Source organism: Mytilus galloprovincialis, chromosome 7 (assembly GCF_965363235.1).
Source record: "Mytilus galloprovincialis chromosome 7, xbMytGall1.hap1.1, whole genome shotgun sequence".
Classification (NCBI taxonomy): Eukaryota; Metazoa; Mollusca; class Bivalvia; order Mytilida; family Mytilidae; genus Mytilus; species Mytilus galloprovincialis.
Genome location: NC_134844.1, coordinates 53,852,872 through 54,141,229, shown reverse-complemented (window position 1 = coordinate 54,141,229; position 288,358 = coordinate 53,852,872). Strand labels below are relative to the sequence as shown.

Genomic DNA, 288,358 nt, shown 5'->3' with positions numbered 1-288,358 from the left:
AATGGCCTTTTTCCTGACTTGGTACAGGGTATTTTTAGAAAAAAAAGGGTGGGATGAATCTGGTTTTATGGCATGCCAAACCTCCCGCTTTAATGGCAATGTTAAATATAACATTAAAATGAGAACATAACATGACAGGACTACAATACAAATAAATAGAAGAACATTTAGGACAGAGAAACACACGAATATTAGCTAACAAAAGGCACCAGCTTTTAAAATTTAATACGCCAGACGTGCTTTCGTCCACACAAGACTAACCAGTGACGCTCAGATGAAAAAAGTTCGAAAGCCAAAACACGTACAAAGTTGAACAGCACTGAGAACCAAAAGTTCAAAACGAAATAAAGTATAAAAAAAAGTTTCAAAACAGTTCAAAGTATAGTTGGTTAAAAAAAATACAGTTAGTGAAGACAAGAAATCAACTTAGTAGGTTCATAATAGTGTGTTGACTAGAAGAAAGTTGTTTCTTCAGGTCATCGAATATTTAATGTGTACTAATATTTCCTTAGCAACGACTAAATACTTCAATACATGTTGTTGGTTTTGCAGCGAGCGTGAGAGACTGCGACCACGTGAATATTTATTTTATTGTTAACAAGTCATTTTATGAATTAAAAAGGAGATAAACATGATAAATGTATTCTTACCGTCGTAGTTCAACCCAAATTACAAAATGGCGGACAAGGAAGTTATTTCTAACTTACCGAATCGATCGTGTTCTTTAAATAGCGGCGTGGGTATACAATTGACATGGGTAGTTTAACACGAATGTTTCAGAAAACCGATATTAAATCATTTGACCTACTTTATATTCTAAATCAGATTACTATCTTCTCCCTCGTTTAACTCCTCCGAAAATAAAAAGATTCCTTATTCAAATTTCGGAGAAACAACCAAAACAATTTAGTGTTGTGCGATCGTTATAAAATCGCTTTTAATTATAAAAACTTAATAAATATATATAATCATACAAACATAAATGCATCAAATTTTCCCATGCATAAGTTGATACTAAACGGAAAAGTTACATAAATGACAGTTATATGGGATATAGCATACAAACAAGACTTTGTCCTTACAATCTTGTAACGAACGTCACATCGGTCAAACGTACCTTAAAATTTCCTTATATATTAACCACCGAAATCGTCCATGCAGAAAGGAATTCAATGGATATTACCCTATCAAATATTGAAAAACATAATGTAAAATCTGTTTTTGAGCGTTCCTGAAGTAGATAAATAAAAAAGTGCTTCAGATGCATACAACTTATCAAGTGTTAATTTTTATTTTCAAAGCCTTCTTCTCTAATAAGCTTAGACAGGTTTATTTGATATTTACTTACTGGAGTTGTGACGCCACGATTGAAGCTGTTAATGTTCTCCTTAATAACATGTATATACGTTTTGGAAATAACAACATACTCTATGTATTACTGGTGAAGTATACCTTCAGAGATTTCGTTTACCCTAATAACTTGAAATCTTTACTTAATTCTTCATAGATACCAAGATTTGGTTTGGAAGTTTGGCTGTACCTGTTAAACTTATTTAAAACAGAATGTTTCATTTGATGCCCGGAAATTTAGATACGATCTGGATAAACTTTTATGATTCTAAAAGCTTATCAACACTGGAATTAGATCTTTGAATGTGGATTTATAGGTATAACTATTGTCTTTGAGATTAGCGAATTAATATAAAATTAAATATTATTGTATACGAATAAGCACATTCAAAGCTGTACAATATATCGATACCTGTATCTTGGTATTACACAAACTCTTGTTTTTCTCGAACTGTAAATGCCGTCTGTGTGCTAAATCTATCGAAAGTTGGATTTGAACAGGTTGTACTGATTGATATTTTACTCAGATGCATGATGTACTAAGTGTCTTTTTTGTTTGAATGTATAGATACCCGTGTACGTCTGGTATGTCTTTTGTCATAGTTTTGGTCTGACGAGTTATGCGTATTTTAACTGATTAAATACTGTGTTATTATGTTGTATTCTAATGGAATTTGGATGTAACAATTTTTTTCATTGGCTAAAAGTTGCCGTCAAATCCACAGTTGACCAGGCGTAACTAAGGAGGAACCCACCATTTTGAATTGAATAAATCAACAAATGTTCGATTACTACTATATATTCGAAAATAAAACAGCACCTACCTCGAATTCGCCGTTTTAATGTAATTTTATCCAAATTTGAAGCGTACAAGTAACGTAATAACCTCCAGTTTGTAAGTTTTCATTTGTATGACGTCACGTTTAGCCATGACGTCTTTATGCCAAAATCATTCATAAAGTTTAGCGGATTTTTTTCTATTTATCAAATGTAAATATTTTTTCAAGTTTTATCGTATTTTTTCTTTTTGTAATGCATTAGAATCGGAAAAACAGTACTGTAGTTGAAGAGTTGCCACCGTCAATTTTGATTTGACGGTCGCAAATCTCCGTTTTACTGTCTCCGCTACGCGTCGCCAGTAAAACTGCATTTGCGACCGTCAAATCTACAATTGACGGTGGCAACTCTTCAATTACAGTACTGTTATTCCTTAATTCTTAAACCACTATCCCAGGGAAGGGGAAGAGTTTTGGCGCCAACAAACTTGTTTAATCCTTCCACATTCTTTACGTGCATGTCCCAAGTCATAAGCCTGTAATTCAATTGCCGTTTATTGCTGTATATTATAAAAAAAAATTCTTTCATTGTTTTGTTTATAGATCAGATATAGGAAGATGTGGTGTAGGCCATCCAAATAACTGGCTTATTTTCCACGTTTAAAATGGTTTACATTTGTAATTTTTTTGGGCCTTTCTAGCTGCTTAAGATGTATGAGTTTTAGCTCATTGCTTATGGCCATACGGTAATCTTTAGTTGTTAATTTCTACGTCATATGATTTCTGGAGGATTTTTTTCTCATTGGCAATCATACCATTTCTTATTTTCTTATGGAAAACAATGATGTGAACAACAACACATTTATTTAAAATAATCTTCAGGTACAAATTGTACGTTAGATAAGAAACAATTTGAAAAACGAAATGCATTGGAGTATCAATAATCCGATCATTGATATCAGTCTTCAAAGGTTTAAAATTACACAAATTGAAGTGATGAAAGTGACTATGCTTCACCCGAGTAGGTTAAATCTATAAAGTACGACAGGTATACATTCAATGGTTTATAATAAACATTGGTGTCTACGTGTATATGTGGCAGAAGAATTATATGATCATATCCTTAAAATGCTCAATTTGTCCTATTTGTAGATAAATAGGGTCCAATTGTTTGCCATACTAGTGTTTTTTTATTCTCCAAATTAATGAAAGAAAAATAATAAACGTCTCCCTTTTAAATCTGAAATAGATCAACAAATGTATAATGTGATCAGGAACACAACCGACAATTAACTTAGATTCATCGTTCTCAAGACTGAGCAAATTAAAAAGTGCACATAATAGAAGTGAAAATTTTCAATATTAATAAACATATTCTTATAAACTTTGACACCTCTGAGATTTGAAATTGCGAATGAACAGATTACAAAGATACATTATCAACTGTGCCTAAATTTTAAGCAAGATATTCTTCATGCTATTAACCTATATACCAGTAGTTAAATTTTTTTAACTTATATTTTCAAGAAAAAAACTACAAGATTAAACAATGTATGTCGTAACTACAATCCCTTTCCCTATTCACGAATGTGACATACCGCCTTGTCAAACGTTATAAATTAAAGAAACACGGTGTTAACCTCTGGTATAACCTCACTTGGTATCAGCCGCCTGTTACATTAAAACTGGAGGGAAAACATGTACATGGAAACCTTAATGGCAAAAAAATATATTCACTAACAGCATCAAAGAACCGAGTGGTGCACTTACTTAATATTTCTAAAGGGAATAGCTCATTAAAAAAAGTCAATCGTCCACCATTATAGAACCTGTCCGAGACATTAATGATAGTAACTTAAAGTATAAGTCTTATAAAAATCTTGAATAAATTGTATCTGTGAGAGCGCCAATGAGGCAATTTTCCATAAATTTGATATTTCAAAAGACATTGCTCTTTTGAGGTCGATCGTTCCCCTTTTTAGAACTTGTCCGGGATATTGCTGATATTAACCTATAGTATAAGTTACATAAGAATTTGGCAAGAATTGTATGCATGAAAACGCTAACGAGGACATTTTCTATAAATTCATTATTTATAAGGGGCATAACTGTTTTTTATAAAATGTCGATCGTCCACCATTTAAAGCGAGGGACAAGAAAACATTTTTTTGTTTTGTATTTAAGGGAATCTTTAATGAAAAGATGGGGAACTTTTTAACATTGCCATTAAGCACGAGGTTTGGTTAGCCACAAAACCAGGATCAACTCCAATTTCTTTTCTTAAATGTTCTATTCCATGTGGGGAAATTGGAAGTTCGTTTCTATGTATGATACATTCACGTTTGTTTTTGTTGCAGTTCAGTGTTTCTGTTGTTTTGTTCGTTTCCTCTTATACTTGATGTGTTTCCATCAGTTGAAGTTTGTAACCCAGATTTGTTTTCTCTCAATCAAATTATGACTTTTTAACAGCGGCATACTATTATTTCCTTTATTTTGAACTGTAAGGTATTGGTAAACACTGGAATTATAATTTATATATATATGCACATTCATAGCTCTACAATATGTCGATACCTGTATCTTGGTATTACTCAAAAGCTCATGTTATTATCGAACTGTTAATGACGGTTTGAGCTAAATCAAATAGAAAGTTGGATTTGTTCATGTTGTTCTGATTGATATTTTACTCTTAGATGCGTATTTTTTTATTTGTTGTCATTTGCTTTAAGCTGGCTGTCAGCACTGACTCTGAGTACTTTCAAGTCTGTCCTTAATGTCTTTTTTGTTGGGACGTATAGATACCCTGCCACGTCCGGTATTTTTTTCATCATAGTTTTGATCAGTTTTTTAACTGATTTTCATAGTTTGTTCTTATGTTGTACTGTTACACCTCTATCCCAGGGTAAGGGAAGAGTTCGTTCGTAAAAAATACCATATACTTTAGATTTTATGATACTGGAGCTATGGCCCGCCCAATCAATAAAAATACTGGACTATTCGGAGTCATTTTTATCAGATGAAAAATAAATAAATAGATGTAATAGATTTTATTTAAACCAATAACAAACGATAACATGTCTAACCAACCGTTTTCGAAGAAATCGCACATCAAACTAAAGTGTGACCAACATAGGACATTATTAAAACAAATATAGTGTGTAATGAGATCGACGTTGTAGAGATAAGGAGGGAGATGGTGACTTTTCAACCTTTACAATAAGAACGAGGTTGGGCTAGACACAAACCCAGGTTCAACCTACTTTTTTTCGTGTAACAAGGCAGGAAAATTGCAGTTGTTATTTAATAATTCGTTTCTATGTATGTTGCATTGGCGTTTGTTTTTGTTGCAGTTCAGTGTTTCTGTTGGTTCTTTTTTTTCTTATGGTTGATGTGTTTCCTTCGGTTTTAGTTTGTAATCCAGAGTTGTTTTCTCTCAATCAATTTATGACTTTTTCACAGCTGCATTCTACTGCCTTTATTTTGGACTATAAGGTATTGATAAACAATGGAATTATAATTCATAATAATAGTAAAGGATTTTAAGCGTAAAGATATACTTAGATATATCAAAAGGATGTAAAAACAAGTAACATAGTTTATTGAGTTACACTAAACGAGAATAATATGGAGTAATAGTTTTCCTCATGACTGGTGCAAAGCAGTGGGGACTTTTACATCACAACAATGCAGATATCAGCAAATGGACATTCATGCAGTAATACACATTCCACCACTCTAACTCGTGTATTACGATATTTCTCCACTCGAGAGAGTTATATTTTAATATTTAAAGCGCGAGCCTTGTCGAGCTTTTTAAATAATTAAAATTTAACTGTTGAGAGTGGTGGAATCTGTTTCTCTTATGATAACTTGTTATAACTATAATTTAAATATCACCAATAGTAAGTATTCTCGTGGGTAATGTATATCAGCAATTGTCTGAGGCATTGGGACTCTACAAGCTTTACCAGGGCACTCCACATTACAAATCATTTATTTTTTTCAGTTTCTGGTTGTGTTTTGTTGCTCAGTTTTTGTGTTTTTGTCGTTTATCTTCTATTATCTTCTTTCAGGTGATAGAAAAGGGGTGGATAATAATCATCTGCTGAGATCTAGTCGAAAGGAGGATTTGGAAAATTTATTGTTGGTATCAATTATTTTAATATGTACAGTTCTGATTTCTACTCTTCATTATTTATTAACCATATTTTAGAACATACTCAACCAGACCTTAGGCTTTAAATCTTCATAAAATATATTCAAGTATTATCTAGACTATAATTATAGATTATCGTTGATCATCTCAACGAGATTGATTTTCTCGCTTGAGCTGGTACAGCGAAAGTGAGAAAAGCAATCGAGTTGAGATGACCAATGATAATCTGTTTATCGCTATTTTACCTATGACAACGTTGTCAATTTCATGTCAATTTTGTTAGCAACGCCACGTGGTCTCCTTAGTTTCTAGCGATATTTTTTCCATCTCAAGCGAGAAGCATGATATGAGAATTATCACAAAAAAAGATCAAAAGAAAAATGCACAAAATAGCGATAAAACTTTTTATTGTTGGGATGTGTTTTCATTCTTACTTCTTTCTATGAGTAAATGGTGAGCAGATATGCAAAATAATGTAAAACTTATTTACACAATTCTCTCATCAAAATATTTATAAATACTAATATATTTCCGCAAACAAAACAGGAATTAAAAGGACCATATGAGCACAGTTTTTTTTATCTGAATGATGATTTAAATATATCTGCCAATTATTAACGAAAAATCAGTTACAGTTCTACATGTATATGTTGTTTACCATTCAGAGAAAAATACACACTAGTCTATGTCATAGTGAGTGAAATAAGTTCTTAAGACGACATGTACCAGAACGGTTTATTTGCTTACTTTGATTCTAAAAATCCCAGTCCGATTTCATCTTATCTGTTATGATATTTTAATCAAACCAATCATGTTAATACGCGTATATATGTTAGATTCAGATCGACGTCCGGCCTCTAATCGACGTTCGTTCCTCGAAACGACGTCCAAATCTGACGTCACATTCCCAAATCGACGTCCAATATTTTAATACTTTAATCGACCAAAGGCCAAAGGGACAACCCCCCTACAGTCTAATATACAAATCCTGATGACGGGTTTTTTTTGTTACCTTTTGAATAGCAGTATTTTCCTTTTTTCTGTTGACAAGGAGACATGTAAAGATATGAACAAAATTATATCCGAATCTATTTTTGTATAACTGCAATCGTTTTTCAAATAAAATATGTTTCAACTAAAATCTATCATGTCTATTACGGTATCACAAAAATAAGGAGATTAAAAATAATAGTAATATTTTTTTGTGTCGTGAAACTTAACACGTTATTGAAAATATCAGTGATCAGCCATTTTTTATTTAGATAATTTGTAATCATTGAATTTAGAGTCAAACAAATCAAGCCAACTTAGATAGTTTCTATATGCTCTTTCAGTTTGTGCTTACAAAAAGTTTTGAAGTTGTCAACGCGATTGTTCGGAACAGACCCAAGTGATTGTTCAATAAACTAGCAAGCGCTTGTACAATCAATAATATATTGGACATACATTTAGATAAGCTAGTGTGTTTGAATTTTTATAAGGATACTGGCTTCATAACTGTCTGAGAGGTAATAATGTATATCAAAAAAGTACACGTAAAATTTTTGGTAGCAAGGATTGGGTTTTCAATGATTTTTTTTACATTTTTTATCGCTGTTGTGTTTGACAGTTTTGATCGATTTACTCGGAACTCTACCATTCTAAGGTAAGCGTTTGGATGCATGTATCGTTTTTTTATTATCTTATTGGTTCATATTTACATATGGAATGTTAAGATACCTAAGATATGAGTGGAAACGTTATATAGTATCATTGGAGTTCATCAATCTTCTATTTAGCAACTTGTTTATTTTTCGAATGTCGGAGACCCACTTGATAGTCTTCCGAATGATCTGAGACTACTATAACACATTATAGTAGTCTCAGGAATGATCAAACAATACAAAAAACATCACAGTTCCGTTCAAACACTATATTTTTAGATGATTTTATTTGTCACACATTTGAAGATCGCAAGGTTTCAGCTGATATCAGTTTCAGTCCTATTGTGTGTCCAAAAATGACGACGATTCACGGGGGGGGGGGGGTAACTTCGATATTTTCTTGGTAGGGGTGTGCCATTTTTGCCTCAAAAAACGTACCCATTTTAATATAACATTCACTGAAATTCAATACCTATAGTTATATAAATATTTAAGAAAGAATGACCTATACTTATATACAATATTTAAAATATGAGCCATGCTTATATAAGCACTAACTCACCGGGGTTCATTTGGGAACTTATTTGAAAGCACTTTGTTTGAAAGGTGAACTTTCAAATGAATTGATTTTATTTAATATAATAATTGACCATTACTGAATAATGTATGATTCTCAATAGCATATTTATATATATGTAGATCATACCCCGAATCAATATATAGTAATCAAACGTAAATGCATTTTAATATAGGATGTCATTAAAAAGGAGGGTCATTTTTATATAAAATCTCGCAAAATTATGACCCATATTTTTGGCACATCCCCGTATACCCAATAATAGGAAGTTGACCCCCCGTGCGACGATTAGAGAAGCTAAAAATTGGACGTCGATAAAAGGAGCCAAAAATTTGACGTCGATTACATAGGCATGAAAATAGGCGTCGATTTGATGATATTGGCTTTTATTAATACAGTTGTTGCTTTCCATAACATCTTTCTTGCTTTTAAAACGTCATTGCCATACATGTATAACTGAATATAAATAATCTAATATCAATATCATGCACTTTTCAACTATAAAACTTCTGTTAACACAGAACCTACCCCACTCGATGTAGCTAATTTTCGGTTACCCAATGCCAGAAATATTTGCCACTGACAGTCAGCTATTGATTATTGGACAGAACTCTACTATAAATATTTATATTTATTTATTTACTATCTTAATTTAATGTATGAATTAGAATGATGTGTACATATGTACCACTCTTGATAAACTCATTCGTCAAGATAAAACTTCAAAAAAAAGGAGACTTTAGAAAACATAAAGATCAGCAACGTGACATTACTAAACGTTAAATAAGGTTTTGTTGGTGGCTGTGCTTTGTTCTTAAATGGCCACGGAATCCAGATACTGAAGAATAGGTTTTGTCACAATCTGAGCACTGGTATAAAGCTTGACGTTCAGAGTTATTTGCGGTAGTGGCTTCTTTTTGTTTTTTTTGCAGTTTTTGCAGCCGTCCTTCAGATTCAATATCTGATGCAGTAAAATCACCAAGTAAAAGATCAAGATTGAGATCACTGTCATACCAAGATAAGAAGTCACTTTTAGTCCCTTTTAGAGGACATTGCGAAGTGAAATTTGCGACGATGTTTTGGGAACATATATTTATAATTTGTAGGTCTTTTGTTTGTTTAATGCACCCATTGAAGTTATAACCCCTTTTGCCGTTCTGTACTCAACTACTTTAAACGATATTTTCTCTCTTATATGATTGCCGCTAATTACGTTGTTTGTAAAAACCTGATCAAAATTGATTGAAATGATTGACCCTTTTAATTAAGGAAAGACATCCTCATTATTTTTGTATTTGGAAAAGAATTTGATTAGGATAAAAACCCAAGTTCATTACAAAGCATACTAGACTGATTCAAACGGCAAAACAGAATTGCTTACAAAAAAAACCCGATTATTTGGTATAATATATCTTTTTTGGGGCATATTTTTTTTTCGGTTCTAAATTTCCAATCGATTATTCTTCAATTATTCCTATTCTATAATCTTGATTTTTTTTCATCTATTCAATGAATAACCGTCGAAACCCATCCATACCTTCCTTTATACTTTTTGCCGCCGGGGCCGTAATTAACCTTCATTTGAAGAAAAAAACGGTTAAAACTTTTTTTTTTATTTTTAAAATAAAGTATATGAATCAGTCATGTGAGTGTTGAATGATGCCATTAAATAGTTTTGTTTTAAAAAAAAACCATCACAAACTACTGACTTAAACATGTTAAACATGTTAAAAAGTCACTTTAGCATGTTTAATGACGGTTCATTATTATGGATACAGAGAGGAAATAACGGCGCGCTAAATTCTTAGATATGGTATAAATACACCTTGTCGCAATTTGTCTGCCATTACTGGATATCACACAGGTTCCCGTAAAATTTTGACGTCATAAAGCAAAATATCTGACGCCACAATAGAAAAGTCGTGTTGTATGCTTCAAAAGTTCAAGAGGCCGGGTCAGCCAGGATTAGCGATAAGGTGTATTGTGTTTCAAAGTTCGTGTCATTTTTATCATACGATCCGTCCTCACATAGAAAAAACATTGGTTTACCATGTTTACAATGAGGCCATATACATGTATATTTACATGATAAAGTGTAAATATTAAAGTTCAGTTTTGGTTGATGCGGTCAAATAATTTTGTTAAAACAACTCTCACTCAGTCTGATATATCGAAACCACTGAAATTTGTTTACAATTCAATATTTTGAATAAAAAGAGGACTTGCTGATATTCTAAATTGATGTGGAAATTTTTTTGTAGCCAATGTGTTCCAATATTCATTGATATTGCTGTTATTTGAATTATACAATCCATCGTTACCAGTATATGTATTACTATAAGTGATTTAGTATGCGGCTATATATATATTAAGATTTTCATAACAAAATGTAATTATGGTCAGTTTTGGTTGATGCTGTCACATATGGTCAGTTATGGTTGATGCTGTCAAATATGGTCAGTTTTGGTTGATGCGACAAATAATTGTGTTATATTCATGAGTCAGTCTGAGATATTAAAACTACTGAAATTAGTTTACGATTCAAAATTTTGATGAAAAAGAGGACATGCATGACATGCTGGCACTATAAACTGATGTGAGCATAATTTTATTTTCCCAATATTGCTTTCATTTTTATTAAACAATCCATCCTGATATAATAATATACATGATTTACTTTGCGGCTATTAAGATTCACATCATGTTCATAATAAAGTGCAAATATGGTCAGTTTTGGTTGATGCGGACAAATTATTTTGTTATACCAGTCAGTCTGAGGTATGAAAACTACTGATATTTGTTTATGATGCAATATTTTGAATAAAAAGAGGACATGCTGGCATTCTAAATTGATGCAAATGAAATTAGGTAGCATTGTGTTCCCATATTTCTATCATTTGTATTTTCATGATTTTACAATCCATCCTTACATAAAAATATTACAGATTTACTATGCGACTATAAGAGTTACATAAAAAAGAGCAAATATGGTCAGTTTTGGTTGATGCGGTCAAATATGGTCAGTTTTGGTTGATGCTGTCAAATATGGTCAGTTTTGATTGCTGCAGACAAATAATTTTGTTACATGATTACATGTTACTGTCAGTCTGAGGTATGAAAACTACTGACATGACTGATATTTGTTTCTGGTGCGATATTTTGAATAAAAATAGGAAATGCTGGCACTCTCAATTCCAATATTGTAGTTATTTATATACTACAGTCCCTCTTGACCTAAAATTATAACTGAATTACTGTGCAGCTATTTAGATTTACATAAAAAAAAGCAAATATGGTAAGATTCGGTTGATGCGGTCAAAAGATTTTATTATACGACTCAGTCTGAAGTATGAAAACTACTGATATTTGTTTATCATTCAATATTTTGAATAAAAAGAGGACATGCTCATTGGCTGATCAAGGTGGGGGGGGGGGGGGTTCAGGAGTTGGAACCCCCTTTTTTTGACGATCAATGCTTTTGAATTTGAGCATATAGTTGGAGCCCCCCCCCCTTTTTTAAATGGCTGGATCTGCCCCTGCATGCTGGCACTATAAATTGATGCGAACAAAATTGTTTTCCAATATTGCTGTAACTTGTATAGTACAGTCCCTCTTGACCTAAAATTAAAACTGAAGTACTGTGCAGCTATATAGATTTGCAGAAAGACTGAAGAGCAAATAATTTCAGTTTAGATTGATGTGGTCAAAAGATTTTTGTTAAATAGGTCCGTCCGAGGTATGAAAACTACTCGTAAACAGATATTACATTTGGTTAATGAGGATAATTTTGTTATGTGATAACGAGCCATCCTGACTCCCAGAATAAAAAATGTAAAACAATTCAAATAATAACCCTCCCCCCCCCCCCATAATACTAATTAACGGCCTAATTTATGTACAAAAAATGAAAGAAAAACAAATATTTTATACTACACATCAACAAAAGAAAATCACTGAATTACGGGCTCCTGACTTGGAACAGGCACTGACATACATGCAGAATATGGCGGGGTTAAACATGTTCTCTTGCCGATTATAAATCTGAAATAAAACCGGCAAAATAGCAAAACTCTATATAAAATTAATCGCTATTTTGCCGAAGCCTTTATATTAAGACAAATATTTCTTAAAACTTATCAATCAATTCTAGCCGTAGAATTCATAAATCAATTTTAGCCGTAGAATTTATAAATTAATTCTGGCTGTAGAATTTATCAATCAATTCTAGCCGTAGAATTTGAAATCAATTCTAACCGTAGAACTGTTCTAGAAGTAGAACTGACCAAATATTTGGTCAGTTCTAGCTAGAACTGTCTAAAACTGTTCTAGGGTAGAACTGTCAGGATCAGTTCTAGCTAGAACTGTCCAAATCAGTTCTAGGTAGAACTGACCAAATCAGTTCTAGCTAGAACAGTTCTAACCTAGAACTGACTAAAAGGTGTCAGGCTGACAGTTCTACATACTGTTCTAGAACAGTTCTCCTGACAGATTCTGACAGAATTTATGAGAGGTTAGAACTGATCTCCACTGTATAACTGAATATAAATAATCTAATATCAATTAATTAAATATGTATCATACATCTCACAAAAAAGTTTTAAATTTTTGGAATACTAAGGCTTTTCTACCTCAGGAATAGATTACCTTAGCTGTATTTTACAAAACTTTTAGGAAATTTTGGTATTCAATGCTTTTCAAATTCGTAATTTATTTGGCCTTTTTAACACTGTATGATTAGTCTTATGTAGACAAAACGCGCGTCTGGCTATAAAATTTAAATCCTGGTATCTATGAAGAGTGAATATATATATATATATATATAAAACGTCTGAATATTAGTCAACGATTTTCCCCACGAGGGCGCTGGATCGTTACGAGTAACGATACATGTACACAATAAATAAATTATATAAACGCCTAAAAAAGTGTACACAACAACTCCAAATACAAAAAAGGTAACTTTAAATGTAATTATTTATAAATATTTCGGATAACAGATATCCTTCCTCAGTCAGATTCTGATGTTAAATGAATCATCTTTAAGTCTTCTTAGATTAAACTATCACAATCTTGAAATTTATACAATAAAAAGTCAAACCGAACATCAATTAAGACGCTTGCACCATTCTAAAAATTTGTTAAACATGACATAGGTTATATGGCTTTATTACAACAGAGAGTTCAAATAAACTCATCATAGATAGCAGGACTAAATTTTTTGCTGGTGAGAGCTGATTTATACCCCGTTCACACTATGCATTTTTAAACCGGGTTCGACCCGAATTAATTAATCCGGATTAAATTCCAATAGTGTGAACACGTTAAACTGGGGCGAACCCGGGTTAAAATTACCCCTCATCTGAGGTGGAGTTAATGTGGGGCGAACCCGGATTAGTTACCCCACATTCTAGTGTGAACGCAAAGTGGAGTTAATGTGGGGTTGTTGCCATAGCGTTACGTGACGTTTTCTGCCGTCTGTCATTGCCAATACAGAGTATAGACATGGATGCCGAACAAAATTCTTCAAAAAAGAGAGGTCTAACCTGGAGTGACCAGGAGACGAAGGCTTTACTTTCAACGTGGGGAGAAGGGAAAATTCAATCAGAATTGGACAATTCAACAAGAAACACCCATGTATTTTCTTCAATTATAAGAACAATGGGTGGCTTGGGGTATCTTCGTACGGCACCGGAATGTAGACAGAGAATTAAAACTCTTAAAAGAAATTACTTTAATGCAAAGAACAGCAACAAATTGAGTGGAAATGGCAGAACAACTTGTAGATATTATGACGAACTTGAGGACATTTTAGGAGGGCGCCCGGCAGTAACCCCAACGAAAGTTAAGGACTCTTCGGAAAACCACAGCTCTAGAAAAAACTCTTCTGTTGAATGCAGTGAGCCAGAAGATGAAGATGGAGATATGGACATTTTTCAACAGCCATCCACTAGCAGTTCTATTTTTTCGCTTTAAATTTGTAATCTTCCGCCGATTTTTCCGTATCAGTGACAAAAGAAAGAAGAACAGTACCGTGGCGGTTTCCATTTCGTTTGTTGTCACAGACGCTGTTTACAAGATGTTGCGCATGCGTGTCTATTTTTGTTGAAGGGAAAAACCCAAAGTGGGGTAATTCTTTTTCAAGTGTGAACCGGTGTAATTAATTCGGATTAACTAACCTGGGTTCGACCCGGTTTAGATTTCATAGTGTGAACACGGTATTATTCTCTCGAGCAGGCTCTTCATCTGTGGGCTCTTGCAAGGGTTGCGGAAACAAATGATGTCTGACTTGCAAACAAATACTGCATGGATACCCAGACTTTTAACAGTCACTCCACTGGTACAGAATTCACCATATTTTGCAATGTTAATTGCAAGACTTCAAATGTTGTGTATCTCTTACAGTGTAAATGTGATAAACAGTATGTTGGTGAGTCAGAACAGCCGTTTCACAAACGAATGAACGGCCATCGTAGCGACTACCAATGCAAGCCAGACCTCCCTCTCAGTCGACATTTGAGATCCCCTGGCCACACTAAGGCATATCTCAATCGACTGACCATTAAAATCATTGACCACAACTCTGCTTGGTCTAAGGAAGATAGACTCGCTCGGGAAAGATTTTGGATAAGAGAATTAACAACTTTTGCAGATACCAATTTAAATTGCTTAATTTTTTTAGGAATATATAAGTACCAAGCCCCGTTCTTCTAGTTATACTTAGTCAAAACTTATTATTACATTTTAACGGATGTTTGTTCGTGATGTTTAAATACTCAGACTCTGTTGTAGCTACTTTACTCTGTCAATTTGAAATATTTATAAACTTAGATCGTTCAGTACTGTCTATTTGGTAATTTTACTGACGTAATCGATGTCGAAACGAATCGTATTTTGTTTTGCCTTTTCCATCTTTTGTTTGGTACTGTTTATTCAATTCGTCTTTGATTTCATCAAGATCATTGTTGTCCTGCTGTTTACCGGTGTAAATCTTTTCCAGGATATCATCTCTTTGTTTGTCAAAGATTACTGCATTATTTGTTTGACATTTCATCAGTTCGTTGAACATTTTTCTCAAATACTCCATTCTACTCTTTAGATCACCTTGGTGGTGTGATTTGTATATGCGACTTTTTGTATTTCTTTGGTTCTTATATAACGTGACTCTGTACTTTAAAAGATCCCGTCAGTATGATATTGTTCTATTTTATGTCATTATGATATATTTCTATTATGAATTACAATATACGTTGAACCACAAACGTCAAAATCATTCAATCGCGTAGTGGAATTAACTATTTGTGGATTCTTATAAATTCTATATATAGCGTTTGGACTAGTTTAAATCTCGGTCTATTTCTGAAATTTATTCTTACATACTTTTGATTTTTTAACCCTGTATGCTAACATTGCCTAGGTAAATTTTAAAATTGTTTGTATGCACATTGAACGACAAATCTATGTGACGTATACAATTTTCTGACGACAGACACACAAATCAATGAATGTGTTTGTAGATAGATGTTTTTGTGTTCTGTTAAATTGTTCCTTTTAAAATTGTTATACGATGATGACTGATGTACCCATATTCTGACTATTTTATTTATTGTGTCTGTTTAGTTAACGCATCAATGTAAATATAACGGAAATTGATGAGACTGTCATTAAAGTGAGAGGGTTAGCGCTACAAAACCAGGTTTAATCCACCATTTTCTACATTTGAAAATGCCTGTACCAAGTCAGGAATATGACAGTTCTTGTCCATTCGTTTTTTATGTGTTTTGTTATTCGATTTTGCCATGTGATTATGGACATTCCGAATTGATTTTCCTCTAAGTTCAGTATTTTTGTGATTTTACTTTTTACAATTATAAAAGTTTTATTATAAATTAGAGAGGCGAAAAAGATTAACATGTATTACTGTAAATTCAGAGATTATTGCGTGTATTTTTGCATATTTGTCATTTTGGATTCGAATGCAATTTAAATTTTTGCGATATTGAGACAAATCCTGCTTAATTCAAAAATCAAAAATTTCAAACATGCGAGTTTAATTTATTGCGATTAAAACCCTGTCGCATTTTTAGCAACAATAAAAACATCGCAATAATTTCTGAATTTACAGTACATGCAAAGTAAAGCTTCAATAAAGACTGAAACCCGCATCCTAAAATTATATCCAATAAAAGAAAAACAAAACTAACGATTGACTCAATACAGGATTTGGCAATGTTGTCATGTTTCGTTTAGATACATTTTCTTAAATACATAATTGACGCCCGTCAAGCAAAAACAACCCTTATCGCATTTGACGTCGTAATCGGTAGTCAACGCTAGATTATAATGCAATTTGTATGTAACAATTTTTTTCATTGGCTAAAAGTTGCCGTCAAATCCACAGTTGACCAGGCTTAACTAAGGATGGACCCGCCATTTTGAATTGTTGAATCAACAAATGTTCGATTACTACTATATAATCGAAAATAAAGCAACACCTACCTCGAATTCGCCGTTTTAAGGTAATTTTATCCGAATTTGAATCGTACAGGTAACGTAATAATCTCCAGTTTGTAAGTTTTCATTTGTATGACGTCACGTTTAGCCATAGACGTCTTTGCGCCAAAATCATTCATGAAGTTTCGCGGACTTTTTTTATTTGTCAAATTTAGACCTTTTTTTCAAGTTTTATCGTATTATTTCTTTTCGTAATGCATTAGAATCGGAATAACAGTACTGTAGTTGAAGAGTTGCCACCGTCAATTTTGATTTGACGGTCGCAAATCTCCGTTTTACTGTCTCCGCTACGCGTCGCCAGTAAAACTGCATTTGCGACCGTCAAATCTACAATTGACGGTGGCAACTCTTCAACTACAGTACCGTTATTCCTTAAATGTAACGTACAACAAACCTATAAATTGCACGTTGAAATTGAGATAAAAAAAAAATTCTAAACGTTACCCATGCGAATTGAATAGTATATTCTTATAGTACATTACTTCTGTAAAATAATGCCGTATTTATGATTCAAATTTTAAACGTAGCACAGTTTTAATTCTGTGATAAAATTCGGTTAAAACTTTTCAAATGCTTGTTTTGACATATATACACTGTATATGCTTATTGTCTTTAGAGAAATAATTTATAAATAATATAAAAAAAAATTCCCACACATCTCTAAGTCTTATTATGACATACTAGTACCACGATATGTGATGATGCAATACTATACGCGTATTAACCCTCTTCACTATATATAAAAATATCAATGTTGTATAAAAAAAAATCTTAAATATTTTCTAGAAATCGCAAAAAAGTTATTTTCCGTAGCTAGATTTCTTTTATACTTCTGGTACGGCAAGTTATTGTATGAAGAACCCAAGAAAATAATTTGATATTTGGAGCACTATATTGCTTACCAAATGCGGAAAATTATACATGGTTCATCACACGAGAGCATTTGCTTAAAAGAAATCAAGTACGACAGAGAAGAAAGTCTGTCTGAAAGTTTTTGTCTTTTATTTTGCTACGCTTTAATCCGCAATATATACACCTGTACTTCAAACAATAAGTCCATTTGTTCAAATGAAAACATTCGAGTATGTTATCAGAAATAATATCAAAAAGTTTGCAATGCGTTCAAAACTGTAAGTATGAAACAAGTATCACTTCAAAACTATAGTAACTCAATTTAAAAAAGTGGGGGTATACGGTGTTGCCTTTATTTACCTCTGTCTGGTCATCAGTCAATTCATCCGTCAGTCCATCCGTTCGTCGAATATTACTCAGGAACTAAATTACAAGGATTTCTGAAATTTTGTTTCATGGTTTATATAAGCCAGTTATACCGTGGGATTCGTTTTCAGATTTATCACTCAACAACTTCATGTTAATGAAAATTTTAAACGGGGGTATCATCAGTAAGCAGTAGCTCTTGTTTTACACGCTTTTGAAGTTTACTGAAATCTCCTACTTTAATCACCTATAGAGGTCACTCATCTTTTAAGTGGAAAGAGGTTGGAATTAACTCGGCAAATATGACACAAAAAATATAATAAACCTACAATTCGGTTATTTGGCCAGGTTGTTGTCTTTTTGACAGATTCCGCATTTCCTTTCTCAACTTTATTAAGGACAAGTTTTATTTCAATTTTTGTTTTACATTTTCTAAAAGTAAACAAAATATAGTTTTCTGCTTCCTTTCGAAAACAAATTCCTTTATTCTTAAATGGTCTGTGTGGTAGGCCCTGAAGAATCAAACAAGCAAAGAAAGGAAGAAAACTCATCAGTAATTATTAGAAAATAAAAGATGCTTGACTGGCTTTAGCCAATTCGAAAAATGGTTAACAATTTTGGATGGCCGTATACACAGATTGTTTAAGCTGGTTAATCACTGTTACAATGTTGTCAAATATATGTATACTATTTAGTGGTCACATTTCAATTTCATATTGTATTCATTTTCAATGAGATGCGGCCGGATATTGTTTGACTTAAATAGAGTTGTTAACTTTGTTGAAATAGATATGCAACTCAAGTACGAAAGGTTATACAACGACGAAAAGACAATTTTTAAATTGATGTTTGTGATTTAATGATCAACTGTATCACTCATCATGTAAATCTCTAAAATCACGGATATATCACATGTATCAGGTTAACAATCCGATTAAACACTTTCAATAGTATTTTTTAAAGCCATGTAAAATCAGAAACAGAAACAAAGGCAATTTTGCAATGTTTCATTAATTTTCAAGAAAGATGATGATGGATATAATACAATGATCTTTAAATATGTAACAAGGACTAATTGAGAAAAAAATACAATTAAATCACATTAAATAATTTTGTTGTTCTTTATATTTTTTTAAATCTTGAAATGCCATACTTTACATTGACAATACGTGTATAAATAGCTTTAACGTTTGGATGTGGCCAAAATAACTAGAGATTGTCGTTTTTTTATGTATCAACCAATTTGAACAGGTTGAAATAATAAGGCACATCCTCTCTCTCTATCCAAAGAAGGCAAAGATATGTATTTATTGGGTAAATAAGATTAAAAAGGCGTAGATAAATCCCGTTCTAGATACGGAGAGCGAAAGCGAACACAATTTTACATAATACATGACGACAGATAAGTTTGTCGAGATGTATTTCTGTTACCTATAGTATTGAAGAGTCCTGTTTAAAACATTTGATTAAACACATCAACAGTAATAAAAATACCAAGAAAATATAAAAAATTTAATTTTTATTTTCATTTTTATTTGAGGGAGTTTCAAATATGGCACAGTATTTAAAAAAAAATATACTAGTCTACATGCTTTACCACAAAAAGTCCCTCCTAACAGACATGACTCTGGACCTCAGATTGTGTTATCTTCTTGTTAATTAAAACAGTCTGGTTTGGACACATATGTATCAGCATTTCAGACAAATAGAACTGGATATAGATATAAGAAGGTGTGGAATGAGTGCCAATGAAACAACTCTCCATCCAAGTCACAATTTAAAAAAGAAAACCCGTATAGGTCAAAGTGCGGTCTTCAACACGGAGCCTTTATAAACTATATGTGTCCACTTAACAGAATGGACAAATGTCTGGTCGGCTTGATGTCCGTACATAATATTTGCATCTATACATTATGATGTGTGTCGTAGCTGGTACTCTTATACTACATGTAGTATAATAGTCCCAGGTCGTAGTTATAACAAAAAATTACGAGAATTCATTACAATAAGCTCAAACAGAAGAGAGAAAAAAAATTAAATTCCCCAAATTACATACCACATATTGAAGCTGCCAGGAGAGAACCAGAGATTTACAATAAATGAATTTCAAAATCGCCCGAAAAAAAATAGATATTATAATCATGCAATATAGATTTTTTTTAAATGTTCGCTTAAATAAAAACACTTGAATTTGATTGATATTATAAGTTTGCAGCATCATACCGATCAAGTTTCACAATTGTATTATTTATCGGGTAGAAAGGTTAAAGTTCTTTGTGTATGTATGGAAGTAAAACGGAAATAATAAAAATATTTGGTTGATGAAAATTAATGAATTATTTAAAAGATTGTGCCGATACAAAGGGTCCAAACGCAATCATTTCTATGTTTGGTCATACTATTGAGTGCTTTAGACTGAATTAGGCTGAATGCATTTTGATAATGATCTTGGTACGCTATTTTCACTTTTATTTCTGTTAATTGGTGGCTTTTATTAATAAATTCTTACCAATTTGAAAATAAGAAGATAATTGCCAGTGAGATAACATTCACCAAAGTTGAAATGAAGTCGACGAAGTAAAGCATGGATAAGCCTTCAACAATGAGACAAAACATACCGTATCGTCAGCTATAAAAGACCCCAATATGAAAAATATGAAACAATTAAATTAATTACAGCCGATTCCATTGAGTGTGTAGGCAAAGGTAATATTTTTGGTTAGTAAGGTATACTACCCTCCTTTCGAAGTAGCCTAGTCTTACAGACAGATATATTTGTTATCTGTCACATGAGTCTACTTTTAAAGGAGGGTAGTTTACCTGACCTCATAATGAGTTCATGGTTCAGCTAGCAACCAAGCTAACCAAAGATATTACCTTTGCCTTCACACTCAATGAAATCGGCTGTAAATTAATACCAGTATTAAACACCCTATTGACAAAATATATTCCACTCCTTTAGATAAAATGTTCAAAACACTGACCTCCTTTAATCTATATTTCATCTCGAATTTTATAGTGAATTTGATTTTAATGGCCAAACTGCCTAACTGGCAAAATGAATTAATTCAATCAAAACCCGAGTAAAAATAAGACTTAGTTGATCCTTAATATCATATAAGTACAAACAGACACCACGCGTGAAATCATAAATCATAAACAGAAAAACACAGATGATCATGTCTTAAAAACCAACAAGTAAAATAAAAAGTAACACGGAAATTTGAAAACTGTGCAACACCAACCCAATGAAAAACATATGGTGCCCTGGAAGAATCAGGTGCTTACACTTCAGTGCTTTTTTTAATTATATTTAAGATAACACCGAAAAATAAATGAAATCGATACCAAAATAAAATAGATATTCTTATATTTGAAATCCAACAATTAAAAGCGTTTATTGTTCTGTTATTGTAGGAGAAAATAAATCGATATATGACTGAGTATCTTGATTTGTGTGTGTTAACTGGACGATATTAGGAAAATAAGCCTAGTTCTTTGGTCACACTAAACATGCTAAACGTTTGGTAGATTTTGTCAAGCTAAAAAAAATACTGACGATCAAACTGTGATACTTTATCTCATGTAGCAGAATTCTTTCGAAACTCATCATCAATAAGATAAGTCGTTTAACATTGTAAGCAAGAGAACGATGAAACTTCTTAGCAATGGAGAGATTAGAAACTAATTTTATGTTTTGTTTAAACCTATTCTATGGTATCAGAAAGTACCATTATTTCATCATTCATCATGATAAATCAGGAATTAATTATGCCCCCAAAAAAATTCAAGTTTAAACAGAAATAAATACTCTTCATCAGTGAAGTTTCTCTATAATAGTTTGATCTGTTTGCTTGTCCTGTAGTTATTCCTGCAGCCGGACTTGCGAGTGTTAGCACGGTAGGAACATCTCTTTTAAAAAAATCGGCACTAGAAAGGAATATCAGGCTCCATTTTGTCAAGCACCAGGAGAAGAGTAAACTAGTAAATTCCAGCAAACTTAAATCGACGTCAAAGTGTATGATTCCAACGTTATGTTGAATTTTACGTTAGAACACATTTTCATGTGTAACCAAAATTGAAATTTCCCAACTAGTTTTTCACCGGTTTTCAAATTTTTTACATTGAGTTGGCATTAGTATTTTCTGTTAAATTAATAAAAAATCTGACAATTCATAATTTTTGACATAAGGGTCGTTTTTGCTTGTCGGGCGTCAATTATGTATTACCGTATATTCTTAGAATTATGTACTATATTCCAACCCGCGAAGACCAATTCATTCGATGAATTTTGAAACACTTTTCAGTAGAATCGCATATAGATGGTCTCTCTTCAATATGAATAGGGATGTTTCTCGCCCAAACAAAACTTTGCTTACGACGCATATAAAACTCACATTGCAACGTTGCGTTATTCACAATACAATGTGTTTTCGTTGACAACGATTAAAAGAATAGACTACATCTATCCAATGTGTGTTTGCACTGTCAATCACCACTACCCCAACATTATTTACATTCAAAGTAAAGCTTCAAGGACGACTGAAAACCTCATCCTCAAATTAAATCCTATAGCAAAGAAACAAAAAACTAACGACTTCACTTTTCGAACTTCATAAATCTGCTCAGGATTTGGCTATGTTCGTCATGTTCCTTTGAGGTATATTTTCTTAAATACATATGTTTCACCCAACGATCCTAGAAATATGTATTACAACCCGTGTATACCAATTCATCCAAAAAAAAATTTCCAGTAGAATCGCATATAAATATTAGTATCTCTTTAGTATAAATAGGGGTTGTCTCTAGTCCAAACAAAACATTTTTTACTACACATACAAAAAACTCCATGTAGCAACATTACATTATACACAATACAATGTGTTTTCGTTGACAGCGATAACATGGATTAATTGAAAAGAGTAAATGTATCAGATTTGTTTTGCTGTTCAAATATTTGTTAACATTTTAGGTGAAAAGAAATTGCGATAGCATGACAAGATTGCACTGTCAACCACCACTACCCAACCCGAAATGCGAAGGCCGAATTCGTCAACGTTATTTGACTGCTACTGGAGTGAGATGAGACTGAAGTTATTGTTTTCAAACACCCTTTTATATGTTTCAAAGGTTTAACTAGCTTTAAAACCAGGTAAAATCCACCATTTTCTTCCAAAGAAAATGTCTGTACAAAGTTAGAAATATGACAGTTGTTATCCATAAGTTTGTTTTTAGCTTTTGATTTTGCCACATGATTATGGACTTTCCATACTATATTTTCACAGGAACAATATTAAGGTATATAGGAATTTTTTTTCTTAGACAAGTACCTGTGTATATTTTCCTCACAGTTCGGTACTTTTGTAATTTTACTTTTAAAGACGATCGCGACCTGACCTAGCTAAAATTAAAGCACTCTATGAACGTTTCTAAAATTCAACTTGTAATATAGATCCCTTCGCTTTAATGTAGCCCTGAAAGTTAAACGCCTCCAATCCAAAGTCGTATCTTATCAAACATAATCTTTGTAATCAAGAAAGAACTCTTTTGAAAAATTTAAGAAATTGTAGATACTTTTGGTTTCAAGATATTTTGGTCGGTTTTTTTTCCTAATAGGTGATTAAATTTTGCGATATCAATCTTGACTGTTTTGGTTGAATACGAAGTTCATTCTTCAATTAGTTTGATTCAGTATATGATCGTTATAAAAACGAGACGTACATGTATATGTTTAAAGGCATATATCAGCTGTCAATTTAAACTAAAATAAAATTATAACTTGAAAAAATTATGGTACAGGATAGTCGATCAGAGGTGTGAGACTTGGGTGTGGGAAGTGGAAGAGAGAAACCCCTGTCCAGCTCCTCATAGCGTCAGCAATACCTTAAATGCAAAATTGACAACAGAAAAGATCATTGCAAATAAAAATATGGGACCTATAGCTAGCTATATATAGGCTTCTATTATCCAATAACAGACCCATTTAGGGTCGCCTTGTACCAGGTTAAAAAAAACTCTCGACTATTAAGGACGTCTTTACACTGAATTCATTAAATGTTGGATGTGTATTGAAAAGTAAGATAACAAAAATAACGAACTCCAACAAATTTCAAATCAGAGTTCTTTATCGAATGGCATAATCAAAAGCTCAAACACACCAAACGAATTAAATGAAAATAGAAAATGTTGGATTAAACATAACCTAACTCGCCAAGGAATTTGTTTTTGTCCCGGCTGATAAGACTGCTAATATTATTGTTTGACGTAAATTTTACATTGAGGTTCTGCAAAAGGAAATCAAAAATTCACCAACATTCGAACCAACTCCATTTTCGGAAAATGACATCTGTAACAAACAGACTTTTAGCTACTTCCTTACAAGCAGAACCAAATACATTCAAAATTCAAACTATGTGCTGGCTTCTGAAGCAGATCAAAGCACCTTATAAATATATAGATATATTCTGTCTTCAAGCTGTTCTTCCACTACTAAACTGTCTATTCTACTTACTAGTACACTTGGTACAATCAAAACCTGATAATAAATTATTCAAATAAGGTCTTTGTACTTTATATATACCACTTTCCTCTTATTCTTATTGAGAAAAATTCACAATCAGAATGCGAAAATATATGTTCAAAACAGACAGACGGACAGATGCGTCAAAAACATTATACCCTCCATAACTTTGTTGCGTGGGACGAAATTCTGTTGAGTGGTTTCAGAGGAGTTGCAATGCCAAGCTGTTGCAGTAGTATATTTTGGCCAAAATTCTAAGTTAAAGGTGCTCCTGGAAAACAAGAGTACACACGCTGAAATGTCTCGCCTTCTTTAATAATCATTGATATTATGTTGTAATATAAAGCTTTATTACAACTGTCACATAAACTTCACATTAACCAAGAAAACTAAACATTGACCAATGAACCATGAAAATGAGGTCAAGGTCAGATGAACCACGCTAGGCAGGCATGTACAGCTAACAATTCTCCCATACAACAAATATAGTTGATATATTGCTTATAGTTAAAAAAAAACAAAAAAAACAACACAAAAACTTAACACTGTACAATGAACCGTGAAAATGAGGTCAAGGTCAAATGACACCTGCCAGCTAGACATGTACACCTTACAATCATGCCATACACCAAATATAGTTTACATATTGCATACAGTATAAGAACAAGAGTGCACACGCTGAAATGTCTCGCCTTCTATACTAATCATTGATATTATGTTGATAGTCCTAAGTATAAAGCTAAGCTTTATTACAACTGTCACATAAATTTAACATTAACCAAGATAACTAAACAAAGACCAATGAACCTTGAAAAAGAGGTCCAGGTCAGATGAACCATGCCAGGCAGACAGGTACAGCTAACAATGCTTCTATACAACATATATAGTTGACACATTACTTATAGTTTAAGAAAAATAGACCAAAACACAAAAAACTTAACACTGTGCAATGAACCGTGAAAATGAGGTCACTGTTAAATAAAACCTGCTCGACTGACATAAAGATCATAAAATATTTCCATACACCAAATATAGTTGACCTATGGCATATAGCATTAGATAAAAAGACCAAAACTCAAAAACTTAACTTCGACCACTGAACCATGAAAATGAGGTCAGGGTCACATGACATCTGCCCGCTAGAAAGGTACACTTAACAATCATTCCATACAACAAATATAGTAGACCTATTGCATATGGTATGAGAAAAACAGACCAAAACACAAAAATTTAACTATAACCACTGAACCATGAAAATGAGGTCAAGGTCAGATGACACCTGCCAGTTGGACATGTACACCTTACTGTCCTTCCATACACCGAATATACTAGCCCTATTGCTTATAGTATCTGAGATACGGACTTGACCACCAAAACTTAACCTTGTTCACTGATCCATGAAATGAGGTCGAGGTCAAGTGAAAACTGTCTGACAGACACGAGGACCTTGCAAGGTACGCACATATCAAATATAGTTATCCTATTACTTATAATAAGAGAGAATTCAACATTACAAAAAATTTGAACTTTTTTTTCAAGTGGTCACTGAACCATGAAAATGAGGTCAAGGACATTGGACATGTGACTGACGGAAACTTCGTAACATGAAGCATTTATATACAAAGTATGAAGCATCCAGGTCTTCCACCTTCTAAAATATAAAGCTTTTAAGAAGTAGCCCCCGCCGCCGCCGGATCACTATCCCTATGTCGAGCTTTCTGCAACAAAAGTTGCAGGCTCGACAAAAACAGAACAAACACAAAAACTTAACTTTGACCACTGAACCATGAAAATGAGGTCAAGGTCAAGTGACAATCTGCCAACTAGACACGTTCACGTTACAATCATTCCATACACCAAATATAGTTGACCTATTGCATACAGTATAAGAAAAACAGACCAAAACACAAATACTTAACTATAACCACTGAACCATGAAAATGAGGTCAAGGTCAGATGACACCTGCCAGTTGGACATGTACACCTTACTGTCCTTCCATACACCGAATATACTAGCCCTATTGCTTATAGTATCTGAGATACGGACTTGACCACCAAAACTTAACCTTGTTCACTGATCCATGAAATGAGGTCGAGGTCAAGTGAAAACTGTCTGACAGACACGAGGACCTTGCAAGGTACGCACATATCAAATATATTTATCCTATTACTTATAATAAGAGAGAATTCAACATTACAAAAAATTTGAACTTTTTTTTCAAGTGGTCACTGAACCATGAAAATGAGGTCAAGGACATTGGACATGTGACTGACGGAAACTTCGTAACATGAAGCATTTATATACAAAGTATGAAGCATCCAGGTCTTCCACCTTCTAAAATATAAAGCTTTTAAGAAGTAGCCCCCGCCGCCGCCGGATCACTATCCCTATGTCGAGCTTTCTGCAACAAAAGTTGCAGGCTCGACAAAAACAGAACAAACACAAAAACTTAACTTTGACCACTGAACCATGAAAATGAGGTCAAGGTCAAGTGACAATCTGCCAACTAGACACGTTCACGTTACAATCATTCCATACACCAAATATAGTTGACCTATTGCATACAGTATAAGAAAAACAGACCAAAACACAAATACTTAACTATAACCACTGAACCATGAAAATGAGGTCAAGGTCAGATGACACCAGCCAGTTGGACATGTACACCTTACAGTCCTTCCATACACCAAATATACTAGACCTATTGCTTATAGTATCTGAGTTTGGACTTGACCACCACAACTTAACCTTGTTCACTGGTCCATGAAAAGAGGTCGAGGTCAAGTGAAAACTGTATGATGGGCATGAGGACCTTGCAAGGTACCTACAAACCAAATATAGTTATCCTATTACTTATAATAAGAGAGAATTTAACATTACAAAAAACTTTTTTTTTCAAGTAGTCCCTGAAGCATGAAATGAAGTCAAGGACATTGGACATGTGACTGACGGAAACTTCTTAACATGAGGCATCCATATACAAAGAATGAAGCATCCAGATCTTCCACCTTCTAAAATATAAAGCTTTTAAGAAGTTAAAACGCCACCGCCGCCCGATCACTTTCTCTATGTCTAGCTTTCTGCTACAAAAGTCGCAGGCTCAACAAAAATTGAATCATAATTTTCTGCCAATATGCACATCTACATCTTATGTCACTACAAAGTTTCATGAAATTATGTTATGTGGCTTTAGAGGATTTGCGATAACAAACTGTTGCAGTAGTATATTTAGGCAAAAAGTTTAAGTTCAAATGGCATAACTCCTAGAAAAAAAAATCTAGTCATTTCCTGTCAATATGCACATCTACATAGTATCTCCTTATCATCTACAAAGTTTCATGAAATTGTGTTGTGTGGTTTCAGAGAGTGATGGCAAACTATTACAGTAGTATATTTTGGCCAAAATTCTAAGTTAAAGATGCAAAACTCCTAGAAAAAAATGAATCATTATTTCCTGTTGATATGCACATCTGCACAGTATGTCATAATTTCCTGTTGATATACACATCTTCATAGTATGTCATTATCTACAAAGTTTCATGTAATTCTGTTGTGCCAATTCAGGAGTTGGAATGTTAAGAACAGGACTGACTGCCGGGGCAAAAACATTATACCTCCCATAACTTTGCTGTGTGACCTCAAATACTGTTGTGTGGTTTCAGAGAATTTGTGATGCCAAACTATTACAGCAGTATATTTTGGCCAAAACTTCAACTTAAAAGGGCATTACTCCTAGAAAAAAATTGAATCATTATTTCCTGTCGATATGCACATCTGCATAGTATGTCCTTATTATCAACAAAGTTTCATGAAATTCTTTAGTGCTGTTTCATAGGAGTTGCATGGGCAAGAACAGGACTGACAGACTGATCGAGGGACAGACAGACAGGTCAAAAACATTATACCCTCTTCAACTGTGTTGTGTGGGGTATAATTACCCTTTATTGATTACCATTTAATGGACTGTCACTGTGGTCTTTTAAGTAAAGATTTTTTATCACTGAGATCAGCATCTTATCTTTTAATAATCACTTTGGGTAGAGTGGGGTGCTCATTTTCGCCGGGGACACAATTTCGCCGTTTAAGGATTTTGAGGTGTAAAAACTTCAAAGGATGGCTGAAATGGAAGAAATGTACCCGTAAATTATATTTTTGTAACAAATATAATATTTTTTTAAACTGAGACAAAATTGCGGCTCCTACCGAAAATGACCGAAAAACGGACAACGATTTTCGGACAATTTCCTGAATAAAAAACACGATTTCAAAGAAGTATTTCTAAGTAAATGTTTGACTGAATGCCCTAATTTTGAATTCTTTATACCTTTGAAATGTCTGCTATTCATCTATAATGCAATTGATTTGATAAAAATTGTTAAAAGCTGCAGTTATTTGGTTTTAAATAGATGTGTAAAAACGGCGAATATGTGTCCCCCATTGACAAAACATCCGGAAATTTCAAACACCCTTTAATCTAACTTTTCAGATGATTTTCTTAAAACAAACCGGTTTTCAAGCTTAAGTATATTTTGCATTTGAAGTTATCTTCATATAGAAATATCAGTATACTTTAAAAACATTTAGACCTGAACATAAACTGTAGAAAACATGGAAAGAAGTGGCGAAAATGAGCACCCCACTCTAACATATTTCAGCTAAATAATAGCCTTTTTTTTATGTAAATGCAAGTTTGTTTTTTTTTCATTTTGAATATTAATCAAAAATGAAAAAGGAATCATACAAAATAATACATGTACATGCAACTGTAAATTTTTTATTTCAACTTTCAACACTCAGTCAGTGAATCAACAAGATAATATAATCATCATTTAAATCTAAGAAAATCAAATTAGTAACATTATTAATAAATATAAATTAACAGCACTTGTATAAATTCCCGATACAAGATGATAACTAGTAAATAATAAATTCCCGATACAAGATGATAACTAGTAAATAATGAATCACAGATATCACAGTAAATAACACATGACCTAAATGACCTAAATGACACTGAACTTCATTACGGAATAGATAATCCCATTTGTTTGGTTACTTTTTCTCAAGCACTCAAAGATATTTTAAAAAGATGAGGCACTGGTAACAGAAACATAAGATTCTTCTGATTGTATAGAATAAGATGATGACAATGAAACTCTACAGATATTTAACTGAAATTATAACGTTTGTGTGGTTTTTTTATGGGAGATTTTTAAACCTTAGCAATAATGTTTGATGCAGCTATAAACAAGCATGGCTAAGTCTCCCCTCCATAACAAAAATCTACACAGTTTTGATATCCATTGTAAGACCACAGTTTCAGTTACAAAATATTTCACTTTTATAACAATGTAAATTAAACATAATTAACATATTTAAGTTCATATAATGTCATTAGTCAACAATATTAAACCATGATTGCTTTGGACACAATGCTAGCTTTCTTCTTTTTTGAACTGTTTTTGTCCTCCATGAAATCTTGACTATCCATCTGGCTATCAGCTAAATCAAACTCAGTCTGAAAAGAAGTAAATTTTTCAATTAAATATATCATATCTAAATAAATGGGGAATTTGTCCATGGGACGCAGATAGTGATGCCCCTTCTTGCATATCATAAAATGTTAGAAAGGGACAACATAACTGAAGAACATGAGAAACTACCCAAATCTGTACTTTATCTGAGTTTTGTGGTAATAAGAATTGTGTAATTTTCATAACTTTTGGTTGAGGCACATTTAAGTTAGAGAATGGAAACAAAAAATTCAACAATTTTTCCATTTTTAAAGGGTATAACTCCAGAACAGTAAAGGTAAAACCACCAAAATTCAAATTTCATCTGTTTTATGGTATTAAGTATTGTGTTTCATAACATTTGGTTGAGGCTTACTTAAGGGCATATAAGATACGGTTTTCATTCTATATTGAAATTTGGCTGACAATTTGCATATAGGCTATGTTTTGCCTGATTAAATCAAATATGTAATAAAAATTATACCTTCTGACATGTGCTTCTTTTTGAGTAAAATGAGGTCGCATTTTTCCTTTCGACAGAAAAAAAAAAAGTATTTGTATAAATTCTGTTTTATATAAATGTCCTTTAAATTTGTTTTTTCAAATAACTCATATTTATCAAATGTTCATGAATGTAGAAAAAAAAATAATTGTTTGCTGTATATTTATCAAATTAAAAAAAATACAATTTAGAGGGCAAATTTTAAAGAAAAGTGAAGCAACTGCCCACAAACTTTTATTTCAATTACTTATTTTCAACTGAACAATAAAGAAAATGACAACAAATGGAAGAAAATGGTCATAAAAAGTCCCTTTAAATAATAAAAATAAGAAGCCTTTAATGTGTGCTCTTCAGGGCTAATCCATTCAAATGTATGTGGGAGGGTAGGAAGGGAAATTTAGTTATTGAATGTGGGGCGTTGGTCTTTTTTCAGTATGTGTCTTTTACCATTATGCAAAATTGTCTAAAAAATGGTTCTTGGTTGTAAGGATATTCTAAAATTCCCTTCCTACCCTCCTATGTACATTTTAATGAAATAGCTCTCACCAGAGGTCGGTCATTTAAAGACGTATCAACCGTATCATATACGTTGACGTATCCGCATCTGCAGATATACAAAAAACAGTATATGATCCCGAGCATTAATTTTATGTACTTTAAATAATGCAAATGGGCGACTGATTAATTTCTAATGCAGAAATTTATAAAACAGTAAGGAAATATCGAATTTTTATGGAATATGTAACCCTACTTTTAAAGATATTCCGGATAGTTGGAACAGTTTACAGGCATGCTAAGAGTGAATACGGTAAAATCGCTTATTTGTGTATGAACTTGTGCTCACGTAGAACCAAATTGTTCATTGACAATAGAGTGATACTCAGTACTTTCTATTACCTTTTATGATAAAATATCAAATGAACAATAATTAAAGTTCCTTTACATGTATCTAAGTAGTACATTTTTTTTTTGTGTTTATTCATATTAGATCTTGAAATATTTTTTTAACTAGATTATTAAAGGATTGTGTACGATATTCGTGTACCTGCCCTACATTAACTCCTTTTTAAGGCCATGTTAAAGTAGTTGATAGAACCCCTTATTTTTGTTTTAAAAAACACCACCATCACAAATATTGAAAGTGTATGTTTGATTGTTTCGAAAAGATTCCAATTAGGTTTTTTAAATGAAGTATGATCTAATTAATAAGCTCGGGATCACATAATATTTTTTGATATATCTGCAGATGCGGATACGTCAACGTATACGATACGGCCGATACGTTTGTAAATGACCGACCTCTACCGAGAATAACTTGTATGTTCACATGTACCTGACAAATTATTAGGTATCTGATAAACAGATCACAAATTGTATTCACTAGTGAACACAAATCTAGATTAGTTGCAAAACCTATAAAATAAACTAAAATTTGTTCAGTAAAAATTGTTCACTCATGATTGAATGATTATAATTACTACAAGTCTGTTCATATCACTGACAAATATCTGATAAACAGATGATAAACTGTACACACTAGTGAACACAAGTCTACATTATGGGCACATCATGAAAATGAACAGAAATTTGTTCAATAAAAATTGTTCACATATGATTGTATGATTAAAGGATCAAATAGATATCTTAACTTTTACTCATTATCTTGTTACAACATTTTAAAAGGGGTGTCAGTAACAGTACTCATTTATATTTAATGAACTGGACTGCTATTTAGGGACATACCATTCTCATTTGGATATACCTATATTCAAAATGGACTTAACTTTGTGGGACAGTCCATTTTACAGTTGAATGTCCCTAAAAAAATACTTTTCTTTAATGGAATATTCCATCCCCAAAACAATTTTAGGTTTTCTAAAAGGTGGACTGCCTACTGTGAGGGTTGTTCCAGAAAATACTATGTCCCATCCAGGGAAAGCATTTTTTTTCTTTATTTTTAATTTTTTGTGGATGGTTATATTTGAAATACCAAAATGCAAAGGGAGTGTTGTTTTAATTAATTTTATTTCTACCGGTGGTGGGGTTTAAATAAGTGGCATCCCTAGGGGGACATTTTATTTTCTTGAACAGCCCTTATTAGGAAATGTAACTAGAGGCTCTCAAGAGCCTGTGTCACTCACCTTGGGTCTATGTACATATCAAACAATGAACACAGATAAATTCATACAAAATTGTGTTTTGGTGATGGTGATGTGTTTGTAGATCTTACTTTATTGAACATTCTTGTTGCTATAATTATCTCTATCTATTACAAGAATTTATGAAAATTGTAAAAAATTGACTATAAGGCCAACTAAAATTAATTAGTAGATTTTCATCCAAATTTTTGAACAAAATGGGGCGGGTTGGAGGATTTTATTTTTTAAATTTTATTTCATATGAAATCTTCTTGTCACGTGTTATTCGATCATATATGCAAGTGTAATAATAAGCTTATATCATGTAAATACATCCATTAGGTATCATGTATAAGACAATAACAATCAAAACCAAGGAGTAACCAAAGACTCATAAAACCAAAAGACATTTGCACCAACAGTTACAAATAATAAGTAGGAAACAACACAAACTCCACTAAAAACCAGGAATGAAATCAGGTGCTCCAGAAAGGTAAGCATTTCCTGTACCGTATACAGCACCCGTCATGTTATTTATTTGTTCAGTTCGGTATTCCAAGGATGGAAGTTTGTTATGACTGAGGAAGAATATCACTGAGATATGATTTCTGACACACTTTTGTCATAATGGCCAATCAGCTCATGATGACAACCATACAATTGAGTGATGACCTTAATTTGATGATTCATAGCCCTGTCTTAGCAACTTTTGAGAAAGCAGTATTCCTCGTTCAACAAAATCAGCGTACATGTACTTTTAGCTAGCTCTATAGATAGTAACGTATCAATATTGAGACACATTTACTCCATATGCTGGTGCCGCTTTTTCAAATTCGTATTCAAGTATATATCTCTGAATGGCCACCACTGTTCTACATGTAATTGCCGCTTTAGAAACCTATTTTATAGTAAACAGCAGAAATGTGAGGAAATGCTCTATTCAGTTGGACTACCTACATCAAATGTATTTTGCTTTCTAAGCTATGTTTTGTTGTCCGAATAAAATGAAGCAAATCCATTGGTATGCAACACGAGTACGATAAGTACAGAATAAAATGAAAACACAAACAGTGTTGAAATAATAGTATTGGTCCTTAATATGCAAGATGCAAATACAATGTATAATTACAATGTAGAACAGAGTTGTTTAAATAATGACTCTATCGTGGGTATTGTGACAGAGGATGTTTGCTGGTTTTTTTTTTTTACAAAAAAAATAATACGAAAGGCATGGATAAATTTATTTCTAAGAGCTTGCTGTAAATTAATAAATTAAAAATGCGTCTGTTTGTCGATTTTCTGAACTCAATATATACGGGTTCCATATATACGGTCATCAATCTAAAAAGTTCATGCTTGTGTCAATTTCTTTATTCCAGTCAAATGTGTTCCACGATTCTGACGCTTTTGGGTTTCCTTCACAGTCCAAATTTCTTGAAAGTCATTGTATAAATAAAATAAATCCAAGGTGTTTTACTCGCAAACATTTGTCATTTGTGACATCATGAGTGTACGGCGATTTGCGTTCTTGGACACAGCGAATATTTCACGCCCTTCTCATAATCAATCTTTTAATGTATTCTCGGTAAATGATGTTGTGATCATAGATCAGCAGAATATATCGACTTAATCATCCAGTTAGAATACTCTAAGTAAATACGAAAACCGAAATTTAAAACAGGAAGTTTTACACGAAACGAAATATCGCCGGTTACCGGTAACGGAAATGAACAAAATCCGGAATTCGTAATTTTTTCAAAAATAAAAAAAATCGGGGCGGGCGGGGATGAAAATCTATCAATTAATTTTAATTGGCCTAAAGGGCAATAACTCCAAGGCGTCAATTGACAATTTTGGTCATGTTTGTAGATCTTATTTTGCTGAACGTTATTGCTGTTTACAGTTTATCTCTATCTATAATAATATTTAAGAAAATCTGCAAAGTTTCCTTAAAATTACTAATTTGGGGGCAGCAACCCAACAACAGGTTGTCTGATTTGTCTAAAAATTTCAGGGCAGATAGATCTTGACCTGATAATCAATTTTACCTCACGTCAGATTGCTCTAAATTCTTTGGTTTCAAAGATATAAGCCAAAATCCACATTATACCCCTATGTTCTATTATTAGCCATGGCAGCCATTAGTTGGTTGGCAGGGTCACACCACTTTTTAAACTAGATACCCCAATGATGATTGTGGCCAGGTTTGGTTAAATTTGGCCAAGTAGTTTCAGAGGAGAAGATTTTTTTAAAAGACAACTGAAATTTTAGAAAAATGGTTAAAAATCGACTATAAAGGACAATAACTCCTTAAGGGGTCAACTGACAATTTTGGTCATGTCGACTTATTTGTAGATCTTACTTTGCTGAACATTATTGCTGTTTACAGTTTATCTCTATCTATAATAATATTCATGATAATAACCAAAAACTGTAAAATTTCCTTAAAATTACTAATTTTGGGGCAGTAACTCAACAACGGGTTTTCTGATTTGTCTGAAAATTTCAGGGCAGATAGATCTTGACCTAATAGACAATTTTACCCTCATGTCAAAATTTGCTCTAAATGCTTTGGTTTCAGAGTTATAAGTCAAAATCTACATTTTATCCCCATGTTCTATTTTTAGCCATTGGGACCATCTTGGTTGGTTGGCAGGGTCACGCCACATATTTTTAAAACTAGATACCCCGATAATGATTGTGGCCAAGTTTGGTTAAATTTGGCCAAGTAGTTTCAGAGGAGAAGATTTTTTAAAGTTTATGGACGACGGACGCTGGATGAAGGACGCCAAGTGAAAAGCCATAATTTGCACTTTCAGAAAAAAGCACATAGCCCTATCTTTATATTTCTTAATTGTATGTAAAAATCTTCATACACCAAGTGAAAAGCCATAATTTGCACTTCCAGAAAAAAGCACATAGCCCTATCTTTATATTTCTTAATTGTATGTATAAATCTACATTTAAGGATTTACACATCTGAGGAGCAAAACATTTCTAGAATTCAACTTTTTTTTCTAAATGTGATTTTTTGGTTTAAGTAACTGAAAAAAAATATTCGATGAAGAAAATATGGGATGTACATGTATTCCATTAAATGTATGTGGGCTGATAGGAAGTGAAGTGTAATTATTGATTATTGGTAATGCCAATGGGTCTTTTTTTCAGTATACGACTATTACCATTATGCAAAATTTTCTAAATAATTGTTCTTGGTAGTAGGTATATTTTGAAAGTCAATTCTTCCCTCCCATTTTTTAATGGAATAGCCCTTATTATTTTCTCCCTCTTTTTCTCATTAAAACAATAATCCTACTATGACATATACATTTACAAATATCCTTATCCTTTTTAGTTCAAATTACCTCATCAACTTTTGATATAGCCCTTTTTCTGCTTTTCTTAGTGTCATTTTCCTGGCAGGGATGAACAACAGCTGATTCAACCTGAAGACAAATTAAAATAATTGAGTAAATTTGCCAAGAAAAAAGTCCATAGCAATTAAACATCCAGAAATGATTAGAGTTTGTAAGTTTAACATGAAGGCTGTTCCAATAAAAACATACATGGGACCTAGGGGAGGCAATTTGAAATATCATCTGTAGATAGGTAAGGCCAAATAAAAAATATATGTGTGGTTCCAGTAACCCTCACGTCCCTACTTTTTCGTCTTGAAATTAGCCTACCCTAAAGATTTTATTGTCATTTTTCATTAAGCACTGTTAAAGTCAGAATGTTGCTTCCATAGACTCAATGTAAAAAAAAAAACCATAAAATAAAAAAAAAATCCCTACCTACCTACCCTAACTTTTTTCCAGATGTAACTGGAACCACACATTTTATTTGGCCTAACAAGTATCTGCTCTTTGGTTCGGTTGTTGTCTCTTTTACTAAAATCATTCCTTCGTTCTTAAAGACAATTCCCTGTTACCATGTATATTTAAATGGAACACTACTATGTACATAATTTTTAATTAAATGCATAGCCTTAATCCCTTATTTTAGCACAAGTAAAACTGTTCAATAAATAAATGAGTGATATATTTATATAATGTTTATAAGCTGCTGACAGTGTTAGAGGTTTGGGTTTGCCTTAACTATGGAAATTTGTGACCATAAATTTTAAACTTGACCAACAAAAGACTTGTAAAAATTGGTATTTGCTGCTTCTTGGCAAAACATGTATAGTTAAAAGCTGGAACAATGACCTTTTGAATCAACAGTTTGAATAATTTGTTTCAGTGGACCTACTAAATTGATAAAGATTTGCCATATATAAAACAATGCAAACTTTTGAAAATCCTCATGGGGTTTTAGTGCATGACAAAACCTTTCAGGGTTACAATTTTTCGCATTTTTTTTTTCTGTGTATACTGTTTCTTGCTCTAGAATCTCTTTTTATTATTGGTATACTGATGATAAGCTAATACGCCTTGTTTTCTTTTCTTTTTTATTGGCAAAATAACTCAAGAATGGAGAAAAACGGTCTAAAAAATAAAGAATACAAAATGAAGATATCCTCCCACACCCTTTTCCAAAGACCTTATCTTTGGACCATGACTCAAAAGACCTTAACATAAATGTTCTAAAGTTAAAAGGATGATGACAGTTCTCAAATTAATTTATCAGTAATAAGTAAATGGATAAAATTTGAGTTATCTTTCTTGGTATTCAAAGGTGCTCCTACCAGCAGAGACTTTTTATACACCATAGATTGAATATGAATAAAATCCCTCAACTTGGAAACATAAAATCTAAAACTTACAAAATCGAAACAGAGCTTATGTCAATATATAAACAATTCACCAAAGTTTCATGCAAACTGGTTCAAGTATTTTTTAGTTATTATCCGACATATTGACAGGTCCATAGATAGCTAGACATAAGGAACTAATTCTACCATAATATGTCCCATAGTTTGTTTATAATCCAGGAAAGATTATGAATCTAATAAATGTTTTAAGAACTTTAACTGCAGACTGTATGTAATGTTAACTGGAAAAAAAACTTAGTCCTTTAATAAGTAAAATACGGATAAACAAGTTCTAAATTTTAATAAAATTTCCTTCTAGATACTAGCTTTTGATCATAAACAAGCTTCTTTCCAAGTTTGTTACAAATCAAAAAAAGTATAAGAAAGTTATTAAAATTCTAAAAACTTTAACCACAGAGTGAATGTGTTGTTTCCTGGCAGAAAATCTAAGTCCATTTATAAGTAAAATAAAAAAAGACCAAACAAAACTCTAAACATAACGCAGTACCTTTACATTCTCCTTGTTTTCCTTTTGTTTTTTACCCCTTCTTCCTTTTTTCTTAGGTCTAGATAATTCAATATCTTCTGTCATGGCAGAAAGCTGTTCTATCTGAAAGTTAAAAAAAAAACTTTTTTCAATTCAACATTGAATATCTTATTTTATCATCATATAAAAAAGAAGATGTGGTATGATATGTGCTATGATAAACTAGAAGTACCTATTAAAGACAACAATCAAAGTGTGGCTGGATTAAAAAGATCTTTTTACATTTGAAAATTTATATAATACCCTCAGTGATTATCTTCCTACTTAAATTCAACCATAACTGTGACAGATATTTTAAAATCAAATACCAGTACTATGGATATGTTTTTACAACATATTAAATTTATAATATAGTAATTAACTTTAAATATTTGTTACTTCTTGCTTTCAATATCTCAAAGTAGTTTTGGTTATCCAACACTTGTTTCTTAAGTTTATTATCGTGAAATTACTAATTTTAAAAATAAATAACCCCAAAATCTATATCCATTATTCTATCAACAACGCTCAGTAATTTTTTAAAAGAAAATTACAAATGAAGAAACAAAATATTTTATATTGCATAATGAAAAGCATACTAAATTAACAAGGAAAATGTCTTGAGTATGATTTTCTATTTTGTGGGAGACGCTCAAACTAGTTTAATATGTGTGTTTGTATTTTGTAAGAATCATAAATAAAATGAAAAAATCTGTATTATAGCTTTGGGTCTAAAAAAAATCCTCCCATGCATTTAATTCTGGAACTGGCCTGAGTATATTCACACAATTACACCTCCCTTATGAACATACAGCATAACAAGACTATAAGGGCATAATTCCAAAAAGGATCATTAATAGCTGGGTTTTTACTTAAAAGGATGCATAAGCCAAGAACACGATACCACCTTACAAATATCTCATTTTTCAGATTGATATTCCAAATATTAATTGCAAGGACATTGTGAGAGGACATACTTTGTAATTATACAAAAAAATGTTACTGTTATTTGTAAATTTTGCTGAAAATAACTACATTCCAATACCTGGATAAATGGGGATAGCTGAAAATATTTGTGAATATTGAAACACTCTTTGAAGTTTCTGACAGGGTTAATATAGTTTGTGAGAGTTGAATAAAATGTCTAAAAACATTGGTAACTTTTCAGCTATTTCATCATAGCAAATGAACAACTTTTATTCACTAAGGTGTATCCTCTCTGTAAAGTTTCAAGAGTGTGATTTGAAAACTTTTGGGAGTTGATTAAGATATGTGCCTGCTTTATCCAGCAAAAAGTCATCCCTATACTATTAACAAGTCTTCTGCACACGACTAAATGAAACATTTTATTACAACTAAAAAGATACTGCAACCAGACAAAATGTCTTCAGATTGGAACATTTTCTTATAAACTACCCTTCAAACCACACTCAAGTGCCAGTTTGCCTATATCAAGCTGTGATGAAAACATGACTAACAAAAACATACTCCAGTTATAAACATTAATTTCAGTTCCCAACATGTAGTAATGCTTGAAAATAAGTCTCATTTCCTTTTCCTATTCTGCTTAAAGAAGATATAAGTTTGTTCAAATGCACTGGAAATTAACATTTTAGGAGAGACAAATGTCCTTTTAACCAACATTTATCTTACTGTAAACCAATTTTTTATCGCGGATACTTTATTTCGCGTTTAGCCCTTTCTATGAAAAAGAAGGTGTGGTATAATTGCCAATGAAACAACTCTCAACAAGATACCAAAATGACACAGAAATTATTAACTATAGGTCACTAGCCTATTTTGTGGTGATTCAATTTTGCGATTCTCAAATTAACTTGATGCAGTTGAGTAAGGAAAAATTCAAATTTTACATAATCGTGCCTATTCATATTTGCCATATTTTTCTACTTGCAAAAATCGCAAAATAATTCACTCACAAATTTTATTTGGTTTACAGTATTTAGAAATACCACACATACAGAAAAGAAAAACACCATTATTAACTCATGATAACGGAAACTAGAAAAACATGATTTAATAGGTCATCATTTTTTTTTCCCGATCACATTTTGATTTTTATTCAAATTGGCTGATTCTTACAAAGAGCAGCATTTAATAACTAAACAAACAATAATTGCAGCATTTAATAACTAAACAAAACATACAGATTTGTTTATGTCTTTCTTCTGCAGAGGCTTTTTAAATTCTCTATCTTCTTCAGTCTGAAAATATGAATTATTCATTAATAATCAAAAGCATTAATTTAATTTTAATAAAGTATAAAGTCTGTTCATAGTGATATTTTAACTGGTTATATTTGAATTTTCTGTAAAATATATGGAATTTTCAATGAAGAAATTCATTTCATAGAACTTGAATTGAGAAGTCATAAAAAAAATCTATTTAATATAAATACATCTCAAAACAAGAATTTGATTTGTAGGTTTTTAGGGAGAAACTAAAACAGTAAAAATATTTTCAAATATATTTCCTAGATAATGCATGGTTTGTATTTCCAATATTTTGTTTTGAACACTCAAAGATTTCAAATTATGCATCTAGTACATTTTGTACTTTAATTCAGATTTTGTATCATATAATTTCTTATTATGTCATTTAATCTAACACCTGTCTATAAAAGGCACTGTTGTGCCTTCTCTGTAGCACTTGTTATAGACAGGTTCAATTGTACACACTTACCTCTTCATTCATAGATGTGTCAACTGTGGGTTTCTCTGTTGGTTTTTTTGTGAGATATTTCTTGAAACCATCTATTTTTACTTTCTCCTTGTCTACAGTTTTTCCAAGCCTAAAAGTTTAAAATTTATTAGAAAGTATTGAGAACACTTTTTCCCATTGAATCTTAATAACATGAAAATGGATAATATCCTGACAAAAATACATAAGCAATACAAATTAATGATTGTATTCATTTCTAAACAGACATATTTTCTAGAAACCAAAAATTAATTATGTTAGGCAAAATTGCATAACAATGATAATAACTCTTATTAAAATAAACAGCTCAAGTATAGAGGAACATCTGACAATTTCAACTATTTTGACTTTATATTTGTAAATCCCATCTTGCTGATCCCTTTTGCTAGAGCTTATACAGTTGTTCAGATATTAAGTAAAAAGTGCAAAAATTAGTACATTAAAAGGCAATAACTCCAAGCGGGTCATCACACAATTTCAACTATGTTAACTTGTTTGAAGAGCTTGTCATCTTGCTGATCATGTTTGCTTTTGAAAGTTTGTATCTAGTTTTCAAGATAATAGACAAAACATGGTAAAAAAATTGTCAAATTTAAGAGATAACTGTATTGTATTTTAAGCTCCGACGGCATCAATTGGGGATTTGATGGTCGCAAATTAAGTTTACTGGCGACGCGTTAGCAGAGACAGTAAACGGGTATTTGCGACATTCAAATCCCCAATTGATGCCGTCGGAGCTTAAAATACAATATTGTTATCTCCATTCTAATGAAACTGACAGAAAACAACATTAAAACATGTATTTAAAATCTGTCATATGCCGTCTGCACTTGCGCGTACGTCCCATAGCATCAATTGTCAATTGATGCCAGTGTAAATAAGTGACGTTATCCAATCAAAATGAACGTTACACACGTTGTTGCATTAGAATTGTCTTTATACAGCATTTGACAAATATGTCAACATTCATACCATGTTTTTCTACCTTCATATTTTTTCTATTTATAAGTTTTTAAAATAATTGACATGTCATACATCTTGGTTGGCCATCAGACACATTTTTTTAAACTAGATACCCCAATGGAGATTGTGGCCCAGTTTGGTTAAAATTGGTCCAGTAATTTCAGAGGAGAAGACGTTTGTTAAATTTAACCACAACAGAGGACTACTGAGGCAGACCCTAGTGAGCCTAAAATGTGTAATAACCTATCCCAAAAGAAAAATAATCAGTGTCTTAGAGTTGAATGTTTTGTTTGAAAAATGTTTTTAACAAAGATATTTGATACATCATCTTGCTTCAGATTTATTTTGCCATGTGATTTTTTTTCCTTGTTTTTCAAGCAATCGATAAATCAAAAGTGGGTCTTCTTTTAATGGCTTCCATTCCAATAGGATGTATCATCTTGGGGAGTAAAATTCTGTCTTTCCATGTACCATACATATATCTAATGACCCTCCCACTTCTATTTTACACTTTAATATATTCTAAAATCTTCTTCACTGTGTAGAATAGTACTACAAGGTACCATTAATTATAAATAAACAAATAAAAGTCACAAGATATAACATACTTCTTATTTTTGCCACTGCTCTTTAAGAAACCTTCTTTTTCAAGTCTATTCATTAGACCTTGAGCTACACTGACTTCTACACCAAGTCTTTTGGCCAAGTTTGGTGCTAAAACTCTGCTTAGTTCTGGTACAGCCGTTAAAGTTCTTCTCCATAAGCATGTGGCCTATAAATAATTAAAGGAAGATAATTATCTCAGAAATAACTGAAATAGGTCCAATTTAATTTCTAAATATCAACAGCCAATCATACATATAGCTGAGACTGAGCAACAAATTCAAAACCTATGACATCAGTTTTGAACTGTCTAAATATTTCATGTATAATGGCAACTTTCTATTTGGAATCTTATTCTAAAGTAAAGCCAAATAATGAAAGGCAGTATTTTTTTACATCACCAGGTTAAGTAATTGTGAGCTTGCTTTTACTTAAATAATGTGCGCTCTAAGAACCTATGTATTTGTTGTTAATTCTAGCTGCATTAGAGATATAATTGACAACAAATTTTGATTCTGGTACTGAACTTAATGGTACATTCTCTCTGCACCTTGTGTTACTCATGGATCAAGTTTTAAAAAAAAACAGAAGGTCCAGAATTCAAAAATTTATCCTTAACAAATGTTTGTCTGATTGCATAGACAAAGTAAACAACAGTATGAAAGATCAACACAAAGTCGTGAATCTGTGTCATAGCACCTCCTAAATAACATGTGTTATACATGAAATCATATTATTCTTAAGGGGGATGATTTTTTTTTCATTAAATTATTGCTTTGCTAGCAAATTTAATCTTTTTATTCTAAAGACAATTCAGTACATGTTTTAATATATTTCTATGAAACTTCATGTTTCGCCATTGTTGTGTCAGAGGATGACTTTGTTACTATTGTTTTCTGTATACCATGTTTTCACAAATGTTATCAGAATAAACTTAAAACAAACATATTTATGATTGTACAAAGTCAGGAATCTTATGACTGGTTGTCCTCAGCAATTCTTAATGAGATTTGTCCTTTGGTAATTTTGCATAGATAGCAACTAGGAACCTTCTTTAATCCTACAGTTTTATGGAGATTTGGCATCTTGGCAGATCTTTAATATGGCCAATGGGGTCTTTACTCAGTAATATTTTTTTTAGACTAACAATTGATATTTTTGAAGACAGTATATTGAAATCTCCAACGTCTTGATTTTTTGTGTTGATTGGCACTTTTTAGTGTGAGACTATTCTACATGCATGTCAAACATATGTATTTTGGTATCCTACATTTAGATTTCTCGAGTATCAAACCTGAACAGCTATAGATGATAAACCACACAAATAAGGATCAGTTGGCTGTTTGTCTGGACTGTCAATCTAAATAATAAAAAAGGCAAATAATCAAAATTAAATATACATATGTGTCTTTAATTTATATCATGCATGTATAATACATAAAATTTAATCAACAATTCACTTAGTATTATACAAGTTTGTACATTTTGTTCTTAAACTCTATAATTCATTTTGTTTTTGGTTTCAATCACTGTTTTCGTCAGAATTTGCAGTGTTTTATTTTCTCCAACATGCAGCATCTAATTTCTTATGAGGATTATTACTATTATCCTAAAATAGTAGTTTTCTTAATTATACAAACTTCTTGTGTTTTTTGAAACATTATTGTCAATCTTTCGAAATAAATCAAAAGGATGCTGGCTGTGGCTAGAAAGTATGCAATAAGTTGAAAACAATTACGTTTCATGTATTTGGATAGTGGATGTAACTGCCCTTTTTATTTTTAAATCTTTGTTTCTAAGTGAAATTAAGAAAACAAAAATGCTACAAACCTCAGAACACACATCACAGAAATGAGCTTGAGGTGCCTCATCTTCATCTTTGATCAAGAAACAGATACCATGCTGCCAATATTTACACACAGCACATAGAATCATCAATCCATCATCCTATTCAAAGAAAGGTATATGTTATTAGCTTATTTCATAATAAATTGTCAATGCCCAGCAGCTAGTACCAATTAACTTGGCATTTAATTCTTATACCTAATTTAGCCCCTAACAGCTTCCTTGTAATTAAGATATATATTGTTGCTTTGTTGTTTCATAGCTAAATTCACACTAAATTAAATGCCCAGCAGTCCAAGTTGAAACCTAGTTGATTCTAGGGCCTTTTATAGCTGACTATGAAGTATGAGTCTTGCTCATTGTTGAAGGTCGTACAGTGACCTAAAGTTGTTAATTTCTGTGTCATTTGGTCACTTGTGGTGAGTTATCTCATTGGCAATCATAATTTTTCTTCTTATTTAAATTAGAAAAATCATATCATAGGGAACATGTGTACTAAGTTTCAAGTTGATTGGACTTCAACTTCATCAAAAACTATCTCGACAAAAATCTTTAACCTGAAACGGGACAGACACACGGACGAACGAACATACAGATGAACGAACGAACGGACAGACGCACAAACCAGAAAACATAATGCCCATAAATGGGGAATAAAAATTCACATTTTTTTTTTTAAACAAGGAATATATATATGTTTTGCATCTTCTATATAATCAATACATTTTCTGCATATTTATCACTGTCATTTTGGGCAAGTCTTTATAAATGTGCCAATTCACCATTTAGACAACTACTTTGCTAATGTACTATTAAATAATAAGAAAATTCAGAAATACTCAAATATAATAAGCTTATATTAATTAAAAACTTTTACTGATAGTATCAAAGCTTTTTTCAAATAAAGAAAACCTGGGTTTTTTTTTGGCTGTGAATGTGGAGACTCCTAGAGAGTTTAATAACAAAGAATCAGAATGTGGTCAACAATAATATCAATTTCCTTCTTTCCAGTGCAATCATAACATTCATATTTCACTTTATTTTGTGTTATTTCTTTTTGCACAAATTGTGATATTTGACTATATTTTTTTTTTAAGATGACAATTACTTATTTCATCATTGCAAACAAATATCTCAAGACAATATAATCAGAGATATAATAGTTGCCAAATAATTTACCTCATTCACACCACAGGGACATCTGACCCCTAAATCAGGAATTTCTGATTCTTGACTTCTCTGAGATCCAGTGGTATCAACAGCCATTTCATCTGACCCTAAAAAGGAACAAAATTTGTTGTGAAGTTAGACATTTCTACAATTGCCTTAATCAATTGGACTTTTTTTTTATCAGTCAATATTTGAATATTATAAATATGGATGAATCATGAATCACAATCAGATCCATTTCGAAATGAAGAACAATTATGATGAGAACATATATTAAATTAACCCATTCACGGCGTATGATGCCTTAAGGCATCACCTGGGTACCGCCGTATGATGCCTGAATGCATCACCTTGATACGGCCGCTTGATGCCTGAATGCATCATGGACAACGAAAAATACTCTGACCTACTTTCAGTTTTAATATCAGATCAATTACGTAAAGCTGTAAAGCGTACTTTACCACAATGTGTTAACAGGTTTCAATTTTTAATATTATGTATAAATATGGACAATAAAAGTCATTGTTATGTCATTTCTTCGTACTTTCGATTTGCGTTCATGATAAAATAATATGCCGCCATTTTTTCAATTTTGTTGACATGTGTAGTCAACGTGATCGCTTTAAAAAATGAAAGTTCATTACCTTACACACAAAATATTTAAACCATTTATGTATCGCTGTTTTAAAAATTAATAATATTTACTTAGGACTGTTTAATAAAAAAGATAAGCCGGTAATGGCTGTCTCTTTATGTATCATCTTTGCATGTTGTTGATTTACGCTCTGTTGACGATCGGAAGTTTACGGTTTTTGCCGACAAATAAATTTCACACGATGTGCAGGTGTTCTCCCAAATAAGGAAATCCATATTTTTGTGCAGCCAATCAAATTTTTCTAGGCTAAAAGGCGGTTCCATAGTAAAATAGTTGTGAAAAACGTAGTATTGTCGTCTGGGTGAAAATAAAAAAAAATGTCTGAATCTTCGGATGAAGAGTTTGACGGATTTTCGCAAAATGAAGTTGATGCAGCTGCACAGCGGTACAATGATAGGCTTGCACAAATAGGGATAGGTGAATTAGATGTTGTTGATGGTGAAAATGAAAGTGAAAATGATTTTTCTGATGAAAATGAACCCCTTGTTGATAAAGCTGGTGACTGTCCTGCTGAAGCTGATGGGTGGCATGAAAATTTTAATTATTATGAGAGGGGATTACCACACATATTTTTACCACGTGGAAATACTGGTCCTATCACAGTTTTAGATCCAGATAAAGAGCCCGTTGATTTTTTCTCATTGTTGTTTACCAATGCCATTTTGCAGTACATCATACAGGAGACAGACAGGTATGCCAATAAACAAATTTGTGATCATCCTGATGAAAATAAATCCCCATGGGTTACACCAACTGTTGAAGAAATGAAGGCTTTTCTAGGTTTATGTTTCTTGATGGGAATCAATGTAAAACCAGATATAAAATCCTACTGGAGCACAGATGTTATGCTGGAGACATCGTACTTCAGTAAAGTCATGAAAAGGGATCGCTATATGCAAATTATGCGGTACATCCATTTTTCAAATAGTGAGCAAGCCCCACAGCCAGGAGATCCCAATTATTCTAAATTATACAAAATTGAATCGTTAATGAATATGTTCACAGATTCTATGGTAAACCAGTATATCCCTAAAAGGCAACTATCAGTTGATGAGGTGATGGTTCCATGGAAGGGACGACTGTCTTTTAAGCAGTATATGCCAGCCAAGCCTACCAAATGGGGAATAAAAATGTGGGCGATAGCGGAAGCTAATACAGGATATGTTTCCTTCTGTCAGGTATATAGTGGGAGGATAAATGGTGTCGCAGCTCATGGTCTGGTAAACCGTGTAGTCAAAAATTGTATCGAAAAGGCAAATGTTATAGGGCAAGGGTACCATATTTATATGGACAACTACTTCACTTCTCCCACCTTATTTACAGAACATTTTAACACTGCTGCATGTGGTACTGTACGAATAAATAGGAGAGAGCTTCCTAAAGATATAATGAAGAAAAACCCTGAAGGTGTTACTAATCGTGGGGACATGCAGTTTAGACAGAAGGATGCAGTGGCTGCTGTTGTATGGAAGGACAAAAAAAATGTAAACTTAATTTCAAGTATACACGATTTCTCAGTAGGTGCAGTGCAGAGAAATGTGCAACAAGCAGATGGTATTTTTCAACGACAAGAGATACCATGTCCACAGATGATCTCTGATTACACACAATACATGGGAGGGGTTGATAGGGCTGACCAGTACATCCAGTACTATGTTTTCCAACACAAAACAATGAAATGGCCTAAAAGGATTTTCTTTACAATGATAGAAATGTTGAAATTTAATGCCTTTAGGCTTTTTCTGGCTTCTCCTCATCATCAACCAGGCCCTGGTAAGAGACCAAAAACCTTTTTGAAGTTTTCAAAGGGAGTAGCAGCAGGACCGATAGGTGGATACACAGGTGGTTCAGTTCGTAAAGGCCGTCCATCACTTGTCCCGGTTGATGTCCGTCTTACACAGAGACACTTGCCAGGTTCCTTTGGAAATAAAAGTTGGTGCCATGTCTGTCACATGAGAGTGAAAAATAATCAGCAAGACACACGTAGGCAAACAAAATATGGCTGTCTAGATTGTGGAAAGCACCTCTGTCTACCAGAGTGTTTCACGGTGTTCCATTCTGTTAAAAGTTACTGTTAGTATTATAGCTATGTTGTTAGTTCCAGACAATTTTGAATTTATTGACTTTACCGTTTCAATTTGCGAATTTATTTATTTATAAACTATGAACAAAACTAAAGAATAACTGATGAAGGATAGTATCAAGAGACATTTTAAAATAAAGAAGGAATTTTATAGAGAGATCAGGACAATAAAATGTAGTAAAATGGACACTGAAAAAAAATGTAAAGACTTGAAAAGAGGCAAGTGACAAAAATTTATAAAACTGTTATTTTTGTTTGTTATATAACCTTATAGCAGTTTAAAAAAGAAATCAAAATAATATCAATACCTTGAGTAGTTTTTTTTGTCAAATATCTAATTATTCATTTGATTTTTATTTTTTTAAATGTATTTTTTTTTTATCTGCTTAAATTGCTATTAGGTTGCATGCCTGTTACTTAGTTTGAAATGAATATTTTCAAGGAAGGTAATTTACTTTGACAAATACAGAGATTTTTTGTTTAATCATTGAACAAATAAAAAATTTTATTTGTCATAAAACCGTAACAAGAAATTCTGTTATACCCCAAGTGACTTAAAAACATACGGCAACGTATTTAAAAAGAGTTGCCGTCCGCCAAATTACAGTTGAGTTATCTCTCTTTAATTGTTGTTGACATGAACGACGCTTTGCAAATGGCGGATTTCAATCGCTGGTACTTCTCATGTTGTCGGTCGTTTATCGTCTTCCCAATCAGTTATGGTGTTGCCATAGACATTTCATTTTATTCTTTATAACAAAAAGAAACATTGAACGTAAGTTAATATCTCGGAAAGGTAACGGTCAGAAGAAACTCTCCCCTTCGCAGACATGTATTTGTAAACATTCAGTTATAAAAAAAAACTCGTTCGTCATAGAGCTAAACTGTTGATATTGCTTCCTTTTCATATCGCTCTAACCACACCACAACTCAAAACAAGTAGGGTACGACTTAACCTTAAAATATTTTAACGAAAATCGATCTCAAATAGCGGTAATTGTCGTTTGAAGTTCCGAGACGATTTTTTTACGAGCACATGTCAAATTAATCCCGGCCACGAAACTGCTCGCGCTAATAAATCTCGGCTATACGAACGCGCCAAAGAAAACAATGCCGTACTGAAAGTGTTAACAGGACACAATGCCCCCTTTTCACTTTTCATCTTCCTTGTTCAGAGATCAGTGAAATAAGGAAACACAAATTTGAAATTTTGTTTTCAATGTTTACATCATAATGAAAATGTATACTGATGACAATAGCATGGTAATTAATCAACCTAAACAAAAAAAAAATAATCAGAGAATGTATTGGTTTAACACTATCACATCTTGATGTTCAATGAAGCCAAAAGATGGGGTCATAACCATAATTTAGCATGAAATTTAGATATTTATATCATGGTGTACTAAGTTATAAACAGCCTTAACCAATAGATTTAACCTGATACAGAATAAACACATGGAAAAAATTAACGGTCGCCCAGTCGCCAATGGCGACCAGAAATTGACCTGGGCGATCTTTTTACTCAGTTGTGGTAGCCCAGGTGGTAAATTGAAAACAAGTACTTGACTGACTGAAATCCGCCATTTACCGTGACTCCAAGTACTGGCTACTTCACTGACAAAAATTTAAATTCAAAAAGAAAAATCTTTTTAAAATGTATTGCATCAAAGTCGCGGTCGCGATAAACAAGGATGTCAAATCAGTGTTTACCTTTGACTAAATGTAGTTCACGTTAATTCAGGTCACTGATTGGTCGTCTATTTAAAGTCGGAATGTATCGTATTTTGAAAAGATAACAAGAGAGGTGTTCCGATGGTCATTAACAATATGAAGCAATCACAGATTTGGCTTCAAGAAAGCGAAGAAAGTCAGGGACGATGACAATAGCATGTCATGAATTAATATAATAATAGAAATAAAAGAAAGTTTGATATAAAATGTTGTTAAGAATCTGGAAAACAGTACCTTTTGTAGTTACCTTTTCAAAGCCCATGTGGTGTACATAGAATGAAGGTTAAAAACGAAAGTAGAATATTGTCGACCACAATAAATAACATTTATAGTTAAAAATGATTTTTTAAGTTCCTTACTAACTGAACAGTTTACAAAAAAGAAAATCAGAGAAGATATCAAGTTCATGACAACACTTTTGAAATACGTGAAATAGTCAAGAAAAAAGGGGGTCATTTGTTTACAAATGTACGTAGTTTAATATGCAAAATGAATCGGCCAAGATATTTAATAAATTAGATTATAATAGAAATAAAATGAAATATTTCATCTATCATCTACATGTATTCCAGAACAGAGAATTCTTTAGTTGTCTTTAAAAGATATGTTAAAAAATCTGGTACACAGGGCATGAAGATTCCCATTTTGCAAATGATTTTTTTTTTAATGAAATTTGATTGAAGTCAACAACAAAAATAAGAAAAAATTTACATTTTCCCAGGCATCTAAATCACCTCCAGGTATGCTCAGAATGCAGGATTTTGAGTCTAAAATTTCAAAATTTTCTTGGGGGGCATGCCCCCAAACCCACCTAGGAAGTTCAGCCCGCTATGCGGGCTTCACCAGTGATAGTAAAATTATGTGGGCTACTGACTTTTTGTCTGGGCTAATTGATTTTCAAGTCTAGTAGCCCAGCTGGCTACTGGCCTTCATGAGTTAATTTTGACCCCTGTAAAAACATCAAAATCAGAAAATTTAATTTACAGTTACTATATAATTTTAGTTAGGCATAATGAAATAGAAGTATAGTAATACTCCCTTATTTGGGCTACAAAAATCAGAACTCAATTGTTGGTAAATACAATCTTTTTAGATGTGTTTCAACAAAAATAAATACCTGGGATTTCAGGACTTTCTGATGGTACAACTGCCTCAAGTGATTTACCATTCTCTGTTTGTCTTTGAGGTTTTTCCATTTCTATCAGGTCATCTTTGAACTGGTATACCTCTTCATCTGGTTGCTGTTTAAAAACAAATTAACAGCAAAAAATTAATACATCTGTCAATCAACCAATTTATTTCAATTTGAGAAAACATGGCAGTTTGGTTATTTGTTGCCGATTCTAAACAGTTTTCTAAAATGAACTGGTAGACTAAATTGTGTCTTTTAATATCCAAGCTCTACATTTTAACTCATCTGTGTGCTTGAAAAATTTGTAGATCTTGTTCTATTGATCATTTGGCTATTAAAAAGGTTTTCTCTTTAATAGTTTTAAAAGATAATAAAGCTGCTATGATACCTTTAAATCAAGATTTAGCATTTGAATATCACAATTATAATTATTGCAACTAGATGTGTCAAAACGACATGCATGGCCCCGTCTCCAAAAGTAGAAAAATCTACAATTTTTATAACACATGTTGATACAAGCATGATGGTAGTCTCACATATAAAATATCAGCTCAAAATCTGGAGGCGTATAGAAAAATGTCCGTATAACTATCATTTTCAACAATTTTCAAAGTTGTAAACCCTTAATTTTAGAAAAAAATAGTGGAGCAGAAAGAAACTTAAACTTGAAATGTACCTCATCATGGTTAGCTCACATGCCAAAAATTATCCTAATATCTGATAGCGTTTAGAAGAAAAGTCCATATAAATGTGATTTTCAACAATTTATCAAAGTCCAAAGCCGGTAATTTTGGCAAAAATTAGTGGAGCGGAGTGGAACGAAACTTAAACTTGATCTGAAACTCATCATTGTGAACTTACATTCCAAAGATAAGCCCAATATCTGAAGTGGTTTTGAAAAAATCTCTGTATAATGGTTTGTTGCGGAATGACAGATAAACAGAATTTCAGACAAGGATAAAACTATATGTCCCCGACCACTTAGGGCAGGGCCATAATTAACAAAAATTTATATTTTCCATCTTTAAAGAGGCTCACGGGTATAAATCAATTTTTTCTAATATAGGATTTCGCTATATATTTTTATAAATGAACTTTATCATATACTTAATAGAAAAATGAAATAAAAAAATTGGGTCACCATTCATTTAAGCTAACAATCTGCCTCCGAAAGAAAATTGACATTTTTGTTAAATTTTTTTGTCGTTTTTTTCTGTTGAACTAATATGAGAAATAGAGGTAAATTGAAATTAAAAAAGAATTAAATTACAAGAAATCGCTTAAATTTTACATTATTTAGTTTATCTACAGCTTATTTGAAAACAATAATAAAAAAATATAGGTCACTGATGAGTTACAAAAGATATTTCAATTTTAATGCCAAAAAATGACATTTTTGCACCAAAGGGAAATAATTTGGAGCTTTTTCAATGATATAAACATTTTAAAAGTCTTCCGGGGCCAAACTGAATCGATTTTTTGGGGTGATTTTTTTACCATATCATAAAGTAATAACTTGTAGTGTAATAAATAAAATTTGGTTGCTGAAACTTTTGTATCCACGACCCTCCTTAAATAGCACTTGTATAACATTTTCTTATCCTGCACCAATATTCCCCTAACATAAGTTTATCACAAGAAAAAATTTTGTAAAGGTTCCACCAAACCCAGTGTCTCACCTACTTTTGCTGTTAATCGCAGACTCTACAAAAATGAGGAAAAAAATCAATAAAAATATTCCTCTCAATACTATCTTTTGATTGTTAAGAAGCTCTAGATCTGTCCAAGTTTGGTATAAATCCAGGATAGTTTATGAATCTAATAAATGTTTTAAAAACTTTAAGTGCAGACTGTATGTAATCACTCATGTTAACTGGAAGAAAAACTAAGTCCATTAATGAGTATAATACAGATAAACAGGTACAATTTTTTTTTTTAATTTCCTTCTTGATACTAGCTTTTGATCATAAACAAGCTTTTGTCCAAGTTTGGTAAAAATCCAGGATAGTAAAAGAAAGTAATTAAAATTTTAAAAACTTTGACTTCAGAGTGAATGTATTGTTTCTTTGCAGAAAAACTAAGTCCATTTATAAGTAAAATACAAAATAAAATAGATATTTTTTTTACAAAATTTACTTCTGGATACTATCTTAAACAAGCTTCTGTCCAAGTTTGGTACAAATCCAGGATAGTATAAGAGAGTTATTAAAATTTTAAAAACTTTTACCACAGAGTGAATGTAATGTTTCCTGTCAGAAAAGTCCATTTATAAATAAAATACAAAAAAAAGGAATTTAATTTTTACAAATTCTACTTCTGGATACTATCTTATGATCATAAACAAGCTTATGTCCAAGTTTGGTAGAAATCCAGGATAGTTTAAGAAAGTTAAAAATTTCAAAAACTTTAACCACAGAGTGAATATTTGTGGACGCTGCTGACAATGTTAAAGACGACCTAATGTAAGATCGACATGTCTTGCTTTTTTTTTTTACTAAAGTCGAAGGCGCGACAAAAGTATAATTGTCGAAAATCTGATGAACCAACAAAAGCAAAATATAGAAAAGAGAGTAAAATGTCTTGTTTATAAGCAAATAAACTAAATGACCCCATAATTCTCATAAAAAAGTCACATAGTGTATTTTCAAATGTTTACAAAGTATACCTGTGTTTCATCATCCATAATGTCATCCTGTACATTGATAGTGGTGATTTCTGGTTCTGTTATTCCTTCCTTGTTTCCATCAACATCTTCATCCTTCATCTCAAACTGTGATTTGTCAGTCTTGATTCTCATTTTAATACTGAAGAAATAGATTACCATGAGGCATCAAATCAATACAAAGAATATAAGGTGTTCTTTAGATAAAACAAATTTGATCCTTAAAAAATTATAGTAAGTTTGGCGGGCATATTAACTAATTTGCAACAATTAATAATAGAGTCTTTCCCCCAAAAAAATAAAAATGAAAATAAATTAATCTTTTTTTTTTCTGCAGAGATTTGAAAAGCTGGTAATACACTGTCACGGAATAGAAGTTCCTTCATAATATAAGTTCCAAAAGGAATAAATATTACAGTATATGTTCCTAACGGAATAAATGGTATAGAATATTTGTTTCAACAGGAATAGGTATTATGACATTGTTCATAACAAAGTTTCCAGTGGAATTTCAGTTAGGCAGAAAAAATCTATGTTGACAACACACTGTGTTTAAGTAATCATTAGGTGAAAATCATATACCTAAAGCAATACTAAAACAATTAATTTCATTTTCCATTGCTAAACATAATCCATAAAACTTTCACTTAAGGTTCCAGTCTTTTGATTACTTAAGCCAAAAATGCTACTAATAATTTGCATTTATAGTTTACAGAGTAAAATTTACATCAACAGTTTCATACAAGTTCAAACTCAAATAAATGTATGGTGGGTCAGAAGGCACTTTTTATTTAATCTTGCCATGCATAAAATTATAATTGATTGTTATTACATTAAAATAAACAACACTGATCAAAATTTTAATTCAAATAATTCTTGAAAAGCCCAGAAAAAAAAGGAACTGAAAAAAAGACCTTGATTTTCTAATGAAAAATATGTGGTCTTATCAAAGGTATGACAAAAAAAAAAAAAAAAAAACAAAGAACAACAACAGAATAACTGTCACTTACGTGTGAAATGGCTGTAATAATAAATTTATATGCATTTACAGAAAACAAAACATTGAGACATAAAAAGAAAGTCCACCCAATAATGTTCAATGATTGGAAAATAATAAAACAACATAAATTCAACCTTATATTCCACAGCCATGTTAATTTAAAACTGTTTACCTTACCAAAAAAGCATTTGATCAACAGATTACTATATCATTTATATTAAAAATGCAAGTTATCTATCTTTTCTTTATCTAAAAGACAACATTAATTATCTAGACTAGGCCTAATTGGAACAACTAGAATTTTTCCTACACAGTGATTACGTCTTAAAAAATGTAAAGCCAATAGTAATTTTATCACTGATGTGTAATGAATCCAGGATCCATAACTCAGTCAACAAAGATCATGCAAAGTCTCAAAAATTTCTGAAGTATGGCAATGGTAGATTGAATGATTGTATGAAATTTCTTACAGTTGTAACATCTCCAACTTTAATATTCATAGGTTCTTCTTCAAACTGAAAGCTATCTGTTTGTGCAGCCTTGAAACCTGGAGGTTCATAATCACCAGGTGTAACTGAAAATATAATAGAATGAAATTCAAAACAGTGTGGCTGTGGCCATTGATTGACACATTAAATTCATCCATTGACTGGGACAATTTACGTGAACGTGTGTCTGTAACGACCACTGTTCATGAAGTATCTACGATAGACATTTAAACTGTGGGGTCACCAAAGGTTTCTTAACGCCTTTAATTATAAAATAATTCGAAAAATTAATCAGGAATAACCTTTATGTTTTGATTTATACAATTGATATAAATCAAAACATCGTGTTATTCCTGATTAATTTTTCTAATTACTTTATTAAGGTGTTGAGGACCTTTGGTGACCCCATAGTTTAAGTGTCTTTAAAAAGTACATAGTGAGCAGTGGTCGTTACATACAAACGTTCACCTAAATTGTCCCAGTCAATGGATGAATCTAATGTGTCAATCAATGGCCACAGCCACACTGTTTTGAATTTCGTTCTATATTGCTTAATATTTCAATACTTTATTTTTATTTCATAACAAACATTAGAAAATTTTGATTATGATTTTATGCAATAAAACTAAGACTACTGGGATACTTATCCACCCTTCACCATTATCAATTTTAATTTAACCTGAATATGTACCACATATTTGGCCTGGCTACAAACATGCCCATCATATGGAGTCTGTAAATATATATGTATTTCATCTAAAATGCATTCATTGGTCTTATCTTATGAGAGTTGCCTTATTGTCTTATTATGCCCAATTTCAAATATTTAAATATCAAGCATAAAATTTGACAAACTAATATAATGGTAAACATTGATCTTACGATCATCAAAGTAGAGAAGCTTCATAGTCATCATGACATCATCAGGTAATGACTTCAATGTTTGTGTCAACACTACAATTGTCCTCAAAAGTCTGATGGTTGCTTTCTTTGTCTCTGATGCTGAGTATGCACTGGATATTTTCTTGTCATTCCTGAAATGGCAAAACTTTCATAATCAAAAATGTTCAAGTGAAGATAACTTTTTAGATAGTGTTAACAAATTTGATAGGTTATATATGACTGTTTTTATTTATTTGAAATTCTAGAGGAGTAAATAAAGGATAAAATTAAAGATATTTATACATTGGCATATTCAGGGGGTTATTTTAATGGTTGGAACCCCTCCCCTAATTTTTTCAATAATTTTTTTCTTCAAAATTATGTGAACTTTTCATGTTCTAAGGGGTTGGAACCTCCATTTTCAAAATGACTGGGTCTGCGTCTCAAATACACAGTACATATACCCCAGTCAACTAATTTTCAAAAACACTTCAAAAAGTGTTTTGCTTTTATACTACTTTAAGCCATCATGTTATAACATTTTACATGTCTCCTCATGGTTGTATGTCTTTAGTGATGAGTTTTTACTTTTCCTTTATTTATTTCTTTAAATACATTTTAAAATATAATTTTTTAAATATGTTATGAAAATTCTTGCTGTCTGTTTTTATTTCATTGTAATTGACATGATTTTTGGTTACGCCATTGAGTTCGATCTTTTAATTTTAATCTTACAAAGGTCAATGTTCAAAAATGGTAATGCTGTTAATTTAAAAACAATGTGCCTTGACCAGTTTCCTTTCCTGTGAATATTTATACAAAAATAGGGGTACAGTAAAGTTAGTCCTTGCAGTAAAGGCTGGAAATAATAACTCAAATAGACTTTCTTACAATCAATCAAAAGACTTAAAACAGGGTCAGAAACTTCTTTCATCATTCAAGTAGTTCTAAAATCAATTTACTTGCCAAAGGGAAATAACTCAAAATTTTAAATGCATTATCCAATTGTGCAATGTAGGATAAAACACTTACTGATCCCCTTCCCCCCTATTAACTAAATTTGGGAAAAATTGATTGACCAATAAGGATATATGGACCATAATTTGGTATTCGGTCTTTGGTTTCTTTTTGTATCCTTTTTTATAAGTTCTAAAACTTTAACTTTTATTCTGTGGGTTATGTTGGTGTTAGAATAGTATTAATGGAACAATTGAGTTTTTCAAGAAAAAATTTATACATTTTGATTCACTGTTTACGTGACAGGAAACCAAACAGGAAACCAATCTTTATTTTCTTTATTTTGCACAATATATTTCAAAAGACATAAATGAACACCGTTACTAGTGTTACTTGCTTCATGTTTATATTTAAAATCTATTTTCGATGTTAGATTAAAGTTTTTTTTAAACGCGACAGGAAACCATAAGAAACCGAAAGCATTTTTTTAGTTTTATTTTATTGCAAAATCTGATTAAAATAATCTGAACAGTATACTTTTTCTTAAAATCCATCTTAAATGTAACAGTATTATAAAACTCCTAAATATGTGCTTGTTTTGAAAACAATTAGTACAATTTATTCAGAAATTTCCATATTTTCTTCATTGATACAGGATACCATAATCATTGTATCTTGATGTTTTAGCCAAAAAAATGAATTTATATTTGGTTTTGAAATTCCAGTTATATACAATTTATTCCAAATCATTGGCAATGTAAAATTCTTTAAATCCAGTAAAGAAAAAAACTTTGAACTTGGAATTAAAATCTTTAAAATAGGCACCATGTGATATTTGTGACCTGTACACCATCTACATGGTTTCCACATTTTAACCTACTTTAGTGGGCTAAAATCAATAAAATACTTCCTTTCAAGTCATGCATGGTAAAAGTTTACTTCTCCTTTGACAAGTTTGTTGCATTTCTGAAAAGTGTTTGCAGAACATGAATAAAAAAAAATAATAAAAAATTGTGACAAAGATACCAAATTTGTACATTCCAAGTGTAACGGTATATTAACATGTATTTTTTATTAACTTATCTTAATTCACCTAAATATCCAGTAATATTTACTGCAGAAGAAAAATCAATCCAACAAGCATCGGCACAATGATAAGAGACGTAATTTTGATTGAATTTTCCAAGGACCCTTTACATCGTTATCCGGAAACTAAGTGTGTTATATCAACATCTTCAAATCTGAAATCGATTTTGTCGTGCAATCTCCTTGAAAATTGTGTATTTTCCTTTTTGTAACAAGACGAAACAAGTCTACAGATTATGTTTGCTAACATCCCGTTGGAAACAAAAACAATGTTTAGACCTAGTATTTGTATATCCGGCCGTAAGGGCGTGATCACATGTTAGTCACATGTTTCACATATGACCGGAAATGATTAGAACTTAACGACAAAAACAATTTTAATAAAAAAAAGGAAATAACTGGACTTCTGTTTGACGTGTGAAATGTAACGCATAACGATTACGTCATTTTCTAACTTAATTATTACAAAGAACAAAACTAGAATGTAAATCATCTCTTGATTTACCTGTTTGAACATCTCGCGAGAGTTCATATTTGCATATTGATATAAAGAATTCTGTTACAACAAAGCAGATTACATCATCTAAAATTTGCGTTACGAAATCGGAAACGAAAGTAACGCCAGTGTTCTTACACCTGCTACAGAAATACTTATAGTTCTTGGCATTTTCTTTTGACTATTCTTATTGGTCGATGTTCTTTATTATTTGAAAGCAAAAGTTACGAATTTGCCGGTGACGATTATCTATAAATCAGTCAGCATTATGCACTTCGGAAGCAAAAAGTAACGTGAGAAACGACACAAAAATACGGTCATATAATCTTTGAAATTTGTTAAATTTCAATTTTTGTTCTTGGGAAGAGTAGCATACACTTGTATGTTGATAAAAATAAAGGCATCTTTAGATGTAGTTACAACTTTTCTTACAGAAATACACATTTTTATCACTTTTCTATCGTTATAGGAAACGAGCCCAATAGAAAATTATGGTCCATATATAAAATCGATGTCAATTAAACAAAACTTTCCGTAATTTTGACCCCAACCCCCAAACTATTTGAATTAAGTTTTTTTTATCCTTCATTGATTTTTTAGTAGCTAAAGCACAACTAAACATAGTTTTTGATTTCAACTTTGATTTAGTTTAAAGTATAACCACCTGTATATGTCAACTCCCCCTTCATTGGTGTAGGAAAACTTAAATGTGTACGACTCGATTACAGTCTGAAAAAAAAACAGTAAATAAAATGACAAAATTAACATTTCTCAACTATAAATATAACAAAGTACAATAACATCATTCTATTAACAAATAAAGGCAACTAAATAAAAAAAGATCTTCAGTTATACATTTGTACAAACAAAACTTCAGAACACTGAAGATTAGTTGTTGTCGCACATGTGTTATTTATATATAAATTTGACAATTTGTGCATGTATAAAACAAAAAGATAAGTGATTTAAATTAGCATTATTTACAAAATTTAGCATCTGGGTTAAATCAGTTGACAGAGAACAAATCTTTTTTTATATTTGATGCAGATTGCTATCCAATTTGTACTCATCATATTAAATGGTTGCCACAATTGCATGGATATACTTCCCTTCAATGGCACCTAAGATCATCCCAGGTTTTTGATAAGTTTTGTGTTGCTCAGTCTTAATATAATATTGCCTTTTATCATTTATTTTTTTTAATTTTTTCAGTCTTAACATTTCCAATGATTTTGTTCTGCTTCTCTTTGACTTAAAGACTTTAGATTCTGTCTTCAGTATTGTCCTCTCATCATGATGCAGCATTGAATGTTCTGCCAATATGACTTAATTCAATCGATCATGGTAAATGTGAAATTTTGTTGTACTTACATCAGGATCTTCAGGGTCAACATAGATCTAAAATGTACAAAAATGTTATATAAGAATACATAAAACTGCATGTTCTAGCCCTAAATCTGAATTGGTTTCATTTTCAATATTGCATGTACAGAATCTGTCCTTGCCAAAAATGGCAACAAAATAATAGATAAAAAAATTCTCACAAAAATCTGTTATAAGGCATCCAAGCATGGTTAAATAAATAAACTTTAATATATTAATTTATACCAATGGCTTTTCTATAATAATCATATTCTCATGTTGGTTTCAATGACAAACTTTATAGAACTCATGAATTAAAATAAGAAGTTTTACTGTATTTTTCATTCAAATCAGTTTGATAAATTGATGATCACTGTCAAGCAAACTATCCATAGTCAGCCAAATCAAAAGTCTAAGTTTTGTAAACGTTTTTTCTAGATCTTTTAAGTATTAAAAACTAAAATTTACAAATTGTTATCAGGGTGTAATTTAAAAGTTGAACTTACCGGTACATGTATTTAAGTTGAAAACTATGGAAACATTTCTATTTGATAAATTGTGTTTATTGTTCTTGTAGTCTGTCGTATGCTTTCTGAGAATAGCTAGAAAGAGTCCATCAGGAAAGCCTTAAGTCCTCCAATTGTTATATTTTTTTACAAAACCAAATCTACTTACCCCTATAATCAGCATTCTCAGCTGAAAAATAAAATAAAAAATTTACTTAAATTTATTCTATCTAGAATATATTTTGAATCTATATATATTAAAATACTTAAATGTAAAGATAATTATCTGAATTCTCTATAAAATCTCTAAATGAAGAAAAAGACAGGAGTGTATAACAAATCAATCACAGCATTATAAAACAAGAGCATCTGATCAACAGAACTAAAAAATTTATCTCTTAATAATAGACCTAAGCACAATAAAATAAATTGAAAATACCACTTTACAGACTTAGTGCATCTGAAGTGCTTTTTTGGAATTACCAGGCAAATATTTCATCCATATAATTCATATGTATTCATGTCATATAAATTTCAAACACACTGTTTTACAAAAGTCCAAAAATCAAAGGAGTAGGTCCGGTAAGGACCGATTTTGGCCTCAAATTTCAGGTTCATCTGACGAAAGATTTTGACCACTTTTTAAACACTTAAGTGTCTATTTTATTTGAATTAATTAGTTTATGTGAAAGATTTTAACAGATTTAGTCATTAAAAACGATCCGATTCAAGCTCAAATATGAAAAATCTACCTAATATGCCGAAAAATGTCACTTTTCAGATGGTTTTTGGTAAAAATGAAAGTGGCCACATCCGTGTTCATCCTCAACCTTTATATATGTTATGTATTATCATAAAATACAACTTACATTTCAATATTAAGGATGAACACGAATGCGGCCACTTTCGTTTTACACGAAAACCGTCTAAAATTTAACTAAAATGCTAGAATTATGAGGATTTCAGTAATTTAGCACGACTTAATGGTGCTAGTACAGGATATCTGTGCATTGTATTGTCAAAAACAGCCCATATTTATGTAGCAGAAGCATTCTTCTGTCCAATAAATAACTAAAGGTTTACATTTTAACAATTTTGTAAAACTGCTATATTTTGGGGCCAAAAAGGGGTCTTACTGAACCTACTCCTTTAAGACTGTTTCAAGTAAGCGACTTACATATTTCTTTTCAATGGCATCAAAACAGCCTTTCACCCATTTGATAACTTGACAAGCTCCTGGGCATGAACTATCATCTCTCAGTATCTTCAAGTTCAGGTCTTATAGCAGAAAACATGGATTAATTTAAACAGCTATTAGAAGTTATGAAACAAAAAACGTTGTCCTTAAACAGCTATTAGAAGTTATAAAACAAACAATTTTGTCCTAAGTATATAAAACAAAAATACAATTTCATATTTTTATTTTGTTTAATATTTAGTAATTGTATAAACTCAAAAAAATTCTTGACCCTGCTGCAAGAAACAGCATTCAAAAGTCTTGACTAGGAAAATTCTTCAAGCAAGACAAAAATGAAAGCTACCAAAAGAAAGCTTTTTCAGGTACAACAGCTAACTTAATTTCTAATCTATATTTAAACAATCAAAATTGGCATCATAAGCTATTGGTTTTGGAGTGTTTTTAAGTGTTTTTTTAAGTTTCTTAAAAGTTAGAAGAATTATTCAGTTGCAAAAAAACAGGCTCGTCTCATAGGCAATCAAACCATATCTACTTATTTTCATATCATTTTACATTGAATATTCTCCATAATGAAATCCAGGAAACAGTCACATCTCGTATAAAAACAACGTACCTTCTAAACACCTATCACCAAATGAATGCTCTGGGAAGATTGCTCGTAAATAGGCAATATTGGACACAGCTACAGCAACAAGCTTCTTTACAAATAAAGTTGACTGTTGTTCTGTCACAGTTTCATTTGGAAAAATGGCAGACCACTATTTATAAATATAAAATACATGGTCAGTTCACTTTTTCTTGGTGCATAGATCTTGAAGTAATGTTGATAATTGTCTTATTATATATATATATATATACATATGTAATTTCTACCCAGGATCAATATATTAAAACAGATATTGTCTTCTGGTAAATATTTGTGGTTGACATGATTTCTATCATAATCACTGGTTGAAATGCTGTTGGAATGACAATGATTTTGTTGATACACATTCATATACCGTAATTGATTAGAAAGGAGTTTATAAGCAACACATCAAAAACACTACAATTTTTAACACACCATGCAGTGAATATTTACTTCTTCCAGTCAGTGTTCTAGGATTCCCATTACCCGTTACCCGGGGTAAGTGGATTAGGACAACGGGTAAGTCATTTTTTAGCCTTTGTCAATTTTCAAGTTCGGGGAAGCCGAAAAACTCTTGAAATTTCCCGGTCCTCTTCAATTTTCCCATATCTGCTTTTTATTTTTATTAAATCACAAGAAAAAACTTTGATAAAAGATCGAAGATTTTGTCGATGTCTATCGGCGCTTTTATTCAAGCACTCGTTTACTAGGTGTAATCAAGCTCAAAAGAGACCACATTCTTCTCCTATCATTCTAAAAGTCGGTCACGGTGTCGGTAAAATCGGAAAATCCGGATTGATAACTGGTGCTTAAATCGGGACATAAACGATTTTTTTTCTTGTCATCGGAGGAAAATAAACTTACAGTTGCATTTATTATAGCTCTTAATAAATGACATAGTAATAACTATAACATATAACGCATTGGTTGGCGGATTTAACTTTTAGATGTGGGTAAGTAATTTTTTTATTGATCTTACCCGTGGTAAGTCAAGGTGCCAAAAAAATCCTAGAACACTGTCCAGGAGGAATAATTTTATAGTTAACCTTTCATGTAACAAGTTATGAATGACGATAGTGAATTCCACAAGTCAAGAGAGCAATTCTGAACAGAAATTTTCAAGACAAAATATAACCTAAACGCATCATAAAATCATGATGTTCAGTGGTTGTCGTTTGTTAATATTCTTCATAAATGTTTCTTGTTTTACATTTTTTATATTGATTAGACCCTTGGTTTTCCTGTTTCAATTTATGGTTTTACACTAGTCATTTTTGGGGCCCTTTATGTTCGGTGTGAGCCAAGGCTCTGTGTTGAAGGCCGTATGTTGACCTATAATGGTTTACTTTTAAAAATTGTGACTAAGCGTGGTCTCATTGTCACTCAAACCACATCTTATATCTACTGCACTTGTATAGATCTAAGGGTGGATATGATATCATTTGCGCTTGAGTTCTTTCCCTTTGTCTGTATGATGGATTGGTAAATGCTTGTTTGATTAACCAAATTGAAACATGCAGAACAAACAAGTCTGATTAAAATTCCTAATCTAGATGTTGGTGTAAGTGATGAATACAGCAAGGCTTAAAAATGAAACGTTCAGAAAACTACTGATGTACTAATCTAGCGATCAGTACATTAATGTGGCAACAAAAGGGAAGTTACTCTTGCTTTAATGTTGTACATCAAAACCCTTGTCTATAGAGCTTTAATTCTTACTGTACTGGTCTTCTCCTGTGTTCTCTGCATCTGTGCTGTAGACATCTAAAAATAAAATAAGAAGAGTATCTATTAGCATTGTTTTTTAGTTTTTGTGAGGGCTTATTTCTGTTTCAAGGTTGTCTTGTGCATCTTCTCTAGCCAATGGTTTCAAGCTGGTCCTCTAATCTTCACCTGTGGCCGGTTAAGATACGATTTGTGTATACAGCTTTGAACTAGCTATCTTGCAACCAATAGAAGTCATGCTTAATCAAGACTACATTATTCTTGACCAAATAATCTTCAGTTTGGATTTGAAAAAAATGTATCAGTGTTACAAAATTTCATTTAAAAATTGAATGCTCTTTTTTGTAAATTTATTGGGGTGTAAAAGCGTTGACCGAAGTACATTTTGTATGTGCGCACGGTTAATGCTTTTACAACCCTATAAAGTTACAAAAAAAAGCATTCAATACTTATAATTACATTTTTACCTATAGGATCATGAAAACACGCCTTTAAGTTTTATCAAGTTTTTATTTCATTTACCTGTGCACTTTATTGTGGGACCTCGTGTCATCATGAATGAAAAGTTTTATTGTGTGATACAACTGCTTAAGGAATAACACGTGATGTGAGTTAGACAATCAGAATAACGTATAATGGTGAAACATACATTTAATGTAATTATTAAGCAATAACCAGAAATTTATATGCTAACTTTCCAACATTTTCAATTAGTTGAGATTAGAAATTAGAATTAATATTGTCATTACATAGTCATGATAGTGTCCAGCTATGTTTCAGGGGTAAAGACTTGTACATGGCACAATTTGTAAGTGGCACAATTTGTAAGTGGCAGTTGTTTATATAATATGTCACCATTCACATATGATCAACATAAAGGCGTTTTTTAATTGGATACAGTCATATGTGATTGTAACCAAAATAAATTGATTGTTATGATTGTCATGGATCAGAACTTCTTCTTAATATAATTATAAATAATCTGACAAAGGCAAAAGGAGAGGAAGCAGATTGTCAGCCTTGGCTTTCAAAGATGTGTATAAACAATGTATGTATTAAGGTATTTTCTTGACCCAAAAAAAGATTGATGAAGTATCTATAAGGTTATACTGGGGTTTTTTTTGTAAAAAGAAAAATATTCTAACTCTCAACTTTGAAATGAAAAATATTGTGATGAGATAGACTTTGCCCTTGGCCAGTTTCAAGTTTGTGCTTGATTGATATGAACATCTTTTCATTTGTATATATAAAGATTGCTAGATATCTAAAATTTTGATTGTTGCTCGCCTTTATTTTGTTGTGTTTTATGTGTGCATGCTACAGATCAGAAGGATAAGAACAATGGCTCAAAAAAATTTCAGTGTCTCTTCAAAAAATTAAATATTTCATCCGCTATATTATTTAACCATTTGCTTTCGTCAAATGAGGCCTAGCTTAGGTGGGTGGATTTTATGATTTACCAGCTGACTGCATCATATGTACTCTTTCTGATGCTTATTGCTATTTGTTCAACAAAATTGGACACCACAAAGGTTCGCATATATTTTTGACTTCACAGTAAAAATCACATGATGCCAATATGGAAAAGTGATTGTTCAGTGTTGTACAAGAGACTGATGTCAAAAGTTCAAGAGTTGCATGCAGATTCTCTAGTCAATAAGCAGAGATTTCCAGAGAGTTATAAGGCCATGGAAAAATAATTGATGGTTTCCCTAACCCGACCGGGTCATTTTTTTTTTATTTTTTTTTTTGCAGAGACAACTTAAAGTGTTGAAAATATGCAAAAGCCTGCCTGCCGGGTCTATAAAATTTTCCCATGTTTAAAAGGGGAAACCAACAATTAATTTTACAGGGCCTAAAGGTGTATTGTATATTTTACTTATGTAATCAGACATCATGACGAAGACTGAAGATGTTTTGAAAGACTTATTTAATTTTCTGGTGATGCCTTCCTGAATTCTATGCCAAATTAAAATAAGTTTTCTTATCTTGTGCACTGTTTTGTGTGTTTTGTTTTTTTTTTTTTATATAGTTTTCATATTGTATGAGTGTCCCCAGAGCTTATGTTTGTATTTTAAATCAAGGATTTGAACTTGGTTAAATCAAAATGAAGTTTTTCTTATTCTAATATTTTTCATCAAACACGGATTCATGACATGAGTGATGGCTGAAACAGTCACACTCAAACTTCGAAGACACAACCTTGGCCTCATTAAAACTATACCTTTGTATGTCGTTGTCTGTTCTTTAGAAAGAAGTTACTTGCACCTAAAGATAATTTCTGAACTCAATAAATAGCGCAGACGACCAGCATCCACCCTCCTTTATTCAATCGAACCTTGTATAGCAGACGACAAAAATTCGCGGGTTCGCGTGCTTTTAAATGATTGAAGAAGCAAGGCAAATTGTCGATATCTTAAGCGCATTGGAGACACCGTTCCTTCGACCGGAAGAAATCTTTCGAGCAATCGTTGCTATCACAACATTTGAATACATCCGGTAAGTTAGTGTGTGTTTATTTCAAGTTCTTCAGGTCTCAAGATCTCAAAAGGTAAAAAGCCCTATACTTACTTATTGTACAAAAAACATTGAATTTGATTGTTGCCATAACGAAAAGCTTTCATTTAGTTCCGTGACAAAATACGACCATTGTTATCTGCAGTCTTCACTTACTTCAAGCATTTCAGAGAATTTATTTTATTATTTATAGTTTTAACGTACGTAAATCTCATAAGATTGATTAAAGAAACAACACCTTTAGTTTACATGATATGGTAACTGATCAATACACCTTATCGCTATTTGTCTGCCATTACTGGATATCACACAGGTTCCCGTAAATTTTTGACAAAAACTAAATATCTGACGCCACAATGGAAAGTGATTGTTGTATGCTCCAAAACTAAAGTTCAAGCGGCCGGGTCAGCCGGGATTAGCGATAAGGTGTATAAATTTTCCATGCAAAACACCATTTTGGGACATAAAAAATATCTAAAAGTGCTCTAACACCACTGGCACTGACACTTTACATGTACATGTAAATGTAGAATATTACCATATTAACCTTTCAGTACTTATACATCTGCATTGTATGAAAATTCATCAGCACATGTCTTTGCTAGTTGATGACTATTCCGAGATAACTCTGACGTCCAACAGCTGTTTTGCCAGACAAGCTGGGGCCGTGGAACGTCAGAGCTCGTCCCATATCAAAAAGTGGATATTTGCCCATCCAAAATATATGCGCTGCTTCGTTGCTTCTGGTGCCAACTAACAGCCTTAGATTTTCATGTAACCATGAGAAAAAAGTGATGATATATACAAATGACAATAATCTAACTCCTTGTACATTTACGATGCAAGTAATCTAAATGTCTGAGAGCTTCAGATTGTTAACGTGGTTGCACTAAATGCTTCATACCAATCTCCTGTAAAGGAGGTGAAAAATAGTGGTTGGCTACTAGATGTTAAACATCGATCTCCTATAAAGGAGGTGAAAAAGTATAGATATTTGCATATTTGAGTGAGGTCGAGAAATCTCTCGTAACTTGACCTCCTTTTGAAAATAAAAGTTAAAAAAAATCACAGGTTCCCCAAATGTTATACATGTAATGTCTTATAATACTTCTCCTGTTTGGGATAATTTAGCGCAAGGAGGACGTACACATTTATTTATTGCAATGTGCAAATTTCATAAAAGGCAACAATGGACTTTTTTCTTGAAATTTTGGTTAGCAACTTAATTTTTACTGGAACTTTTGTCATGTTCAGTTGTTGCGGACAAATAGCGATAAGGTATATTGATAATTTTAATTTTGATATAATGCTAAGGACCTTGTTTTTACATTTTATCTCTATTTGAAAATCTGTGCAGCTTGACTTACAATCACATTTTCAAAACTGGTGAGTCCACAGATGCATCAAGATTGAAATATTTTGTATAAACTGAACACAGTTAAACACAAATATCATCATTTTATAGCAAAAATTTAAAAGTGATCTGAATTTGATTTCATTTCATTGCTCTGTTTTGAAATGGAGACTAAAATATTACTTTATATTGCAATAAAATATTTTCTTCTTGCTGTTGGACTCGCCTTCAAAAATCCTTAGCGAGAACCCTGACTTTTCCATTGTGGCGTCAGATATTTTCTATTATCGTCCTTCCCTACGTCTATATCACTCTGCTCTGTCGCTCAGTAATTCTTGTATCAAGACTTCAAAACGAGACCAGGCATTATTAGCGACATCACAATGTGAGAGGAGAAGTTATCAGCGACGTCACAATGCGAGAGGAGACGTTATCATGCTTGCTTTCGTCAAGCGTAAAACTGTCTTAGGGAGAGGAAAAAAGACCATTAATAGAACGATAAACAGATAATCGGGTTTTCTAAGTATAGATATCGTAAAATATCAGCCGCTCGACACAACGTGAAACTTTTTAGCTCGTTCGCTACGCTCACTCGCCAAAAAGGTTCACATTGTGGCTCGCGGCTGATATTTTACGATATCAATGTGTAGAAAACCTGATAATCTATACTTATTGGGAACTGCTGTAATGTCCAGTAATGCAAATAGCAATAAGGTGTACTGTTTCCTCCTAGATGTATTTTGGTTATTTTTATTATTGCCTATTGGGTTGCTGTTGCATTGTATCTCCTTATATCGTGCTGGTTATGAAGTCCTTTTAAATTAGAAAAACAAACTTTAAAAAAAAATCCTTTTAATTTTTAGGAGAATCCTAATTCCAAAATGCCTACCAATCCAGATGAGCCATACTACTGCTCTCAGCAGATTAACATTCCTCCTCAGCTACCAGACATACTCAAACAGTTTACAAAAGCTGCAATCAGAACACAGCCAAAAGATGTTTTAGCATGGTCTGCTGCGTAAGTACACTTTGAGTTGTCTAATTAAACTATAAATATTGAGATGTTTTCATTAGGAATTTAAAATAAAAAATATCTTTTTCTTTTTAATTTAGGGAAACTGAAATTTTAATTTTGGGTTGTGGGAGAGGGGGTAGTACAATTTGTCTAACTAAAGAAACCTATTTAAAAAAGATTTGGTGGTATTTTTTTTTTATCTTTTTGTCTTTAGAAAAATTATCTATAGAGGTTGTAATTTGTAAATCAGATCACTGAAAATCATAGTCTTTTACTATAAATAAGTTATAACAATCAACCATTATTTTAACTAAAACTCTTATTTAAAAGTCTTTTAAGAAGTATATTATATGTTATTCAGGTCTCAGACAGGGTATATACTGTGACATTCCCGGCTTAGAGTTTATATCCCCTGAGCCGAAGGCGAAGGGGATATAAGCCCTAAGCCGGGAATGTCACAGTATATACCCTTTCTGAGACCTGAATTACACATATATTACGGATTACCCCTGACTTAATGTTATTTTCCAGTGCAGGTATTTGTTGACAACACATATATATTGAAAAACCCAACCTGATATGTTCGGCATACGTGAAGGATTTTCTAATTTGCTGTGAACATAATTTTATCGTGTATGTTATAATTTATAATAACACTTTTAACATTAAATTTAAGTATTAAAAGTGTAAAATGCGTGATTTTGTATCAAAAATGTATTATTGACTGAAGCACGTCATTATTTTCCCTCTGTGAGCCTCTGACAGTCTGATAGCTTTTGACTACGTCACATAGTAACCGGTGTTATGATGACGTTTTTGAGGTTCTAATTGGGGATAAAAACGTCGTATATACCCCGTCAGTTTCCTGAATATATACTGACATCTCTGTGCTGTTATCCAATCACAAACCTCGACACATTTGTAATCCGTAATATATATATATATATATATGTGTGTATTAATCTTTGTTTAGATACTTCCGATCAATGTCTAAAGGAGAAACACCACCTGTAAAAGAAAGGTTAGAGATGCCAGTAGCAACACAAAAGACAGACACAGGCTTAACACCAGGTTTACTCAGAGTTCTTAACAGACAGGTACTTTTTCAACAGATATGAGACAGTACATGTATATATATATTTGTTATAATTTTAAGTTATAAAAAGGTTATTAACACCAAGTTTACTCAGAGTTCTTAACAGACAGGTATTTTTTAAACAGATTTACGACAGTTTTATATCAGTTAAAATTTTCAAATAAAAATAAGTTATTTACAAAAGACAGATAGAAATGTAAAAAGACAAATAAAAAAAGTTGTGTCACTGTGTAATTCTTATTCGTGTCATGCTGATATTTCAAACAGAATAACATGGAAAAAAAACTCAAAAACAATACTGAAATCACTTGAGGTGGTATGAGTGCCAATGAGACAACTTTACATCATTATCAGAGAATATGATTATGTAGTAACTAACTTTATTTGCATTGATTTTTAAAATATAAATGATGGTCATGTAAAAGCAATAAACCATGTAACATACATGTATATTAACTAGATCTATTTGCATTGATTTTTAAAATGATAAACGATGTAAACGCAATGAAATGTGTAATGAATATATTTTTTTGTTTTGTTTCAGCTTGGTCCAAAGAAACAAGTACCATTAAGTTTGATAGAAGAGAAATGGAATGATTTGGCTTTACCTAAAGAACAGTTTGATGATATGGTCAGAATCGGTAGTTTTGGTGGCGATGTGGAATGGAATAAATTCTTTGCATTATGTGCATCAACCTTAGGAGAGGTAAGATACACTACAGATCATGTGGATTTTATTTTTTCCACCTGTCCATGTTGACAGTGGATGGAAAATTGTAAAATGTTTAGAATTTTATCTGTGACTACTTTCCTTTAAATTATACTTTTTATTTTCCATCATAAGAATTGAACTTACTAGACATTGGAAAAAACTTTCAAAATATATATATTCAAACTAAGGTAAAATTCTCAGTTGACAATTGACAGCATTGGGTTGGCCATGATGTTTTAGTTAGAATGACAAATCTACAGGAGTTGATCTTCTGTGTTTTTTTTCAAAATAGCAGTATAATTTACGTATCTGCAGTCATACTATAATTCAGGAGTTATCTGTCTTTATATAGAAATTTTCATGTTTTTTATAGTGATTTGAAATTTTTTAAACTGTTACATAAGTTTCTGATATCATCCTTTACCAGGACAGAAATAATTCAAACCAAAAATAAAGGATCCAAAATAGTGAAAATCGAAAAATATTTAAGGATCATAACAAAAAAGGACTTTGTTTATTTCGTCATTTGGTCATTTTTTGTAGACTTGTCGCATTGGTAATTGTTCTGCATCATCTTATTTTTATATTAAACTGTCCAAGAAATTTTTTTAAGACTTAGTTTAGAATTAACAATGTATGTAAACAAATTGGCCTGAAAAAAAAATCAGATTTGACTCACTCTTAAATTAGAATTCAGAAGTATTTCTTGACACATGTATATTAAAGTTTGAATAATTGTTTCCAGCACTCGCTGGTTTGGTACCACTCGCTGGTTTGTTTTCATTAAAATTTAACTAAATTTCATTTATTTCCAAGAAAAAGTTTGTTTAGACAAAAGAAAATTCATCATGCCTGTTATTGTGGTGATAATTGTAATATATTGGTTCTCTGAAGATAATTTAGGCAGGAAGGACAATGTTGATGGTGAAAAACTACATAAAAGAGATTTAATCTGACAGAATAATTTCCCAGTTTCCTTGACATGAATTTATTAATCTATTATGATTGAAATTTAGATTCAAAGTAAAAATATTCTCATATGACCGCTTTTTAAAGGTAGATCAATTTATTTTAAATGTTTAAATTTTTAAAGTTTTTTTCAATTAATGTTGTTAAAAGTAAAAAAAAATTAATCTCATTAACAATGTATATGGGGTTTTTTTTTTATTCTCTAGCATACATTTTACAATGGCTTCAAAACTGATTCTTAGAGTTAGAGAACAGTTTGAAATGAATCATCATTCATTTTACCAATAACTAAAATTCCAATACATGTGGGCTGTGAAAACAACTGCTCTGTTCATAAGAAAAGAAGACGGAAGCTGGTTTTGTTTTGACTTGAATGGTTTATTGTTTACTTGGATGAAAATTTAAATGAATTGGCAAATCCCACATTTTCTTGACAATATCCTTTAAATGGTATTACATAATTTCATTCCAACTTGATTAATGTCATCTTAAAGAGTCTCTAAGAGTAAAACATTCCATTATTACAACTGTAATGAACTGTTACTTGTTGTCAACAAGTGGTTTAGGCCATGTTAGAGTAATTTTATGTTTTCCTTAATCCATTTTTTTTTTAACCTTGCACTTTTATACCTGTAGATCATTGGTGTGAATGTATAAAATTTCAAATTAGACAAGAAAGCAGACAGGGAGTGTTCATGTTACAATATTATAATTTTAAATGAAGTAAATATATGTATTTTCCTAAATTAGTTTAAGTGTATAAAATTCTTTATACACAAAAATTCAATAAATCAAATACACTAGGTTGATCCAGTTTTATTTCTTATTGCATTGTGCTCTCAATGCTCATATTTTAGAATTGATGATTACATGTAGCTATTCTATAAATGTTTTTTTTTTTTGAGTGATTTGTTGATGTAGCATAAAATTCACAAATAGCATAAAATCATGAATGTGTCAAACTTGGATTTTCTCTTGTATGAATATACAATAAAGTAAGAAAATTAAGAAAAAACTTTTTCACTGTGATGTTAACTAACAGTATTTTATTCTTAAAACTGTCCCACAGTATTTGTGTTATGCGGTAGGTTCATTTGATCTAGAAATGAAAGATTAAAAATCACCTTAAATTAGTTATCAAGCTCTGTTTTCTGATGCAATTTACTGAAATTGATCAAGATTTCAATCTAATTTGGCTAATCAAGAAATAGAATAAATAAAAATGAATTTGAAATCTCAATCCTTTTCACATTATTTATGTCTATAGAAAACAATAAACTTTAAAATATTTTTTCATGGCCCTAGAATTTCAGAGATAAAGATAAAAAAAAAAATTTCGTAAAAAAAACTTAGTCAAATTGAATAGTTTTGAAGATTGATAATGACAAATTTGCCTAGAGACTGCAGCCAAATTAGATTGAAATCTTGATCAATTTTAGTAAATTGCATCAAAATCCAGAGCTTAATAACAAATTTAAGGTGATTTTCAATCTTTTTTCTTTTCTGCAAAAGATGAAATTACTCAAAATAGGCACTGATTTTGTTGCTTTGAGCCTTATGGGTATGAAACAGTACAGTTTACTATTAGATTTGTAATTGGTATGTTTCCCAAGAGAGTTGTAGAAAAAAGAGGTAACATCGATTTTGAATTATGTCATATACAATGTATATTGGCTGAAATGGAAAATCTGGTCTAGTTAGAGCAAGATTTGTATAGGGTCTTTCTACTGCATAATTTGATCATATATTTTTTTAGGGGGGATTAAGTGTTTCAAATTAAAGAATTTAATGAATATGTTTTAAGTTGGTTTACCGGTATTGATTCAAGTTGAATGCATGTGCACAAAATTAGGAATCTATTCATAATGACCATTTTATAATACATATGTGTATTTCTATTCTTTTGTTGGGTTGTTGTCTCTTTGACACATTTCCATTCTCAATTTCATGAGTGTTTATATTAGTTCTTTCACCATTCAAATGTGATGAAATGTTTGCCATAAATACTGAACAAGATAAATTAAATGTTGTTTTGATGTTGAATTTACATTTTTGTTTAGGGCCAGCTAAAGCATGCCTCTGGGTGCTTGAGTTTCTCGCTGCATTGGTGGCCTTTGGCTGTTGTCTACTCTTTGGTCGGGTTGTTGTCTCTTTGACCATTTCCATTTTTCAATTTTATTACATGTAGTATTTTAATGATCATGAGCATTTTACCCCATAGTGAAGCAAATATTGAAATAATAATTTTGTCACTGTCTAGGTGTTCTAAACAACAGCTGTTATATCCTGATTGGTCTTTAAAACAGCAAGTTATGAATTTAAACATGAAATAATGAATGTACAAGATGAATGAGGACATACTATATTGGCACTTAATTGTCTTTAGTTGGAGACTTTTAATTGGCTTCTACATATGGATTTTTTCTTTTTTTTGGGGGGGGGGGGGGAGATGGGTCCTGTTGAAACTTTCATAGTACGTCATAATCATTTACAGATAAATTCAATGTATTTTTAATTCTACTGACATTTATGTATTTTTCAGACAATATCCGATGCAATGAAAACAGTGTGTGAAATATTAACAGCTGATCCAGATGGTGGACCAGCTCGTATACCTTTCCAATTGTTTAAAGATATTTATCAATACCTTGCACAGATAGATGGAGAAATATCACAACAACAAATAAATGAAGTTTTCAGTTACCTTAAATATGATGTGTAAGTATTCAAAGTAGGAAGAAAAGGGAGGATGGGGATTTTTGAAAAATATTATTTCTCAATGAAAGTACACAAATATTTGAATTAAATTATTTCATTTCATATTTGAGGATTTATACAACCCAGTCTTAGGATAAAATAATGCTTGAACTGAAATTAAAATATAATTAAATTAGCCATTCCTTAATGTAATGCATTCTGGGTAATATTCTCAAAAGTGTACACCAAAACCATTGCGATTTGGTTAAAAACATTTTTTACATTTTTACCATGGAGATTCAACCAATGATGTCACATTATTTTGGGTATAAGCAATTAAATTACCCATAGTCCTTTAGGTTCTGATCAGTGACCTCTAAAAATTATAGGAATTTTATTTGGATTAATAGAGCTAAGTGAACTTCATCGAAAAATAAAAACGTATTACATGTTTCTGTTTTATTCTTTGAGATACATGTATAGTGAATCAAAAATTTGGAATACCAGTCTATTAATGTAAAGAATTTACATGACAAGCCTTTATTTATAAATAACTCACATCAATTTCATCTGAAAACAAATCAAACAATCAAATCTGCAACACTTCAAATCCAATAAAATGTCCTTGTTCTGTTCTATTTTCATCCAACATCGTTCTTCTATCAATTTTCGGTTCCTTGTTGCATCATGTTATGTTTGCACAAATTTTTATTTCTGCCAATAAATCATCTTTGTAATTGTTCTATAAATGGCTACGGAAATTATCTTTTCGCTACTTACATTTCCCCATGTTTACGAAGACAAGTATTTATCTTTATCCTAGGTTGAAAAATCTGATGAAAACATGTAAAAGATTGGTAATGAATTTGAAATTCAATCTATTCTTTGACATAAGAGTTTGAACATGGTCTGTGTGATATTTTGTTTATTAAATAAAGCCCCTCATAATATGATTTTTAACCACAATTATGACAAGAGTTTGGATCAATACAATCTATTACAATGTTCCTATAGCAGTTTGAGATGAAGTATTGCAATGCTACGATTTCAATTAGCTTTGGTTACCCAGAATACATAAATAAAAGCATATGTAATTTGTAATTGTCCGATAAATGTTTATTGTTTAATTGTTTGGAGAAAAGTGATGGGCTTTGATTGATGATGGATATAATATGTTTTCCCATTTTTCAATAGATTTGCTTTAAGATTATCTATTTCGGTTTTATATCAAATTACCATTTATAATCCAGAATGTGCAATGAAGCTATAAATAATATATGAGTTGCATATGATTCCTTCATCAAAGATTTCAAGTTCAGAATAAATATTTCACAAATATACCGTTTAGTGTGCCATTTCAGAATCTTATACAGTATTTTCAAAAGCATGTTTCAGTCGCGGATCCAGAAATTTTCATAAGTGGGGGCCCACTGACTGACCTAAGAGGTGGCCCGCTCCCGTCACGCTTCAGTGATTCCCTATATAAGCAACCAAATTTTTTCCCAAAAAGGGGGGGACCGGGCCCCCCCTAAATCCGCCTCTGTGTTTTCTGTCTCTAAACACCAAAATATTTAGAATTATAACTTCTAAAATATCAAGGTTCACCACATCATTTCTCACTATTTTCATTTTAAGAATTAAATAACTTGTATAAAAAAAGGAAATGTGGTATGATTGCCAATGAGACAACTATCCACCAAAGTTCATATGAAGTGCATGCAAGCAATTATAGACAACCATTGGTCCTTCAACAATGAAAACAAATCCATACTGTATTGTTGGCTATGTCGGCTAAAAAGGCCCCTACTTGTTTAACAGTCAATTACAATACAATCACAGTTTTATCACATTCAATAAAAAAAACGATTTTTTACAAAACAAATTTGAAAATAAGTTTATAACACATATACACATCTTTTGTTCACTTTATTAGATATGTGACACATACACTTTAACTTTTCCTTTGCCACTTTTCTATTGATTTGTATTTATTTAATTTTATTTTATATTTTCAGGGATAAACAAGATGGATATGTACAACCTAGAAACTTCTTAAGTCCTGAGTGTCCTAAGTTGTCAGCAGCATAAATAAACCTTGTTTTTAACTTTATTAATGTTTTAGACTTTGTATTATATTACTACAGAGAAATTCAATCTGTCTCTTATGTTTCCCACAAACACAACTTAAAAAAAAAAGGAAAAATAAAATGTTATTAGAAAGTTATATAAAAACATTTACTATAGAAAGGGAAATAACTCTTGAGTAATAGAATAATGATGAAAGGGGAATAACTCTATTATGTACAATCAGATCTTCTCTGAGGACCAGTGTCTGAAACATTTGTTATATTATTGAACTATTGTATTTTGTACATAAGATGCATGCAATCTACAAATAAATTATATTGTACAGGTTATGGTTATTCATATATGCCAAATAAAAATCAGAGGCGGATTTAGGGGGGGGCCAGGGGGCCCAGGGCCCCCCCTTTTTGGGAAAAAATTTGGTTGCTTATATAGGGAATCACTGAAGCGTGACTGGAGCGGGCCCCCTCTTAGGTCAGTCAGTGGGCCCCAACTTATGAAAATTTCTGGATCTGCCACTGAAATGCATAAAAGGTTGGGAACTATACCACTTCAATGATATGGTAAAGTAAACTCTTTCACTAATGATTATCATGATTTCTGAGTGAGGCTTGGTGAAACAAAAGAATATTAGTAATTCTGGACTTTCGCTTTTATATATATACAAACTTTGTTTATTAGTTAAGTAATTGGTGCTTCTGTGCAATACAAAACTGTAGACTATTAAATTGGTATTTGCTATTTATCAGCTTTGTAAAACTATTGATTTGGTATCTTCTGCTTGTTCAAATTTATACCTTATTGGATTGGTATTTATGCAAAATTATAAATTGGTATATGCTGCTTCTATGGTTATGCAAAAGTATGGACTGCTTAATTGGTCTTTGTAGCTTCTCATTTTTTCTACAACTGTAAGAATATTAATTTTGTAAATGCAACTTGTCTCACAGTCTGTTAGATTTAGAAGTCTTAAATTGATGCTTCTTAAGTATGTGAAGCTATAGACTGTTAAAGTTGGCATTTGTTTCTTCTCTCATATGCAAAGTTATCACCTATTAAATTGATATTTGCTACTCCTCTGCTATGCAAAACTACTGTATTCACTTTTAAATTGTTTATTTCTTCTTTTCTGCAATGCAAATCATAGACTGTTAAATCAGTACTTTCTGTTTATCTGCTATGCAAAACTATGGTTTATCAAATAAGTAATTGATGTTATTCTGCTATGCAACAATAGTGACTACTAAGTTGGTATAAGCAGTTTTGCTGTTATGAAAAACTTTAGACTATTGATCTGTGTTGCTTCTCAACTTTGCAAGGCTAAATGGACTAGAACATTGGTATTTGCTACTTCTGTTTTTCCAAACAAAAGACTATTGTTTAAAATTACAAATTATTAAATTGATAAATGCTGCTTTTATGTTATGCAGAAAATTTATGTGTGTTCATAATAATTCAAATAAAAAAAACTTGATATATGTAGCATGTGTAGATCACTATTGGATTTACTTAAGGTGGCTCCTGGGTACAAAAATGTCAGCAAAAAATTAAACCTTTATTTTTTCATTACAAGTTTTATTTATTACACTATTAGTTATTACTTTATGATATGGTACAAAAATCAACCCCAAAAAATTTATTCGGTTTGACCCCAGATGACTTTTAAAATGTTTATATCAATGAAAAAGTTCCAAATTATCTCCCTTTGGTGCAAAAATGCCATTTTTTTGGCATTAAATTTGAAATATCTTTTTTAACTCATTGGTGACCTATATTTTTTATTATTGTTTTCAAATAAGCTGTACATAAACTAAATAATTGTAAAATTTAAGCGATTTCTGTAATTAGGTTATTTTTTTATTTCCATATTGCATCTATTTCTCCTATTAGTTCAACAGAAAAAAAGGACATTAACAAAAATGTATGCTTCTTCCAGAGGCAGATTGTGAGCTTAAATGAATGGTGACCCCATCTTTTTATTTCATTTTTCTTTTAAGTATATGATAAAGTTCATTTATAAAAAAATATAGCGAAATCCTATATTAGAAAAAAAATTTGATTTACACCCAGGACTTAATTGGTATTTGCTCTTTTCTGTTATGCAAAACTTGTGAACTATTTAATTGGTATTTTCTCTTCTCTGCTATGCAAAAATATGAACAATTTAGTTGGTATTTGCTACTTCTCTGTCAACCAAAACTTCAAGCTATAAAAAAAGTTGATGCTACATCTCTGTGATGCAGACCTTTAGACTTGATTGATATAACATGTACTTGGTTCATTGCTATGCACATTACAAAAATGGTGACAAAAATTGCATCCAACATTTAGATATAAGAGCAGAGACACTATGATGTGTACAAAATAGCCTTCTGTTAGACAATTGCTTTCATTGGCATCTGGAATAAAACACTAGTTATCTAAATTCATAGCAGAGCATAATTTCATATATAAACAATGTTCAGGTCCTTAATACATTGTATAATGTTTTATCCATTTGTCCGTTGATTTTAAACATATAACTCAGTTGGGTTAAGACTGAAATTTGTAGACTGCCTACAATGTTGTGCAAATTTCTCGGATGATTCAATGATTGATTGTTAGATGCTTAATGTCCAGTGGCAAATATTTCATACATGTTCAAAATAAGAACAAGTAAAAAATAAATACACTTCTGGGATGGAAGACAAAAATAAAAGACACTACACATTTAATTGTGAAAGGTAAACACATTAAATTAAACAACAATGGACAAGTACTTCACACGTGTTTATGTTATCTTTACTATACGTGATATATGTGACCTAGAGAATGTAGTGAAAGATGCAACCTGCTTCACACAGCACGCTGAACCAACATTAAATGATGTTATACTAACTAACAAAAAACATAATATACAAAATGTAGTCAATTTTAATTGTGCAATAAGTGATGTACACAATATGATATCATTTCAATTTAAAAGCAATGTGCCAGCGATTAAACCTCAATATAAATCATATAGAAGTTTTAAAAAATTTGATCATGAGCATTTTTTGAGAGATCTTGAACAAAGTAAATTTAATGAGAAAATTGATGAGAACAGTGATGTCAACAAAGCATATGAAGTCTTTGAATCTGATCTTCTAAATACTGTAAATAAACATATACCATTGAAACAACGAAAAAATGTACAAAGTCCTGCTCCATTTATGAATCAAGAGCTTAGGCAATCTATATTTAAGAAAAAGATGTTGTACAATAAATACAATAAGGTAAAATCTAAGAAAAACTGGGGAAAATACAGAGCCCAAAGAAATTTTGTAAACAAGATCAAGCGTAAATCAGTTAGAAATTATTTTATAGAGCGTTGTGTAGGGGGACCAAAAAGTAAAGACTTTTGGCCCACCATAAAACCTTTTTTAACCAACAAAGGTAGTTATTTTGAGAACAACATTATTTTATGTGACAATGATAACATTATAAATGATCAGTCAAAGGTTGCTAATATGTTTAATGATTTTTTTGTTAATGTAGCAAAAGATATTGGATCAGACTGTACTGTAGATCAGAACCACCCTAGTATAAAAGCTATATATAATAATTGTAGAACTGAAGGTAATTTAATATTTGAATGTATAGAAGAGAAGTTTGTAGAAAAACAAATAAACAAACTTGGTATAAATAAGGCTACAGGTAAAGACGGGTTATCCGTTAAAATACTGAAATTGACAAAACCAGCAGTTGTGACACCAATAACAAAATTAATAAACAAATCTATTGAGCACTCTGTATTTCCAGACAAACTTAAAGATGCTCAAGTGGTGCCACTTCACAAGAAGAATAGTCAACTGGAAGTTGGCAACTATAGGCCAGTCAGTATTTTACCTGTTGTATCAAAGTTTTTCGAGAGAGCCATCTTCAAGCAGCTAGTTGATTTTTTTCAAAATATATTTCACCCATATTTGTCTGCCTTTAGAGCAGGATACGGCTGCCAGACAGCACTTTTGAAAATCATTGAGGATTGGAAGAAGGCTATTGATGATAGTCAATATATTGCTGCTGTGTTGATGGACCTCTCGAAAGCCTTTGATTGCCTTCCTCATGATTTGCTAATTTTAAAACTAAAGGCATATGGGTTATCGGAAACAGCTTTAAGCTTAATAGACAGCTATTTAAGTAAAAGAAAACAATGTGTAAAAGTTGGTATAGATATTAGTACCTGGAAAGATATATATAAAGGTGTGCCGCAAGGCTCTATATTAGGACCTGTACTTTTTAATATTTTCTTGAATGACATTTTTCATTTTGTTTCAAACAGTTCATTGTATAATTATGCAGATGACAATACTTTATCATATTCACACTCTGATATAGACACTGTGGTAAATATTTTAGAAAAAGAAAGCTTAGAGCTAATAAATTGGTTCAGTCTAAATCATATGAAGGCCAACCCTGACAAATTTCAGGCAATAGCCATAGGCAAGAAAACTGAAAATAAAAACATTTCATTTAATTTAGATGGTAATATTATACATTGTGAAAAAGAAGTAAAATTATTGGGTGTAACAATTGATTATCAACTTAAGTTTGATGCCCATATTTCCAATATTTGTAAAAAGGCATCAAGACAATTACATGTACTTAAACGTATTGGTAAAAATTTAACAAAATTAGGTAGACTTACTATATATTATTCATTTATAATGTCAAATTTTAATTATTGTCCTGTAATATGGCACTTCTGTGGTGAGTGTAACACCAGAAAAATAGAGAAAATACAGGAGCGTGCCCTTAGATTTATATATGAAGACTATTGTAGTACCTATGAACAACTATTAATTAAATCAAAATTACCAAGCTTAGAAATCAGAAGAATTAGAATGATAGCAATAGAGGTATATAAAATTATTAATAAACAATGTCCATTATATCTACATGAACTTATTGAAATTAAAAAATGTTATTACTCTTTTAGAAATAACAACATAGCAGATGTTCCCAAGGTAAGGACAACTACCCATGGGCTACACTCATTTAGATATGCAGGAGCCAAACTCTGGAACGAACTGCCAAATAAAATGAGGGACGAAATGCCATTGGGTCAGTTTAAAAGTTTGGTTGGTAATTGGGAGGGCAGTTCGTGTCAGTGTTCCTCCTGCAGATCTCAATGAGCTGTAGATCAGTTTATTTATTTATCATGTATACTCTGGCTTTTAAATTATTTGGCATAATTTTTTTATTTGTGTTCTTAATGCTTGAATTACTTTTAGTGCTTTATAATTGCTATTGCATGAATGTTAGTTTATCTGCATTTTATGTTTGCTTATATGCTTTAATTGTGCTAATTAATTGTTGTGCTTGATAACATTATTTATTTTGCATGTTTTATGTGTTTTATGTATTGTGCTTGTCTTATATGTATGTCGGATAAAAGCTCTACAGAGCTTATGTTGTATTGTTATATGTATAACCGACTTTAAATAAATCTTTTATGCTTTTTTATGCATACACCTAAGAAGATAGACAACCTTTTAGAACTAAAACATTAAAATTATAAATACTCAATTGTAGTGTACGTACAAGCATTAGCCTTTCAAAAAGGGCTAGTCGGCGACTCTTAGCTGATGAAAATGGAAAGTGCTCTCGCTTTGTAGATTTATTCATTTTATACTAGAATAGCCACGTGCATCAATCAACAAATTTTACCACACACGTTATGAAGTAGTATATATCGTTTAACGTTGTTGTTTACGAAACTCCAGAAGATTCGACTATTTATAGATAAAAGTTACCTGTGTACCAATATCATGAATATGCATGATTAATAACCAGGCAAAATCTAATTGCTAAAATAGGGAGGGAAAATCCGATACTCTACGGGATTGAAGGACATTTATTAGGTTTGGATTGTCCTAACCAATCAATAAACTTTGATTATTCACGTCTCGTAATATCTTCCAATCAGGTAGCAAGAAAAATTCACGCACTGACTACATCCATCGTTCAAGTCTTAATATCGACTCCTAGGAGTAAAAATACCAATGTTAATAAAAACAAATTGGAGTAACAGTCTCATTCCAAATGTTCTGTCGGTTGTAAATTGCCATTATTTTGTATATATCCTATTACTCTCAGACACATAAACTTGTATTTTGATTGTAATTGCTATTTTATATTCTAAACAAAATACCAATCTAAGGACCTTTTTGTATGTCGTTTCTCTATATAAGTCATCTTAAATCAAAAATGTATTGTAAAACTTTGTTGTATTAGTGGAGCAAATCACTCTTGAGTGAATTAATTGTCTTATCGATGGTGATATATCTATTCTATATAATATAATTGATCTTTTCAGTTTACAGAAGTAGCGGAGAGAGAGGACAGTGACCTTATTTGCAAAATAATGTAAAAGGGTATGATTCTATTTGCAAAATAATGTAAAAGGGTATGATTCTATTTGCAAAATGGGGTATGCATATTTTACAATTTATTTAGCAAAAGTTTTGCCTGTCCCGGCGAGACAAATAAATAGAATTAAAGAGCAGAACGGTCTGAAGGGCTCGATAGAAGAGGTAAACGTATGTTAGGCTTGGTCGTTACTATGAAAACCTGCATGTTAGGGATGTATAACAGACCTTGTAAAACATGTATACAAATAAAATTATAATGATTCTTTTTGCAATTTTATTTGGGTGTAAACTCGTTGTCTGAAGAACATCATGTACACGTATTAAGCGCGAACAAAATATAGCAAACATGTTTCAGACCAGACTACCATTTACGATGATTTTAGTTTTTAAGTCGTATTTTGACAACATTTTAAAGAAAACCCTCTCACAACTCGACGAACCGACGACTGACCTCAGATGAGCCATTCAGACTATAAATTATCTAACAGCAAAATGTATGGAAATATCAGCGCTCTCTGTTGACAACTGAATTAATTTATTTGTAAATTTCCAATTCATAGTTTGAGCATTTGTGCTAAAAGTAAGGTTAAAAATAACTCGGATACAATTGTCAGTTTTCTTTGGGCCCTTTTGGTTTATACGCTATCAAATTATTTCTTTTCATGTTTTTGTTTATCATATACATCCTTATCTTTCAAAAGTTTGGATTTTTATCACCAGAAAGTGCAACACGTGCTGTGAAAATGGAACATTACAATTGATCTGCACATATCATTCGGGTTATGTAAGGTTTTTCTTTTGTTTTGTTTTGGATTGCTTAATTCATATTTGTGAAGGGGGAGTTTTTTTTTTTTTTTTTTTTTGCTCTGTATTGGATTGAATTATTTCGTTTATTTTGGAAAAAATCGACAACATTTTAGGAATGTTATAAGAATCAACGCCATTTATTGTAGTTGATTGAGTTGACATTGGAATCTGATTACCATACCAATTTACCACGTCATCTTCCACAGCAGACGACAATCTGTGTCTCGTGTTTATTATGTTTGACATTCAAAGCAAATATCTAATTTGACAGTAGGATAACCTTTTACTAAGTTGTTCTGATGGACAAATAAACAAGAAATGTAATTTAATGTTGTCTGTTTGTAATTTGTTGTTTAGATCGTCAATATTGTCTGTCATATACCGTAAGACAATGCGAGAGAGATGCGGGCGAAGAAAGTCAGTGGAAACCAATATTTTTTTGATTTATAAACAAGTCAAAGTGTAAAAGATTTAAAAGGGATCCTATATTTTACGACCAAAACAAAGTGCCATTCGATTGGTCATTCTACGTTGCAAAGGGATAAAAGGAAAAGAGAAAAATTAAACTAATTAGCCATCATATGACTGACCTTATTCGATAAAATCTTGCAAAATGATTTTTGTTGAAATAAAAAAAAAATGAGATATTAGCTCATTCCTATGAGTACAAAATGTACACCTTTCATTCTCAATGTGTTACAGTAAATTCAAGTCACAACTCAACTCTAATTTATCAAGAAATATTGGAATATTTAAGTGGCATAAACTTTGATATACTGGTTGCTCAATGATTTTGATCGTAAATTGTTCATGCACACGTTGATATAGCATATTCATCCAGATCAGCCGTAAAGATTTTGATTCTATCTTTCTTTTACGTCAAATTTTGTCAATTCAAGTTGCCTTTGTTCCTGCACCATTTGAGACCAATGTGATGTTTCAAATCATTTCAACTATAAACAGGAGGAGCTGCATATGGTAAATGCTTGAGCTAACCGTTCTATAATCAAACCAAGGAGGCCAACCAAACCTTTAAACTACGTGCAATAAAAAAAATTAGCTCTATCATATGTCTCTAGCAATTAATGATCATTGTTTGGGCAAAAAGCAAATAATGATTGTTTGGGCAGGGACTAGATTTTTTATGTATATGCATGCACAATTTGTCGAACAGCAGATGGAATGGAGTCCAGCCACGTGAAATCGGTCTTGATATGTGGACAGCAGTGTATGGACGGAGCCATATAAAATCTCCTCAGTTATCATGTGACGAATACCGAAAAAGCACAACAACGTGTGTCTATTACTTCTTAGATGTCCGGGAAAAGACAATAACATTTTTTAAATTGTGGGGGGGGGGGGGTTCCAACTATATGTCCCCATTCAAATGCATTGATCGGCCAAAAAAAGGGGGTTCCTACCCACAGACCCCCCCCCCCCCCCCTCTTTGGATCCGCCAATGCTTTTACGATTACGCAATCGCGTTGCATTTCTTGGTAATTAAACGGACTTTTGTATTCTGAAGTATATATAGCAGCAGTGTGTTAAAGCTTCCAACAGAAACAGACATTCCACTGATCTGTTTGGGTTATTATTTTACAAATAAATCAAAATAAAAAAGATATATGCCGTTTGGCACCATATATATAATGACTGGTCGGTTTTAAAAAAAAATGTATGGTTATTTTTTGTAAAGGATTTTCTTCTATCTTTAAAGACCAGTCAATATGTTTGTCATTGAAAAAAGACCAGTCAATATGTTTGTCATTGAAACTACAATTTACGAAGTTTTGTTACTGTTCTAAACATTCGGACAAAGTTAGAGGTTAATACCTTATATCCTGTTTATGAATATTGCAATGCATAGAGAAACAGAAAGCCAAAGAACTCCTTAAAAAGAAAAACTTAAATTGTTAGGAGTCCGAGGTTAATCTTAAGTTTAACCAAACTAGATGAACCATAGAGAACAAATACCATAAATATATACATGGTATAAGCAGACACAATATGATGTCTTTGAAAGTCTTTTTCAAATGTGTGGTTTTTTTTCTGAAAAGAAAGGAATATCATAGAATAGACTATCGTTTCTTTGTGTGTTTGTACCTCTGAGTGATTTTTTTTTTATAAAACAAGTGTGGACACATATCAGTGTGGATAGTATTTGGATGTTTGATTTATAAAACAAAATAAGTTCGGTAAAGTATTTTCATATTTATTATAACAACAATAACATTTTAACAATATCCATAACAATAATAAATAAAAACAAGCTTATAACATATCAACAGACAAATATCATTTAACTCAGTTATTGTTGTATCATACTCTGTGTTGTTCTACTAGCGGAGGAGAAAGTCCAGTGTAAACCGGTCGGCTGTATTCTTGATACACAATGGGCGACATCGTACCGTATCCACACATAAGTGACATCGGATCATAAAACTGTGTTGATGGTGATCCTGGGTACTGATGTTGGTAGCTAAAGTATTCAGGAAGTGAAGGTGGAACTTGTGCTGTCGTCACTGAAACGTGTGTACCATGTGCCATATTCTGCAATTCTGTTGTTCCAAGTTTTTGTAAACGTTTTTCTTTCATTCTACGATTCTGGAACCATGTTTTAACTTGTTGTTGACTAAGCTTCAGTCTTTTAGCCAGCATTGGTCTGTCTTCAGTAGGTAGAAATCTATTAGTTAAGAAGCATTGTTCTAATTCTGTAATCTGTTTTGACGTAAACATACATCTTGCCTTTTTACTTGGTTTGTCTTGTATCTCAGTCGTGTCGTCTGAGATTGACGAAAGACTGTCTGTTGATTTTGTTTCAGATGATTCAAGGGTGCTATCGGATGAGAAAATTGAGTCGTCTTCTCTTTTTCTTTTAAATTGTCGCTCTATGTTTGAATTGGAGAGCGGTAGCGATATAGGAGTACTGGTCATTGGTTGGACAGTGGCTTGTAACTTAACTGGCGTATTCTCTTGACGAAATCTGACGATGCTCTGGAATCTAGCGTATATGTCGCCGACATGTTTGGTCTGGTCCGAACTGGTACCTCTGCTACTCTTAGCAAGCTCGTCGATGCTGAAAGACATCTTAACTGGTTTCTGTACTGTGACAAGACTCATGTTGAGGTATTGTTGTCAAATGTGAATTGTTGATAGAAAACTTGAGAATGAGCGAACAGTGTCATGGGCAGTATATATACCTGATGTTAAGAGCACTCATCGCGTTAACAAATTACTTATCGAAACAATATAAGCTTCTAGTGTTTAAAGATACAGTTTGATAATTAGCTATGAAAACCTATTTGTTTCTCAATCTACCAATTTGAGCAACCATGATTGCCGAAGCCATTGCTAAGAATAATGTTTTAATGTAATTAACATGTTTAATTAGTATCTTTATTGCTCCGTAATTGTTATAATCGCTTTGACAATACTTAGATGACACCATTTTAAACATGTCGTTATCCAAGCTAAGCGCTGTAATTAGGAACACCAATTAAAACTAAACTTATTAAACTTACTAAAATTCATTAATGAAGATTGCAATTTGATTAAAACATCAGAGATATCAAACTGATCGAAAAGGCAAAAAAAATTACCAACAATGTATCAATTATCTAAACTCAAATATTGAAAAACAGGAGAATTCAGATGAAACTATCAATAAAAAAAGGTTCCTTTGAAATGTAAACAATCATTATTAAAAAGAATATGATATATAGTTCATAACTTAATAAAAGTGCAACGAAAAACCCCGTTTGTTTATGGTTTTTGTTTTTGGAAATATTTCAGTCTCTGACGGAATAAATTCTATCAACGTTTAAAGTTTTTTTTTCTAATTCTTAAACTTGATAGATATATTTTTTAAGGTGATATTTTAACGAAACTCATCTATAATACTAAAATTACGAGGTCCAATTTGTCAGCCGTCATCACGTAAAAACGACGAATCACAGAATTCAACTTTATATATAACTAATATAGTACAAAGGTGTAGATTAAAAATTACACCACTCCAGGCCCTTTTGTTTTCCACGTAATTAATATTGCCAATAATTAAGAAGTTCCGGGTCGAGTCCGATACCGATACCAATAGTATATTCACCTGTTACCTATTACCTTATCTGTACGTTCCACATCTGACAGGCGCACCACCAAACGTTGTATTCAGGATTAATATGCTATATACACGGGTCATAACCACAGGGTTGACACTACTAAATTGTCAAATTGTTACCTATTGTAGTATTTTAATCAGTAAGACTTTCTAAGATAACAATACGAATACTAAAAATCTGGACTCAAAATAAGGCGTATAGGTACAGTTTTCAATTTGTTAGTGGGCATGACGTAAAACAGCGAAGCAAAGAATTCAACTTTATTTATAACTTATATAGGACAATGCTGTTGATTAAAAAATACTCCATTCCAGGACCTTTTGTTTTCCAAATAATTAATATTATTGTTTCAGTTCGACGGGTTCAAACAGAAAGACTTGAAAGCAGAGAAAAACTGTGTATCTTATAATCGGCATGACTTTATCAGATGACAATACTGATACTAAAATAAGGCTTGCGCATTGTTATATACTTTAATTCAGTCACGGACCCGTGATATCACGGGTGTGTTCTAGTTTAATTATAAAAACTCCGGGTGCTGTTTTAAATGTCGCTTTGTCATAATGCATGTAATTTTGACAAATTTTAAAAAAATTATGATAAGAAGAAAAAGAAAAGAAACTGTTTTCTTCAGATGCTATTCGTCATTTAGAAGAATCTGTCTAAGTTTTGTAACACTCCATAAAATTAGGACAATTTTATTGGTGCCTTAAACACTTTATTTATAAAAATGATAACGTTATAAACTATTCATTTGGTCTCTTGAGGGGTTTATCCAATTGCATGGCAATCATACCGCATCTACCGCATACACACATAAAATCTGTCCAGTAAATGCAAAAAAAAAGGACGAAAACATTCCAAATTGTGTCGTTGATACTGTCTATAATTGATCATGAAGAATTATGTCCAATTTTCGTAATATCCCTAAAGGTTTGGAAAAGGAATGATTTCTGAAATGAAGTTTATTTTTATTATTAGTCTTCTTTGTTCCTTGGGAAAAGGGAGGGGAGTGATATTTTTTTATTATTATAATTTTGTGTGTCTGTATGTATGTGTGTGTGTGGGTTTTTTTTTGTTTTTTTTTGGAAAGGTAGGGAAACATACCAATACCGTATGCAGTAAATTCTTAATATGTTTATTTATAAGAAGTTTCTAAATCATTTATAGATTTCAAAAGCTATATTGATAACTCAGTACGATATATCTTTTCAATATCACAAAAACTCGCACCTTATTGACGTATACCTCACATCTCCTTTTGTTCACACACCTTATTGACGTTTACTCCACGAATCCCTTTGTTCTAAAACCTTTTTGACCCATACCCAACAACTCCCTTTCCTCATAAACCTTATTGACGTATACCCCACATCTCCTTTTGTTCATTAACCAAAGTGACGTATACCCCACACCTCCTCTTTTTCATCAACCAAAGTGACGTATACCCCACTCCTCCTTTTGATCAAAAACCTTATTGACGTATGTCCCACACCTCCTTTTGTTCATAAACCTTATTGACGTATACTCCACATCTCCTTTTGTTCACAAACCTATTTGACGTATACCCACATCTTCTTTTGTTCATACACCTTATAGACGTCTACCTCACATCTTTTGTTCATTAATCTTATTGACGTATACCCCACAACTTCTTTTGTTCATTAATCTTATTGACGTATACCCCACATCTCATATGTTCATAAACCTTATTGATGTATACCCACATCTCATTTTGTTCATAAACCTTATTGACGTATACACCATGTCTCCTTTTGTTCATAAACCAAACTGAGATATAGCCCACACCTTATGATCATAACGCTATTGACGTATACCCCATATCTCCTTTTGATCATAAACCTAACTGACGTATACCCACATCTTCTTTTGTTCATACACCTTATAGACGTCTACCTCACATCTTTTGTTCATTAATCTTATTGACGTATACCCCACAACTTCTTTTGTTCATTAATCTTATTGACGTATACCCCACATCTCATATGTTCATAAACCTTATTGATGTATACCCACATCTCATTTTGTTCATAAACCTTATTGACGTATACACCATGTCTCCTTTTGTTCATAAACCAAACTGAGATATAGCCCACACCTTATGATCATAACGCTATTGACGTATACCCCATATCTCCTTTTGATCATAAACCTAACTGACGTATGCTTTATACTTCATAAGACGATATTGACTTAAACCCCATATCTCATTTTGCTCATTAACCGTATTGACGTATACCCCACATCTGATTTTGTTTATTAACCATACTGACGGGTGACCCAAACCTTTTGATCATAAACCTAACTGACGTATACTTTATACCTTCATAAGACGGTATTGACTTAAACCCCACATCTCATTTGTTCATTTACCGTATTCACGTATACCCACATCTCCCTTTGTTCTTAAACCTTATTGACGTATACCTCACAACAACTGTTGTTCATAAACCTTATTGTTTATCTCCTTTTGTTTATCAACCATACTGACTGGTGACCCAAACCTTTTGATCATAAAGCTATTCACGAATACCCTAAATATCCTTTTGATATTATAAATATAACTGATGTATGCCCTATACCTATTATTCATAAACGTTATTGACGTAAACAACCCATCTCATTTTTGTCTTACACGTTATATGACCACATTTCGTTCATAAACATTATTGACGTATGCTTCACATTTAATTTTACTCACTGACTGTATTGACGTATAACCCACATATCATTTTGTTTATGAACTGTATTGACGTATAACCCACATATCATTTTGTTTATGAACTGTATTGACGTATAACCCACATATCATTTTGTTTGTGAACTGTATTGACGTATACATACCACACATCTCATTCTGTTTATTAACTTAATGTATTGACGTATACCCCAGATCTCATTCTGCTTATTAACTTATTGACGTATACCTCCTGATCTCATTCTGTTTTTACTTATTGACGTATATCTAACACCTCCCTTTGTTTATTAAGTAATTGACGTATACCGAACACATCCATTTGTTTATTAATGTATTGACGTATACCCATGTGTCATTGTCCAGTTTTTGTTCATAGCTTTCAATACAGCATACCACGCTCTTCCCTCGGTTTATATTCCTAATAACAATCGTTACGGGTTCACAAGTTGAAGGTGGTATTTGAATTGTATGCTAGTGGTGTACGTTTGAAGTTAGACTGGAGACATGTAATGGTGCCGGTTTATCTGATATCACCATCCCTTGCCAAAACCAAATACACTGAAGCTATCCAAAAATTATCTCATGGAAGAGATTAACTGACAAATACCAGAATTAAAACCTGATGAAGCTCATGAATTATGCTATGAAATAGAAAGGCTATCGCGTTTGAAAGATTGTGGGTCTTCAAACGTTTGGAAATGTTCATGTTGTATTTTAATATGACTGTTAATTTTTGTGAAAAATAAAAGTAATAAAGTGCAACGTTTTATGGTGCCTTCTTGTAAAATCCTCTTTAAAAAAGAACAATACAAAATCATTGCAGTATTTTCATATTTATTATCATGACAATAACATATCAACAATATTCATAACAAGAATAAATAAAAACAAGCATTTTACACATCAACAGTAATGTAAGTCACATTTATCACATATCATTGTTTTAATTGTTTCATCACATTCTGTGTTGATCTAATGGCTGAGGAGATAGTCCATTGTAAACTGGTCGGCTGTACTCTGGATACATAACGGGCGACATCAGACCGTAACCATACATTAGTGACATCGGATCATAGATCTGTGTTGATGGTGATCCTGGGTACTGATGTTGGTAGCTGAAGTATCCAGGAAGTGTATGTGGCTGACACCCGGCCTCATGTGGAAACTGTGTTGTCTTAGAAACGAACTGTGCCTTTTGTGCCATCTTCTGCCATTCTGTTGTTGTTCCAAGTTTTTGGAGGCGTTTTTCTTTCATTCGACGATTCTGGAACCATGTTTTAACTTGTTGTTGACTAAGCTTCAGTCTTTTAGCCAGCATTGGTCTGTCTTCAATAGGTAGAAATCTATTAGTTAAGAAGCATTGTTCTAATTCTGTAATCTGTTTTGACGTAAACATACATCTTGCCTTTTTACTTGGTTTGTTTTGTATCTCAGTCGTGTCGTCTGAGATTGACGAAAGACTGTCTGTTGATTTGGTCTCAGATGATTCAAGGCTGCTATCGGCTGAAAAAATTGAGTCGTCTTCTCTTTTTCTTTTAAATTGTCGCTCTACGCTGGGATTGGCCAGTGGTAGCGAAATAGGAGTACTGGTCATTGGTTGGACAGTGGCTTGTAACTTAACTGGCGTATTCTCATGCTGAAAACTGACTATGTTCTGGAATTTAGCGTATATGCCGCCGACATTTTTATTCTGGTTTACACTGGTAACCCTACTACTCTTTGCAAGCTCGTCAATGCTGAAAGACATCTTAACTGGTTTCTGTGCTGTCACAAGACTCATATTGAGAGAATATTGTCATATGTGAATTGCTGATGGAAAACTTGAGAATGAGCAAACAATGTCAATGGCAGTATATATACCTGATGTTAAGAGCACTCATCGCTTTTAACAAATTAATAATCAAAACAATCTAAGCTTTTATTGTTTAAAGATACAGTTAATAAGCCATAATAATCATTTTGTTTATCAATTTACCAATTTGAGCAACATTGATTGCCGAAGCCAGTGCTTAATATTATGTGTTAATGTAATTAATGCAATAAATTATATGTAATACCTGTATCATACATGTGATTGCTTTGACAATACCAAGCTGACACCTTTCTAAACAAGTCTTCACCCAAGCTAAGTGCTGTTGATTAGACACATCATTTAACTTCAAATAAATATTCTTTTTGGTTTGTTTGTTTGTTTATTCAAAATACACTCAGACGCAGATTTCCTGCGTAACAGGAGCGACAAATACACATACATTTACAAATAACATAGAAGTGAAATGAGTAGAATACATACAATGAAACATTTTTACAAAGCTAAATGTATACTAAATCTAATGACCATACCACAAAAAGTCCGTGCAATATGTAAGCTTAAATAACCACGTGATCACATGAACACAATCAAATAATAGTGGATAGTAACAAAAGGTGTAACATATATAAATATATTCATATGTGCTGATTTACAGAGAGAGCAGTAGTTTTTCAACCTTTTGTATGAAAATAGAAAGGTTAGTTAATACATGTAAGTTGCAATATTTCAGCATTCCATAAAGTTTATTGATATTTGGGTTGATTCTGTAGTAATTAGGAATATATGCATTTCTTATTTTAACAACATCAGCATTGTTACAAAGTGATATGTAATGATACTCATCTCCAAGACCAGTTTTACAAAGCTTACATTTTCTTTCAATTTCTGGAATTCTATTCCATCTCCCTGTTTCAATCGAAAATTTGATATTGCAAGTACGAAGTTTGCAAATATAAAGTCTACTAAATTTTCTAAGTCTAATTAGATATGGTTCCATACAAAAGTCAGTCTTAAATTTTGAATAAAACTTCCCCCTTGATGAGTTATCGATATCCGAAAACCATTTTTGTATGAACTGGTCATGGAGTATTTGTTTAACGTTAAATTTTAAAAAATTCAAATTAACGTTTTCTTGTACCTGCCATATTTCGCTGTTACCAGTTTCATCAAATATAGATTTTACATAATTAATCCACTTAAAAGAATTATTTCCATTTTCACATAAATTAAACATAAGCTTGTAGAGTTTTCCAGACAGTTTATCAACATTTGTTACAAGCTTATACCAGAAACAAATCATTTTCATCTTGATGCTAATTTCGATAGGAAATCGGCCAAGTTCACCATAGACCATGAAATTTGCGGTCGATGACCTCACCCCAAGAATTTTTTTACAGAACTGTAAATGTATCTTCTCAATATTCATCTTATTTTCATATCCCCAGATTTCAGAGGAATAAGTCAAAATTGGGGCTACCAAAGAATCAAATAGTTTTATCTGTAAATCTAAAGGGATACTAATATTATTAATTCTTTGGTACAGACTGTATAAAGCTTTTTGAGCTTGATCAGCTAATTTGTTTCTGGCTTTACAAAAATTACCATTATAATTAAATAACAAGCCAAGATATGTATATGTATCCTGGTGCAACAGGAATTAGCAAATGGTAAACTAAGTTTTTTTGTCAGTCTTTTTCTACTTTTTTAATATTGTATTTTTTTAATTTGAAATGCAAGAATATAACCTTTTTTATAATTAGGTAATAAGTTTACAAAACAAAACTTTTGAAATATTATTGTAACATATGATTTTTTTAGCCTTTTTGAGTATCACAACTTGGCCTTGTACCCTTTTCAATAGGTACAGCGAATCTTTTCTAATGGGATAAGTCAATCAAATATTTAAAAAAAAGTTTCTTAAAATTTAATCTTAAAATGATTTTTTTAAGTTAAAGTGCATGTTATAAAAGGGTGATTTTATTAGGAATTTAATTGTAATTCATATATATGCTCACAAATTTCAGTCCTTTCGATAATATTTTTTTCGACTAATATTGACGATTAAAAATACATATATAAGTAATATTGCTAAATGTATTCCTACATTGTGTTTAGTTATCAACGGGTTTTATTTATCTGGTGTGTGTCACACGTTACCTTGTACCATCTCCACGGTCCATCACCGAATGTCAGCTTCTTTGAAAAGCAGAGACAATACCCAAGATTGTCAAAATTAAACAGTGTAGGGTTTATTTATAATAACAGAATAACAGAACCATAAATGTAAGGTTCTTTTCCAAAAGTGACCAGAGTGGCATTTCATTTTTTTTAGTTTTTTTTTGGAAGGAGTTAATTATGAACAAATATTTTATAAGGCTTTTTATAACTGAATATGCGGTATGAACATTGCTCATTGTTGGAGGCCGTACAAAGACCTATAGTTGTTAATGTCTGTGTCATTTGGTCTCTTATGGAGAGAGTTGTCTCATTGGCAATCAGATCACAACTTTTTTTTTTTTAATATATTTTTTTTTATTAAACCTTATACCCGAGAACCTCATTTATTTTTATTTTCAACAAAATGAATCATGAAAATCTTTTGTCACACGCAATTTTGAGTGGATATTTTTTTCATAGTATTCGTTTAATAGTTTTGCTACTACAAAATGTGGCTCTCTTTTTTTTTTAGATATACGATCGACCTTCGCAAGCTATATTCAAGTCATCTATTTATAGACATTATGACACTTTAACGTGTTAGTGCCAAAAACAAATTAAAACTCCTTAGAGAATCGTTTAATGGTTCTTTTCCCCGAGCATTTCAAACAGTTTTACAGGATTAATTTGATAGATTCCGCGATGTCTGACATTAATCGATTAGATCCTACTATAATCATTACGATTGTTTCCGGAATAAGTCAAGATTCTTCTACATGGAACTGACTATTACCATGTTAAAAAAAGGGTCAACGTCCAAGTAACATTTTGAGATAATCTTAAAAGTGTTCGTAGATTATTGACTTTTTGCGTGTGTTACAACTTAGGTCATCTTTAATTGAAGTTAACATGTGACGGCTACTGGATGGTTCGATCCCCATCTAGGATAACTTCCCCTCCCTTTTTGGGCTAAAAAAGATTCGGAATCATTAATTTGAACTAACATGGATTGATCCTTTTGTGGACTAGTAGTAGAGATACGACCTTTTTTCTGTTTTTCTGGACTAAGAGGGATGGAAATTTTGTGGGCTAAGAGGAATAACTGTTATGGTCTCTGACGGATTTTGTGGACTTAGATGAATGGGGACTTTTGTGACTTAAATGGATAGGACCTTTGGTGAATTTAGATGGATAGGGCCTTTTTGTGGACTTAAATGGATGGGGCCTTTTGTGGACCTAGATAGATAGAACCTATTGTTGACTTACAAGGATGGGGCCTTTTGGGGACTTGCAAGGATGGGGCCTTTTATGGTTTTAGATGGATAGGGTCTTTTGTGGACTTAGATGGATAAGGACTTTAAGACTTAAATGGATAGGTCCTAAGAAGGATGGGGCCTTGTGTAGACTAAAAGTCATAGGCTTGTATTGGACTAAAAAGGGATGTTTAGGCTAACAACTTTGTAGCAGAAGGAACGGCTAGTTGTGGGTTCATGCAACTCCATCACTATATGTCTTTGTTACCTTGATTTGTTTTCTTTAGCAATTTATCAGATTTTAACATCGGTTGCCAATAGTTATTATCAATTTCTACTTCACATTAAATTGCCATATTTTGGTTGGTCAATACGAGCTTATCACATGGATAAGCGGGTTACAATTTTTTGAATGTCACCCTCTCGTTCAGACTTATCAAAAATTGATTATATACATATGTATGGCACGAATATTAGGCACTTAGTACAATGTTACGACATTAATGCAAAATTGAGGTTTACTGAAAAGTATTGTTTTACATCTGTCTGTATAGTTGATATAATTAACCCAGTTTGTACACCAGTAGATTTGATTTTACTGTTATTATCAATGGAACCAAACAGATAAAATTATATACGTTATCGTCTTTTTTCGTGAACTGAGAAATCCATTTATTATTAACAAATATTCTCCATCAAATCGATACAAATAACATTTATTTCAATGAAATATTGAGCCCATACTGTGTTGCATGCATCCTTCAATCCTTTAGAATACATCAATTATTGCATATCCGCTAGGTAATGAAAAGCGAATTTTAAATACATCAGTGGATATCACAACACTCAACTGGAAGCCTGGTGACACAAATTGTCTCCTTTTCTAAACTTTATAAAAGACAAGACAAGTTTTATTCCGATAACCTTTGTGAATACAACAGTGGCGGATCCAGAAATTTTCATAAGTAGGGGCCACTGGCTGCCTAAGAGGGGGCCGATCTCGTCACGCTTCAGTGATTCCCTATATAAGCAAGCAAATTTTTTTCTCAAAAGGGGGGGGAGGGGGGGGCTAAATCCGCCTCTGTACAATGGTTTACAGAAAACAATAGCAACAAAGTTATCCTCTGTCACAACAATGGTGAAACATGAGGTTTACAAAGAAACAATTAAACATGTACCGGATTGTATTTAAAATAAAAGATTTAATTTGAGTTTTGGTGTTTTAACACCACTTTTAAGCACCGCATTTAGGCTATTTAATGGCGACCAGTTTTTATTTGTGGAGGAAGCCGGAATGCCCAGAGAAAAACACCGACCTTCGATAGAAAACTGACAGACTGGCTAGTGATTACAGTTACTGTAGTAACTATTTTTGTTGTTGTTTTTTTAGTAGTAACTGCTGTTAACACATGGCAAGAGTAAAATCTCTTTGTTCTTACTGTGCTATAACCTGGATAATGCACAGCAAATGTGCATTAACTACCTCAGATATACTGCACAGTTCAAATTTATTTTTACCTTTAGGGGCGGTTCCCTGATTTTGAAAGGGGCGTTATTCTATCAAATTAAAAAAAAAATATCACCGAGTGTAGCGAGACTAAAGACGATATTGACGATTTTAAGCTAAAACACGATACTTTGTTCAATCCAAGGGTTAACCATCTGTTCGCCCCCACCCCCGAATCCGCCATCTGCCTTGAAATTACGACAAAATTGAACTTCGTACAAACATCGTAGTTTCAAAATAGAAAAACAGAAAGGTTTCTCATTCCTTTATGTTTTTATCTAAGCTGGGACATATTAAAACTATTTTATTATATTTTCTGTACAACGTAAATCTAAATCAGTGGTTTAAAGTTAGAAAGATAGTTAAAACAATTTTTGATAATTTCTGCCAAAAAAGAAAGATATCTAAGAATATCTTAATAAAAGAAATCTGATCTGAATATTCATATGGGCAGATGAGGTCAGTCTGAAACATAGAATTGTGAAAAATTGGAATTTCATTGTTAAAAAACATTTCACGGAACTTGAATTGGTTGACTTTTGTAATACAAACACTAATATTAATAAAAATATGTTTATTGATACAGTCATGTCAAGAATGTTTGATAATTATATTGAAGAATGGAAAAGTATTGTTAGTTCATCCTCTTCCAGACGGGGAAATGGGCGTAATAAATTGAGAACCTATAATATTTTTAAGCAGGAGTATGTTGTTGAAAACTACTGCAAACTGTTAATGCCTTTTTGTGAAAGAAGCGCCTTTGCAAAATTTAGATGTGGGGTGGCTCCTATTAGACTGGAAACTGGGAGGTATGAAAATTTGCAGCTGGAAGAGAGATGTTGTTTTAATTGTTTTAATACTGTCGAAGATGAATATCATGTTATTTTACATTGTCCTGTTTATAATGATCTTAGACAAGTTCTTTTTACTGAGTTTCTTAAAATTGATGAACATTTTAAGTTTTACAGATTGTCAGAAAATGGTATTTTTATTTTCGAAACAAGATATTGTAAGATTATGTGCCAAAACCTGTAATTTTATTCTTAAACGACGCCGAGAAGTTTTATATTGTAAATAATAGTTAAATATTTTTGTTATATAATTTTACCATTCAGGTTTATTAATTATTATGTACATATACATTATTCTTTTAAGTGATTATCGTCTCTCATAAATCTGTACAGATTGGCTTATGTATACAAAATGTATCTTTTATAAATGTATTGTGTAAATTTATACATAAGGTGAGACGTAAATAAAATATTGAATTGAATTGCATTAACTACCTGATATACTGCACAGTTCAAATTTATTTTTACCTTTAGGGGCGGTTCCCTGATTTTGAAAGGGGCGTTATTCTATCAAAATAAAAAAAAAATATCACCGAGTGTAGCGAGACTAAAGACGATATTGACGATTTTAAGCTAAAACACGATACTTGGTTCAATCCAAGGGTTAACCATCTGTTCGCCCCCACCCCCGAATCCGCCATCTGCCTTGAAATTACGACAAAATTGAACTTCGTACAAACATCGTAGTTTCAAAATAGAAAAACAGAAAGGTTTCTCATTCCTTTATGTTTTTATCTAAGCTGGGACATATTAAAACTATTTTATTATATTTTCTGTACAGCGTAAATCTAAATCAGTGGTTTAAAGAGTTAGAAAGATAGTTAAAACAAGTTTTGATAATTTCTGCCAAAAAAGAAAGATATCTAAGAATATCTTAATAAAAGAAATCTGATTTGGATTAGGTTCAGACTCAATGGAATTTATAACGAATTTTTTAATATTTATTCCTATGAAGGGACTATTTTTGGATCGAATTTAATGAGGACCATATTTAAGTTTGTGTTAAAACGTGAGGGTGATTAGCAGGAGATCAATCAGACTTCATTTAGATGGACGTGTCTTAAAAAGTAATACAGTAGATAAAAAGAAATTGGAGGAGAAGGGGGAGGGGGGAGGGGGGGGGTTGCGGAGAGTAAAAGGTTTTGAAAGAGAAACGAATTTTCTGTTTATTTAACATTTTAAATTGAGGTAATACAACATCTTCCTCGGTTCTTTTAAGCATATCATTGAGGGAAAGAAACTCAAAAGTAATTAATATAATTTAAACTCAATAACCCTTGCAGTTATGTTTTTTTTTCAAACACCGATTTGAAAGTACACAATTTATCAAAGTCTTAATTGTCACCAATTAAATAAAGATTGGGAATAAATTTAACGGAAACGATAAAAAAAGACATATACCATAAAATCGCTATTTTACAATGATAAAATTGAGAATGGAAATGGGGAATGTGTCAAAGAGACAACAACCCGACCAAATAAAAAACAACAGCAGAGGGTCACCAACAGGTCTTCAATGTAGCGAGAAATTCCCGCACCCGGAGGCGTCCTTCAGCTGGCCCCTAAACAAATATATACTAGTCCAGTGATAATGAACGCCATACTAATTTCCAAATTGTACACAAGAAACTAAAATTAAAATAGTACAAGACTAACAAAGGCCAGAGGCTCCTGACTTGGGACAGGCGCAAAAATGCGGCGGGGTTAAACATGTTTGTGAGATCTCAACCCTCCCCCTATACCTCTAACCAATGTAGAAAAGTAAACGCATAACAATACGCACATTAAAATTCAGTTCAAGAGAAGTCCGAGTCTGATGTCAGAAGATGTAACCAAAGAAAATAAACAAAATGACAATAATACATAAATAACAACAGACTACTAGCAGTTAACTGACATGCCAGCTCCAGACTTCAATTAAACTGACTGAAAGATTATGATTTCATCATATGAACATCAGGCACAATCCTTCCCGTTAGGGGTTTAGTATCATACCATCATAACATATATGAGAAGAACATAACCCGTGTCATGCCAACAACTGTTTTTAGAATAAATGTGTTTAGTTCCGATGCAAAGACCTTATCAGTGACTCAATATTAACGCCAAAATATGCAATCTTTAATGACTTGACAATGAGTCTAAATATAAAAAAAAAGATTAATTTAAAACTTAACAAAGTCGTATTTCCCCCTTCCTCTACCCCAAAAGAAACTTTCCTAGGATCCGTGGATTGCAGAATATTGTTCACATTTCTAAAACGTTCACGTAAATTGATTGAGTCATGTGTTAAAACAGTTATTGGCCAATCAAATCGGTATATGTCATTTAAACTGCACAGCACGAGATGACCCAATAACCCAAACTCCTACGTCGTTCGGGTTATTGGGTCATCTCGTGCTGTGCAGATTAAATGACATATACCGACTTGCTTGGTCAATAACTATAACTAAACCACTCCGCCACCGAGGCCCCTCTAAAATATAAATTAATATTAAAGTAATATTTTAACGAAATATTGTTCCTTTTTCACATTTGAGTAGAATAACTTGCTTGTATATGACATCATGCGCGTAGCTACGTTTACGTCAAAACGCCCGGGCGTACACTTGAATTTGGCAAAAAAAAAATCATCTCAATAAAATCAAAAGAATTAAATAACAGTACATCAACCTTCTATGTCTTTCTTCAATGGCTTGTAATTGCGAATAAAAGAGACGAAAATTTTTATCATATGATATATTTGTTCATTTTCTGTCAAAGTCTTAATATACCGTGAATTCTATACTCACTTTCCTTTTCTTTTTTTAAAGCAATTCACTATGTGCTAAGATTCGATATGTGGTTTTCCTTTTTTGTCGAGCCATTGCCATTTATGTCACAAAAGCGAGATATTTCGATCCTAAATTTCGTCAGCGGTGCCAATATTATAACTATGTGCATGTAGGTTCACATGTTCAGTATGTTGTTAAAGTTTTAAGATATTAATAACTTTATATTGTCAAACCTTCGTAAAATTTTACGGTACCTGGAAAAAAACTGTTGATGGTCAAAAGAGTATCCAGAGTATAATGACGAAATTACATATGATGAGTTTTCCCGTATTTTATGGATAAAATGAATTTCTTTTTGCATTTACAGTCCGAGGTTAAAATGTGTTACATGTCAATTAATTTGTTAAACATTCGTCGAATTTAAATTATAATGAAACTTTATTGAATTTTTTTTTCATGGTTAATTTCAGAAGCAAACTTCTTTTCGTTCATTTTCCGTGTAACTGTTATAATGACAGACAGATTTATCTTTACGCAATTTAAGTCAGACGATCTGGATTTTTGTCACGTTTGTTTCGAGCGACATTGATGTGTCCTTTGTAGACGATACGAGCGTCTGGCGCAAGTACAAAATTTCAAAGCTGGTATCTATGATGAGTTAATTTTCGCGATAAATTTATAAACCTCCATAGTTTGTCATGAAACTTGTGCAGAAATTAATATTCCTGACCAAGAAAAAATATCTAATGAAAATATTTGATTTGTTTAAATCCTGTAATGGACTGATAAATTATTTTTCGCGGGGACAAATCCCAGGCGAGAACCAGGGTTCCATAGAGAACCCTTTACAAATTTTAATATTTCACCTGAACAACTCATTTACGAAATTTGCACATGAAAATATGTTTTTGTTGATTGAGTGCTTTATCCCACGGCTCCCTAAGGCTTTAATCATATTTGAAAGTAACTGGTATGAACGTTTATTCCAAAGCCAATGACTAAATAAACACGCTAAATAAACACAATGAATAGATAAAACATCAAAAAGAAACAATTTTTGATCTAAAGAATGTTGTTATTGATGAGTTTTCATTGACAGGAATAGTAATTTGTCATTCTCGATAACGCTTAAACTTCCGGAGGCTTCACCCCCGTTAATCTACTACCAACAGGTTCTTTGGCCTGGATCCGCTTGGGCCTTCAGGCCCCTCAACCAGGTTCGGGCGTACACGTAAAAATGACCTAGCTACGCCACTGGACATGTTAGTTAAGAGGTGCGACGATTCAGATTCCTGACTTAGTGTTGATCTTAAGTACTGTTGTGGTATGATTTTCCAAAGCAGGATACTATCAGCACATGCATATATTGCATGATACTATCTGCACATGCATATTGCATGATACTATCGGCACATGCATATTGCATGATACTAACGGCACATGCATATTGCCTGATACTATCGGCACATGCATATTGCATGATACTATCGGCACATGCATATTGCATGATACTATCGGCACATGCATATTGCATGATACTATCGGCACATGCATATTGTAGTATTTCGTTTCCAGGTATTTCAGTATTCGGTTTGAACAAATTACCATCGATGTACTGTTTGTCTCTTACCACGAGTACTCCATTTTTGTCCCTTCTGGCCTGTTTTGTCAATGGGTATACAATTTTTCGTTTTTTTTTCGATACGTTTTTTGCGGGGACACTATTTATAATAAACTCTCAAGAAAACGATCTGGAAGATAGTTATCTATAGAACGAAGACAAATAACTAAGGTCGAGTTAGCATATAATGAATGAAATAAGAGTGTTCTGTAAAACGCAACAATGTCCTTAGCGTTTTAACCTAAATTAATTTTCCCGGATTGATATATCTTAGGATACTTTAGATACACAATATATGTACGAAAGTGAAATTCAACAAAAATATACTTTTATGATCGAATGTCATACGGTAATTACAATTTTTGGTTACGTCACTTACGAAAATTCAGATTGTTTTTCGGACGGAGTATTACATTTCAAATGCTTGTAAATCGTGAAGAGCATACAAAATGTGCATTTATCGAGACCACCTGATGGTTAAAAAAAATCGTTTAACGAATATTCGTGAGGGATAGCTAGGGTTTCAGTCCTAGATTCGGACGAGTAAAATTAAAGACTATAAAGTTTGTATCTGCTGCTTCTCCGCTTTAGCATGCAACCTTTAAGAGCGTATATAGACTAATCGGCTCGGATTTGGGTAAATTTGCTTAATTTCTTTTGTTACCTATTCTGAAATCGGACTCGGACTTCTTTAAACTGAGTTTGACTGAGCTTATTGCTATATATATATGTATTTCTTTAGTCTATGGTTAGAGGTATAGGGGAGGGTTGAGATCTCACAAAATATGTTTAACCCCGCCGCATTTTTGCGTCTATCCTAAGTCAGGAGCCTCTAGCCTTTGTTAGTCTTACATGTTTTTTTTTAATTTTGGTTCATTTATTTGTTTTGGAGTTTTCTCTGAACTTGTACACAGTTTTATTTAGGGGTCAGATGAGGACCACCTCAAAGGTGCAGGATTTTCTCACTGCGTTAAAGACCCATTGTTGGCGTTCGGCTGTTGTCTGCTCTTTGGTAGGTTGTTGTCTCGGGCTTTGAAAAATTCCCAATTTCCATCCTCAATTTTACTAGATATTGTGACACATTTTCTTGTTTCCTTGTGAACTGGCACGCTAAAAAATCAGACTTGATTTGTCGGTCTAACATGCAATCAGGATCTATATAAATATCACAGTAACGTCTTTTTAGGCGTGTAATATCCGCCATTGGACGTTTATAAAACACTTTAGCCATTCGTCCGCTCTCTCCTTTCTCCATTGACAGGTTGTGTGCCTGGAAAAGAGTTAAAAGAATAGACAAAAACGAACCAATACTACAGAAGAATGGACAAAAAATAAAAAAATTGAGAAAGGTAGGCCAAAACATTTAATTTGTCCCGAACCCCCTAAACCAGACCCTTATGTCTTAATACTTGTTTTTCATTCATTATTTTGTACATAAATTAGGCCGTTAGTTTTCTCGTTTGAATTGATTTTCACATTTGTCATTTCGGGGCCTTTCATAGCTGACTATGCGGTATGGGCATTGCTCATTGTTGAAAGTCGTACGGTGACCTATAGTTATAAATGTTTTCTCATTGGCAATCATACCACGTCTTCTTTTTTTATATGATTGCTAGAACTTACTCATAAAATACTAATTCCACTTTAAGTAATTTCAATTCAAAGTTTCTAAAATAGCACGAGTAAGACATTTGATCGTAAATAAAAGTCGAATGGTCGTATTAACATTATCGAAAATCTTATACTTCATCAATTTATATTTACTTTTTATTTTTGGAATTTAAATCATTGGGTTAAATGATGCATACACCAATATCAAAATTGTCTGTTTTATCCACTCTTACATGTTTGAGCGCAGATTGCACGATTTAAGACATTTAATTCCATTACTGTTCGCTATTAATTATTCCATGCCTTGAGATTTGATTCACTTTAGATGACTGTAGATAGAAAAATTGTTATTTTTGAAACGAATGCGTCTTTTAATAGCTCAAATAAAGTACTGATGGCAAAAAGACAATTTAATTATACAAAGTTACGATAATTTTATCAAATAAATGATTGCTTGTTGCTTTTTCATTCAAAGCTATTACGTCAGTATCATACCCCACACGTTGCGCCATAACGTCACAGATTTGTTGACATTGGATTTGCGTGACATTGGATTTTCAAGCATAACACAAGAATGTTGTTTTTATGTGAAAATAACAAGATTTTAACGGTTTGAGATAATATTCAAAGAGAAAAGATTTAAAAACAACGGCGATAAGAGGAAAAGTGCATATTTCAGTTAGTTCAAATTCTTAAAGTGTTTAAACTTATAAATAACATCAAAGTTTTGCCAAATTTTGATATAATTTGTCCCAAAAGTAGTACAACACACTGTAAAAATTTCATTGAGAAAGCGCAGGTGGGATTTTTTTAATTTTCATTTATGTTCTAAAAGAAATGCACTACGAATTAAATGTGGTCTCGGACCAAATACAGAGAAAGTTATGCTGAGTGAATAACGATTAATTTATTCATTACGACGATGTCATTAGTACGTAGTATTGGAGAAAAAATGTTGTGGCGCAAAAGAACGTATTTTTGGCGCAAACCGATCTCTCCCTTACGATGTAAGTCATAAAATCAATTCTGTCTGTCAACAAGGAAATGGAAGGTAAATGGCACTATTTCGTGGAAGAAATCCATGATAACTTATTTTCGCACCATACCCTACTTTTAGTTTTGAATGAATGAATGAATATTTTATTTGCGAAAGCATAAATAATATGCTATGGCAATACATAAACAAGTATATACAATGTGACAAAATAACAGATAGCAGAGAACAATACATAATATAATAAAGGTACAATTAATTCACAATACATGATCTAATTTCCAAGCATATTTCAGATAGTAACACAGTTTAATTGTGATTGATTTTGATTTTGCTTGAAGTAAATGAAAAAGTTTAAAATTATTTGGCCAAGAACAATAATATTTTGGCAAATGTTCTTGTCTCACAGTTCTGTAGGCTGGACAAACAAGTATGAAGTGGTATTCATTTTCAATACAACCCATATTACAGCATTCACATAGACGCATATGTCTAGGAATATTTTTATATCGCCCTAATTCCAAATTCAGTTTCAAAGTACCACTTCTCAATGTTGTAAGTAAGTTACTATTAATAAAAAAATCTAAATAATTCTCTATTACAAAGTCTGTTTTGAGGTGTTTATAAATACACAGTTTTTCACAATCATTTATTGATGCATACCAAGTTTGTAAATACTGGTCCTTTATACGAGTTTTTATAACATCTAACTGTATATTTACATAATTCTGTGCAGTCCAAACATAGTTCAAACCAAGATTAAACAATAAATCACGAACACTAGACGCCCAGTTCTTTTTACCATTGTTTGCATCTTCTAATAAAAGTTGATAAACATCATAAACAATAGGTGGCTTATTTACAATAATATGAAGCCAATATTTCAAAATAATTTGTTTTCTTGAGACATACATAGGCAAATGACCTAGTTCACCACATAAAAAACTTAAAGGAACATTTTTACTTAGTTTTAAAACAAATCTACAGAAACGGTTGTGTATTTGCTCTATATCATTTGCACGGTGAAAACCCCATATTTCAGATGCATAGTTTAATACGAAGCCAACCATACTATCAAACAGTAGACATTCTTGACTTGTGGATAAAAACACATGTTTTAAAGAGTTCAGAAGTGACGAAAGCGCTCTTGATCCCTGTTGAGATAATCTTTTTTGGGTATGTAAGAATTTTCCATTACATGTATAATGAAGTAGCATACCTAAATACACGTAAGAGTCCACTATCTGTAGTTCTTTGCCTTCATACGTGAAACTGAAGTTAGCTGGCTGCCATCCATTTCTAAAAACAACAATTTTGGTTATGTCTGTATTAACCTCGATGTTCCATTTCTTACAATATATTGATAGATTATCTAGTAGTTTTGATATCGGTATTAGTACAATTGTTATAAATTAAGTTGATTGTTGTTTTGCCTTATAAGATAAGTATTCATGGTCATATATTTTTTTCAATCAAATCTTTCCGAAACACAATACATGGTTGCTCTTTTCATAATACCATATTACAACTCCCCAAAACACAACACAACACAGGACGACACAACACAAACCAAACACTACATCAAACTAATCATCATAAAACAAAACACCACTGGACGTTAAATAACAAACAATCAATCAATCAAACAACACATTGTCTTACTTTTAAGCCCCGTTTAGATGCTGTGTAAAAAATCACACATAGAAATGCTTCCTTTTAATCTGTTTTTATATATAACCGTTATATGCACTCTATTTCAGGAAATATACGATTCAGTAACTGAACATTAAATTAAAACGTTCTTTGATGTAGAATGCCATCTCTCTGAAAGAAATCTCGTTTATTTCAAAACTCTGTTGAATTTTATATGCAAGAATGACAATCTATCGAAAAATAAATGCATGAGCTTTTAGAAACTCAATTCACATTTTAAAAGTTATGCTGTAGTTGATGCAAATTCTCAATTTGATTACTTAATTGTGCAACAAGCTAAAAGTATACAAATTTACGCACTTAAGTCAACTCTTTCTTTATAATTACAAATCAATTAATAATGTAAGCTAACATGTTATTGGAAAGAAAATCCTTGCATGTCGATATCAATCGAATCTATTTCAAATTGTATTTTTATCAATTTTAGATTATTTTCTGTCAGAGTTACAATTGTATCAAAATTAGTATTTTTGATTTTCTGAATATGTTCGGTTCATCGCCTTTTGTATTTTTAACGACTACTTGTAAAAAATGACAGCTGAGAAAAAAAATCAATCAGTTTAGCTTGTCACCGAAGTGATCAGAGTTCTATGATGTTCAGTAATGGTGCTTGCTATTCAGAACCGATCTAAACGGTGTCATTTTATTCCTAGAATAAAATTACGGTCGTATATATAAAGGAATTTGTTATCTGAATATCGAAGAATCTTTTCCTCGTATTGTATGTGGTATTTAAAAAGCGTGTTATTCTGGGAGTTTACATTATTCCATCTTTGTTTATCGTCTTTGTTAATTTACAGCTAAAACATTGTCTATTAGCATTTGATTAGCAATGATTGATTAAATTAAATACCGAGAAAAGTCATTCACTTTTTGGAATTAAATAAAATACATACATATTCATTTATTTTTGGGATATACCTTAGAATGAGTGGCCTTGAAATGTGAATTCTGTGCATCTGATGTATGTTTCGTCTTATATTAAAATTGTGAATTTCTGGGAATACTTAAAACTGACAATTTCTGCGATGATTGCCGGGTCCGGCGGTGGTCGTGGAAGACGATGTACGTACGGAGATATTCGGAGATATACGTGTGCCGATATATCCGTAGATTTACAACGTGGAAGTTTATTTGAAGGCGTAAGTACGAGTCAAATATTTCTGATTCCTCGTACCCACCAATGAGTGTTACTTTGTTTTTTTGTTTTTTTGTTTTTTTTGGGGGGGGGGGGGGAGGGGATTTCAACCAAATTGAACACACATAAGAATTATTGCATTATTTATTATTATCATGTTAAAACTTCTAAATTGTTTAAAGCTGCTTTGATTTTTTGCTTTCCAATTAGCTGTCGTCTGGCAACAGATCTGTAAGTTCTTGCAAAGACGATTGGTTCCTACATGGTAACAGTCTACAATGACAGGATACAGTCACAGAACCTGGTTACCGGACTACCAAATGTAATCAGGGTGTAAAAAACTGTACAGGTTTTTGGACAAAACATTATATTTGTATATATTATTCGATTAAGATCACAGGGTACATGACATAGGGTACTAAAAAAATTTACTTTGATTATATATATAATGACTGTTGCACCAATTATAGTAAGCTAAAAGGCACCATAATTTAGCAGTAGGCTTATACGGCCGACAAATATGTTTTAACTTTTAAGCTTACCACAATGACTTGAATTATCAACGAAAATCTAATTGAAAACTTACTTAGCACGAAAGGTTGATGAGATCTATATTGTAGAAAAATAGGAAGACGTTTGTGTCGTCTTATTGAAGCCTGTTAGGAGTTTCCTTTTGATTTAGGGAGAGAGGGGCTAGGATGAAATTGAAAAAAGGCAGGATGGACAACTTGGTAAAAAAAGGCAGGATGGGCAACTTGGTAAAAAAAAAGGCAGGATGACAATTTATATAAAAATGTCGGGATAAACTAATAAAAGACAAGTACCGAATAGATTAGAAAAATATAAAGGTGGAAGAGAGATTACAACTAAAAAAATGAAGGACGAAGGTTTCAACCTAGACCACCCTACCCCTCCCCCATAAAATCAAATGATAGCGCTCTTAGAACAAAATGACAAATGGTCCTGTAAGTTAAATACATTATCAAAAGGCTGTACATTTTATATAGTGTATTGTAATACGAAAATTGATTCAACCTTGAAAGGGAAAACTTGAGGTTTCAAAAACTAGTGATCTGGTTTATTGACCTATATGTGTTACTGGCTCTATATTTGGCACAATACATAACTACGAACGTTATTTGACATACCATTTTAAAAGAGTCAAGTAGTTATGTTCCGTGTACTGATATTGGTAATTACAAAAAAAAAATACTGAGACAGGAGCTTCATAATTCGTGCATGGTACGTTTGTAGGAAGTCGACTGATAAGAGTAACATTTTCCAATGGATATTGTAATGTTGGAAGGGGAGGGAAAGTATGATGCCCTAATGGGAATATGTAAGAATGTGGGACAATTTCATCTAGTCCATTGTCGTTCAACTATACATACCCCATTTAAAATTTCACTGCATTTGTTTAGATCATGAATCAAAACCTTTAAATCCACATAATGTGTGGCACCAAAGCTGTATTGTGTAATTGTTTAAAGGGAAACTTCGCAAAAAAAATCAAAAATTGATATTATGTCCATTCTGTATAAAAATGCTCAAATTTATAGATATTAAAGTTTTATTCCGCTAAATAAGAGATCACCATCGATTTTAAATTTTGAGTATCAGTTCTCTACTCTCCGCCATCTTGTCACCTTCTCCGATGAAAAATCCCGATATGTCAATAAACCACAAAGGAACAAAACTACAGTAAACGATGTAGTCGTAATTGCGTGTCGATATCTTGTCAATCGTACGGTTGTTTTATCTGACTGACTAACTTGATACGGAAAATGGTCTTATATTTTTAAATAACCATATAGTCTGTTATTTTTAAACTGATAATATTGTAATTAGTTAAAAAGTCAAAGTTCAAATCATAAAATGATAAATATATAAGTGTTCCGTGGAAATTGTTTTCGAAAATCTAATTCGTTCATAATTCTTTCAAGTAATAAACTTTATTTAAATAAATTTGGATCTTCGATCCCTTATCTGATCACCAGCATGGCTAAAGGTATTACTCCCAAAGGTATTGGAAGGGGTGTAAGGTGACACGTCCAGGTATTCAATCGATTTCCTGTCCGGCGGGCTTGCAAGTTCATGCATCGTTTCACTTCTGTAGGTATTGATCAGTGTACACGACCGTTACTTATAACTTTCCATTTTGAACTATCAGGTGCATGTATAATATACATTTTTGTCTTGCGTGTCCGAAAGTGATATAATATACTAGTCATTACTGAACTCATACGCTTGTTTATAAATAACATTTCTGGTGTAAAGAATATTATTTATAAAAAAAAAATAATACAAAAAAAAATAATTGAAGAAATACAAATCTATTTACATATTTTTCCAAGGGTTAATTTGGGAAAATGTAATATATACTCGTTGTCAATAGTTTAGGACAGATTGGAACATACCAGAATTATTGATCTAAAAAAATGTGCACACTTGTCGACGATTCGTGTATACATACGCCTGGTAGAAAGTTACGGAACTATAGTCAGTAGCGCAATTTAAAATATGTATACATGTATACATTGAACATAAGAAAGAAACATACATTTTGTGTAAATTGTGGTAAAAGTTGTAAATAGACTAGTCCATGTATGCCAACAGTATGTAATCAACGAATTCGATAGACTATTGTATACCAAAAGAAGAAGAAGAAAAAAAAGAAACAATTTGATTTAAATACAGGTCAATTTATAACTTGCTTTGGTTCATCGAAGTTAAGAACATAGTAAACTCACAGATTTATATATCAATTAAATTGTTCTCGAATAAAGGACGAAATTCATCATCATCACAATTGTTCCAACATTCATGTAAAATATATGCAACTGGACGTACACTAATAATCCCCAAGGAATGTGAATATTTTCTAGGAAAACTATTGAGTATCAATTTCGGGATTTATTTTCTTTCTTGATATTCAATGACAGCAATTTAAAGAATAAACTGCTTGTCGGATATTTGTCCGCTTTAGGGGTATTCTTGCAAGTTGAACAGACTTATAATAACATTCAAAAATAGGGAAAGATAACATTAAATTCGTTGTCTTTTAATTTTAAACATCGTTGATCAAATAGTTATTTAAGTATATATATACGTTGGGAGACGACGATTATTATAGTTGTCTCAGATTTTAATAAGGACGTTCCCCATTATGAATAAATTTGGTTGACGTTTATCACACTTGAAAAGAATATCTATTCGTAATTTTTCGATTCCATTACAAAAATATTTTTTCTTTATTCGTACATATTATATTCCGCTTCGGTAGAGTTATCTTCAGATAGTTTCATATATTAATTAATACATGGCTTTCAAAAGTCTAAATGTAAGTGTTCTCGTACATTTTTTCGCCTAATAAAGACAAATAAAAATAATTTAGTAAAGCTATTTCTAATTTCTAAGTCCCCCTTTTTTATGAGACATAAATCAAGGACAAGACTTGTATATCATTTCATTCTGACATATGAATTAAGTTTCCCGTCTTTAACCGAAAATTGTGTATTTCTTAGTAAATTAACTTATTTGAATTCAAATAAATAATAGCACCAAATATAATTAAATAATTCCACGGCGACTAATTTTTATTTGTCACCAACTTGAATATGTATTTTTAATGTGTGTATTAAATGCTACCACTGATCCGAATAGACAGTCACACCTGGCAAGGTGTGCCCTAGAGGCGTGGTTAAATACCGAAGTGCAAATAACAATTTACCTTTCAACAAGCCATCTACGAGTATTGCCACAGAACCGTGAATACACACATCGTATAAACCTAGCCATAGCAGACGGATAGTAAAAGGTCAATAATAGTACACCAACATATTGTCTTTACAGATTATTGTACTTTAATTTGTTCACCTTATCAGTCCGAAATGCATTTATTAAAAATAAATTTATAACTTTTTGTGTTGTCTACAAAAATAATTCGAATATATACGTTTAACATAGATAATTTATCTCACGAATGAGTACAATTGAACGTCTGTGCGTTTTATCTTCTTATTATCGGATGGTTATTAGATAAAGCATAAGTCATCGGCGCGCTTACGATTACGTTAAAATATGATTAAAAACCAAGACTTTTAATGATTGTATTTTAAATCCCGGCATGCAAAAATCAGGAGAAAACGTCACGACCTACAGGAAGTAGTTTCATTAATTATTGAATTTCTCCTTTATTACTGCACATATAGCGATAAAACTTTGTGAATATATATATTATGTCATAATGAACATATTTAAACCATAAGTAAAAAATCGTGAATTTTCCCTTTAAGCCAGGATTGAAAGTTAAATGGGTGCCTTTTGATTTAGAAAGGATTGAGAACGAATACAATTTATAGTCGCTGTGTTCATGCAACCAGTTAGCACAAAAAGAAGGCAGACTGAGTCGAAATTCCCTGGATTGTGATATCTTTGAAATGTAAAATGATTTGGCCTTGTTAAACCATATATATATATAGATAAATTGTTTCAGAAATTTTATGCGCGTACGGAAATAGTGTGCTTTTAATTTTGAAAAAAATGGGTCTGATGCCCACTTTTGGTGTGCAAACTACCAAAGGAACATTATATAGTGTAGTGTCTGATTGCAATTACAATGGAATGATCATGTGGAATAAACAACAATGATTAAATACTAGGTTTTCAAACTATATGACCACTTTCTCAGTGTTTGTTTTGTTGTCCGTGTACTTCATGGTTTCATAGTATATATAGCAAAGCAATAAATGGACTTAAGAGCCATGCATGGTTTCTGTCCTTAACTTCTAAACTGCTGACTTGAAAACTTTCACATTACTCCAGTAGTGTGCACAACTGATTGCTTTGAATGATCTCACGGTAAATTATTCACGGTCACGATCGCAAATGATTTATTACTAGACAGAGTTACAATTAAAAAATGAAATTGGAATGACCTATATTGGTTGACCGCAAAATTTGCCATTAAAGTATATTTTATGAAATTCTTTTAAATGCGATTTGTTCTCATTCGTTCTAATCTAAAATTAATCTGTTATGCGATCCCACACCTTATACCATAAACTGTTATTAATTCTGGTTTATTGGTAGTTCATAATAGTTCTCTGGGATGAATTAACTGACGAAACGAACAGTGTTTATATTCTAATAACTGTTCTCTGTAATAACATACTGACCGAATATCCATTGACATATTTTGATTATTTGGCATTAAACCTATATTTTATTGGAAACCGTAGTAATATCATATCGTGCGATGTCAACTGCCATCCTACTGTCATTCTGAACCGAAGATGATATTTTATGTTTGTCTTAATAATATCTGGTAAGATTAATATTTGAAAACAAAGCTGTAAAAACCAAGGTTCAACAACAGTTATTGTGAGTCTCTCAATCAGTCATCGTAGTAAATATAACTAAATGCGTAGGTTACATAAACCGGGTAATATATAAAAGGTTTCGACGAAGTGACGACTCAGTTGATTTTGAAAAAAAGTACATGTGTATTTATAACGAATATTTAAGTATAGTACTAAGTCATTATTTGGGCTGCTGACTTGTGAGTAACACGTAAAATATCTGGCTTATCATGTTGGTAAACGAATGAAGAGTTTGTACGGTAACCTATATAACTGTCAACTTCCACATCTTTCGGTCTTTGTTGGAGAGTTGTCTCATAAGCAGTCTTATGTTAATCTTTTTTATTTAGACTAGACCGTTGGTTTTTCCGTTTGAATGGTTTTACACTTGTAATTTTTGGGCCCTTTATAGCTTGTTGTTTGGTGTGAGCCAAGGCTCCGTGTTGAAGGCCGTACATTGACCTATAATGGTTTACTTTTATAAATTGTTATTTGGAGAGTTGTCTCATTGGCACTCAAACCACATCTTCCTATATCTGTTATGGCACCTTCTTATTTTTATCGTACTGAACATGCATGATATATTTGCCACTGGACGTTAAGCAATCAATACTCAACAAATCTTATTTTTACACTTATATATTGTATAACAAGTGTGATCGTCCTGAATACATGTTTCGCTTTATGTTTGTCTTCCATTATTAGAATCATTTTCATTACAGCGTGGACAAGACCATTTCTGGGTGCGCTCAGGTTATCAATTGACTGGGTTAGATTAGCTCAGATTAGGCGAACGTTGAACTTCGTTTGTAACGCGCACTTGTCATGTCATACGTGTTAAAGACATTTAAATTGTGGGGTCGCCAAAAGTTCTAAACGGCTAATACGAATAACTAGCAGAGGACCAAACCTTATGTGTTGATTTAAATGTTGAATACTTAAACTTCGTTTTTTCTTCTCGCGCACCTGTATGTACTCAGTTTTCTTTTATTCTATTCAAATCCCCACTAGAAGTCCTCTGACAGACTGAGTATGCATAAAATCACTGTTATCGATAGCCGATGTCAAACAAGTTAAAGGTAAATGATTCAGTACAGTATTACCAACATAATTATTGCGGTTGTCAACGCTGTTAAGAAAATGATTATATATATCTAGTTTATAGTGGTAAATGTAAAACCTGACCAAACGCAAATACGATCAGAGGCAATATAACAAAAAATGTATAAGAGAAAAACAAAACTAATCTTTTCTTAAAATATGTTGTTTTGAAACAACGTAAACTAAGAAGATGTGATATCATTGCAAGGTAACAATATATCTACACAACAATCACTCCTTGAGGTATATTCATCTTGGAATGATTTGATCAAAAGTTATGTTTCCATGAGATGAACATACGAAAAGAGCACACATTCCGTGTTAAAATCAATATATCTCGTATATTTGTTCAGTCTTTAGAGACGGATGTACAATTGCGTCCCTGGAATAGAATAATATAGTATTAATGAATGAGTGTTTTTATAATGGCCCTGTTATATGTCCAAGGTCTGTTATAATGGTCGAGGAAGTCTGTAATGGCCTGAGGAAACGCCGAGGGCCATTACAGACATCCGAGGCCATTATTACTGACCGAGGACATATATAACAGAGCCATTATAAAAACACCCATTTCTTAATACATTTATTAATCAACTGAATAAAAGTGTTTGTGTTAATATACCAAATATCCAAGATATTAAGTTGACAGAAGTTATGTGTTGAAAAACAGGAGGAGCAGTGATCCCTATATATGGTTCTTTAATGTTGGTTGCTGGTTACTAAATTAAATAAAATACAAAAAAGTATTATACTCTTTACAATTTAATGTTATTAACTTTATTAAAAACCCTAACTGTGCTTTATACAGACAAACCGGGCATTAATACAGGGCCATTACAAAAAAAAAAAACAGGGCCATTACAGAAAAAAACAGGGCCATTACAGAAAAACGGCCATTACAGAAAAAAACAGGGCCATTACAGAAAATATGTTATTTTTAATAACCAGTCATTTTTGGCAATAATGTACTTAGTTGGTTAATAATTGCCAATATTAAGGTCAACTGTTAGTCCTAATATAACTTATGCGACCTCGTGGAGGGGATGAGTATTTTTTTTCTAAAAACGTTTAATTCAAGATAGAATGCAAAACCAATGTTATATGAGACTAAAGGATTGAGAACGAATGCAATTTATAGTCGCTGCAACCAGTTATCACAAAAAGAAGACAGACTGAGTCGAAATTCTCTGGATTATGATATCTTTGAAATGTAAAATGATTTGGCCTTTTTAAACCATATATATAGATAAATTGTTTCAGAAATTTTTATATATAAATTTCTATAAATTGTATTCGTTCTCAATCCTTTAGTCTCATATAACATTGGTTTTGTATTCTATCTTGAATTATACGTTTTTAGAAGAAAAAAAAACTAATAATCAATTATAAGAGTGCACATCCGTTTTTCATAAAGACATTCAAAGATGGGTTGGTATACAAGTAGTTTGAATGTGCATGCGGTCATTGAAGGAAAAAACTTATGCTTTTCGCTGTACTTAAATTCAAGATATGTCGTTTGGGATTCATTCAATAAAATTAATAGACAAATGCAAACAAAAGCGTCATTTTATGATGCTCTAAACTCCGGGTTACTAACGATATAACATATAATGTATATTTCATGGAAATAGTATATTGAAGCTGCAATCATAGATTCAAATGTAGAAAACTGAAATCTCACGAGACTATACGTTGATTAACTTTAACAATCAAAATCGTATGGTATTTTGTTGGTATTTTAGTCTGAAAATAAGTGCACTAAAGCTTTAAGCGTATATTTCATCCTGAAATGTAAAATGCACCAACTACAATACAATACACGAGCGTTGATGAATTGGCATTTTAATAAATAATTAGATTTTATTTCATAATTTTAATGAAGATTATTTAGATAACCAAAAAAAAAAAGTCCATAATACAATGCAAAATGCATTAAATGCTAGGACCATTTAAAAGTTACTGGATAGGAAATGCTTTATACAAGTTGGCAAATGAGTGGGAATAGGCCTTGCAGGTTATACAGATACATGTTTTTGTAGATTAAAGATTTTGTATCTTTTTTTAACCAGGTTTCAGTGGAATGTAATTTGTTTTAGAAATAACTTGTTTTTTGGGAGGGGACAAAGAGTCTCTCCCCTCCCCAAAAAAAAAAAGAATAATAAATTGACTACACCGACTACGGAGTATTAAAAATGCATTGACAAAATGATTTGGTCTCATCTTAGCTTATGCACCTTTCAAGAATTTTAACAATAATGGCGAATCAATATATGATCGTGACAAATTTGATTAACAACAGTATTATATCATAAAACAAATTCGTGGCGAATTCTATTACATAAAAACTGTTTTGAATTGTATTGAAAACGAACGTGCTACAATTCATCACTCAAAAAGGGAAAACTATTATTTTATAGTCAACACGACATGGAAGTAGTCCATTTTTGGACGGATATCAAAAGTTCGTTAAAGAATGCTTTCGGATTTCCTGTTTTTTAAAATGAATTGATAATAAAATATGCATTATGTGTATTTGATATAACATGTCCGTATTATCGCGTGTTGGTATTTATTTGACTGTATTGGTTTTGTGTCAGGGAAGCTTTAATTAATTATAGGATATGTTTATATTTTTATATTTATTTGCAATGTTTTCATGCTAATATAAAAGGAAGTACTTGTGGGTTTACTACCCATTGGTGGAAGACATTATAGCTGACTATGTGGTATGGCTCTTTAGAGAAGGCCGTATGGTGGCCTATAGTTGTTAATTTCTGTGCCTTTTGGTCTCTTGTAGAGAGTTGTCCCATTGGCAATCAAACCACATCTTCTTCTTTTTATATTTACTTAGGGAAAGACACAATAGCAGTATAAATACTAAATAACGAGAAATTTAGAATGAACAAGTCGACCGGTGATAATGTGTCTACTAAACAAAACTATTATTTTAATTTAGTCCGCTTCCCTGTCCGTCTGTGTGTTACTAACGTTTGGTGGTGCAGAATCGATTACTGGTTTTTACATTGAGATAGATTGAGATTGTCAAACTCCTGGAATTACATCCCTTAGAAATAGAATGAAACCTTTTAACAGACTAAATATCCTTTAGTTAACATTTGAATTAAGACTAGTTTTATTTTTCAATGTGTGGCATTCAAGAGTACAGCATGGATAGTTTGCCTCTTTTTATCTCCTTGGGAGTTGTTGATGCACATTCTATCATCGTTTAAACTAGAATGGGACAAAACTAGACCAATCAATTTCTATTTTGCACGGTTTTTTTTTTTAGAAAAGTGCTCATAGGACGCAACAAGTTGTATTGTCTAAATTTCTGTTGTTTTTCAGTTTATTCATGATGGTTTCAGCATGAATGTTTCTCAAAGCTCCCCACCTCAACACACACATAAAAAATGCATAAATTTTAAATGACAACTCGACTAATTCAAAATTACTAAATTCAAGAACTGTACACACAAAATTCAACAAAGAGAAGCAATTATAGAAATGGCGGAGTTTCTAAAAGGAAGTTTGACCTTCTTGATTTCTCTAATGAAAGGAGTAGATATTCGGGTCCCTTTAAAATGAGAAACAAAACGTAATACAAAAAAAAGAAACAAAATCTTTTTTTTTAGGATATTCGTATATATATTTGTTTCCTTCAATGACAAGAATAGATATTCGGATACTTTATAGTTTTCTACAATGAAACGAGTAGATATTCGTAAAGTATAAGGGACCAATATATTTTATACGTCTAGTTTTATTTTAATAGCTATAGTCAGAACATCTATTACTAGCAGTAGTAAATGACATACTGAAATAGCTGAGTGCTTACGAGATAAATCAAATCTTTAAAAACAATAGATCGTTAATGAAAAAAAAATAATGAATCAATAATAATCTATAGCAGACGTATAATTAAGCAAATAACTGCTTTTCCAAAATATAAATATAGATCACTCAGGCTATTCTAGGACAAACCGAGGCAAAGTGATCGGTATCTGATAAGATATGTAGCATCATGCCACTATGATTGTTGTTTGTATTGCTAATTAACTGCACAACTTAATCAAATCCAAATCACGACTACCCTGCTATAAATAAACTTTACAATTGCTTTTGGTTTTTTGATAAATTAGGCGACGAATAGATCTGCAATTGTTTCCTTATTTTGAAGTTCTAGAGTCAACGACTGGTTGATTATTGAAATTGTATCAGTTGCATCATTCAGAAAAGAGTTGTTTTATAGTCAGTCTAAACACACCATTGAAAATTTATCCTTTTGATAATGATTGTTCCTTTTTTAGTTATGATTTTATGGAAATTGATAGTTAATTACTCAGTTGAAGGTGGATTCATCGCAGAAAAGGAACATCCATTCACCATTCTAGATATAACTTAACTACTGACCCGCTATGGATCCATAGAGGGTGAATAAAATCCATAGGGGATTCGGCCTCCGGTCTCACCCCTATGGGTTTTACTAACCCTCTATGGATCCGTAGGGGGTCAGTAGCGAACCATATAACTTATACTGGACGTCAATAATCAATCCATCCATTCATCCATTACGACAAGCAGGTTTAGTATGTCACTCGCATGCTCTCAAACTTTGAAAATCAACAAGTTGCAATAACCCATGGAATCTGTTGAAGTTGGAAAGCCACCTTAATAATAAACGACTGGTGGATTATATATTATTTATCTGAAACAATTTATATTCCAAGGTTTCGTTTCGTGCAGACCTCTCATTGCCTGGACCAATGCAACTGTAAATATCAATTAACTGCAACACTAAATGACAGTAGAATCAATCACAATAATATGCACTTTTTTCAGTGTAATTTGTGCATGGTTCTTGCAGTGATGCCGTTGGAGAATTACAAAAGGATACATTGTTTGACCAACCATATGCACGTTCAGTACGTTGGGCACAATAATTTCGTTTACTCGGTAAATAGATGGCAAACGTGATAAATAACAAAGTGCAATGCTTTAAATGCTCAGCGGGTAATATATGAATGTATATATTATTCAAATAAAGTTGATATGAATGACTTTGATAAATCGGTTTTATGTCTTCATATCCGCCATATTTGCATTTATAAAAATCATGGTCATTGAGGATAGTGGACTTACCAACTGCGTGATATATACAATGTTTTGTTAGATGCAATTGACCTTTTTACTATACAGATATCGTATGGTTTCTGTTATGAGCTAAAGCTTGTATTCAACATGATTACTGTTTTCGACGTACGGTTCAATTTTTTGGGGTCCTCGTCGTGGTCCGCGTGTTAGTCAGGCTGATTTCATTACAAAACCCAAATATAATGGGTAGGAACTATGATTGATATATCTATATCACTTTGAAATTTAAGGAAAACTAAATTTTAAGCGTAAATGTTATTTTGCAGGATAAAAATAACCCATTTATACAAATACAGCGAGACCTACAAAAAGTCTTATATTATGGTTATTATTTCGAAGATTTACATGTAATAAATTTGAGACTTATTTTAATAAACCTCTCGTTTAATCCATAAATACTCAACATACAATTTAAAACATTATTTTTCTTCATCATCGACACTGTACATGACTAACCATGAATATGCATGAAATAGTTATCACGTGTCATTTACAGCAAATTTACTTATTTCTTGGTCATTGCTGTAGTGACTGAAAGTATACATTAAAGTTGCTTATTATTTTTTGCTTACCGTTACTACGCAGCAGCAAATTACCATCGATGACTATGACCTCTGAGACAGTAAATTAACTAATGCTAGACAATTAGATCTAAACATTTTCAAGATTCGAGACAGATAAACTTTATTTCCATAATAGATATTAATGAAATATTTCTCAAAATGGTAGTTTTTATGTCCCCATAAACCCAGATTCATTAAATATACACAGATTGCGAAAGCAAACAGTGCTATTCAATACAGCGTTAATGTATTTAACATAAAAGGTGACAGACCTTTTAAGTGTGTCTGAATTATTCTGAAAACTGCGGTTATACGTTACCATTAATGAAGGTCTGGATTGGGGTTACAAAATGGGAATTATTGGCAAATAGTGCGGTTAAATACAAATCAAAATAATGAATAGAGAGAAATAAGCATAAAAAGTAAAGACTAAAGAGAATAATTGGGTGCTGAACATTCAACAAACTTTTTTTCATGTCTAAATATGTAAAAATGGAGTAAGAAAATAATCCGATATTTTATATGGTTTCTCTTTCTGTTCAATTATGATAATAGGCCATAAAAATATATGCGTCAAAATATTTTTACATATTATGTCATAGTAAAAATAGCCGGAAAATAATCCGATATTCCAAACGTTTCTCTTTTTGTTAACAGAACGTAAAACAATATCTGTTTCAAATGGATTTTTTTTAAAAGTATGTCAACGTTAAATTAATTGTTTTTCCTATGATGGTCTTATTAGAAATAAAAATGTATAAAATTTCTTTTTATAATGATTTGTTTCTAGTGTTACGAATTTACAGTTTATTGAAAGACATCCTCCTCTTAAAATATTGAAAACTACCATTCTGCATTGACAATAATATCTTAGTGAAAACGACGGAAGCGTTTTTGGGCCATCCTTTTGATTTATATATGTATCTTCAAATTTTCGACTTTAATCTTGTACTTAGGTGAGGTTAGGTGAAAATTAATAAATTAAGAAGTTACAATTGATACAATAAGCTGGTAGAGCACTCTTTAAGGATAAAAATAAACTAAAAATATTGATAGGTCATGGACCTCCTTTTCGAGATATTTGAGATTCAAAATATAGCGGCAGGGAAAAGGCTGACTCGGACTTTTACCTTTTATTTGCATTGATATTATTTGGGTCTCAAAACCAAAGAAAGAAAATCAAGAATTTTCTAAAATTTTGTCATGAGCTAATAAATCTTATATGAAAAAATAAATGGGTGTTATGGGGCAAAATATTTTACATTGTACTGTATGGAAAAACACCAAGGAGTTCGAGCATTTGACACAAATTCCAAAACCTCACCTAAGTTGGAAATATCAACTTTTATCTTGGAAGTATCATCTTTATTCCATAGAAAAGAAAAGCGTTCATCGCTTCACAATAACGAGAGGCAAATAATAGATTCTATTCAGATAGTAAATTTTCAATGGTATTGTTAAATACAGTGTGTTTGGCTGATATTGAATCTGTGAATTATCATGGAACATATCACAAAATAAATAAGAAGGACATGGGGTCATACTTACATGCATCATACACTGCATGCCAACAATAGAATACATGTTTGCGTGTTTTAATATGATGGACCGGTCAATAAGTCAGCAACTTTATCTATTATGTAAGAGCCGTTGTCTGTTGTTCACAAAAGCAAGGAAATTATTGAATACTGTTTGATGCGGCCATTAACAAAGACAAAACCATAACTTATTTACTGAATCTCTATACAACAACAAACTATAAATTTGATTAACTCCCCAGCAAGAGATCTTTTAACTGTCATATAGAATCAAGTAACAAATTTATTTACACCATTATTGGAATACATTGTTGCATTACGGGTCTTGGTGTGAAAATGTCATTAGGCCACTAGAACATCATCTTCGTTAGCCAAGGGTTACGATCCGACCCACTTTAAATGTACAAACGGCCAATTCAATTTCGTAAATGATGAACATGATTTTACAAAAACTCTTTATAGCGATTTTTTTCTTTTTATTGTTCATTTCTAATATCAGTTACTTTACTGTGTTTCAAAATTCTTGTACATTCTACAGTTATACTTATGCACCCAATAATTCTCTATTTTTACATTTTTTCTTCATTTTTCATTTGTAATTGTTTAAACCATTATCCTGTACTCTGCCAACCCCACCCAGATCCTCATATTTTTCTATGAAATGCATTTTTCTTGGATTTTTTGTGTTGTGTTACCTTTTGATTGATATAAACCCTAAACCCTTGAAATAGCGTTTTATATAGATTAGACCGTTGATTTTCCCGTTTAAAGGTTTTTTACACCTGCCTTTTTTTTTGGTCCCTATATAGCTTGCTGTACGATGTGAGCCAAGGCTCCTTGTTGAGGACCGTACTTTGACCTATAATGGTTTACTTTTACAAAGTGTGACTTGGATGAGAGATTGTCTCATTGGCACTTATACCACACCTTCTATCAACGTCATATTGCTTTACATGTGTATAAAACTTCACAGGATTTCAAATAATTGGCTTTTATGCGTTTCTGATGAAAGATTAACCCAATAAAAGTGGTTCGGATGGCCAAAATTAATAAATAATAAAAGTATATATATATATATATATATATATAGAGAGAGAGAGAGAGAGAGAGAGAGAGAGAGAGAGAGAGAGAGAGAGAGAGAGAGAGAGAGAGAGAGAGAGAGAGAGAGAGAGTCTATAAGAATCTACCAACCAGTAAACTTAATAGGTATTGGATCATCAAAATTGACAATACTACACAAACAGGAAAAATTATATGAGTCTGAAATATTGTGTAACAATACCGATAAATAGATGGAAAACAAAACACTAAAAAGTGTTGAATATCATTGCACTGCAAAACAACGTCTGGGGCAGCTTAAAGGACATTTAAAAAGAAGGGGATATAAACACAAAAACATCAAAAATAGTTTTCGAAAAGCGGAATCCATCCCCAGAAGCAGTCTGCTAACTTACAAAGATAAACAGAAAAGTAAAAGAATCCCATGTGTGCTCACCTACCATCCATGCCTGAGAAATAGTTTCAAGACCATTCGTGATCATTGGACAGCAATCGAGAAACATTCGAAGTTATCCAAAATCTTTCCTGAGCCTCCCATGATTGCCTTCAAACAACCTAACAGCCTGAGAAATATACTTGTCCGTGCTGACCTTTCCAAACCTAACCATACTGTAGGTAATTGTCAGCCTTGTGGGGACAAGCGCTGCAAATGTTGCAACCAATTGCAGCATTCATCAACATTTCACAGTAAGACCACAGAAAAGACATACAAGATCTTTTGCAATGTCAACTGCAAAAGCTCAAACGTGATTTACGTTCTTGAGTGTCCTAGATGTGGTCTCCAATATGTTGGTGAATCTATGCAGCCATTTCACAAACGCCTCAATGGCCACAGGAGTGACCTCACAAAAAAACCGTATATTCCTGTCAGCCAACATTTCAGGTTACCAGATCACAATCTGAAAGATTTTGATCACATGAAGATCCTTGTGATCGAACAGGATTGTACATGGCAAAATAGGCAAAGAGAAAATCGGGAGAGGTTTTGGATAAAAACACTGGGTGTCCTCCATCCAGATGGAATCAATAGAAAGAAATAATTAAATTTACAGTCTAGTGTTTATATTATTATATTCAGGATTTTGGATTAAAATCAATCGACCAAAACTTACCTGTATTATTAGTGATCTATGTTTACACCTTATACATTATATCTCATTATTGTTAAAACTTTTGTCACCGAAGAAGGCCATTTGTTGAGCCGAAATATTTGCAATTATTGTATAATTTATATCATCTGTTCAGTTTTTCCATCTTTGTGCAATGATATTCAACACTTTTTAGTGTTTTGTTTTCCATCTATTTATCGGTATTGTTACACAATCTTTCAGACTCATAATAGTTGACGATGTTAAACTCCAGTTGATTTATAGTAAAGTTTATTCAGAATATTGGCGTTTTTTTAATTAAAAGATTTGAGAATTCAATAATTTAACTGTGGATGTAACACGTCTTTCGATTGGTTGGTATAGATTATCGGGTTTTCTACACAATGATATCGTAAAATATCAGCCGCGAGCCACAATGTGAACCTTTTTGGCGAGTGAGCGTAGCGAACGAGCTAAAAAGTTTCACATTGTGTCGAGCGGCTGATATTTTACGATATCCATACGAAGAAAACCCGATTATCTTTTTATCGTTCTATTACTGGTCGTTTCTTTCTCCCTAAGACAGTTTTACGCTTGACAAAAGCAAGCTTTATAACGTCTCCTCTCGCATTGTGACGTCGCTGATAACTTCTCCTATCACATTGTGACGTCGCTGATAATGCCTGGTCTCGTTTTGAAGTCTTGATAGGAGAATTACCGAGCAACAGAACAGGGTGATATATAAGCAGAGGGAAGGACGATATAAAGTAATTATCCATCAGCTCATGGACGTATTTTTTTCATGTGACTGTGTTGTCTTCGGCGTTTTCACCCATGATGGTTTACTCCTTAAAATTGGAATTTAGAATTAAATTTGGAGGAATAACTATAATATTATTTTCTATCTATTCGAAAAAACCACCAAAATATGGTTCACTTTTAAACAAACCACTATGCAGACAGGCATAACAAAAACTTTAAAAATAATGGCAAAAAATAGTTAATGGAGGAAAATAAGGGGGAAACATAAAGTAGAATATAATCGAGTTCATAGATATAGTAATACTGCTTATACTCAAATGATTCATTTTCAGATTGAAGAAATCAATGACATGATGACATTGATATTACAGATGAAAAGTAAAGTAATTTGATGGGAATTTTACAGAATACGTGTTATTTTCAATGTTAAAGAAAAATCTTCAAAAATGATGATTTTTTTTTAAAGAATACAGAATTGAAAGTTCCTCGTCCACACCCTCAAAGCACTTGCAAATTCTGATAACAGACGGAAATCTTGTTCGGAACCATCGATCATTGTAAAGTGTTGACTTTATAGTACTGTTGTCAATGCAAACTCCTTCAACAGATCGTTTATCTATGATACAAATAGGACCTGTCGAACAAAGTCAAAAACAATCACGCCACGGACTATTGTTATACTGTTATAATGTTGTATGATAAGCGTCTTCAAGTTCCAAATCCAATATGTCAAATGCCTTTGGGATTATGACTTCATTCATATGTTAACACGAGACTTCGCGTTTAATTCGTTTGGAGTTGTTTTACACTGAGAAATGTTTGGTTTTTTAACTCTGTACTAAACGTATTTATTTGCTGATGTTTACCAAACCAAATGCTTTGCTTGACATCAGTCTATTCTATTGCAGAATTTCTTGCTTATTTTCCAGTATAATTCTGAAGAAAAAATCAGTTTGATACATTGTATCAAAAACTCACTTCATTTAATATTTCCTTAGAGTATGAAATCTCAAATACGGCGACGTACTGTATTTAATGTTTGTTGTAATTTTGTCTTAATATTGACATGTTTGCCATAAGAGTAAAACACAGTTACGGTTGTTTATTTGATCCTGAGATGAGGGTATTTCTCAACAGAATACTATGTATAGCTCTAGCATAATAGAAATGGGGACAAAATTGCCGCCGTATCTATTGCGATTCACACTAGTCATGAATCTACGGAGCGAATAAACGACTGCATGTAAAACAACTTGCGGTATTAGAAAAAAAACTTTTATTAGGTTTTCTTAACACAAAATATCTTGCCATTGGTAAATTCGGGTTATTCCAAGACATTTTGTACAGTATATTAGGTTCTTTTCTACGTAATAGTATTTGTAAAGCGTGCTCGAAAGTAAGCCGACTAAATTGTCATATCTAACGAGATTTACACGATAAGTAACATTATTAACTGTTATTTACGGAGCCAATAAATAGCTTTTTGTAAAACAAATGGCAGGTTATTTTTTTAGAATAACATTAAGTTTTATTAATAGCTAATAAATTTACCGTGGACATATTATAAGGGGGGGGGGGGGGGGCTAGACCATTTTCGGGACGCCGGGATCGGCCGATTTTAGCAACGGGAAATCGGGATTGCCTTGTTTAAAGATCTGGAATTCGGGATAAAAAAATATTGGGATACGGAAAAGCCACGTTTTTAGCCACGGGAAACTGGGATTATTATGTTGAAATATAACGGGATTGACAAACAACTGTACCTTGGACAGATAAAAGTGCCATTTTCATTATACTTCAATCAGAATTGCATCTAGAAACAGAGTAGATCCAGATCAGAGTACATGTAAACCTCAAGGGTGACTGAGGTCACTTGGTCGTCTCCCGACCGGCAGTAAAACGCTTGCTGAAGTTGGGCGTCCGTTTGGCTGTGCGGGATGAATCAGGTTCGCAGTCACGTCGGTCAGAATGGGGACGTTAAATCGGATGATTCGTGTAAAGAGAGTGCCACGCTCTTTGCACGTTAAGAACCCTTGCAACAACTTTTTGAGGCCGGTTGCAAGGCAAAATTTCTGTCCCTATCCAATCTACCCTGATTTTCCTGTGGCAGTCCAAATATCTCCGACCATCATTCTAAACCGGGGCCTCTATTATGACAAGACCTACCTATTGTATTTATTGTGAACTTGTTCTCGTCCTGAATATGCATGAAGTATTTGCCACTGGACGTTAAGCAACCAACAATCAATCAAATCAATAAGAGTACATGTAACAGTAAGTTTAGAGATAAGCTTTTAGCTCGGATCAGCTCCTCAATTATACCGTTGATTAAACGATTTCGATTTAATTACATATAAAAACTTCCTGTAGCAGACGATGCATTTTTGAAAGTCATCATGACAGAAGATTCTCAAATTATATCAATTAGAACCCTTTTGTTGTTCCACAAAGACGAACATTCTTTGCCTTTCCTTAAGGAAAAAACAAACATTGTGCTAAAGGACAGCGAAAGCTTCAATCACTGACTTAAACAAAGGAAAAGGTTCACGAAGGTTTCAAATAGGCCCTGATTTGTTTTATGTTTTTTTTAAATCGGGTCAAAATATTACAAATTTAACATAGAAATACTTGTGATAATACTAATAAGACAAAAATATTTTTTCTGACACTTTCCTTTACAATTTATGGAGCTATGACCCCTTCAATAAACATAATTTGTATTAACAGGTCAATTTTGGTCCTTTTTTTCATAATTTTAATTATTTTTGGCATAATTAATCTTGGCCGCCATTTACGATCCAAAAAGTTTTTATATTGATGAAATCTATATCAAAATTGGAATATTTTGATTACAACGCATTCTGGGTCGTAGGTGGCGGCCAAAGTGTTTCTAAGGCTTTTAGGTCTGAAAAATGCACAAAATCATCATATTTTGACAAAATGACCAAAATAGGCTTACTTTGGAGAATATTGTATAGTCTTATGAAAAGAACTTATATATTTAGCATTTAAACTTTTGAAATAGACTCATTTACAAATCAAATTGAGACTTTTTGGGTGTTTTATGATAAAGTTGATATTTTAGGCCATTTTGTGCCATAAGTGAACCTTGTCCTTTAAAAAATATGTTATCAATTATTGGGGAATTAATTAATCGGCCTGTGAAAAAAGGATGGGGAGAAATGTTAACACAAAGATAGGACAGCAATACAAAGATGACAAAGGAAAAGTAATAAACTTTTCCATTTATACACAGCATCAATGGGATCACGAGAAAACATTCCTTCAAACTGAAAGATCAAATTTGATAGTGCATGCAGAAAATGATCTATGAGTGGCCGTTCGTGTCATTTGCGGGATATTCTATCGCGTTATTGAATATCGCGTTATTTTCAATAACGCGTTATTTTACTAAACTATCGCGTTACTTTACAACAATAACGCGTTATTTCTCCATTTTAACGTGTTAGTTTCCAAAACTAACGCGTCATTACACAAAACTATCGCGATATTTCACTTTTGCTATTAATTAGAAAAATTATCAAACTAACGCTTTTTTAAATATTGTTTTCATAATTAACGCGATATTATTTATTCAAGTATTAACGTGTTATTTTGTAAAACTATCGCGTTACTCTCTTACACTAACGCGTTATTTCTTCATTTTATGAAAACTATCGCAATTATACGCGAATAAGTATGATCCAATGAGAGTCTGTGTTATTTCCATCTTTTGGCATTAGAATCAAAATGACTAGAATCCACGGAGACCGAGATAGATTTTTGCAAAGAATAAATATGACAGTAGATCAGATTGGGGAAATCAGATATTTTTAACAGTTATTAGTCCAGAAATAATAAAAATTGTACAAAATACAGGTACAGCATTAAATAACATAAACAAACAAATTAAATCGCAATGTCTTTTTCAATTATCTATTGGAAAAAAAAGATAAAGAACTTACTGAATGAAAGTAATAAGATATCCCTATACAAAAATATTAAGATTATATTGAAACAAAACTACCTAAATCATAACCATTCTGACTACAGAAATCTATATAAAAAAAATCAGAATAAGCGAACACACTCTTTTAGTAGAAAAGGGTCGACATCTCAAGATCCTTAGAGATCAGAGATACTGCAAATTCTGTAATGAGATAGAGGACGAAAAACACTTCTTTCTCAAATGCCCTAAATATAACTTTTATAGGGGGAAAAAACATGTCGTCTCCATGAAAATCAATTCTGAATGGAAAGATACTGCTGCTAACGATGACATGCTCAAACTTAAAATATTACTTAACCCCGCATCTCACAGTATAATTAAAAATACAGTTTCCAGAGTAACTTGGCCAAAAAAATCAAGATAGACAAATAAAGAAAAACACAGAACCAGACAGAGTAAAAAATAAAAAGGAAGGACAGATATAAATAAAAAAAAATGAAGAACCTTAACAGTAATGCTAATGTCAAGATTTAGGTCATTACCATTAAAAAATATTTTGCCTTATTTTCAAAGCAACATTTGTTGACCAAAAACATTTCTAAGCCTTGTTTTTATGCGAATAAAACAAGTGTCTGTACCCGGACTGTACATCCCTCTTTCCTCAACATCATCGTCATCATCAACCCATATGGACCACGAACTTTCAAACTCTTAGCCAGAACGAGGGAAAATAGGATTACCCTGAAAAGAAATCCTCATCTTCGTGTTCAGGATCTGGAGCAGCCCTTTCCCTCGTGTCCGGTTGGTCAATCCATGAAGTTGCGCCAGAGACATTTTCAATTTAGTAACCAATTGATGTTATCTCCTCTGTCTCTTCGGATTGATTATCCAGTCTCACTTAGAGAAACAGCACATGTGATTGGATATCGACATTGAAAAAAATTAACAAAACGTATCGTGTATTTCCAATAAAATATCACGTTAGATTACATTTATAGAACTAACGCGATAGTTTTAGACATTAACGCGATAAAAAGTAGAAATAACGCGTTAGTTTACCAAAGTAACGCGATATTTTAACAAACTATGATAACGCGTTATTTCTTACAATCCCGTCAATGATAAATATCGCGTTATTTATGAAAATTAACGCGTTAGTTTGATAATATTTTAAATAAATAGCAAAAATAACATATCGCGATAATTTTTTGTAATAACGCGTTAGTTTTAGACAATAACGCGATTAGAGGAAGAAATAACGCGTTAGTTTAACAAAGTAACGCGATAGTTTTACAAAATAACGCGTTATTTTCTCTAACGTGATAGAATATCCCGCAAATGACATGAACGGCCACTCATAATCATCTCTTTCTATTAGTTATAATACTAATAAGCATTCATAGTTATAATACTAATAAGCATTCATTCAATCAACTTGAAAATATCGTTTGATTTTTTATATTGTATATATACAAAACCTTACCCCCTTTTTCTCCCTAGACGTGTGCATCCAGTTTCTTATCGAGCCAAATTCTTGTATTGACTTGAACTGGAATTTGGCCAATTTTCTGACTGGCTACTGAAGATTTATGTGAACAAAAATGCTTATATGCAGCTTGACGTCACGGTAATATAGGGTTATTGCATGAATATTGGGGAATATTGTCCCGAGTAGAATTTTATATTGCACGAGCTTGAGAGTGCAATATATGTTCTACGAGGGACAATATTCCACAATATTCATGCAATAACCCTTTTATTGCATAGCAATATAATATTTAAATGTGAAAATTGGTTTAAACTAAGATTTTGTCGTTAATGACGTCATGCATTTTGAAGATTTATTGCACTAGTGCGATATTAGAATTTATTGCACGCTAACTTTTGGTTACTTTCTGTGGGAAATATTATATTGCTATACAAGAATATTGATAATACATATTCGGATTGGTAACGCTGAAAGACTTTGAACATCAATCATATCCGAGACGTTTAAATCGTAAGCATTGAAACTTTCAAACTTTCAAATTTTGGAACAAATTTATCGGGATCGGTATTTTTAACAAAATATGTCCGGGATTTCGGGATTTTCTGATATTATAACCGGGAAATCGGGATGTGACGTGACCCCCTCTAGCCCCCTTCATTCTAGAATATATCGTTTTTTTCATCTAACACTTAGGAAAACAAACCTTTTTTTTTTTACACAAAAGAACAATTCGGATAAATTGTCATATAATACACGTAATGAATACACGTAATGAAAACTCACGAAAGTGACTCGTAGTATAATATCAAAACTCGTGTTTACTGTTTTTTGTAACTTAAAAAAAAAAAACAACAGAAGTTTGATATACACAAATACTAGTTAATTTACAACCTTGACGTATCTGACGATAGATGCATATACATTTATTGTCGGACTGTTATACGAAAGAATACGTCTAATAATTATATGTTTTTGAACGGTGAAAACCATAGAGACGAAATCTCTTTAAAATTGCCAAGAAAAATATTGCTTTCATTAGAACAGTAAATTACTAGTGTCGGAGGTTTCATGTATAACTAGATATCCTTCTATTAGTTACGACTGTAATGAATAAAATACTCGATAATGACAAAGTTCTACCACAATTATTGTATTGCTTTCAATACAGTATCCACAGGATCATGTCATTGGCAGACATATTTACTATTCAGATAAAAAATGGAAATAAAAGACTTTAAAGGTCAAGGAATAATAATGAACGCGGTGTGAACTAGGTCAAAATACAAAGACTATTGTCTTACAAGGGCATGATATATCTACATTGGTATGGAGGTGGCATTTAATAATATTCGTAATTCAATCAGTCAACTTAAAAACCTCTGAAACGACACTGTTTATATGAATAAAAACGATGTGAGGTCGGCGTCATTGAGACATACACCCATACGACAAAAACAATAAAAATCCATCTTGAGGTCAATAAACAATATTCGCCGATCGCAGTTGTCTGTAGACTATTTCAATCTGTAGTCAAAAAGCTTGATTCTATAAACCAAAAATGTAGATAATTTTAACAGAGACATCGAAAGATCTGACACCGACAACCACTTTCATAATAACACACGGCAAAGACACAAAATATACAATCGGTAATCCTCATGTGAATCCGCTATTCTCCTTCTATGTTGTGTGTGTTGATCATGGTGATAAGACATAAGTTTTCTATGTTGTGTGTGTTGATCATGGTGATAAGACATAAGTTTTCTATGTTGTGTGTGTTGATCATGGTGATAAGACATAAATTTTCTATGTTGTGTGTGTTGATCATGGTGATAAGACATAAGTTTTCTATGTTGTGTGTGTTGATCATGGTGATAAGAAATAAGTTTTCTATGTTGTGTGTGTTGGTTGATCATGGTGATAAGACATAAGTTTTCTATGTTGTGTGTGTTGATCATGGTGATAAGACATAAGTTTTCTATGTTGTGTGTATTGATCATGGTGATAAGACGTAAGTTTTCTATGTTGTGTGTGTTGATCATGGTGATAAGACATAAGTTTTCTATGTTGTGTGTGTTGATCATGGTGATAAGACATAAGTTTTCTATGTTGTGTGTGTTGATCATGGTGATAAGACGTAAATTTTCTATGTTGTGTGTGTTGATCATGGTGATAAGACATAAATTTTCTATGTTGTGTGTGTTGATCATGGTGATAAGACATAAGTTTTATATGTTGTGCGTGTTGATCATGGTGATAAGACATAAATTTTCTATGTTGTGTGTGTTGATCATGGTGATAAGACGTAAGTTTTCTATGTTGTGCGTGTTGATCATGGTGATAAGACATAAATTTTCTATGTTGTGTGTGTTGATCATGGTGATAAGACGTAAGTTTTCTATGTTGTGTGTGTTGATCATGGTGATAAGACATAAGTTTTATATGTTGTGTGTGTTGATCATGGTGATAAGAAATAAGTTTTCTATGTTGTGTGTGTTGGTTGATCATGGTGATAAGACATAAGTTTTCTATGTTTTGTGTGTTGATCATGGTGATAAGACATAAGTTTTCTATGTTTTGTGTGTTGATCATGGTGATAAGACATAAGTTTTCTATGTTGTGTGTGTTGGTTGATCATGGTGATAAGACATAAGTTTTCTATGTTTTGTGTGTTGATCATGGTGATAAGACATAAATTTTCTATGTTGTGTGTGTTGATCATGGTGATAAGACATACGTTTTCTATGTTTTGTGTGTTGATCATGGTGATAAGACATAAGTTTTCTATGTTTTTTATGTTGATCATGGTGATAAGACATAAGTTTTCTATGTTTTGTGTGTTGATCATGGTGATAAGACATAAGTTTTCTATGTTGTGTGTGTTGATCATGGTGATAAGACATAAGTTTTCTATGTGTTGTGTGTTGATCATGGTGATAAGACATAAGTTTTCTATGTGTTGTGTGTTGATCATGGTGATAAGACAAGTTTTCTATGTTTTGTGTGTTGATCATTGTGATAAGACATAAGTTTTCTATGTTTTGTGTGTTGATCATGGTGATAAGACATAAGTTTTCTATGTTTTGTGTGTTGATCATGGTGATTAGACATAAGTTTTCTATGTTTTGTGTGTTGATCATGGTGATAAGACATAAGTTTTCTATGTTTTGTGTGTTGATCATGGTGATTAGACATAAGTTTTCTATGTTTTGTGTGTTGATCATGGTGATTAGACATAAGTTTTCTATGTTTTGTGTGTTGATCATGGTGATAAGACATAAGTTTTCTATGTTTTGTGTGTTGATCATGGTGATAAGACATAAGTTTTCTATGTTTTGTGTGTTGATCATGGTGATTAGACATAAGTTTTCTATGTTTTGTGTGTTGATCATGGTGATAAGACATAAATTTTCTATGTTGTGTGTGTTGATCATGGTGATAAGACATACGTTTTCTATGTTTTGTGTGTTGATCATGGTGATAAGACATAAGTTTTCTATGTTAATATGTTTTTTTCGTCTTTTTCGTTATTGTTTTTACAATGTCATTGTCAGTCTAAAAACTTAGGAAGTGAATACGAAACTAAAAATAAAAACTATGAATGTAATTCAATATAAATTATTTTAATAAATTAATGTGATAAATATATACAATTATATTTAAAAAAGCAATATACAAATATCAAATATTCTACTATGGAATATAATTTTGGCACTTTGTGTGATCATTTAAAGTTCATACATATTTAATAATGGTAGTTCTGTTGCATAGTAATGGCAGGTTCTGGTCTTTGTCGTCTTCTCGTCTGGTCTCTGTGAACCTGAATCATCTGAACGTGTGAGCTATATTCTGGAAACTTCTCCAAAAAGTAGTTCGGAACTTGGCGTTTTCTATTTGAAGCACGGCTTCGTCGGTTGGCGAACCACGACTTTACTTGTGCAACAGTGATCCCGGCAATTGAAGCAAGTTGTTCTTTTTCTGTTTCCGTTGGGTATGGATTGTAAATATGAAAATCATACCAGTCACTTAAAATCTGTCTTGATTGGTCGGTAAGTTGCTTGTAGTTGTTGCTGCTTTCGGGATTTTTGCGTTTTCCACCTAGCTTGGTCTTGATTGGATGCTTGTTACCGGTTATGGACAAGGTATTGAAACAACGCACTCTTTTATTTGCCATCCACTTTTTCACTTGAGGAGCAGAAATATTGGTCAGCTCGATCAGGTACTCGACGTCTTCTTCAGTTGGATATGGGTACTGGACATGTTTGTCGTACCATTCTGTAAGAATTCTTGTTGTTTCTGGTGTAATCTGACGTGATTTTGATTTAACTTGTTCCGCTTTGGCTTTTTTCGGTATGGTCACCCCAGGAGAGAACTGGTCGTGACTGGTTTCCAATTTGCGTTTCAAAGATTGTCGTGAAGTTTGAGTTTCAAATTGTTCCACTGGAAATTGTGTAGTCTGTTGGCAGTGAACAATATCCTGTCTTGGTACCGGGAATGTTTCTAAAAGACTAGGTATTTCCCTTACTCCGCTGTCAAAATTGTGATTTTTCAGATCAGCAATATCAGGCATAACTTCAGCGGCAGCCATAGCAAGACCGAGAACATCAATAGGTGACTGCTCGAATTTTGTCTGGAGATCAATGTTGGAGTTGTCGTCTGCTGATGATAAACCAGAATCTGATTGGTGGTCAGAAAGTGGTGAAGCCGATTCATGTGACTTGCGTTTAGTCTGTGCTTTCTGATTGGATAACAATGCATCCAGATCATTGTTAACTTCGCTAATAAGTCGAAGCCTCATGCAATCAAAGTTCTCGTGAACTGATTTGGAGTGCTGTGGTGACATAGCAAGACTGAGCTCAACGTATCTGTCAATCTCCATTTTACTGACTTCCTTGCTGTAACTGCTCTCAATTTTCAGTGCTGCTACTTGAAATCGTTCCTGGGATCGGAAATGAAGGAATTTTTTCTGCAAGTTTAGATGTGACTTGTGAATGTTACGTGACTTTCCTTGATTTGCAGTCGGCTCCCATGTTACATTCATCAGGTTAGTTGGTGTTTGCATGTGCAGGCATTCGTCTGCCAAGATTTTGGACAGTTCTTCAAACATTGGGTTGCTCTGTAGCCGCTGTAGGTAGACCTCCATAAAACCATGGTCACTGTTCTGTGGTACGGTGATCTGGTCATGATCACTCAAAAGTCGTCTGCGAGTGTTTGGCCTTGAACTTGTGAAGTCTGTTTTATCAGGAGTACTGGAGATACTTCTGATCTCTTCCGATCTGATGTCAAATATAGATGCACCAACTACTGGAGACATGACAGACTCTTTTGTACATGACATCGTGATTAATGATGGCATTATGAACTTCATGATATCGGGTGTCTCTGGGTGAACTTTAGACATGTTATTTGACGGTGATCCGAATCGGAAAACCACGTTGTCTTTGTGTGGTGTTTCCATGATAAAGTAAAAATTATCGTAGTTCTTTCTTTTAGTATGGAATTTTTGTTTGGTATATCTTTGCATTGAAAACTATTTGATGAATTAGTTTATTATTTGGTCGTTTTTATATCATTTTTGTTCTTACACGAGATGTCGCTTTCTCATATTGAGTTTTGAGTTTAGTCTTTAATATTTGGTTTCAAAACATGCAATTTGGAGAAACGCACAAACAACAACATGTTTGTTTTGATATTGCAAAATTGTGTATGTTGCTTGAGTTGTTTAGTGTAAACAACTCGTTTAGTAATTAGTAACAAACAATTAAGAAGATTAAGGTAGTATCATTTTGATTGGTCAATTTATGAGTTAATTACCATTATTATTATTCATTTGTTAATTAGCCCTTAATGAATGGGTTAAAATGTATCGATCAGATGCAAAACTATGTTAAACAGAAAAGAAACAAAACAAAAGACAAAAAACAAAATATCTGTAGTTATATATATTCAAAATGACCGTTGAAAAATAAAATTAAATTAAAGTTATCATTCAGTTTTCCTCCCACACAACACAACCGCACCAAGATAAACATATTATGTCGGAAAGCCAATAAATACAATTTGATTTATTAAAGGATTTTACTACACTAAAAACACACTTTGAAAATCGTTTTAGCATATATAAGTATACAAGGATCAGTGATCTACTCAATTCTTATTTTAATTCTTTGGCCGTTAACGAACTCTAAAAAAATTCAAAACGTATACATGTACCCCGGAACGGTTAACGAATACTGATCTTATGGGTAACTTGGAATTGACATGTTCTCATACTTGGGTCTTCTTCCGCGACCGACAGTAAAATCCTTGCCAAACGTGAGACTACCATTTTTCTGTGTGGGATGTTCAAGTTTATAGACATGTTTATGTTAAATCCAAAGCCTCGTTTAGAGAGAATGCCACGCTCTCTACAAGTTGAAAACTCCTTGCACCAACTCTTTGAGGGGTTTGTATCTATATTGGTTGGCTGCTGCGAAGCAAAATTTCTGTCCTTATCCAATATAACCTAATTTTCTATTGGAAGTTCAAAGTCCGCATGCCTTTATCACCATCGTCCTCTATTACAAGCCCTACCTATTGTGTTTATTGATATTTTTTTTGTATTCGTCCTAAACATGTATGAAATATTTGTCACTGGAAGTTAAGCAACCAGTAATCAACCAACCAATTCACGGATGCTGGCTGTCAGTGATTTAAAACATCAAAATGAATGAAAAAAAAAAAAACAAAAACAAAATACACAATTATTCAAAACAAAAACTTTAGTTTTTTGTCAATATGGAATAATTTGTAAAACTTAAAAACATAATAACATAGGTTGGATGATATAGAAAAAGAAGATGTGTTATGATTGCCATTGAGACAACTCTTCACAAAAGACCAAATGATACAGAAATTAGCAACTATAGGTCACCAAACGACTTTCAACAAGGAGCAAAGCCCACACCGCAAAGTCAGCTATACAAGGTCCAGAAATGACAAATGTAAACTAATTCTAACGAGAAAACTCGCAGCCTTATTTATGAAAAAAATAAATGAATTAATAGATTTCTAACTTTATCATATATAATACGGATCAATAGTACATTTTAAAGGGTCTGCTTATGACCATGGATTGATAGTGGTTTAATTTACAATCAAACCACATGTCTGTATTACTTAGGGTAAAGTTGATTGATCATAGGGTCCGAACTTTAATGAATAAAACTGCTGCTTCCTTGGGAGAATATAGAAATCCTTATTAAAAGTTATATATAAAGGATAATTCAACATTGAAGTATTTTTCTTATTTCTGTCGTCCGACAGTATGATCCATATTAAGGTTGCACCGCATGTGAATGTTTGGTCAGATTGGTGACGTTGAATCTGATATCACTGGATGGAACCCTTGCAATAACTCATGTAGAGGATCCAAAAGCACGACTTGTTACCCCTGGCAAATATGGTTTTAGATCCAACATAATGAACTAATACCAGTATTTTATTGATTAATCGTATATTTTTGTCTCGTCCTAAAATGCCTGATATATTTTTCATTGAATCATGTTTGTTAGCGCTCAACTTCCCCATACCTAGCACAACATAAGAACAAACTAGAAATCAGCTGCAGTTTACTTGACTCAATATATCGGTACGAGGACAACCAAAAAAACAAAAAAAAAAGAACAAAAAAAAAAAAAACAACCATCGACCACATACACCATAGAAAAGGAGAGTCATATGTCATGTAACTAAAGATAGGAATCACACAATGCACCATATACAATTTTTAACGTAAAGTGTACGAATGAAAAATTAATAGATGAAGTTGTTATATTTGTTTTTCAATATATATATGAAATGACTTTAAATTTATGAATTTCTTATTCAAATAATTATTCTCAATTGGAATTATTATTAGCAATTGAATATCAGATTAAAAAAAGTTTGTTTTTAAGTTTTCTATGTCATTGAATGAAAGAGTATTTGAAGATCAGATTAAAAAAGAAAAGTTTTCAATCTCTTGTATGGAATTTAAAGAATTATAAAAATCTGAATTTGAAATTTTTAAATATATTTGTGATTATTCCAGTATGCATCTTTCATTGACTAATCAATTTGAATTATAGATACTGATTCATGTATATTTAAACTGATGCACACAAAAATTAAATCAGCTGCAAGCAATTGCAAATTTATAAACACAATACAATACAATACAAAAATTGAGAAAGCCGTTTAATTGATAACCAATCATTTTTCGATACAATTGCCTTTAATGCTATTAATCAGAGATCTGTCTACTAATTAAGATACTTAATATCAATACAAATTATTTTAAGAAACTAATTTATAAAAACATTCAAATTAATAAAGTCTGCATGCTTCTTTTTTGAATTCGATCTCAAATGTGAGAATGAGAATTAGATGAGTGTCAATTGTGTACACACAACTTTAAATAAAAAGACACTTCTTTGTCACAGAAAAGCACAAGTTCCATTACAACTAATAATTCATCAGTATAAAATTCAAGATTAAGAGAAGTCATACAAAAGAAATTTTGTTGCTTGAATATGGAGACCCCATACAAGAACCAAGTGTTTCAATTTGGCCTTACGCCAAACTGTAACCCTCCTCACCAAAGTAGTCCAGCTATGCCCGACATTATGCAGTTGTTATCGCCGTCTTTTCTGGCGGTGTTTGCAGACAGCAAAAATACGTTGACGTCACCAGCACTTGAGAATTCCCTTGCAAATACCATACTCGAAGATACAACACACGAGAAGAGTCAGACAACTCCTAACCATGGCATCCATAAACAGACTCGCAGACGACTTCGTCTTGGTGCAGGTCAAACACCTTCACCACACAAGCCAAGATACAGTGAAGATCCCTTGACAAAACTTCAACACAATCCAATGTTCAATGATTTAACAAAGCTACTCGCAGAAGAATGCCACCACATGCAAGTGCCGACCAACTTGATGAATATCACATGGGATCATAAAATAACTACTACTTCGAATGTCCATATTGGTCACCTAAAGCTTCAGAAAAGGTTCCTTCAGTTCAGATCAGACGATAGACTTCCAACGAAGGTGCGTGAAATTGAATGCAGATACAGCAAAGAAGTCAACACGATGGAGGTTGCCAGATACTTAGAAATAAGTTCTAGTTATAATTCTTCGGAACAAACATTAGCCGTCCATGACCGGTTCGACTATTGTCGCCTCCAGCTTATATCAGACACAAACAGAAGTATGGATACCCTCGAACAACAAACAAAGGAACATCACCATGAATTAAGTTTTACATCAAACGACAGCAGCTACAACACTGATTATTCAATTTCATCTCAGCATTCAGATATTGATGTCCTTGGCCTTGCTATGGCTGCTGCAGACGTTCCTCCGTCTCATATAAACGTTAAACAACATCTTAATACCATGAGATCAAAGCATATTCCAAGTCTACTGGAAACTTTTGATTTGCCACGTCATGATTTTATTCAAAGCCAGGTAGATGTTTCACCTCCAATCAACGTGCAATCACCACATCACACCCACAGACCGACGCCTTCGTTGAAACGGAAGTTTGAAGATGAGCAATCATTTTTCGATTACCGACAGCAAAAGAAATCCAAGCCTGAAAGTTTTGCTCAAAGACGTCAAATAACCACAGAAGCAACAACAGTTTTGACCAAATGGTACGAGAATCATTTAAGCTATCCCTACCCAACAGACGAAGAAGTAGAGACTCTGACCATCCTGACCAGCCTATCAACACAACAAGTAAAGAAATGGATGGCAAACAAAAGAGTTCGTTGTTTCAATACCTTGTCAATAACTGGTAACACCCATCCCATTAAAGCAAAGCTAGCTGGTAAAAAGAAGAACATCGATATAACCAAGCAGCTTAATGAAAAATCAAGAGAAGTTCTGAATAATTGGTATCAGCACCACATTGAAAAACCTTATCCATCGGAGCAAGAAAAGAAAATGCTGGCACTAGAAGCAAGAATCACCATAGCGCAGGTCAAGTCGTGGTTTGCTAATAAAAGAAGCAGAGCAAATAACAGAAAGCGCCAAGTACCAAACTACTTCCTTGAAAAGTTTCCTGAATATGCACCTCATGTGCAGTTGGTTCAAGAACAAAGAGACCAGTCAAGAAGGAAGTGTCGTCTGCAACCTGTTGCATTGCTTCCAGAACATGCCATGATCATCAATGAAAACAGTTACTGGTGAACATTTTTGTATTACACGTATACTTATTAGTGCTACATGTGCTCAAGTATTTTTTATTCAATGTCCATTGTATTATGGCGTGACATTTCCTAATAAATATAGTGCTATGTATAATTACTGTTTAGTTATTCACTCTCAACCACATTGATTATACAATTTATATTCTAAATAAATGTACTTTTATCTCGGTGTTGCAAAGAACTCCCATATCAAAAGATGCAGAAAACGCGAGTTCATTTCTGTTATTTAAACAAGAGATGCTGACGTAGATGTTAGCTAATATAGGTCACTGTGCTACCTTCAACAATGAGTAAACCCTTTACCGAATAGAAAGTTGTAAAGGCTATTAGTCTGTATTTCCAAAATGGTGCTCATTAATAGGAAAATAATGTGTACATGTGTGTTTAAACTGTTGACCATTCTATAATACAATGGGAACCTGAAAAAAATGGAAACAAATAAGAACCAAATAAGGAGAAAAAAATTTTTCAAACCGTATTTGTTTCTTCTCGCGTCATACTGAAATCAACGAGTAATGAGCAAATTATTCAGAATGACTGCTTTTGAATTGCACTATTGCTTCATATATGAGGGTCTGGATTGGGTTTACAGAATAGAGAATAATGGGCGAAATGTACAGAAAACCACACCTAAATATAAAGAATAAATAAAAATAAGGTGAAAAATAAAGAATTGGGAATAGTGGGGTGCTAAAATATAAAGAATAGAGAATAATTGGAAAAACATATTAAGAATCGAGAAAAAAATACCTTTAAAATAAATGAAAACAGAAATGAAGGATCCAGGACCAACATATAAACAAACAGTTTTCATCTCTTGTGCATGAGTTTGGTGTCGTGAATTGCTTCTTAAAGCAATATTCTGTGGTGTTTATATGTTTGATTTTACAATTCAGTCACTTGCAATAAGCGATTTCTGGACATCATTGTTATTATTGTGACAACCAATCGCTAACTAATTTCGCCGCTTTCATTATCTGATAATACTATTGCGGGTTTCTTATTGAATGTACTTTGGTCATTGTCATCGACGTTGTTTGCATACAAACAATATGGCATTGTTGATTGCCATGTTGATTGGTGACACGAAAAGAAATTATGTCGACACTGGCCGCGGACATTTTCCGTTTTACAAGGTCATTGTAGAAAACAACAGTTGCACACGTTCATATTGTAGAGGGCTACAGTTGTATAAGGTCACTGTAGAGGACAACAGTTCCACAAGGTTTTTATATAGGGAACAATAGTTGCACAAGGTCATTGTAGAGGACAACAGTTGCACAAGGTCATTAAAGAGGACAACAGTTGCACAAGGGCATTGTAGAGGACAACAGTTGCACAAGGTCATTGTAGAGGACAGTTCAGTTGCATAAGGTCATTGTAGAGGACACTGTTGCACAAGGTTATTATATAGGGAACAATAGTTGCACAAGGTCATTGTAGAGGACAACAGTTGTACAAGGTCATTGTAGAGGACAACAGTTGCACAAGGTCATTGTAGAGGACAGTTCAGTTGCATAAGGTCATTGTAAAGAACAACAGTTGCATAAGGTCATTGTAGAGGACAACAGTTGCATTAGAATTAGTAAAAATCTGACAAACATCAAAGCAAAGTAAAATCGCAAACAATCACATAGACGAAATCTTATAATGATTCCGTAGAACCACGTGTCTCGCCTGCGATTGCTGATGGTAAACGTGTACTGTTGATTGTTAAAAATTAAGTCCTTTAATTAGGAAAATGCAGATGTAGAAATACGAAAACAACATTTGCTGATGATACTTTTTTTTTATCATCTTTATAAAAACTTCTTTCAAAATTTTATAAAATACAAAGAAGGCTTTAACATATGCATGCAGTTATTGAAGTTTGAAAAACTCTTAACATTAGGCTGCTTCTTAATGTCTACTGCAACTCTATCTTCAAGTCAAGTGCAAAAAAATCTGAAGTCCATTTATTAGTAAAACAAGGAACATTTTAATCTGCGTTCCTTTTGATCATAAAAAAACTTGATCAAAGTTTTATAAAATTTTGAAGGTTTCATACAGCTATTCTAAAAAAAATCTAACTTTCACTTGTTCAAGTTTCATAAAATTCCCCGTAAGCTTGACAAAGTTATTAATGTTTTAAAATAAAACCACAGACTGAACTGAATATTGGCACCTCTGACTTCGACGCCGAATAGCCTAGGATCGTTATGTCTCGCCTCTGTAAAATATGTCGTAGCTCGAATTTGAGAAATGAACATCTTATTGAGTACTCGCGATATATGTTTTGTTTGCAGTTGGCGTGAAAAATACAAAAGATATTACAAATTGATTAATACAAGCAAGTAAACAGATATTAAAGTGCAAAGGATCCTAACATATCACGTTTACCCCTTAATAATTACTCTAGTCGTGACAGCTGTATAAATGATCAATTTTCCATGGAAATAAATGGAATCCGAAAGGTTACCACTGATCCGAAATTAACCTATACACAGCCAGGCGAGAACAAATGGTATTACAAACAGAACAAACGAGATTTCCATGAACTTTAACTAAGTTCTAAACATTTATTGTATTGTTACTGAGATTAGCATTCTGTTTGTTATACAAAATACCAACAAAGTGGCGACAAATACTAAATCTATTATGAAAGTAATTTGTATAAATCAAATCAATTCCGAATCAGTTATATAACAAGGGAAAATCATACGTAAAATTAATTTTCTGGGCCCAGAAGTTCAAAAGTGTTGTAAAGCTATAGCAGTCGTTAAGTTAAAGTCGTTGAATTTAACCAATTTGAAAAACTGGTCCCTGTATTCTAATTATTAAGTTGTCACTATCGTGATAAAACAAGAGGTGCACTTCAATGCAGTGCTCATAGTGTTTCCGAATTGAAATGACAGTTAAAAAAAGTCCAAATACCATACGAAATACAGATTTGCTAAATTTTGTAAAATAAATATTGTAATCTTTACCATGATGCACATTGGCACACCTTTTAAAATTCAATACAATGGAGAAAAACGTTAAAAAATATGTTTAAACACATGTCACACCAGATTTCAAAATTTCACTCTCAAACCTGTTGCACTTTAAAACCAGATGCTCCGCAGGGCGCAGCTTTATACGACCGCAGAGGTTGAACCCTGAACGGTTGGGGCAAGTATGGACACAACATTCTAAATTTGGATTGTGATTAAATAGTTGACACAGCATAGGTTTCTGACACAGAATGAATGTGGTCTAATGAACTTAAAATATTTTTTTTGCCTTTGAGCAATTCACTATGCTGTTGAATATTAATCCTCTCAAAAAAATGTTTGAAGAAATTTTCTTTTTATTTAAGAAATCTGACATGAGAAAAATTTACCCCCCCCCCTTTTTTTTTCACATCCCCATTTCCCTTTTTCCAAAACTGATCTCAATTCAAATTTCTAATGGAGTTTGCAACAATAACTACTCATTTAAATACATCATAAAATATTAAAATGTAAAATAAAGTGCTTGTTATCACTGAATGGTAAAGATTGTTTTAATTTATCAGTTGGTAGTAAAAGTGAATATACATTGTATATTGTATAAAACAATGATTTAAGTTGATTCAACTACTATTCTTGACAAAGAAAATAACTCCAATTGAAAATTTCTTGCTATTGCACAATATTGTGCAATACTGTGCAATTGAAAATATTTGCTATTGCACAATACTGTGCAATTGTGAAGATTTCTTGCTATTGCGCAATACCGTGCAATTGAAAATTTCTTGCTATTGCGCAATACTGTGCAATTGAAAATTTCTTGCTATTGCACAATACTGTGCAATTGAAGATTTCTTGCTATTGCTGAATACTGTGCAATTGAAAATTTCTTGCTATTGCACAATACTTAATATAATAATTTTTGATCCTGATTTGAACCAACTTGAAAACTGGGCCCATAATCAAAAATCTAAGTACATGTTTAGGTTCAGCATATCAAAAAAGCCCAAGAATTCAATTTTTGTTAAAATCAAACTAAGTTTAATTTTGGACCCTTTGGACTTTAATGTAGACCAATTTGAAAACAGAACCAAAAATTATGAATCTACATACACAGTTAGATTTGGCATATCAAAGAACCCCAATTATTCAATTTTTGATGAAATCAAACAAAGTTTAATTTTGGACCCCGATTTGAACCAACTTGAAAACTGGGCCAATAATCAAAAATCTAAGTACATTTTTAGATTCAGCATATCAAAGAACCCCAAGGATTCAATTTCTGTTAAAATCAAACTAAGTTTAATTTTGGACCCTTTGGACTTTAATGTAGACCAATTTGAAAACAGAACCAAAAATTATGAATCTACATATGAATCTACATACACAGTTAGATTTGGCATATCAAAGAACCCCAATTATTCAATTTTTGATGAAATCAAACAAAGTTTAATTTTGGACCCCGATTTGAACCAACTTGAAAACTGGGCCAATAATCAAAAATCTAAGTACATTTTTAGATTCAGCATATCAAAGAACCCCAAGGATTCAATTTTTGTTAAAATCAAACTAAGTTTAATTTTGGACCCTTTGGACTTTAATGTAGACCAATTTGAAAACAGAACCAAAAATTATGAATCTACATACACAGTTAGATTTGGCATATCAAAGAACCCCAATTATTCAATTTTTGATGAAATCAAACAAAGTTTAATTTTGGACCCCGATTTGAACCAACTTGAAAACTGGGCCAATAATCAAAAATCTAAGTACATTTTTAGATTCAGCATATCAAAGAACCCCAAGGATTCAATTTCTGTTAAAATCAAACTAAGTTTAATTTTGGACCCTTTGGACTTTAATGTAGACCAATTTGAAAACAGAACCAAAAATTATGAATCTACATATGAATCTACATACACAGTTAGATTTGGCATATCAAAGAACCCCAATTATTCAATTTTTGATGAAATCAAACAAAGTTTAATTTTGGACCCCGATTTGAACCAACTTGAAAACTGGGCCAATAATCAAAAATCTAAGTACATTTTTAGATTCAGCATATCAAAGAACCCCAAGGATTCAATTTCTGTTAAAATCAAACTAAGTTTAATTTTGGACCCTTTGGACTTTAATGTAGACCAATTTGAAAACAGAACCAAAAATTATGAATCTACATACACAGTTAGATTTGGCATATCAAAGAACCCCAATTATTCAATTTTTGATGAAAAAAAAAACAAAGTTCAATTTTGGACCCTTTGGGCCCCTTATTCCTAAACTGTTGGGACCAAAACTCCCAAAATCAAACACAACCTTCCTTTTATGGTCATAAACCTTGTGTTTAAATTTCATAGATTTCTATTTACTTATACTAAAGTTATGGTGCGAAAACCAAGAATAATGCTTATTTGGGCCCCTTTTTGGCCCCTAATTCCTAAACTGTTGGGACCTAAACTCCCAAAATCAATCCCAACCTTCCTTTAGTGGTCATAAACCTTTTGTTTAAATTTCATTGATTTCTATTCACTTATACTAAAGTTATTGTGCGAAAACCAAGAATAATGCTTATTTGGGCCCTTTGTTGGCCCCTAATTCCTAAACTGTTGAAACCAAAACTCCCAAAATCAATCCCAACCTTCCTTTTGTGGTCATAAACCTTGTGTCAAAATTTCATAGATTTCTATTTACTTAAACTAAAGTTATAGTGTGAAAACCAAGAAAATGCTTATTTGGGCCCTAATTCCTAAAATGTTGGGACCAAAACTTCCAAAATCAATCCCAACCTTCCTTTTGTGGTCATAAACCTTATGTTAAATTTCATAGATTTCTATTCACTTTTACTAAAGTTAGAGTGCGAAAACTAAAAGTATACGGTTGACGATGACGACTATGCAGACGACGACGCCAACGTGATACCAATATACGACCAGAGACGTCTCTGATACGACCAAAAAATTTTCAATTTTTGCATTCGTATAAAAAAATTAATATTATATAAATATATATCGTTATTCTATTCTATTGAGTATTTTGTCTGAAAGCGTGTTCAATTTGTTCCAACATGAGGAGTTGTTTCATAAGAACTTTCTGTTGCTTAATAATAGCTGCATTTGTATGTTTTCATTTTCACTGGAATTTGCTATATGATAAGAGAGAAAATTATAACCAAGTGAGTACCAGTAACAAAATGTATGCTTCCAAATTAAGAAATATACATTCCTTCAAATACAGAGACCAATTTATACAATTACAGAGACCAATTTATACAATACATGATACAAAACCATCCATCCTATAATGGTTTACTTCTTACAAATTGTGACTTGGATGGAGAGTTGTCTCATTGTTACTCATACAACTTCTGTTCATGTCTATTTAGTTTTGTTCTTTACTTCTGCTACATCTGAACTGTGAAAGCAATCTTCAAATGTTAAACATCACTTAGATTAAGAGCACATTAATACACAGCTGAATGCTCCGACTCTTAGATTAAGAGCACATTAATACACAGCTGAATGCTCTGACAGACACTTTTCAATATTATATATGCAAGTTCTTTGCATTTCATACTTTCCTTCAAAAACTGGTACTTGATTTAAAAAAATGTACACACCAGACACCATCTAGTGGGCCATATTTTGATATAATGTATGCGAGATGTCCCATGTAATGCTGTTTGTCATATATCATTTTGCCCTTGAAACAAATGTTTGAATTGTCTCCATACTAATAACAGGTGCCATAATTATTTGAACCATTTTAAAAAGCTGTCATTTTCATCATCCCATTTTACTTTAAAAGTCACCAACTGAAATATTGTTAATAAATTGAAGAATACAATCATACTTGAAGATGACTGTTACAGTTATTCTGATATGCAACTTGTTTATATCCATATGGAATGTTTTAACTATATATTTTAACTGTTTACAGCGGATTCCATTGAGTGTGTAGCAAAAGGTAATATCTTTGGTTAGCTTGCTTGTTAGCTGAACGGTGAAGTCATTATTAGGTCAGGTATACTACCCTCCTATCGAAGTAGCATAGTCCAACAGACAGACTGGTTTTCTGTCGGATTAGTCTATTCATAAAGAAGGGTAGTTTACCTAAGCTTACAATGACTTCACGGTTCAGCTAACAAGCAAGCTAACTAAAGAAATTACCTTTGGCTACACACTCAGTAGAATCCGCTGTAATAGAACAAAGGCCATCATCAAAAAAGTACAAGTTTTGTTTACTACTGCTCTTATGAAAGAGATTGTGCATGATGTCCTCAGGAATCATAGTACTGGTAATCAAATTCAAATGGGGAAAGTCACATGCTCTTCTTCTTTAATGCCATATGCTGATGATTATCTTTTTCTCATTCCAATAGTTTGTTATGCAGTATTGGATTTGCTCATAGTTGAAGGCTTCATGATGACCTTTATATGGTCTCTGTTGAAACTGTCTCATTGGCAATCCTACCAAATTTCTTTTTCTCAATTTATGTTCGCTCTTGTTTCCTCCACCAAAAAAACCTGACTGGCACTATATAGCTTTACTTGTCTTGTTGATTGATTGATTGTTGGTTACTTTACGCCGCATTAGCACAAAAAAGCTATATCGCAGCGACACTTGTCTTGTTGAAGACTGTACCTTGACCTATAATGGTTTATTTTTATAAATTGTGACTTGGATGGGGAGTTGTCTCATTAGCACTCATACCACATCTTCCTATATCTATTTACTGCTGAAAGTGGCATACAACACCAGTGATTAATCTTTTTTTTTTGTAATATGCAACCCTACCAAGATACATATTTTTTTTTCCAACTGATCAGTCTTTTTATTTTACCCAACTGCATCATGCATGGTAAAGAAGCAAATATCAAACATTTTAAAGTCCAAAACGATAGATCCGGTGCCTTTCCACTCATGAAGTAAGTGATTAATTAGGGATTGAATGCACTTACCTATTTCCTGACCTTTAATGTGCTCAAGGTTTAGAAAATGTAAGGATACACAAGTTATCCCTTCAATCGAATAGCAATATTTTTGCCTATTGTGGATACATTATAATTCTTTCGGACCAATGTTCAGGGGTTTCGTTGGTACAAGTGAACCACGAATTTTAAATGTTCAACAAAATACAAATTTCTATAGAGTTGTATGCAGACTTTGGAATCACAAAATTTCATATCCACGAAAATTGGTACCCATGAAAATAAATGAATCTACAGTATTACATGAATTTCTGTTACCTCTAACAACTTGCTACAAATAAAATATCGAAAATAAATCCTCTTTAAACTAAAGAAGGAAGGAGAATACAAATGGTAGACCAATTGGCACACTAAGGCTATTATAGATGATTTTGCAGTATGGGATTTGCTCATTCTCAAAGGTTGAACCGTAAACTTTAGACGTTGATCTTCAGTGGATAGGTGTCTCACTGACAATTAAACCACATCTCCTTAATTTGATCCTGATACATGTATAAGGAACGCCAGATAACATAAACAACGTTGGATTTCAATTATACACTTTTTTTCAGTCATAACCAACATAATTATAATGTCAATTAAATGATTGTTGCTAGCTAAAAGTCCTAGCACCATTATAATTGATAAGAACTACTTTCAGAAGTAAGGTAACTTCTAAACTTTGTTTCAGTGTGAGAATTGCTGTTGTAATCTATAATTTCATTTATAGCTTCTTGAGAATTTGTAAGCTTTCTAAATTTTAGCATTCTTGATGAAGGTAATTCAAGAAAAGGAACTTTGTGAATACTAATTTTAGAGTGTTGCTTTTATATAATATTATATGTACATCACAAAAGTTAATAAACAATAAAGATAAATAATGATTTAATTAGTTTATTGACAACAAATCCTCACTATATGACAATCAACATAATTCTGAGGAATTAAATCGAACACAAAAAGTGCAGCATGATGACAAAACAGATGATTAATGAAGGGAAGTAACTCTGATTGACTTAGACAGGAAAACCTTCAGAAGTATAAAATAAAATTGTACAGTTCTAAAATCATAAAATACATATATATATATAATGGTAAATTAATTTACATATCAGTGTACACATCTTGGGCCAAAATATTTTTTCTTCAATCGATGACATCAAAATTCACAAAATTTTTCATTTCTAAATGTTGATCAACTTTTAAATCCTGAAATATTAAAGATGAAGCATTAAATATTTCAATTTTCATCTGAAAATGGTATAATTTTGAAAGACAAGAATTTAATTCACATATAAATGATAATTTTACATTTGAGAATTGTTCAGATCTTTCTTATTCTAGGAATGCATGTGAAATGGTCAACCCATTAAAATGACAATGTCAAAAAGATGTATCGATATGAGGGAATGATGTAAACTTTCATGATACAACTGTGTTTTCAATCAAATGAACAAAAAATATGATGAAGTGGTGTGACAAAAATTTACAACATCTATGACTGTGGAAAAAATATCAAAATTTTGTGAAAATATTAATATCTAAATTCTCCATTTTTTTAGACCACACCACTTTGTGTATGCCTATCTTCTTAAATATACACTTCAAACCCTTATATTAAACAGTTTTCACAAACAACTTCCAAGTTTAGAATCTTTTTTAATACATTTACAAAATTTGTCAATTTGATTATTTTGTGTAAGTTACAGAAGTTACTACTAGATATCACAATATTGTTAAAAAAAAATGACCACAAAGTGATCAATTTCAAATCCAAATTTTCTAACAGACATATTCAAATGAATGGTTAGTTATCTAATAGTCTTCAATATTTCCTTGGAATCCTCCACCATTTTGTTCATTAGCAAACTGATCGTAGCCAGGATCAAACTTCTCCTGTTTGACCTGAACGTCCTCATAATCTTCCTGTGGTGCTTCCTCTCCCTCTTCTGTCTTCCTTTCTCTTGACCTTGACCTCCTGCTACGATCTCTTGACCTACTTCTCCTGGTCCTTTTACGTTCTCTTGATCTACTCCTCTTACGATCTCTATCTCCTGCTCGGTCGCCTCCTCTGTCACCTCCTCTATCTCTTTCTCTAGATCTGCTTCTTCTACCTCTCTTCCTGTCCTCATCTGCAAATACAAATTTGGTTATCAGAAATTTTTGTGATGACTTTTATCATTCGGAAAAGTGAGAGCCGTTAGGTATAGCAAAACAAAAACCCACATCAATTTCAATTTTGATAACATTATTTGTATTGGAGAAATTTCTGAAATTGCAGTAACTAATCTTACATTTTTAGAAAATCACAATAATAAATGCACCAAAAATTTATGAATTTTCAGTGTCTATAACTATTGAATTGAGTCCTTTTTTTTTGTTCAGTTATGCCTACAGTATTTATTCTCAACTGAAAAGGTGACCAGATTTTCTTGTTTGTTCAATTTCTTTGCTAAAACTAAAATGATAATAACAAAACAAGACAGCAGTGTTTTGGTAAGGGCTATTCAAGAAAATCAAAGCGCTGTAAGCGCTGAAGGCAGTTAACCAAAAACCAAGGCAACCGTAATTATGAAAACTTTGGCAAAGTTGCCTCAACATTAAACATTCATATATAGTACATTTATGTTTATCTAATGATTTATTTATTAAGGCAAATAATTTATACGTTATCAAGGTTTCAAAAGCAATGCATATAGCAATGTATATTTTTTATGGTGAGTCTGCAGTGGTACAAGTTCCCAATGATTGCAGTTGTTCTACTTGGTAGTTAACCTTGGTTTTATTTGACTGCTAGAAGTTCAAGTTGACTTAGTATGAACATGTAATAGTATGAATGGACTGGTTTCCCTGAAAAGAAAACTGAATTTGTGTTCTATAGTACAAAAGTTATGAGACACGAATCAGACAAATGTTCACTACAACAGGGATCAAAGGTGAGGTCTGACCGACTTACCCATAGTAAATGTAAATGATTTTTTATTTTGTCCAATACATATGAATATATATAATTTAGGGGTGGGGATCTCAACGGTTTTCAAGTTCTCAAACAGGTAGAAGGGGAGACGATTTTTTTGGGAAAAAAATTGGTTGCTTATATAGGGAATCACTGAAGCGTGACTGGGAGCGAGCCCCCTCTTAGGTCAGTCAGTGGGCCCCCACTTATGAAAATTTCTGGATCCCCCACTGGGGTTCGGGTGACCCTTGGGACTTCCCCTACATTTCATTTTATTTGTTATATTGTCCCATACATAAATATATATGGTTTAGGGATGGGGATCTCATTGGTTTCCAAGTTCTCAAACAGGAGGGGTAGGGTGACCCCAGGGACTCCCCCTATATTTCATTTAATTAGTTATATTGGCCCATATATGAATATATATATTGTTTTGGTGTGGGGATCTCGACCGTTTCCAAGTTCTCAAATAGGAGGGTTAGGGTGACCACAGGGACTTCCCCTATTTCATGTGATTTGTTATATTGTCCCATACATCAGTATATATGGTTTAGGGTGAGGATCTTGACCATTTCCAAGTTCTCAAACAGGAGGGTCTACAGTGACCCCAGGGACTCCCCTATCTTTCATTTGAATTGTTATATTTTCCCGTACATCAATATATATGGTTAAGAGGTGGGGATCTCAACGGGTTTCAAATTCTCAAACAGGAGGGGGTGGGGTGACCCAAGGGACTCCCCCTATATTTCATCTGATTTGTTATATTGTCCCATACATGAATATATGGTTTAGGGGTGGGGATCTCGACCATTTTTAAATTATAAAACAGGAGGGGTGGGGTGACCCAAGGGACTCCCCCTATATTTCATCTGATTTGTTATATTGTCACAAACATGAATATATACATGTATGCAAAGCATGGGTTGTTCTCAGCTTAATAAAGAATATTCCGATAATTTTACCTCAATTTTTTTTTAGCCTTGCTCGGCTCGGAGAAAATTTAAGTTTGCGCCCCTCCTAACCTAAAATCCTGGATCTGCCCCTCATATGGATTAGGGGTGGGAAGCTCGACCGTTTCCAAGTTATTAAACAGGAGGGGGTAGAGTGGCCCAAAGGATGCTACCTATATATCATATGATTTACTTACATTCAGGTATATATAATATAGTTGCATTATTTGTGAAAATAAAGAAAGAAACTTTCAGCTACTTTAATTAACCCTTCAAAATTGAGATAAAAAAATAACCCTTCGAAATTGCAGTAATATGTTTATACTTAAAAAGCATCTCACATGCGTTATCATCATTTATCACTGATAAAGAAAATTTAGACTGTGACCATGAACATGTATATTGTTAGATATACTGTTCCCAACTGTCACGTTGTATTGGATTTTTAAATTGAAATTGTCAAAAAGAATTTTGAGTTTCTTTATTGAATATTTTTTCTGCTTTTTCTTTCTTTTACATATATCTTTTGGTTTACAATTCTAGTGTTTATATTCATTTACCATGTATGGATGTATTCTGCTTGGATTTATTTTGTAATTGACCGCCAAACCCGGAATTATCCTTATTCGCTTCCGGAATCGGATCTTATATTGTAAAGTTGTGTCTTTACAGCCGCCATTGTTATGTGTTTACAATGTTGTTTTTGTCAATCAGATACGATTTTACTCGAATTTATACAATATTTATCGGCGATTTTCTGTATAAAGCTAGCGGTTGAACAAAATGAACATCGCTGTCATGAATAATAATGATAAAAATAAGTTTTTAGCTCGTTTAATTGGAGACTTTGGTGAACAGGTTTGCAAAGTTAATTCTTATTTTCTTTCAAGTGGAAGGTGACTACGTCGGGCGTAGCTAGAAACCAACTATCCTTGTCGAAATTCCGCTTGCAAATGTGGAATGTCGCGGACCTCGGACCAACGCTAATTTGCACACCTGCCTCCAAATTGAAAAGATACGAAAATTTCTTTTTCTAATTTGAAATTGCCGCCAACAGCATGAACAGTTGACTACTGACGTAGTTGTACTACGTATTGATGACAAACAATATTCCTACGACTTTTGCCATTTGGGAAATTTAAACTACTTGTCTTTAGAGATTTTCGGCGATTAAATATTTCATACGATTGTTCTTTGACATCTTGGCCAAAAGCACAAGACATAATGAACTACACAAGGATTCTTAATAAGCACTACTTCCTATGTGTAACTTCAAAACTTTTGGATAAATCGACGATCGTTTAAGGTTTTTCTGGTCATATTTTTTGTAATCCAGAATAAAAAGTATTAAAAAAGTGTTCAATTAGTTATATATAACATAGTAGCGAGCTAGATAATAACAATGGCAAGTATTTCAGCATTTATTGGGTAGAACACAAATCTAGGGTGCTCGCATAATGCAGCTTAACTGCATAAAAATGTATGGGGGGTTGGAAGGCAGTTTTTGCCAGCACTCGCCGCCTAGACAATTGTAATTGAGAATTGTAGTGCAGTATAGTGTGAAAAGTTGCTCTGATACCAATAACCCATGTATTATTAATACAATGTGCCTTCCAACCCCCCCATACATTTTTTTCTGGAACAGCCCTAATAAAATGTTGTGGAAATATTTTTTGGACAGACAAATGAACCTATACTGATCTAAAATCAGTTAGTGAAGTTTCAATGGTATTTTTATACTTGATGTTGACTCAATCCTTACCCCTGTCTCCTCCCCTTTCTTTACTTCTACTCCTTGGTCTTTCCCTGCTTCTACTCCTCTTCCTATCTCTACTCCTACTCCTACGTCTCCTGTCACCACCACCTCCTCTATCTCCACCTCTGTCTCTCTCTATGGTTCTTTCTCCTCCACCTCGTTCTGGAACTGTACCTCGCTCTCTCTCTCCTTCTCTACGTGGAGATTCATCCCTTCCTCTTCCTCCTTCCCTGTCAGACCTAAAATAAATAAAGTTAACATGCTGTAAACCATATCTCTTTTGATAAGCCTAAATTTTTAAAATAGGCTTTAACAAATTTTAAATATACTTTTTATTGACAATGAATGATGATAAATCTAACATCAACACAAATCTGAATACCAGATTTCAACATCTTTCAATATCTTGCTCATTTAGCTTTGGAAAAAATTTGTATTCTCCTTTGAATTGTTTCACATTTTTCATGTCAGAGCTTTTTTTTGCTTTTATAGCCGACTTTAAGGTATGGGTTTTTTCTCATTGCTAAAAGTCTATAGTTGTTTACATCCACTTAATTTAAACTTTGGTGGATACATATCTCATTGGCAATTATACCACATCTCCTTATTGTTACACAAGTTGAGTCTTTCTCACAGAATTTTGCTGTCGTCTGCTCTTTAGTCAAGTTGTTGTCTCTTTGACATATTCCACATTTCCATTCTCAACTTTATCATCCATAAAAGAAATCTAAGACAAATTAAAATTTCATAAAAAGATGCTACATTTTTATCATAAAGAAAAATGTATTCTTTTGTTTATCATGTATATATGATAAATACCTGAAGTCATCTCTTCCAGAAAACCTGGTATTCTCATCTGGTCCACCCTTCCTTGTGCCTCCTAAGCCACCACCTGTTATTAAAAAAAATTAAGATTTATATGCATTGTTAGATTTTATCAGATTTTACTCTAATTAACTGCACCCAGTTCAATGTTAATGTGAGAAAAAAACACTTGTAAAACCCAACCTAGTCTATAAGAAAAACAATTGTCTATAAGAAAAACATAAACGACAGATTCAAATGTGTGCTCTTTGGTATTTTTTTTTTTAAGTTACAAGATCTAGTGAATATACTGTGATTTTACAGCAAATTTCAAACAGCTAGATCGTCTCTAGATCGTCCACTGGATTACTTATAAATGTGTTGACATTGTTCAAACAGATATTACCATTGGGTAAATTTATCAAAAATTGGTCCCAATACATGTCCAATTCTGACAATGCAAGTTTTTTTTTGTAGTATCAATTACACAGACAACATATCACATAACAGAACAAAAATTTAGCACATACAAAATGTAAATTTGATTAGTCATTATTATGGATAACTCTAGTTACAGAATTTTCAATCATTATTGCTAAAAATTCCATATGACTTGTTTCCCTTGTTTCACACAATAGCAATATTTAGAATACTATCAAACATAAGTTATAACTATTCTTTTGCTTTTGCAATGCAATAATTGTCTGAATTTTTTTCTACAAATTTAACAAAAAGGAGGTACAAAACTATTATATATGTTGTTTTGTTCTTAAAATTTGATTCTTAAAGATGTAAACTTTTGAAAAATGAATTGACTAGGTTTTGTAGTACAGTGACCCTTTATAGCTTACTATCATGTAGGAGTGTTGCTCATTGTTAAATGCCATACAGTGACCTGTAGTTGAGGTTTCTGGGGGATTTTGTCTCATTGACAATCATACCTCACCCAATATTATTTGTATAATCATTGTACATTCTGCAACTTGTGACAAGAATTGACAATTTGTATTGGATCAAAAAACAGCAACAATGTCACTGCAAAGCAACACTTTAAAATGTCCTTTTTATGTTTTTACCATGGCCTTGTCTGTTTATTTTTCACTTAAAAGTTTAAATGTCAATTTAGTACCTTTTGCCTCTCTTTCATGTATATATTGGTTGATATTGCAGTCAATACAATGGAATTTTATGCGACTGTCATAGAAGTGAGAGGTTAAGGTAGCCTTAAAACCAGGTTTAATACATAATTATCTACACAAGTTGTTATCTATTCAATTGATGTCTCTGAACTTTTGATTTTGCCATTTGATTAGGGACTTTCCAGTATTTGAATTATCCCCAGTGTTCGGTATTTTGTGATTTTACTTGTTTTGGATAATCATAAATTAATTTATTTCAGAAACTAAGTTGACATAGTTATGATAACTTTTACTTACTTAACAAAGTAAAGTTTGAAAAGAACTCTGAATAATGAAACCTTTCGATCAAAAAAATTTGGGAAACAATATGAGAGCTTAAATTTGGCCTAACTAGATATCATTGAGATGGGAGCCATCTCTGTGGGCCCCGCTGTGAATAATGTGCATTAAAAAATTGTATCTTTACCATAGGACATGGGTTTGTCAACTGAAATCAAAGTTTTTGACCTTGACCTTTGACCTATGAAGTTGTAAATAAATTATGACACACCCTTTGGTGTTGGTTTATAAACATGTCAAGTATAAGCTTTGAAATGATAAAGGTTCTCAAGATATAGAACGGACACGATCTTTACCATAGGACATGGGGTTGTCAACTGAAACCAAAGTTTTTGACCTTGACCTTTGACCTAGGAAGTTGCACATAAATTATGACACACCCTTTGGTGTTGGTTTATATACATGTCAAGTATAAACTTTGAAATGATAACGGTTCTCAAGATATAGAGCGGACACAATCTTTACCATAGGACATGGGGTTGTCAACTGAAACCAAAGTTTTTGACCTTGAACTATGCCCTAGGCAGTCGTTCATAAATTATGACACACCCTCTGGTGTTGGTTCATATACATGCCAAGTATAAACTTTGAAATCATAACGGTTCTCAAGATATAGAGCGGACACGATCTTCACCACAGGACACAGGGTTGTCAACTGAAACCAAAGTTTTTTGACCTTGACCTTTGACCTAGGAAGTTGTACATACATCATGACACGCCCTCTGGTGGTGGTTAATAAACATGTAAAGTATAAAGTATGAAATCATAATGGTTCTCTAGATATGGAGCGGACACAAAGTGTTACGGACGGACGGACGGACAGACTGATCACTATAGGGGACCGCCTTTGGCGAGACCCTAATTACCAACTGCTCTAATCAATAATGCAGAGCACAGCCAAGAGAACTGTGATACCAATGACATTATATAATCAGTAGACAAACACTAGAACCTGTTTAACGCAATTACTATAAAACTATTCGATTAGACACTCTGGCCACTGGGTTGCCAATTACTGTGTTTTCAATTATTTTGATGGGTATTTACTTATTTTCAAGAATTTAAGAAAATTATATTTTCTTGGATACTTGATATGGTTTTTATATTTATTCAACAGACAAACTAACAGGAAATTATCACATGTTAAAATAATTAAATTTATGGTTTAGATTTAAACCCCAAATCCATGAAATTACTATGACATCATGAATAATCATATATCTACAGTATAAAGATGAGCCATTCTCTTCATGTGACTATAGTAAATTACTGATCAAGACTATTACCACATATTTTATAAAGGGTACAAATGTTCTTTGTTGTTTTTTGGGTTTATTTTTTGTACCAGAGTTTTCCCTTTTTGAATTACATTACAAAAATGTATTTTGAGAAAAAGCAGTTAGGTGTTACAATTTATTTTGTTATGGACAAATATAGTTTTACCGAAAGAATATAAAATAGATTTTTAGAACACAAGAAATTCTAATATTAACAACTGAATCAGTAGATTCTTCTAATTCTATAAGATGGATGACACCACGCTTGTTGTCGAAATATGTAGATCACAATAAACAATTACTTTGTGGTTATTTACAGGTGTTTTTGCCCTTAATTTCATTATATTCTATTTATGGTCAATATATGTGGGAGGTAAACAACAAAATTGACCATCCCATGTTTTGTTTACTTAATTTTACAGAAAAGTACATGGTTTTGTACTTTAGAAAACTCATTTCACTGTAATCCTAAGGTATAAGTTCACTTTTTCACACTAAACACTCTGGTGTAAACTTGTATTCTAAATTCGTCATAATATTCGCCTGATCAATTTCCCCAGAGTAAATTAACGTAATTTTCCCCAATATTTGTTGACAAATTGTTTACTGTTGACTTGATATTTGTAAGTCAATAAGACATTACGTCTAAATACAGGCAAACACAGACAATGTCTTGTATGGAACAAACTCATTTCGTCGTCTTGTTTTTGTCATGACATAACCTATTTGACAGCTCGCCAAAGAATGAAACCCCATCTAAATTGAAATTTGCATAATGACATGATGTTCGCTTACAAATGATTCTGACCTATCCTATTCCTTTGAAATCAGACATTTGATATAATTGAAATCAACCAAGTAACAGGCTATTATTTGAACTTGGAATTATTTTTAATTATGGAATTTGCATAATTTCTTGTGCTTGAAATTTTTAATAAATTCCATGTTAATTCTGTACATTAATGTTCTGTGCTGCGCACAACACTTCCTATTACAAAGAAGATAGTACATTTTCAATAGAATGTACAGTGCCGTGCACAACACTATCTATACAAAATACATTTTATAGAAAGTGTTATGTATGAACAGCTCAAATCATTATAATACCAAATTAACATGGAATTTATTAAAAAATTCAAGCACAAGATATTTTCAAATTCCATAATTAATAATTCCAAGTTCAAATAATAGCCTGTTAATTATAGATTGCAACAAAAAACATTTATTGTCCTGAAAAATGCATGAAATATTTGCCACTGGAATTTAACCAAGCAACAACAAGTGAAACTGCGAGCTACTGCTCACTGATGATACCCCCGCCGCAAGTGGATAATATTAATAGTATAAAAATATGCAAGTGTTCGGTAAACAGGAAGTTGTCGAGTGATGAATCTGAAAACGCATCACACGGTATAGCTGACTTATAAAAATCCTGAAACCAAATTTCAGAAATCCTTGTATTGTAGTTCCTGAGAAAAATGTGACGAAAATTTTTAACTTGGTTATCATGTGTAAAATCATACAAGTGTTCGATAAACAGGAAGTTGTCAAGTGATGAATCTGAAAACGCATCACACGGTATAGCTGACTTATATAAATCCTGAAACCAAATTTCAGAAATCCTTGTATTGTAGTTCCTGAGAAAAATGTGACGAAAATTTTCAACTTGGTTATCATGTGTAAAATCATACAAGTGTTCAGTTAACAGGAAGTTGTCGAGTGATGAATCTGAAAACGCATCACACGGTATAGCTGACTTATATAAATCCTGAAACCAAATTTCAGAAATCCTTGTATTGTAGTTCCTGAGAAAAATGTGACGAAAATTTTCAACTTGGCTATCATGTGTAAAATCAGACAAGTGTTCGGTAAACAGGAAGTTGTCAAGTGATGAATCTGAAAACGCATCACACGGTATGGCTGACATATATAAATGTTTATACCAAATTACAGAAAGGGTGGATGTGTAGTTCCTGAGAAAAATGTGACGAAAGTTTCATGGGACGGACTGACTGACTGACGGACGGACTGACGGACTGATGGACGGACGGACGGACTGACAGACAGAGGTAAAACAGTATACCCCCCCCTTTTTTAAAGCGGGGGTATAATTAATCAAAGAATATTATTTCTTTTTCAATTGAAGCTATTCAATATTGAAAATCATGCAATTGTTGTGCCTTTTAAAAATTTAGTTCACTGTACATTTGATTATATCTAAGAATAAGAGAACCTGCACTTTTACAAAACGGCCAGTCTTATAAATGATAAAGATAGCCAAATTGTTTGGTGTCAGGACTGTTGAATTGAAGAGAACCTGCACTTTTACAAAACGACCAGTCTTATAAATGATAAAGATAGCCAAATTGTTTGGTGTCAGGACTGTTGAATTGCCAAAACAATATAAGACTTTTGCACTTTTAGAAAGATAAAAGAGATATTAGAAACAAAAATCTTCTGACTTCAACGAGCAGTAAATCCTCACAACTATAAAATACTATCCTGAACATATAAAACTTTCAAAGTGTTTTAAAGTGCATACTACAAAACTCGTAAATTTCAGAAACTATGAATATATCATTTAAAAGTTAAAAATCATTTACAATTTTACAGTTAATACATGTAAAATATTTTCTGCAAATCAAAAGCATGTCAAATATAATTCAAAACTTATGTAAATAGTTACTGTGATAAGACGAAACCTTCTTGGCAAAAGTTATAATTTGCCAATTTAGGTGCAAACAATAGTAAGAGGCTTGTCAAATTTGCTTTTACACAGGTTTCAGTTTCAAAAAAAGTTTGAAAAGCGTCATAAAACTTTTTTTTAATGTTTGAATGGTGAAGGTAAATTGCTGAAACAGTTTCTTAAATATTTTCGCACCGTGGCTTGAAAGTCAACTGTGCCTTGATAGTTATACTTATTATTGGACTATGTTTACTCCCTGATCAGTTCTCCTATGAGTTGTATTATGAAACAAGATAAGGAACTGCAGTAGAACTGTCATAATTTCATTTTGAAAATCACTTTGTTTTTGGGAAAATTTGAAGGAATGAGAGAAATAATGCTGTTTTAATCAGGTGAAAAGTTGATCTTATAGTGTTGCACAATTACACTTGATTTATGTTAGATACAAAATGTGTATATTCAAAGCAAGAAAACACTGGAATTAGACTTATTTTTGTCTTCTTTTATGCAGATTCAGCAGAAATCCCTTTAGGGCTAAACTCTTAAGAGTCTATGAAACATTTTGAAGAAAAAAAGTCTTTTAAAAGATTGCGAAGAATATCTACACTCAGTAAGACTTTTTTTCAAGTTTGACTCTAGACCAAAGTCACTGAAGTGAATCAACTGATGAAATAAGACTGATCGACTGGAAGTTTTATACAGTTTATCAATGACTGTAAAAATTGTGTAATGTTCCATTCAAATTGGATGCACAATTCTGCAAACTAATTTAAAATAAAAAAACAAGGAATGTTAGTTTTTTTAATCTAAGATGAAAGTATATACGCAATAAATTGCAGGATTCTTTTGAAGAGAAATCAGACTAGAAAATCTAAACATGTCAGAAAAGCAGTCTGATATACCAATACCGTCATATTACATACAACCTTCATGAATTCAAATCAAAATTCTGAAGCCGAAAATCCAAATTAATATCTTTTCTGACGAAGATAGATACATGGTTGTATATCAAAGGTGGACATCATAACATTTCTGTATATATGTATTTGCAAACTTTTTCTGTGAAGCCTTATATCTATCTATCTCTGGTCTAGAAAATCTGGAATCTGTGGTAACTTTGTGTTGGGACTTTTCTTGTTGAGCGATGTTTGATAAACTATGCTGATGTGTCGGACGGTAAGTTGTACACAAAATTCTAGCCACAATGCTTTTGACCTTTTATAGCTTGCAACATTGCATGATAGAAATTATCAATTTACAGTGTTCTTTTGACTAAAATTGGGCAACAAAATTGAATTTTTATTCTATTTGTGCGCATTAAAACATTCTTCCCACTGATTGTATCAAATATTTACCGTAATGATAAAACTAGAGACCCCTCGGTCTATGACCATGAACTTCATCATTAATTTATCCTCATTATTGAGATATTCAAATTTAGTATTGATGTGGAAATTACCCACATTTTTGGTAAAATTAGTCCAATTAATCTGGATTATGAAAAACTTCAAAAAGTATAGAGATCAACAGACCACAAAACTGAATCATCAGAGAAAATATGCAGAAATAAGCACAAGTGTTCTCCAGCTAAGTACAATATGTATTCAACCCTTATGTATCACTGTAAAACCTTACTGTTATGTTACAGGCAAAAAAAATTTGCAACATAAAAAATATTCCAACCAACACTTATCTATTTCAGGGTTATATGTGATCAAAACAACTTTTCAGTGCTGTAATTTTGGATTAAGCATTACTTTGATAAAGCATTAAGAAAGTAATAAGTGGAATTATCATGGCAAATATGTGTTTACCCTTTGTTCGTTGCAACATAACATTTTCTTCACTAAAACTTTTTTTCTGTTTATAAAATAAACTGAATACTGAATGAGGTTCCAAATCAGAATGATTGTTACAAAAATTCTCCTCCAATCAAAATTCCCTTTTCAACTGTTTACAGCCAATTAAATATGACGGTTCCAACATTGTTTATGCTCATTCTCTATCTAATCCATACAAATAAACAGCTTTAAATACAAAATTTACAAACAGATTCTCTCGTTACCCAAAGAATGCATGTCAAGACACAAATAGAACAATCAAAACAATTGGTTTGCTCCCCAGTAAACCAGCAATCAGGGCATCTGTTTTCTTAAGGAAAAAGTGACACATTACAATAGTCTTTGGTTTCAAATGATCATCATCTAAATATTTGCTCTAGGTCAAACATTCATGAACATCCAATCACCATCTGTTCTAAAAACTTACAAGTCTCCCCAGGTTTTCTTATATTTAACAAAAAATATATTTTGTTTATTTAGAATGTCAGATTGATAAAAAAAATACAAAAGCATAAAAATTGGGTCAACATAACATATGAGTCAATAATTATGATATACAAGATATAATGTAAAATATGGTAATGTGGTATGAATTGCCAAGATTTTTTTTTTCAAATGAAGTCCAAATGAAATTGATTCCGTCAATTATAGGTCAATGCACTAAAAAACTATAAAAGTATATTTCAAACAAACTTTCTACTGCATAAGCACTTTTCATAGTTAATTCATATACCAAATATTGACCTATCATACTAAATACATACCAAATCAAAATAACTAAAAAGTGTACTTTCTGAAAAACATGTTCTCAAAGAAATATTTACTTGACTATCGGAGTAAAATAATTTAGGTTGAGACAAAGTCAATTGACATCTGTCATATCAGGTAATCAAAACAAGTATATACTCTCCTTACACAAAAATCCAGTCCCCAAATGTTTTTGAACAATCATTCTTTAAGTTACTGAGAAAAAGACCTAACCCAAAATACTTAGAATGACCTAAAGATGGGATGAAATATGACAGTGGCCTATATGATGTTCTAAAGGCTTAAGGTCCCAACATCCAGGATTGAAATTTTTGTCAGGATAGGTTAAATTTGTTTGACTTATTTCTCGATGAAAGCATGTCCTATTTGTAGTCCATAAAAGAAAGTTGGAAGTTGTTAATATTAATAAATTGCATCACTATTTCTTTAGAGGAAATTCAATTGTGTTCAAATTAGCCTTCAGTTTGAAACATTGGTAAAACCAGTCAATTATGTAACAAGAATAGAACATGTCTTCCATCAAAACAGTGACAGCGCTTTAAAAGAGATTTTTCCGGAGGACAATTATCTGTAAATTTACTCCCCCATCTCTTCAGATTATTACATAATAAACCCATACTCCATCCTGTCAATCATTTCACTCAGACTGTACTTTTTTAGTAATATTTATGGGTAGGGCTTTTAAACACTTACATTAAAGCAATGTCTAGCAGTACTTAAAAAATTCTAAAGGAGCAAAACTTATGGGATGACCTGTTTTCTTTATTTAATTTTTCCATTTTTCTCTATTATCATATTTAAGCATCAAATCCTTCCCTCTTCTTTTTTCTTTTTCCATTTGCTGTTTTTTAAATTGTTTTTCCCTCTTTTCTGCACTTTATTGCCCATTATTCTCTATTCTGTTAACCCCATTTAGAGGACAGTATAACTGCAAAATGTTTAGAGGTTATCACATGTGCAGACGGTCAATGTTTAGAGGTTATCATGTGAGCAGGTGAACAATGTTTTGAGGATAGTATAACTGCACAATGTTTAGAGGTTATCACATGTGCAGACGGTCAATGTTTAGAGGACAGTATAACTGAAAAATGTTTAGAGGTTATCACATGTGCAGACGGTCAATGTATAGAGGACAGTATAACTGCAAAATGTTTAGAGGTTATCACATGTGCAGATAGTCAATGTTTAGGGTACAGTATAACAACACTATGTTTAGAGGTTATCATGTGAGCAGTTGGACAATGTTTTGAGGATAGTATAACTGCACAATGTTTAGAGGTTATCATGTGAACAGGTGGACAATGTTCTGAGGATGGTATAACTGCACAATGTTTAGAGGTTATCACATGTGCAGGTGGGCAATGTTTAGAGAATAGTATAACAACACAATGTTTAGAGGTTATCATGTGAGCAGATGGTCAATGTTTGGAGAATAATATAACTGCACAATGTTTAAAAGTTATCATGTGAACAGATGGTCAATGTTTAGAGGTTATCATGTGAACAGACAGTCAATGTTTAGAGGGTAGTTACTAGTATAACTGCACTATGTTTAGAAGTTTCCATGTGAACAGATGGTCGATGTTTAGAGGTTATCATGTGATCAGACGGTCAATGTTTAGAGAGTAGTATGACTGCAGATGGTCAATGTTTAGAGGATAAAATAACTGCACAATGTTTAGAGGTTATCATGTGAACAGATGGTCAATGTTTAGAGGTCATCATGTGAACAGACGGTCAATGTGTAGAGGTCATCATGTGAACAGACGGTCAATGTTTAGAGAGTAGTATGACTGCAGATGGTCAATGTTTAGAGGATAAAATAACTGCACAATGTTTAGAGGTTATCATGTGAACAGATGGTCAATGTTTAGAGGTTATCATGTGAACAGACGGTCAATGTTTAGAGGATAAAATAACTGCACAATGTTTAGAGGTTATCATGTGAACAGACGGTCAATGTTTAGAGGTCATCATGTGAACAGACGGTCAATGTTTAGAGGGTAGTATGACTGCAGATGGTCAGTGTATAGAGAATAACAAAAATTGACTCTTGCCTTTAAAAAAAAGAAGATTACTCTAAAATAAGTTAATTTATGCTTCTGTAATCATGCAATTTGGACTCCTGAGAAGAAATAATGAATAATTCTTCATTAAAACTTGATGAGCTACGGTTATGTAACAATTAGAATCAGACTTTAAAGTTCAGAACCATCATGAGATTAAACAGTCTGAACTCCCCCGCCTACAATTAAACCTATATTGGACTACAATCCTCCCTCGTCATACCTCATTTTAGAGATATACGTAATTATGCCAAGACTACTTTGCAATGAAAACACGTAATAACAGACAAAGGTTCCGTGTTATTGACTATGGAGAAGACACAGAATTAATTTGGTTAATAACAGACTATGTATATATATGTCTATAGATGAACACGTTTTCTATTACCATTTACAAAACATATGTACTTCTATTTTCCTATTCTTAGTACATGAAAGTTAATTTTGAAAGGAATTCTCTTGATTTATTGTCATTTGTCAGCAGAATATTTTTAGCAAACATGAATCCGAGAATTCTTATTGTGAATTAGCACCTTTGGAAAATTAGGGGGCATTTGTTAATGAAATGATACTAGTAGGCTAGTCCAAGATTATTTTGATTCCCAATGGCCTGTTTTGAATATTGCTATTAGCAATCTCAAACTGCAGGAAGAGCCTATGGGATTAATCACTAAAATTGTACAAAGGTAGCAGTGTTATAGTGGAAATCATTAGATAAAATTCAGGACAAATTATCATGGACACATCTTCTCATCTGCCGTTGGTTGTTTGTCATCAATTACCAATATATAAATCATAAAGAAGTGCAAGGCATATAGGAGGGTGTGGGTATATACAGATGTTTCTTGTATATATCATTTGGAACTTTCAAACATACTTTCAAAAATCAGTTGACTATCTTCTACTGAACTAAACCTGTGTTATTGATCAGTCAAGATTATTTTTAAACAATTATTTGATGTATAAAGAACCGTCTTGCAAGAAGCATATAAAACAATTTAATCCAGTCAAAGCATGTTTGATCAAATGAACTCTTACCAAGTCGTCTGGGCCGCCAGCCTTTTACAGTACGCCCACGCTCAACATCAACCAAAACACGTCTACCATCAATCTTTTTACCATCAGCATGCTTGTAGGCAGCTAGATACACAAAAAATAGAAAAAAAGTAGAAAATGAGTACATTGAAATTTTGATGTTAATTTACAATTTTGTAGCAAAACTGCTCCAACCATTTTAACAATTTGTCAGTTCTTCTCATGTTATGTCTAGATATTTTAAGTAGCCATAAATTCCACGTGATTACAATAATTGATGCCGGTCAAATAATTGAACTTGTTGACTTCTATAAGTCTATGTACTGAAAACTTTTCAGCAAAGACAAAAACAGAACTTTTAATAGCAGGAAAAGAACTGACAAACTGTTCATAAAAGGACTTCTTGCATTATGACTACATCTGCTCTCTGTATGCTTCCCTGTCGAAAGCTTCATATAATCAAGGAACCAGTAAGATCTGGCTGGCTTCTTGTTTCTATCTTAGCAGAGACAAGATACTTGAATATAACTAAACTGCCGTTTATAAATTATTATATGTCCTATGTGCAAAATCTATAGAAATGCATAATGCAAAATGCCCTCTTGTATGTTTGGAGCATTTTTACTGTGCATAGTGACCATTTCATAAGTTAAGCAGTCATTTTTAACATATTTGCAATTCCATTTCACATAAATCACTGTTTGAAAGCAAACCAAACCCTCTTTTACACGTTTTATTTGAAAATCAATATCATTACAATTTAATAATCCAAATATAGCTATAAATTCCATCAATTTAGACTTATTTCCATGTAATTTAGGTTGTAAACGTTGCAAATCAAACAGTAATTTTTACAGTTCTGCACCTTTATTGCTAGATCTGAAACGCTCTAAAATTGATTAACTGAGATTAGCTTAACTTATGAAGTGCTCAAGAATTATTTTTAACATCTGAAAGAAAATTATTGCAGACTAATTGCAGAATGAATTCTGTCTTATCTTTAGGTTTCAATAACTGATTCAGAACTAATTTTTTTGTGTGAACGGGATGAGACAATAGGAGGGATTTAGCACAACAGTGAAAAGGTCCTAATGCTAATAAATTTTAATATCTTTTTTTCTATTCTCATTGAACACTTTTCCCTAAACATAGAATACTTGTTGATTTTTGAGAGTTTTTCCCCATGCATTGCAAATGTAATATAAACCCCTTTTGATTTTGATTTTTTTTTTAATTCTAAAGACATGACTACTAGGTTGCTGTCCCATTGATGTTAACCCTGATCTCTAAATAGCTTTATATACATATATCGACCCTTTCAACTATCTCAAATCACTTCTAAAAGACCAGGTTTATATCAATCTTTTACAAAACAAGAATGTGTCCACAGTACACAGATGGCCCATCCGCACTACCATTTTCTATGTTCAGTGGACCGTGAAAATGGGGGAAAATCTCTAATTTGGCAGTAAAATTAGAAAGATCATATCATAGGGAACATGTGTACTAAGTATCAAGTTAATTGGACTTCAAATTCATCAAAAACTACCTCGACCAAAACTTTAACCTGAAGCGGGACGAAGGGATGGATGGACGCACAGACCAGAAAACATAATGCCCATAAATGGGGCATTAAAATCAATCAGAATTCATTCTACATTTAATCTGTTATATTAGTTCAATTCTTCATCTGCAACTTACCTGGAAAGTAAATCATATTATTAATAATTCAATAATTCATATTTTTGAAAAAAATCTGACCAAATTTTTTTTAGGGGTTCACATACCTACCACAAAGGGAATCAATTTTTTTTTTATTTATCAAATGCCTAAAATTTGCAAAATCTTATTCACGTTGAAAAAAATCCAAATCACAAATTTACAAAACAATACTGACAGTAAACTTACAAGGAAAACAAACCCAATGTTGAAATTTCCAAACCAAGGAAGGTGCCATCACTGACACAGCAGGGTCTTCAAATCTGGAGCCAATTGGTCTCCGACATTTCTTCATGTCATTTTCTCTTTATTTTTGAACTTACCCGGGTAAACCTTTATTTTTTTTTTAATTCCTTACCTGAATTTTAAAATATTTTTTTTCTTACCTGAATTTAATATTTTTGTATATTTTTTTTTAATTGAATTTCTTACCTGAATTTAAACCCAATTAAAAAATTCTTACCTGAATTTTAATAAATTTTTTGGGAAAAAACAATAACAAACAAAAAACCATGGGAAGAGGGACAGGGTTTCAAAATAATTTCTAAAATTTAAAAAAAGACAATTTTCTTCCCAAGAACTGTATGTTCTTCTATATTGAGCCAACTTTGGAGCTAACAAAAAATCCAAATTGTATACAATATTTATTCTAAAATTACCAAATTGTATACAATATTTATTTTAAAATCTACAAGTAAGTGGACCCTAAAAACTTTTTTCTTTGAATGGAATGGGGACAAATCATTGTCTTACCAGTTCCATACAAACCTATTATGGCCAGCAATAATTTCAAACATTCACACGACTGTGAACAAAGATGGCAGATCAGCCATTTTGTTCTCATTGATCTGAAGGAAGAAATAAGAAAAGATGTGTTAGAATGCCAAACAAATTTCCACTCCCCCCATTTTTGTACTTACCAAAAAACACAAATACCAATTTTACTTACCAAACAATTTTTAAATAACATTTCATGCAATTTATCGGTAATTAAATTGGAAGTTTTCCATGGCAATTCTTTGTTTTTAGGTAAGCTATTCGTAATTGTAGTAAATTTCACTGTATAAATGACAAAAAAAGTCGCAGTGGAAAAAAAATCAAAGTTTTATATTATACTATTTTTTAGATAAATATCAAATCGATCTTAAATATAAGGCAATCAGTATCTTACCTAACATAAGTTTAAATTATCCGTATTAGAAGATGAAAAAAAAACATGCTTATAGCTTCAACATTTTACTGTAAAAAATATTTATGAATGTTATAAATTTATTAATTTTTTTTTATGATTAATTATCACACAAATCAAATTAATGGTAGCTTTAAAAATTTTTGCATCATAACTATTAAAAGAAAAAAAAAAATACCATATCTTTCTCACACTGAGTGAAAAGATGCCTTTTTTATATAAAGAAATGACTGAATTTTATCAGAACTTTTTATGTTATTATAATTTTCACCACAAGGGTATTATAAAATATTAACCTCAGAAGTCCTGAAGTTAGAATAAAATTAACCTAAAAACATATAAACATCAAGAGGCTAATTATTATATAATTTTCTCAGTTGGTAATTTACTATTAAGTCAACCAAGTACAAAATGTATATAATCATATTTTTTCAACAGGAGGTTCAACTATGAAGCATCTATCGACAACATTATTCTCTAATTCTCATAGTACAGAATGTCAATTTTTTTTCTATAAACATTATATCTTATTACTAGTATTAAATGTCATTATACAGCTGACTGTCATTGTAACGAGCTGAAATTATACATAAATAACAAAAAAAAATATATGTGTTGTATAAAAATTAAAATGTACCTCATTAGAGAAAATATCATTTAGAAAAACAATACATTCAATGTGTTTCATATATATCCATAAATACAGAATAATCTTAATTATCAAAAGAAGGGACTTCAAATAAAATAAACTTCTCATGACTTTTTTTTTGCTTACTTGTTTACCGAAACACAAATATTTATGAATATATATGGAAGTAGCATTATTTGGCAAATTTAATAGTACATTTTTTTTGCCTATTTTCATTCATCATTAAACAGTTGAACAACTAAGAAAATGTCAAGATCATTGAACCAGTCATAAAGTAATGATACTCATCTTCTCTTTACTAATAACTGCCAGTAATCAGAGCAAAACAAATCATAAATGGAAATTTCTTTTTTCACTTTTTTGTGCATTTTGTTGCAACTCTCCTAATAATATTAGTCTGAGATATCTTTATGGTTCTATGGTTTATTTTGAAGAAATATAAAACTTGCTACAAAGTCTCCAAAACAAATCACTGAATACCACATTTATCTCACTACTATAAATTGCTCTGATCAATTCTGACATATTGAGAAGTGACCAAACTTACCATGCATATCCCTTTCATGCTCATACTCAATAAATGCATATCCTCTTGGTTTCTGTGATACATTGTCAAATAATAGGGAAATCTGAAAAGAGAAAGGATACAAAGATAAGACTAAATACAGGGACAATATGTATTGGCAGACTAAAACATTGAGCACTTTCATGCCAGCACTGTCCACAATATACCGTTCTGATATTCTAAAATGTATGCACACTTTTTTCTTTCATTTCATACCTTTTTTATGTTAATTTAAAAATCTACAGCAATCACCTTTGCTTTGTGGTATTCAGAAATAAACTTTTTTTTTAATGAATGCCAGCAGTCATACTTTAACTGCAAATGATAGACAGCATTGCTGGTACCAGGAAGGTCCTCTACTAAGCTTGTGCAGGACAAAACAAAACTCAAACTCATGTCTATGCTAATCCTCACCCTTAATGAAGATAGCTCAATACTGAGAAGTCTTCAGTGAAGTTAAGTAACTATTTTCTATCCATGATATGAGACAATGGGCGTTGGTTTTTGGGGGGATGATTGTTGTTGCTTCAACAATAATAGACTGATTCAATTTCTGATGTCTCACTCCTTCAAAACTACATCTAGCTCGATATCAAGCTTGGCCATTATCTGACTTCACTGTAAACGTAAAAAAAAGAAAAAAGAAGAAAGAAATGAAACTGACAAAAATATCCAATTTCTCAGATCAGACAATGCTTTAAATTATGTAATTGTCTATAGATATAAAATTCAATACACAAGCTGCATGTATGAACAAAACTGTTATTTGGCATCGATTACAACTACTTAAATGGAAAACACAGTCCCAACATGCATCAGTATATTATTCTATATAATAGCTTTGTAGCATAACAAAATATTCAATAACAACTGTCACAGTGATCAATTAAACAATACTAACAATATTGCTCCGCTAATTACGCAACGGAAATTATTTATTCACCAGATTTGTCTCCCATCCGTTAAAATTTTAATGACATCTCATTATCTCCGACCTGTCTTATTTCCATTTATGGACAAAAATCGATGGATTTGTTTTGTTGAATTTGAAATTGAACTATATTTGTATTTGTGATGCTGAGGCATGACGGGACTAATGAAAACTGAGTAATAATGTCCAATCATACAAAGAGTTAATCACAAATTACCAATCCGTTATGTCCCAACTGGTGTTTTAATTGCTTTTTCATTATTACAGGTTGAGCTTTCCTGACTTTTGATGAGAAAAAAATAATTAGATATTTTCAAAATTATTTTTAAATTAGGAATTGGTGGTTTATTTCTGGTTAGATTTTCAAATAAAATTAACACAGCAGTTGCTTTTGAATCTTCTGTTTTAAACCTTGTTACAGTTCAACAATTAGTTTTTACTTTAAATAATGCTAGAAAATACTCTAGTTCAGAGCAAGGTCCCAGTATTGTGTTATTCAAAGAACTGTTGCTGTATTTACTCTTCTGACTATATTATCTATAAAGGTTTTGAAAAGTATAAATTTCTATCACACAATGTGTTCAGTGGCAGATCTAGGGGGAGGGGTTGTGTTTCAGTTGGAATCCCCCATTTTTGACGATCAATGCATTTGAATGGGGACATATATTTGGAACACCCCTTTCTCCTGGATTGAAACCCTTGCCTACCTTTAAAGATTTTATGGGCATTTTGGGTAAAGCACTGATGTAATTCATACATTTTTGATTAAGCACTTTTTAAATACCTTAAATTTCCCTATTTTATAGTGTATGTAAAATATAAAAATACCCCCCAAAACAATTATACCGTAACCTACCATCCCTCTTTTTACTGCCCTTTAATATATTACAGTTAGCCTTCAAAATCTATAATTCATTAATCCATGAAATGAAAATAAATTTTTAACAAGAATGTGTCCTAAGTACACGGATGCCTCACTCGCACTATCATTTTCTATGTTCATGGACCGTGAAATTGGGTAAAAAATCTAATTTGGCATAAAAATTAGAAAGATCATATCATAAGCAACAAGTGTACTAAGTTTCAAGTTGATTGGACTTCAGCTTCATCAAAAACTACCTTATCCAAAAAATTTAACCTGAAACTCCCACTTTCATTTTCTATGTTCAGCGGAGCGTGAATTTGGGGCCAAAAGTCTAATTTGGCTTTAAAATTAGAAAGATCATATCACATACATGTGATTCTTCCAGCGGGAGTCAAAATCTCCCGCTTTTCAGACCCTCTTCCGTCCCTCCCGTTAAAATTTGAAATCTTCCGCTTTTGAAAATGTCAACCTCGTAAAATTTTCAATACACATTTTTGTTTACAAAATCGATAGGGACAGAGAAAAAGTCTAAGAAACTTGAAATTGATATGGGAAAAGTCAGAGAAAAACGGAAATTTCCTGTTGTGTCAAAACATAACATGAGGTCATAAAATAGGTAAAATCAGCCTGAGGTGTTTAGGATTAAACTGTTTATACAACAATAAATTTAAAATAATAGGCAATTACCTGGTGACAACTAGCTAGTTTAAGACACAAGCCTGGTTGATTAAAAGTGAAATACTGACAAAGGATTAAATTGACTTAAAATTACAAGTTGTATAAACAACATGAAATTCACTATGTGATGCTGTTGAAAACATAAAACATTTACTGAACCTCAAAGACAAATGAAATCAACTCAAATATGATATTTATGGCTAGTTTTCTATTCAAGCCAATGGAATACCTATATAAGTATAGTTGTCTTGGACTATTCTTAAATTTTAGAATTTGACAAAATGTAAACTGTTTTTTATCACCAAATCCCAACAGCAAATAAAAGAAGACCAAGTATCTAGCCCAATTTAACTCGGTCTTGAGATTTGATTTAAAATGGTGCAGATCCAGTACCAAGGGTCAAGACCTTGTTTACTACACTTCATGCAAAGCTGACTATGATGGCCCTAATGACTTGACCAAACTTATGGAGACAGCTACCAACCAGCAAGCCTACATATCTATCAATTTAACACCTTCTGTTACAAGCATGTTCAGTATATATATGTAGTGGTACCAAAGTTGACAATTTAGCTTTATCAGAGATACTTTTTGCCAATTATGTATGATGGCTGATCACTTTATCTTGAAATATACATAATGAATAAATTTTTGAAAACCCCTTATCTTCTTTTTTATCAAGTAAAAATGGATATGCAGGTGTTGAAAGGTATGGCATTATTGTTCCTTTAACCAAAAAAAAAAAGGAAGATATGCAGTTTAAACACACAAAAAAAACCATTGTGTACGTCAATAAAAGGTCGATAATAAATCTCCAGTTATGAGACCCAAACTCCAGCTGAAAATTTCCAAATCTCCAGTTGTGGCTTGACAACTCTATCACATGTATGATATCATAAGCAACAAGTGTACTAAGTTTCAAGTTGATTGGACTTCAGCTTCATCAAAAACTACCTTGACCAAAAACTTTAACCTGAAGACTGGTGAACGAACGGAGGCACAGACCAGAAAACATAATGCCCCTCTACTATCGTAGGTGGGGCATAAAAATATTTTGTCAGTATTACAAAACCATTGTCAATTTAAGGTTCAAATAAACTCAAACAAAGAACAGTTTTTAGTATGGGCAGAATCTATTAAAACTTAATTAATTTCTGTACCAGTGAACATAAAACAGCTTTTCCAATTCTAGTCTCTGTGTCTTTGACACACTGGTGATTTTCCATGACTTATCTGTATTCTTTTGTACATAATCTATTTGAAATTTTCCAATGAATGGATATTGAGAAACATCAGAATTGCATAAAACACCTACTGCATCCATTTCTTAGTCTAATTCCAAATAGAAGAGCACTAAAAATAGACTATAATAGCCATGGTATACCCAATAAAGATTTCTGCCAAAGATACAAATTTTGTCATCAATTACAAATCTGTATAAACTCATTACATTAAGCATTAGTGGGTAGATTAGTACTTTTACCACGTCTCTCCGCCACAAGATTGAAAGCTGTTGAAAAGATACTACTTCTTAATGTTAGATTTAACACAGAATGACATCTTAATTACCAAACAAAATGTCAAGATGCCAGCCCTTAAACCTATTACATAACACAAGTCTTTTAAAAAATCATTTTCTCCAAGCACTTAACTGTTTCCCCAATAACCATGAACATAAACCAAATGACGAAGAAGGCTAAGCAACTATAGGTCACCGTACAGCCTTCAAAACTGAGCAAAACACATACCATATAAATACTATGTAATGACAAATGAAAATCAATTCAAACATAACTAGAGTGCACACGCTGAAATGTCTCGCCTTCTATACTAATCATTGATATTATGCTGATAGTCCTAAGTATAAAGCTAAGCTTTATTACAACTGTCACATAAACTTAACATTAACCAAGATAACTAAACAAAGACCAATGAACCTTGAAAATGAGGACAAGGTCAGATGAACCATGCTAGGCAGACAAGTACAGCTAACAATGCTTCTATACAACATATATAGTTGACCCATTACTGATAGTTTAAGAAAAATAGACCAAAACACAAAAACTTAACACTGTGCAATGAACCGTGAAAATGAGGTCACGGTCAAATAAAACCTGTGCAACTGACATAAAGATCATAAAATATTTCCATACACCAAATATAGTTGACCTATGGCATATAGTATTAGATAAAAAGACCAAAACTCAAAAACTTAACTTTGACCACTGAACCATGAAAATGAGGTCAAAGTCACATGACATCTTCCCGCTAGACATGTATAGCTTACAATCATTCCATACAACAAATGTAGTAGACCTATTGCATATAGTATGAGAAAAACAGACCAAAACACAAAAAATTAACTATAACCACTGAACCATGAAAATGAGGTCAAGGTCAGATGACACCTGCCAGTTGGACATGTACACCTTACAGTCCTTCCATAGACTGAATATGCTAGCCCTATTGCTTATAGTATCTGAGATATGGACTTGACCACCAAAACTTAACCTTGTTCACTGATCCATGAAATGAGGTCGAGGTCAAGTGAAAACTGTCTGACAGACATGAGGACCTTGCAAGGTACGCACATATCAAATATAGTTATCCTATTACTTATAATAAGAGAGAATTCAACATTACAAAAAATTTGAACTTTTTTTCCAAGTAGTCACTGAACCATGAAAATGAGGTCAAGGTTATTGGACATGTGACTGATGGAAACTTCGTAACATGAAGCATCTATATACAAAGTATGAAGCATCCAGGTCTTCCACCTTCTAAAATATAAAGCTTTTAAGAAGTGAGCTAACACCGCCGCCGCCGCCGCCGGATCACTATCCCTATGTCGAGCTTTCTGCAACAAAAGTTGCAGGCTCGACAAAAACTAACTGTCTGTATAGTTTTACAATCCCCCCACCTTCTCCTCCCTATTCAAAAACTAACTGTCTGTATAGTTTTCCAATCCCCCACCTCCTCCCCCTATTAAAAAACTAAATGTCTGTATAGTTTTACAATCCCCAACCTCCTCCCCCCTATTAAAAAACTAACTGTCTGTATAGTTTTACAATCCCCCACCTCCTCCCCCCTATTAAAAAACTAACTGTCTGTATAGTTTTACAATCCCCCCACCTTCTCCCTCTATTTAAAAAACATCACAAAAAAAAGTTAAGATGCATATACTGTTGAAAATAACAATATCATAAATTTGATGATGACAATATTATAAATATGCAGACATGTGGTGATGAGCAAAAGTCATACTGGTTGGTTACAGCAATTACTGAGAATGCAATTGAAAAACAATTGAAAAACACCAACTAGAGGCTGGATTATGATAGACTGATCACTGCTAGTAAAATGTTCAGTGGTAAATAATTCATACATGAACCAACACCTGTTGTGGTCTGATTGTAATAAATTATGAAATGTGCATTGGAGAGAGCATGAAGTCTAATTGCATAGTTTAAACCAAATAAAAAAGAACCACAGAGAAATAAAACAACTATTCTATTAAAGGTCAAAATAAATAGGACCACACATTAAATTTCAAAATTTCAAATCTTGTTAACAAGATTATTGTCTGAACATATAGTTTAACTACATTATATCCCATAATAAATAACCACAAAACAATCATCAGCTGTATAACAGTACATAAATACATCCATTTAACATACAAGAACCAGAGTACTTGGAGAGAATATAGCTTTTAGTGTTTATGATACACATGTTATAAAGTGCACGAACACGTAAATCACTTTAACAAATGATCAATTTCTCTTCATTGTCTAGTAAAACATTTGTTTTATCATGATAGAGGAATAACACTTCAGAAAGTACAGGATAAAAGCAACAATGTATTTCCTATATAGAAATGTTTGCCCATGAACTTCAGATTTTAAATTCTCTGCATTGTTTCTGTAAAACATTTGTTCTATCATGAAAGGAGAATAACGCTTAAGAAAGTACAGGATAAAAGCAACAATGTATTTCCTATATAGAAATGTTTGCCCATGAACTTCACATTTTAAATTCTCTGCATTGTCTAGTAAAACATTTGTTCTATCATGAAAGGAGAATAACGCTTAAGAAAGTACAGGATAAAAGCAACAATGTACTGCCTTCAGAGCTTATGTTTGTACTTGTAATGCATATACCAACTCTAAATAAAGCTTTATGTCTTATGTCAACAATGTACTGCCTTCAGAGCTTATGTTTGTACTTGTAATGCATATACCAACTCTAAATAAAGCTTTATGTCTTATGTCTTAATTGTTTGTTCATGAACTGCAGATTTAAAATCTGAACTTTGTTTGTATTTTGGTAACCATGGAAATATATTAGTACAAGTGTACTAAGCATCCAGGATATTATTATATTGACCTCAGAGAGTTTAATCCTATTATAATTACCATCTCCAGGTAACAGCTAAAGTTTTGTCAAAGGGAAGATGTGATGTTTATTGAAATGCTATTAAACAGAGTTTGATTAATAGGGACTGTATAATGATAAGTTGGTTAAAGAGCTCACCAGGCCTCACGGTCATAAAGCTTTCGAGCATGATTTTTGTACTCAGACTCGAAAATCAACCAATCAAATTGCTGGATTTCATGTTTCGAGTATGATTTTTGTGCTCCGAGCACTGAGCAAAGTTTTATGCCTTCAAGGCATGAGCTCATGTTTTGTCTGTTATAATGTATAATTATATGCAGACTCTAAATAAAATTTATTTACTTACTTACTTAGTTGAACTTAGTCAGGAACCTGATGTTTAGTGGTTGTTGTTTGTTGATGTGGTTTAATTTATAAGTGTTTCTTCTTTTTTTTTTTATATATATATAAATATATATATTTTTTAGGCCATTGGTTTTCCTGTTTGAACCTTTTTACACTATTAATTTTTGGGGCCCTTAATAGCTTGCTGTTTGGTGTGCCCATACTTTGACCTATAATGGTTTACTTTTACAAATTGTGACTAACGGATGGAGAGATGTTTAATTGGCACTCATAACCACATCTTCTTAGACATTGGCGGATCCAGGGGGGGGATTGGTTCCAGGGGTTGGAACCCCCCTCTTTTAAATGGCTGGATCCGCCCTTGTTAGATCTATGTTCACCACTAGTTTTGTAGATAAATATACTAAAGGATCCTACATCAAAATGTCTAATGTCTAGTGACAGAATATACAAATGTATAAAGATAGCTGCTTATATGTTTATGGGAAAACATAAATTATACCCATTTAGGTAGGTGGCATAAAAAAGACTCTACTCAAAAACAAACCTACCCTGAATATAAATTCCTAATAGCCATCTAGTACAGGTGGCCTTGAAGTCGGAAACACTCCGAATTAACACCTACATAAAGAGACAAAATTACTCCACCAAAATACAAACCCATATATCATTAATTATACCCATTTAGTAGGTGGCCTAAGTTTGAAACACTCTGAATTAACACCTTCATAGAAAGACAAAAAGACTCCATCCCAAACCAATCCCACACTATAAATTATAGCCATTTAGTAGGTGGCCTAAGTTGGAAACACTCTAGTAATGATGTAGCATATGTGAGACAACAGTAAAACTGACAAGGAGATGGCTTCACTCCAATACTGGTATTTATCACCCATCAATAAACATATCACTCAGTGTTGTCTACGTATACAAAACATAGATATGGTAACAATTATCATTAATAAACACCATCATCTCTCAGATGATCTTAATACACCATATACTGTCTACATACTGATTAAATAACAACTTTTTTTTACACCCTTGGCCTTTTTTAAAGAATTTTTCAATACCTTTGACACAGTAATACAAGAGATTAGAAGCAAAACTGTATATACATGATAAAAACATTTGTTTTTCTTGCTGTGAAAAATAAATCAGTGGCAATTAGTTTTACACTTTAGAATATAGATGCCCAATAAACAAATGATAGATAATGTTCTTGATTAGCCTGATTCAAGCAACCTTTCACTATAACAATAAGCATCGTCTAACTTTGAACATAGACCTAAACTACTGGATTTGTTACCAGTCCCACTAACTTTACTCTGCTTACTGTTAGCCACTTTGAACATAGACCTAAACTACTGGATTTGTTACCAGTCCCACTAACTTTACTCTGCTTACTGTTAGCCACTTTGAACATAGACCTAAACTACTGGATTTGTTACCAGTCCCACTAACTTTACTCTGCTTACTGTTAGCCACTTTGAACATAGACCTAAACTACTGGATTTGTTACCAGTCCCACTAACTTTACTCTGCTTACTGTTAGCCACTTTGAACATAGACCTAAACTACTGGATTTGTTACCAGTCCCACTAACTTTACTCTGCTTACTGTTAGCCACTTTGAACATAGACCTAAACTACTGGATTTGTTACCAGTCCCACTAACTTTACTCTGCTTACTGTTAGCCACTTTGAACATAGACCTAAACTACTGGTTTTGTTACCAGTCCCACTAACTTTACTCTGCTTACTGTAGCCACTTTGAACATAGACCTAAACTACTGGATTTGTTACCAGTCCCACTAACTTTACTCTGCTTACTGTTAGCCACTTTGAACATAGACCTAAACTACTGGATTTGTTACCAGTCCCACTAACTTTACTCTGCTTACTGTTAGCCACTTTGAACATAGACCTAAACTACTGGATTTGTTACCAGTCCCACTAACTTTACTCTGCTTACTGTTAGCCACTTTGAACATAGACCTAAACTACTGGATTTGTTACCAGTCCCACTAACTTTACTCTGCTTACTGTTAGCCACTTTGAACATAGACCTAAACTACTGGTTTTGTTACCAGTCCCACTAACTTTACTCTGCTTACTGTAGCCACTTTGAACATAGACCTAAACTACTGGATTTGTTACCAGTCCCACTAACTTTACTCTGCTTACTGTTAGCCACTTTGAACATAGACCTAAACTACTGGATTTGTTACCAGTCCCACTAACTTTACTCTGCTTACTGTTAGCCACTTTGAACATAGACCTAAACTACTGGATTTGTTACCAGTCCCACTAACTTTACTCTGCTTACTGTTAGCCACTTTGAACATAGACCTAAACTACTGGATTTGTTACCAGTCCCACTAACTTTACTCTGCTTACTGTTAGCCACTTTGAACATAGACCTAAACTACTGGTTTTGTTACCAGTCCCACTAACTTTACTCTGCTTACTGTAGCCACTTTGAACATAGACCTAAACTACTGGTTTTGTTACCAGTCCCACTAACTTTACTCTGCTTACTGTTAGCCACTTTGAAAATAATGGTTGTGCTCAAAAGCACAACACTTGATTCATAACACTAAACAACAAATAAGTAATGACTTAAAGACTAATATCTGGAAAAACTGACCACACTAGGTCAGCTTGGCTTAAGAATAATGGCTCTTCTGTCATAATAACCGACAAATTAGCAAAGCTTTGCCTAATCCTATACATCAAAAACATCATATTCTTTCATAAGTTGGTAGAGTAACTCATATACTTTTTCACTCTCTGTGCCAAATAGTTAACACACATTGCTTGTTTTATGTAATTTTTTTTTACATCAAATGTTCACTTCTGGTCCAAATACCTCTTGTTCATGAATTAAAGCATCTCCATGTATTTGTGGCATATCTAAACTATGATGTTTTAGGAAGTTTCTGGTTGTCAAAATGCCACAATCTTAATACCTGTGTTCTCTGGTGCATTGATGCATTTGAAATTTACGACATTGAATATGCTTCGTGCACCTGTATCATACTATTCGTGCATAATGTGCACTGTAGTTGTGTAATGAACCAAGGTCATACCATTTGACTGGAAGTCTGCTTTTTCAAAATTTGTTGGAAAGTATATGATCAAAGAGAAATTAGATGGCTATTATTCCTTGTCAGTTTGTGATATTTAAATGGTTTAGACTTAATCTTACAGCATAAATCATAATTAATTCTCCTAAAGTACATCTCATTGACAAATTATCTAACAGCTGATCGCTACAACTTGGCGCTATTCACTTGCCAAAGTACAACATTGTTGCGTATGAGCAAACAACAGCTATAAATTTTCGACTTTTTTCTTTTTTACAAAAAAGTACAATTGCATGTACTTTTGACATATGACTTTTCGGCTTAATGTGAATACTGTACAACCTAAGGATGCTTTATACATGTATCATTCAACGATTCCCCTAATTGTTTCTAGTGTTGATCAAATGATGCTGTCAAAATGTGCGATGCATTAGATAGGAAATTCTTGTGATTCCCTGTCAGTGCCTGGTGACATTTATTATGATGTTCAATAGGCTGGGTGGAATTTTCTTCTGGGGAAACAGTGGCGATGAGGTAAGAGCTTGTTTACCTTTTATTTAAGTACGGTGATTTAGTTTTAGTCGTTGGATACCACTTTTCGTGGATTACATAGGTACAGGTAAACCATAAGTTTAAATGTTAAAATAATCGTAAATTTTCTATAGCAGGGTGTGCAGACTTTGGCAAAACCTTGAAATCTAATATCCACTTTTTAAAAACCAACTGTTGAAGAAGGGATCTGTTACCATATTCTATGTTTGTCAGTTAAGGTCAAAAACAGAAGCTGACATTTTTTTTAAAATTACATGTATATTTAGCAATTTGCATATCAATAATGAATTTACATAATGATCAACTAAGGACCAACTGTTGTATTAATGTAACATAACTTTGATTTTTTTTAAAAATAAAACAAATAAAGATACAATTTTATAAAAAATATATTTTAAAATAAGTTTACTAAAAAGGATTATCCTAAAAACTACCTTTAAACCTACCAAAAACTGAATTAAAACACTGTCGTTTGAAATAAATAATTTTCCCGCTCTTTTTTCAACTATGTCTCACATTTTCTATTTTTAGTTACATGATTTTAAGAGGATCACACATTTATATAAATAATTAAGACTTCTCTCAGACTGACTTATGACATCTGCTTATGATCTATAATGTAACAAAGTAAATCACATGGAAAGGCTAAAGGAACTAAAAATAAATTACTGCATACTTGTAAAAATCTGCCACTTGTTTTATTGATCTTATGCTTTGCATGTATACATGTCTCTCTATTTCTAATTTTGGCCGTAATGTATGCAGGATCATACAGGACTTTTTGTGACTACCATTGGATTTTTGAATTTGCTTTTCAAAAATAAAATAAACATACAAAAGTTTTCTTTAATTTTCCTCTTATAAAAATTCTGTCTTTAAATGTTAAGAATACAGAAATGCTTTATTAACATTGGTTCAATTGAACCAGAGAATTTACTGATACATGAACTCAGAAAACCCTTAGCGAGGCCCCTCACCCGAATTCCAACAATAATGAAAAGAGTATGCCTTGTATATTTATGTTACTAATTCCATTTTTACCATAGTAATGCATCACAGACTTTTGACTTTCTCCGCCAAAATCATCATAGCATATACGTCATACATTGAAGTTATGACGTTTGATATTATCTTACGAGTATAACAGTTACATTGCTTTATAGTCAAGGGCTGAAGATCATTTACACTTGACCACAGGGCCAATTGCCCTTATTACACTGCATGTTGACTATTGAACCACATACTGTACACATAGAACATACCTTGCCAGTTGTAGTCTTATATCTGAATGCTTTTTCTTTTAAATTTGTTGTCAGTAGCAGATCTTTTATGGAATCTGCTTTATTTATTTCTAACTTATAAATTATAGATTTAGGGAACACGTTGGAGCGTCAATAACATAAACTATAACCACCTGTCGTTGAAGACTGTATGGACAATGTCAAGAGGAAATCTTTTGGTTTTAGATGTTGTTCTGTTGCTCATGCCGTCTCTTCTCACATTTCTTTCATTTTTATTTCATATTATTTTTTTTAAGTAATTTTAGATCAATAAACTGTTTTCACAGAGATATGTCTCGCCTTTTGGTAATTTTGATTATGCAAATGTTGAAATCAAAATAGCAATACGTTAACATCTTACACAAGTTATGCAAATATTCAAAGTCAATGACCCATGACTGAGTTACATGCTAAACAATCTCCATGTAAATGGGATGTGCCAATGCTAATACAACTGCATACCAAATACCATGGACTTATAAGTCGTTCTCAAACCTAAATACAAACATTAACTTGTAAACTATGTAAAAGTTTCGAAGTCAATGAACCAAGAAGAGGGGGTGGGGCTATATAATCTCCATGGAAACAATACTTGCAAATGCCAACAATTTTGCATACCAAATAATATTGACTTAAATTAGAAGTTGATCTTAAACTGATCTAATCACAAACTAATACATGTAAACTAAGATAAGTTTCAAAGTCATTAGACTGTGACTGAGAAATGAGGCCAAATATTCTCCATGGAAATGAGATGTGCCAAAGCTTATACAACTGAATACCAATTAACATTGGCCTACCACTAATGGTTCCCCTTCAACTGACCAAATAACAAACTAATACATGATAACTAGGAAAAATTTTCAAAGTCAATGGACCATGACTTAGGGGGCGGGGCCAAATGATCTCCACAGAAATGAGATATGCCAATGCTTATACAACTGCATACTAAATATCATTGACCTACCACTTGTGGTTCCCCATAAACTGACCTAATCACAAACTAGTACATTTAAAATAAGCAAATTGCTGCAAAAGTTTCAAAGTCAATAGACCATGACTGAGGTGACAGGCCAAATAATCTCCATGGCAATGGATGTGCCAATGCTTATACAACTGCATACCAAATATGATTGACCTGCCACTTGTGGTTTACCATAAACTAGACCTAATCACAAACTAATACATTGTTGACACCTTTCCCGCTGCCGGAAACAGCATACCTATGTCTCGCTTTTTGACTTCGTCAAGGCGAGACAAAAATTAGTACATTTTAGTTGTCTGACCAAAACAAGTTGAACAAGTTGATGATATTATTAAGAAAAACAGACAATTTCAGAATTTTTTTGTTGAAACTTCAGCAATCTGTAACAGATGTCATTATTTTTTAAACATTTGAAATGCCATACATAGTAAGTCAAATATGGATTCAACCTATAATACCATGGATATACAATACACAAAATGACATTCATGTTCAAAAAACCCCATCTGCTCATACAATATAGATATTTTGGTATGCAACTGGATAGGTTAAATAATAAATTGATTAGCACTGATGTGATCTTGTCTGACAGATGTAAGTCATGTTTATTGATACATAGTTTAAAAGATCAACATAGGGATCAATCTTCTATAGCAAACACAGATCTGTTTACTGCCAAATTTCAAATGTAACTCAAAAGGGATGTTGTGTTTACTACAAATATTTACTGCTTGTTTACAGGAATTTGTTTGAATTCATAAATTATGCATGAAAGGTGGACATATGGTTTAATAAATACAAGGTATATCATTGTTCCAAAATCAATCTATCAATAACTGCTGTGACCTTCACCTTTGACCTTACAATTCAAAAATCCATAGGGGTCTGTCTTCTTCCTTCTCTTATGACATTACAAACCAAACCATGATTGATAGTTATCATATTTTGTTCAAACGATATCCTTATAAAACCAAATGTTGCCACAATTTCTTTGTGTCAAATGCATTTGTAACCATGACCTTTGACCTTGTAATCTTTAAGTCATTAGAACTTTTTTTTTCATTCCACTGAGGCATTATCAACCCAAATTTTATAAAAGATTCATTAAGGCGTAAACAAATTTTGTCAAGAGACCAAAATATTGACATCTGGATACTCAAACAACCTTGATCAATAACAGCAATCATCATATATAATAAATTTTGAAACCTGTTATGAATCTACCCTGTGCAAACCTTAAACTTGATGGAAATCTAAGCATCAAGACACAATTATAAGGAATATCTATAAGTATTTTACCCAGGTAAACAAAACATCTGTCTTATGCAAACAAAATCAGAAGGCATGAAATATCCAGTTTAGACTGGTTTTACTATATCATATAGTTCTTTACCATAACAATCCTATATCAGACCAGAAATCAATTGCTTCCAGCAGGGACCCAGACACTTTTACAATGAATCTCCACAAATTTAATTTGCACTGTCATAAGCTTCCTCCAGGTATTATTCAAAGTTATCATTGCAAGAAATATCTGCTATTTATTCTTAATGTATGGTAAACATAGAGCAGCTTGAATCCTGACTTCCCAGATCAAATTGTATGGATATGTTACAATAAGGACTCCCACGAGAAGTGATTGGAATGATTTATACTTAGATAAAATAGAATCTGATATTGGTAAATCTTCAAGACAATATAGCACTAATTTGAGACATTATTTACAATGGCTAGTTCAGTTGTCCTGAGAATTGCATACTGTTGCATGTACCATCTCAAAGTTATGAAACATGATTTATATCTCTCATCAAAATAAAAATTCTATCAAAAGTGTTGCACTTGCATTATAACAACTATAGGCAATGTAGGTGGCCCAACAGGACATTTCTAAGTACAAAAGAAGTAATAATTTGGAAAAAAGAAAAAGGCAAACTAGCAAAGGATGTAAAATCAGGCCATCTATTTTTTTTCCATAGGACTTTCCTAGCTTTTTATAAGGTATAGTGTAATGCTCATAGTTGAAGGATGACCTATAGTTGCTGATATTGGTCTGTTGTGGATAATAAATATCTGGTTGGCAATCAATCATTTAGTTTGACCTCCATTATCTATGAACTTGTTTACTTTTTTGTTTAGGGGCTAGCTGAGGAACGCTTACAGGTGCAGGATTTTCTCACTGTGTTGAGGACCCATTGGTGGACTTTGGTAGTTTTATGCTCTTAAGTAAAGCTCTTTGACACATTCCCCATTCCCCATTTCCATTCTCAATTTTATAACACATTGCCTTATCTACCAGTATACAGAAAATATGGAGAAAGAAAGATAGAAAAATAACATAAGCAATTGTTCTTACCTTTCTAACAGGTCCATACACTTCAAATTCTCTTCTTAATTTAGATTCACTGGTGTCAAAATTCTAAAAAATACAAAAACAAGTTTAGTAATTTCATGTGGATTGTACAAAATGTGTTCTGAAATTTTAAGGTTATCTATACTAGAGTAGCTTTAGTTATCTATCATCTAATAGACTGCCTAATTCAATTCATCAGGCAACTCTTACATTACATTATGTCATGGACTGCCTAATTTAATTCATCAGGCAACTCTTACATTACATTATCTAATAGACTGCCTAATTTAATTCATCAGGCAACTCTTACATTACATTATGTCATGGACTGCCTAATTTAATTCATCAGGCAACTCTTACATTACATTATCTCATGGTTTACTGTAATGACTTTAATTGAGAAATCTGAATCATATGCTTTATGCAGGTTGTTGAAATGACTTGAAACTTGACCGCCAACAGACTACAAGATATAATTCAGCACAGACAAATAGAGTTATTATTCCTAATAATCAGAAGTGGTCTTTTTCTTGCCTCAGGCCAGATAGTACACTGTGTACTGTCAACCTTGTGAACCTCCAATTTCTTTTAAACATCAATAAAATCACATGACAGAACCAAATGCAATTAAAGACCAGTTCTATCACTGCAGCTAACATTTATTTCAAATTAAAGCTCAGTGTGACCTTCAACAGAGAGCAAAAGCTGAAACTGAAGACAAATTGCAATGGATTCTAGCACCTAGCAAGATGCCATATTTAACTGGAAAACATGAAAGACTTGAACATTTTCTATTCATTTTTATATGAAATTTCCCCGATATAGATGACTAAAATGTATCAATTTTACTTTCTTAATAACAATACAGGATTGTACATGACATACTTCAACATACTCAAAACAATAGAAGAAACCTAATCCCTCTTGTCATATAATTGTCTCGTCTAGGATAAGCTTTAAACGAGACTATTCAAACAACAAAGATCATTCGCATTTTTTTTTTTTTTTATAGAATTACCATTGTTTCCAATAACAACTGTTGAAATGGTTCAATATTTTTTTCATTTATGGTAGAACCTAAATTCTTAACTGTGGAAAAGGATTATTGAAGATTAGCATGTCATTAGGTGACGTCTGCTGAAAGAGTCATGCTGGCATAGCTTTATATCAGCTTAGTTATGTATTCAATAGAAAAATCATATGAATACTGTAAATTCAGAAATCATTGCGAGGTTTTTATAAATGCATTATGGGTGAGTTTCGCAATAATATGAACTCGCATTTTGATATCTGATTCATATATCTGCCTTCCTTAAATCACATAATACATGTAATAAATCTATTTCTAAAAAATTGCAATAATAAATGCACGCAATAATTTCTGAATTTACGGTACATCAGGACTGTGGAGCCTCACTGGAATATTTCTTTTTGTAATCAAACAAGTGCAGTAACCCCTTCATTATATGTCTTTTAGTAAGCATATAAATTCCTCTCAATCAAAATACTCTCGTATCTTGAATCTACTATAGATTCAAAAATACTGTTTACTATTTAAATTCATATGAACTCAATTTGTTTCAACATTTGCATTTATATCACTTTTTTCCCCAACAAATAGCTTCAACTAATGTTTCAATAAAGTATATTTCTGCACCAATACATCTAAATAAACTGTATATTAGCTACATTATACCAACCCAAAGGAATTTATTTTCACATTAGATATATTACAGATATCTACTCCATCAAAACAAGTCTCTGTAGGTTTCAAAAAATTCTCCAGAAATGTTGCTGACATTTAAACATGGAATGAATATAGCATCCATAATATTGAATATTGTCTCCATGCATTGTTACTATATGCGCAACTGTCAATTATAAATGGTACCAGTGACATGCACAAACATCACTTATATCTGGTATCAGTGACAATGCACTCATATTCAGGTACCAGTTCAGGGGCTGATCAAAGCATTTTTAAAAGGGAGATCGTCCAAAAACAGGATCCCCTTGATTCGCTACTGCCGCTATATCTGGTACCTGAGTAACATGCACCAATATCAGTTATATATGGTACCAGTATACATACATATGGGGATCTAAAATGGGAGGTAATTCGCATTAGCTGCAGGATGTGACATGTACCAATACATATGTACCCTCTTCAAAATACTTGTTTAAATCTATAATTAAGAAGTAAAATATGTTTGTCTATAAGTATTAAGTAGTAAGATTGGTTTTTTTTTAACCATAAATCTTGTTGATCAAACAAGTACAAACGTACTTTTTAAAGAAAAATCACTTTACAATGTTTACTATTAAAACAAAATAATCAACTAATACACGAGGCAGCAAACGTTTTCACCAATTTAATTATTATATTCTACCTTGACAATTAACCCAATATTTTCCTAGTCAAAATCAATCTTAATGCTTTTGTTTGTCCACTATAAAACAATAAAAGCCATTAATATTTTAGTATTTGTTTCTGTTGCCCCATTCCCCCTATAGACTTTCAGGATATGGTTATATTTCCTACTCCTCTTTGATCTCCACACCAGTAAACTGATACCTTGTTGTCAATTACACTAATGTTATTATTTCTGTAACTGCTCTATAATTACAATATAAGAACAGATTGTCTGATCATAGAATTATGGACTGATTAATCAATAATTACAATTGTTTACATTGGTCATTTGTCCAAGTCGATTAATTTAGCGGAACTAATTAGAAGTGAAACAGTTCCCATGACCACCCTCACAAATTAACAAGATTATAGAAGTGAAAATTAACATATGCCAGTAAACATATAAAACAAATTGGTAACTATAAACCTGCTCCCTTAGTGTGTACTTCAAAAAATTTCTGTGGACTAGTGAAAATTTCGATAACAGTGAAAAATGTGACTCAAAGAACAACAAAACCTTAGAAAAAGACCAATTCATAGATCCCTGATGGCAATGATACAAAGATAGCAATTGCTTTGAAATTCAAGGAACAAATAATCCAGGGATTTGAATCACGTTGGAATAGTATTTTACGATGATGATATAAGACTAGAATCATCACCTTTTAATCCAAGGATTTTTTTTCTCGAAACTATTAGATATAGATCTTAAGAAACAGAAATAAAATGTGACAAAAAATCTCAAGCAATTAAAAAAGACACTATTTGATGCTAAAATATATAACGGCAGCAAAACATTATGTGGAAGTGAGATAAAAAGTGGAAAAATCAAATTTAAAATTATTGACAAGTTGTATTGTCAAAAATTAAATGCAACTTCATTATTCATGATCTAGATGCCCTCAAAACAATGCTTTCTGATGGATTAACGGAATCAATGAGGGCTATAAATCTTACGGAATTTTAATCTTCAAACCACACACAGAAGGAGTAATTCGACTAAATAAGTGCAGTAAATTGACAATTCTGTGTCACATGATGAGTATTACCATTTGTCAGTATAAATTGCTGCGAAGTTACATTCTGAAAGGAATAAACAATTGAATACGTGTAAACCTCCATGCGTGTTCAGCGCACGACTCAACCTAAACAAATATACCTTGTATCGCAGGTTTGATACCCTTTGGTAAACATTTAACAGAAATTGATTATTGATGAGTTATACAGAAATTATCTGAATCTGACCGTTTATATGGAGTTATTTTTTTTTTTTACACAATTCAATAGGTTAACAATTAAATATAAAAAGCTTTGTAATAGGTGATTCTTTTTATGGAGAATACAAGAAGTACCGAGAGTGAAAAATCAGACCTATAGGGTTAATAAGATGATTAGGTTACTGTTTTAATCGCTATTATAAACTCTCACAACATAATCACATATGTCGTATTGAGAAAGAGATTATGCCTTCAATCAATTGTGAAATTCACTTCATTGGAAATAGATGACAAAAATATCAATTTCATAATTTTCTATACGGATTGGATTTTTAAAAATCTGTGCCAACTACAAGAAATAGAATAGAAACAGATTCTTATTTAAGATTGGATACTAGCAATATGTGACAAGAAAGATGACATAGATTCACAAAAAAGTCGTCAATGGCGAACTGCAGCAATCGACAGGTCCACTTACTGCTATGGAAATAGATTTGTAATCCTCTATTGAGCGATTAGTGAAATTAACACCGGACAATTAAAAGGATAGGAAACTTACATTTAACATTTAAGGTTGATACATGGTTGTGGAGATGTTTTCTTTTTCAACAGGAACAGGGGTATGTTTTTTGCTACCATATTTTTCAAATTTCTTTTGGAAAAGTATATAAATTGAATTGAGTTTACTCAACAATTTTTCGTTAATGGGAGAAATTGGGTCATTGACAAGGTAGACTGAACTTTACACACATGACTGAATCTATTTATGTAAACAGGAGGCCAAGAACACATGCATGGTTAAAGCGAATGGCCTACACACATCTAATATACAATATTGAGCTCCAACAGTTAACCCTCATTGTTTGAATTCCCTTAAACAAATCTTGGCCTTATTTAAATAGTTTTCACATTTGACTTTATGCGGTTTTATCATACTGTGCATGTATGCAGACCACCAGGGGCCTTTTATAGCAGACAATGCAGTATGGGCTTTACTCATTGTTAAAGGCCATACAGTCACAGTGACCTATAGTTGTTAATTTCTATGTTATTTGGTCTGTTGTGGAGAGTTGTTTCATTGGCAATCATATTCCTATTTTTAATTGAAGATACCTCCTCAAGATTGTTTATCCCATGTATCTATGACTGTCTCATGTACAGAGATCACTTCTTCTTCTTATTTCATTAGAGCATTTAATTTAGTTCTTCCAGTCATGAAACCATCATTACAACTTGTACCAAGGATCTCATACAATTTATCCTCTCCTAATTCCATGTTTTTTTTACGGCTGATGAAACATTTGATTTTTCATCGAAGATTAGTCAGATTGTATATTTACCTCATTGTATACATTTTGTACACTTAACAGCTGGTCTGGGCAATGTTATAAACACAATCTAATAGAGAACAGTTGCCCTGTATAAACACAATGCAAGAAACAGTCTATAGATACTTGAATTCAGTCTGGTTCTATAAACCTCTCATATTGTTTAAATCATGACTTTGTTAGCTGCAATCTTGTAGCAATCTTTGCTGTTAAACAACCTCATCAATGATTAATACAGTTTTCAAAACAAACAATGATTTACTGTAAAATAAGTTACTATTGAAACATTCATTTTTTGCTGTAATTTTATTAGTCAAATCATGGACTGAAATAGATATAGGAAGATGTGGTGTGAGTGCCAAAGAGACAACTCTCCATCCAAATATCAATTTAAAAAAGTAAACCATTATAGGTCAATGTACGGCCTTCAACACGGAGCATTGGCTCACACCCAACAACAAGCTATAAAAGGCCCCAAAAATACTAGTGTAAAACCATTCAAACGGGAAAACCAACGGTCTAATCTATATGAAATGTTTATATTGCAGTTTTAAATACTGTGAATTCAGAAAATAATGATGCCATTATCCTTGACCATTGTTGACCAATACAAAATTGTGAAATCTGAATCATGAAACTTGAAGGGAAATTACTACAATGAATAGGAGTTTATGATGTTGGCCAACCTGGTTTGTGCTCTTAGCCCAATACCAAGTGCTTGGCACAACTAAGTCGCACTTTTCCTTTCTAGCTTTAATTAAACTAACTTAGTACTAAATCATGAAATTTGAAGGAAAATCACTACTAAAACTAAAATGAATGGGAGTTTATGATTATTGCCAACCTGATTTCTGTACGTTCCTACTCCTAATGCCAAGTCCTTAGGCTTGGCGCAACTAAGCATCACTTTCCCGGTCTAGCTTCAATTAAACATAATAATGCTGAAAGTGAAATTCCTTCAAACAGGAAGTCAATTGAAGCTTTAAATTTTTTTATCTCTTGCTCTTTTCATGCATTTAATTCTATTTAATAGATGCAATCAATGTAATACAACGACAAATTAAAATTTAGCAAAATACAAATCGATACAAAACAGAGCATTACTGATAGTATACAATATACAATATAGTATCAAAATAAAAATTTATGGAACACAGCAATAAAACAAGTCTGCGACAAACACTAAAACAAAAGAATAAATTCCATTTCTCTTCGTAAAAAGAAAATCAAAGCACGCTGCTACTGCAGCTTCTAGCTCAAAAACCTTAAGAATATGAATTATATATAACAAGAGAAAATAATGAATATTTACAAGATTTCAACATCAAAACCTTCTGCTGTTACTTATTCATACAATCATCTAAATATTTCTCCTGAGGAAATAGTGTTAAATGAAACCATACTTAATGAAATTTTTCATCTGCTTCAATAATGTTACAAGACTAGGGATTCGATACTTCTGACTAAAAGTCAAAGAAAATGCTTGTATTATTAATTGAGAGAATAATGAAAATGTTGACCTGACGTTTGTCTTTGTCACAGTTCTCTCTTATATCAATGTCTAGGATTTCAACAACTACAAAGGGCCTGGTATGTCAACGACATTAGCCTTCATTACTAAAGAGAAGTCAAAGATGTGACAAGATCATAAGTTTTCTAATAGTAAAATTGTAGTATTCCATAGAACAGCAAAACAATTCTGAGTTTTCTAAAAGTGGTGGTCCTGAAAGGTTTTGACCACCAAAATTTGCAAAGGACAACACATTTTCAGTATTTTGCATTAGAAATACATTATTTGTGTAACAATGCATATTTCCCTTAAGGACCACTGAGGTAAAAAAAATTCAGAACTCTGAAACATCTTACGGTTATATTTAACATTTCAATCAGAGACGAGCAACCCCTTATAAAACCTACAGTCATTGTTACAGTTACTTAAACAGGGTCCCTGGTCTTTCAAAATGAACCTGTTGATAGTATAACATGGTAATAGTTTGTTGTTTTTTTTTTTGGGGGGGGGGGGGGGGGGGGGGGACTATTTTGAACATGCATATTATCAACAAAGAAATACTATTAAAAATAATGACAGAACAACAAAGAAATACTATTGACAGAAAATTCAGTGTATGCAGTTGTTGAGTAAATTTCAGACCAACCTATTTCTGATTCAGATTTAAAATTCATTGGATTTTTAAATGCTTGGAGAGGATTGGTATTTACTTGACTAGCTCCAATTATTCTATAGTTTGATGAAGTCTACACACGAAAATAAAATTATATCAAACCTAATTGTGCTAATGGCCCAAAATAGTTCGGTAAATCGAATTGTCATAATTCTTTCCCTGGGGTAATGAAAGTAGATGTATCTTTGAAAATCATATTTTGCGATCTAATTTTGCTCAGGCTTTTTATCCATCATCATCATTAAATTTCATTCTTCTGGACTTGGTGACATCAATCACCCATAATGAGGTACGCCAGAGAATGACAAATTCATTTAGGTAAATCATTTTTGCTTTGTCCTATTTATCAAAACTGGTCGCCAAGAAATAGCCTTAATGCGGTGCTTAAAAGTGGCGTTAAAACATCAAAACTCAAATAACTAGAGGCTCTAAAGAGCCTGTGTCGCTCACCTTGGTCTATGTGAATATTAAACAAAAGAAGCAGATGGATTCATGACCAAATTGTGTTTTGGTGATGGTGATGTGTTTGTACATCTTACTTTACTAAACAGTCTTGCTGCTTACAATTATCTCTATCTATAATGAACTTGGCCCAGTATTTTCAGTGGAAAATGTTAATAAAAATTTACAAATTTTATGAAAATTTAAAAAAATTGACTATAAAGGACAATAACTCCTTAGAGGTCAATTGACCATTTCGGTCATGTTGACTTATTTGTAAATGTTACTTTGCTGAACATTAATGCTGTTTACAGTTTATCTCTATCTATGATAATATTCAAGATAATAACCAAAGACACCAAAATTTCCTTAAAATAACCGATTCAGGGGCAGCAACCCAACATAGGGTTGTCCAATTCATCTGAAAATTTAAGGGCAGAGAGATCTTTACCTGATAAACAATTTTAATCAAATGTCAGATTTGCTCTTAATGCTTTGGTTTTTGAGTTATAAGCCAAAAACTACATTTTACCCCTATGGTCTATTTTTAGCAGTGGCGGTCATCTTGATTTGATGGCCGGGTCACCGGACACATTTTTTAAACTAGATACCCCAAAGATGATTGTGGCTAAGTTTGGATTAATTTGGCCGAGTAGTTTCAGAGGAGAAGATTTTTGTAAAAGATAATTAAGATTTACGAAAAATGGTTAAAAATTGACTATAAAGGGCAATAACTCCTAAAGGGGTCAACTGACCATTTCGGTCAAGTTGACTTATTTGTAAATCTTACTTTGCTGAACAATATTGCTGTTTACAGTTTATCTCTATCTATAATAATATTTAAGATAATAACCAAAAACAGCAAAATTTCCTAAAAATTACCAATTCAGGGGTAGCAACCCAACAACAGGTTGTCCGTTTCATCTAAAAATCTCAGGGCAAATAGATCTTGACCTGATTAACAATTTTACCCCATGTCAGATTTGCTCTAAATGCTTTGGTTTTTGAGTTATAAGCCAAAAACTGCATTTTACCCCTATGTTCTATTTTTAGCCATGGCGGCCATCTTGATTTGATGGCCGGGTCACCGGACACATTTTTTAAACTAAATACCCCAAAGATGATTGTGGCCAAGTTTGGATTAATTTGGCCCAATAGTTTCAAAGGAGAAGATTTTTGTAAAAGTTAAGGACGACGGACGCCAAGTGATGGGAAAAGCTCACTTGGCCCTTTGGGCCAGGTGAGCTAAAAATGAGGAACAGATGATGCCCCCACTTGCATATAAAGTTATAAAGGACACAACTCAAGAACTGTAAAAGTGAAGCTACCTTAATTGTACTTAGTCTGAGTTTGTGGTAATAAGCTTTGTTTATAGGTTTCTTAACATTTGGTTGAGGCAAACTAAAGTTAGAGATTGGAAACCAATTTGGGATGTAACAAACAAGGGTATAACTTAATGCCCCATCCACTAAGGCAGGGGCATAAAAAGATGAGATTTATAATTCTTGACCCTGAGCACAGAATGAACATGAGTCCCAACTCAAGTCCAGGTTATTTGGAGTTCATTATATCAATTATATTTCATATCACAACTTGAGGAATTGCATAGTTTTTAATCGACCACCATTTGTAATAATCAATCAATTAGGATAAACAACGACAGCAAGCAATAATATATGCTTTATTTGCCGGAAGATTTGTAATTTAGCTTATTCTACAACAGAAGGTACAAGTATGTTTTAAGATAAGTGAAGAACTGACGATAATTCTACATCTCCATTGACTTAAAATTAGCTCAATCCTGGAAAGGTTCAAACAAATCTTGTAGCCAGCTATCACTTCTTAATAAATTTAAAAGATAAAACCAAATTATCTTATCTTTTCACTAGTGATAATTTCATTATGAAAAAGATAAAAGAAGAAATCTTCTTGTTGTAGGAAAGTCAGTCAGTGTAATGAAGAACAATTTTGCTATTTAAACAAAATTGTTTTGCCTATGATAGCCAGTGTTCAATATAATTTTTAAAGAAGAGGTTTCCTAGAGACAATTATTTGTTACATAACTATTCATAACTCCTGTAGCAGGTCAGAAAAACTCCAATCTAACTGTTGTATTGGATTCCACATTAGATGAACCGAGCCAAATATCTTTGTTATATACCTAACAATCTACTGTGGATTCAGCATCAGATGAACTGAGCCAAATATCTTTGTTATATACCTAACAATCTACTGTGGATTCAGCATCAGATGAACCGAGCCAAATATCTTTGTTATATACCTAACAATCTACTGTGGATTCAGCATCAGATAAACCGAGCCAAATATCTTTGTTATATACCTAACAATTTACTGTGGATTCAGCATCAGATGAACCGAGCCAAATATCTTTGTTATATACCTAACAATCTACTGTGGATTCAGCATCAGATGAACCGAGCCAAATATCTTTGTTATATACCTAACAATCTATTGTGGATTAATTATTATTTGTTGGATGCCAATTTTTCATGGATTTCAATGGTAAGGGTGAACCACAAAATTTAATGTTCAACAAATGACAAATTTCCTGAAGGCTTGTATGCAAACTTCGGCAAAACCTAGAAATTAAATATCCACAAAACATTGCAAGTTTTCCTTAATCCACGAAAAATTGAATACCAACGAAAATAAGTGAATCGACAGTATATCCACTATAATTATCCCTACATGTCATGGTCAGCTTAAAAAATTAAGTATATATATACCGGAATGGTGATATATAAGACTAAGGCTTATCTAACTAACAATGAATACAACGATCTGTTACAAATAAGTCTATATTTTATTAGACCTGGGATGTCATTATGTCTGATAGAGGCAATTGTACTGAGTTGTCTACAGTATAATCCACATATTTCTTATTTTATTCAAATAAATCCATTTTTTTCCTGCAAAAATGGACCCGATATCCACCTTAGAAACATATTGAAATACTAATTATGTTTCCAACATCTGATATTAAATAATGAATTTATAATATTCTATCAAATAATGGTATAATGGAAAAATGGTAGTAGCAGAAACATAATTTTGCAATAAAAATTTGTCTTGTGTACTATAATTTGTCATTTTCTTTTTAGAAATAGCTTGGTCAGTTTATTTTTTTATCTATGCGTTTGACTGTCCCTCTGGAATCTTTTGCCCCTTTTTCAAAAGATTTTAAATCAAAACTGTTTTTTTCCAGAAATAAAACTAGGTTGTGTATGAAATATTTTCTACATAAAGACCCATTTGTAATCATTAGTACAGAGGATCAATATTTTATATCTACATAATCTAACAAGGGCATTTTTTTATCAGTAAAACAGCTTCTGATTTACATCAGCAACTCTATAAACAATGTATGATAAATACTCAAATATGACAGCAAATTGAATGGATGGTATATGATGAAGATGAATATCATCATCTATTAAGATGTCATGAGATTATAGATTATTTCTCAAAGTTAATATTACATAATTCTGAGATAAAATGTAGAATGAATGTACTTTTACTTAAAGATTTTAAGAATAAAAGTTTTTGGGGTTATTATAACATTGGTTGTTTTGAACGAACAGAGAACAATTTGAAGATTCATCTTTTGAAAAGTTGGAGACTTTGGTTCCTGCCTAAGTTTAACACTCGGTTCTATAAAGAATCTGTCAGCATGCACTGTACTATTCAATCTTGTATAAATTTAAATCCTACTTAGGTTCCATCAAGAATTCTGTCAGTATGAGCTGAAAAATTTGCATAGTACTGTTTACCATGAATAAGACTTGTACTTCTTTTGCAGAAACACTAACAGTTCATTTTGTTTTACCATTATTTTATCCTAGCAAAGATTCCCTTTTCTTTCAGAGATTATATTGGGCAATTATTGGACCTAATATTTTCAGTAAATGACTGTACTGCTAAATATTTAAAAGAAAACTTTGTTGAATTATTAACCAATTTTTGAAAACGGAACTTGGACAATATTTGTATACTAATTAGTAAGCCATACAGAACAATGCTCATCCAGCATAATCCACTGGGAGTTTCCACCCTACGTCATTTAGATTAGTAGTTATCAAATATTTATTGTGCTATAAAATCTACCCAATAAAACATTCACAAGGGACCAGCTACTAATCCATTATATTGGCAATATATATACCTGTTCTGTTATGTCATAATTATTTGACGATAATGTAATTGGCCTAGAATTCGAAAGACAATAAACCGAAATTCAGAAATCTTTTTCTTAGGGTTGAAAAGCTACTTTTCCTGTAGCACATTGTATAACACAATTTTTACATTTTGTTGTATAGTATAATTCATACTGGATACTTCCTTCTACCAGTTGGGGAATCCAGGATACTGGGGTGTACTTTTTGAATATTAAAAGTTTTAAAAATATTAAAAAATCTTCAAAATCAGGGAAGAACGCCTTCATGGAACATACCATTTTAAATAAAATTTGGTAGGATTCAGGAAAGCATCTTAATCAGCAAGTAACAAGTTTAAACAGACTATATTGTTGCATTGATGCAGTGTTTACTTGATAATGAAATTTCAAAATTGGTATTCTTTTCAGAAAATGGTTGGCTTTTGTTTGGCAAAAGGCAACCATCTTGTAAAATGGAAACCATTAAAAAACACATTAAATGTGCTTTTAATGAAAAATATTGTATTGAATAATGGCATAATTGCATTGGATATAGTGAAGTTTAATTTCTGCTATCAATAATTAATACTCCATCATTCAGATTCTAAATTTAAAAACAAGTTTTATCATTTACAAATACATCATTATACTCTGTTCCAATTTCATAGAACAATAAAGTTACTATGTTAAGTACTTATTCTTAATTAATCTATAAATAGACAGATTGATTTCCCCGTCCTTTTTAAGGGTCAAAATTCTGTCCTAAGCAATCACCATAATGAACTAAGGACAGTCTGGCTGAAATCATATATGTAATTATAGATTTTCTTCTGTCAACATAAACACTGATGTAGTTAAGTTTTATTGCAAATAGCTGGGTGACCAGATAATTTTGGGAAAATGTTATAATTAGTTTCCCAAATTAGTCTCCATCTTAAAATATTCTACTAAAACTCGTAAAATCAGCTGTTGACATATATGGCATTAAACCTCCCATGATTTATAATTGTGGAGCGTCATTTTTACCAATTTGCCTTTTTCAATTACCACTGAAAAAGTAAAAGCTAGTCATGCTTTCATGATGATATTCTCTCGATTTAAACCTATCGGAGTAAAAGTATACACTATAAAACAAATAGAAAAATCTTCGTCCCTTTGTGATTACATCAAATGACTGGTTTCAATGTATGGAATCATTTTCAATTATTGGAAATAATTCATAAATACCGCTTGGATTAGAATGGAGTGCATGCTAGAATAGAGAAGTCAACTCCTCTGAGACCAAGACAAACGAACCAAACAAGTTGTGACAAAAGAAGTGAAAACACTTCACTCGAGACATCAAACATAACTAATTTTTGGTAGTCCATTTATTTTTGAGGAGTTTAGTCAGAAATTTTTTGAATGTCATTAATGCTACTCTCAATCACAAAAGTCATTTTTCCACTGACAAAAAAATCAAGTTATCTTCAACGTTAAATGGATTGGCGACTTTTTAACGAAATAGATATGCATGTTTCTTGGCGACAGTTTGACATTAATCATTATTCTTAGATATAACTTCTGATAATTGGATGATATAGTTCTCAGACGAAAGTGATGGCGTAATTTCGACTTTGTGACAAACAGTTGACTTACATCTGTAGATAAGTTTTGGGATATAAAATTGCAAAACAACATGTTTCGTTACACTGGTTCCGCTGGACGGGTGAGTAGAGTGAGTAGAGTGGTGAACTAGAATTTATAAGGGTTCATAACTTCAGGGCAAAACTTGACCACTACTTTACAGGGTTTCAAAATCAAACACTGGTACATTTCTATCCGATTTCTAAATGAAATTTAAGATTTGAATTGGGTCAGATGTTTGCAAGATATTATAACACAAACATCTAAGGTGAAGTTCCTGGTTTGATTGAAGACTGATTGATTGTTGGTGTTAAATGTCACTTTCATACACTTGGCTATAAAAGAACAGCTAGTGTTAAATGTCACTTTCATACACTTGGCTATAAAAGAACAGCTAGTGTTATATGTCACTTTCATACACTTGGCTATAAAAGAACAGCTAGTGTTAAATGTCACTTTCATACACTTGGCTATAAAAGAACAGCTAGTGTTATATGTCACTTTCATACACTTGGCTATAAAAGAACAGCTAGTGTTAAATGTCACTTTCATACACTTGGCTATAAAAGAACAGCTAGTGTTATATGTCACTTTCATACACTTGGCTATAAAAGAACAGCTAGTGTTAAATGTCACTTTCATACACTTGGCTATAAAAGAACAGCTAGTGTTAAATGTCACTTTCATACACTTGGCTATAAAAGAACAGCTAGTGTTAAATGTCACTTTCATACACTTGGCTATAAAAGAACAGCTAGTGTTAAATGTCACTTTCATACACTTGGCTATTACAGGGGTTTCATTATCTTTCATGTTGACTGGTACTTTCCTTGTTTCTAGGTGGTACTTTTCAATATATTCCATGAATATCTTATATAAAAATTCCTACATTTAGGCGGTACTTTTCAATAGCATAGGAGGGTAAAAGTACCGGGTACCACCTCCTAATGAATGGCCTGGGCTATAAAAGAACAGCCAGTGTTAAATGTCACTTTCATACACTTGGCTATAAAAGAACAGCTATCTATTGTTGGTGGATGAAGCCTAAGTACCCTAAAAAGAATCAACACCATTTTTATTGTCGATTGATTGTCGTTTGCTTTTTGTCTAGTGAAAAATATTTCATGCATGTTTAGGACAGGTGTCAATTGCTGAAGTCTGCATACAAACCTATGGATTTTTTTTTTTAATTGTTGAACACTAAAATTTGTGGTCTACCTGTACCCATGGTTTCCAAGAAAATATATATATATACCACGAATAATAATGAATCCTCAGTAGATGGATCCAGCTGTAAAAGGGGGGTCAAAGAGGATGAAGAGCAGAAAACTGCCCGAGGAAAATAAGGGTCTATTTTTTAATTCATTATTGATATAATTAGCATTTTTATACCAATAAAGCCAACAGTAAAATATTTGTGTTTAAGGTCCCGTACTGCTGATAAAAATAGGGTTGGTAGGTCGTCATTTCTTGATTGTGAAACAGGGTTATTGTTTTATCTGCTTTCAAACAGAATTGGTATGGTACTTACCTATCTGATAACTTAGAAGCGAATTGCTGCTGAAGTTTTGGTTAGTCAGGAATGTTTTAAAAGAATTGTACCTGTGAAATTTTATTTTTTTTAATTTTCAGTGAAAAGAGTTTGGATCGGTCAGCCATTGTCAATAATGGTTTTTTTTTTTGACAAATGAGAAAACAATCTCTGATCATGAACCTCCTTTGTGTGATAAGATTTTTCTTTTTAATTTCAATCTACATTTTTTACCAAATCTTTTCAATTGCAATAAATATTTTTCATTTTATAAGCCAAAAAAAAAACCCCAACATATTCTTGACCAGATTCACAAAATATTTATACAAGCAAGCACTATGACAAAGACGTAATTGTTTTTTTAAAATTCTAAATATTAGTCGTAGATAATAAAAGTAATCTTTTCATTTAAATTATTCAGTACATGTACTTTTACTCAATACTGTAAACCAATGATCTATAACTAAAATAAGTCTTACTATACAAAATCTTGTGTGAACAGAACAGAGCATTTTTTCTATGCCTAAATAAATGTATCCCTAAGGATTGAATCATATTACATTGTCTCTTAAAGGACTGGTGTTATTACTATTCCAATACAATTACACTATGCCTCATCAATTATTTAGAATCTTAATCACAAGCAAGAAAGGACAAGTCTTGACATATGTAGTACAGACATGTGTGAACGCTGAAATAAGAGACCCTTAGCCACACCTCAAGCAGTAAAAAATGTAATATCAAAAACGGTTGATTACAAACTACAGATTTAATCAACAAGATCAGAAACTTTTATACATGTGTATAGTCTATGCCTACATAATTACTACAATATTGTAGCTGGAGACAACCACATAATAGTTGACCAGCAGCTCAACTTTCAATGAAATAGTAGAATTTGGTTAGAGTACAAAACATTTTGTGTCTGAAATTGACAACAATCCAAATGAGCTGTCACTCACATTTCCGATACTGAAAGCCTAATAGTTAAGGTTCCGGTTCAGATTCAATTTCATTGGCTTTAGAGGTAGACAATAGCAAAAAATGAAGTTGCTTTTTTGCAGGATAACATATGTGTTGTCTACTTTAAAGAAACTACCAATTTTGTTTCTTTTAACCTTCCAAGGGCAAAATCCACAAAAATAGGTATATAACGAATAATAATAATTCCACAGTATCATTTATGACCAGTTTTACAACAGCACAAACCAAAACACCTTTCTAACATCTCAATGACAAATTGATAGACACAGCTAATTCAATCTATTAGACAAACACAATTACAATGCCAGGGTATGACAAAATAATGGTTTGAAGTCACTAGAAAATTACATAGAACAATGACCTATCAATTGTCTGGATTGTAATTGATTTACCGGCACAAACAAAACACCAACAATGGGATTCTGCTCACAATTGATAATTAAAATTTGATACATTTTGGGCAATTATAAGTACAATCAATGGTACTCAATACTGTGGATACATTTATTTTCGTGAGTACCAATTTTTCTTGGAGTTAGAAAAACTTGAATATTGTGGATATTTAAATTTGTGGTTTGGGCACAGTCCGCTTAAATTCTTTTAGAAAACTTGTATATCGTTCAACATTTATATTAGTGATTCCACTGTACCCACAGAATCCATGAAAATTGGTATCCAACGAAAATATTTATGAATCCACAGTTTTTGTATCGTTTTACACCTGACTCATATTTATGTCTCTTAATAAGGATAATAAAATTTTAACCACAGTTTAGTCAATTATAAGTAAAATCAATAATATTGGTGTTCTTTACAGTATTCGTTTTGTTTTACATGTCACTGCTATTTTATGTCTCTTCATAAGGATAATAAAAAATTGATACAATTTTTTAGACAATTATAAATAGAATCAATGATACTCATTTTGTTTTACAGGTGACTATTTATGTCTCTTCATAAGGATAATAAAAATTTAATATGTTTAGTCAATTATAAGTAGAATCAATACATATTTGTTTTGTTTTACATCTGACTGCTATAATTTAGGTCTCTCCATAACCAGGTATACATACACCTGATATTGTCATTTATTTACTGCATAATTTACTAGCTTACAAATAATCAATAACCACTCTGTTGCAGACTGCGACACTTCTTTTTGTCACTTAAGAATTACTTCACACTCCAGCCGCTAAAGTAATTAAAACAGTTCAATTATGTCCAATTGAGTTACAGAATTGACAATGAAACTTGGTTAAATAAGACACAAAACATTTAGACTAACATGGCTCTTTCTTCCTGGAATTTGCCGACTTTAGAGCTAATTTCCTACTGCATGTAGAGCAAAACTTTGGTTTGCTTGCTTGCATGATTAGTTTGTATAAAGGTTAGCTCAAACATTGTTATATAAGATTGACATCTTCAAACAATATATATAGTCATATAGTTTAACCTGTATATCTTATATTCAAATTTGATTGAATGCTAACCCAACTGTAATAGTACAATATACAAACAAAGCAAGCAAACTATCTGTCTGACTCTACATGCATCTTGAAATTAGCTCTAAGAATATTTTAAAACAATGTTACTACAATTCTTGTTTCTAACAGCAGAACCTATATCGTATCACACCATACCCTAGTGGATAATCAGGTCAGGATTATCACAGTGCAATCACTTAAAAGGAAGAGCAGTAGTGGTTTTTCTTTTGGCGATTTATGAATGGAATGTGAAAAACCATATCACGAGTAAACCTTGTTGATAGTTCAGATTATTTTTACCGATTACTTTTTACCGATAACCGCTACGAATTTCAGCTGACAGCAACTGTAATTATTATTCTTTGGATACCAATTTGAAAATGAAAGTTTTCCTTGCCCGAAAATTGGTACTCATGAAAATTAAGGAATTCACAGTAGTACATTTGCCGTCCACTTTTCATGAGACTCCTTACATGTATACTAATTTTAAAGGAAAATTTAAAAGTTTCGTTGCAGCAAAAATAAGCAGATATGATATGATTGCCAAATGTATGAGACAACTATCCTGAAGAGACCAAAGGAATAGGATTTTAAACAATTATATGTACATTGTATTTGTACAGGGTGTATTAAAATCTCTTAGAAATTCTGACCTATCATGGAATGTCTTGAAACAAAAATGTCTGATCCTTCAAAAATATCATGTATTTACATTAAATAATCAGTTTCATCAGCAACCTTTGCATGAAAAAGTCCTGCACTTTTGCATCACTAGTGGTCATAAATATACTTTTGGAAATATAATGTCTGCATGTATCACTTGTTTTCTTGGTCATCAATTACCTGTTTGCCAAAGACTAGAGGGAAAATGTAACCGAAAAATACAGGTCCCAAACCAGTCTGTTGATCTTTTCTCCAACTATTAAATTAACCAATGAAACAATGAAGGATAGCCGATTTATTAGGACAGTTATCGTTTGATGAAGTTATTTTAGACTTAATAGCATTTGAAAACAGATTATCGAAGTTATCACCAGCATAAATACAATTATTGATCTGACAGAGCACATATTTTATAATTACATTGTGGCATAACAGAAGCCTCAAGTCCCCTATTCACGTTTAGCTACGGACAATTTGAACAAACTCGCCTGAAATATCATATGTCAACATTGATAAAAAATAACAGGGCACCTGAGTAAATTGATCATTACTGGTGAGCAAACAATCAATGCTCAGAATGATGAGACCTCAGTAAACAGAAAAGAAATCTAATTAAGTGATTGCACCAATAATCATATAAAAGCATGGAAACATTTAATACATTTGACAGATTTCTTAAAGGTTTTAATCTTTGAATTTGGTGTGGACCAAGCATACAGGAAAACAATTCCTGTGCTATTAATTTTTTAATACCTTTCAATTGATCATGAAACATATAAAGATTTGTTTACAAATAGAATTGTCAAGTATTTGACCTAGTTTCATCAAAAGGCTATTTCCCAATAAATTAAATAGAAATTAAACTGGATAATTTCCAGTTTAATCCATTAAACCAAAACCGGGTGACCAGAGCAACACCGATTTCTACACCATAATGGCTTGGCGTCATGTATACATGTCGTTAACATCTTTAACAGTCGGCGAGACAGACTTTTACTCCTAATAATTCCATAAAATACAGCTAATGGGGAGTCTTAGACATGAAATTTCCATTTCATTCCGATGCTGAACACCAGTCGATTGTTCATCAATACTGTAAAATTGCCTTTAATTGTTTTGTTTTGATTTGCTTTCGTTCTGCTTGTTTGCACTGAAAATGGGAACTAAGTAAAAATCAACAAGCAGATATAATTGTATTTATATGAACTGATTCTGAATAAAAAAAAATCTGTCATTAATATTTAGTTCAGGAACACTGATTTCTATCTTGTAAAGTACATATGTACTGTACAATGGTTTACTTTCGTGGAGTTAAAATGACTTTATTTCCAATTTCAATTTCTAGACAAACATGCACATCTTTAAGGTGTAGCTTTATAATTTTATGTTTGTTACTCCTCAGCAGAACACACTGCATAAAGTAGGGCAAAGAATAATTTGCTCAGGGTCACAATAATGACGTCTGTTACAGTTGAATGTCCTATCATAGAATAATCAACCTTGCCTGACAGTCTACTACAAAGAATACTAATTTTTTAATTATATGTTTTGGGGTGTGTTTTTTTATCATATCCTTGTCACATTGACATCTATTAAAAGTATCCTTTTTGATTCAAACAAAAATAATCCAGTTACTATTTTAAGAGTGGACTTATTCAGGTTTAGACTTTGCAATCAACTTTGTTTACATGCATGCCAGATGTGAAACATTATCATTAATTATATAATTCTTAAGCAAGCAGCCAACCTAAATAAATATAACTATAGAGCATGGGTGACTTGTCAGAAACTGTATTAATATATACATGTATCTGGTTAATATTCAAAGGGACCACCTATAAAGTTTGTCAGCACCAAGATATCTTTTTGAAAAGTTGGAAAATTCTCAGTTTTTTTGGTGTTAACTTCAAAAATAACATAACTTTTGTTGAATAAAGGATTAGGCTAATATATTATCTGATTTATGTGGCTACAAATTTAAAATGCAGCTGAAAAATTGTTTTTGTTGAAATGCCACTCAACATCACTAAATTCCACTCTACCAAATTGAAATGTCTACAATTATCTCCCCTTACACTATTAACTTTAAGATCTGTTTTCTTTTTTGGGGGTTTTGTTTTACAACCTAGTCAACAGAAAATTCAAAAACCTACATATATTCAATTGCATCTATGACATTCTCTATAATATTACTGACATTGATTGAATTTGTCAGAATACTCTTTCTCAAAATCCTACTCAAATTCATACAATATCAAATAAAAGTAAACAAGGAGTTTGTGTATAATAATTTTATATCATTGTAAACTTTGTAAAAGTGTATAATAAATGAGAAAAGTGATCAGATTGTTTTTTGGTATCTTTATAAAAGTAAATCAAGCATTTTTGTTGGGTATAATATTTTAATATTTGTCATTGCATTTACAGTAAAACCAAAATTCAGTCAATTTTCATAAAAATAAAATTTCTAAAAACTTACTTGCTACTTCTGCTAATAGTAATATTTTAACCATTTTTTCTTTGCTTTCATTATTAAAACATTTCACCTTCCCTTTTGTATATGTATACATTTTTGAAATATGATTTCCCAATAAAAAATAAACATGATCAAAGGGCAGATAATTCATCTGATTACTGCTTCCATTTCTTTTAGACAGAAAGAAAATAATAAATTTTCCTTTTAAATGGATATTTTCATACTTTGAAACATAACATTAACCATTTCTTTCTTTTGAAATGTAATATATCGACAAAGACTCAAAATGATTAAGAGGTAGATATTCTATTTCCAAAAGAAACAAATCTTGCTAATTTTGTTTTGAGACAACAGAAACCAGTCTGAGAAAATGTTGCATACTTGGATTTTTTTCAATTGCCTTAATGGTAGGTTATATTTTTGTCAGATTTAAAAAGAACTAAGTGACATTATCAGTGTGACTTTTTGTTCTTGTCATTTCATTGCTAAATACTAGGTCATATACTAATTTTTCAGAGGCTAGAACTGTGAGATGTATTTGTTATGGTTTCTTACATTGCATCAGACAGCAATAACTTAAATCATATGAGCTCAATTTCATAGAAACAAGAAATATGTGATATGTTTTATTAGGTTTGCCTCACATTATATTTGATCAGTTATTTCAATACTCAGGATACATGTATTTTCATGGGTATCAATTTTCCTGGATTGAGGAATATTTACATTTTGTGGACATTAGATTTCGTGTTTTTACCAATCTGTACATACAAAGTTTGTAATTCATGGTTTGCCTGTGGTAACGAAAGCCATGAAAATTGGTATTCAACGAATAATAATGAATCCACAGTAAACTAGATCTGACCAAATGCTTAACATCTGTGAGGTATTTGAATGGATTTTGACATGTTTCATCATACAGTTGCCTAGCTAACAAACACATATCTGTAGCTAGAAATGTGCAATTCATTTGTATGGGCTTTCACATAGTACACATATAATGATGGCATAAAGATGAAATGTATGTATAAAAGAGACTTACTATTCTGGCTATAAATAATGTCTTGTATGGATCTCTTGTACCATTTGTATTGTTGTTAGGATCCCCTGAAAAGAGAAAGCAAAAATGTATTTTATCAAGTCTATAATTAACAATTGTATACTCAAGTTAAAATGGACAAGATTGAGATATTTCTATACATTAATAAGTACTGTGATACATAAACTAGGTTAAAATATACAAGTTTAATGTTTCAATTTTTCTTGAAGAACATTTTCTTAAAATTGATGTAAGGATGTATCGATCATAAATTGTATTTGTTTGCTGAGCTTTGAGTGAAAAATGGAAAGGATCTATTAAATGAATTCAACTTGGAACTTAACTCCTATAAAACTTGATATAAGGTGTTTTTCAGTTGTAAAATTTTGTATGCATCAACTATGATGCTTTGACAGTAGAAACAATCTACCCCCCCCCCCTTTTTTCTCTCCAAATTGTTCTCTTTTTAATATTGCTAAACCAACATTGTAGTTTAAATACAAGTATTGTTCACATCAATTCCTATTTCCATATAATGCATCATTCATTAAGATAAAACAATCAGCTAAGCTTAACAACTGTTGGAACACACAAAAAATACTGAATAATTAATGTGTACATGAAATTGACTCATTTTCCAGAGTACTTTATTATAATTCTTTTCTGTATTTGTAAATTAAATATTGAATGTGTGCATCAAACCATTCAGTCCAGTACATATGTAGCACATATAATAAGTTAAACACATTTCCATTTCTTGCAAAGATTATGGAATATTTATACATTTATAAAAGACTCAATTCATAATCAGAAATGAGGACTAATTAACGATATTTGTCAAATAGGTTATGATTATTTAACAATAGTTATCTTTCTTGACATGGTAAGCTTAAGGCATGGAGTTTTGTTAAGTCAGCACATTGATGAAAATGCCTGAACCAACTCAGGAATATGACAGTTGTTGTCCATTCATGTGATGTGTTTTGTCATTTGATTTTGCAACATGACTAGGGACTTTCCGTTTTGAATTTTCCTCGCAGTTCAGTATTTTTGTGATTTTACTATTTACATCTCTACAAAGCATCACTATCTTGGTAATTAGGCAAAAATTCTCTAATTATATCAATGGAAGATCCAGAAATAACACAAATCTTTTCACTAACCATGTGTGACCAACTTTTGTTGATCTAATGTAATCCTCCCCTCCCACTAAATCAACAAAAGTCATACAATGAAACAATGTCAAAGACTTCTAAACCTTAATTAGCAATATTCATGGGAGCTATACAGAAAAATATAGTAAATGAAATAAATACTATGGTTTTTGAAATGAACAAAAAAGTATGATTTCCTAATTCTTCATGCATAGATGTTCAGAGACTGTGCAAATGGTGTCTCTTTTAAAACGTGTATTACCCTGCCTCACATTCCTACTTTTTATGCAAGGGGAGGGGAGGAGGCGTATTGGATTTTTAACTATTCATAATATTTTCATATCTTGAACTAATAACAGATTTATTTTGGTTGAAATATGGAAATGGTTTATCTTTTGATATTAAGTCTATATATTTCAGATAGATGAAGTAGGAAAGGGATTTATTCCCTTATAAATCATACTTATCCCTAGAATGACTAAGGTGTCAAATCCACCCAAAACTGTTAAAACCAGTGACATGTAAAGGAATGACCTATTTTTTAAGGGGGCGAAAACACATTTCATACCCCTAGATTACAACAGGTATATCACTACTGCTTAGTTGAGCAACATCAATCATTTCATTTTTTGATGCAAAATGATGTAACCGACCTAAACAATGGGGTTATCTGACCTCACCATCCCCAACCCATTATAGTTTACATAATGGTTTCCACGGTGATTATAACATCATTGGAGAATTGAGTTATTCGATCAGTAATTATCGGAGGTACTGATGGATTGTGTTTTGTGTCTATTTGTACAATGTATTTTGGCAGTAGGACAATAATCCAATGGATTTATACCACATTCTATACTGCCAGCGCTTAACCTACTGATGGCTCTGGCAAACCTATAAATCATAAATTTCCAATAAAAATTAGTCTTCGTTATATCTAAATTAACTTTGAAGGGTTCTCTCCATCTACTCCCCCACAAAACTTGGAGTTCAAGGTCAAAATTTCCAAAATGTTTTTTTTTTTTTTAATTTTAAAACAATGTTTACGTTTTGCTTAAAATCTACTTTGACAGGTTCTTAGAATAATTTTCCCATAAACTTTCGGCAATGTACTTTTGCAAATTAAAAACAACATAATATTCTCAATTTCTGGTACTAAATATAACATCTATTTAGTATTATGTAGACAATACAGAATTTTCATTTCATATTTTCTTTTCCATCCAAATGCTCCCATCCAAAAATAAAAATAATAATGATATAAGAAAATAAGTAGCTTATAGAAATACCTCACTACTTAAATAGTTTTGAATGCTAAAAATAAATAAACCTCTAGATAAAAATAATACCAATTCTCTCCACAAGTGTTAATTTCTGTTTCAGAAGAGATAATTCAGAAATCGGATCTAAATTATGATCAATTGTTTGTCCTACTTTCTATATTTGGAAAATAAAATAAACAATATTTGACAACTTGGGAGTTTATGTGTTGGTATGATTAATCATGAACTACAGGTTATGGTTAATTTTTTTGCTTGAAACAAAAAGCAGAAAATTATAATGTTATTACATTATAGTCATGTTTAATGTAACAGCCAAATCTTATATACTTGATGTTTTTTGGGGTCTTTTTTTTTAAGGTTCTCAATGAATTCCCTCTTATCTGTCACCATTTTTCTTATTCACAAGAGAAATAAATTTTACATTACAATTCAAAAAAAAAAAAAGCACGTCTGTCAAAGAGCCACTTTTTCCAACAAGGGACATACAACAAGTTTCTTCCCTTTAACCTCTGTTCCCTTCTTCCCAAATAAAGTTATATACTTGTGGAAAGAGTATTTCACAAATCAAAAGATTACATCATAAATGTTCATTAATCTTGGTATAAAAACATTTAAACAATTGAGCTATAGAATCAATGCATCATTACATAAGCTTTTGATAATATATAAACCCTGTTTGATTTATATCCTCACAGCTCCTTTGATACGAGGTGATTTAACAGTAAGATTATATGTTGTAATTTGTAACTAATTAATACATTATCTAAGTTTAATCAGGTAAACAATAGAATCGTTACCTGCGTTGACAGCTGGCAAGACAACAAATCGTATTTAAGAGCTGTTCTATTTAATTGGGGTTCATCCTAATTATATTGACAATGAATTAAATGTGTGTCAAAGTCAAGTCTTGATAACCAAAAACCATTCTTTTAGATATGATAATTGGCTGAGGTAAAACGTTCTAGTCCAATTAATACAAATAGGTACTGTATTCCATCTGAACTAAAATTTGTATTGCCAAAAAGTATTGCAACTCATCAAATTATGGTTATTAATCAATAGTGTGTGTTGTTAAAAAACTTTGTTGTTTAAACAGACTGACTGTTTGTTAGGGGTCACAATGAGACAGCTTTATATAGGAATGTATTCATGTATAAAAGCTGAAACAGATATTCTTATTGTTTGAATTTTTTCTTTTTTCAAAGAATGTGTTATAACCTGGAGCTCCAGGACATTTACTTTTTATTTAATCTTTAATAGATTAACTTATTCTGGAACATGATTATGAATATGAAAGATTTGGTCGTATGGGTATTTTGTTTTCTATAATAATGTTTGTCAAATAATTTATTGCAGTACTTGGGGTCTGTTTTAAGATTCCAAAGAAGGTCTAGATTGACATTGGGAGCCTTTATCCTCACAGTGCTCTTCAACAAGAAATATCATGTGGCTTATACTTCAAGGGATATTTGTCTTTAGGGTACACAAATGTTGGAGCCCTTTTCTCACAGTGCCCTTTATAATGAAGTATATATGACTTTTTCAATTGTGAATATCATTTTGACTTGCTACAAATTTGTGAAATCCAGTATTTTAACTACCAACAGGCAATTCAGGGAAAACAAACCAAAGAATTGTTGCACTTATCCTAATAAGCTAACAAAAATATTTATAAAGCGTGATCATAAACTTTTAACTGTCAGATTCAATCTCCCTTTTCCCTGAAATACATCTATTAATTCAAAAGCGATCATGCAATGAAAATTCCAATGCAGACTTCCATATTTTCATTACAGCAACAGCTAGGAAACGAAAAAAAAATAATGAAGTTCATTCATAAAATGAATTTGATGGACATTAATAAAAATGAATAGCAGACTTTTGATGAATTTTGAATCCTATTAAAAACGTAAAAAGAAGACATCACGCACATTAAAGCTGCAGAACTTTAGCCTCACCCTAATCAATAGCTTTGCAGTTTATCCGTCTTTTCAAGATAAATGTTTCATTAAATGTTAGGTGGGAAAATCATGGAAATTGACAACGTCCACCATGTGTAATGATGATTGAGAGTTTTCGGGGAATATCTTTGACAGGGGACCTTATACACAGGTTATTGAGATGAGAGGTATATCTAATGCACAGGTAGAACCACAGGTAAGATACCTGATGTTTTTTTATAATGATGAATTAGATAGAATGATGAATTGATTTTATTGTAGTAAAAGAATGTATAACTACATCCTAGGATTGGCTTTACAATCTATAATTAATTGCTGATTTCTTCTTCATTTAATTCAATTAACACAATAGTTTGCTTGCCAATGTTCTATTGAAAATAGGTATTTACTTTTAAAAATGAAAAATATTTTTGAACAATCTGCCTCAGAAACAGACAATATCTGAATGACTTCTGTTGTTAAACAGATGCTCTCTAATAAAATGGGTTAACTGCTTTTGAAAACAAAATTGAAATTTAATGATGCTTTTAGGAGTCTGCATTCGTTGAAAATAGATGTACTAAAAATAGAATAAATGTTGGCAAAAACCTTTGTATTAATTATAAACTAAAATATGGATTTGTTCTTTTACCACAAAAATTTCCTATATCTTATGGATGTTTCAAAATTAAACCCTTGGGGGGACATAAGAGGTACTTATCGAAGACCCCAACCATCCATTTCATTTTACTGATAATTCACCAATGTCTCGGAAAAATGCAACCAACCACCCATAATTTATTGTCTTCCATCCCCCTCTAATGATAAATCTGGGAACAGTCTTTAGTTTTCTATGTTGTGTCTTGTGTACTTTTATTTTGTCTGTTTGTTGATAGTTTATTTTAATCTATGAGTTTGAATGTCCCATTAGTATCGTTCGCCCCTCTTTTCTTTTCTTTCCCTCATTTTCTGTGCAATATTATTCTGATTTTTACACCATATTTTGTGTGCTTTTCCATTTTGGATTGGTGTCATTCAGCAAATTACGGACTTTCATGGGTTTTTCCTTGAAGTTGATCTTGTATTGAGTTTCATGCATACTAAACAGAATATGAAAACCAATCTGATTTATGAACTGGTTGCTTTTTGTATACTATTATACCTGCCATACTTACACAAAGCCAGGTCTTGTTCAAGTTTGTAGGCTATCTGTTCTGCTCTTTCTTTTCTCTACAAAAATATACAAACAAAATGAATCTAATTTCTTTATTATCATTTACATCAGAAATATCAAACTTTTAAATACATGTATACATGCTGAAGTTTCATCAAGTTTGAAATAGTTGCACCATCCATTTTGTTAATTCTTTGAATTGTTTCGACAATTGAATACAAATGATCATGAAAGATTGCTGTTCAGGTAACATTTGCTATAACAATATTTCTATTCTAAGAATCACAGAATCAATCTATTTATTTTTTAATCTGGGCAGGGGCTTTAACTCTTTAGAAACAATTCTTTAAAATTTTGCATACAATGTATCTGTGCACCCAACATGAAGATGCATTCAAATGGTCCAATTCAATTGAAATAGTAAAGTACAACTATTAAATGCTTAATTTAAAGTTTATACGTCCATTTATGCAAAGTAACTACCGGTGTATAATATTAGGAACATTGCCATTAGTAGAGGTTATTCATTTCACACAAACAACGAGATCAATGTATACAGAAAATGAAAATCAATTTCCATTCAGAGTCATATCAACATTAACTATAATTGTACGATTGAGCTGTTTCTTCGATATATTCCCATCTTTCTTTTGACCATGAATCAATACGTCCACTGAGTTACATATCCAATAATACCCATACAATAACTCTTATTGATACAGTCGGCAGTAATCTAATAATTATTTCTGCTATCCTAATGAACAGTTTAGCTCTTATCTATAGGCAAAATGTCAAATTTCGGCAGGGGAAACTTTATCATATATAAACAAATTTGTCTATTCTGTTTGTTTTTATGCCTAATATATCATTAACCAAGCCTTTTACGAAATTTACATGCGTCAGCAACCCTCATCTGTCAATCTTATGTGAGGTTGAGTCTGAATACCAAACACCAATAATTGAAAACTAAAATATCATCGATAGTTAAAAAGTTTACCAAAGTGTTTTGACTGAACTCCTTAATTTGAAAACGATAAATGGTTTTGAAGGCCCTAAAGACATCAATACATAAACATATCTGGTCAGAACTTTCTCACTAAAAAAGATTATAATCATATTCAAAACAGTGTGGCTGTGGCCATTGATTGACGACCTTAATTATCCCATTGACTGGGACAGATTAGGTGAACGTTTGTCTGTAAGACCACTGCTCACTACTTACTTATTATAGAATTTAAACTGTGGGGTAACCAAAGGTTCTTATTGCCTTCAATAATAAAATAATTCGAAAAATTAATCAGGAATAACCTTTATATTTTGATTTATATTATTGATATAAATCATAACATCGTGTTATTCCTGATTTATTTTTCGAATAACTTCATTTAGGTGTTGAGAAACTTTGGTGACCCCACAGTTTAAGTGTCTTTAACAAGTACATAGTGAGCAGTGGTCGTTACAGACAAACGTTCACATAATCTGTCCCAGTCAATGGGATAATTTAGGACATCAATCAATGGCCACAGCCACACTGTTTTGAATATGATTCTATTCTACAGAAATATTCTGGCTCTGTAATTCACGGTTGATGATCTTTCAAATGAAAATCAGCAAATATGAGTTTGTTTTGATATTTTGGGTCTTTCATGAAGTGCATTGTTATCTCATATGATCCTTCTTTTCCTACAAAATATTTACTTTTCTTTCTTTTCTTTCATCTTTTGTTTCCACTCTTGTAGGAGGGGGTGTATCTTTAGGGTCCTGAAAGAGAGAAAAAGGCTATTAACACAATAGCAACAACTAGTATAACAACTGAACAGTTTTCCTATCAAAGGTCAGTGGTTTTCTCAAGGCAATTCGGCTTCCTCAACCAATAACAACTGACAAAATAGCTGGCCTAAAACAAGGTATCAAGTGACAAAATAGCTGGCCTAAAACAAAGTATCAAGTGACAAAATAGCTGGCCTAAAACAAGGTATCAAGTGACAAAATAGCTGGCCTAAAACAAGGTATCAAGTGACAAAATAGCTGGCCTAAAACAAGGTATCAAGTGACAAAATAGCTGGCCTTAAACAAGGTATCAAGTGACAAAATAGCTGGCCTAAAACAAGGTATCAAGTGACAAAATAGCTGGCCTAAAACAAGGTATCAAGTGACAAAATAGCTGGCCTTAAACAAGGTATCAAGTGACAAAATAGCTGGCCTTAAACAAGGTATCAAGTGACAAAATAGCTGGCCTTAAACAAGGTATCAAGTGACAAAATAGCTGGCCTTAAACAAGGTATCAAGTGACAAAAAAATGGGATAAAAAGATTATTTCTTTACATCAGATTTACCCGAAGGAATATGCACCCCATTCAAATAAACAAATTAAATATTTCAACAAAATTTTTTTTTTTAAATTACATCAGATATCTAATTTTTAGTCTAAATACTTTTCAACCATATCTCATAATTTGTTAAAAATAATCTTGAATTACATGTTCTATGCAAATCCTCCCACTAAAATTTAACATCCTGACCAGTTATATGTATCCTGTTATAATATTAAACATCACACACAACTAAAATGGTAAAGTTACATCTAATACATGCCTTTACCTTATAAAATTTACATGTGTAAATATCACACCATATTTATATTCAAACTTTCACAATGTCAATGCGTTATAAGGTATGTAAAATTTTAATGAATGCTTCTTTGTAATGTGAACGTTGCATATTTTATGTGCATACATAAACTCTCTTTTACTACTTATGCAGATAAGGTCAAAATTTTACTTTCCTATTTTTTATACATGTATGTAAAGTTTATCATTATCATTTGATCTAAGAAGAGGATAGAACTAAATCTATTCTACAAGTTCAACTGATGAGAAATGCTAGAATTTTCATTACGTTGAAGCTTATTATTCCATTAGCTTAATAACTTTTGCAAGTGCAAAACAATTTCACTTTTTCTTTATGTAAACAGATTAAAAAACAGTACATGTTGTCTAAAAATAGAACCCTAAAGGGTTCCTCTTTTCTTCTATTCCCACATGCAAATGCTTTCACTTGTATCAATAATGCTCCAGTTACAAGTATGTTCAAGATGTTGAATGTTACATACTTGTACAAATTTCCTACACCATTAAATTTGTGTCTTTTCTTAAAAGGGCCATACAGTGCATTAGTATTTTGTCTAAAAATAGACTTTATATATAATGAGAAACATGTATTACCCTTAAAGTGTTATCATAAAATATTTAGGCAGTTCCTCTCTTAACTAGTCAGAAAACTTATCTACATGACTGTCATTTATGGCTTTCTATGCTGACCAAAGAAGTGTTCTTATCATGCTTTCAGATGTGAATCCAAACAAAATGTATTTAGGTTTATGGTTTTCTTATTTACAAAAATAGAGTAGGTAGGTGGAATTATTTCAAACTTCTTTTTAAAGTATAAATGGAGACAATTTGCAATTTTGTCTTGACTCACTTACCAAAATAACAGTAAACTATAACAAAGGCATTTTTAGGCATACAAAAAAGTATTGTGGTAGAGAAAGCCAACCTGAAACACAAGTACTGTGTATTTTCGACTGATAAGATCTTCGAGTAACAATAAAGATGGAGAATAGCAATAAAAAGCTGTGTTCCTACTTGGGATGTCAGAAGCACCATAAGTATACATTGCTGCCAACTCATGACTATTGTCTTGTCACCTCTATACAGTTATAAATACAGCTATAAACTTTGGTTGCATATATAGCATGTGTTGTTCTATGGTTATGTGATTAGCAATGTATGAGTTTTTAATAGCTCAATGCACATTTGTCATGGTTGAATGTAATACATTGTACATAGTGACTTAGAGCTGTTATTTTTCTCCTTTTGATGGTTTCATATTTTTCATGTCTGTGTCAGAATAGCTGACTATATGGTATGGGTTTTTTCTCATTGTTGAAGGGAGTAGTTTAGCTATAACTGTATATTACTTCCTCGTCATATGAACTGTGGTCTCATTAGTAATCATATCACATCGCCCCCATGTTGATATTTAGAGTCATATAATCTCTTTTATTGCTTTTAAAAGTTATATACATGTAAATAATATTTGTTCTCCCCAGGCCGATATGATGCTGCGGTGCGTGCTGAAGCACTTCCAAAATATTTTCCCGTTGATCCTGCAGCGTCATAATTAGCCGCTGTACCATAATACTTGATCCCACAGCTTGTCAATTTTCACATTTTCATTATAAATGTTGGTTAAAATTGTCAAGTTGCTGATCTATTAGCTATAAGAAGGTTGATCTTTCAGCCTACTCTGAATATAAAATCTTTTTTTGAATCAACAATTATGCAAAAGTACATATGTTTTGCATATGTACTAGGGTGGAAAAAAATTGTCCTCTTGGGTTAAGTACTCAAATGATAATTTGGAATCTTTGCCAAGATTCTCAATTCTTCAGACAGCACACCTTTTGAAATTCAAGGAAAGATCTCAGGCTATATATCACATATACTAAACATTCATTTTTTTTACACAATCTATTAATATCACAATAGAAATAAATAATTTCCCAAGCTGTATAAACAATTTTTGCTATTTTGCCAATGTACTGAGTCAAAATAGGCACAAAATCATAATGTAAGCAATTAAACAATACCGAAGTAATATTTAATGTTTGAAGATGAATGTTGTACCAGCTTAACCTTATAGTGCAGTTTATAAACTTCTTTGATGTGGACCTTTCTTGAGGTAGTCAATTTCTTACCAGGTAAAGATTGTTAACATTTAAATGGCATAAAATTTTGAATTAAACTTTTGAAATTTTTAAATTTCTCAAGCATTGTGTTTTAATGGATTTAAATTTAGCCTGAAACCTGAAACATCTCAAGCTTAATAAAGGGTAAGAAACTTTGAAAATTGACAGAGCATGAACATGTTCGTTCATATTATGTCTCTCTTTAAAAAAAAAAACCACCCATGGATGTACATGTATGTAACTGGTATACAATTCGGTCAAATTTTTACGAGAATTTGTTTACATTCCTCAGTATAATGTTTACAAAAACATTTTAAAGCCTTAAATATTTTAAAGCAGGAAAGATGAGGATGCTAAGCACAATAAAATAATTGACTTTATTTACTTTCAATTACTACACTACTAGGTAACTTGTTGACTGTTAACATATTTAAAAATGTGGACTATACACTGTATATTTAAAAATATTGATGAGCTATACATTATACATGAGAATTTAACATGTGTATACAAACTTGTATATACTGTAAGGCTCAGTGTAAAATGGTTTAATTGAAGCATGTTTAATCAGTAAACAATGAACTTGGGCTTTTATTATAAGTTAAAAAAAAATCACAGCATATGATACCGTGTGGTAGTAAATTAATAAACAAAAACAATAAAATACTCAACTATGTAAACACAAAACCTGAAACAATCCCGCGAGTCAGCTTTAGAATCTAATTCTTGACAATAGTCAATACAGATCTGACAAAATGTCTCTTGGATTCTTTATGATCAATTGATTGGCCTGGCAATTCTCTGTTTGATAACAGCTAAGAAAAAACAATTTCTTTCATAAATTTACAAGATATTGAATACCTAATAATCAATAACTTCTGATAACTTTGCACACACAATTCTAAGCACACAGGCGTACTCTATCATACTTAAAAACAATCTCTCACTTGCGACCAAAAAATGTCAAGTAGAGTTAAACATGATGACAGGATAGGAAGCATTTTCACTTTTGTAATCAACAAAATTGTTGTTTTTTCTTCCTTAGCCTAAAGATCTAGATGCTGTAGAATCTCAAAGGATAGAAAGACAACAGGCCGCCAAAAGAATAAGGCGAAGCAAATCGGCACCAAATAGTGGCAGGTCATGCTCTGTGTCAGATTCGTCGAAAGGCGGTCAGGGTACAGGCGAGGAAACTAAGTCAGCATGTCTTCCAAACATATTCAAGATGCAGCAAAAAAACAGTGACAAACACAAAGACCAAAACAATCAACAGGACCAAATAACAACACCACCGATATCTTCTCCCGATTCAAATCCTCCACCATATCAAGACTCATTACAATATATTAACTGCGATCCTGCAAGTAACAACCTAGCAAATGTTCCAGTGAATAAATGTCACAAGGATGAATGGTCAGACACAAAGGATGAGACAACAGTTCCTTTACTGGAAAAAATACAAAATAACAAGTAAGTCTATCTATATGTATATATAAACATCTGAAACTTAACATAGACATTGTAACTTTATACATGTACGGATGTACGGTCACTGCCTGAGGAAATGTGTCTCAGGAAATTCAATATATATATATATATATGATACATGTAGTTTAATACATGAAGAATTATATAAAGTAAAACTAAATAGGACAAGTTTATGTTTATACTTTTACAGATATGTTTATTGTAAACCTGATATAACAATTTGTTAAAAACACTTGATGTTTTTTTCCTTTATTTTCATTTTGGGAGGGGAGGGCATATAAATGACCAAAATTGTCTGAGATTAGTATAAAAAATTTTTTTACTCTATATTTTGCTTCAATAATTAAATTCAAAACATTCCAAGGCTGTAACTAATTTCTGATTTAAATACAAAATTTTTAAACAGTCTTAAAATTCAACTTGACTTGTGATCTCTACATTTACATATTTAAGTTCATTTTTGTTGTTGGGTTGCAGTACTGAATTTTTGTTACCCCAATTCTATTTTTACTACAAAAAGCTACAAAGTATTTATTATTTGCATATTGTTAGGGATAATACCATAATAGTCATAAAACATGTATAGAACACAAGTCCATTTTTTTAAAACAAATAATGCCAAATACATGTAATACACAAGTCCAATATTTCTATAATAAATAATGTCATATATAATACACAAGTCTAACCTCATTCAACAATATGTTGTATCTTTCTAAAAGTTAATTGTCAATATACAATCAATATTCAACATTTGTCACATTGTGCTTGTTATTTGAGATAGGGCATCAGTAACATCAATAACTAGCCACATATCCAAACCACATGTCAATTCAAATTAATAAAATAATACATAATTTTCAAATATGATATTTTGTTAAATATGATATTTTGTTAATAAAAATCAGGATAAATTAAAAAAAACAACCATATAGATATAAAGAAAAAGAAATTGAGACCTATAAATTAAGTTGAGACCTATAGATGAATATACTAATTTCTTTCTCTGGCCAAAAATATAATATTAATGGACAATGATGGATACGTGCCTGTTTCCATCATAACTTTGTTTACTTATGTCATATATTAGAGGTGGTTTTGTGTATCTAGATAATTAACAACTGATGTTTGTACATCACCCTCTATACTTTCCCAATCAATACACTGTTTTATCCACTGATCATTGTTTACAATTTGCTCCTAGTGTCTAAACAAGTAAGAGCTGGATTTCTATCGCAGAATCCAGATCCACTTTCCTATGATTTCTGTACGCAGTGTAACTATTTAGCTTATTACACCTAGCTATAGTACAGGTAAACGCTAGTATTGGATTACACATCTAAAATCATCCTGCTTTTCAGAAATCAATTTCCATCTATTTTGTGACACTAGTGTAGCGTATTCTAGATTTAAGTTATGGAGGCCAATTCATTGATTGAAAGGATTTTTTCCAATTTGTGTAATGTAAAGTAAACTTGGATTATCTTTAAGGAAATTATCTATTTTTGGAATTATATGAAAAATTCAGTTGCCATTGGTGACATGAATGGCTTAATTGCATTTCAGAATCTGGCTTCATATGTGTAACTTGATTTGTAAGTCTTTGACGCTTGTACATTGTATGTGTGTCATGGATTAAATTATGTTAACACATTGATGTGTGAATTATTCATAATGAACTGCCTAAGCTCCACCAATTGATTCAGATTCAATGGAAAGGCTTTAAGATGCACATGTGTGTTTATTTACATTTGGTATTAAAAGGAATTATTTAAGAATGATTTACTTAACAATGCCTTTATCTGCAATTGGCATTACTGTGATTTTTGGGGGAAATCGTGATTGAAACTACAAGAATTGACTTCTTAATACACACAATTATCAAAGAGCTTACGATGGACTGGGGTTACGAACCAAAAACTGGACATATCTTATATTTTCTAAAGCAGAATTAGTAAACAATGGCAACTTTAGTGTCAGCCATTTTGGAAACATTGTAAGTTTGTTTATCTATTTAAAACATTATCTATTGTACTTAATTATATTTATATTTTACCTCAAACTCATTAAGAAACTGTGCAACTCCACCATAACTTAACCTCTTCTTTTCGAAACCCAATTTGTCCGCCGGTGGTAAGTATGGGACAGGATCCCTGGCAGCAAAAAGAGCCAGCAAGTTTGGAGGTAAGAAAGCAGTCATTTTGTTCAAGTATCTCTCAGTAACTTGTCTTTAAAATCTTCAACAGCCTCTATCGACCCTCATTCAAATACACAGCGGTAAATGTAAAACGCCAATTTGTCTTCTCTGACCAACACATGCAATTTACCACGTCCCTAAATAACCCGATTGAGACGTCTGTTCTTCGTTGCTTTGTACTATGCCGATAAATGACGTACCACAGGGAATAAGGTGAAGTATTATCCTCGCAGTGAATTAATATTTTAACGCAAGTTTTCTTATCAAGAGAAGAAATATGTAGTATTCTAGAATGTCAAAGCTTATTGACTTTATATGCTTTGTGCCATAGGAAGAATAAACTGTTAATGGTAATTTAATATTCACTGCATAAAGCACCTGTTAGTCGATAGCCAAAGTTGTTTGTAAACGGGATTGTGATTGGTTAATCGATCAAAGTCTCAACTCTCTATCATATACTCAATGGGTTCATGTCAACGTAAGATCAACAGTAAATTGTAGCGATTCAGGGTGATATTTTTGCATGAGAAATGGTTTGTTAATTTATTGAACCCTACTCATCATGTTTATAAAACAGCAACGCTTAATTACATGCAACAAACTATGAAAAAAAGTGCAAAATGGACAGTGAAAAAGTGACATTGACTTGAGATTGTTTTATGCAGACGATAATCTTAGTTTGGAAAGAACATGTACTTTTAAGAAAGTGTGTTTAAGAAATTATGCTTTGACATCAGTGCCAATGATTTACTCTCAAAGGGAATTTTATGATTATAACATTTGCAAACGTGATCACAATCTTAGCACAGTTTTCTTTTTGACAACTTATACTAGTTTAGAACTGTACAAAATAGGCTTTGGCATTGAGTCAAGAAATTAAAAATTGCTTTAACAACTGTTCTATAGCACACAATGGAAATGATTAAACAGCTTACAAATAGGAAAATTAATTTGTGATTTTAATAACTGGAATATATTTATTCATGAAAAGATGACATGAACAAAACTAAATGTTGTAAGTAGGGCTTACATTTATATGCAAAATGGAGGTGGCTATGATGAGCTTAGAACAAGGTAATGGTGGGCCTAATTGTAATTACCAGCGTCAAAATCATGTTCTTCCCAATTCCAGGTCTTATCCAAAGCCAACCGATGATGTCGATGGTATGGGGCCCAGTGATATGGCAGGTAGTGACTATGAGTGCAGTGAACGAGTGGTAATCAATGTAAGTGGTCTACGATTTGAAACACAATTACGGACTTTAAACCAATTCCCAGAGACATTACTAGGGAATCCACAGAAACGAAATAGATACTATGATCCACTAAGAAATGAATACTTTTTTGATCGGAACCGACCAAGTTTTGATGCAGTGTTATATTATTACCAAAGTGGTGGGCGTTTAAGAAGGCCAGTAAATGTTCCATTAGATGTTTTCTCAGAGGAAATTAAATTTTATGAACTAGGAGATGATGCTATTCAAAAGTATAGGGAGGATGAAGGATTTATCAAGGAAGAAGAAAAACCATTACCTACAAATATATTCCAGAGACGAGTTTGGCTGTTGTTTGAATATCCAGAAAGTTCAACTTCAGCCAGGCTAATTGCAATATTCTCAGTGGTTGTTATTTTAATGTCAATTGTGATCTTTTGCTTAGAAACATTACCAGAATTCAAAAAGTATCGATATTTGAACAAAACTAGTGAAACTGGCAATTCCACAACACCATCGATTGAGGAAGATGATATTCCTCAGTTTAATGAACCTTTTTTCATTATAGAAACCTGCTGCATTATTTGGTTCACTTTTGAGCTTTTAGTTAGATATGCTTCCTGTCCTGGAAAATTAGGATTCTTTAAAAATGTAATGAATCTTATAGATATTGTGGCAATCATTCCATATTTTATCACTCTAGGTACCGTAATTGCCGATGAAGGTAAATCGAACAACCAGGCCATGTCTCTTGCTATCCTTAGAGTGATAAGATTAGTAAGAGTGTTTAGGATATTTAAATTATCAAGACATTCAAAGGGACTACAAATATTAGGACAGACTTTAAGAGCCAGTATGCGAGAATTGGGATTGCTCATTTTCTTCCTCTTCATTGGAGTTATATTGTTTTCTAGTGCAGTGTATTTTGCAGAGGCAGATGCTGAAAGTACGCATTTCCATAGTATACCTGATGCCTTCTGGTGGGCGGTTGTAACTATGACAACCGTCGGCTACGGTGACATGCGACCGATAGGAGTTTGGGGAAAGCTTGTAGGTTCATTATGTGCCATCGCTGGTGTACTAACAATTGCATTACCCGTGCCTGTGATTGTTTCAAACTTCAACTACTTTTATCATAGAGAGGCAGAGAATGATGATAAAACGAACTACCATCATGTACAAAGTTGTCCAAACTACTCAAATAGCAAGAAAAGTTCAATTGCCTCTAGCGGTTCAGAAAATATTATGGAAATGGAGGAAGGCAGTAGTTTTATTAATGTGAATAGTGACAGATCGAAAGAAAACCACACTAACAAGGTAAACAACCCTTCTAGTATGAATAACTTAAGCATTGAGACTGATGTATGACAAAAACTGTTACAACATTAGAACTTTTTACTCATCAAGTTGTTTGTAACTGGGAATTTAACTGTGTTTTGACTGAAGTTGACACTTTCCTTGCATTTTATTATATTATATCCTATAATATTTATTAAGATTCATTTTGAATTTCTCAACTCCAAAAGTCTTTCATCTTCGCACCAATCATTAAAGCACCTGCAATTTGTATTTTTATCTTTGGAATTATGAACACCTTCCATACTAGATGGATTCATGACAGCTTTCCATTATAACACAACTAAAACCAGAAATCATAGCGTTAATACACACGAAAAGGTATACATCAAATACATGTAACAAGGATCAGTGTTTATTTATATGAAGATATTCAAAAATAGTGAGGGCTAGGATACAAAATTCAGTGATAAAAAACTTTACATTTCCAATTCTGATTATTCTATAGATGGTCATGGATTTATTCTACTTCTGTGATTATAAATGAAGATTTGTGCTAACTAATGAAGAATTTCCAAATTAACTTTCATTCTATTATAAGTGGTTGTTAGAAGTAAACCAAAACACGGCAGTTGTCGAGAAAGATGATGGAATGGCTGACAGAAACAAAGAAAGAGACTCAGACAGAAATGATTGAAGCTCAAACTGGTGGACAGATTGCTGACAAAGGTAAGATGATTATACTTAATTAGAAGGTTTAAAAAAAAATACAAACAGAAAGAAAATGGAGGACTTTTTTTAAAAGGATAATATTTGAAGAAAACAGAATTGCCAAAATATTTGAACCGCTTGCAGAGTTACCATAGATACATTGTGGTTGCTGCTTTGTCTTTAATTAGAGGACCATCAAACTGCCAATGATTTTTTATTGGTGTAGTTTTGAGAAAATTTTACTTTCCACTTGCATTTATGAGCCGACAAAACAAAAATCTATTAGCAATATAATTTTATCATCACTTTTAAATCTGTGATCATAATTATATATATTTCTTGCTACATCTATACACTTTAATGTAACATGTGTAAGGTAGTTCAGAATCATTACAAAGAATTATTACTACATATATTTCATGAATATGCTTATAATTATCACAAAATATCTGTACATGTATATAATGTACATCAATTACATACAGTACATGCAGGTGCTGCAGTTATGGCTCTGAACTAAAGTCGACTGTGTATTGTGGTTATTTATCACTAATGAAGAAACTAATTAACCCACATACAACAGGGAGAACCTATTAATCAATACTGTTATAATAATACATGTAGTTCGTAGTGATGGGGGTAGAAAATAGAACAATTTCTACCAAGGTCCTAGAAAATTGGGCATGTAAAAACAAAATTATATTGAACAGTGAATGAGAGATTATTTTGGGTGTTGCAGTGAATTTTTTTTGTCTGTTATCTTAGAGATATTTTTGGTTAAAACGTAAGGTTTCATCATATTTCATTTGTCTGAAATTTTCCTGAAGCCAGTACATTTGTATAACACATGATAAATGCTGACTCCTAGTGCAGGGGTTGATATGTAATAACTAACTATGTAACATGGTCCCTGAAAATCTGATAGCTTTTACACAAATTCTACTGCAAGTTAAATTATCTTGGGTGTTGCAGTGATTTTTATTTAGCTCTTATCATTATACTTTATTTTTTGTTTACACTGTAAAGTTCCATCATATTTTGTCAGTACTTTTTCTGGAGCCAGTATAAAAACACATGATAAAAGGTCAATCAGAAAGAAATAAAGTCAAGGCCATATGAATGAAGGATTTGAAATGCATGTAGACTCTTAAGTTATAAAATATATAAACATAGTACATATATCCTGGCATAATTTTCTTTAAACATTTAGCTGCAATATCTCAGAGGTCATGATATTGAGGCCACAATTAAAAATATTTTGGTTTGTCCAAACCCTACCCAAGGTTGAGACAGTGGGTAGGTAGGTAGGCATTTTCTTTTTTTTTTTTTTTAAAGAAATTTACGTATCGGATGTTTATTAGTCTTCATGCCTATCTGATTAAAAAAAAAACTTCTTCAAATCAGGACAATAAAAGAATTTGAGTAGGCAGCTTTTTTCTGGGTAGGTAGGGTTTGGGCAAACAAACCTATTCTTTTTTATGGCCTGATAGATTTGTAAAGGTACTCTCAAAAAATGCTTGACAGAGGTACATGAAACTTGATGTATTTATCACCATCTTGTCAGTATAATCATGTGATGTGCAGCAATTTGGTCACTGCGGCTTATATAATGTCATTTTCTGATGTTGATTTATTTCATTTGATTCCATTGTATTCAGTTTTATATAACGTTTTTACTGTTGAAATATGCTGATTTATACATTTAAACTAGTCTTTAGTTGTATTTAAACTATTTCAAATGCTTTCTTAATAGCGTCACACTTGAATTCAATACTTTTATAATGGCTGTATTGATGTATATACTGGTGGGTTGAAATTGTGTGTAAGCCTGATCCTTTATAATATAAATAAATACTCTGTTTGAGTGAACTTATTTTGAAACAGATTTTATAATCCTTGTCAAACACTCAATTGTTACTTGCATTTTCAAATAAAAATGCATTAAGTCTTTGTGACTTATATATACATGATATATATATATATATTTGAATTTGAAAAAAATTACTAGTACTTGTATTGTTAGTTTTACTTTTAATTAGAAGTCATTCAAGTATCAGAGCTTGACTAATTTCAAATTGACAATAAAGGTTTGAATTGAAAGTTAAGTTTAATTCATAAATATATCTCAAGAGATACATGAATGCTTAAATAAATTATAAAAAACTGGTCATGCACAGAGCCGAGATAAATCTTTTTAACCTATTATATAAATGATGTGGGAGCTCATAAAGTTAGACTCCCTAGACTTAAGACTCTAGAAGTTTTGGGGTCACTCTAGCATTAATGTTTCAGAGCAACATGTTTGAAAGAAACTGGAGTAAAAGATATTTGTCCTGTGAATTATGAAGAACTGCTGCGAGACATTGATACGCTTGCTTAATCAGTGCGCAAGAAAAAGAAGTTCATTCCCTGGGCATGATAAAATATGTATTTAATAGTGGTTTGTGTTTAGACCATTTTCTACTACGTCTTAGTCTATGATCTTTGTAGCAGTATTATTGTTGGTTCAAATAATAACAGTCAAGTGATAAAAATCATAAAGAATTCATGGACACTAGAAATAATCATGATGATTTTCTAAATAATTTCTAACCTTGAATTGCCATACAAAAGAGTTTCATGAGTTAACGAGCAGCATTAATGCAAGCATGAAATGTCAAATGAAAATACTTATTCATTTTAAGTTAAGGATTTCAATCATGCTAGTTTTAAATTAAAACCTTTTAATACTGTTAGCAATGGAATAAATCTTGATACAAATTCCATAAATGAACTGTTAATCATGTTTATTAAACACTTTTTAAGGCCAAATAATTTACCATCATCTTGATGTATTTCCAATATAGTTTGTAATGCTATGATTTAGAACAGTATGAATGAAATGGAATTTGAAAAGCCCATCTGTTCATTGTAAAATTTATATGTTTTGATTTTTGTTGTTTGCAGTTCTAAGCCTCTGATGCTATTTTAAAAGTGCAATCTAGATGTAGAGTTATTATTTAAAATTTAACCTTTATTAGAACATTACAGTACAGTAGGATTAATTTCCTTACTCCACCCATTGCTCACACTTGAGTGACTCCAAGTCACAATTTGTAAAAGTAAAACATTTTTAGGTCAAAGTATGGTCTTCAACAGGGAGCCTTGGCTCACACCGAAATCAAGCTATAAAGGGCGCCAAAAATGTACATTGAAAATTAGGTTAGTTTGTAAGGTTTCATCCTTAATTTTACCAATTTTCAACAAAAATAGATTGAAGATAATTGTTGTTTTGAAATCTGTATTTAACCCCCACCACACATTTCTGTTCATAACTTTTGGACTTTCTAAGTACTGATAATAAGAAAAAGTTTGAATTAAGTGTTATTTGAGTTGAAAAACATCAAAATTAATTTTTAATGTATTGCCAGGCAGGCATCACATCATAGAACCATATAACACAGGATATCTTAAGCAGGGAACCAGCTATAGTTAGTTTATAAATATATTTACATGTTTAAAACTTTATGCGTTTATTTTATTTTTAATTTTTCAATTGAATCTTTTGTCCTTGAAAATATAATTTTTAAGCTTTTGCAACATTGAGCTATTTCATGCATATTAAAATTGCAAAAAAAAAAGCAGATCTGGGTAAAATTAGATAATCATTGATTTTATATTGTAAAATTTTATAGATTTTTTTTTTTATTCTGTGTCAAAAGACTGTAATACAAGAATTGTATCAATCAACAATCAATGCGATGTTTGGTCATGTCAACACTTGTCATGCTTGTCAAATAAGCAAAAAGAAAAATACCAATTTGATTACGCCAAATCTCCTTTCAAATAATACTGAATTGAGCCAAATTAAAAACATTATGATCTGTATTGAGTCTAAACAGTAAATAATAACACAAACTTTTATTCATCAATCTTAATGAAAATAGACTTTTAGAGATTAATATAGATTGTAAGTGGTAATGATAATAAACAAATACTAAATAGTCTGTACTTATCTAAATTAATATTTTATAATTTTTTTCCCCAGTGCAGAATTGTATTTGTTATGAATTATTGAGAAGTATGATATTGCTTTTTTGTGAGCTAGATCCTTCATAAATAGTCTTTTGTTGTAAGGAGAAATTGATTATGTTTGCTCTGGTAATTCATTTGGCTAGTGGTCAATTTCTATGATGTCATAGGAGCTTACTTAGGTCTAAGCTGGGTCTTAGGTTAGATTATGGTAGGGTTTTAATATTTTTTTAGTCAATAGTAATCCCTTTCTAGATAAATTACATGTAATTATAGTTGTCGAGTTGTAATAATCTGTGGAATTTCACAAAATTTAACAATACAAATAAATTGTAATCCTATAAAACTTGATCAAAGTGAAATATGTTTTTTTCTTGAAGATTATCATAAACAATGTTTTGTTGGAACACATGTTAACCTACAAGCTGCCAAGCATAATAGTTCAAGCATTGTTTGCTGATTTCATCATTTTTGTTTATGTATGTAGTACATGTAGCTACAAGTTTGAAAATGCCATTTTTTATACTAAGTAGTTTATTGTTTAGGAAGACTTACAGCCATAACCTATATTGACTTTCAGGTCATAACCTATATTGACTTTTGGGTCATAATTTAAATTATATATAACCTATTTTGACTTGCAGATCACACTCGTCCGTTTTGGCTTTTCTTTATGTACTTTTTGTTTTGTTCAGCTCTGCAAACATTTTATTAGGCTTTTTAATTTTCCAATATTTAGGCTTGAACATCACTGAAAAGACATTTATTGACACAATGTGCATTTATATGTGCCTCAAAATTGGCACATGCACCTATATTGACTTACTGGTCACAATTTGAAAGACTTCAAGGTCACAACCTTTGACATAAGGTCAGTTAGGTCACAAATGATATTGACTTACCAATCATATCTATGATATTGACTTACGGGTCACAAACCATACTGACTTAAAAATGTATTTTACTTTATTTAAAGTCTGGCTTTATTTCATTTTCTTGGATACTCATCTGGCTTTTCCATATAACTAATAGTTTTTCCTGCAAGATTTTAAATTTTATGCTCCCTTCCTTTCTATTGTTATAACAGCACAAATCAATGATTTTTTACTCAGCGAAGCAGGTTTTTCCTTGACTATTTATACTATAGGTATTATTATATGTGCAGAACATGCAGAACAGAGTGATATTTTTTTTTGTTAAAATATTCTCAAATGTATTACAGAATTCCAATGCAAATATGAAAAATCATTTTTTGATTTTAAAGGAAACCCTATTATACAAGATTGCTTTCGAAGGTGAACCTTCATCCTTTTATAGATATATGGTAATGGCCTCCATCCTTTTATATATAGTGGCCTACATTGCCCTGTTGTCTATGTAGTGGAATTGTTGTATCACTATCTAGTCAATACTGAGGTTGTGAGTTTGAATCCTGCATGGGCCACTGTGCTCGCCACTCCATTCCTAAATGACTGGGATTGTCAGTTTTCCCACTGAAGGAGGTAGTTTTCTCTGGATACGTTAGCTTCCTCCTCCAACAAAAACCATCTGCCATGAAATAGTGTTGAAGGTGGGGTGAAACACCAATCAATCCATCATTTTTAGCTCACCTGGCCTAAAAGGCCAAGTGAGCTTTTCTCATCACTTGACGTCCAGCGTCCGGCGTCGTCCGTCGTCGTCGTTAACTTTTACAAAAATCTTCTCCTCTGAAACTACAGGGCCAAATTAAACCAAACTTGGCCACAATCATCATTTGGGTATCTAGTTTGAAAAATGTGTCCGGTGACCCGGCCAACCATCCAAGATGGCTGCCATGGCTAAAAATAGAACATAGGGGTAAAATGCAGTTTTTGGCTTATAACTCAAAAACTAAAGCATTTAGAGCAAATCTGACATGGGGTCGAATTGTTAAACAGGTGAAGATCTATCTGCCCTGAAATTTTCAGATGAATGGGATAACCCGTTGTTGGGTTGCTGCCCCTGAATTAGTAATTTTAAGGAAATTTTGCTGTTTTTGGTTATCATCTTGAATATTATTATAGATAGAGATAAACAGTAAACAGCAATAATGTTCAGCAAAGTAAGATTTACAAATAAGTCAACATGACTGAAATGGTCAGTTGACCCCTTTAGGAGTTATTGCCCATTATAGTCAATTTTTAACCATTTTTCGTAAATCTTAGTAATCTTTTACAAAAATCTTCTCCTCTGAAACTACTGGGCCAAATTAATCCAAACTTGGCCACAATCATCTTTAGGGTGAGTAGTTTGAAAAATGTGTCTGGTGACCCGGCCATCAAACCAAAATGGCCGCCATGGCTAAAAATAGAACATGGGGTAAAATGCAGTTTTTGGCTTATAACTCAAAACCCAAAGCATTTAGAGCAAATCTGACAGGGTAAAATTGTTTATCAGTTCAAGATCTATCTGCCCTGAAATTTTCAGATGAATTGGACAACCCGTTGTTGGGTTGCTGACCCTGAATTGTTAGTTTTAAGGAAATTTTGCGGTTTTGGTCATTATCTTGAATATTATTATTGATAGAGATAAACTGTAAACAACAATAATGTTCAGCAAAGTAAGATTTACAAATAAGTCAATGTGACCGAAATGGTCAATTGACCCCCTTAGGAGTTATTGTTCTTTATAGTCAATTTTTAACAGTTTTCATAAAATTTGTAAATTTTTACTAACATTTTCCACTGAAACTAATTGGCCAAGTTCATTATAGATAGAGATAATTTTAAGCGTCAAGAATGTTCAGTAAAGTAAGATGTACAAACACATCACCATCACCAAAACACAATTTTGTCATGAATCCATCTGCTTCCTTTAATATTCACATAGACCAAGGTGAGCGACACAGGCTCTTTAGAGCCTCTAGTTTTTATATTATTCTGATACATAAAAGGCATTCATGTTTTACTAAAATTAAGAATGACAAGGCTTCTATCTAGATCATATGTATGCTTATGTGCCTTAAATTTTTTTGTGGAATGTGTATTACTCTGACAAGTATCAATAATATATATTTCTGATCGGTTATAAATGTATTATTAAGTAGAAAAGAAGAGAAAATTGAAGCTAATACACTATGAATTCGTTATCACTACTCTACTTTTTATCAGTAGGGGTTATTATTTATATGTTAACTGGATTTTGGGGAATAATGATATAACTTGATAATTTGGGGGATTGAAGCACTTAAAATGATTGATCATATAGGTAATAGTGAAGCAATCCTTAAATTATGAAATTACAAAGCTTCGTACAAAGGTGGTTGCTGGCATTAGGTACAATAAGAAGACAAATGCTCCTTACACTGCTGAGAATGGGAGGTTTTGTCAGTACATATATTTGTATAAACAGCTAATTGCATGGTTCTAAGGCTTAGTATCAGACAAAGTCTGTGCTGTTCTATAAAGTATACACTTTTACACTCCCAAAATTACAAACAATTTCGTCATTTGTAGATTTTTAGATTTATGTCTAATGATGTACCATTGCAACATGTTTAAAGAGCTATAATTACCAGTCTTATTATGACAAAAACCTTTTAATTAACATCTGATATGAAACATGTAAATTGCAGTTTAGCTTTGGTAGTTGAATAGATATTTGAATTTGGATAGATTTATATAAAAATTTAAGTTTAAGCCATGGTGTTTTCAGTTTATTTTACACTTATTCCTCATATCATGGTATCATTTGCCTCTTTATAAAATTTGGAGATGTCCTCATCAATATGAATGTATTTTTTGGCCCTTGCACATTTAGTCCCCCCCCCCTTCCCCTGGCCCCTGCTGAAACAATTAAAAATTAAATCTGATAGAATTTTTACAAGTGCTTCTGCAACCTTAGACACTGCATAAAGGTTTTGGTTATCTTGTGAATTATATTTATATGATGTTCATGGGGTCAGCAAGACCTTGAGGAAAGTAAATATAAAATGACCATTATATTTATTAGGAATTTCACACTATGTAAGATTTATTCAAATTATTGGCTATGTTAACACTACATGTACCTAATTTGAAATTATACAGTAAGGTAGTTTGATCAAGAGTAAGGACCTTTAAAACCATATTATTTCAAAACAAACCAAGTAAGTATAGAAAAATCAAATTGTTGGAAGTGTTTGTTTGTCTTCAAATAATAATTGAAATTGAACATCAAATTGGCCAGAACATTTAAATTACTAAAATACTTCAAATAGGATATTTTGGCCTTGTTTAAATATTTATTGCATAAGACATGACATGTTCAGTGTTTACAAATTGAACCTACTTCTGTTGAAGTTTAGTTTTAATTAAACATATTTATTTATATTGTATTGGGAAACAAGTTTTGCAACTTATATCAATCCCTTTCCACTTTGCGGGTGCGAGTGCTGCCTTGTAGCGGCATTAGCCTACTTTTTTTTCGAAATCTACAAGGGTGTCTTTAACGTGCAAGAGATATGGCTCTCTCTTAACACGGGTCAGCCATTTATCACCCCCTTCCGACGGACTATCATCTGTTGAAGGATGATAATGTAAAAAGTTGTTGTATAATCACCATCATTCATTATGGGAAATGATAGTCTTCAAAACAATCAGGTCAAACTAAAGGTCATTTGACCGTCGATGTTTAAAATAAGGACACTGAATGAGGTTTTACAGGCCTGCAGTATTGAAAAATTGTGTCTTGACTTTAACATATGTATTAGCCATTGGTGGCCTATGCTGTTGTCTGCTGTTGGTCGGGTTGCTGTCTCTTTGACATAATCCCTATTTCCATTCTCAATTTTATTATAGGACTTGCAACGCAATTTTGATGTGGGAGATATGCATTTGATTTGGAATTATCATTTTTCAAGGTTTATACAACACGTGTACAGTGACATGATAAACTCCAATAAAAACATGCACAGTCATGACAGTAAAATTGATATTCTATGACACTTTTTTTGGTGACAGTCTGACATATCATGTTGCTCTTAACAACTGCATATTAGCTGAGCAAGTGCTCATTGTACATGTAGACCCACATTTTTGCACATCATGCAAGTGATGTTCTTTTTTTTAAACGTTATACTATTAGATCAATTTTTTTCCTTGTTCAATGTTTCCATTCTTCAGAACACCATATCAATTTATTGTTGCTTGCTTAATGTCCAGTGGCAAATATTTCATGCTTATTGAAACAACAAGAGTTAAATACTGTTTATTATATGACCGCATCGTCGTTGTCGTCCGAATACTTTTAGTTTTCGCACTCTAACTTTAGTAAAAGTGAATAGAAATCTATGAAATTTTAACACAAGGTTTATGATCACAAAAGGAAGGTTGGGATTGATTTTGGGAGTTTTGGTCCCAATATTTTAGGAATTAGGGCCCAAAAAGGGCCCAAATAAGCATTTTCTTGGTTTTCGCACTATAACTTTAGTTTAAGTAAATAGAAATCTATGAAATTTTGACACAAGGTTTATGACCACAAAAGGAAGGTTGGGATTAATTTTGGAATGTTTGGTTCCAACAGTTTAGGAATTAGGGGCCAAAAAAGGGCCCAAATAAGCATTATTCTTGGTTTTCGCACAATAACTTTAGAATAAGTAAATAGAAATCAATGAAATGTGAACACAAGGTTTATGACCACAAAAGGAAGGTTGGGATTGATTTGGGAGTTGAGGTCCCAACAGTTTAGGAATTAGGGGCCAAAAAGGGGCCCAAATAAGCATTATTCTTGGTTTTCGCACCATAACTTTAGTATAAGTAAATAGAAATCTATGAAATTTAAACACAAGGTTTATGACCATAAAAGGAAGGTTGGGTTTGATTTTGGGGGTTTTGGTCCCAACAGTTTAGGAATAAGGGGCCCAAAGAGTCCAAAATTAAACTTTGTTTGATTTCATCAAAAATTGAATAATTGGGGTTCTTTGATATGCCGAATCTAACTGTGTATGTAGATTCTTAAGTTTTGGTTCCGTTTTCAAATTGGTCTACATTAAGGTCCAAAGGGTCCAAAATTAAACTTACTTTGATTTTAACAAAAATTGAATCCTTGGGGTTCTTTGATATGCTGAATATAAAAATGTACTTAGATTTTTTATTATTGGTCCAGTTTTCAAGTTGGTCCAAATCGGGGTCCAAAATTAAACTTGTTTGATTTCATCAAAAATTGAATAATTGGGGTTCTTTGATATGCCAAATCTAACTGTGTATGTAGATTCTTAATTTTTGGTCCCGTTTTCAAATTGGTCTACATTAAAGTCCAAATGGTCCAAAATTAAACTAAGTTTGATTTTAACAAAAAATGAATTCTTGGGCTTTTTTGATATGCTGAATCTAAACATGTACTTAGATTTTTGATTATGGACCCAGTTTTCAAGTTGGTTCAAATCAGGATCCAAAATTATTATATTAAGTATTGTGCAATAGCAAGAAATTTTCAATTGCACAGTATTCAGCAATAGCAAGAAATCTTCTATTGCACAGTATTGTGCAATAGCAAGAAATTTTCAATTGCACAGTATTGTGCAATAGCAAGAAATCTTCAATTGCACAGTTTTGTGCAATAGCAAATATTTTCAATTGCACAGTATTGCGCAATAGCAAGAAATATCTAATTGCACAATATTGTGCAATAGCAAGAAATTTTCAATTGGAGTTATCTTTCTTTGTTCAGAATAGTAGTTGAATCAATTTAAATCATTGTTTTATACAATATACAATGTATATTTACTTTTACTAATAGTAGTTGAATCAATTTAAATCATTGTTTTATACAATATACAATGTATATTTACTTTTACTACCAACCAATCTTTACCATTCAGTGATAACAAGCACTTTATTTTACATTTTAATATTTTATGATGTATTTAAGAGTAGTTATTGTTGCAAACTCCATTAGAAATTTGAATTGATATCAGTTTTGGAAAAAGGGAAAGGGGGATGTGAAAAAAAAGGGGGGGGGGGGGTAAATTTTTCTCATTTCAGATTTCATAAATAAAAAGAAAATTTCTTCAAACATTTTTTTGAGGGGATTAATATTCAACAGCATAGTGAATTGCTCAAAGGCAAAAAAAAAAATTTTAAATTCATTAGACCACATTCATTCTGTGTCAGAAACCTATGCTGTGTCAACTATTTAATTTTAGATTTAAATAAGTTTGAAGAAGAAATCTTTAATTGATTTGTAAAATCTTGACATTTGTTTTGTGTAAAAAACCCATATAATGTCAAAAATTTGATCACAATCCAAATTCAGAGCTGTATCATGCTTGAATGTTTTGTCCATACTTGCCCCAACTGTTCAGGGTTCGACCTCTGCGGTCGTATAAAGCTGCGCCCTGCGGAGCATCTGGTTTAATCTGGAAATGAAATTTACACCAACAATGAGAGGTGCTTAATATTATGTTTTAGCTGAAATTCAATACACATTTTCTATTTTAGAATTGCACTTTTAATAATTTAAAAAGTGGCTTTTAAAGTTTTGAATGTGAAAAATATGTAGAAAAGTAATTTGATGATTTTAAGTACGACTTATATAGGGGTTTTGAAAGCCTATACTGAAATTTTAATTTGCTAGAATTTAATTAGTCTGTTTATTTTAATAATTTGATAAAAGAATTAGTCACAATTGTTAACAAAACTCTCAAATTTCAGAATATTTGGTTATATTATATGGGGTAGAGGTCATTACATAACTATTAAAGACAACCTGTCACTAAAAATCAAACGATTTGATTGATTTCTGGTATTGAAATATACACCACTGATAGTGTAAAATATATAGTGTTATAATCTTGATCATCAGGTGTAGTAGTTTAGTTGGTAGGTAGGTAGATTTCATAAGTCAAATACAAAAATAAATAGATAGCATAGAGAAGTTATCAAAGAGCAGAGAAAATCAAAAGCGACAAGTATGATGGGTGTAAACAACAGAATAGATCACACTTATAATACTGACTACTGTTCTACTAAGAAAGTGGTTTTAATCAGAAATAACTGTTATGCTTCAATGAGACTACAACCCAACACTGAAAATACCGGTAACCACAGTGGTTTTAATCAGGAATTTTGAGAGTGGGTTATGCTTAAATGAGACTGCAAACCAACATTACAAATAACCACATCTAGAGTGCAAACTATAGATAGGTGTTTATACAATATGTTAGGCACCAATTTTATTGCCACTTTTGCTCTAACTTGGCTTAGTGATGAGTTGAACCTGTTGATAGTGTAATCTGCAGAAATATACAAGCTTAAAACAGTTAAATGCTCAAATCTTTTGTTCTTACTAATGCTCGCAAGTCTGGTGATTTTGTTTGTCTGATATGTCAAATAAGTATTTTGTTATTCTATTAGTTTATGTGATATTGGTTTTCTTATTGTCGAAGGCCACACAGCGACTTTCAGTTGTTATTTCTGTGTCATTTGGTTTCTTGTGGCGAGTTGTCTCATTTGCATTCATACCAGATATACTTATTTATATAAAGTCCCATTGGTGGCACTCCACTGTTTTCTGCTCTTTGGTTGGGTTGTTGTCTATTTGATACATTCCCCATTTCTATTCTCAGTTTTTTAGAGCCACGCTCAGGAATATCATATGAAATGGAAAATATATTCACTCCATTTGCAACATACCTCTGTGGTGTTGTGGCATTCTCAGCCTACAGTGGATTCCTTATTATTCATTGGATACTAATTTTCATGGATTTAGGTGGTAAAGGAGAACCACAAATTTGAATGTGTCTATAGGGATCTATGCAGACTTTAAAAACCATGAAATCAAATATCCCAGAAAATGCAAGTTTTCCTCAATCCAAGACAATTGCATTTGGTACCCACGAAAATAAATGAAAATACATGGTTTATAATTGAATGTCTATCTACTGTTTTACATAGATCCATTTTTCTCTTCATTCACAAGTAATGTATCATGCTTTGTAATTTGTTTTGATAAAGATTTGTTTTTGTTTAGAGTGTTTGATTAAGATTTGCAGGTGCTAAGACAGATCTCTAAATAACCTGTTATAACAATAATCAAAGGAGGGTTGTTGTGAAGACTAGCATCTATAGTATTCCCATATTTTCTTCTTCCTTTTTTTAAATGTTTAAACAAGCTTTGTAGCATCTGCCTCGATGTTAATTATATATAACAGTTTATCCAGATTACAGCTTTGGTCCATGTTTATCTGTAAAAGATTTTCTGAACTTCCTGGAATAAAACGACCATCCAATTGTGATCAGTTAGTTTAAAATACTGAATAAGGTAATTTTACAATGCTTTTTCAAAAATAAAAACTCCGTTTTAAATTTCGATAGCTTGAAAGCAGCAGATCGTGAAGTCGCAGTTATTAAACTCACATTGGTGTAGATAGTGCAAAAATCACCCAGATAATAAATGTACACAAAACTTTCTAAATTTACCACTTACGTGACTTATATGTAAACTAACAAATTCTAATTTTGCTAAACTTTTATTCCTGGAAGTTTAAAATCTTTGAGGATAGAGTTAAAGGATTCTTACTTTATAGATTCAGTGATCAGGGCCCTTTGAGTCAAAAAACTTAACTCATTACTAGGAGTACAAAATTTGTTCTAGAAACATCAAGTCTAGTCATCTGACTGGTTGTATTGTGACTCTGAGTACATTAATCATGCTCCAAATGTTTATGACCTAAAGGGCTCAGTGTAGATTCAAAAGAGGGACGAAAGATATCAGAGGGACATTCAAACTCATAGATCAAAAATAAACTGACAACACCATATCAAAAAATAAAAAGACAAACAGCAAATAATAGTACAAAAGACACAACATAGAAAACTAAAGAATAAGCAACACAAACCCCACCAAAAACTGGGGGTGATCTCAGGTGCTCCGGAAGAGTAAGGAGATCCTGCTCCACATGTGGCACCCATTGTGTTGCTAATGTTATTATAAATCCAGTAAATAGTCTAATTCGGTAGGTCATTGAGTTTTATGTGTAGTTGTTTCAGTTCAATTGGCTTTGATATTCTAATCAGTAAAAAAATAAGTTGGCTTAAAGTATTTTTCATTCAAATGTAAAAAAAAAAAAGCTTATAAATAGTGTAAGATACTATTGAAATCATAAAATACTTCTACAAAACATTCAAGACATTGATGTTTCTTAATAAATGGAGAATTTTTGGTTTCAGAAGTAAATTTAATAGCAATTTTATAAGAAAATTAATAAATCTAGACAAGTTCTATAAACTATGAAATTTTAATCTCTATATATCACAGGTTATAAATGTTGTTGTTGTTAAGAAGAAGTGCAGATCTAAATATCTACCAATAGTTCAAACAAAATCTTATAGAATCAAAGGACACCATGCTGTTAAGATTCTATTTTGGTATTCCAGTGTTTTGTAGGGCAAAAGGATGAGCAAAAAATAGATGATAACATTGAGATTCTGTTTACATTAAACTTGAATGGCTTTGATTTAGTAGTACTAATCTTTCTAATATTATAGGTTATCTTAGTTGAACAATGGTATATCAGGTCTGTTCAGTGAAAAGGTTTTGTTTTGTGATTTTGTTTTTTTAAACTAAGAAGCAGCAGTTTCTTTTCAGTTCATGGAAATGAAATCTGTTTGAATAATTTCAGTGAGAAGTAATCCTTTTTTTCAACATTTTAAACAATTTTTGTTGGTGCAGATTTACTTTGCTGAATTGAATGTCTTAAAATAGCTCACACATTGTTGTCAATACAAAACCAGCTTTGATGCCCTATTTTCTAGTTATTTAAATGCCTGTACTATGTCAGGAATATGACAGTTGTTTTCCATTGTTTGAGCTTTTGATTTTGACATTTGATAAAGACCTTTCCATTTTGAATTTTCCTTCAGTGTTTTTTTTTTTTAATTTTACCTTTTAGATATAATCTTGAAATTCACTCAAAATGCTAGGGTAATATTGTGAATGTTGTGTTAGATTCAATCATTTTAGTCCGATACTGTCTTAAATGAATTTTATTAGTAAGGTTTAAATTAGATACTGGTTGAAAGAAGAATTATATATACAAGTTACTTGTTAAAAATGAGGAAACCTTGAAATTATTAAAGTTCACTCACTCCCAAATAGAAAAAAAATCTCCCACAAGAAAGTAAAAATCAACATTGATAGATGAATCTAAATTACATTATTTCTATTGTCCATTTTTTATCCTTCATTCTATAGCCATGTGTGTATTAACTGTATCGGATGCACATAATTGGATGTGACATATTAGTCAATGAGAAAAGAGAATGTATATCATAAAATAACAGACAAAGCTGGAGGAATGCATCTGTATCTATTTATTGATGAACGAACATGTAATTTATTTTTATGTCTACACCAAATATATGTTATTGACATTTGTAGATCTGTTGATTTCAGTAATTATAGGATGGAAAATAGACCAGTTTTACTGATGTAGGATAAAGGGGGATTAAAATTATGTGAAAGTGATCTGATTCATGGGTGATTTTACTGTAGACTCTATTACCAAACAGAAACTAGAAATGGGTCAATGAGGGGGTATTGACATCAAGTCAAACCTGATCTAAAGGTCACCTTTATACAGTGAAATCCTGTTTATACAGGTTTATCTCTTTTTATCCTTCTTAATACTGTAATAATACCTTTACAAGTTTAGTTTTCTCTAGTCCTGGGGCTGATGTTCATATGTATAAAATTGAGAAGGGTCCAATCATAATATCAAAAATTTTGGGTCACTCATTGGATGTAAAAATGAGTCCCTGTTAACCCCCTGTATCTCTTTCTACCTGTGAGCCACTGATGATCCCAATTATCTCCTAATATCTGTGAGTCTTTTATGATCCCCAGTTATCTCTTTCTACCTGTGAGTCCCTGATGATCCCAAGAGATGTATTTCTACCTGTGAGTCCCTGATAGTTGCTAGTAATATAAATCTCATTCTACTCACGAGTCTGCTGATCCCCATTTATCTCTTTCTACCTGTGAGTCCCTGATGACCCCCCGTTATCTCATTCTACCTGTAAGTCCCTAGTGATCCCCATTTATCTTTTTCTACCTGTGAGTCCCTGATGACCCCCAGTTATCTCATTCTACCTGTAAGTCCCTAGTGATCCCCATTTATCTCTTTCTACCTGTGAGTCTTTAATTAACTCTGCTTATCTCTGTACCTGTGAGTCCCTGATGATCCCCATATCTCTTTCTACCTGCAGAAATCGTAAATACCAATGAACAGAACAGAATATATTACTAATTGATTACAGATGCTTTCTCTTGTTAATTAATACATGTGTGAACCATGATTCTATTTATAGCTCATTCCCTATAACAATCAGTTGTAGGAACCTTGAACTTGTTTTTATAAGTCACACCCAATGCAATAAAATATTTGGTATAAAGATTGAAAGAAATTGAAAGAAGGGGGACCTTATTGATTTGGATTGATATATATATACATATGTGTAGAAGAGATTATATATGCTCTTGAAGAAATTCTTTAGATTTGGGTAGTCTCATAATACAATGTTAGAAAAACAAAAAAAATATGAATTTTCTTTGTAGGTGTCTTCTTAGCGTCAAATTGTTAGCTATACTAAATTAATTTTTGGTATAGTGTTAAATTGTTAGCTATACTAAATTAATTTTTGGTATAATTTAATATAGCATGTCAGTCTGTTACAAAACAGGGTTCATTAATTCATATCAGATAATAATTTGATTGAAAGAGTGTCTATTAGAGCTGGAAGTTTAACTTCAATTGTTTAATTTCAATTGTTTAAATTATATAAGAATAAAGACTAATTTGACCTTTCTGCACTTACACAAGATCTTTTTTAAAGACTCGATAAAGAACAAAAAACCCAATTCTGATTGAGTTTATAAGAACAAAGTCCAATATTTTAAATATAGCTAAAATGTAATGGACCCATGCAATATTTTAATCATAAAAATGAAGTGTGATTTATTTGACTAGAAATAATATATATCCACCCCCCCCCCCCCCCCCCCCCCCCCCCCCCCCCCCCCCCCCCCCGGTCCAATGGTAAATGGACAAAATAGTGATTATATATTATTATAGAAAAGAACATGTGGTTCATCGCAAAAATGAAACAATCTCTTCACAAGAGACCAAATGAAAGAAATTAACAACTGTAGGTCTTCACCAATGAGCAAAGCCTAAACTGCATCATAAGTCAGCAGTTTGATGATTGATGTGTGTAACATGTTTGTTTTTTAAGTCACATATGTTTGATTGAAATAAGAATAAAATATGCAATATGCTAATGATGCTGTAAATATCTGTAAAACATATTAGTTTGGTACAAATAGGCATTCTTACATAAGATCAAAATTAAACAAAACTGTTGTCAAAGTATTACCATGTCAGTGCATATTGGTTAAATCAAGGAGTTATTTGAATCTGGAATCATTTTAAATTCTGATATATATTGATAAGACATTATGATGATATTTAGAGGAGGTTTCATGGCTAAGGGGATTTATATTTAAGTTGGTGAGAGTTACCTTGTCGCTATGCATGCAAACCATCAATATTTTTCAACTACAATATTTCCATACAATATTGCAGAGTTTGAATTCTTCAAGATACCAATAATTCCCTGTATTATTGTAAATTCAGATTTTTTTTATATTTTTGGGGAAAATTAAATGTCTTATTAAACATGTCCTGTTTTGTACTAAGTATTCTACTATGAACAAAGAGCTGTGAATAGTGGATGCACACAAAATTGACATTTTATTAATTGCAGTTTATAAACTTGCATATCAAAACAGTCCTTCCTTTTTAACTAGCAAAAGACCCCATATTGACCACTTAACTTTTATATTCAATTGATTTTTAAGACACCCTTCCTGCAATAGTTTTGCAGGTTTGTTGAGATAGTCTGACACTTAAAATTTTGCATGGACTTATAAAGGAGTAATATAGATTTATTGATCATAGCAAATACTTAATTTTTTACCAGAAATAAGTTAGGTGGCCATGTTAGTATTGTTTACTGCCTTACTGGGTATTAACTATAAAAAAAAAAGAATGATAATTAATCATCGGAGGGTCATAGATCTTTGCTCTTCATCCTTAAATAGGCGTTCGGGATACTTTCTTACTGCCTTTAAATATAACATGACACCCAGCTGTATCTATAATTCATTGTTTTTACAAAACTGATGTAATTTATTAATGCTGTACTTAATTGTAGTCTTGGAAAAATGAAAAAAGAAATGCTACAGTCCATTGTTGAAGAGGCACATAGACCTAGATAAGCCACACAGGCTATTTAATGCCTTTAGTTTGTTTTTTTGGCTATTGGTGGATGTCTAAAACATTTGCTATTTTGATAATAAAATTGATATTTTGAAAATCTGAAGCTGTAAAATATTTTTCTGTTGTTTGACTGATGATTTTTATCCACTTGCTTTTGAGGTCTCTATTTTTATGATTTTAGCATAAACAATTATTAGTCAATGTTAGACACTGATTAACATTCAGTTTTATTCTCCTTTGCAAATTTAAAGTTTGTTCGAAAAAAATTATTTTCCTTCAATGCAAAATCATTAATTGCTTGCATGATATTTTATTCTATAGAAATACCAATGATTTCAGTCCTGAAAGAATAGCTTTAGAATTACAAATGGATAATAAAAAGTGTTTAGTTTAAATTGTCTTTTCAATTTTAAATTACATTTAGAAATGTGTTCTGAATTACATGAATTATGCTTAAGTAATCAACTTGTTTATCAGAAATCTTCCTTTATTTCGAGAATAGATTAAAACATAATTTGAAGATTGTATACACACTAAATAGAAAAAGACAAAACTTTTTTAAAATAAATCTAATTGTGCATTTTCAAGCAGTGCAAGTCATAGTAAAATTTACATTTCTAGATCAGTGACCGTCTAATTGGATGGAATCTATTTAGCGAACATAGATTTTGTAAATTTATTTAATTCTAAAAGATAATTGGAACACGGGAAATCAATTGGGATTCTTACCATCATAATTATTGCCTCTCCCTGATCATCACATATTATATATAGAACTGCATTATAACCCTTATATTACACACAAGGCTTTGATTTCATGTGAAACACAATTAACAAGAGTTTCTTCCATTGCTTTGGTATTTTGTTGAAATCTTCAGATTAGTACAATTAATGCAATTTATTCCCAGAACACGTAGATATTTTCTCCATAATGCTTAACTCATTTAATAAAAAAACATATGAAGATACACAATGAAAAGTAAAAGTTGAAGATGAACAAAAGTAAAAAAAACGCTACAGAAATAAGTAATGATTGAGCTCCAATTAAAAATACCCGATAAACCCAGACTACTATTTTGGGGAAACATGCAGTGCCTTTTTCAACTTCAAGTGTGCAGGCGTTTCATACACTTTCATGTTGACGTACATTCCTATTTGTATGTGGTACTTTTCATTACATTCCAAGAAAATCTTAAGTAAAATTCCTGAATTCAGGCTTTTACTAATCAGTAGTAGTACTTATAGGAGGGGAAAAGTACTATTGTGAATTCATTATTATTCGTTGGATACCAATTTTCGTGGGTTTCGTGCATACAGGTGAACCATGAATTCAAATGCTCAACGAATATCATATCTTCAATAGGCTTTGTATACAGAGATTGACAAAACCACGAAATCAAATATCCACGACTATGAAAGTTTTCAGCAATAAACGGAAATTTATACCCACGAAAATAAATGAATCCATAGTAATTACACAGGTCTTCTAAGTTCTAATGAATGGCCTTAGTGTTCTATTTGGAATTACTAGAGAGTACACTTGAAATTAGCAAAAGGTAGCTAGGTCTGTTTTGATGGAATATATTCAGTCGTTTAATAATCTTGACAATATGTACAGTTAAAAAATCTGAGAAATTGTCCAGTCAAATACTGTTAGTCAAGTATTTTAATAGGAATGGTAATTTGAGCCTTAAGGTTATGCAAAAAATCTTAAATTATATTGCTGAGCTTGATAAGATGATAATTGTGTTTTACTTGACTTAAAAAGAATTATGCAATTTTAACATGTGTATAACAAACATAAATATATAAAACTTGTCTAAACATCAACCCAACAATGTTAGATCTGTAAATTTGCTTTCACAATTTTTTTTTCTTCCCTTGCTGGGATTTCCCCCAAAGCCTATTGTAGAAGCAGCATCTGTATATAATTCAAAGTCATAACTGGATGTGAAATAACAATCATGAAACATAGTAATACCATTCCAGTTTGACAAAAATCTTAACCAAAATTCTAAATCTACCTTACATTCTTTAGTTAAATGTACAAATTCATTTAAATGTTTAACAGTAGTTGACAAATTAATAAGGTATGACAAAAAAGATCTGCCAGGTAAAATAACTCTTGTGGCAAAATTAAAATGTCCCAACAACTGTAATAACTGTCTCTTTGTACATGATGATTTTGACAACAATTTGGAAATAAACTCACATATTCTCTGTACTTTAATATTTGGAAGTCTTGCTTCCATTTTGTTTGAATCTAAAATAATACCTAAATACTCAAGACAAGTAACTGGTCCTTCAGTCTTGTGTTTGGCTATTGGAATATTTAAACGTTTAAAAATTGTCATCATTATAGCCATACTTCTTTCACCATCTTCACTTGGGTGATCAATAGTAAGAAAATCATCAAGTAAATGTAAAATGTTCTTAATCTTATAATTTTTCTCTGCAATATGGCAAATTGCTTGTGATACAGTGTCGAAAATTTTAGGACTTAAGACCGACAGCCAAAAGTTAATCTTACATAATAATAATAAAAAGACTGCCATTTGAAGCAAAATAAAGGCCACTGGGATGGCAAGTAAGGACAAATTTTGAACGCATCTGAGATGTCGTATTTACAAAGTGTACTGTTTCTACCTAATTTTAGAATAATTCTTATAGCGTCATCAATTTTAACATAAGACATGGAACATTCTTCTTTATCAATCATGTCATTAATACTTAGAAAGTTGTCATTGTCATGTGGAGATGAAAGATCTAAAATCAAACGTTTCTTCCCAGAATATTTTCCTTCAGCAACCCCAAGTGGACTAACTCTATAATTTGCAAAAGGTACGGACTGAAAAGGTCCATGTTACAAAGCCTTTTTGGCATTCAGTTTTAATTAACTCTGATACGACTTTAACCTGAGACCTTGCAGAAAAATTATTTTTACACTCTTTAGATTCTGAAATGTCCCCTTGAACTAAACAATCAAAACCCTGTCTCAGACCATTACATAGATATAATACAAAATTTTTATCAGGATGTGATGATAACTCTTCCTCCAATTTATCAACATTTATTGGTGTTGAAGCTTTACACAAGAAATTTTCCTTGGATAGTCATCCTGAATTTGTTTTCTCCGATTTATTCCCCTTAGAGGACATAGAAGATGTTGCGGAATGAACAGGCACGTTGCCATTGGATTTCCTACAGGTTGCGGCACCATGGCCTGTTGCACGACATTTTGTACACTGGTGGAGTAGATAACACACTTTCCTATAACAACCTTTGGGATTATTGAAATTATTGCACATTTCCCGACCTTCATGAAATACTCTTGAACGACCTTGCTTGTCTACCGATTGTAGGTTACTAGATGAAGATGATCTTGAAGAAGGATTTTCAACCTGGACTGATGATTGCAATGGGCAGTATTGTGTAGCATGATCAATTAAATTACAGATTTTACACACATTTACTGAGGATCCTGCTGTAATCAATGAAAGAATATCACGGTCGCGGAGACTCCAATCAACTTTAACCCGTTTCTCTCTCAAGAGAGCTGCAGCTTTAGCGGAAAATATTTTATGGTAATCATAAAATTTAAGGCCATGGAAATTATGGATTTTGATTATGTCGGCTTCGTAAGCATCTAGTTCCTCCCTACGTTCTGGATATGCATTACACATTATTCTTTTGAATTTCCCAAAAGCTTGGATGAATTCATGGATGGAAAGATGCCTATTTAATCTCGGATCGGGTTTGTTGGCCATGTTTACGTGCAACCCATCGGCAATTATTGAATGGGTCAGAGGAGTTTCAAAATTAGGAATGAGGAGAGTGCCTAAATTAGACCACACAACCACCTGGGCTTCATTAAAATGAAGCTTTTAGTGGCCAGGTGTTACCTTTCCACATCAGTTTTAATCTAGCGTCGTCGTACTACAGTACATGATATATAAGGCATGGAGATCTTATTTTTACAGATCAGCTAAATTATCTGTAGTAAAGGATCCTACAAATTACTGTAAGATACAGGCTCAGACGTACTAACAAACATAAATATATATATATAATATATATCTTTCAACATGTAGAATAAGTTATAGCTCAGGACAGCAAACATTTGATACAAAGGCAGAATTGATTTTTTTATTTATTTTCTTATGTTTGAGTTTGAAGTAAGTCTTATGCAAATGGATTAACCTTTCAATTTATCTAAAGAGACTCATTATGTTGAATTTTGATCAAAAGAAAAAAAATAGTTGCTGACCTGTTTATTTTTAATGTTTGCATATATCAGCATTGTTCAATGTCTTTGATAGTCGGTAGGGATATCATACATACTAGCTTCATTAAATTGAATTAGGTCACAGTGACACAATAATTTTCATGGTGATATTTATAGAATCAAGAATAAACAGGGAATGTGTCAAAAGACAACAATCCCTCAAAAGAGAAGGCCATCAATAAGGTCTTAAACATAGTGAGAAAATCTCTCACCCAGAGGCTGGATCAGCTGGCCTCTAAACAAAAATGTATTTAGTGAATGTCTCTCCTGCTTTCTGTTTCATTTCTACACTTAATTCACTCGCATAACATCTAATAAAACTAGTACTGTGTAGACATTATAAAAATGTACTACTAATGCGCTACTTAAATAGAAATTATACAACTTTAAGTATGTTTATGATGCTGTCTTTTCTTACAGAATATAATAGAACAACTTATTTGTTACGCTATGATTCAGACTCATTGTCCTGTGAAATTTAAATTTATTATATATATGGCTTCCGCTATTATCCAGTTCATAATTTATTGTTCAGAACAGGAATACTTCACACTTATTCGTTTTAACTGTACAGTATATTGCATTGATAGGAATATTATCTAAAAAATACTTTTGTCAGGAGGAAAATAATGGGTTTTAAAATTCCAGGTTTATTTTATTTCATTCATGAAGTTAACTTTGATGTTTTGAATTGCTTTATTATAGCTTTGTACTTTAATGCAGTGACAACTGAATTTTCTTGAGCATTGAAAGAAGTTGAAATAAGAACAGATAGACAAACAGAAAAGACAATGGAGTAAGAGATATTTAAAACAACAGAGAAAACCATTAAAAAAAATGTAAAATAATTTTCAGTTCAAATCTTTGAGTTTCACAGATGCAATGCTATAGTCAAGCTAAGTGATGGACCCAAGATTTTCAAAAAGACAGACTTTGAGAGACCCAGTACAGTGGTGAATCCAGGGAAAGAGTTATGGGGTTGGAAACCCCACTTTTCTTTGATGATCCATGCATTTGAATTGGGACATATAGTTAGATCCCCACTTTATCCTGGGTTGGGAATCCCCTTAAAAAATGGCTGGATCCATCCCTGCAGTATATGAAAAAATCCGAAAAATGTGCTATTGAAGCAAAACACAAAATATTAGTCTTAAGTGGGGTTAGGGTTAGAGCCCCCTTCCTCTTGGATTCTCCCAGGGTGAGAAAGGTAAAGTTCTGTATAGTACTTTTTACCACACACCTCTCATTTGTCCATAACAAATTTGTAGATATTTACATAAATGAATGTTTTCTTATGAAAAATTGTGCAACAATTACTTCTGGTAGGCTCTTATGGAAAATTACCAAGATTTTCTAATATTTTATGCCAAATGTTTATGGATTGTCAATTAGCGCAGGTGCTTTAATATACATGTGAATTTGGTTGTCTATTGTTTTAGTCTTTTTCATCGAATTTAGGTTATTAAGTTGTTTTAATGATACAAGATTTTTTCAGTATTACATTGTTTTTGATTAATAAAGACTTCTCTCTGAGTTACAGAGATTTTTTTTAATCAAAAGAAGTTCATGAATATGGTATAAAATTGCAAACATTTATACATCAATAATTCCAATAAACCAAATAATGAAGCTATTACTAGAAGCCAGTCAACATTTATTAACCGTTTTTCCTTTCCTGAAATGAAAATTTTTCCTGGCAGATATTTTATTGCTTTCAGATTTTCAAATATCAGTTATTTATTACAATAGCAAATGTTTTGAACGTCTTTGACTTCATTTATTGAAGTATCATAAATATGTTCTCCCAAGAGCCCAGCTTAGAGAATAATCAATACCATCTTTTTATCAACTGCATCATTTGCACAGAAAGGAGGACAAATTGCTTGGAATATTTTCTCCCATTAGAGTATCCATTATTCAACCATTAACATATATATTTATTTAAACTGGTCATCTCAGGAGTCGGTTTCACAAAAAATATTGATTGTACAATTTTTTTGTGAAACAGACTTCTGTCTTTCAAGAGTTTTACAAAAGATATTTAGATAATTGACCATTTTCATATAACCATCTTTTGACTTCGAAGTTTATAATTTTTTTCAATAGGGTAACCTTCTCTGTGGTAGGACAGTCTTGTTAATTTGTTCAAGAATTTACAGCATTCTTAAGAATAAGTAAAACATTGTGTGTTAACCTGCAAATTTCTTTAAGATGTTCATCTGTACTAGAACTATTGAAAAATTATCACTCATGTGATTCAAACCTGATATTATAAGGTGTGAATTTAATTACCTGAATAACGATGCCGTTTCACCTGAGAAAAGCTTCTTACTAGTAATATACTGGTAATTCATAATTACTCTCTGAATTGATCAGGTACATGTACAGTCAAACCCACTATTACGGTCATCTCGTGTCTAATGTTAGGTCCTTCCCTTCTTGTCCAGATGTAATAATACTTTTTGAGCCCTTATAATCCAATTCAAAGGTCACCTTTGCTTAAGGTAACTTTCCTATGGTCAGAATCTTGACCTTATATCAGATTTATAGCTGATGGACTGAGAACTTAGTGAAAACAAGTGTTAGAATCGTCATTAAGATTCAAACTTTTGCAGTGACAATTATGACCATACACTACATCTCTAATGGATAGATGTAAAAATCTGCTATATAATCAAAGGATGTAATTTAATCAGGCAGAGATAACCATTGAGAGATTCTGGATTTTGAAAAAGGGGCCAATAACAAGGTTTGGAGTAAGTGGGGCTTATAAAGTCTGGATTAACCATATACATTTTATATGTCTATATTAGCTCAAAAAGCCCCCCCCCCCCCCTCCCCCCTCCAACCCTTCCCACCAAAAAAAATATATTTTAAAAATTATATCTGGTTATTCTTTTTCAGCATCAATTGGTTAGATAGCTCCCATTTATTTATTCATCTGAATTTCAAATTTTGACTTTTGAAAGTTTTGGGATAATCTAGATATATGCTCACACATGTAAATACATGTCCTTTTGAAGCTGTGTGACATCTATTTAAACTGTGCTTCAATGAGTTATTACTGTCTTTACTCTGACTTGCACCTGCAATAAAATATTACCAGTGGCGGATCCAGGGGGGGGTGTTCCAGGGTTGGAACCCCCCTTTTTTTTGGCCGATCAATGCATTTGAATGGGAGCATATAGTTGGAACCCCCCCTTTACTCTGTGTTGGGAACCCCCCCCCCCCCCCCCCCCCCCTTTTTAAAATGGCTGGATCCGCCACTGATTACATCAGTTTATTTTGTACTGTTAACATTCGATTCTGTTATTCGTTTACTTTTTGTTTCTTGTAAAAATTTAATTGCATAGAACTTCAAAAAGAAAGCCTGAAGTTTAATGCACTGAAAATCTTGTTAAAATGAACCACTGTTATTAGTAGCTTTGATGTGTGCTTGGTTAATAATTATCCAAATACGTAATTGCATTTAATTCTAAATCTTAGTACAATTTGACGTAGGATATTTTAGGAGTTATAGATTTTTAAGCTTATCAGTGTCAAGGGGGAATTTAACACATTGCTGGGCCTGAGTTTGTCAGTTTTTTAATGTCTGAATTCTGAAGGAATCTATTTTAGAATTAGCTAAGGGCATCGTAGACATACTCTTATATATATCACAAGCTACTGACAGTTATCCCGATGGATGCTAATATCATAATAGGTCGAGAAGTGGTTTGAATAATACCCATTTTCCTTGGGAAATTTTGTGAGATAAGGAGCTTCGTCTGATATTGACAGGTCTTCATGAAGTGGTCTTACAGACATTCCTTGACGTCTTTCATAAAATATATTCCCAAGAATGTTCATTTATATTTTGAGGTACAAAAAGGAGGCTTTTCTATGTCTACAATAAAGTTTTTAGGACTCAAAAGATTTTTTTTTTTAAAATGATTTAGCTTAAGCGCTTGACACTCTTGGATATGCTGACATTTGATAGAGATATAATATGAAACATAATGTACCATGTATGGCATATAGTATTGAAGATTGTTCTCATTAGATAATAATGGTCACTTGAATAAATCAATAAATGTACATTATTTTCTAAGGTGGTCAAATATGAAAAGATGCTTTTATGCTTTAGCTGTAAAATTTATTGTGAAACTGACTCCAGATGTACATATTTTTCATTGGCAGTAACCTTAAATAAATTTGTCTAATAAATCTGTATTTTCTAAGTTGACAATGCTCCACTTCAGAGCTTTTTTTTATTTAATATTTTAATGCTGAGTATTAACTTTTTATGAATATTATGCAGATATATATATAAAAAAAAGGGACATTATGAATTAGGCATTCATTTCTTAATTCTGGATTTGAAATTAAGGTATACTTGTGAAATTGTTATATTACCTCCAAAATATTGAATAAGAAAGTCAGATACCAAAGAAATAGCACAATGTAATCTAATAAGTCATTTCTTTGTCTAATATAAATGTTTTATTTTCTTACATAATTGATTCTTAAATTTAAGTGTGAACTATTTAGACTTAAAGAATAAAGTTTACATTGGTCTATCTTAATCTGAAAATAATCTTTCAATGCTATTTTATTAGTAAGTGCAGTTTAAAAAACAAATGACTGAAAAAATAAGTGCAGTTTAAAAAACAAATGACTGAAAAAATAATTTCAAACAAAAATTGTTCCAAAAATAATTTTAATTGATTGCTGGTTGCTTAACATCCAGTGGCTTAAATGTATGAAATGGTTGCCACTGGATAATTAAGGGACAAACAATCAACCAATTATTTTCTATGGTCCAAGGTTTCTTGCTCTACATAAATCCAACCTTCTTCTTTCTGTATGCAAAAATTAGAAGCCAATTTCTATCTTTTGTGGATAGTTGTCTCATTGGCAATCATACCACATCTTCTTTTTTATATTCCCAGTTTGCTGTATAACCTTGATCTTGTTCAACCTTCCACCACCTTTTATGAATTTTCATTATTATCCAATACCCATTCATCATATTTAGTAAGTTCACTAATAATTAAAGTAGATCATAAATTTTTCTCACTATTGTATTGATTGTCCTACAAAATTGGATACAAAATAATCTAAAAAATGATGTTGCATTGAAAAACTACATTTGTCGATAAAAAATAATTTTAGCCGAAGAATACAATTTTGATAAAAAAGAAGATGTTTTATCTTGCATGATGATTGATCTTTAGATTGACGAAGAAAAGATCACAAGATCAACACAAAACAAATGAACATGGTAGATTAAATCGGGTTTTTTTACAAGATATTAATGTTTTCTCCTTGAATTGTCTTTGTAAATATTGTTTTGATACAGCTGATTAAACAGTAGTGGGAACTGAGTATTGTTTGTCAGGAAATCATAAATCCATTTGGAAATAATGCATCTACGTCAATGGATAAACATATTTTGTTAATTTGGCCTCTGAAAAAAAAAGGAAGGCCTTTCAATCTGAAAAATCTATTAACTAGCAAGTTAAAAGTGTTGTGGAGTGGCCGATGCAGGGGGTAAGGATTAGAGGGTGTTACATAATTTGATTGGAAAAATGTAATTTTTTGGATTTAATCATTGAGAGAAATGTTGCCTCTTTCTCAGCACTATTTAAGTCATTTTTGACAATTAGGCCCCTTTTCCTTGGACCCTTGATCCATTGTTGTGTGCCTTAGACATTATTTTCTTTAGTTGCATTAACCTAATGTTTTGTTATTTCGTTGTGTCAGTTGCTGTCTTATTCAGCTTTACTCAAATTATTATTGAACCTCAACTTGTCCCATATGCAATATTGGTATATAATGCCATCGTAAGAAAGACTAAAAAGAGATCCTCAGTTGTTGAACCTTTTATTAAACTAACTTATTTAATCATAACTGCTGTAAATTTTTTGATGTGATCAAGAATTTATTGTCTGTTGTTCCTGGGACATCTTGTTTTACTTTTCAATTGAATTTTATGATATACAGTCTAAGGTAAACAACAGTGCCATGATCAGCCAAAGTGTGTAAACATATCATCGGAGCTTTTGTCATTTACAGGTCCATGGAGATTAAGTTCATCATTTAGACCGAAAAATTGAAAACATACACTTTCCTATCCTTCAAAAATGATACTTTGTATTGCATGTCAGTTTGAATTAATATTAAGTGCCAGCAATATTGTTTAGAATTCTCTAAGTAGTATTCTCTTCCTCTTTTTTTTTTTGTGTCTGGCTTGGTGTGAATCACTCTCTAGTGTGTATCTTTGGTCATTAACTTTGAACTGACCAATCAAATTAGAGAATACCATTGCAGTCTACAGAGAGAACAACTTTTGTGATTAAATAACAACGGTTTGGGAGAACATTATCCATAGCTCAGAGAACTTGGATCTTTATGAGTGGCAAAATTCCAAAGACAATGTTTTTAATCTAGGGTCAAAAAGAAATTTAGAATGTACAAAAATGTATTATAACCCCCATATGGCAACTGTCAAAATTCCAAAAAAAAACATGTGAAAGTAAATTATTAAAGTCATGGGCAACATCCTTTAAAAAGTTAATATAGAAAAGATTAAAGAATTTATTGATGTTGTACAAGAGTAAATTATTTCATTGATATAAATGTATAAAAAAAATATAAGTTGAAAAGTTTTTACTGTTACAGCAATTACAAATAAAACTTTGTCAGGGTAAAGATTTTACTACAATAGTGAAGCTGTAAAAACTAATGTACCCTAACAATGATTTAAAATTATTTAAAACAGATTGGACAAAAAATGCAAAAAAACAGCAAACAGTATTCTAAGGTGGAGGGGGAAAATACAGAAGAACTTCTTTAAGTTTGTTTGCCTTGTAAATGACATACCAATACCATAAATCGCATTGTGTCAAATTATATAAAAAAAAGTGCTGCAGTTTTGCAACCTCAATATTAACATCTTAAAAAGACTCAGTGAGAGATTTGATCTTTTAGTTTAGTTTTTGCCTGTGAGTCCTTATAAGTCTGAGTTAAAAATAATATTATCAATTTAAACCTTTAATTAGTATTTTGATTAAGTAAGTTTAATCTGTTGTTAAATTTGTTCCAGTGTCATTTAATTCAAATAGCCTTAAACATGTTAAACTCTTGAATTATATATGTTTTGTCAAATTCTATGGTGGATAGATTTTATTATCATTGCTATGATTTTTTTGAAATTGAAAGGAAAATAAAAATCATATTCGTTAAATGTAAAGAAATTATTCATGTAATACACCTACAAAAATGTTCTTGATAATCTTTAGAAGCAGGTGGTTAAACGAATTATTTTGATAACACAAGGAGTTTAAAGCAAGGTAACCAGGTACATGTATATAGCAATGAAAATAGCATGCTACAATTAAAAATGTCATGTTGGAAACACATATATATGTAACATTTTGTTGTTGTAAATGCACTTTTTGACAACTGACTGCAAAAAAGATGAAGACAGTTTGTTACAATTAATTCAGGAAGTTTAAACTAAAAGAGACAGAATGTATATATGGTTTCACCAGTGAAGGGAATAGCTGTAAGTGCAAAACCTTTCAGAATTTGAGTCCTCAATGCTCTTCAACTTCATACTTTATTTGGTCTTATCAACTTCTTTGATTCAAGCATCACTTATGAGTCTTTTGTTGGCAAAACTGGCATTTGGCTTAAAAATGTTTAAGCTTGGTATCTATGATGAATTTAAATATATTTTCTGTAAATTGTACTTTTTCACTTAAATGGAAAATTTAAATTCAAAGTTCTCACAATTATTATTACAAACAAAGTATAAAAAAGAATTTACCCATAAATAAACCAAATTTACAATCCCATGCAGTGTAGTAGTTGTTTGACCTTTACCTAGTTACAAAGACTTTAGAGTAATGCAACCTGATTGAACTAACAAATAAACAAGACTTAAGCACTGATAGAGAAATGTGTTAATTGATTAGCCAGTAAAACAAATGAGAATTTCAGACTTTCTTTGCATTTAAACAAGTTGCCAATACAGACCCTATAACCATTGTTTTTGTAGACAGTAATTTCCTCAGTCTTAATGAACTCATTACATTCAGTGCTGTCCAATTAATGATTTGGTTCCAACAATGTATGGAATTAGCATATTATTTCATGGTGTTTCGGATATTGCTTTAGTTTATTATAAGCCGTTAATGGTTCTTAGATTAAGGAGAGACAGTGTGATCAACAAGAGGAGACAACCCACTAATAAGGATTGATTGATATATTGTTTTTTGCTTCTTTTTTTTACAGGCACAATGATGGACATGCGTATGGATTGCTTGTTGTTTTCTTAATGTTCAGTGGCAAATATCTTGTGCATGTTCAGTTATAAGATGGGATTGTCCTTTCCAAATACTGCATGTGGATTCATTTATTTTCGTAGCAACCAATTTTTGTGGATTGAGTGAAATTTGTATTTTCTTCGTGGAAACTGTATTGCATAATTTTTCATAAGCCTAATTTATAAACCTATAGGAAATTTGTACTTCGTTGAACATCTCAATTCGTGGTTGACCTTTACGCACGAAATCAATGAAAATTGGTAATCAACGAATAATAATGAATCCACCGTAGAAGATTGTTTACAAAACAATACTTTGAGTTTGACACTTATGATATCTTCCTTTAGGTCACACTTATGATTATTATCTTCCTATAGGTCTAATAATTAAAACTTAGTACAGATAGTTTCCAAAGTTTATTTTTCTAACTCACCCAATGAATTAGTTAAGTATGCAGAAAATGCAGTTGTGAAATCATTTTAATCTATAGTTCTAACATGTATGATATTAACAATGCATGTTTTCATCACAAAGAGGGCTTTTGTTTCATGCAGAAGTTTATGTGATTCGTAGCATTACAGTGTGCCAAGTATTGTTGAGATTGTTTTAAACTGACATGAATTTTGACATTGTGTTTTTCACTTTTTCCCCCTTGTCTATCAGTCCATCATCCAAAAAATATTTTCATTGCACTGTCTTAAAAACTACTGAAAAGAATGAATACATATTTTATCAGAAACTCTACATGCATGTGCCTTTTGGATCTTTCAATCACCTTTAAAGTCCTGGTTTTCAGATACTTTGAATTGCTAGAGGATTAGTATGCTAAAAATAGCATGCAAATAGCATTGTAATTTTTTTAGTTTACTTTATACCTGGAAAATATTTCATTAATGGAACCAATTTTTACTGTTATTCTTTCAACTTATTTATCCTTCATTTGCATTTAATCTCAGCAGTAACTTGATGCACATTGGTTTATTTTCATACAATTTTATTCTGCAAAGAAAAAATATAATAGAAACAAATGGATATTTTATACATACTCAGGATCAGCTAACAAGCTGGTTAAAATCGATAATAAGAACTCTTTTCTCAGCATGAACAATCAATATAGATTGTTAAGAAAAATATCCCAATCTGATTAGTACATAATCATGACTTTCAATGAGATAAAAAAATATATATCTAGTGCTAATATTTACTTAACAAAATTTTGTTATTCATGGGGGGAATGAGTTAAATTTAAACTCTGTATTCAATTCTGATTTCAATCAAAATTCAACTTTGAAAAATGACATTTGGATGTTAATTAGTCTCAGAGCTTTCAAAGAATTGAGTCAATAACCTAATTTGTTTGTGTTTTATTTATTAATTTAAGTCTTGGTGTGTACTTCTATGAGTATTCTCCTTATTATTTCTAAGACTAAAATCGTGTGGATCATGCTTGCCAGTTATAGAGATTTGTTCTACAGTTAGCTGAATTTAAACCATTCTGGTCAAAGTAAATTTAAGGCTTTATAATATGTAACAAATCCAGGTTGATTCAGAAAATGAAAAAATGTAATCAAAATTTTTACTTAAATGAAACATGTTCTGTCCCAATTTTAACAATAATAAAAACAATCACAAACATTTTTGAATTTACAGTATTTGGTCTTAACAAGTACTTTGAAGTACACATGGACCTTTACTAAAGTTTGAAAATATCTTTTTTCATTTTCACTTATTTGAAGTACACATGGACCTTTCTTAACTGAAGAATGACACAGCTTTTTTATTTTCACTTATTTGAAGTTACAGTCACATGAACCTTGACTTTAGTAAACTTAATTGCAGAATTTCCCCACTCAATACACACCTCAACCAACCTTTTAATGATTTAATCTTTAGAGAAAGAAAATTCAGTTTCTTAGAATATTGCTTAGTTTATGTTTTACTAGAAAATGACTTGCATGCATCTGACAATTAAAGGTCTAAATTATGAAGTGTCTTCTTTTATTGCTTTATCTGTTGGTGAGACCCTAATCTCAGAGGAGACGCACATATTTGTCTGTTTGAGTTTCAAATTCTTGAAAGATTCCACTGTTCCCCTAGTTAGACTGTGTAAGAGTACACAGAAAAAAATAAAAAAATTAAATAATATGTCAGTGTTTCATACATTTCATCTTCCCAGTATACAGGTGGGACAAATAAAAGCTGTCTATTTATGTTTTTACTTCCTGAAGAAGTATAAGAAAGTTTCTTTACATTTTTTTTTCAGTCAATAATGTGTCAAAAAGCACAATTTATAACAATTTTATGAAGTAACTTGTATTTTAACATGACAATTTTAGTGGTATGCATGCTATTTTTATTGCTGTATACATGTACCTTAAATTGCTACCTTAAACTACCGGCGCTGCATACATGAACCTGGGTACCTTAAACTACTGATTTTACAGAAATATCTGTCCAAACAGCTGCTTCTAAAGATTATTAAGAACATTTTTGTAGGTGTATTACATGCATAATTGATATACATTTGACGATTATAATTTTTTATTTTTTTTTTAATTCATGGTAAGAACCATTATACCGAAGGCCATAATTATGTTGCATTTACTCATTAAAAGGCCAATTCTGAAGAACATTTTTTTTATCCAATCCATTTATTTCTAAAAATCAATTTGCTTCTGAAATTTTATCCAGTATGACAACATTTTTTCATGTATTATCATCAGCATAAAGGCTATTTTGACTTGAATTTTGAAACCACTTTGCAAATTGTGTTTTTGACATCTTTTTTAAATGAAGTTAGGTTGCTGTCGCCAACATATACCCACATAACATTTTATCCCTTTGGCTCTCATCCCTTGGGCTCTCATCCCTATTTAGTCTTTTGCATAGATGTTCCATCACACAAACATCAGTCTGCAGAAAACAGAAAAGAATGGTTCAACAGTGTAGTCAATCATTTACTGTGGATTCATTATTATTCGTTGGATACCAATTTTCGTGGATTTCGTGGGAACAGTTGAACCACGAAATTAAATGTTCAACGAATGACAAATTTTCTTAAGGCTTGTATGCACACTTCGGCAAAACCACGAAATCAAATATCCACGAACATGTAAGATTTCCCCAATCCACGAAAATTGGTACCCACGAAAATAAATGAATCCACAGTAAGTCATTTATTATTGTTTTGAAAGACAAAAAAAAAGGAAAAGGCTTTTGACATCTCTATTGATCCTTGAAAAAGTTCAAAAAATCTAGACATGCTAGTGTCAAATGAATTCCATGATCAAACATAATTTTCAGTTTTGTTTAATAAACTGCTTGTTGATGTTAATTATAGTAAATGGTCTGTGTGAAAAGGAAATGCATTTTGTCTGATGCAGTTTGCAGAAGTATATGGATTGATTCTCTTGGCTGTATTTTATCCTAAACGTTTCATTTATAATTGATCAGGACAAACAAATACATTTGACTTGACAGTACTCGAAAAATTGAAAGCTCAGCTAATGTTCAGTCCTATCAGTTCTATTGTATAATAGGAGTGAAAACATAGCAGAATTGATTAAAATTTATGTGTATGCAATTAGTGCAGTGGGTTTTATAATGTTTGATTGTTTATCAATTCATTGCCAATTTGCATCAGAACCTGTAGATTCATATCATCATCAAAATCTATATTTAACTTTCAGCGATAAAGATAAAGATCCTATAATCGTTAATTTCGAATTGAACAATCATCAAGAGTATGATTAATGAAATTTGACAAACTATTTTAAGTGTATTTTCTTCTGATATTGTTATTATGGAATATTGAATGCAGGCAACAGATTGATAATGATAATTTAAGAGAGAGAAAAATACCCAGATGAGTTATAGTATGGAGAAATCTCAAGGTTTTTTACCTGCCAACCCCTGAAATTGAAGTTGCATTGTATTGGAAGATTTAGTGGCTTTTCAGAGTGTTTGAGTATTTATTGCCATAGAGGCAACCATTTTCAAAAAAATTTCACAAAAAATCTTACATTATTAAAGTTAATTTGTAAGTATATACTGATTGTGTAAGACTCTGAATAAGACCAACTTTAGTTGTAAAAGTTTTTGTGAAACTGACTCCAGGTGTCCAAAGTTAGTTAAGGCATGTCTATGAAGACTTTCTTAAAATAATAAAGGGCTTGTACCCAGAGAGTGGTGTGTTTGAGACGTTGGCAAATGGTCTGCTGCAGATTCAGTTATCTTTCATAGGTGTCTGAGTTGCATTTTTTGTGGATATTTGTTTTGTAACAATGTTCGGCCCAAATCCTCATACATTGAAAAATACATGTATATATTATTAGTGGCTTTTGTTCAAATCTCAAACTGAACATTAATAAGGCTCTGATCTGATATACTTCCTGTTTTGTTAATGTTATCGCTTTTTTAAATATTCTTTAGGTCCATTTCAGCTGATAAATATATCCTCAGCGTTTTGAATTTGCGCCGATCTGCATTTCATTTCCGCCGATTTTTTTTTCCATTTGCGCCAATTTTTTTACAGGTAAATCACAGGTGAAAAGATATAAGAAGATGTGGTATATGAGTGCCAATGAGACAACTCGCTATCCCAGTCTTGTTATTTTTACTTTTATCATTAAAGAGCTCTTCCGTTAGCCAGCTGTACAAATGTTATGAATGGTCAATCATAACATGTATATAACTGTTGTCCTCTGCTCACCACGGGGAGGTTGAAGTAGGGTTTCGAGCAGGATAAATCAATATAAAAGCTATATATTTACATACTTTAAAATCAAGAATTAAAAACTTAAGATAAAAGCACTGTTAATGCTAAAATGCAGAATTATAAATCTTTTTACAGCATTCAAATACATAAAAAAAGGAATATATTCAAATCATAAATCTGTTCTTGTAGAGTGTTTATAGGCAGCACATCTAATATATTCCTTTCTTGTGATTTCGTCTCTTCTATATTTGGCATGATTTTCTTGATAACATGTATAAAAACATATAAGTTGGGGTGCAGCTGCTGAGAAATGAGGTGGATAGCGTTACATTGTGCACTTAATATATATATAAACGAGTCTAAATACATATATGTACTTAGTCCGTAGGCTAAAAATTTAAGACATTTGTCATCAGTAGGAGCATCAGACATATTGTCAAACGTGAAGCAGTCATCGATTTCATTTGGGGGAAGGAATGGAAACCCAAAAAAATGGGATAGCCATTTACCAATGTTGCTTGATTTGTCTTTATACTCTGTGCTGAGCCCATGTAAAAGTATTAACTTACCTGTAACTAACCTGTAAATAAAAAAAAAAAAATCGGCACAAATGAAAAAATGAAATCAGCCCAAATGAAAGAATGAAAAATTTCAAAATCGGTGCAAATGTCATACGCCCTATATCCTCTATATAGATATTTATGACCTCTGAGAATTGAAGCCATAACTCAAAGAGGTGTGTCTGTAATTAATATAATAATATAATGTGCTAAATATTGACCTATATTGTAAAGATGCCACAAGAAAAATGTATTGTTATGATTGCAGTTATCATGGCAACATATGTTTAATACATAAAATATATAATAATCTTGTGAAGATGATTTTATTCATTTACATTCTTCATTTATTTTTTGTATTAGAGAAGAAAATATGAAATTAGAGTTCTCTGTTGTTGGTATACTTATGGATTTTTGTATTAAATATTTATACTAATTTATAGGCAAATAGTTACTGTTATATAGGAATGGCATCTGGTCTAAAACAAATATTGGTAAATATTGCTTTCTTGAGTGAAGAGGTTATAATAGTTTTCTCTGAAGCTTGCCATGCCGTATCTTTAATTAGTAAGAAAAAAGCATTGTAGTTGTATAAGAGAGGTTTTTCGGTTAGAATTGATTTATATTAAAGTTATAATACTTAAATTGCAGAAGTATATCATTTATATTTATGAACCAGCTGAGGCCCACCACCTAGTGCAGAATTTTCTCACTGCAATTTGAAGACCCATTGGTGGCCTTTGGCTGTTATATCTCTTTTGTCGGGTTGTTGTCTCTTTGAAATATTCCCCATTTCCATTCTCAATTTTATATCAGTCTGTCATCTTATAAGATAATGGCTTGCAAATTCAGCTGTAAGGCAATGGGTCATTTAAATTCAATATTGCTTAATTTGTGCAATGGCAAATTAAAAATTAGATTAACTTTTGATAGAACTTGTGGAGAAGCATTTAGCACTCAAACTTCTTATCATATTCGATGCATACAAATATATATACAATAGTTGCTAACCCTCTATGTCATTTGGTCTCTCTGGTGGAGCATTGTCTCATTGGCAATTATACCACATCTTGTTTAATGTATTTGAAATATTTAAAAGTCTAGAGAATAACTTTGAGAATGGTAACAACCTGTCCAAAGGGCAGAAAATTTGAAATATCTACAATGAAATTTTTCTAATAGGGGCCTGGTTAAAGTCATAAGAAATGAGTGACCGGTGAAAAATAATGTTCTTCAAATTCTTGAACCATGCAATTCATACAAACATCATAAAATTAGTCTTCTGTGCACAAATTTATCATTTTTTTCGTGTAAATTTCGTATAATCGTCAATTTTTTTTTCAATCGGTCAATGTTGTTGTTAAAATATGGCAAGTAATTAAAGTTCGTGTTTTGAAGCCGAAGTTTAACGACTGTCACTTGTTTGTCAACAATCGACAAAAAATCAACAAAAAATCATGGAAATTGAGCACGTGTTTAACATGTAAATTCAGATAATAGTCTATTTTAAGGACATCCATGCGTATTGTGATCACCCGATTTTTACAAGATGGGTCACACTAAGGTCACTTTGCATACTTAAAATATGTCGGGGGTGGGGGGAATTCCAGGAAGCAATTAAAAGAAAGTAAACTTCTTCTAAATATGAATAAATTAAAGAATTTTCTTCAGAAAAAGGTTAATGTACATAAGTTTTATAATGAAAACTATCCATGGAGTTATAAAAAACATATGCATTATTTTTTTTGATTTGAGGTTTCTTATGACTTTAAATATCATATCGCACCATATCTATTTATGTTGGTGAAATTTGCCTCACTAATATTTTTGCCAATTGTTTATGTTAGTTAACATTATAAACTGCTAGGAAAGATTGTTCATTTTTTAAGAAGTCATCTAGCTTGCATGCTCACATATATTTTGGTGACAGATCATAATTATAGATAAAATCAGGGAAACACTACATAATTTAACCTCATGATTGAAATACTACCATGGAAACACACATTGACACTTTAATCAATTCATTTATCATTTAATGTATTTCAGTTATTTCCTTTTAAAATGAAGCTATCATTTCTATATAGCTATGTGATAATGTTCAAAAGTTCCTCAACGTAGAAAAGCTGCTAGAAAATGTTTTTAAAAAGGGGGTTGTGGTTCTTTTCAGTTTTAGATTATTTTATCTGTAAGCAAAATCATCCTTGCAATTAAAAGAGGATGTCAATTTACCAGTAGTTATAAGCTCATTTAGGGATTTAGGTTACATTAAAACCATGGATTTAGACCCTGCAACATGATACGAACATTAATTTATAATGCAGTAATTAGATAATTATGAATTTAAAACTCTATAACCATTGAATTTTAATAACAAACACAATTTACATGAAAGCCATGATTTCTGTCATATTTTTTTCTGTATTAAAAAAAACTAAACCCCCGGTATGTGGTATGTTTGTGGATGAGAGAACTCTCCACCCAGAGTCCAAATGATGTATAGGTTAGCAAGGTTACATTATAGTAGAGACAGGTGAATAAGACTTAGTATTTACTTGGCCAACTTTCAGCCTGGTCAGAACTAAAGTCACTTAATGTGTACAAATTAACATGTGGAAATCATGAATGAATATATTGGTTAATTGATGTTAATGATCTTTTGGTTAACTTAAGTAATGTATCTATTTTTTATGCCCCTGCCATTAGGCAAAGTGGGCATTAGGTGTTACCTTTGTCCTTATGTCTATCAGTCTGTATGTCCATAATTGGTTTCAATTCTCAAACTTTATTTCATGAACCAAATGGTATGAAATTTATTCACAATACTTATTACCATAAAACACAGATTTTGGTGGCACCTGACTTTTACAGTTTTTCGTTATGTCCCTTTATAACATTATAACATACACAAAAAGGGGCATCAATCGGACATTTGTGTCCCATAAACCCATTCTCCATTTATTTTATTTATGATGTATTGAATAAGTAAGCTGTCTTTCCATACAGTTTAAGTTGTATGTCTGAAAAGTGCTATCTTACAGTTAATAAAATGAGAATGGAAATATGGAATGAGTCAAAGAGACAACAAACCGACCAAGGAGAAGAAAACATATTCATGCATCTTTAAATGTCACATTCATCAATAAAACATTTTGTAATGTTCTGCCTCAGCTTCTTTTGACAAACATTACGACTGGTACCGTGGCTATGAACACAAGAGCTCTTTGAGGGAAAAGGCATGTTTATCTGTTTTAAATGTAATTGTTAATAAGTTTAAAAGCAGAAAGTTCTGCCAGAATAGATTCAATGGAAGCCTATAATATAATCAGATTCAATGAAAACCTATAAATATACTTGATCGCACCCTGATAATGAGACAGGATTGTTAATTTTAGCTCTTAATGTTCTTGATTGAAAAGGAAATGAAAAATAGATTTGATACTCTGCATGATAATGCATGTCATCCTGAGAGTAAAGCAACCTCAATGTTTCTATTTTACATATTATGCCAAGAAAATAATGATAGATAGTCTTTGTATGTCATATCTGATATTTCTAATCAGTAATTATGATTTGATTGAATGATTTTATCTTCTTATAAGTCATTTGTCTTAATAGGAGTTCATGTTTCCTGGATAGTTTTAATTGATGAGAAAGAATGATTGATTTATGTAGAACAATAGTTTTAAAAGTTATAGCTTTCTATCATACAGTCACGTTACTCACGTACGCAAAACTAGGGTTGTATCGTATTATTTGAGCAATAGCTTTCTCTCATATAGTCATTTACGCTTTTCCTCGCTTTTACTTACAAAACTAGGGTTGTATCAAATTACAAGAGCAATAGTTTTCCGTCCTATAGTTATGTATGCCTTTACTTACAAAACTAAGGTTGTATCATATCATAAGAGCAATAGCTTTCTCTCCTATAGTTATGTATGCCTTAACTTACAAAACTAGGGTTGTATCATATCATAAGAGCAATAGCTTTCTCTCCTATAGTTATGTACGCCTTTACTTACAAAACTAAGGTTGTATCATATCATATGAGCAGTAATTTTAAAAGTAATGGTTTTCTCTCATATAGTCATGAACGCCTTCACTTACAGAACTAGGATTGTATCATATCATAAGAGCAATAGCTTTCTCTCCTATAGTTATGTACGCCTTTACTTACAAAACTAGGGTTGTATCATATCATATGAACAATAATTTTAAAAGTAATGGTTTTCTCTCATATAGTCATGAACGCCTTCACTTGCAAAACTAGGGGTGTATCATATAAGAGCAAAAGCTTTCTCTCATATAGTTATGAACGGCTTCACTTGCCAAACTAGCGTTTTATCATATTACAAGAGCATTAGTTTTCCCTCCTATAGTTATGTACGCCTTTACTTGCAAAACTAAGTTCATTTTTCAATAGAACAATAGTTTCCAAACATGTATTCTGTAAAACTATGATCATAACAAAAGACAAATAGTATTTGAAGTGGGAATAGACCTTATATTGTAAGAATGTCTATGCCTTAATCTCTTTATTAAAGCAATAGTAATTTTAAAGCAAAAACCCAAGTCACAATGTGCATATATATACTGTTAAACTTTGTTTGTATCAGTACAACTATTTAGCCCTTCTCTCATGTTTCTTATACAGTTACATGCCCCTTTATAGGCAATTCTAGGTCATCATGTCATTGTGTTTGAATCATAGTTTTTTTAAAGCGAAAGCCTTAATTCCCTCATACTGTCATGTATCCCTTTACAACATGCAAAACTTTGGGTCTTCAAATATGATTGAGAGATAAAGGAATTTACAGACAATTACTGACATATTTATTTACATAAATCCTTGACTTAATTGATGCTATTGTCCTTAAAGAGATGTCACTTTGATTCCCCATCAGAAATGTTTGGTTTACAATAGGTTTGGTATATTTCATGAACTTAGATACCAAAATGTTGGAGCCATATTTTCATAACTTACAGAAGTATCATTAAAATGCAATGCTAGTTTTAAACAGCAGATTTCATGTTTTAAGAACACTATTTTGACATTTGTGAATACTTAATTAAAACGGGTAATACAAACAGAAATAGACAAGATGAAACCCATCAACCTCCAAGTCAAATTGATTTGTTAACAGACTTCATTCAGAAGAAGGTAACAACATTCTTATCCAAAAAATGTATTAATTCTGTTACAAATGTGTAAAGCAATGCACATTAATTGATTAGCCGTTGTTTTTATCTCATTAAAAGGTTAGGAATCCTTGATAACTCATGCTTCATTTCTTTTTCTATTTTCAGAAACGAAGATTACGATATTGACAACACCTGTTGGCTAAACAAAGGGAAGATAACTCATTGGAATTATCATATCGCATCAATTGATAGCATGTGTGTTCTATTATTGGCAAGTCATAACAACTTCATTATAGGGAGTGGATACATTACACAGGGGTAGAAATCCCCCATTAGTGGACCCCTATGCCATGTGCCGATACCAAAAATGGATCCAACTTGTTTCTAGAAATGCTGGCTATGTTAATGTATGAAAGATGTGTATAGATTTTATTTTTTTGTCATTATTGTTTATTATATGTTTTTATTTTAGTCTCACGTCCTGCTCAATACAAATTAGGGTCATTTGTGACAATATTACCATTATATGATATTTTAAAGCATAATAGATGCAGCCTTATATTTAATTAAGCTTTGTATAGATTATATTATATTAAGTTTTTTTAGTTGTAGATATTTTTGCAATGATACATTTATTTGCTAATTTTTCTGTCTTTCCTGACATAGTTTGCACATTTTTAATTTGGTTGAAGATGGACCAAAAGTATGATATAAAACAAATTCCACATCTGGATATTTACTTAGCCCTCTTTGAAAGATACAAGATAGTCTCTGCTTAGAGCAATGTTTTAAGCAGATCATTAATGAAAGCGGAAAGCTATTATCTCAGATTATTGTATAGGTGACAAAAAGAGGGGTGTGACAATTTATGACAAAATTCTGTTAAAATCGGGTAACATAACTTGAGATAGAAACAATTAACGCTTTTTACACCAAACAAGCACAAATTAGAACAGTGAAAGAAATTTTATTTCTTGCTTGTAAAACATATTTTGAAGATGAAAAAAAAAGATAAATACTAGAATGTCTTCCACTAAATATTAAACTAATGTGTGCCATTAACTTCATTAGCTGAATTCCATTTGATTTTTGAAGTGGGTATACCATATATTGGTCCATATTCAACCAACATTTGTAATTGAATTTGGTAGCTGGTTAGAAGTTTTCTTGATCATAGCTAAGTTCACCTTTTTGGTAAATGTCAAGGTCATTTGAAATTAATAAGTGAGGACAGATAATAGTCAGGCTCCACTTTTTATGTTTTTATTGTTTAAAATTTCAGACTTATTGATTTTATGTGGATGGTTGTCATATTGGCCGCAATCATCCCACATCTCCTTATTTTTATATCATGGTTTTTTTTTTTAACATAATGAGGCTGTATATAGGTCAGAACTGAAAGTCTTCAATTCCCTTTTTAATAACTTTCTTGCTTTTAAAACTTCCAACAAATGGAACTGTGATTAAATTTTGTAGAAAGATTTTGGTTTGTCCATTTTATAGGTGGTATTTTAGAATTACAAAGCTACATGTTAAAGAATTTTAATCTTACTGTTGAAAAAATAATAAACTAGTTTTAAACTTGCCTTTGACTTCAAAGAGTAATTGTTTGTTAAATGTAATTAGGTCAAGAGGCTTCATAATTGATAAGATTTAGGTCAGTTGTAATAAAGTCCAAGCCCTTAAAATCGGTAAATAGGTATACCAATTACTTAAGTGATCCACTATTTTAGAGTAAAAATCATGAAAGAAATCCATTAAAGATGATAAGTGTAAAAGTTTACCAATCAAATACTAATGGATTTTATTTTAACTTCCTTATTTTGAAATAACCTTAAATTTGCTATGAATGGAGAGCTATAAACATTAAATCAGCTTGAAGTGCATCATTCAAGTTCCAGAGAAATCTCACAGCGCTTATTGAATTTCATTATAATGGCACAGTGTCAATTTGAATATTATTTGCACAAAATGAAATGCATTAATTGGGTTTTCTAATCATTTTGAAAAGAACTGTTATGCAGGAGTTTTAACAAATCTAAGATAATCGGTTTTAAAACCCATTTTCTGTAGAAGGTTATCATATAAATATGTCAATTTGAAAATTAGAATTTTCAGCAAACTGGATTGATTACTATTTGTAGTTAATATCTATTTCTTGTTCAGTTAATGTGTTTATCAACAAGTTTTTTTCTTGTTTAAGATTCTCTTTCCTTTTGAACATGTAACTTAAAACCTGTCAGGTTATGATAATTCATTCTAAAGTAGCTTTATTTTATTTTTTTTTAAAGTTTTTTAAATGTGTAAAGTTTAAGCCTTGGGTGTTATTGTAATTTTATATTTTTAGGTCAAATAGCTAAAAATTTGAAAAGAGTAAACAAAAATCTTCCAAGTGTCTCAATTGAAGAATTTAAAATATGAATTTTGCAAAAATTAGCATATTAGAACAGTTGAGATATTTTCTGTTTAGACATTGTTTTCACCACTTTTTAAAACATTTTCTTTATAAGGAAAAACATGTAACATGAATTAAGTCAATACTGTCATAAAAGTCATTATTAAATCCATGTCTATAAAAATAACACTTATTCAAGCTTTTTCAAAGTAATAAGATGTTTTGTTAAAACACAATGCAAAAAAACTATAAGATTTAACTGGTTATTCAAAATCTATGTATTAATTATTTGTAAAATTACCAAATAATTGATGACAGAAATTAGAATTGGTCTGTAAAGTGAAATTTGTCATCATTGAAATAGCCAAAAACTTTAAACAGAGATAAAAATAAAATCTGCAATAACTTTTTAGTCCCCTTTAAGTGAATTCTGTCATTATTGATATAGTCAAAAATTTTAAAGAGAGATAAAAAAAAATCTGCAATAACTATAACCGATTACAAGAAAATTAATCCCCTTAAATTGAAATCTGTCATTGATTTAGCCCAAAACTTTAACCAGGGGTAAAAAATCTGCAATAACTATAACAGATAGCAAGAATATAAGTCCCTTTAAGTTGAAATCTGTCATTGATTTAGCCCAAAATTTTAACCAGGGATAAAAAATCTGCAATAACTATAAACAATAATAAGAAAATTAGTCCCTTTAAATCTTTCATTATTGATTATTAAAAGCCCAGAATTTTAAACAGTGATATAAACAATCTTTGAATCTATATTTTTACTGATAACAAGAAAATTAGTCCCCTTAAAGTGAAATCCATGTAGATGGAGAGATGACAGAAGCTATTAGGGATGTAATGATTTTTGATTCCAGTAGACACTGATCTATATTGTTGTGACCTTTTGGATACAATATTTTATTCATTAGATTACCCCTTTTATGTATTAGTTAGTAATGAAATTGACAAATTTATTTCTCTGGATGTCTGTATAAATAAGTCTTTAGCTGCCTACATGGTAACTTTTTGGCTCCACACTTTATAAGATTAATTATAAACAAGGAGAAAGTTCACCGTAGTTCATTTGTTAAAAGAATAATCAAATCAAAACAAAATTTTTAAATGGATTGGATTCTAAAAATGTATAAATAACATTTTTTTTTATCATTGAGCACAAGCCCTTAAGACAGGCTAGTAAAAATGTTTTAGGATTATAAAATATTTCTAAAAAGAGGCTCACAAACCATGTAGATTTATACATGTTGGTGAAGGATTTTCTGGCTTGTAAGTGAATTTTTCGTAATCTTGGCTTGGACTTGCAGGGTTTTTATGTTGACCAGTTAGTTGAATAATAAATAATTGCTTTGAGTTCTTCTAATAATATTATCAAATGTCTTTACTGTTTACCTCCTGATTTCAAAAGACATATGATTTTTTTCAGGCCACTAAACTTAATAAATAATAAATATTGTGGAGGATTCAATTCATAAGCACAACATTTTCATACGTATCTTTTTCACTTTTCCAATACATGCTTACAAACAAACATCATACCTGAAGCTTAAACCTAGCAGTGTTTTTTCTATAAGTTTGAGTGCTAATTTGACAATCAACTCATTTTACTTAAGAGACAGATTTATATGTGTTAAATCATTGAGACTGATACAACTAGCCATTTAATTCATTATTATTTTGTGCCAAAGATTTAGGTTAGGGTTTATTTACTTATTTTTGTGAAGTATTTAAACTTATTATTTCATTAAACATTGGACCCAATCCATGAAAACTATGAAATATACTATTTAGAATGTACGTCAGGGTGTTTAAATAATAAATAGCCTTATATTGTCATCTTTATGTAATAATCATTTTAAAAACTCTGCCCTACTTTTCTTAGTTTGTACAAAGTTCAAGCACACTACCTATGTATTGAAACTAGAATCATTCATATTATTTTGAAATTCTTTTAAAAACTGAATTGACAAAAAGAAAGAAAGAAAAAAATTATTTAAATTAAAGATTTGTGTAATTCGGGATCTGAATTGTGTAGTCTAACAAGCTGTACCTCTGCATAATTTCTGTTGAACTCTGTTATTCTGGCATTTCACTGAAACATTTTTTAACATTCGGAAAAAATCTGAATTAAACATCAAACTAAAAACTTCAGTCATTACATAAGTAAAATGAAGCATCATATTACCTTAAGGATGTACTTAGGTGAGGTTTTGGAGTTTAAAATGTTCTGACTCCTTGGTATTTTTCCATACAATACAATGTAAAATATTTTGCCCCATAACACCCATTTATTTTTTCATATAAGACTTAATAGCTCATGAAAGGTCATTTACCAAAATTTTAGGAGATTCTTGATTTTCTTTCTTCTGTTTTGAGACACAAATAATACCAATGCAAATATAAGGTAGAAGTCAGAGTCGGCCTTTTCCCGCCAAATTTTAAATCTCAAATATCTCGAAAAGGAGATCCATGACCTATCAATATTTTTAGCTTAACTTTATCCTTAATTGATGCTCTACCAGCTTATAGTATCAATTTTAATGTCTTAATTTCTTAATTTTCACCTTACCTCACCTAAGTACATCCTTAAATAGCTTTTAACTTTCATTTTAAAAGAAGTCTTTTTACTAGGACTAGAGAACTAAGATTTTTGTGTGGGGGGTTGCCAAGTTTAGGAATTCTTTGCCAAATGCCAGCTTTTCCAAGACTAAATTTAAATAGCATGTTAATCTACTTATAAAATCTTGATCTTCATGCTGAAAGGAGTTTAACTTTTGATCTTCATGCATAAGTGACCTCTACATGAGATTTTGTCTTAAATTTGTGGTACAGGGTTCAGGTCTATGTAAATCCTGAAATAAACTAGATTTTTTTTCCACTTATAAGAAAAAATGATAAGAAAATATCAGTTAAGCTTACTGTTGACAAACTTGACCACAACTCTAAATAAAAAAACTGACCAAAAGCACATACTCAAACATAACAAAACATCACTGTAAAATGTAAACAGAGAAAACTTTTGTTTTTAGAAATGATGATAAATTTATGTAAGTTTATAAAAATCCCCTTATCTATTTTTATCACAACGATCTGATAAGGATTGTTAGAAACAGCATCAAAAGCTTAAAATTTGTAATAAATTCATGCTGTGCCTTTCAGATCTCTCCTGACTATATATCACTTTGCTTTTTTCTTCCAACATTTGAGGTAATGTTTAGAAAAACGTAAAGATAGAATTGTTCGAGTTGACGTCATTTCATAACAGGCCTGACAGCAGGTTTTCAGCTAGTAGTAATAGATCAATTGTTTGCAAATTAAGAAGATAACTTTCATCTTCATTTCACAAGATAGTTAAAGAGAGAAAAAAAAAGTTGATTTTCAGACAATTCCCTTGGCAAATTCATTTTATGCAAATGAGCGCTATTTTAGTGAAGATAACACCCAAGGCAAACTTTCTTGAAAATTATTTATTAAGAATACTGCGCATACAGTTGACAGAATAATATTCCATATAATAGTTGATTAGTTGATTAGTCGTTTATGAATTGTTCTTTTTTAAATGTAAATATACTGAAAGTAAAAATTGTATCTCGAAGTAATAAAAAAATGATTTTTTTTGTATGATAAAAGCTTTGTGATAGGATTGAATGATGACCTTTTTTCCGATTTTTACAAAAACATTAGTCTAGAAAGATGATTTTCAATAACTGCTAAAAGGCATTGGACATAAATGTTACAAATAATTTCACAAATGATAGATGAAGCAAGTCAATTTCCTGAACTAAAACGATGAATATCAAGGCAGTTTTCAAAATCTAGATTTTTGCTCTTTGTTGTTAAAAAAAACAACCCACTTTTTCATCTATGATTCAATCATTCAATGGTAAAAAAGTTCCCCAGACGGCTATTACAGAACAAGTGCCATTCCTGATAAGTTTTTTATGGTGTAAGTTTAAGGCAATTCTCTATAGAGGGGCATAAAGGGGGGTATCTGCATGGAAGAAAGCAAAATAAAATCGCTGTTTCACGATGAGCGAGCAATTAAAAATTTCCTGCACATTGATCTTTTTACCGATTTCACAAAACAAGGAAATAATGCAACTTTTTCACGGCTGCAGGTGAAAGAAATTGACAAAACACTTTCCACGAAAATAACCCTTTACGCCCTCCTCTATATTTTGGCTACAATTACCTTGTTTTATTGATTGTTTAGAAATTACATACAATTTTGTCCTCTCTTACCAATTAATCTGCTTGTCAGAACCATACTTAACTACTCCTAATATTGATCTGTTCTGGCTATTCTTCAATTCCCACAATCAGGTGCATATGTTTTTGTTTGAAAAATTTAAGATTTTTTTTATATTGAACTTTGAAATGGACTATGAGTAAAAATAATGTTTAAAATTTTTCAAGACATAAATAATAATATCAAATATTGGAAATTTGAAATGGACTATGAATAAAAAATAATGTACAAAATTTTTGTAGACAAAAAAATAATATTAAATATTGGAAATTTGAAATTGACTATAGATTAAAACAATGTTTGAAAAATAAATAAGCTATTATCATTGATGTTTCCTTTTAAAACATTTATAATCCTGGGGGATAAAGTTTGTGGTTTTGTTAACTAATTTTGATTAGGATGATTTTTTTTTGGATTCCAGTATGTTTTTTAGATTTAAATTTTTTGTTGAGGTCTAAATTTTATCCTTGAAATATCATTCCTTAAATATTTCACACAATACTATTACAATTATTGAAATGAACTCATCCACGATGGTTTTCTTCACTATTTGTTCTTTCATACATAATTGTATCTAAAAATGTAAGGGAGGGAATTGGCTGTGATTATGGACATACAAAATCTGAATTCTACTTTTCATGAGGGGGTAATCTCTGGTGAAATCATTTATCTGTTTTTCAAGTTTGACATTGCAAAACAAATAAAGGGGCGAGCATCAGCTGACATTATGGACATTCAGAATCTGAATTCTACTTTTCATGAGGGGTAATCTCTGTTGAAGAAATCATTTATCTTTTTTTCAAGTTTGACATTGCAAAAAAATGAGGGGGCGAGCATCAGCTGTGATTATGGACATTCAGATTGAATTCTACTTTTCATGAGGGGTAATCTCTGTTGAAGAAATCATTTATCTTTTTTTCAAGTTTGACATTGCAAAACGTCTAACCTGCTTAAATACTCATTTGAAAACAATTACATGGAACCAAAGAGCACTTGAAAACAAAACTTTCAATGTTTCTACAAATGTTTTTTATTTGTACTTTACTGTTTAACAATCATGATGCACTTGTCAGTATAATGAAGAGATATTCAGTTGTTAGGTTGGCAAATTGAATTCCATTTAACCTTTAAATTAAGTGAAAAATTGCTGTGAAAATGGAATGATAATTGTTTTAAACTTTTACAAACCAAACTTCAAAGTTGAGCTTGAATTGCCAAAGAGATTGGATTAGGGTTTGAAATTACTTGGTTTACAATTTAGATTGCTTGAACAGACGTCATGATTTGTCTGAAAGATTTACACAGTTGTAAAACAAATACTCTTACATTTTGAATCTCATTTTCTTTTGCAGCTACCAATTTATCGTTATGCTGTACATTTTGAATCTCATTTTCTTTTCGCAGCTACCAAATTGTTTTTATTTTTAGTATTCTGTAGTATGTTTTGACTTTTATTATATTTTTATTAAGTTGTCTCATTTAGTATAGAGCTGTATTAGTTTACTTTTATTTATATAATTAAGTTCAATAATGACAGTTTTAAAAAAGAAAAAATCATATTTTGCCTTGACTATTTTCCCAAAAGTGCTATTTTTATTGTGGATAATTGCAGAATGATAAATTTATATTAAGGTGTTTTTCACCACCAAAGATGCATTAGATCCTGATGGTTATCAATTGAAACTTGAACCAAATTGCGTTTGTTTTTTTAATTCAGTATAGTTCAGCTGTTGTTTTTATCCTTTGTTTAAAATTCCTCTAACCATGCAACCTACGATTCCTTTTAGGGGACTGATATAATTGCCAAGCCACATCAGTTCCCCTTTAAAATTGTAAGGATACTTGATGAGAGAAATTTTTAACAGTGTTATCCTTAAATAGATGTGTTAAGATGAAAACATTCCCAATGTTACATTGTACAGTTGTATCCAAGCAGTTTGAACCTGTTCCCTGCTGTAGGTACTGTTCCCTTGTCAAATGTAAGAGTAAAACAGATGGGTTTTAAGTGTGATTGTAGTGTAAATGTTTTACAATGATACTTTCAATTTTTTTTTTATCAGTTTTATCATAAGGTCCATCAAAACAATGCAAATCATGAGCAATGGATAATTGCAAAGAAGAACAATTGTGTATCATAATTTATGATAAAATCATGTTATTTAAAATTAAAATTTTATCTATGAAATCATGAATACCAAAAATTATTTAGAATGGTAGATATATTATTCTATTATACCAGGGGAGATAACTTAAAATTGTTTCAAAGAATTATTATTTAATGAATTTATACCATTGTAATATGCTACATATTTATCTTGTAGTTAAATGTATACATTTTCATTAAATATTCTAAAAAACTTTACATCAGCTCCTTCATAAACTATCTGGAGTCAATCCAGTTTTTTCCTCAAATATAAAATGTTAAGAAGATGTGTGAAACTGGGTTGTATTTCAACGAAGGAAATACATATCAAATTAAGGGTTAAGGTTGGAAAACTTTTCTCTTTCATAAAATGTAATGGACTGAATATTTCATAGTTCAATATTCATTGGTCCTTAGTATTACTTGATGTATATTTCTTCACTTAATCTTAAATTTGTACAATCTATGTTATAGAATCTTCCATGATAAATGTGGCCTTACTTATGTTTGAACCAGCTGGTTAAACAATTGTTGAAATGTTTAAATTTCAAGTGATAATTCCTGATATTCTAGGAAATGATTACAATTTGATGAAAAGAAGATTTTGTGTAAAGGAGAAAGCAATCCAACAATTTAAAATAATATCTTATTCTTTTAAACCCTGTTATGATTTTGTTCGAAAACTTTATTTAAAAATCTCTTGTATTAAGGTTTGATCATTTTAATTTGCTTTCAGTTTTATGGTAGTTTGTAGTTTTGGTTTTTTTTGTTGTTTTTTTTTTTTGGGGGGGGGGGGAGTTAGGGAAGGGGAAGGGAAATGAACATTTGAAGCACCACATTTATCATGAAAGGAAATATTAAAACTTGTTACTGTATAAAAGTGTAAATAGTATATTGAAGGACAAACCCATGTGTGATTCTGTTTTTGTTATAAATGATGTTATAGAGTATATGAGGCAAAGAGACTGTGATCACGTTATTATCATTTTGAATATTTTTATATCTTTGTCACTTTTTGTGTATGGTGTACTTACTTAAACATACACATGAGCAAGAATTTTATAAGTTTTATTCCCATGTGAGACTTTTATTGGCTTTTAAAGGGTTTATATCATGGCAAAGGTCTGCTTTGCATAAAAAGTATTAAAATCTAGTTCAATGTGGCTAGCTCTTTTCTTGAATTTCTATGGTTATAACATAGAGGAATAATTTAAGTTATGGGGTTGAAAATATTCACTGTATATGAATGAATTTTTGGTGCACAAATTACAAATTTTAAAGGGTTGACAACTTCAATGCAAACTCTTTAGTTATGAATGGAAATTTTTGCTCATGTTATAAATAATAGCAATTGTAAATAGACTCCAAAGTTTCATTTTATCAGCACTTTCATGATTTACTCTCAACTGCACTTAAGAATGAATGGAAAAATCAGAATAAACCTATGCAGAACTAAGCTCAATTGATATAGTTCCCACAATGCAATCTTAATTATAAATGTACATTTCATATAAAAAGTTACAGTATCATAATAATTAGGAAATATATCAACTTGTTTATTTTAATTCTTAATTCATATTATTAAACACTTCATGTACACTTCTGCATTTTATTTTATTCTGATATTTGAGATTTATTATCAAATTCATCATCAATGTCACAGATGACTTAGATTTGCACAGATTTGAGCAATTTTCTCAATTACTACACTAGTTTTACAAATGTCATCTTATTAGATTTTAAAATATCTGTTTAGCAGAACATTCGCATGTGAAGCCAATTTGGCTTATTTTACTAGTGAAATGAAATTTATAAAATGTATGAAATTACTTGCCCAATCATGAAAAACCACATTATAAGGATTAAATGAACAATTCACTTTACATTTTAAATTTATTTTTAAAATGTATACTTGAAAATTTGTGATTATCACCTACAATTTTCATTAAAATATTTCTTTATATGAAAATCTTTGACTCTTGAAATATAATGGGTTTTTTTTTTAAAGAAAATTATTTATCAAATACCGCATTTAATATTTCTGAGGCTTTTTTTCTACACAATGTTAGGGGCTTTTTTTTTTCCTGACAAGTTATAAATGCATTGTGCTCAAGTGTCCGAAATTATACTGAGAAATATCAAAACTCATAATTTTAACTTTCGTTTTAGTTTTTACTTTTGCATTAAAACATTTTATTTAAGAGTTTATATAATTTTACTGTTACCTACTTAAGTATACATTTTACTTCTACATATTTTTATTATAGATGGTCTATAACTGTGGATTCATAACATTTGTGAAATAAATAGTGACAGAAAAAATGAAAAGTGATTAAACATTTTTTACAAATAAGGAGATTATCTGTGATAATTTACTTAATGTAATAAAGTTTAAATTTTTTAATTTTGAGGGACAACTTTTGTGAAACTTATATACTATTATACTTTTTTTTTATTTCGCTAAATAGGTTGGCTCAATTAGAAAAATCTAAATATCTTTTCAAAGGACAAATATTAAATTTGACCTTTTTGTACTGAAATTGTAACTCATTATTGTCAATTTTGTTGGTAATGAGACTATAATTATTGCATCAGATGATAACAATACAACATTTAAGGCAGTCAATTGGCATTTAACATTTGACGATATTCATTTTTATCATTTTTTCGGAAGATTTGATGATATGAGATTACATCTAGTAGTAGCTTGGATAATACAGAAAAAAATTATGTGTAATTCACTGCAAAAAATCAAAAATGATAATTTTATGAAACGTTTTAACATTGAGAAATTTCAATAGCTATATTTCATGTAAAATATGACAATGCTTATCCGCATTCAAGTTTGAAGCAAGGGGTTAACCTTGTCTAGAATTCATACTTCCAGTGAAGTTTTACTTACCAATATGGAGGGTATTTATTTATTATTTATTTTATCACAGAATAAGAATTTTCTGACTATTTTCTAAGATTGAAGCTGTGTATAATTCAACTGCAGTCATTCTTGTTAATTAGAATACTTAGAGGGAGAAGAAAACTTTTTCATATTCATTTGAGACACATTTAATAGGCTTTATTGTCTACATAGTATGAAAGGGAAGATCATGTATTTGTGAATTTTATACCATATGATGTAAGAATATGAATATTCATGAGTATGTATGAAAATGAATATTCATCAGATGTAAATGAGAAAACCTCACAACATTGATAATGTATGAAATCCATAGTTATGATTTGTTTTACTTTGTTTTAAATTGAAATCTTGTATTGTTTTAATCAGTCCCTATGTAAAGTGTTATTATTATATGATATGCTCATATAATCAACTCTTAAAAGATTCCAGTTTATTCTGGGAACATTTCTATTGTATGAATCAATCAATTAGATTTATCATATTGCGAAATCTTACAGTTAAGGGAAATAACTCTTTAAGTTCTAATGTCTCCTTTATAAACTACTTACTATTATACATTTCTCTGTAAGACCTATTTAGGGTTCGTCAAAGGTAAAATATCAAACTTATTCATAGTAAAATTATTGTGTTATAAATAATAAAATTCATAATTTGCCATACAAATTTGGTTATGTATTTTTTTGTAAATCTTAGAATTTCCTTCCTAGCTGTCAGATAGCCTTGGAACCTAAATTTGAATTTCATCTTTTTTAACTTCTCTTAACACATTTAATTTGAACTCTTGTCAGACAATACTAAGAGTAAACATGTAAATTCTGTGTTTTGGGAAATAGTATAAAAATCGATTAAAATCTCTTGTGGTTTATTTCTTAACTGCTGAAGAAATATAAATTTCACAGTTTGTCAAAGTTATTTCTGTAGAAATCTGATTTATATGATTGTGCTGTCTGATTTTCAAAATATATTCAGTAGATGGGCCTTAAATATGGGTTAGATAACATAAACTAACGTAGAAAATGTCAATTATGATAAAGTCGATCATGGGTTCAATGTCATGATATAAATTATGCTTTTCAACACATTTCATATATCATTTAATTAATTTTAATTGCATATTTCTAAATGTTTTGCACATTTTCAATTTTTCGTAGTTTTTTACAAGGTTATGTCTTTGTAAACATAACACATAAACATAGATTTTCTTGAACACAGTCGTGTATTCTGTATAAGTGGCATTTTTAGCCAGATATACCAAGAGTTAGAATAGTAGGGGCATGATCTTAGATATTCAAACAATTCTTAGACTTCATATACTGTTTAAGTTTTTAGAATTTAAAAAAAAAATCATTTTGAAAATTACTTATGAAAAGTAAAATTATATACTTACTTAAAATATCACTAGTGTAGTTATGAAATAATTTCTTTAAACCATGTAGTGTAGACTACTCTTATAATACTCGAAACCTGATATTATTTTGAATTTCAATCAATTGTTGATATTATTCTGTTTTTAAAACCAAATTATATTTCTGGGAAACTGGAGAAAAAAATCTTGTTATTGTTTTGTTTAAAATGTTTATACCTCTCAATGAAAAAGGTTTTTATTTATTGATAATAAATAATCTACTGATTTTTTTGCAAACAAATTTAAATATGAATTTAATACATTAAAAGTGCAAAAAATAATTGATTTTTACCAAATCTTTGAGAGATTAAAAATGTTCCATTTTTAGGGTTGAATTGTTGTGTGATTCTCTCCTGTGACTGATTAAAATACTGTTTTTAAAATCTTTCCTAATTTTATCATTGTACATGCATTCAGGGAAAAACCTCTCATTACTTTGTGTATATATATAATTGTTATTTATATTATGGAGTTGTAGAAACCTTTTTTTTTTCATTTGTTATTGCATTGAATTAACTGTTTGAAATGCAAGCACAAAAAACCAAGAATTGTAATAAACATCACTATTTCAAAGTAAAATCTTTTATATTATATTTTCTTGACAATGATCCCCTGGATGGTCTCAGGGTAGCTTGGTCACCTGGAGTGCAATGGTTTGATGGTTCGAATCTGGGTCAAACCAAAGACAATAATAGTGATATTTGCTGCTTTTCTCCCGAGTACGCATTAAGGAATAAGAGCAAAGACTGGTCAGCTGGGAGTCCGAATAATGTGACCTGGTCAAAGTGACATATCTTTCTGTGGACTGTCACATTGTGAGCTTGCACCTTTAAAATCGAATGCAGTGTGTTTTCAAAATTAGAGTTTTTATCTCAATTTTACGATCCACAGAACATAGAAAATGATAGTGTGAGTGGGGCATCTGTGTACTATGGATACATTCTGGTTTCATGTGAAATACTCCTTGATTATGAGTATTAGGATACCTTTATTTGATACTGTAAATACGGGTATTTAAAGGGAAAGAATGTCAACATTGAAAGTGAAACAAAGGTAAATGATTTGATTAACTGATTCGATCCACACAAAATCATTCTTATAAAGGTAAAAACGACGATAAACATAAATTTTAAAATCTATACTATGAAAATCCAATTGCACGAGTTGCTTAATCTATTTATATCTGTGTTAAAGTTTACATCGCTTATATATGGTCATAGAAGGTCAACTCGATAGTTAATTAGATGGCGTCTTGGCTAAATTTCACACGAAACGAAGCAACACCTTATCGAGACCATGTTCTGTAAATTGTTAATTGGATATTTTTGATAGTTTGGAAAAATGTTTCACATTGTTTATGTTTACATCGCTTATATATGGTCATAGAAGGTCAACTCGATAGTTAATTAGATGGCGTCTTGGCTAAATTTCACACGAAACGAAGCAACACCTTATTGGGACCATGTTCTGTAAATTGTTAATTGGATATTTTTGATAGTTTGGAAAAATGTTTTACATTGTTATAAATAACATAAAATATGAGAATTTGAGTCAAATCGGTGAACATAAATTTGGCAGCTAGTATTCCTTTAAAGACACTAAAAGAGCAATGGGTCATTTATGTTTGGAGAATGAAATGGTGTAAGGTGTACATGTCTGTCTAGCATGGTTCATATGAATTCGACCTTTTTGGCATGGATCACTTGTCGATGTTTTTGTAGTTTGGTCTGTTTCTCCGGCAATAGGACCAATATATCTGGTGTAGGTGTACATGTCTGTCTGGTATGGCTCATCTGACCTCAAACATTTTTATGATTCATTGATAATGTAAAATATATATGTTAATTGAAGTAAAAACTTCATGTCATTTCAACATAATTCACTGAACAACATAATTCAAGCATAATAAGTAAAAGAAGTCTAGACATTTCAGAGCAATGGTACTCACTATATATTGCATATAGTATATAATAACTCAACGAATGATTGATAATTGTTTATTTAATGACCGCTGGCAAAAATTAATGCATACATGTATTATGAAAACAATAACAAAGTCATAATAAATCTTATTAATTTTCTGCGATTCTGGTACAAAGTGGAAGAATGACATGCTGTAAAAAATAAAACATATTTGACCTAATACATGCAATATAAAAAAGAAGATGTGGTATGATTGCCAATGAGACAACTATCAACAAAAGACCAAAATGACACAGAAATTAACAACTATAGGTCACCGTACGGCTTTCAACAATGAGCAAAGCCCACATCGCATAGTCAACTATAAAAGGCCCCGATAAGACAATGTAAAACAATTCAAACGACAAACTAACGGCCTTATTTATGTAGTTTTTTTGTCAAAATAGATATGAGTCAAGTCCTTAACCAAAAAGATATTTTACACGAATTTTCATCTTAGAAATATCTGAGACTACTATTATAGTAGTCTCATGAAATATCTACACTAAAACGCAAAACATTCGAAAGACATTATCGAACAAATACCACCAAAAAATCGTGGAAGCGGTACAGGACCAAAAGGAACCTAAAACTTCGAGCCATATTAATCAAAGATCAACTTCGTCCTCAGTCAATATGCTTCTCTTGGGTCGAAGTTACCTCGTATAATGGACCTCATACAAAGGCTATAATCTCCATCATCCTAAACTCGCCTCTGCATAGAGTATGTTTACCTTAAATCACCAAACTCAGTTATACATAAAAACAAACCCCCATATAACATTATCATGCGGACAAGCTTGAGTCGTACCAGCAAATCTGTCATTTACAAGATAATGTACGTAAAAAAGGTACAATGTACAGAAAAGTCAATCACATATCTGCACTGGCTGCCTCAACGTTGATGTCTACAGAGACAAATCAGAAACAGTTGGCTTGCTAATAATTGAAAACAAAATATATTCTTCGTACTGGGAGACAGAGGATTGACTACATTGCAAACTGAGCTTTGCATAATTATAAAGTGTTGTTTAATAAAGAATGTGAAGTTTCTGATCACAACGTTCTCTGGTCTCTAGTGTACATAGCTGTCTCGTTGACAATCATACCACATCTTAGTTTTATAATGAAATCTCGCTTTCTCGATTGGAACCCATTGTTTAGTTTAAATCAATTGTCTCAGTGAATCGGAACAAATGTTTATTTAAAAACACAAACCGTGACAAACATGGGAAATGCGATTGCTTGTGGCAAATATATCAAGTATTTTCTTTGCAATAAGCACATTATGAAGTGAATATTTGCTTTGAGCCGAACTGAGACAATGTGGCGGTGTATTATGATGCTAGCACATTGGACAGTATATAAGCTGACATATGCCATCCTTCATTGACACTTTATTCTGGGTGCAGTCTTAAACACCCGGTGAATGAAATTAAACATGCAGCTGAATAGTTATAAATTTGATTGATCCCCTATAATACATAAGGAACTTTGGTTCAGGTTAACATAAAAATGGCCTTTCTGTTTAGAATTCTTAAATCTGTTCACAAGTCAGGACTATTTGTTTAGGGGCCAGCTGAAGGACGCCTCCGGGTGCGGGAGATTCTCGCTGCATTGAAGACATATTCGTGACCTTCTGCTGTTTCTGTTCTATGGTCGGGTCGTTGTCTCTTTGACACATTCCCCTTTTCCATTTCCAATTTTATTAATATGTATATCTTGTCAATAAAGGAGGCCAGAGTAACCTGAATATTGCTGACATCAAAGTGTCTTTTTTGAAGTGTGATTCGTTGATGACGCAAAATTATTTTTATTTTGTTAATTTCTCAGACAAACATGCAGATGTGCCATCAATATCCAAGGGGGATACTTTTGGTCACCTTTTCAGGCTTTGGAATTTAGTGAACTAGAGTCAGGAGCCTGTAATTCAGTGGTTGTCGTTTTTTAATTTGTTTTTCGTTCATTTTTTGTACTTAATAAATAAGGCCATTAGTTTTTTTTTTTCGTTTGCATTGTTTTACATTGTCATTTCGGGCCCTTTATAGCTGACTATGCGGTATTAGCTTTGCTCATTGTTGAAAGCCGTACGGTGACTTATAATTGTTAATTTCTGCGTCATTTTGGTATCTTGTCACGGGAGAGTTGTCTCATTTGCAATCATACCACATCTTCTTTTTTTATATTTTATACACTAAACAATCATGAAAAACAACTTCTCCGACCCTAGCTAATATTTTCACGAGATACCTTTGTTTTTTTGTGGTGTAAAACATATGTTGAGCAGTAAACCTCCAGGAATCTGTTTATCGTTAAAGACTATCTGTAATGAATATTCAAACTACAATTTCAAATTAGCACTATGTTTTTATTATTATTCAAGACAAAGACGTATACAAAAATCAATATATTACATGTACATACACTAGCACTATAATGTTTATGATAACACAAGTTTAGAATAAGAAGTTTTGCTCACTAAACATTGCAAACTCTGTGAAATTGGTGGGCTGATGACGAAACCTTTTCCTTGACTGGTCTCTTTGCTCTTGAACTAGCTGTACATGTGGTGCATATTCTGGGAATTTTTCGAGGAAATAGTTTGGTACTTGACGCTTTCTGTTATTTGCTCTGCTCCTCTTGTTGGCAAACCACGACTTGACTTGAGGTACTGTTATACCGGTTGTAATGGCTAGCATTTCCTTTTCTTCCTCTGATGGGTATGGATTGGCGATGTGTTGCTTGTACCATGCGTTCAAGGCTTCTCTGGATTTACCGCCAAGTTGACTGTACGTGTTATCATTGTCTGTGTCTTTCTTCTTTCCGGTAAGCTTATGTTTGATCGGATGTGTGTTTCCGGTGATGGATAGAGTATTAAAACAACGAACTCTTTTGTTTGCCATCCATTTCTTCACCTGTTTGGTTGTGAGGTTTGTAATGTTTGCTAGTTCTTCTACTTCATCATCGTTAGGGTATGGATACGTCACATGAGCGTCATACCATGCTGTCAGTATCTGTGTAGCTTCTGGTTTAATCTGGCGTGTCTTTGGCAGACATCTATCAGTTTTCGGTTTCTTATGTTGTTGGTCAATTGGAAGGTTACTTTCTTCTTCAAATTTCCGCTTTAGTGATTGCCGTCTTTGTAGATTGGTTGTCTGGTCAGTGGGTGGTGCTACCTGCTGGTATTGCATGTAATCCTGTCGAGGTAAATCAAATGTTTCCATTAAATTTGAAATATGAGCTGAAGCGGATGCACCAAACTGCTGAAACAATTCTGTACTTTCAGGGAGAACATCGGCAGATTCCATGGCCAAACTGAGAACGTCTATGTCCTGAATCGGTGAACTCGTATCATTTGATGAGAAACTGTTAGATGCTGATTCATCTGAAGCACTATAGTTTATAGCTCTTTTCGTAGTTTGTTGGATTTGTTTTGGTGTAGTTTCTAGTAACAAGAGTTCGTCTAGATTACGATTGGTGTCTTCTATCAGCTGAAATCGGCATTGGTCAAATCTGTCATGAATGAAATGAGTCTGACCTTGTGAGGAGCTGACTTCCAAGTATCTGGCTACTTCCATTGTGCTCACCTCTTTTGAATATCTACATTCAATGTCTCGAGCTTTTGTCACAACCTGACGGTTCTGTTGAGATCTGAATTGCAAGAATCTCTTCTGAAGATTAAGATGAGCAAGGTGAATATTTGAGCCTCGACCAGCAGTACTGTTCTTGGTATCCCATTTGACGTTCAGTAAGTTTGTTGGTACCTGCATATGTAAGCATTCTTCTGCCAACAACTTGGATAGGTCTTCAAACATTGGGTTTTGTTGCAAGTTCTGTAAATAATTGTCTTTATTTTTGTACAACGGTTTCAGTTGCTGTCCATCAGCGAGTAGTCGTCTGCGAGCCTGTTTGCTGCTGATGTTGTTTCCATGGAAACAGTGTAAAGGTTGAGATGTAACTAGGGGATCATCCTGTTTCCTATTGAAGATTGATATTCCTGTTACCGGTGACATGCTATTGGATTTGTTGTCAGAGAACAACAACAGAGACGGTGACAGAAACTTGAGAAAATCTGGCGTTGTAATTTCTGATTGGCCGTGGCTACGATCGTCTCCAAACTGGAATACGTGGTTCTTGTATGGGGTCTCCATATCAAAGCTACTTTCAGTATATCTTTTTGAGTTTTTTTTTTTTCGAGAGAATATTTTTTTATAGTGCAATGTTGAGATTATGATTTAAACTGTAATATTTAACACTATATATAGTGTTTTCGTGAAGTGACGGGAGTCTCGTTCTCAATTTGAGTATGTGTACACGGAAGCAAAGTGTGTACTTGTGTGTTATGATAGCAGAGCAAACTGAGCTGTCCGAATAAGAACCCCGTATCAATTATAAATAACATAATAGTACACTTGATTAAAACCATTTAAAGTAATTACATTAAATTGATTGTCTTTAATTATTTTTAAAAACAACTTTTTTTATGTGTAAATAATTAAGTAAACTAATTATAGCACTTTAGATGTGTATTTATTAATTATCAAAGTTTGTTTTAATCGTAGGTTACCTATAGTTGTTCATTTCTGTGTCATTTGGTCTCTTGTGGAGAGAATATTGTCTCATTGGCAATCATACCACATCTTCTTTTTTATACATAGTGGCAAAAACCCTGTACTTATATTGGTAATTCATATTTCATACCAATATACATTTTTATGGTTAAAATAAATAAGATATACTAGTTTATATTAAAGAAGACAAACCTTTAGTATGTTTTGCTGTAAGTTGATAAATAATTATCGAAAAAAAAAATGCGTCTCTCGAATCACAATCTTTTATAATACTGGAGCTGCAATTGCGTTGAGAAATTGGTCAAGGGCATAACAATATTTCAAGTGTTAGATAATCAACATTCTTGATTTACATCTTTACATTTTAGAGCAATCATTTTTTAAATAATCTGCATAACAAGACCATCAAGGAACAATACAATTTTCGCACTTGTTTGTTTTGAATTTCTTGAAATGTCTAGTATTAATTCATCTTGTCAAAACATTTCATCGTCAGATAGTAATGATGAATCCCTTGATAAAAATCACGAGGATAGAGAAAGAAAATCGATCTGCAGTTTGAATCTGTGTTTGTAACATGGGTGTCTGTTGGGACCAACAAAAAAAGTATAACACACACGCCCTCATTTTGCAAGTATAAAATACACGTATTCATAAAAAAGTCACAATCAATTAAACAACTATTCTATTTAGGAAAGTCGAAAAAAATAAATGCCCCCCCCCCCCCCCCCCAAGGAATGTTTTTATTTTCACTCGAAATTTATATTTCAGGTATTCAAAATAGATAAAAATTGGTGACACAGGCTTAATTCCGCCATTGCAACTTGCATAACGAAACATCCTTCGAAAATTTCAAACATTAAGAATGAAATCTTTGTGTTAACTATTCCTCATCATTGAAAGGAGAAAAACCAGCTTTTAAAATAAAATAAAAAATAATTAAGAAAACGTTTATTCTGACATTCTCATATAGTAAAAGCTCTACAAAAAATAATCAACATCATGGATTGGTATATATAATGTCACTGTACAAATCCTTGCTAACATAGATACATAGAGGTGTTGATACGCCAATGAGCCATCAACAGAACGACATAACACAAGCAGTAAAGTAAAGTAATCTTTATTTAAAGTCGGGTTACCGGGCTACGTCCACTTGTATTTTTGTCCATCTGATGAGTTAAGCCTTTTTCAACTGATTTTTATAGTTCGTTCTTATATTGTACTGTTCATACCACTGTCCCAGGTTAGGGGGTTGGGATCCCGCTAACATGTTTAACCCCGCAACATTATTTATGTATGTGCCTGTCCCAAGTCAGGAGCCTGTAATTCAGTGGCTGTCGTTTGTTTATGTGTTACATATTTGTTCCTCGTTCATTTTTTTTTACATAAATAAGGCCGTTAGTTTTCTCGTTTGAATTGTTAACTTTTACATTGTCTTATCGGGGCCTTTTTTAATAGCTGACTATGCGGTATGGGCTTTGCTCATTGTTGAAGGCCGTACGGTGACCTATAGTTGTTAATGTCTGTGTCATTTTGGTCTTTTGTAGATAGTTGTCTCATCGGCAATCATTGGCTATCGCACACTCACCAATATATCCAGGAAAAGTCCAGTCGAATAGAAAAGTATGCAGGACATATAGGTCTCAAAATAAACACTAAGAAAACTGAAGTAATGAGTTTAAACACTAATAACCCAGCACCAATTATAATAAACGGGAAACCATTACCACAGACCGATACCTTCACGTACCTAGGAAGTACTGTAAGATCAGATGGTGGAGCCAACACTGACATCAAACAAAGACTGTCAAAAGCTAGAGCTGCATTCAATAACCTGCAGCCCGTATGGAAATCCGGTCAATACACCATCCGGACAAAGCTAAAACTATACAACAGTTGTATACTACCTATCCTGTTGTATGGTTCTGAATGTTGGCGAATGACAGAGGCAGACCAACAAAAGCTCTCTACATTCCATACCAAGAGTCTGAGGAGAATCCTAAGGATATTTTGGCCACAAAAAATCACCAACCAGGACCTCCTCATTAAATGCAAACAGGAAGAGATCAGCATACTCATTAGCAGGAGAAGATGGAGATGGATTGGCCATGTTTTACGCAAGAGCCCTGAAGAACTTACAAACACAGCAATGTTCTGGACCCCAGAGGGAAAGAGACGCAGAGGACGACCTAAAATAACATGGCGGTGCACAGTTGAGTCTGAGATGGCAAATTTCCAACATACTTGGGGGAGCTTGAAGAAGATGGCACAAAACATACAGATGTGGAGAAACTTCGTTGCTGCCCCACACGCCAATGGGCGTAATGGGCAGTAAGTAAGTAAGTAACCGACTGATATTAATCACAAAACATACATGTAATAACATCAGATACACATACAACACAAACATACAGACATCACATATATATATTAATGCATAGATAGCACATGGAGAATAAAAGCTAAGCAAGATATATTAAAACAAGTGTCTAATATCAGCACATATATAGTAGCGCATAGTATTTATATCAGAGTAGCACATGCAAACTTAACAGTAAATCCAACAAAACATATCAACACTGTGCATGGTATTAATATGCATAAAAGGAGATATAAGGTATACGTCAAGGATAACAATAAAGAGCTATAAAGGAACATCACCATTAAAGAAAGGAAAGTATCTATAGGAAACGAAAAATTGTCCTGTTTTATTTCAAGGCTCTTTATATGACTTTTAACATGTGTAATAATATCAAGATAAAAAATAAGGACAGGTGTCGTCATTTATTTTTTATTTTAGGAAGAGTAAATTCAAGAAGAGAAATTGCAGTAATTTTGCACATTAATATAAAAAAAATGAATAACGGTTCACTGAGACATCAATCCAACGACAAAAGCAAAACAGTAAATTCAACGAAACATATAACCTATAAATTATCTTATAAACATAGAGCCGGTATAGGGTTCTGTTTTGTTGACAATTATCTCTCAGGGTGTTTTGATGGGTCTCAGTTGTGAAGTTTTGACATGATTTTCATTCGTAACCGTAAAATAATCTGTAATAAAGGAAGATCAGTTTATCGCAGGCTCAACAAAATATGGAGAAACAATTATTAAAATTTTTCCTCGAGATTCTATCTTTTGATTGTTACGTGAAGCTTCTGTCTAAGTTTGGTAAATATCCAGGATGG

At 32.0% G+C, this 288,358-nt stretch overlaps 5 protein-coding genes and 1 long non-coding RNA gene across 10 annotated transcripts in view; 2 read left to right on the top strand and 4 right to left on the bottom strand.

Moving 5' to 3' along the window:
• Positions 1 to 697, bottom strand: part of LOC143083290 (uncharacterized) — a 7,255-nt gene extending 6,558 nt beyond the window's left edge. Inside the window, exon 1 of the long non-coding RNA XR_012980614.1 lies at positions 651 to 697. This is a non-coding gene — a long non-coding RNA (uncharacterized LOC143083290). The remainder of the gene's footprint in view (positions 1 to 650) is intronic.
• Positions 698 to 29,510: 28,813 nt separating this feature from the next.
• Positions 29,511 to 66,561, bottom strand: LOC143083287 (uncharacterized). Its single transcript, XM_076259559.1, has 21 exons — positions 66,302 to 66,561; positions 64,072 to 64,116; positions 62,338 to 62,482; positions 61,704 to 61,804; positions 60,696 to 60,716; positions 60,030 to 60,056; positions 59,323 to 59,387; positions 56,120 to 56,271; positions 55,220 to 55,323; positions 54,760 to 54,770; positions 53,753 to 53,891; positions 51,073 to 51,196; positions 45,493 to 45,590; positions 44,299 to 44,415; positions 43,763 to 43,828; positions 42,474 to 42,637; positions 40,885 to 40,993; positions 40,350 to 40,406; positions 38,167 to 38,268; positions 36,271 to 36,351; positions 29,511 to 30,270 (listed from the first exon to the last, which is right to left on the bottom strand). Exons 2-21 carry the CDS (start codon positions 64,114 to 64,116, stop codon positions 30,160 to 30,162), a joined length of 1,839 nt encoding a protein of 612 aa, XP_076115674.1. The 5' UTR covers positions 66,302 to 66,561; the 3' UTR covers positions 29,511 to 30,159.
• Positions 66,306 to 76,852, top strand: LOC143083288 (ropporin-1-like protein). Of its 2 annotated transcripts, none has more exons than XM_076259561.1 (6): positions 66,306 to 66,576; positions 68,812 to 68,966; positions 69,937 to 70,060; positions 70,604 to 70,765; positions 74,283 to 74,458; positions 76,453 to 76,852. In XM_076259561.1, the coding sequence occupies exons 2-6, from the start codon at positions 68,830 to 68,832 to the stop codon at positions 76,523 to 76,525; spliced, it is 672 nt and encodes a 223-aa protein (XP_076115676.1). In that variant the 5' UTR covers positions 66,306 to 66,576; positions 68,812 to 68,829; the 3' UTR covers positions 76,526 to 76,852. The 2 variants fall into 2 exon arrangements, with proteins under 2 accessions (XP_076115676.1, XP_076115675.1); XM_076259560.1 differs by having other exon boundaries at positions 66,528 to 66,628.
• Positions 76,853 to 149,107: 72,255 nt separating this feature from the next.
• LOC143083286 (U1 small nuclear ribonucleoprotein 70 kDa-like) lies at positions 149,108 to 221,271 on the bottom strand. The gene is made up of 10 exons (XM_076259558.1): positions 220,842 to 221,271; positions 214,246 to 214,308; positions 212,549 to 212,603; positions 207,000 to 207,064; positions 185,441 to 185,503; positions 169,951 to 170,032; positions 165,850 to 165,951; positions 154,711 to 154,783; positions 153,898 to 154,130; positions 149,108 to 150,361 (listed from the first exon to the last, which is right to left on the bottom strand). Exons 1-10 carry the CDS (start codon positions 220,983 to 220,985, stop codon positions 150,045 to 150,047), a joined length of 1,197 nt encoding a protein of 398 aa, XP_076115673.1. The 5' UTR covers positions 220,986 to 221,271; the 3' UTR covers positions 149,108 to 150,044.
• On the top strand, positions 218,394 to 268,295 carry LOC143083285 (potassium voltage-gated channel protein Shaker-like). Of its 4 annotated transcripts, none has more exons than XM_076259553.1 (4): positions 218,394 to 218,767; positions 222,115 to 223,513; positions 224,094 to 224,221; positions 265,671 to 268,295. In XM_076259553.1, exons 1-3 carry the CDS (start codon positions 218,523 to 218,525, stop codon positions 224,187 to 224,189), a joined length of 1,740 nt encoding a protein of 579 aa, XP_076115668.1. In that variant the 5' UTR covers positions 218,394 to 218,522; the 3' UTR covers positions 224,190 to 224,221; positions 265,671 to 268,295. The 4 variants fall into 4 exon arrangements, with proteins under 4 accessions (XP_076115668.1, XP_076115669.1, XP_076115670.1 ...); XM_076259554.1 differs by lacking the exon at positions 218,394 to 218,767 and adding an exon at positions 220,304 to 220,781; XM_076259555.1 differs by lacking the exon at positions 218,394 to 218,767 and adding an exon at positions 221,377 to 221,460.
• A 14,674-nt stretch (positions 268,296 to 282,969) lies between these two features.
• Positions 282,970 to 284,807, bottom strand: LOC143081772 (uncharacterized). Its single transcript, XM_076257483.1, has one exon. It carries the CDS (start codon positions 284,742 to 284,744, stop codon positions 283,050 to 283,052), a length of 1,695 nt encoding a protein of 564 aa, XP_076113598.1. The 5' UTR covers positions 284,745 to 284,807; the 3' UTR covers positions 282,970 to 283,049.
• Positions 284,808 to 288,358: the final 3,551 nt, after the last annotated feature.

What these genes read in the sequence shown, in the direction of transcription:
- LOC143083287 (XM_076259559.1), bottom strand. Translation starts at nt 64,116, where the DNA reads ATGTCTACAGCACAGATGCAGAGAACACAGGAGAAGACCAGTACA. An exon ending in TCTGTGATGTGTGTTCTGAG is followed by an intron (nt 43,829 to 44,298) that starts GTTTGTAGCATT and finishes TTTATTATTTAG; the next exon opens with ATTGACAGTCCAGACAAACA. An exon ending in ACACATCTATGAATGAAGAG is followed by an intron (nt 40,407 to 40,884) that starts GTAAGTGTGTAC and finishes TCATATTTTCAG; the next exon opens with ACTGAAGAAGATAGAGAATT.
- LOC143083286 (XM_076259558.1), bottom strand. Translation starts at nt 220,985, where the DNA reads ATGACTGCTTTCTTACCTCCAAACTTGCTGGCTCTTTTTGCTGCCAGG. An exon ending in ATGAAAGAAAAGAAAGAAAA is followed by an intron (nt 212,604 to 214,245) that starts GTAAATATTTTG and finishes ATATTTTTGTAG; the next exon opens with AGAAAAGAAAGAGCAGAACA. An exon ending in TGTATGGACCTGTTAGAAAG is followed by an intron (nt 170,033 to 185,440) that starts GTAAGAACAATT and finishes TTCTCTTTTCAG; the next exon opens with ATTTCCCTATTATTTGACAA.
- LOC143083288 (XM_076259561.1), top strand. Translation starts at nt 68,830, where the DNA reads ATGCCTACCAATCCAGATGAGCCATACTACTGCTCTCAGCAGATTAAC. An exon ending in TCAGAGTTCTTAACAGACAG is followed by an intron (nt 70,061 to 70,603) that starts GTACTTTTTCAA and finishes GTTTTGTTTCAG; the next exon opens with CTTGGTCCAAAGAAACAAGT. An exon ending in AGTTACCTTAAATATGATGT is followed by an intron (nt 74,459 to 76,452) that starts GTAAGTATTCAA and finishes TTATATTTTCAG; the next exon opens with GGATAAACAAGATGGATATG.
- LOC143083285 (XM_076259553.1), top strand. Translation starts at nt 218,523, where the DNA reads ATGCAGCAAAAAAACAGTGACAAACACAAAGACCAAAACAATCAACAG. An exon ending in GAAAAAATACAAAATAACAA is followed by an intron (nt 218,768 to 222,114) that starts GTAAGTCTATCT and finishes TCCCAATTCCAG; the next exon opens with GTCTTATCCAAAGCCAACCG. An exon ending in AAGAAAACCACACTAACAAG is followed by an intron (nt 223,514 to 224,093) that starts GTAAACAACCCT and finishes TTCTATTATAAG; the next exon opens with TGGTTGTTAGAAGTAAACCA.
- LOC143081772 (XM_076257483.1), bottom strand. Translation starts at nt 284,744, where the DNA reads ATGGAGACCCCATACAAGAACCACGTATTCCAGTTTGGAGACGATCGT.